This window comes from Engystomops pustulosus, chromosome 5, assembly GCF_040894005.1.
Source record: "Engystomops pustulosus chromosome 5, aEngPut4.maternal, whole genome shotgun sequence".
Lineage (NCBI taxonomy): Eukaryota > Metazoa > Chordata > Amphibia > Anura > Leptodactylidae > Engystomops > Engystomops pustulosus.
The window spans coordinates 80,670,019-80,958,376 of NC_092415.1; the positions used below are offsets into that span (position 1 = coordinate 80,670,019).

Genomic DNA, 288,358 nt, shown 5'->3' on the forward strand with positions numbered 1-288,358 from the left:
TAATATTTAGATCTAGTTGTAAACAGGATCTGTCACTCAGCAGCTGAAGACAGAATCTGGGGCTGCCATGAAGACCCGAACACGGTGCGAGCAAGTGAGGAAGCCCTATAGACGCTGCTGTCATGTTTGACCACATTGCCTCCCGGGAGGTTAAGAGATTGTCAACCTGTGCCCCACATTGTCCCGGACCAGGTGGTACCAGTGGTCCTGGTACACACTGGCTGCAGAGACATAGGGGCAACACGGCTGTACAATAATGTGTTTGTGGCAGATTTGTGTCACGGCTGCACATGTCTGACAAGACAGAACATTTTCTGTGCACATAAAGGGTCGTTCCAGTGCCGATTCACACTGGGTGGAACATTTATATCGAAAGTCTGACATAATTGTGTCAACGCCCATTAAACTGCACATAGGGCCTTACTATCTGGACCACTCAACTCAGTTTTTTTGTTTATTTTGTTATTTTTTGCAAACGCCACCACATTTAGAATTTTATTTTCCAGCTTTCTAGTACATGGAATAGAATATTACCACTAGATAATACAATTTGTCTTTCTGATCACAAGCCCTCATATTGTCTTATTAATGAAAAATTATAAGGTTATGGCATTTGGAAGGCGTGGAATGAGAAACGGAAAAAAAGCTTGCTCTTGTGGTTAAATAAATGACATATGGTTGTAATCAATGCTCAATCCATTCAGTCAATGAACTGAGACTACTGATCCGCATCATTTATTTTTTCTTGAAATGTGTCTGTTACCCACACGTCTCATCATAGGTACAATATCAATGACATAATATCGCAGTTCATACACATGATAACATGCCTCAATAAAGTGTTTTGGAATTGGTAATTCATTTTTTTTCATAACACTCGATTTATGTTGTTCCATTCATGTTTTAAGAGTCTAGGTTGTTTCACCAACATACTGTAGACCACATGTGATAATGTTGTTTAGGCTGCATTGACACCTTTATTTCATATATGCTGAGCTCACCCACTTATATACACTTGCATACAGACATACAGCAAGCTCCGTCTTTGCATCCTGTTAAACAACATGTACGCTTAGTGGAAGCCATTGAAACTGATGGGAGACGAATGCTGCAGTACTGCACCCTTCCTCCGCTGAGTGTACTCTCGATGATGTCACTGTACCCCACTGTTTCATTGTAAGAGTACGCCGGGAATCCTTACAATGGGTGGCTGCAACTTTATCATAATAATAGTCGTGCTGATTAAATTCATCTCAAATTGATTTAATGTTTATAAGTCACCTGCCCATATGTCAAACACATCATCAATATACAGTACACAAATGACTCCTCAAATTCTGCCATAACCTGATTGTGATCACACACAACATGTGGTAAGTCCTTTGTATTGGACAGGGGTGATTTGTGATTTTCTTGACAATATTACTGTATAGAGCCAGGGAAAGCCCCTGCATTGAGGTCGGAGGCTTCTCGGTATACACCTCAGAATAGTGACACCAGTGCATTGGGATGCTCCCTGGTACTTTAACACTCTGTTGGCACAGGTTGCAGCCTCTACAATTTACGATATAGAGCAAGAAAAATCCCTGTAGTGCAGTCAGGATCTGCCCAGCACTTGCTGCACTGCACTGCTAACAGTGTCTGTATACTATGCTGGTGACTGTACAGCATACATCCAGGAGCATTGGGGTATCCTTTGGTACCTTACTGCACTGATAAGACAGGTTGCTGGCTCTATACTATTTATTGTGCAATATTTGTACACAAGGCTGGATTGTGGGTTCCCCCCTTTTTTCCCCTTCTACAACCAGCAGCCACTCCAGAAGCAGAATGTCATTTTTAATATATTCATACTTTTTTTGCAGAGGTCATCATAGTTCATTTCTTTAGTACAATGTGTAATGTGTTTGCTAGTGTCACTAGGTTTGTTTTTTACCAGTTCATCCTAAACACATTAAACACCTGAAATTTTTGCTGCACAAACATAGCACGTTTGACATCAGTTTTGTTTGATTCGGTTAATGTGGGGGTGCTGGTTGAACTTTTTGACCTTTAATTTATTGTTCATATATTCAATACAAAAGCAGCACAAACAAAAATTTGAGCAGCACAAATGTAGCAGAATTGTTCGGCCCAAGTTTTGTTTTGGGCAATGTGGGGGGCTAGCTGACCTCTGGAAACTTTGTCAATATCTTAAAAACGATAGCGGCACAAACAAACATTTCTGCTGCACAAACCAGCACAAACGTAACACAAACGTTTGACACCAATTTTGTTTGATTTGAACAAGGTGGGGGGGCAACTTCACTCAGGTAAGATCAGGTCCTGCTGTATGTAGCGCATTCAAATTTTATAAAAGCCCTGTAACCTGGCCAATTGCTTTAAAGCACAAAAAATCCCTGGTCAACAACACATAAATCTTATGTGTGGCAAAAAATGTGAATATAAAATATATATGACCTATTGTGTCTCCAAAAGGAGATCAAGCCAAATTATACATGACTAAATTGATTGCAAAAAATAATAATCTTTATTAATCATAATTAAAAACATTGACAAAATGTATTTTTTAAAAGTTGATTACAGCGGTGGATGGGATACACAGAAAAAAGCTATGTCCGTACAGTCACGACATGATATTGCACATATATATACATAAGCAGAAAATGCCTGTAAACTGAGAAGTATCTTATTAACCCCTTAAGGACGCAGCCATTTTACAGCTTAAGGCTCAGTCCCATTTTTTGGATTCTGACCTGCGTCTCTTTATATGGTTATAACTTTTGAACACTTTTACTTATCAAAGCGATTCTGAGATTGTTTTTTCCCCACATGTTGTACTTCATTTTAGTGGTAAATTTTGGCTGATAAGTTTTGCGTTTATTTACAAAAAAAAGAAAAAAATGATGAATTTTTAAAAAAATTTGTCATTTTCGAAATTCAAAATCACTGCGTTTTCCGGCAGATCGATTTACCACCTAAATAACTTGCCGAATAACATTTCCCATTTGTCTACTTTACATTTTCATAATTTTTGAAATGTTTGGATAATTTATTTTGACGTCACGCGGCCTACAAATCGAATAGCGATTTTCCGTATTTTCAGAATTGACTATTTTGGGGATAAATAGTGTTTGAAATTAAATTTTACATATTTAGCATCAAAAAACCCCTATATAACCAACCCATTTTCAAATCTGCACCCCACAAACTATCAGAAACAGCATTTACAAAGATTGTTAACCCCTTGAGATCTTCATAGTAATTGAATCAAAATGGCGGTGAAATTTAGAATGGTCAAATTTTGTCGGTTATATGTTCATTTAGCCCTAAAATTGACACATTTCCAAAAGATAAAAAGAGAAAACCCACCATAAAATTTGTTCTACAATTTCTCCTGAGTGCAGCGACCCCCCACATGTGGACATTACTTGTGTTATGGGGGCACAGCGAGGCGCAGAAGGGAAGGAGCACCCTGCAGCTGCCAGGATTTTAGTTTCCTCATTGGCCCCTTTTGAAGGCTATAAAATTTTCGCTTTTCCGTTATTTGGGCCATGTGACGGCATTTTTTTTGAGCGATGAGATGCATTTTCCAGTGTTACCATTTTGGGGTTGGTATCACCTATTGTTGAAAATTTAGGAATTATTTTTGAGGTCATGAGTAGAAAAGCATCAATTATGTACTGGATTTTCTACTCTTTTTTTTTCGTGTTCACCGTATAGCCTAATAATCCTGTTATCTTTATTCTATGGGTCGATACGATTACGGGGATACCAGACATGATTATTTTTTTTTATGTTTTACTAAATTTGCCAAATAAAACCCTAATGTGGGGAAAAATCTATCATTTTTGCATCGCCGTCTTCCAAGTGGCATAACATTGTTACATTTTTGGCTACAGAGCTGGTTGATGGCTTGTTTTTTGCGGGACATGTTGTTCTTTGCAACAGTATCATTCTGGAGTACATATGTTTTGTTGATCACTTTTTATTGCATTTTTAGTGGGATATAATAGGTAAAAATCATAATTTTTGGCAGGTTTTTAAAGTTTTTTTTTTTTACGGCGTTCATCATATGGGTTCAATAGTTATTTAGTTTTATTCTATGGATTGTTACGGAAGCGGGTTGATCCACCATGGGATATGAACAAGCAATCATCTGATTACTTGTTCATGATAATACTCTGCAATACTGATGTATTGCAGGGTATTAGCAGTGCCAGCCTATGCAGATGCATAGGCTGACACTTTGCCTTTAAGATGACGTCACAGACGCCATCTTAAAGGCACTGCCTTCAGGCTTCTCTGGGGTCCCGATCGGACCCCAGAGGTACCATGGCAGCGATCGCCATGGCAGCGATCGTGGGGTAAAGACCCCCGGAAGGCATGTTAAATGCCGCGGGTTAAACGCCCGCGATCGGAGCCCACTCCCACCGCGGGTGTTAGCCAGGGATGTCAGCGGTAGATTAGAGCTGAAATCCCGCGGCTAACGATGCCAGTTCGGCTGTTTGCATTGCTGAACCGGCATCGCCTCTGTGCAGTAGCTGTACTGCGCTGAGCGCTATTCGCGGGACTCAGCGCAGTACAGCTACGGCGCAGAGCGCTAAGGGGTTAAAGTATGTATGCAATTATGTTCTTACCCATGTGGATAATCTTAGTCAGCATGACCCGGATAGCTCCTGCCCCGACGCGCGTTTCGGCTTATTCAACCTTCGTCTGGGGGCTGAATAAGCCGAAACGCGCGTCGGGGCAGGAGCTATCTGGGTCACGCTGACTGAGATTATCCACATGGGTAAGAACATAATTGCATAAATACTTTAATAAGATACTTCTCAGTTTACAGGCATTTTTCCGCTGTAATCAAGGGCTCGCGGTGCATATTGCTAGCACCAATCGCGGGTGCTTTCACGGCGATCGCCGCCGGCAATGCTGCCGGAGGCACCAAAAAGACGTCACGGGGAGCGGTGATCCGTTCTCACGAAGGCCCGAAGCAGTCTCGTTTTAACCCCTTCATTACAATGTGCTATCAGCACATTGTAATGAATGAGGAGTAAAATCCCCATATACTGCCATATTGCAGTATGGCAGTATATGGTAGGATCGATCAGACAACCTAGGGTTAAAGTACCCTAGGGAGTCTGAAAAATAGTAAAAGTAAAAGTAAAAAAAAGTTAAAAAAAAAAAAATTATAATAAAAAAACCTAAAAATTCAAATCACCCCCCTTTCCCTAGAACTGATATTTATATTAATAAACAGTAAAAATCATAAACACATTAGGTATCGCCGCCTCTGAAAATGTCCGATCTATCAAAATATAATTACGGTTTTTCACTGCGTTTAACCTCGTAACGGAAAATAGCAACCAAAGTCAAAAATGACATTTTTTTGCCATTTTGAAAAATATAAAAAAATTAATAAAAAGTGATAAAAAGGTCGCACAGTCCTAAAATGCTAGCAATGAAAACGCCATCAAAAGTCCCAAAAAATGACACCACCCACAGCTCTGTACACCAAAGTATGAAAAAGTTATTGCCGCCAGAAGATGGCAAAATTAAAAAAAAAATTTTGTACAGGAGGTTTTAATTTTTTTAAATGTATGAAAACATTATAAAATCTATACATAGACATGTCATTTGTGGCACACAGTGAAAGCTGTAAAATCCAAGCCCACAAGAAAGTGTCACTGCATTTGGAATTTTTTTCCCGCTTCCCAGTACGCGCCATGGAATATTGAATACCGTCACTACGAAGTGCAATTTGTTACGCAGAAAATAAGCCATAACAGAGCTCTTTATGTGGAAAAATAAAAAAGTTATAGATTTTTGAAGGTGGGGAGTGAAAAATGGAAGTGAAAAAACTAAAAAAAGGCCAAGTCGTTAAGGGGTTAAAAAATACATTTTGTCAATGTTTTTAACTAAGATTAATAAAGATTATTATTTTTTGCAATCAATTTAGTCATGTATAATTTGGCTTGATCTCCTTTTGGAGACACAATAGGTCATATGTATTAGTCTTTTGAGGCAAATTGGTGTATATATATTTCAGGGGTATTCATAATCCATCTGTGCTTCACATGCCACTTGGCAACTAAGATTTAAAGGGATGTTTCCTCACCCCGGACAATAGACTCCATTATATGTCCGTGAATATAAAATACCCAAGATTCTTATCTGGTCTGCCAGGACAGTATACATAAAATACCATAAGATCCCTGCCTCCTATACCAAATGTCTTAGTTTATTCTGTAGCACTGCCATCTTTTGGCCAAACTTCAAACTGTTGTACTCTGTTCTTAAAGGGAACCGGTCACCACATTTTTCACAAATACAGCTATTGGCAGGTTCCCATTGAGTCCTATTAACTAACTGACAGCATTCTTTTAGCTAAAAATTGTTTCCTTCAGATCCCCATATAAATTAAGATAAACTTACCTAGTATCCAGAGATAGCAAGAGCAAGTCTGGGGGCATGGTCTAATGTAATTTAACCAGGGAAACATAATCTCGGGTTCTTTAGCCTTGCAACATTAGCAAAATGTGCCCCATGCACATATATGACCACATGAAATCACAATATGCCTGCATGGAGGCACAGAGAGTAGTAGAAGTCCATGCAGACATGCTGTGATTTCATGTGGTCATATATGCTTTTATAATTCACAAAATTTTATGGGCTTTCTAAAGTAGGCAGAGTAATCTCCAAGATGGTCGCCACAGGATACAACAAGTCCCATGATCCTTTGGTTATCAATAATAGCTCCTGCCTCTTATTCTCTGCTCCCAATGATGATGTAACAGACTGTCTTGCTCTGTTACCATAGTATTGATGTGTGTAACTGTCCTTTCATCACTGCACATTGAGATGGGTCTCACCCCAACACTGGCCATATTGGATGCACTGCAACCAAAGGACTACACCCAAACATAGTGGTGGTCACATGACCTGCCCAGGCAGGTGCAGGACATTAAATGAGCTGCTCTCCTACCTGGTTCCCTACACACTGTTAGCACAGTACTAGCACCTAGGAAGCCTGGTAGGAGATAAATCAATCCAGGATCCTCATCCTGGGGGAATCAAACACTGCATATTCATAGAAATTGGACTAGCCAAGACTTAATCAGTGTAATGAGAGCATGCAGTTAAGATACATTTTCCTAAATTGGAACATTTCAGCTCCATTTTGTTTTTATTACTGTTAAGCTCTTAACGGGTTAACAAGCTTTATATAGGATTTTAACCTTTTAAAGCTCAGGTTCCCTTGATTGCTGTTCCAGTTACGAGACTTCTAATGTCCTAATCAACTTAGAAAAATGGTGGCAACATAATACAGATTGATGTGGTCAATTCTAGCTTAAAAGCCCAGAAACATTTTGAAAATGCCAAATTAAAGCTAACAAAAGTGATAATATATTTTAATTTACTGGAAAAACTGACCTGGATAAAAATAACGATAGCCCCGGAAAAGATTAAATATAATATGACCACAAGACCACTGCAGAGTGTTTTACTCTAATGAGAATCACAGGGACCTTCACACTTGTCATCACAGGCTGCCAATTACAGTGGGAAAGTAGTACTCTGCTGTTTGCGATCATGGTGTGTACTACAGTAAACAAGGACAGAGGATATCTTAGGAGAGAGATGTCTCAGGAGTTTCTGGTCCTAAAATTAAGCATAGAGGAAAAAATATGTTACCTACTGTGAAACTCAATGTTTTATGGTTACCTTGCTGCATCCTTCAAAGGGTGTCCTAAATCTGTGCAGAATACAATGAAACCTCAAGACTATGAATGTTTTTTGAAACAAAAGGGGAGCTTGGCCTCAGTGATAAGTCATGGATCCTCCAACAAGATAATACCTCACAGCTCAAAATAGAAGAGATTTAAGCTCTTCTGAAGTGGCCTTCTATGAGCTCTGATCTCAATCTAATTGAATAAGCTAAAATATACAGTCTGGAGAAGGCCCCCTTCAAATCAGCTTGACAAGTTTGCACATGAGCAGAAGTGGATCATATAGGTGGGTTTGCCGGTAGCCCAGGGCCCAAGCCTTCACCAATATGATCCTCATATATCTGTTTCTGCTCTCAATACGCATGTACACAAGAGCCATTTCAGGACCTTTGAAAGATCCTGCAAAAGTTCTGAAACTGTAGATTCAAAGCAGACAGAAGGGACGCAGCCACCATTCCATAAAAAAAAGGTATTCACCAATGTTTTAGCCCCCTAAGTTGGTGATTTTTAGACCCACAATTCTCTTTTTTTCAGAATAGCAAGATTGATATTAAGGAAGCAGACACAGGACAGCAACCAATCATATTAGCTCCAGCTCACCCAAGCTTGTTTCATTCCTAGGAGCATGGGTTATTCCATCATCAAGATTCCAGACGTAGTAATTAATTAAAAAATCCAGCTCACTTAAAAGGCTTGATTACTTTATTTCGACACACAAAAAGTAAGTTATATACTGCATATATTCATTTAAAATTACTTTATCATATATTTGAGATAATCTAAAATAAAATTAAGGAGTTTCATTCCAAAAACCATGTGCAATGCAGCAAAAGCAAATATGATCAGATAATATAGTCAAGTGATTTCATAAATGCTATTTGATACTGCTAATACACACAGAGAAGCAGATCAATCAAGTTCCCACTGATTTACATCAAGAGACTATTCAGATACAGGATCAAATCCCACATGCAGTAACCAATGAAAAATTATCCTTATGTGTCTTACCCAGCGTTGCTATCTGCATTCCTGGAGCCCCGATGCGCTTTTGTGCTTTTTTAAAGTGGGTATAGACTGCCACCAAAACCCTCTAATTAGACTTCCCATCCATCTACGTCATCTAACCTGTCCGCCTAAATGCAAATAAAGTGCTATAGTGCTAAATTTTCATTCTTACTCCTTTATATAAAAAATGGGAAGAAAATTATGTGAAAAAGATTACATTCAATAGTGACATAAGACAATATATAATTTATAAACACCAGAAAAATGTTTAAAAATATAGTACATATGTCCAGAAAAAAAGTGTAGTTTATAAAATGTGCACTTTATACAAAACATGAATATAATTCATCAAATATATAAATACATCACAAAATGCACACAAATACAAATACATATAACTAGGAGATGTATACCCCAAATATAAATCCAATTAATTTAAAACATAAAAAAAATATTACCCATGACACATAAATTCTATATCAATACAAATATATTCACCACAAATTCTATTTTTCCATGTGAAGATCTGTGTGATGGCTTCTTTTCTGCGTAACAAATTGCACTTCATAGTGGTGGTATTTATTATTCCATTCCATGTACTAGGAAGCGGGAAAAAAATGCAGTGAAATTGGTGAAAAAATGCATTTTCACCAATTTCTTGTGGGCTTGGATTTTATGGCTTTCACAGCTTTCACTGTGCGCTCCAAAGGACATATCTACTTTATCCTGTGGGTTGGTGCAATTGCAGGTATACCAAATTTATATAGGTTTTATAATGTTTTCATACATTTACAAAAATTAAAACCTTAAAATCCTTTTTGTAAGGAGACTGAGTATTGGAACAGAACCCCTAAGATAAACGTTTCAGTGTCTAAGGCAGTGATGGCGAACCTTTTAGACACAGAGTGCCCAAACTACAACCACAACCTACTTTTATGTCGCAAAGTGCCAAGATGACAATTTAAGCAGTAAGCTATTGATCCCAACTGTATCATAAGTCTGAATCCTATTGGCGTTCTGAGGACACCAATACAATAGAAAGAAAATTTGGATTGTAGCTTCCTTCCAGAGGCAGAATCAGGGGACCCAGAGCAGGAGCTCCGACCATAATCCATCTCTGCCCACACCTTCTCGCTTCTTGTGTAGTCCTGGCAGCCAAGAAGGTGTCGCTTTAAAATAGTTTTGGATCAGGAGGAAACCTTGAGTCTTGTCTAGCAAATTCTGTGCTAGGGTGAAGGCCTGGGTGCCCACAGAAAGGGCTCTGAGTGCCACCTCTGGCACCCGTGCCATAGGTTCACCACCACTGGTCTAAGGTGTCACATAGATACCCTCTCTCCCTTTTGAAGATTCAGGCTATCTCAGGGATCCTATGGATAACAAGGTGGATACCTTCCCGCGTAGATCTCAGGTATTCTCTTCTGTGGCTTTTAAGCCACATTCAGCAGCAACATGTGTGGTCCAGCCTTTGTTCTAACTGATATGTCTACACAGATTACACAGTGTTGTTGGATTCAGTTTCGACTATCCAAGGGCTTCACCAATTTAGTCTGATGCATCTATTGATGCATTAAGGTTGTCAGCCGGATTGGCAGCTTTATAAATTTAGCAAAAAGAGATATCTGGCTGAAGAATTGGGGAGATGATGTAAACTCCAAAAATCAACCTTGTGTCAGGGGGAATTTTTGTTTGGGCCCACATTGGATAGCATTGTATACAAAGCATCTGATTTTAAGCTGGATAACCTCAAGGAGATACCAGGACTTCATGTTCTTCCATCAGATCGAGAATGCTAAAAAGCGAAGTGCGGAATGACACCAGGCCTTTGGGGTGGAGGCTGACCCGCTTCCTCTCATCCATTTTTAAGGAGCTAAGAGCTGTCTTAGAAGATCTCTTTTTATCCCTACCTTATTTTAAAAGGAAAAGACTTTTTTTTATTATGACCGACAATGCCATTGGAGTGGCGTATATAAACAAGCAGGTTGGGACACACGCAGAAGATCCCTCATGGGCCTAACTAGAAAAAAAAATTCTCTAGCAGAGACCAATTTTAGCCTCAGCTGTCCACATTCTGGACCCCTGAGAAATAGAGAATGGTGCCTAGACAGGGCCATCTTTCAAAAGAGAATAAAATTGTGGGGCGCCCCAGACATAGATCTCTTTGCTAGATGTATCTAGATTTTAGAAACATGCAGGTTCCAGTTTTATTTTCCTGAACCCTCATGCCACGCCCCAGACAGGCCCCTAAATGCCCTGTCCCAGGCTTGGAACTTAAGGCTGGTATACGTCTTTCTCTTCACTGATTATTCTTCCAAGGGTTCTGAAGAAAATGAGACAGGTACATGTGAAAGCCATTGTGAGCACCTTTTTGCCCAAAAAGAGCCTGGTTTTCAACCTTGAGAGATCTCTTGGTGATGGATCCATCCAGAACTCCCATGGATAGCTCGGGTTTATGAAAGCAGTTTCCCAGCTTGCCTGGGTAACTACAGTAGGTCTCAGGTTCCCCCTTGGGATTTGTCCATAGTACTCTCAGCCTTATTCGGGTCCTGTTCGAACCCTTGAACTGTATTTGCCTTGATATACCCCACCTTGATGCAGTATTTTTTTTTTAGTAGCAATTACTGCAGCTAGGAGAGAAGGGGAGTTGGCGGCTCTCTCCTGTAAACTGCCCTTCATGAAGATACTTTCAGATAAGACACTCCCTTCCTTTTTACCCAAAAGTTGTGTCTGCTTTCCATCACTTCCACAAAATTGTTCTACCTTCCCTTTGTCCTAATCCTTCCTCTGTTAAGGAAAGTGAATTCCATAACTTAAATGTCAGACGTACCATCATTTGTTATTTAGAAAGAACAGCATAGCTTATAATCTTTTTATTCTCTTTGTAGAATATTAGTTATCAGGTCTGTGTGTACCCTTTGATTTAAGGAAACAATACCAGCAATGGTTAAAATAAATTATTTATTGGGTACAATTAAAAGTTTAACATCCAACTGGATAAATGCACGTATATGACAGATGAATTCAATTTAATGCTAATGCCCAGATGGGAATAGCCCTAAAAGACTATAAGATTAATTTAAGTAAGGCCTCCTACAAAATTTAATGAGAGATTCTTTACAGTTCTAGGTATTCAAGTTCGGTTCCCTTCACAATTCTTACTTTGTAAACAAGCTAGTCAATGCATAAGTTCATGTATGAACCCAACATGAAGTCCAATAAGGCAATGTTAGATAGCCCAGGGAGCAGCTCTTATAACAATCAGGAGCTGTAAAGAAGCAGCAATGTCTTCATAATTATCAACATTCCAATAGACATAATTAGTGACTCAATCAGAATGCAGGAAGGACAGCTTCACTCACTATACAGCATATGTATAACTCGTGAAGCTAAATTAGGTGTAACGTGTTACCTCAAATAACCACCACATATACAATCTATAATGAGACCATCTACATCTCTGAAGGTTTCAAATCTTTTAGACCTGGTAGGTTTATACATGATGCAATTTTTTTCTACTTCCTAAATCCATCTTACACATTTCATTCATACAGAACACATGGAGGTTTCCTATCAAGGGGATTCTCATTTGCCACCTATGCTGGTTACAGTCACAAATGTAGCCAACATGTACTACACTGCTCAAAAAATAAAGGGAATACTAAAATACCACATCCTAGATCTCACTGAATGAAATATTACAGTTGCGATACTTTTTTTTTTATGCATCACATAGTAGAAAGTGTTTAGTACAAAAATATAAAAAAAAGATTAATGAAAATCTCAATTATTATCCCATAGAGGTCTGGATTTGGAATGATACTCTAATTTGAAGCAGAAATTTACATTTCAGGCAAATTTCCTTACCTCAAGACAAATAAATGAACATCAGTAGTGTATGTGGCCTCCACATAACTGTATGACCTCCCTACAATGCCTCATTCTCCTGAGGGATCTCCCTCCAGTCAGTGGTGCAACAAAGCGTTGGTGGGTGGAATGAGACATGATGCACTTGATGGATTCAGCTGTATGGAACAGGAGGACCAGTGCATAGCCTTCATGCTGCTACACTACAGCCACATGAGGCCTAGCACTGCCACTCATCAGAAGGAACCCAGAGCCCTGGGCGCCTGTATGTGTAGTCTGAGACCATGGGTCTGAGGATCTCATCCAATTATCCATTGGCATCTCTTGATTCCATCACAGCGTCCTCAGTGTAAACCTTTTACATCTGTGAAGAGCACAATGTGGCAATACTGAATCTGACAATTAGCTTGTAGAGTGTTGGGCTGTAAGCAGAGTAGAAGTCATTTTGCAGGGCTCTGCTTTTCCGGTACCTCCTTGCACAAAGGAGGAGGTAGCTGTCCTACTGCTCGGTTGTTGCCCTCCTACCTTTTTTTAGGAAAAGGAGAACATAAAAACGATTACAAGGCCAAATCCGGGTGCACACTGAATTGAGTCAGTGACGCTGCTTTATACGGTATGGATCAGATAGTGGATTTCCTTTGATAGATCATACAATGGAGGATATCAGCCTTAGACTGATCTATTTATCAAAACTACAGCTGCTCCTTGCTTACTTTGACAGAAGTTTAGAGGTTTACCTGCTTTTATTTCACCTTGCTGATCCTATTTTTTATTATTAGGGTGGAGGAACTACAACTGCAATTATAAAATCAATTATCGCTCACAAAGCAATACTTTTATTTTTCTTGTAGCTGAACAAAATTATTTGGTGAATGATACATCAATTCATACAAACAATACTAAGACCAACTGTGCAATCCAAACAATTTCTTTATATTAATCTTGGATGACAACGAAAATGAAGGCATACATATACATCCCTCAGACAAGGAGGGATTACTTCCGAAATGTCACAGGACACACCGGGTGTTCGGCGTCTCAGTGGAGCCAGGATTCCATAGTGTGGACTTTTAAAACGTGGACTTAAGCATATTGAGCCGTGAACTGGTGATGTATATGTGTGCCTTCATGTCCGTTGTCATCCAAGATTAATATAAATTGTTTGGATTGCACAGTTGGTCTTAGTATTTTTTGCATGAATTGCTGATCGCAGTTTTTGGGAGCCCGTGAACTAGACCAGTGTACACACTATGACACAAGGTGCTTGATTGTTATTTTTTTCCTGAATGATACATCATACATTTAGTATGTTAAAGATATTTAATACCAGTCATTAAAATTTGGGACAATCTAATAGAAGTTCCGAGCATACTTGTCATCACAGTTACAAAGGAATCTGGAGCAGGAACACAGTGTCTTCTGGGGATTGTGCAGGGTGAGAGAACAAGTAATGTGTACAACATCACTAACCAAGCAAACCTATAAAGACAGAAATATTACTACTCTATCTTTTAATGGTGGACAGAATGTCCTGTCTCTTGCAGATACATTCTTTCTATGCCAATGAAGCATCAAAACCAGAAATATCAGCACGGTTGTCATCTCCAAACTTGACAAAACCTTCGGTTACAAAATAAAGGTAAGTGATCATTTAGATTTCACACAGTGCACGAGATATGCTGCAAGAGAAATTACACCAAAAAACAAATGGGACACTTTTATTCATGGCAACAAGGTCAGGAAATTCTACAAACTATGGGGACAGATTTTTAAATATTATTTAAAATATGTCATTGTTGACAAGAGCATGTTGCGCATGTACCTGAAAAAACAGAAGTTGCTATAATTGGTTTATGGGTAACAACGCCAAGACATTTTTCATTCTACCAACTATATCTGGCATAAAAGAAAAGAGGGAAGGTATACAGAATTTTAATATGGATTCCTCAACACCAATCTTATATATGTACACATATCAATATGCTTATACAGGCGGTCCCCTACTTAAGGACACCCGACTTACAGACAACTCATAGTTACAGACAGACCCCTCTGACCTCTGGTGAAGCTCTCTGGATGTTACTATAGTCCCAGATTGCAATAAACAGCTGTAAGGTGTCTGTAATGAAGCTTTATTGATAATACTTGGTCCCATTACAGCAAAAAATTTTTAAATTGCAATTGTCACTGGGGCCAAATTTATTTTTGTCTGGATCTACAATTATAAAATATACAGTTTCGACTTACATACAAATTCAACTTAAGAACAAACCTCCAGACCCTATCTTGTACGTAACCCGGGGACTGCCTGTAATCTGGTCCAACCAATGGTATCCTCCAAAAAATTGGGAAGAAAGGAGGAAAGACTATACCCATAGTAGATGCATTAAAAGTTGAAACTTTATTGGTAAAATATTAAGAAAACATGGTACAACAAAAACATGGTATGAAAAAGGACACGGAGGGTGAGGTGCCCATAAAAATACAAAACACACTATGCGGTGAGTCACAGAAGAATTGAAGTCAAAAACCGGGACAGTATAAGGAACAATATAAAGAACTTTTACAAAGAAACTGGATCAGTGTGTATGGTACAGAAGGAGAACCTCTAAGATATATCCTGTATATTAAATATCATGCCTTTATATGGAGAAAATGGTATCTGAGTCTCCTAAAAAAAGAACTGGAACTTATTTTTTTAGGAGACTCAGATAGCATTTACTCCATATAAAGGCATGATATTTACTATACAGGATATATCTTAGAGGTTCTCCTTCTGTACCATACACACTGATCCAGTTTCTTTGTAAAACTTCATTATATTGTTCCATATACTGTCCGGGTTTTTGACTGCAATTCTTCTGTGACTCACCGCATTGTGTGTTTTGTATTTTTATGGGCACCTCACCCTCCGTGTCCTTTTTTGTACCATGTTTTTATCGTACCATGTTTTCTTTATATTGTACCAATAGTTTAAATTTTTTAATGCATCTACTATGGGTATAGTCTTTCCTCCTTTCTTCCCAATTTTTGGGGGGATACCATTGGTTTGATCTATTTTCTGAGGTATCAAGCTAGATGCGTATATCATATGAGGGGTGCCATTTTGGCATAGAGGTGGGGATTTAGCACTATATTTATGTCCTGTTGCTTCCCCCTTTCCCTCCCCTTGCACTTTGTTCCTTATTGTTTGTTTCAATTGACTTATAATCTGGTCCAGCAAAGTGGGAGTCTGTGCTACTTTGTCAATGCAGAAGTGTCTGGGGTCAATCTATGCTCTCATAAGTTTTGGCTGGGGGCATTCCCTATCACTGGTCACATGTTCCCTGCAGTATGGCTGTAGCTCACCTGAACATGTATAGTTCCTGTTCTCCCCCTTTCTCATTAACACTGCATAACTCCCATATTCTCTCTTCTGTGGGGGGAGGGAGGAAGGGGGCGCCCCAAGAACTTGTTTGAAAATTAAAGTCTAAAATTGCATAAAACAACTACAGTATTTAAACCTATTTTTTCTTATTTAAATCTACACACAAAGGTACATTGTGTTCCACCCACTTGGGATATATCCACACACCTCAAAATTGATGCAGAAGGTTTGTGATTGCTTTTTGATCTACAATTAGGGTATGTATAAATGTATGCATATTCTTTAGAAATTACAGCTCACACCCTTAGGCAGACATTCGTTCTATGTAACAAATACTTTGAGGTCAACTATTTACCGATAAGTATATTGCAAAACAGGTTTTTTGAGATATTCAAAAACAAATCCCCATCTGTTTATTAGGCATAAGTAGACATGTGCATATATACCCATTTCACCACTGCAACCAATCACAAGCTTCGGTAGTGTCATGCTAGACATTATTTAGGCCAATGATCTGCTGCACCTGACACAGGAGCATTATACCACAACAAAACTGCAGCACAGTAAATGACACTGAAGCAGTGGCTGTGAAGTGGCAGAGAATTAAAAGGAAGAGTATATGTTTTTGTTATTTTATAAAAGTACCAGTAATATTTTTGATTAACTTTCACAACTAGGATTCTTTTCAATGGTAGCAAACTGACTTTTTATATATTTTTTAATACAGTTTAATTTAAAAAACAAAATACTTATTTTAATATATTTATATATATATTTTTATACATTTTCAGAAAATTCCAAGGTAAAATTCCCTTGGTTGAGACAAAGGTGTAGTGAACCAATTGTTTCAACCTTTTCACTAGCCTGAAAGTACAGAGATCTGACTAGTAAATAATGAAGGAAATATGGAACAGTTATAGATCCCATATATTTCTGTAAAATAGGGAGCATTTCTCAGTTATGTAATCTATTGAAATACAAAATTACATAAAACAATAAAATACAGAACAAAAACAGTAGCAAGAAATCTCAAAAAAATTTAATTCCTTTCACTTCTGGGGGCAGATAATCTTGGTTTACAGGCTCACTGTACATGGGATTATATTTGTAGCCTTTCCCATAACCCAAATTCTTCATTAGCTTTGTTGGTGCATTCCGCAAGTGGAGAGGAACTGGTGGTAAAGGACCTTTGTAGTTTTTCAAGTGCTCTTTTACTTTGTTGTATGCACTATATGCGGCAATTGATTTCGGAGCACGAGCTAAATATATGACACACTGGGCCAGTATAACCTGCAAATAAGAGATGGAAGCAGAAGGTTAACAGTATATACCAAATAAAAATACAGTACATTCACTTTAAGGGAGAAAACCGCAGTAGTTTCAGGCTATAACAAGCAAGTGGTAGTGGACAGGATGGAACAGGCAGCATCTGTACACAAACAGAAGCCTTGCAGTATGTACAGCATCGTGGGTGTAGTGCATCCTTTAATAGCTCCCCCACAAGCCATATATAGGTTTTATATTTTAATTCCGGACAACTCATTTAACAAAATCTTTGTGGTTTCTGAATATGTAGATTTGGTTAGTATTTTTCCTTTTAACTGGGAATAGCTCTCCTTGGCAGTGCTGTAAATTCAGTTCTGTGCATTAAGCACTTACTAAAGCGTAGCAAGGGGTTCAGCACTGGGGGTTTGTTTGGTCTGCAGTCTCAAGAGATCAGAGTCTATGGCCAGTATGCAATCACTGTGAACAGTCTCACAGTAACATTTGTTACATGAATATGCTCACACTACAGTAAGGAGCAGATCAAACCTATATATGAAAGTAATGTGTGAAGGTTTAATGTATGAATGTTTGATTTGGTTGGGGTAAAACACACGAGTCACCAGCCGACCCATGGATCATGGAGTAGTCACTTTACTGCCTAGGTACTCTGTAGAGGGAAATTATATAAAAAAAAAAAAAAACGTGACCGAGCCCCTCAAGGTAGAATCACTGAGCAATGCTGCCACTTAGGGATGATACATATAGCACATATTAATTGTTTCTATGCTACAGCAGAAGAGAGATAATTATTTATTGCGGAACAGGGACCAGAGGATCAACCCTCCCACACATGATGGTAGGGACTGACTGACAACATGGGTGGGCCCCACTAAGTGCCTGAGCCCAGAGCAACACCTGCCCCCCCTGCTAGCTATGCTACTGTAAAGAGCACATTCCCTTAACAAACTTAAAATCCATATAAACATATTATATATCACTGCTGGGACCAAATTTTTACATTACAAATTAGAACCTTTAAGTGCCTTTTCTTTGTAAAGGGATGTGATTTCAAGAATTAAACAGTTAAACAGCAGAGCTCAATAATAGGAACTGTTTTTTCAGTGCATTTCTGCAGTGGCCATGGCCCCTTATACTAGAACAAGGGATTTCCTTTAAGTTTCTGATTTCCATAATACTGTAAAATGAATTGAAATAAAACCTCACAGCAAGCAAAGACAGAATAAATGACCGTTACAGGAGTATTTACAAATATGGTTTCATTCACTGAATCGGTCATCAATGATGATAATTCTATAATCCATTCCTGCACAAGTTATAGAAGAAATAATTGTAGACACAATGATATGTACTTTTACTGCTGTGGTATTATTTAATCCGTATTACGTCAATGTTAGATTGTAAACACATTTGGAAAATGTTTGAATTAGTGCCAGAGAAAAGTGTCTCAAGCTCCCATAAGAGTCATTGGACGCCACGAAGCTATCAGCACATGGACAAACACACAAACAATCAATCATGTTCTAATTTTACTCCATAGATTGGCACTTTTGAAGAAGATTTCATTTGTGATAACATTTTTGTTGTTCTGGATGCCAGTAGTTTTTTTTCTGTAGTTATTTAGACTAAAGTAGTTGTCCCCAACCAGAAATGAAAAGCACATTCTGTCACTTGACATGACTAACACTTGCAGCCACAGATAAAGGTGAAAGCTCTTGATAAGCAAAGGGGAAGCGCCTTACATCACATTCCGGCATTCCGATAAAGTGGCAGGCTTGGTAAGTTGATACTGCTTGAGGTAAAGCCAGAGGATCCGCCAGGCCTGAAGAGAAGAAAAATACAAAATGTTACAACTAAAAATGAAAAACACACTGTAAAAAAAACACATGACATTTTACAAAATGCTGTAGTTTTAACCCCTGTGACTAGCCTGCTGTTTGACATCAATGAAGGAACGTTACACCTACAAGGTGGTAATGGCAGGAGAAAACATATCGTGCTCCACATACATTCCAGTTTGTAATGGAGGTGGCATGCCCAATGGTTTTTTTCCCTAGATTTATATTTGATAAAAAGACTAATTGTTTGCATAGTATAGTACACCATACTGTGGTGGGGGCCAAGCTCCGAAGAGTGAGTAACACAGATAAGCCACATGTTGTTTTCTTAAATGCATCCAAACCAAAGCCCAGCCCCTGTGACTACCCCTGGATTTTGTCAGGGTGCAAGGCAAGTTATAACACACAATTATATTGTAATGCAAATGCTTATTAAAGGCAGATTTGCACTGCAGGTGTAATGGGCTTCTGCAACCTGTCTTTAGTGAAAATGAGGTCCTTGGTGACAGATGGCAGACTTCCTTTAAATTTTACCTAAAATAAATCATAGAAAACTATAAGAGATGCTGCAGTCTCTTTAAAGAGCCAGGTAAAGGAAGTTCTGGGTGATGTTGAAAAAGACATGCATTCATTTCCTCATTCAAATAAACAAAATACCTATATCTTCACTTGCAAATCTTACGAGTCTCCTAGCCACATAAAGAGGGTCTTCTCCACCTTCAAGCATTCGCCCAAGCCAATATAAAGAAGCATTCTCATCCGATCCACGCATTGACTTGTGTAGAGCAGATATACAATTATAGTGTTCTTCTCCTACAATGTGAGGAGCCAGAGAGGTACAGTATTAGAGGGGGAAAAGCCACAAAACATCTAAATTAGTCACCAATGTAACCAGATTAATACATAACCACATAATATAGTCAGTCTATGGTAACACTGCATTCCCCATTAAATGATTACCTGAACACTAAAATATTCAGTTGTACAGCTTAGAATAAGGGTACATTAACACAGCGGTATGCCCGCCATGCGGGCACACCGCCGTGTGCTGGAGGTGAGGAGGAGGCAGCCCCTCCTCCCTCCATAGAGAATAGCGGCGCACGGCCGCACACACGCCAAAAGATAGAGCATGCTCTATCTTTTTGCGGTGTGCGGGCCGGATCGGTGCCACACATGTGTGGCACCGCATCTGCGCCGCGCCGCTATTGCCGTCTATGGGGACGTACATGCGGCCGCAAATTTGCGGCCGCATGTACGTCCCCGCAGACGGCCATGTGAATGTGCCCTAATATGAAGTTTACTTTAAAAAAAACCACGACCTGCAAAAACAGAGAAGGGCTGCGCCATTAAAAGGTAAATTCACTTTGGTTTATCCAGATGTTCAGGTCTAGTTTTTAATGTCCAAACAAGCCATGAGGTTAAAAAAAAAAAAAAAGAAAAAGAAATCCATAAATGGAATAAATTAAAACATTACTCTACATGAATGGAATCTGATGTGTTTCAGGTGAAAAGTTCTTAAACATAGACTGAACAAACCAGTGATATACAAGGATATATAAACGTAAGGAAAGCTGCCAGGATCACCTGGTAATCACATGTTGTGTGCTCACAGAGAGACATATAAAGGAAAAGCATGGAATGGATTAAGCATATAACAAGGTGAATGGATGGAAAAAAAACTAATATATTATATATATTTTCATGTATACATATGTGTATCCTTTTGTAGTAGCTAAATGCATATATATCTTCATCTCTCTGTGAGCATACGTCATGTGATTATAAGGTGATCATGGCTTCATTTGAAACGCGCAAGGCCCTTCTTGGTACCGCTAGGTTTTTAATCCTGATTAGAGTCATGTTTTAATTTATTCAATGTATAGATATTTTTTGCCAGGAAGCAGGTCAAAAACCATCTTCCTTGTTAGCAACATTGCACTGACTCCAGCACAGTTTTCAGCACCGGCTGCTTATTGACTTCTCTTCGGGTGAGTCTTCTGACTCCCACTCCTAAACTTCCCCCTAACCCCAACAATGGCTAACCGGTACAGGTCTGAACTTTGCAGTTCGGGTCCGCTCAACATTAATCATGGGTTGAGAATAAATAGAAAGTTGGGTTGTCATTTGTTCACCATGTTTTTGGTTCACTATCCTTTGTGCCATGGATTTAGGCATCTAAACCCTGGATGAAATAATATATTTATTAGACCCATTCTGTGGCTAGGGGACAACAATCAAGCTTGGTGCAACCCCTCGAAGGCTACTTTTACATCAGTAATTGAAAGCCAATACTGGGTCTAAAACATTTAAGAGGTACACATCTTTATAAGAGCAATAGTTTTGTGTGTGTAGATTCCAGACCTTGCTTTAGCTTTTCAAACACTAGCTAAAGTACTGTAGTGTGTGTGACCCAACAATTGTTTCCATCACTGATGTGTCTTAAAAGTCTTTTTATAATCATATCAGGATTGGAATATTCTGGTTATGCTATAACCATTTAGACAGAATACAAACAACAGATTATACTTGTCACTCTACTGGTATAACACTCAAAGCATTGCAACACTTTCCTGGTGCTCATGTATCTCCGCTAATGACAGAAGCTGCGTTAGGTCACATGATACCACTATACCATTTCCTTTCTTAGGGGAAACATGAACCTTGATGAATGAGTGCTTTAGATGTGAAGCACATATAGGAGCTTTAAAAGAAACAGCTGCATGGGTGACAGGCCTCTAATAAATGGAACACAAGATACAAAATAGGAGCATGCCAACAAATATTACATTGAGATACCATGGGTGCTGCATCTTGTATTACTCTTTATTATCTACAGTAATAAGTATATAACAACAGTCACCATGTAAAGAAAGAACCTCATGATATCTCATACATACTGTACTCAAAAGAACACTACTACCACTCGGACCAAAGATTGCAAACCAAGCACACTGACATACTGGTGTGTGCCCCTCTGGCAGGACCTGATCTTCTTTTAGCCTTGTATTCCCTTGTTTTTACAAGAAAAGGCTTGCAAAGACAGCAGCATGGGAAGGATCAGAGGCTGAGAGGATGACTGATGCCCAATTTCCATATAAAGAATCACTTTATATTTTCACTGCCCCACATCCATATATCCATTTCATATCTACATTTAAAAGAACAAGATTAGCAGCTTTAGTTATTGGTTATACCTTAGGGCACATTCACATGGCCGTCTGCGGGGACGTACATGCGGCGGCAAATTTGCGGCTGCATGTACGGTGCCACACATGTGTGGCAACGATCCGGCCCGCACACTGCAAAAAGATAGAGCATGTTCTATCTTTTGCCGTGTGTGCGGCCGTGCGCCGCTATTCTCTATGGAGGGAGGAGGGGTCCTCTCCAGCACACAGCGGTATGCCTGCACGGCGGGAATACCGCGTGTGAATGGACCCTTAAGAAGCTTTCCATATTGTAAACTGAATGAAAATATTTACTGTAAAAGGGAAACTTGCTACATTTTTGGCCACTAATCAACAAGTTGGGACCATACCAACACATCCTGCAGTGCAGCCTCTACTTTCCTCATTCCTTCTATCCTGTCCACATTGGATTATAACCCTCTCCCTTCTCTTGTTCCGTATTGTCTCCTTCCTTATACTTACTATAAGCACTCACATAATGTAATTGGGTATTATTCAACTCTTTAGCCCTTACAAGAAAACTACAAGTAAAATTAAACATTTATTTAGATATTAAATTTACCTTATTTTTATTAGATGATGTACACAAAGTCCAGGATGTTCTCCCCACTAAGGCTTCATTCACACAATGTATACCCGCTGTACCGCAGTACGCTGCTAACCGCCCCCCCCCCATAGGTATACACAGCACACGTCGCCGTATTCCGTCAAAAGATGGGACATGTCCTGTCTTTCTTTGGGCTACGGAACCGTACAGTGTGGCACCGTAACGCTACCGTACGGCACAGTGACGCCATAGAAATGTATGGAGGACATATATACTTATATACGTTCCCCATACGTTCGTGTGAATGTAGCCTAAGCAAACCTCACTCTTAAAGGAGCGCCTAATGGTGCCATGTATGGAAATTTAAAAAAAATAAAATGGAGTGTCTTGTTTTTATTCTTGTGTTCGTCATGTTAAAAAGAGCAATGACCTTATAAAATATTTTCAGAAACAGGAAAAAAGTTTTCCTTATTCCAAGCATTGGGTTGTTTCTATTTTTTAAGTACAATTTTTTATAATTTGGATACAAAATTTTGAGATGGGAGGGATAACCTATGGAGTAGAGAAAATAATAATTTTTTTTTTGAAGGGGGAGGGGTGGAGATCGTATTTTCTTGGTTTTTTTTAAATCTTTTCCTGTATAATGTCTTTGGTTTAAGAATAATTTTAAAAGGTTGCTGTGAAAAACAAATTGTCTATGAGTATTATAATTTTAATTAAAAAAATAAATTAAAAAGTACATGTTAAACTTTAGTCTGTTTCTTATGAATAATCATACAACTATTTTTATCATACATTCTTCCAGAAGACTCGCTGGTATGTCCTCATTATCATGACAAGGTTAACAATGCGCCGACCCAGTGGGCTTGCAATGAAATTTCAACTTACAGATTAAGACTGCAACAATACACCCAAGGCAGCTGCACAAGATGTGCCAGTGCAGCAGGCGTCCTGATGTCTATTCTACGGCAATGTTGAGCTTTTCCAGAGAGGGAGAAAGCTCTTGGAATGGCTTGCTACTGTACATAATTCAATACACATTCACTAGTTGGTTAAGCGAAGCCTCCAATTCGTTGCTGCTCAAATTACTTACATGGGTCATTTGGGTCAATTGCACAGGAGTAAGTAGGCTAACGTGAAAAGTGTTGTGGGTTGGAAAAAGTCACAAAAAAAGTCTATTTTTTGTGCAAATCCGCAATTGAGACATTCGAAATAGCAGAAAACTGACAATGAAGTACAATGATAAATTCCCCACATTGACCCCCTTTAGAGAAAGTAATCTCAGCTTGAAAAATGCACCAGAACTGCAGTTGTCTTCAGGGTAGAGATAAAGATATGGGCAGACGAAGAGAGTCTTTCTTGCCCGTCTCTGAATGAGGTTATTCTAATGAGGCTATTAAGCTGAGCTGTCTTCTCCTTTAATCAATGGGATGTGCTTATAGTCCTGAACGAGCAATGTTTCATCAATCATGCAGTGAGGGTTCTGTTTTTTTGTTTGTTTAATCAGATTTAGCTGTTTAAAAGGAAATCTACCATATGTCACTAAACCAAGCCTACTTACACGCTTGTGTGTGCCTCCTTAAATAGGATGCACTCTTCTTTTTGCTACTAATCGCTTAGTTTTTGGGAAAACATGATGCAAATAAACATCGGGGGTTCTGGCTACCTCACAGAAGCCCCTACTGGCTCTGTCGTCTTCTAATTATTCACACCTCCTCTCAGCATTTATGAAACCAGCTAAAAAGGACTTTCCTGGTGACCTCAATATTCTATTTAATATTCAAGATACTACATTATACTAAAGTAAGGCCGATTTCACAGCTGCATTTGGCACCGTAGAGAATGTCCTTCGTTAATGAATTGTCAAAAAATATCGCAGCTGCCTGCTTAATTTTTTCCTGCCATAAATAAATGAATAATGATGGAACCATTTCAGTTTCTGTTCCGCTCTCTGAAACAGAAGAGCAATTCTGAAACCCCTGAGGCAGATGTGAACTGGGTCTAAAAGAGTGTCTACCAGCAGTTTTGACCATGCAAAGTTGCAGACAGTGATAGGTAGCATCCCTGGAGCTCTGTGTAACCAAATGCATGCATAGGACATTAGAAGCAGCGGGACTGTGAAAAATGCATTTATATTTCAGGATTGCAGCTGGACTTGGAACATTGAAAAAGTCCCCTCAAACTGCTATATTCTTAGATTTCTGCATAGATACGGCTCAGTCTGAAAAACAAAGCTGTAGTTACACCGATCTCCAAGACTGCTACGTAACACTGCCTGCAGCTTTGTATTGTAAGAATTAGTTTGTGTTACGGAGTTCAACCATCTAATATCATTGAAGCTCCATTATTTTTTAACTGATTTCTGGTTTTCATATTTAGATATATTGGTTCTAATAAATAAAATTGTGGCAGCAGTAGGTGAGGCACAAGTGAAACACTGGCTGTTTGAATCCCCCCCCCCCCCCCCCCCAACGGTGGAACAGATAAATTATGCAAGCATGAGAACTTTAAACTGAACATAAGATCTAAAAATATGATAAATGCCCTAAGGTGAAAATGTCCAAAACATCTTGCAGGCAAAAGAAGCTTTTTACAGAGTGTAAAAAAGTTAAAACTAAATCTTATGTCACAGAAAATTAAGCGATTCCAAAACTCTCCCATTGATCCACTGTTTTGCAAATCATCATATCTTAAAATAAAATAAATAATAATTTAAAAAAAAAAGAGACAAATGGCCAAGGTTTGTGAGAGTATGGCATCACCAATGACGGTTTTACGACTACTGGAGCTGATGTCGTTCATGGAAAACAGTGGGATCATTTCCAGTATTTGCTAAATTGTTTCCATAATTCCAGCAACATGCCTGCACACACCCTTCTATCATTTGAGAAATTGTTTGCAGGCAGATTTATAGTTACCACCTCACTGAAAAAAGCATCTGTCACCTTTGCAATGATCATAAAAATTTATAGGCAGTACATATAGGAACTTGAAGACTAGTTTCCAGGAAGAAGCAGTGGTCCACAGCAGCCCTATGTGTTATTTGCAATATACCGTTACCTAAAGGGGTTGACCACTTTCAGCAAATAATTGATATGGTTTGTGCAATGAAAAGTTTTTTCCAATATACTTTCTGTATCAATTCCTCATGGTTTTCTAGATCTCTGCTTACTGTCATAAAAACAGGAAGCTTCTTTGTTTATTTTCACTGGATAGAAATCGGTCCATGGTCACGTGATGGAGACACTGGTGCACAAGACATTATTATCACACAGCTCTGATTACTCTGGAATCCACTGGAAATGAACATAGAAGCGTTTATAAAGAAGGACAGCAAGCAGGGATCTAGAAAACTGAGGAATTGATACAGAAACTTTATTGGAAAATTGGATATCTATTTATTACACAAACAATGTCAATTATTTGCTGAAAGTGGACAACCCCCTTAACCCCTTCCCGCCGATACCCTTTTTGTTTTTTTTGCGTTATCATTTTTCATTCCCCACCTTCAAAAATCTATAACTTTTTTATTTTTCCATGTACAGAGCTGTGTGATGGCTTATTTTCTGCGTAACAAATTACACTTCAAAATTGTAGTATTTAATATTCCATGCCGTGTAGTGGGAAGCGGGAAAAAAATTCCAAATGCAGTGAAATTGGTGAAAAATTGCGCCGTATTCTTGTGGGCTTGGATTTTACTGTCCTCCCCAAATGTCTACTCTGTTATTTATACTGTATTTTGATAAATCGGGCATTTACAGACACGTCGATAGCTAATGTGTTTATGATTTTTACTGTTTATTTATATTTATACCAGTTCTAGGGAAAGGGGGGGGGGGTGATTTGAATTATGATGTTTTTTTAATACATTTTTTTAAAACTTTTTTTTTATTCTTATTTTTACTATTTTTCAGACTCCCTAGGGTACTTTAACCCTAGGTTGTCTGATCAATCCTACCATATACTGCCATACTACAGTATGGCAGTATATGGGGATTTTCCTCCTCATTCATTACAATGTGCTGAAAGGGTTAACACGAAGCAGCACCCATGCGCAGCCATTTTTTTTGAAGCTGACGGTGGTGATGGGCTTGGAAACACTTGCGATCGGTGCAGCAAAGACATACTGGCTATGGAGAGGGCTCAGCCGTCACATGTCGTAAGGGGTTAACAGAGATCGCATTAACGCCTCTACAAGCGTGTCTGACGCATGTAGTGGCAGTTTTACCCCTTGGAAATAGCCTGATGCGTATAAATCCGCATCACATTTCCCTGTGTCACTGATGTAGCTCCCGGCCTGATAGAAGATTTTGTGACCGGAGCTCAGTCACTCAGTAAAGCCTCCGGTCACATGACCTAAAGCAGATGAGACTGGTAGGAGGCAGCCTGCACTTGGAGGACAGGGCCATCAACACTCAGCAGCACTGATCAGATAAAGCTGAAGGAGAAGTGTCCTGCTTTGAGCCACAGTCTCAAGAGTTTAGCCGCGTGTCGGCTAAACTCTGCTACATCAGTCAGAACAGGAAGGAGAAGGGCAGAGAATCTCATGTGATGCCGGGTCCAGCTACTACTCAGCCCTGCAGTCAGAGCTGTTGGAACAATGGCTAGCAAACATCCAAAAGGCACATTGTGTGAATGTAGAATTACATTGTCCAAATTATTAAAGAGGACTACACCTGCTACGGGGTTTTACAAAAGATAATAAGAAACCAATACACACAGAGTATGCCAGGCACTTAAAGGGGTACTCCCACAAAGACAAGTTTCTTAAATGTACTCAGGATAACAAAAAATAACAGTGAATTAGAGTATGTGTTAAACATAAATACAGTATTTCACAGATATAAGTCCAATCTATCCCTATCAGTCCTGGTATACACAATTTCAGTTGCCCCTAGACACGATGCTGTAACTTCTGACTTTGGGTCGGGGGAAGCCATCTTGGATTTCTATGTGTTACGGCCAAAGAGCTGAGTTTCTCTCTCTGCTCCCTGCACTCTAGCTCCGCCCCCTGCAGTCCAGGACCGAGCTCAGTCACTGATGCACACTGATACACAGTTCCTGTCGGCAGAATTGTGAGGAGTATAAAGCTACAAACAGATAAGTTCTTTATCTGGGGTGGCAGCACACGTGCGGCACCGTACCGCTCCGTAGCCCGGGAAAAGATAGGACATGTCCTATCTTTTCCCGTATTACGGCGCCGCGGCCATATATCGCTATGGAGAGGGGCGGGGGTGAGCTGCGCTCACCTCCTCCTCCTCTCCCAGCGCTGCCGTGTGCTTGCCGTGCTACGGTGCGGCGGGCTCACAGCAGTGTGCATGTAGCCTAAGATTCAAGACATGTCTTCTCACGATCAGAGAATTTTGTTGTATATTGTGATCTGTTCGTACCGCGGCCAATGGCTTAGTGTCATGTTCTTCAAATAGATCATCACCAAAAAAAAAAAAAAAAAAAAAAAAAAGAATATGAAATGCAATACATTTAGCAACAAGCCAGTGAATGGCTCCAAGTTCCTGCTTTTCTTTTTTTCTTTTGGAGACTGATTTTCTAGGACAAAATCAACTACACTGAACACACAGGGGTGTAAGTAAGGGAGGCATACTTACTCATAGATCCAGGCACCATGACTATGGTTATTTGTATTATCCATGGCCTCCTTCCTTCCTTCCACAGCCTCTAGTAACTGTCTCAGTGCCTTGATCTTTGAGTAAGTGCCCCAGGCTGTCTGGTTTCCACAGATTCGTTACAATGAGCCAGCGTGCAAAATGCCGTATACTGCAATGCAGTAGTAAAAACAGTAAAAAAAAAAAAACGTTTCAAAAATAAATTTTAAAACAGTAAAAAAACCTAAAAGTTCAAATCACCCCCATTTCCCTAGAACTTATATGAAACGTAATAAAGAGTAAAAATCACAGACGCAATAGGTATCGCTGCGTCTCAAAATGCCCAATCTATCAAAATCTAAAAAGGGTTATTGCCAGCGGTGAACCACGTAAAGGAAAATAGCGCCCAAATGTCCGTATCGCAACTTTGACATGATTTTACATCACATAAAAAAATGTCATAAAAAGTGATCAAAATGTTGCATAGTCCCCAAAATCTTAGCAATGAAAATGTTGGCTAATTTTGCAAAAAATGACCCCCCCCCCTCCAGCTCCATACACCAAAGTGTTAAAAGCGTCAGAAGATGGCGAACATTTTTTTCTTTTTCATACACATTCGCAATAAAACCTATATAAATAAACCGAACCAAAGAATAAAGCAGAGGAGTTATTTGGAGCGCACAGTGAAAGGTGACGCTTTAAAAAAAAAAAAAAATGTTTCCACATTTGGATTTTTCCCCCAGCTTCCATTGGATGAAATACCTCCGAAATGACCTCCTCACACCACCCTCTGGACTCTGTACCACTGATCCCAGGACATATTTTGTTTAGGGACAAAAACCAATAGTGTAGGCAGAAAAAGATTTTATAATTATGTAAATAAGGCTTCGGCGCTCCACTCCACTGCATGTGCAGTCAGTAAATATTGTGGACGCTGTACAGATTCAGTGACCGTGCATGCACAGACGGATACTCGTTAGTATTGCTGCGGCTGTGCTTACCTGTGACACACGGCAGCTGCACGAGATTCACCGACTGCACATGCGGGAAAAATGACGAGAGCCGAGTAACAAAGATGGAGGTGTTCATAATTACAAATTGCCCGGGTGACGTAAGTGAATTGCCGAAGCCTCATTTGCAAAGATTATAAAATTCTTTTTTTTGCCTAAACTATTGGCTTTTGTCCCTAAACAAAATATGTCCTGGGATCAGTGGTACAGAACCCATAGGGTGGTGTGAGGAGGTCATTTGGGCCGGGACCCAGTGGTAAATTTCCTTTAAAGACCTGTAGTATTTATTTGTACAAACTTGGGGTTTGTAAAGCTTTTTGATCAGGACAGGAGATTAGGAGTTTATATGAGTTCTCTCTCCAGTATTCTCAGACTTACAGCTGATAACCCGTGTGGGTTAAATCCATATGGTAATAAGGCAGCTGGTGCACTCAGTACCTGGAGCACTGCTATTCCTGCCTAGACCACTTGCTCCTCCTCCTGGTATGGCCTAATGCTTCTCTCAGCACACATTTTCATGAGAGTAGCAGCCCAGGCAGGAATAGCACGGCTAAGGACATGATCTAGGTTCACTATGCAGCGACTTCCACATAAGCATATAATATATACTTTTATCATTCCTGTCCATTCTCCATCAAACTGTAACTCTCTACAGAGTTGAATCATCAAGTAAATATCAAAAAGCCTTCTGTCCTTATCTATCTGCAATGTGTGGCTTGGGAAGGAATTCAGAAACACAGCGCACTAAAGAAATGGACAGACAAACTGGTTTTATATAGGAAGGTATGGTGCCAAATTTGCCATTATCATATGCATTATTTATTCTAAAAAATAAAAAAAAATAGCTTCAAAGGTTTTGTTTCACTAAAATTTTAAGCATTATTGTATAATACATCATATGGAGCAGCAGAATGCTGTCAACACTAATGATAGATTCTCCCGCCCCACCCATTTTCTCATTGACGGTGCTGATCCAGAAGGCTTATAATAACTGCATCTCTTCCTGGCAGCATTCTAAACTGCAGGATATACCATAGGTAAGCTTACAGTTAAGCAGCTGTAATTGCAATAATTTGTTCAACACACGGCCCAGAGTATTATCAAAATACCTAAAGGGGTATTCCAGGAATATGAACGTCTGATACAGAAACACTTGATGCTACAAATAAATGAATGCAACAAAATTCAATGTCATTAGTCACAAAATGGAGCTTAAATAGTTTGATTTTATGATTCACAAAATTTTATGGCCTCTCTAAAATATACAGAGTTATCACCAAGATGGCCGCCACTGGAAAGTCCCTAGATTCTTTATTTCTCAGTAACTCCTCCTCCCTCTTATGCTCTGCTCCCAGTGATGATGTAACAGGTTTTCTTGCTCTGTCACCATAGTAATGATGTGTAACTGCCATCAGCAAAACACTGGCCATACTGGATGCACTGCAACCAACCCACTACAGTAAAACTACAGCCAAACATGAGGTGCGGGACATGTGAGGTGGACATGTGACCATCGGCCATCTTCTGTCCGGTGTCTCCTCCGTGCGGAGGAAATCATCAGACTGATAGAGGGGCCAGTAGCATTTGAATTCTTCATTACAGTCTATATCAAAATTTTATATTACACATTAGCTTATATTTTAAGGACCCATTTGTGAATGATTCCTGGAATACCCCTTTAAGCAATGTCACTGATATAACAAAGCTATCAAGAGATAACTTTCCTCATACAGATCCATTAGAGTGATCGATTACATGAGTAGCTGAAAAACATCTATCAAGTTGAAGCTAAAAGACAGATGCATCTCTTCATAAACTAGATAAGGGCAGGTTCAGCTCTTCTTACTAGCTAAGCTGGGTGTCATATCCAAATTGCTGACATGAACAGCAGTAAGAGCAGAACATGCCTTATCACTAACACAACCATATTAAGAAAAGCTGTTTTGTACGCTCACCGGCTCGATCATAGAGAATGTGGGAGCGCTGTAAGCCTTCCTTAATGTGCTCTTCATTTATAAGCATTCCCTTTGTCTGTGAATGTGGTCCTGCAGCAAGCATAGACTGAACCGACAACTGCAAGCCATTCAGTCCTGTTCTGGCATCACCATCACAAAGATGTGCTAAAGTTGTTAAGGCTTTTGCCTCTATATACATTTGACACCTGAAAGAAAAATCACAAAACCATATGTTAGAAATAAATAGTTACTGTATAATCCAAACCCATTGTTTTCCAGGTTCTACATATTATTTCGCACTACCGTTCAAACCTCCATTGCTTACCACCTTCAAAAAAAGTAAAGAACATAGATTTAAAAGATCCCATTGACATCAATGTAAACTGTATGTCATCTGTTATTGTTAGTTTGGAAGGTATCAGTTATGAATGTGTGTTTTTCCAACTGAGAAAAAGTACTGCAGCCACTGTCATGTTATCCATCAAAAAACCGTATGCACACAACGGATGCCTGCCAAACTGAACATAATGGGGAGATAAAATTTACATTGATGTCAACAGGATATTTCATTGAACCATTAAACCTGCATTCTTAATTTTTTTTTTAATGGAGGTAAGGATCGAAGGTTTGAGGGCTAGTGTGAACTTAGCCTTAGGCTGCATTCACACAACCATAGGGGGACGTATATACGGCCGCAATCTTGTGGCTGTACGGACGTAGCCCATAGGCCGCCAATGGGCACACAGAGCGATATGGTGCATAACACGCCCCCGGCACTGTACAGCTCCGTACACGGGGAAAAGGTATGACATGTCCTATCTTTCATCATGTTACGGCGCCGTACGCCATGCATCATGCTGCCCATCAATCTCCCTATCATCTATCTCCTATAAAATTCTCCTATATTACAGTTTGTTTAACCATACTAAAGGGAACCTCTAACTGTATGTGACAGGTCATAAAATAGTTTTAATTTAGGGCCCCACTTCTAGTTTTGCCCAGGGCCCCACTTTGTCTATTACCAGCCCTGTCTATGAGGATGTGACACAAGAGTTATAAAAGCTTATAGAATGGTCCAGCCATTCTTTATAAGGGAACAGAATGAAATAATGTAATAAATAAAAATGTTGCTGCTTGAACCAGCTATGAGCTGTCATCTTATATACAAAGTCCAAAGTGAAGGTGACTGCAGAGAAGCCTGGAGCTTGGTATATATATGTAAAGACTGGAACCCCCCCCCCCTCTGAATGAATATACTTTCAGTGCAGAAATATGTAAAGTAATGTGATATATAGAAAACTTTAAAATGGTTATCCCATGAATAGCAGCACCTATCCACAAGAAGTAAAAAAATGTTTCAGGTGTTGCCCCAATAGTTCTAAGAACAGTGATGTGACAGGGGTGGTGCTCTACTACATCAGTATTTATCCTGATAATCAATGGTTGTGACTTAACCCCTTACCGACGCGTCCTGTACTAGTCCGATGTGTAGAAGCCGCCATCTTGCCACGGATCGTCGCTCCCCGTGACGTCATCGGGGAGCGGCGATCCGTCACTATGACAGCCTCGGGACAGACCCGAGGCTGTCTCGTTTTAACCCCTTCATTACAATGTGCTATCTGAAAAATAGTGAAAGTAAAAATAAAAACAAGTTTAAAAAAATTAATAAAAAACCTAAAAATTCAAATCACCGCCCTTTCCCTAGAACTGATATAAATATTAATAAACAGTAAAAACCATAAACACATTTGGTATTGCCACATCCGAAAATGCCTGATCAAAATATAATAATGATATTTCACTGCGTTTAACCCTGTAACTAAAAATAGCGCCCAAAGTTGAAAATGGCGCTTTTTTGCCATTTTGAAAAAAAAAAATATATATATATATATATATATATATAAGAAAATCAATAAAAAGTGATCAAAAGGTCGCACAGTCCTAAAATTGATAGCAATGAAAACGTCATCAAAAGTCGCAAAAAATGACACCACCCACAGCATAGTACAGCATAGTATGAAAAGATTATTGGCGCCAGAAGATGGCAAAATAAAAAAAAAATAATAATTTTGTACAGGTGGTTTTAATTTTTGTAAAATGTATGAAAACATTATAAAACCTATACAAATTTTGTATCCCCATAATTGCAACGACCCAAATAATAAAGTAGAAATCTGTAAAATTCAAGCCCACAAGAAAATGGCGCAAATGTGTTTTTTCACTATTTTCACTGCATTTGGAATTTTTTCCCGCTTCCCAGTACATGGAATATTAAATACCGTCACTATAAAGCACAATTTGTTACGCAGAAAATAAACCGTCACACAGCTCTGTACATGGAAAAATAAAAAAGTTATAGATTTTTTTTTAATGTGAGGAGTGAAAACAACAAATGAAAAAAACAAAAAAAGGCGAGGTCGTTAAGGGGTTAAGGGTTAAAACAAATGGGTTAAAACTCCATAATCCGTTCGAGGCAAGGGTTCAGAGATAACTTGTCAGCTCATTGGACACTACATAAAGTTACAGGGAATTCCAGATTTCAAGTGCTTGATCTCGCATGAGTGCTAATGCCAGGTGGAAAGTCTACTTTCATGTGCACGCTATCCAACTATTGGGAAACTGACACAAGTTAGGAGAGGAAACATACGGTACTGAAGCAATGTCCTCTCCTAACCACAACAAGAAGAACATCTAGTAGACGGAAAGTTTCTTGTCTGCGTCACTGCAAGACTAAAATACCAGATATAACCACAGTCTGCCCTGTTACCACCAGAAGAATCTGAAAGCTGCAGCCAGATAATGAATTAGAACATATCAAAAAGAAGCAACTGAAAGGAACTTGTCCCCCAACTACAAAAACTACATTAGGCATTTCTACATATATAGGTTCAATTTTCACACATGGAGTTTTCAATAAGTTAAAATTACTTACTCTGCAGACTCAACAAACTTACAAGTGAATGAAAGTTAAGCTTCAGTAGCCACATTACCAAAATACGTGACAAAAGGGTTGTACCAGTTTAACCCCTTAAGGACGCCCCATTTTTTGTATTCTGACCTGCGTCACTTTATATGGTTATAACTTTTGAACACTGTTACTTATCAAATCGATTCTGAGATTGTTTTTTCCACACATGTTGTACTTCATTTTTGTGGTAAATGTTGGCTGATTTTGTAAATAAACACAAAACTTTAAAAAATTCTAAATTATCGTGTTTTCATGCAGATAGTTTTACCACCTAAATCAGTTGCTGAATAACGTTTCCTATATGTCTACTTTACATTTTCATATTTTTTGAAATGTCTGGATAATTTATTTTGATGTTACGCGGCTTACAAAGCGATTTTCCTTATTTTATCCCCAATTTACTATTTTGGGGATAAATACTGTTTTGAATGAAATTTTGCATATTTAACATCAAAAACCCCCTATATAATCAAACTGTTTTCAAATCTGCACCCCTCAAACTAAGGAGTCTAAGGTCTTCATAGTAATTGAATCAAAATGGAGGTTAAATTTAGAATGGTCAAATTTTGTCAGTTACACATTTATTTTGCCCTAAAATTTACAAATTTCCAAAAGGTAAAAAGAGAAAACCCATCTTTTTTTTACAACAAAATTTGTTATACAATTTCTCCCGAGTACAGAGACCCCCAACATGTGGCGTTACTTGTTTTACAGCTGCCATGATTTGGTTTTCTCATTGGCCCCTTTTGTAAGATAATATTTTTTCGTTATTGGGGTCATGTGATGGCATTTTTTTTTGGCGGGATGAGATGTATATCCTGATAATCCTGTTATCTTTATTCTATGAGCCAATACGATTCCGGGGATACCATACTTGAATATTTTTTCTTAGGTTTTACTAAATTTGCCAAATAAAACCCTAATGTGGGGAAAAATCTATCATTTTTGCATCACCGTCTTCCAAGTGGCAAAACATTGTTACTTTTTTGGCTACAGAGCTGGTTGATGGCTTGTTTTTTTGCGGGACATGTTGTACTTTGCACCAGTATCATTCTAGAGTACATATGTTTTGATCACTTTTCATTGCATTTTTTGTGGGATTTAAAAGGTAAAAAAAATCATAATTTTTGGCAGGTTTTTAACTTTTTTTTACAGCGTTCATTGTACGGGTTCAATAACATAGGCTGACCATGATAATACCCTTTAACCTCTTAGTGACATGGCCTTATACTGTACAAGGTGAAGACTGGCTGGCTATATACTGGGGGCAGGGGCTGGCTGGCTATATACTGGGGAGCGGATAGTGACCAATGCATGTCTCACCCTAGGCTTATACTCAAGTCAATAGGTTATCCCATTTAAAAAAAAAAAAAAAGTTGAACATTCAGTTCAACTTATACTCTAGTATATATGGTAGATAACAAAAAATAAAATGTGGGGGGCTGAGTCTTAAGTCATAAAATGGCTGCGTCCTTATAGGATTCAAAACAATGTTCTACATTCCTACTTTCATCCCAAATTTTAAAAAAAACAAAAAAAAAAACAAAAGAACACCTTTTTACCATATTAAAGCTTTATAGATTATTGTCAATCTTTAATTTAGGAGCTGCCTAAAATTATTTACAAGTAGCCAAGAAAAAGAGTATATATGTTATGTCTAATAGAAGAGATTAAAAAGTACTCCACCCCTTTGAATAAATATATCTTGGAATTGATTTACTATCTGTGTACATTTTTTTGTGTTTGCTAAATCTGCTTAAAGGATGTTCTATTTGCGATTTACATTCAAATCTGTATATGTTCCGTTCTGCTATTCTGCTTCTCTCAGTTCAATGAGGTCTCAAATATCAAATTCCTCATAGACTTTTAGCTCTTGCGAGCAGTGCCCTCACCCCTATTGTTCCATATGACCATTTGTACTCTGTAGTGCAATATTATATTATATATTTCGCCAATGATTTGTAAAGTGGTATGGAATTTGATGGCTCTATATTACTAAAAGATTATTACTATCGTATATACTTGAGTATAAGCCGACCCGAATATAAGACGAGGCACCTTATTTTGCCACACAAAAAAAAAAAGGGAAAACCTATTGACTCGAGTATAATCAGAGTTTGGGTTTTTCAGCACATCTTTTGTGCTGACAATCTCGGCTTGTATTCCAGGATATTACGGTAAATGGTCAAAGTTTCTTTCAATGCATAGTAGATGCATCTCCATGAGTCAACAATCCCTCACTAAGGCTACATTCACACAATGTATGCCCGCTGTACCTCAACGTACCTCTCCCGTACGGCGCCTTGAGACCATAAAAGTGTATGGGGGACGTATATACACCGTATATACATTCCCCATATGTTCGTGTGAATGTAGCCTAAAATGTAGAACCACAAATACAAACCTATTGATATAGGATGCTAAAGTGCCATATATGAGGCTTTTAAATACATCTTCCCAATTCAATGCAAATATATGTAGGTGTGGGGGGATATAAAACACAACTTTTAATAATCACGTTAAAAAGTCAACACGAAAAAACCATCACAAACATATACAGTATATTAAAATTGACCATCCTATTATGGTTGGTTTCCCTAAGGATGTTGTGACAAGGAGAGTTCCTATGTAAGAAGAAATAGCATATGGTACATGAACTCTACATAGTATCCGCTCCAGCCCCCGCTCCGTGATGCCCGCTCTGCTCCTCCATGCCCGCTCCAGCTCTGATCCTCCATACCTGCTCCAGCCCCGCTCCGCTCCACTTCAGCCTCCGCTCCTGCATGCCTGATCCAGCATCGGCACTCGTGTCTTCGGCTAAGTGAGCAGATGTTCGGAACATATGCAATGTGTTCTTCGCTGTGTTTTTCACTTAAATGATCCTGTGTTCACTGTTTTAATTGTATTCTTCACTGTCTTTTCTTAATTAAATGCTCAATCTCGAGCAGGGGAAATACTCGTCCGAGCAACGAGCCGTTCCGAGTACTCTAATACTCGAACAAGCATCAAGCTCTAATTGTATATGTTTGTGATGGTTTTTTCGTGTTGACTTTTTAACGTGATTATTAAAAGTTATGTTTTATATGCCCCACACCTACATATAATAGCCTAAAATGTAAACACAAAAGGAGCCTCTGGAAGTTTTTTTTATGAGCCAACTGGGAAGCACACGAATTTGGAGTTTTCCAGAAATCCATCATTTCTATCTGGAGGCTATATTTTATTTGTCAATGAGTTATCTTCTTGCACATTCTAAATCCATAACAAAAACTATTGTCCATGCTTCTTTTGTTGTACTCCAATGGTAAAAATAATGCATGACTAGATTTATTTTAAATAAAATATTATTCTGCTTAACTGCAAAAAACAATTGTCAGCAAAAGCCAAGGAAAAACCAGTACAGACTCCAGGATACAAGAAAACTCAGACTTATCCTTCACGCATTGTCAAATTCTTAACTAAGGACATATACTGTAAATCAAATTTTAGGAGTCCATCCAAAGCATCCAAAGCCATGTGAACAAAATTACATCTCCAATTTCCAATTAATTTTTACAGGTATTAAAGTTGTCATTTGTTACTATATCAGGCCCTTAGTCACTATTCGTCATCGTCTCAATAGAACCCAACTGATGTTCTATGTTGCTAGAAATAAGACAGATAGAACTGGAGGGACATCAAGAATTTTATGAAACCACCACCATAAAAACAAGTCTCTATGTATTGAAATGTGTACATAGAATAATATAATATACCACATGGATATGGATGGCTGCACTATTAATACAATAGGTGATCAATTTCAAATTAATGGGGTCCCTGACACTCAAAACCCCCGCATGTCACCAGTTTCTGGCTGCCCCTAAAACCAAGAACAACACGGAGAAAGAAACTGGAAGAATTGTTCCATTCTTTGTGTAGGGACTTATAGCTAATAGGAGCCAAGCTGTCACAACAAAGGCCGACTACTACTCAGAGAATAGAGCTGTGCTTCTGGCTCCATTCTCTGTATTGATTCTGCTGATAAAGACAGTCAGAAATAGCCGACTGTTGAGGACAATGGTAGCCATCTTATGGATAAGACATCATTAGAGTGCCAATACACTGTGAGGCCGGCTGCATTCAATTCACACATTTTGACGATAATTAATAACAAAATTAGCTTTTGAAAAAATGTGTTACTTGAATGCATCTGGCCTCACCCCCAACGCTTCACGGCAGTACCCACTATTTCCACCCTTATAGTGTAGTTCCCAATGTGCCAAACCATGACTTCATCAGACAACATCAATATAACCCTAAAGTCTTAAAATAGCATTGGGCCCCCTCATGAGCCTTGGGCTTTCATAACCCTGTCACCAGTCCCCTGGATTTGAAATGCATATTAGAAATTCCCTACAAGATTTTCTATTTTGTAGATGCTCCGACCCAGTTATGTTTCCATAACATTATCATAGTAGTAGTTAAATTATTTTTACCATTTTTAAAGCATTGGTAGACTACTATAACGAAATGTACTGTAATGAAAATGTCACCTTAATCAGGAGGCAAAAAAGAACTCTTTTCTTCAAACCCTCCAAATAGTAATAAAGAAAATAAATTAGTCTGGTAATTGTACCCAAAGAATGTACAAATAAAAACTTAATCTAAAAAAATAAGTGTACCGTTTTTACGTGAGTATAAGCCGACCCATGTGTAAGCAGAGGTACCTAATTGTAACTAAAAAAAAAAAAAAAAAAACTGGGAAAACCTATTGACTCGAGTATAAGCCTAAGGTGGGAAATGCATTTGTCACAGCCTTCAGTTAGTATATAGCCAGCAAGCCTCTGTCCCGAGTATATAGCCAGCTAGTCCCTACCCCCATTATACAGCCAGCTAGTCCCTGCCCCCAGTATACAGCCAGCTAGCTCTTGCCCCCTAGTATGTAGCCTGACAACCCCTGCCTCCTAGAATACAGCCAGAAGCCCCTGCCCCCTCGAATACAGCCAGAAGCCCCTGCCCACTGTATATAGCAATTCGGCCCAGTATATAGCCTGCATCCCATGCCCACACTATACAGTCATTCAGTCGCAGTATATAGCCTTCAAGCTCCATGCCTGAGGTATGCCCAGCCTACAAGTCAAAAACATACACTGCAAGGCAGATCGTCTTCTTTCTCTGTCGATGCTCCGGCTCTGTGCCCCTCTGCGCAGTGTTTTTTTTTTTTTTTTATAGACTCTAGTATAAGCCGAGTTGTTTTTTTTACTTGAGTATATACGTACATTGATGAAATACTGAAGAAAGAAAGAAGCATTAATTTATGTAAATTACATTTGTTAAATAGAAACTGTGTAAAACCCATTTTATAGTTACTTCAACAGAAAAATTAAATGTTCAATGTGGCCAATCGAAAAAGTTAATAAAAAGTTGATATTAAAGCCAAAAGTCATAAGCCGCTTGAGTAGGGATTAATAAAACAGACTGTTCTCTTGCGGTCTTATATATTCCTCCCCTCAACAGGTGCCGTTGTCAGTAGATAATCTATTAGCTTCACCTGTTAGTGGATTAAGGGCGAATGTCCACAGGCGTTATAAGAAAAACAAACACAGACAGCTCCTTTTTTTCAACCAAACTCCTTTTTTTCAACCACTAAACGCTACTCTAGGACATGCTCTTCTTTTTAACAACACCGTGCACAAACTCTTGATAAATCCCCCGTGTGGAGCAGCGTAAAGGCCACAAGTCACCTTCATTCTCATTATCCAGGGGGAAGCGCATCATAAAGGTTGGCCTCTACAAATTATAGTGTTGGCACATCCTACCCATGCCATCACGGTTGATGAAATACCCTTTGACCCCTTAAGGCCAAGCCCCATTTTTTAGATGCGTCGCTTTATATGGTTATAACTTTTGAACACTGTTACTTATCAAAGCGATTACGAGATTGTTTTTTCCTCACGCTGTACTTAATTTTAGTGGTAAATGTTGCATGATAAATTTTGCATTTATTTACAAAAAAAACCAAAAACATTTATTTTTTTTAAAATATGCCATGTTTGAAATCATTGCATTTTCAAGCAGATAGATTTACCACCTAAATAAGTAACATTTCCCATGTGTCTACTTTACATTTTCATAATTTTTGAAATGTCTGGATAATTTATTTTGATGTTACGCGGCCTACAAATCGAATAGCGATTTTCCGTATTTTCTGAATTTACTATTTTAGGGATAGTGTTTTGAATGGAATTTTAAATATTAAGCTTTAAAACTCCCTATATAATCAACCCATTTTCAAATCTGCACCCCTCAAACTATCAGAAACAGTTTTTAGGAAGATTGTTAACCCTTTGAGATCTTCATAGGAATTAAATCAAAAGAAATTCAGAATGGTCAAAATTTGTCTTTATACGTTCATTTATCCCTAAAATTTACACATTTCAGAAGGATAAAAGAGAAAAAGATCTTAAAATTTGTTATGCAATTTCTCCCGAGTACAGAGACGCCCCACAAGTGACCATTACTTGTTTTATGGGCGCCCTGCAGCTGCCAGGATTTTAGTTTCCTCATTGGCCCCTTTTGCAAGCTATAAAATTTTAGCTTTTTCGTTATTGGGGCCATGTGAAGGCATTTTTTTTTGCAGGATGAGATGCTTTTTCCAGTGTTATCATTTTGGGGTTGGTATCACCTATTGTTGAAAATTTATAGGAGTAGAAAAGCATCAAATCTGTACTGGATTTTTTACTTTTTTTTTTTTTTTGGTGTTCACCATAAAGCCTAATAATCATGTTATATTTATTCTATGGGTCAATACGATTACAGGTATACCAGACTTGAATATTTTTTCTTACGTTTTACTAGATTTGTCAAATAAAGCCCTAATGTGGGGGAAAATCTATCATTTTTGCATCGCTGGCTTGTTTTTTTTGCGGAACATGTTGTACTTTGGAACGGCATCATTCTGGAGTACATATGATTTTATCACTTTTTATTGCATTTTTGTGGGATTAAATAGGTAATAATAATAATTTTTGGCTTTTTTAACATTTTTTACGGCGTTAATCGCACGGGTTCAATAATTATTTCGTTTTATTCTAAGGGTTGTTACAAACGCGTTAATACTATATATGTGGGGGTTGTTTTACGATTTAGACTTTTTTGTGCATTATATGTCTTTTTATATGTTTGGGGCTTATGGGCATTTTTATTGATTTATTAGTGTATTTTTTATTGAAGAACTTTTTTAACTTTTATATTGCTTCCACCATGGGACATGAACAAGCAATCATCTGATTGCTTGTTTGTGATAATATCCTGCAATGTATTGCAGGGTATTAGCAGTGTCACTGTGCCTTTAAGATGATGTCACAGACGCCATGGTAGACGCCATGACATCTAGCGACTTCCGATGCCAATAGCAGGAGCCCGCGCACTACTGGTTTAGCGCAGATCGCTAAAGGGTTAAACAATCTGGACAACGCAGGTCCACAACATAGGCAGGTTTACACAGTTTTTTTTGGACTATAACAATTCTTCATATAAAAGCCATATCATCGGTGAACTGACCCTTATTTCTAAGAATAACTTTATTTACTTCCTATTCATAGGTTTTCTTCATGTAAATATTATATGTTGACAGGTCTCTAGTGGAAGGAGATCTTGGCAACAGTGTTGCAGTGGCTAAACAGCATACATCAATCTGAGAGGTCGTCTATGAAGTGTTTACCATCATGCTACAAGGAAACTCCACACCAGCTTTAAATAGGATGAACTTTTAAGGTTTTAGGGATTTAGTGTAACTAGCACGATAGGTTTCCGTCTTTAAGGCACTTATGTATTTTTTTATTTATAAAAGGCATTATAAAATATGATTGATAGATATGCATTAAGTAAATGGAAGGCAATGTGACAACAGCATGACAGATACATGTTGTGTGAATAAGCCCTTATATTTGTTTCAGTACAATCCTGTCACAATTGCAGATAGTTCTATAGAATATAGAAAAACATAGTATCATTACTAAAACAAAAGATGACATAGTTCTCTGTTAATCTACATGACATCCATCCATAAAATACTGAACCATTGGGGGAGATTTATCAGAAATAATATATTAATATTAACGGTTCTAGTTGACCATGGACACCAATCAGAGCTAAGCTTTAGTTTTATAAAACAGCTGTGGGAAAATGAAAGCTGGACTCTGATTGGTTGCCATGGGAACCTAGAACAGTTATGATACTTCTGATAAATATCTCCAAATATTTTTTGATCCATATGTTATAATATGTTCCATATGTTAGTTTACCCATTTTTCTATCTGTATGAACGTATCTGCGTCCATCTCTCACCCGTGTGTACTACTGAGTAGGCTTGGGCTCTCAACAGCAAATTCTGGACCATATGATTGTTTTTTTGCAACCAATTGTAAATATAGGTAATATACATAGGAAATACATTGCCATCTGAGTGCAATCTGTGTTTTTATCACGCCCATAGACTTCTATGACAAAAGAAAAAAGCTGCAAAAAAAAAACACAGATACAGGCAGGAAAGGACAAAGAAGTCTATGGCACAAGGTGTCTCAGAGCCCACTGTGACCGATCCGGGTGGCTTGGCTATCAATAGAGATGGGAGGGGTGAGGAGCTCTCACTACCTCTCCCTTCTCCACATGGCTGGGTGATATATATGGGATTTGTTCTGGGCAAGGACAAAAATGTGAAAAAAACCTTCAGTGAACATGGCTACAATAATTAACATTGAAATGTGAGAATGCTGCATAAAATACAGATGAGTGTGCATGTAGCCTAAAAAAGTGAGATTAAAAATAAATTAATGGACACTTGTTAAATTCATCAGCCAAAGCTTCCACCTCTTACAAGTGTCCATTCATTAGGACCAGAATAAAACAAGCCATAAGCCAGATGGTCTCAGGCTGTTTGAGCAGCCAGAACACGGAGGTCAGCTCAACTATCTGAAGGAGCAAAAGGTCAGAGGAACAAGTGTGGAAAATCTTTTTTTATGAGAGAAGTGTAAAGCCAAAATACATTTAACCAAATCAACACACAAGCATCACCATGTATTTTTTAATAGGCTCAAGCGGCAACATTTTTATTACATTTTTTTTCTGTTCCCTTATGAAGAATGTCTCTTATTCCTCGTGTCACCCCTTCATCCTCATGGACTGTAAGCTGCTGTGAGCAGAACCCTCACTCCTATTATTTCATATGACTGTTTGTGTTGTCTCATTTTATTTGTACATGTCCACTATGATTTGTAAAGAGCTATGGGATATGATGGTGCTATGTAAATAATGTTATACAACATAATTCCCTAATGTTAATGGGACAGATTGTTATGTTGTATCTGCCATTTACAATTTGGGCCAGATTTACTCATGGTTTCCAAGGTAACCAGACAGCATTCTAACTGAGCCATAATACTGAAGTGACTAACCTGAAGTGATAAATCTGAATATTTAGAATATTTAGTCTGTGTTTAAACTCCCTTTTTAGGGAGGCCTATAACACTCACTAAATGCATGAAATGTCAACTCTCTTTTACTAAACCATCCTATGTTCTCATCCCATCGGTTATCCGTCAAACACCAGATATATACCAAGCTCCAGGCTTCCCCGCATTCCCTTTCACCTTGAATTTTACATACAAGATGGCGGCTGATGGCTGGTTAAAGCAGCAGAATTATTAAATTATTTTATACTGTTCCCTTATAAAGAATGGCAGGACCATTATACAAGCTCTTTTACCTTGTGTCACCACCTTCATCGTCATAGACTGTAAGCTCTTGCGAGCAGGGCCTTAACTCCTATTGTTCCATATTTCTGTTTATACTCTGTAATGTATTATTAGATTTGTATAGTTCCCCTATGATTTGGATGGCGCTTTATAAAGATTATTATTAAATTTGTATACATGTAAGCCACTTTTTTTGATGCAAAATACACAATGGTTCTGCCACATTTTCATTTTAAAAATCAACCTCTTAATTATGCATTAACCTGCTAAATGTTTGATTAATTACCACAATTTAAAAAGGAAATTCCACTTTATTAACCATTAAGGCTGGATTCACACAACCGGTGCCCGCCGTACCATAGCACAGCGGGCACACGGCAGCGCGCGGGGAGAGGAGGAGGGGGAGTGCGCTGCTCACCCTCGCCCCTCTCCATAGGGATACATGGCGCACGGCGCTGTATGCCCTGAAAAAATAGGACATGTACCGCTCCCGTAGGACGCCGTGCGCCCATTGCCGTCTATGGGGGACGTATATCGGCCGTATATACGTCGCCCTTGCGGTCGTGTGAATCCAGCCTAACACTGTTAGAAAAAGATGTTTATTGGGTGCTGTGCTCCATTAGATTAAACATAATAATTAATAAACATAATAAACTTCTAATACACATTTACAGTATCTGGATGGCAACTTGATGGTATTTGATGGTAAATTTCCATTAAGATGAACTGTTAACCACTTAATCACCAGTCCATCCCACATAAATGAAAGGGCTGGTGAACTGGTAGCTGTCTCCAGCAAGTTCATTTTATTGCTGTATTTTATGGCACTGTGGGGTAATGCACAGCAGGGTCAGACTGACACACTGACAGCTCAATCCTTCACTGTAATTGATATAACAGTGAATTTCCTGTTGCTTTTGATAGGTCAGATAAAGTAACCTTCTTGAGATTGTGATACCTTTTAATGGCTAACTGAATTATAAGATGTTACAAGCAAGCTTTCGGGACAGCTATGGTCCCTTCATCAGGCATGGTGTAACAGTCTTTCTGAAGGGACACAAGTTTATTACCCTGTTTGACACCCTCCAAACAGGACTCAATCTATTAACCCCTTAGCGCTCTGCGCCGTAGCTGTACTGCGCTGAGTCCCGCGAATAGCGCTCAGCGCAGTACAGCTACTGCGCAGAGACGATGCCGGTTCAGCGCTGTATAGCAGCCGAACCGGCATCGTTAGCCGCGGGATTTCAACGGTAATCTACCGTTGACATCCCCGGCTAACACCCGCGGTCCCAGTGGGCTCCGATCGCGGGTGTTTAACCCGTTAAATGCCGCGGTCAACGCGACCGCGGCATTTAACATGCCTTCTGGGGGTCTTTACATCACAATCGGCCCCCCCGCACCGTTTTCGGGGGGGCCGATTGCTGTTTTGGCACCTCTGGGGTCCGATCGGGACCCCAGAGAAGCCTGGAGGGTTTACCTTTAAGATGGCGTCTGTGACGTCATCTTAAAGGCAAAGTGTCAGCCTATGCATCTGCATAGGCTGGCACTGATAATACCCTGCAATACATTAGTATTGCAGAGTATTATCAAGAACAAGCAATCAGATGATTGCTTGTTCATATCCCATGGTGGATCATGTAAAAAATTGTAAAAAAAATGTTTTTCAATAAAAAATTACTTTATAAATCACTAAAAATGCCCATAAGCCCCAAAACATATAAAGAGACATATAACACTCAAAAAAGTCTAAATCATAACACAAACCCCACATATATAGTATCATCGCGTCCGTAACAATCCATAGAATAAAACTAAATAACTATTGAACCCATATGATGAACGCCGTAAAAAAAAAACGTTAAAAACCCGCCAAAAATTATGATTTTTACCTATTATATCCCACTAAAAATGCAATAAAAAGTGATCAACAAAACATATGTACTCCAGAATGATATTGTTGCAAAGAACAACATGTCCCGCAAAAAAAAAGCCATCAACCAGCTCTGTAGCCAAAAACGTAACAATGTTATGCCACTTGGAAGACGGCGATGCAAAAATGATAGATTTTTCCCCACATTAGGGTTTTATTTGGCAAATTTAGTAAAACATAAGAAAAAATATTCATGTCTGGTATCCCCGTAATCGTATCGACCCATAGAATAAAGATAACAGGATTATTGATGCTTTTCTACTCATGACCTCAAAAAAAGTTCCAAAATTTTCAACAATAGGTGATACCAACCCCAAAATGGTAACACTGGAAAAAGCATCTCGTCCCGCAAAAAAAATGCCGTCACATGGCCCAAATAACGGAAAAGCGAAAATGTTATAGCCTTCAAAAGGGGGCAACAAGGAAACTAAAATCCTGGCAGCTGCAGGGTGCTCCTTCCCTTCTGCGCCTTGCTGTGCCCCCATAACACAAGTAATGTCCACATGTGGGGGGTCGCTGCACTCAGGAGAAATTGTAGAACAAATTTTATGGTGAGTTTTCTCTTTTTATCTTTTGGAAATGTGTAAATTTTAGGGCTAGATGAACGTATAACTGACAAAATTTGACCATTCTAAATTTCACCGCCATTTTGATTCAATTACTATGAAGATCTCAAGGGGTTAACAATCTTTGTAAATGCTGTTTCTGATAGTTTGAGGGGTGCAGATTTGAAAATGGGTTGGTTATATAGGTGGTTTTGTTGCTAAATATGTAAAATTTGATTTCAAACAGTATTTATCCCCAAAATAGTCAATTCCGAAAATACGGAAAATCGCTATTCGATTTGTAGGCCGCGTGACGTCAAAATAAATTATCCAAACATTTCAAAAATTATGAAAATGTAAAGTAGACAAATGGGAAATGTTATTCTGCAAGTTATTTAGGTGGTAAATCTATCTGCCTGAAAACGCGGTGATTTTGAATTTCGAAAATGGCAAATTTTTCTAAAAATTCATCACTTTTTTCTTTTTTTTGTAAATAAACGCAAAACGTATCAGCCAAAATTTACCACTAAAATGAAGTACAACATGTGGGGAAAAAACAATATCAGAATCGCTTTGATAAGTAACAGTGTTCAAAAGTTATAACCATATAAAGAGACGCAGGTCAAATTTCAAAAAAAAGTTGCGAGCCTTAACCTGCAAACAGGCTGCGTCCTTAAGGGGTTAAAGGGATTCATGACTCACTACAACCTCTAACAGATGTTATCTTGAGATAATGGGTCATCAGAGACTCCAGAGATTTTAACTTAGAGGCAATAAACCATCACACTGTCCAAGTCATACAAATAGGGACCTGTTGTCTCAACTGTGTTATTGCCATTGTCCTTTTGTTTACATTTCTTATCTGTCCATGGTGTATAAGATCTGTGTCTCTTCAGAAAAACTGTTATACCATGCATGATGAAGGGGCTATAGCCGTCCCGAAAGCTTGTAACATCTTATATTTCAGTTAGCCATTAAAAGGTATCACAATCTCAAGGTGGTTAACACTGAACAAAACTTTTTGAAGGGACTCATCCAGGACTCCTACTGGTTGACCCCCTCCTTATATTTATTTTGGTCTTCAATCCTGATTATACAGATGCTGCTGTACAGTAAAGTTTGACCCCTCCCGAATACGGAGTCCTCAACTGATTGTTCCATTTATAGGTTCATGAAAATCTGTTCCCAGCCTCTTATTTAAACTGACGCTAATTTAAAAAAAAAAACACAAGTCCCATTTCTCAAAAAGAAGTGGGGAAAATAATTTCTTGATATACTGACAATTTTGCAAGCTTACCCACTTACAAAGAATTGAAAGGTCTATCATTTTTATCATAGGTACACTGCAACTGTGACAATCTAAAAACAAATTCATAAAATCACACTTTATGATTTTTAAATAATTAATTTGCATTTTATTGCTCAAATTAAGTATTTGATCCTATAGATAATCAGAACTTAAAAGTATAAATAATTTTGCCTAACTCTGCAATAAGCAAAAATAAGCAATTCTCTATTTTACTATAATTGGCTGCAGTCTGGAGTTGTTAACCAACTAGCAGAGGTTTTACCGTGCCCCTCAGGCTAATCTCCATTTGCCATGCTTTCTGGTTGCCATGGGAAACTGTATAGTACAGTTAGAGATGACAGGAGGCTTGTTGAGAAGGGCTGTAGGACCTGTAGTGATGTAACAAGCATGTGACTCATTACATGCTTCAGGTTGGCCAATTACAAACAAGCTGCCCTACATCATTTGAAGGTACTTCGTGTCTTGCAAAGGACCTTCAGTGATGTAAGAAGTATGTGACTCTTCACATGCTTTAGATCGGCCAACTACAAATATGCTGTCCTATTTTGGCTTCATTGCCCTGAGCTAATGTCACAGCCAGAAACCACCCACATCAGGAATAGCCAAATCTAATGTTAAATATACTAAATATATCTCAGGCTAGGAAGAAGCCAGCAGCACGACACAAGTATTGTTGGAATTGTTGGAATCAAAGTCTCTCTCCAGCTGTGCTAACACTATTTTTAGTCAGTAACTTTACAGTTGTGCACAAAAACCTTCCTTTGAATGAATGTAATTACAGAGGTCAGATATTTCCTGTAGTTCCTGACAAAGTTTGCACACACGGCAGCAGGGATTTTGGCCCACTCCTTCTTGCAGATCTTTTCAGGACAACATTGATTTTAGCTCCCTCTAAAGATTTTCAATTGGTTCAGGTCTGGAGGCTGACTAGGCCACTCCTGGACCTTGAAATGCTTCTTAATGAACCACTCCTTAATTGCCCTGGCTGTGGGTTTCAGGTCATTGTCATGTTGATAGACCCAGTCACAACCCATCTTCAACGCTCTAGAGATGGAAGTTGTTGCCGCCATACATAGCCACAGCCATCCTCCCTTCAATTCAGTGCAGTCGTCCTGTCCCGTTTACAGAAAAGCACCCCCAATGTAGGATGTTTTCACCGCATGCTTCACAGTTCTTTTTGAGGTTATACTCATCCTTATTCCTAAAAAATATGGTGAAAGGAGTTGATACCAAAAAGTTCTATAAAAAGGCTATAAGCTAGGGGCGCAGGCTATATATTGAGGGGCAAAGCGGTTGTCTCGGCTTATACTCAAAATATATACTGTACTTATTATTGCCAACATATAGGTGTATATTTTATATTCCAGAAAATATGGGCAGAATGAGTAAAGTATGGTTGAACACACAGAACATGTGTAAATCTTTCCGTTATACACCTCATCACTGTGGAGTTTACACTGATGGATTTGGCTCAAAAGAACTGATGTAATAACTGGGGTGTGAGTTGTGTGACCTGAATATATTTGGATCTGTACTACAAATAACCAAAGTTGCCTGTGTATCACATTCTGTGCTTTGAGGTTAAAGAGACACAGGTTTCTTAACAGGCTAAAATGATTGATATACTAAGCCCTGGCACAGAAAGTGACAGGAAAGAAATTCAAAGGGCTAGGGGAATCCCTTCTTGTACACACAGTAATGCGATCCTTATGCATTCAATAACATTCTGTGCTTCCCAAAGTTTCCACAGCGACATCCACATGCTTCCCTGAATAATAAAGCATGCTTCACACAGCAATTGTTATAGCTGCAGAAGAGGGACCAGGTAAATACGGTATCTATTCTAGAAGAGCAAGCAAAAAAAAAAATCTCATTGATATCTTACAGGCAACATAATTCTTGATAGAACTGTTGCATAAATGATAATATTTAAGGCCTACCCCCCCCTACAAACTCTCTTGCATTTCCATTTTTCCCCTTCAAAAATCGATTTTGCATAGTAAAGAACTGCAAGAGGGCTTGTTTTCTTTTTCAAAGGGGTTCTACACACACACACACTGAGCGGTGGGGGCCTCACTGATGATGGTCTGCTCTCCTGCTCCATCATAGAGACAGCAATCAGCAATTCAGCCCACATCAACAGGATAGGGGCTAACCTGTATGTGTGTACAATAACCAGAATAGCAAAAGGGGATTTTTAATATCATTTACGTTTTGAAATAGGTTTTGTTGTAGTATTTTTTTCAAAAGTAAAATGAGCCCCTATAACATAAAAATGCATTAGACTATATATATTTTACACAATGTGGAGGTTTTCATTGTGGTAAAACGTAGTGAAAATATAATAGAATGTAGAACACATGGACTACAAGTAAACACAAACAAAAAAGAAAAAAATCTTCTTGTATTACTATCCTATAATTCAGCATTTGAGAAGGTTCTCATGAGACTGTACAATGTGCATCATAAGAAAAACCTTTTGGCTGAAATCACACGTACAATTAACACTGCAACTTTAAGAGCAAGCACAGTTATGGATACAAAGGAAAGAAACGTCAGCCTTACTTTAATACTTAAAAAAAAAAAAAAACCTCACCTCTACTCCTCTTCATCTGTCGCTAGTCTTGATACGCGGGGATCATCTACACAAGTTATAATTAGCAGCACGAAATACGGGGACAAGATATTTGGCGCCCCAGGCTGCTAATTATGCACGACCCAGCACATTTCTCTCCCTGCTGGGAGAGGGAGGTGACATCACGTGAGAAGCCTGAATTCCCACCTCTGGTGTGATGTCATGAGGGCGTGCATAATTGCCATCCTTTGTTAAGACTAGAGAATAGAGAATATTTCTAGGTTTTTTGAGTGGTTGATTTCCTTTAACTTCTCTGGGACCACTCGCTGACTTTAGACGTCAGCGGGCGCTGGTCCCGAGTGTGCAGGGACGTCTTTAGACGGCACTTGAACTTTTGACCTTTGATTTTTTGTTCATTTATTCAAAACAAAAGCGGCACAAACAAAAACTTTGAGCAGCACAAACCAGCACAAACGTAGCAGAATTGTTCGGCACCAGTTTGGTTTGGTTTGGGCAATGTGGGGGGGCTGGTTGACCTCTGATGACCTCTGGAAACTTTCATTAATATCTTAAAAACAATAGCGGCCCAAACGAAAATTTCTGCTGTACAAACCAGCACAAACGTAGCACAAACGTTTGACACCAATTTTGTTTGATATGAACAAAGTGGGGGGCCAACTTCACTCATGTAGTGACCGGTGGTCATTTTCCCTGTAACGGAGGATGATGCCACACGTCACGTTTCAGTCCGTTTAAAAACGCATGCATTTTTAAATGTTTACCATCCATTTGGCTGCTTTTTATCTTTAATTCCAGAAGTGTAGGCAGCTATGAAACAGCTATAAAACCAGCCAAACAAATGGTAAACATTCAAAAACGCATGCACTTTGAAAACATGCATTTTTAAACGGAAAACGCATGCTTTAAAAGGGACCAAAAATGTGACGTTTCGCATCACCCTAATAGATCTTTTATGACCTCTTGGGGGACATATAAAGTAAAAATACACAAACAAAAAAATATTAATTAACATTCATAAAAATACAATATAATTTCCCCATATAATAAAAAGAAAAACCTTCTACATTACTAAAAGCATCGCCATAGTTGCCCCGTTTGCCCGAGACATAGAGAGCCTTTTTTCTCCCACTTTTAACCCCAAATAAAAATGAAAAAAAAAAAAAAAGTTAATTTTTTTTAAAAAGGTAATAAAAGTTAAGGTTTTGAGGTAAAAAAAAACCTTATGGCCCTTAAACCGGCCCTAGAGCCTTTTCGGACCGTGTCACTAAGGAATTAAATAAATGTTGGCACTGCAGCAAAAACCCCCAAGGCAGCAAAGGATGTGAATTCAATAAATGTATTGCCTTTACAACTGAATAAGGGTCCACATGTGGTCCTAATCATGGGAATAATGGAGTGGTGGTAAAGCATTTGTGGTAATCCTGAAGAAGGTGAGGAACAATGTACTATTGCAGACAGTCTCATATACCGTGCATATTCTTGACCACTGCACTATTCAGTGTTGAGACATTCACATCTCTAGTAAGAAAACATTGGCATTGATATTTGTACTAAACACTTTATCTAGGCTAAAGCACAAGCAATCTTTTTAGTTTTATCAAAGGGTTTTCAACAGCATAACTTATATGTGTATGACACTAATGTCTGTATACTTTTAGACTGCTGCAACAATTTTCTGTTCTACATCCATCCCCCATACACCCTCCCCTTTCCTGGGCACTTGACACATCAGAGCCTTCTTTTTGTGTGTGCTCTATCACTTACTCTGAGGTATCACTGCTACTGCACTCAGCCTCTTCATTCTCCAGCAGAACCTGGATTCCCAAAGACTGCACAGCTCGCCTCAAGATAGCCTCCATCGCTTCAACAGAGAGTTTCTCCAGAACAATAACTCTGCAGCGACTTAACAACGCAGTGTTCACCTGGAAAGAAGGATTCTCTGTAGTTGCTCCAATAAGAGTGATTGATCCACATTCGACGTGTGGTAGAAAAGTATCCTGGGAATGGGAGGGAAGCAAAAAGAACATATCAAGTACTCTGAGTAAGTATATACAACTCAACATATACACAGCACAAAATAAGTCATCACTTTGAAACAAGGGCTTGTATGATATATGTGAAGTAGTAGAATATGTATACTTGGAATTCATTTGACTAGTGGTGGCAAATGGGTATCTGAGGCGACAAGATGCTACACATTGTACACATTCTCTCAAGGATTTTCAATATGCTATAATATACTCCTTCAGTATGCTCCCTGCAAGCTTAACATAACAACCCTAAGTGGTTGAGTGACAGCTTCCATCCTTATCTTCTAATGTACCATATCATCGTTGGTATCCAATGGAACAGGCACTTTCACCCTACGTTAATCTTACAGTCTATTTTAGTAAAACTGATAGTGTTTCAATTTACTTACTCCTGGGCAGGAGAAAAAAACAGCAACTTTTATACCTTGGCAATTGTATTTATAATTATTATTCATTTATTGTATCACATTGTGTCTCATCTAGTATTAGGTCAGTTGTTATAAGAAACTGTGAATACAGCAATTAATGAGATTTTTACAATTTTCCCAATTGTTCAGTCTTGTTCTGGCAAAATTAATGATTCAATAATGTGCAGCAAATAAGTGGCAGGTAAAAAAATAGATACATTTTAATACATCTTCTGTATCATACTGAAAGATGAATGATATTGTTCTATTTACCTTGCTGCAATGTATGAATTTGTAGGGTTACAATAGTATTCGGTCTCTTCAGAACTTTTGGTCATTTCTAAATGTTAAAGCCACAAACATATTTATAGATATTTTATATGATGCAGCAACCAAAAGTATCAACTACTGGTTTTAGGTGCAGTTTTGTTAATTTAACAAATGAAAGACATGAACTGAGCGAGTGAATTTGATTTTGAAGGGGAAACCTGTTTCACAAATATCATTCAACTGTTAAATTAACAAAACTTCACCTAAAACCCCCTCAGAGCTGATTGTGATGCAGTTTTAACTGCAATGTGTGACTGCACCCTGATTGTAGAGGTCTCCCCTTAAAATTCACCTGTTCAGTTAAAGCCTTTCACCTGTGAAATTAAGAAGCTGCACCTAAAAACCACATCAAAACTGATAACGATGCAGTATGAACTGTAACGTATAAATGCAGCCTAAAAGTACACAGCTTAAAGACAAGTTGAGTGATTTACCTGCTGTGTCTTGTTAAAGCGATGAATTTCATCCACAAAGAGTATAGTCTTTCTCTTGAAAAGTTTAAGTTCATTTTGGGCTTGCTTGATGACTTCACGCACATCATTTGTGCTGGCACTTGTGGCAGATAGGGTTACAAAACGTGTGTTGCTTTTGTTGGCGTTCTTGGCAACTATGTGGGCCAATGTTGTCTAAAAAGGACAAAATAAAATCTTTACCAAAATGATCATCTTTACATAGAAATATTACAGTATTTAATACAGACACGCACACACAAACTCTCAAAGAGTTTTTCATAGGAGGATACGTTCTGCACCTCAAAAATATTTAGTCATGTGTAGGACAACATCTAGTCTCTTTATTTCTTCTACTTCTTCAATATTGTGTTATACAATTTTGTGAGAGGGGAAGGTACGGTAGAGGGAAGGTCTCACATAATGTTTGTATAATGACATTTTGCTTGTAAACCAACTTTTAATTTTTGTAAAAAGTCTTAAAAAAGCTTGCAGACCAGGTTACTTGTAATGCAAGGTTGCACCGTATATAAAGATAAAACATATAAACATTATGATATCAAATCTGCTGCAACTACCATAACCAGTTACAATGCAAATCCAAAAAGTTACCCTATGCTACCCATCCATGCCCTAATTAGGTTGTCAAAAACTTAGGGTGATGCCACACATGGCGTTTTTGGTCTGTTTTTCCCAATTATCTTAATAGATAAACAGCTTGTAAGCAGCCAAATGCATGGTAAACAGCCAAAAACGGACCAAAAACGCCATGTGTGGCATCGCCCTTAAATGGACTTGAATAGATAGGTGCACGATTCTTCCCAGAAACTCCTGAATCATCCACCTGGCTCCCTACTCTGCAAGCACAATGACCGCAGTATGCAGAAAAATAGAAAGAGACAAAGGCGGCGCCCCTAGTGCAATAGGTATCTTAAAGAGAACCTACCACCCCGATTCTACCTATAAAGGTAGATCGGGTGGTAGGTGGATGTAAGGGACGTGAGGATAGCTCTTTTTAGAGCTAATCCTCACGTCCCCGCTAACTTTTGGTACACTTTATTGAACCAATATGTAAATTTCGTCCGTCATGATGGCGTTCTGCGCATGCGCATGTTATAACTACTATGTTTTTTCCTACACATACCATTATTGTCAACAGCTTCAACACCAATTCCCATTTCATACCACATACTCTTATACCTATACATACATTCATCTATGGACATATACACACATATACCCCACCCCAATCAGCCATTTTATATGTCCCCATAACACAGCATACACCCTTATATATATATTTACACACATCCATACATCCATCATTCGTATTCATTTATTCCAATCGCACCCACCGCCATAAATATACCCCAGCATATACCCCATACCCTATTCCAGCACTAACTATTTATATCATAATAATACACCCCAGAAATGTCCATTCCAGCAACAACTCTTCATTTACATTACACAAATATACCCCAAAAATATTCATTTCAGCATTTACTAATTATTTACATTATTCACATAGATCTAATAATACATCCCCAACAATGTCGCCCGGTTATGTGGTGATGCGCTAAGTCACTTAGCTATATCCTTGGTTATACACCAAACTGGTCCTCTGCATCCTCTCCCTCATTATCGGCAACGATCCGAATGCTGACTGTGCATGCGCGCAGTTTCGCTTTCACTCCCGCGCACATAAAGAGCTCCCGGTCTGAAGGGATGCTCACTCCGCGCCAGAATCAAGCAAGAACCAGCATCCCCGGACCAAGTAAGTCTCTACCTACTCCTGCAACCCCATCTTACGGCACACAAGATGAGATATATATATATATATATATATATATATATATATATATATATATATATATATATATATATATATATATATATATATATATATATATATATATAGATATATATATATAGATATATATATATATATATATATATATATATATATATATATATATATATTAAATCTCCTCTCACACTTCTACAGCTTCTACATTTCCCCCACTATTTACATTCTTTTCACCATTGATTATATCTGCTCCACCTTCCTCTATCTACAGCAATATACCCATATCAATCAATTTCTATTGGAACGGTTTCTTTGATCTATACGCTTACCATTTTTCCTGTGGTTGTTTTTACAAGTTTATAGATTTTTTATGTATTTATTAATTAAGTCATTAATTTATTCACTTATATCAATTACGATTTATATACCTTTCATGCAATCCATTGTACTCTTGCTATGTATTTTTGCTATATATTATTTTAGCATGAGTGAGCATCTCACATTCTTAAATGACCTTTTAATGTATCATTTTACCTAGTATCTATCACGGACCTGATGAAGGGGGTAGACCACCCCAGAATCGCGTAGTCCTTTGACCATACAAATAAACTTAACCTTGAACCATACAACCTGTGTCAGACCTATTCGGGCAGCGGGTCTTATACCAACCCGGGTTTTTCTAAACTCTATATCTACGCATTATGCAGAGTCAGGTAAAAGCACCTGGTACACAAACTCTTTAAATGAGTTATGTGCATTGGAGTTCACTTCAGCCCGAGGCTGTGGGCAGCTCTGAAGAAGAGAATAACAATAAGCCACTCTTTCAGCTATACCATAATTTCATATTTTTAGAAGCAATATTTTCAGAAAATCTATTTGTCTGTAGCAAGAAACTGTGTTTGCAGAGATGTCTATATCTAGTTTATATAACATTACTGATACTGTACATTCCCATAACACTGCAAAAGCTAAAGAAACATGGCTAACAAAGTGGCAATATCCAAGTCTATACATTTACAAGTGTCAGCAGTTCTACAATAGAAACAACATTGTGCCATTATAAGAGCATTTATAATTAAAACATTTATATGATAAAAAGCACCACAAAAGTACACCCCACCATCAACATCATATGACCAAACAATTCTCCTTCCACTGCACTAGGCGCAGCACAGCCCAACCCTCAGGCCGGCGGCACATGTGGAGGTTTGAACCCGTTTTTGGGCCGTTTTTAAGTAGTCCGTTAAAAAAAAAGCATGCGGTTTTTGAAAACACATACGTTTTTGACCGGTTTTACCAATTATCTTAATTAAACGGACTGCTTAAAAAACGGACCAAAAACAGGTCCAAAACGCCACGTGTGCCGCCAGCCTCAGTGTCTCCCCGTATTTGCTGGTTATTCACCAACTCCTGTCATATTACTGATTTCTAGTACAAGGCAGGTATAACCCAACTCCTCCTCCAACCTTGCTTCCCATAAAACCCAAATATGGTCTTTGCCTCTGAGGATTTTGTACAAAGGAAATATAATGCATCAACTTTGATATATAGAGAACGACTCCAATATTACCGATGGTAAAATGAATGTATTAACAGCTATAAAGCACAGGTGACCCAAAGCTAATCAGCTGCCCTGTATAGCACAAGCATGGTGGATGTGATATTACCAAATTGTATAAAAAATACTAAAAGAAAAACTTGTACCCAACATTTACCTGCTATGTGGGCTTTAAACTAAAAGATGGACTCCCCTCGCCAAATATTACAGTCAGCCGGAGGGAATCTGTAATAGAGGAGTAGTGTATTCACAATATATTCTGACAGTTATGATGTGTAGTATATTGTATGGACAATTGGACCCTTAAGGTTCAACTCCCCCTCTACACCCCAGTCAGCAGGGACCTGTAAGAATAGCCAGCGGGCGCTGTGAATAAGCGCAGCGCGGCCACATCTGAGAGAGATTGCGCAATATATGGTGTGGATCTTTTTGGGGGGTGCCAGGTCCTCTTTAAGCAGCTTCACACCTTCCAGATCATGCTTCTTTCATGGTCCACTGTGGTAGCATCATCCAGAAAAACAACTTTGAAGGGAGATGTAAATTGGTTCAATAAAGGTCACTTAAAGAGGACCTGTCACCTAAATTTTCGGCACTAGGAGCTGCTTACTTTAGTAAGTAGTACTAGTGCTTGACCAAACACTGCAGTGTTAGAGTGATAGCGTTACTGGAAACCTCCGGTAACGCCATCAAACACTGCGGCGAGGTACAATGTAATCATCGGACCGCTTGTAAAGCATTCCGATGTATTCATGAGGGGGGGCGGTCTGAGGCGCAGCCTCTTCCCCGGACCGCCCCGCTCATTCCATAGGCCGGCAGTGACTGCCGCGCGCTAGGCGGCAGTCACCGCCCTTAGCCATGCCCCAACCTCACCCCCTCATGAATACATCGGACCGCTGTGCGAGCTGTCCGACAATTAAACTGTACTCCGCAGCAGTTCAGATAGCGTTACCGGAGGTTTCCGGTATAAAGCACTGCGGTGTTTGATTACTTTAGTAAGCAGCTCCTAGGGCCAATAAATTGGGTGACAGGTCCTCTTTAAGTCAAGCTCTCTCTTTCTCAGAAAGCCCATTCACTGTTATTTATGGTACTGCAGCCAGAGACATCATTGACCTGATCTTCAGAATCACAGAGGAGGAGGCGTTCAGAGCTCCTCACCTTGACTTCATTGTTAAACTCTCCACCTCCCTGATATTATACAGCCAAGTTACAGCTCATTTCAAAGTTGATTTTCTGGATGATGCCACCACACAGGACCATGAAAGTCACAAAAACTAAAAGGTGCTATGCAGCTTGACAATATTCTGGTAATGTTTTATCAGGCAAATTGCTGATGACATTACCATGTCTCGAGTATACCAGCATAGGGCAGAAAGATAATTTACATAACTGCTTAAAAAGGAAAAGAGAAAGGGAGAAAAGGACACCAGCACATATTTCTTTAATAAAATATATTACACGATTTACCCTTATCTGTGCTATTCATTTATGCAATTTGGAAAAGGTTTATTTACGCTATAGCTTTCATTCAGATCTGGTCTCTGTAAGTGACAGATATTTAAAATGATGGAAACAAACGGAATAAAATATAGTCTATTGAATTTTTATTTTGTTGTTAGTCATTTTGCAAGAACACAAAGGTATTTTCATCTGTGATTTTTTTTTTTTTTTTTAAATAGATTCTGGCAAGGTGGCTTGTGACAGACACTTTGATCTAGATGTATACTAAGCTTTAATTTGCAAATGTCTTTTAACCCCTTAGGGATGTGGCCCTTTTTCATTTTTGCATTTTAATTTTTCACTCCCCACCTTCAAAAATCTGTAACGATTTTATTTTTCCATGTAAAGAGCTCTGCTTGGGCTTGTTTTCTGTGTAACAAATTGAACTTCATAGTGATGGTATTTATTATTCCATGCCGTGTACTGGGAAGCGGGAAAAAAATTCAGAATGCAGTGAAAATGATGAAAAAACGCATTTACACCGTTTTCTTGTGGGCTTCGATTTTACAGTTTCACTGAGCGCCCCAAATCACATGTCTATTTTATTCTTTGGCTCGGTACAATCACGAGGATACCAAACTTGTACAAGTTTTTTACTGTATTCATACATTTAAAAAAATTAAAACCTTCTGTACAAAAAAAAAAATTCTTCATTTGCCATGTTCTGGCATAAATAACTTTTTCATACTTCAGTGCACGGAGCTGTGGGTGGTGTCATTTTTTGCGACTTTTGATGATGTTTTTAATGCTTTCTTTTTGAGCACTATATGGGCTATATGATCACTTTTTATAGAATTATGTTTTTCAAAATGGCAAAAAAGTGGCATTTTCAACTTTGGACGCCAATTTCCGTTACGGGGTTAAACACTGGGAAAAAATGCTAATATATTTTGATAGATTGGACATTTTTGGACGCAATGATACCTAATGTGTTTATGATTTTTACTGTTTATTTATATTTATACACTCACCGGCCACTTTATTAGGTACACCATGCTAGTAACGGGTTGGACCCCCTTTTGCCTTCAGAACTGCCTCAATTCTTCGTGGCATAGATTCAACAAGGTGCTGGAAGCATTCCTCAGAGATTTTGGTCCATATTGACATGATGGCATCACACAGTTGCCGCAGATTTGTCGGCTGCTCATCCATGACGCGAATCTCCCGTTCCTCCACATCCCAAAGATGCTCTATTGGATTGAGATCTGGTGACTGTGGAGGCCATTTGAGTACAGTGAACTCATTGTCATGATCAAGAAACCAGTCTGAGATGATTCCAGCTTTATGACATGGCGCATTATCCTGCTAAAAGTAGCCATCAGATGTTGGGTACATTGTGGTCATAAAGGGATGGACATGGTCAGCAACAATACTCAGGTAGGCTGTGGCGTTGCAACGATGCTCAATTGGTACCAAGGGGCCCAAAGAGTGCCAAGAAAATATTCCCACACCATGTCACCACCACCATCAGCCTGAACCGTTGAAACAAGGCAGGATGGATTCATGCTTTCATGTTGTTGACGCCAAATTCTGACCCTACCATCCGAATGTTGCAGCAGAAATCGAGACTCATCAGACCAGGCAACGTTTTTCCAATCTTCTACTGTCCAATTTCGATGAGCTTGTGCAAATTGTAACCTCAGTTTCCTGTTCTTAGCTGAAAGGAGTGGCACCCGGTGTGGTCTTCTGCTGCTGTAGCCCATCTGCCTCAAAGTTCGACGTACTGTGCGTTCAGAGATGCTCTTCTGCCTACCTTGGTTGTAACGGGTGGCGGTTTGAGTCACTGTTGCCTTTCTATCAGCTCGAACCAGTCTGCCCATTCTCCTCTGACCTCTGGCATCAACAAGGTATTTCCGCCCACGGAACTGCCGCTCACTGGATGTTTTTTCTTTTTCGGACCATTCTCTGTAAACCCTAGAGATGGTTGTGCGTGAAAATCCCAGTAGATCAGCAGTTTCTGAAATACTCAGACCAGCCCTTCTGGCACCAACAACCATGCCACGTTCAAAGGCACTCAAATCACCTTTCTTCCCCATACTGATGCTCGGTTTGAACCGCAGGAGATTGTCTTGACCATGTATACATGCCTAAATCCACTGAGTTGCCGCCATGTGATTGGCTGATTAGAAATTAAGTGTTAAGGAGCAGTTGGACAGGTGTACCTAATAAAGTGGCCGGTGAGTGTATCAGTTCTAGGGAAAGGGGGGTGATTTAAACTTTTACTTTTTTTTACTATTTTTTCATTGTTTTTTTTTAAAATTACATTTTTACCATTATTTTAGATCCTCCAGGGTAATTTAACCCTGCAGGGTCCGATTGCTAATATTATATACTGCAGTAATACTGTATTGCAGTATATAGCTATTTTACAATGATTTTTAATAGCCTACCCTCTGCTGGCTATTATAAATCATTGCACCTGGCAAGCCTACGAGTCTCAATGAGACTCTAGGCTGCCATAGCAACCAATCGCCACCCTCCGATGACGTTCCAGGGGGCGGCATTGGGCCATCCAAGATGGTGACACCCATGTAACGGTAATTTAGGTGCCGCGGTCGGGTTCCACCGCGGCACTTAACAGGTTAACTGCCGCGATCGGTGCCAGCACCGACCACGGCAGTGACAGGCGGGTGAAGGCTGTTTTATACAGCCGTTACCTGCTGTGTATGGAGAGAGCTCAGCTCGTGAGCTCTCTCCCTACACACCTTGCTGCACGTAGACAATATTGTTCGGCGTCGGTCGGCAAGGTGTTAATATCTTTTTGAGGTCCCCTAATGGTGCAACTCAAATTAGATTCTGTAAGGTTTAATTATCAACCAATCGGTCTAAAATTAGAGCTTCATAGGTTGCATTCAAGGACATGACAAGTGCCGCGCCACAAATCAAACTCTGTGCATAATATTGACAAACAGGCAGGCCCCGAATTACGTACAAGAGGGTTTCTGTGGGTTTGTTCTTAAGCTGAATTTGTTTGCAAGTCAGAACTGTATATTTTATAATTGTAGCTCCAGACAAAGTTTTTTTTGTCCCAGTGACAACTGGATTTTCTAAATTTCTTCTTGTCATGGGAACAAAAGTGCAGCCTGGGACTAAAGTAAAGCATCCAGAGAGCTTCACCAGAGGTCACAGTGGGGAGAAACGTCCATCTGTAACTAGGGGGTTGTCTGTAAGTCAGGTGTCCTTAAATCGGGGACCGCCAGTATAACGAGAAACGAGAACACAGTGTTCTCGTTTCCACTATACGCAGCAGAGCCAACAGTACAGTGTTGACTCTGCTGCATATCAGGAAAAGAAAAACTATGTACATCAATATTAACAACCCCCAGCATATTAATATGAATAAAGCTTTAGGCTTAAAAAGTGCATGGGCATTAGCAGTGAACTGTTCCTTTCTCAGACATTAATGGCAAATTCACAGAATTTGGTAAGAATGCTGTAGATGTAGGTCTCATCTTGAGAACTCGTACCTACCTTCAGAACAGGGGTAAGGGACCCCTTCACCATAGCTTCTGTAAATGAAAGGGTGGCTTAACATGCCTCATATTTCCGTGCAATTTTCAAACAGGGGTCCCCAACGCCTGTTCAACAGAAAGGTGCGGGTCTCAACAATGAGCACTGTAAATAGGCAAAGTTATCAATATAAAAATATTGATTGTATGCTTCAACAGGCAAGTATATAATATCACAAAAGAAAAAATATCTGCCAATACTGTTAATAGAAAACTGGCTTTAGAACCTCCTCATATTATATTCTAGCACATGTTGTGCAATAAATACTAGAGTATCAGACACTGCCAGATCATACCTCAAACTAATGTTAGTTTCTCCTACTGATGCTACAATGCTTTCCAAAAAGTGCAGGCTGCTTGGATGCGATATTTAAAGAGAAGGTCTCCATAAAAAGTGTTTGCAAAAGGATATATAAAAATGCAAAAAAAAAAAAAAACTTTATTCCACAATCATCATTTAAAAGTACTAAAAATAAGGAAACTAAAAGGTCTTGGTAAATGCAAAATGTTCATATTAACAGTAAGTGGGTTTTGAGGTATAGTAGTGCACTCAACATGAAATCACGGCTACATCCTATCCATACAAAGAGGCTGGCAGTGACAGGAGCCGAGGAAAAGAAAATATGGTATTTTCTTTTTATCAGCCTCTGCTAATGAACACGAATTTGATAACTCAGGATGATCCATTTCGATATGATTAGGTCCAATGTCCTTCAACTTTGTCCATGCCCCCACAAAGTTGTACATTCACAAAAAATAAAAAATTGTAACATTTGTTTGTGCCACATTTTCCCGAGGAATTCATGCAGTTTTTACACAAATATACAACTTGCAAAAAAGTAGGGTGTAATAGAAACATGTGTAGGTTTGCAGTGTGTTAAAACCTTGCACAGTTTTTGTCATATGAACCAAGTCAAGATATACGGTAGGAGGTGAAGATACTTTGATAAAGTTGGCAGAGTATAAGACTGTTCATCTAACGTTGCACTTTATAACTTCAGACTCTTTCAGTAAATCTCGGTCCCTGACGCTATAATCAAACCATGACACCTTATTTTAACATTTGTCCTGCTAAAGAGCACAGATACCGTAGTTACCCATCTACTGTGATCACATTGGTTTATCCGTCCATGGTTACAAACATTTTTATATGTTAGACCACAGTTACAATATGCACGTGTGGAGAACAAATTCTAAAGTGATACCATCTTCACCAGTTTTTTAATATGATCTCTTCCCAGTGCTTAGCATGGACTCTACCACCTGTCTTTATTTATTCTGGGTTGCACAGAACCCTCGGCCCCTCGTCATCAGAGTCCTTTTAACCTCAAAAATTATCTGATGAACCACAGGAACGTAAGGGTGGTTGACATTCAACCAGCAGCTGTGGAAGGACACACTACAGAGAAGGTGCCAACAATAAATAATCATGCTTATCTGCTAAACAGTAAGTGACACTACCTCTGTCACCATGAAAGGCCATGAGAGTCACTATCAATTCACATCTTCACATATGACAGTCCCCTCTCAGTAATAGATTTTTTTTGTGAAAACAAACAAAAAAAAAACCCTTAACAAATCATTTCAGTGAGGCCGGCTGTACACAAACATGCTCGGTCCTTAAAGTGTTTGTTGCATCTGTGCAAGCAGAGAACATCTCAGCATGTCCTAGTTTTATTCATTCTAACACAACAAATGCATCCATTCAAGTTAATGGTTCAATGCACCATTCCAGTGTTACCAATTTTACACTAATTTACTGCTATAAAAAAGCACATCAGTTTTTATAGTGCATATGAAAAAAAACCTGACATGCAACTAACATTCAAAGCCAATACACCAAACATACACATATAGAAAACTTAATGAAATTGGGTGAATAATACTCATCTAATTTTGCTGATGAAACTCCTGACATTTTATGCTTTGTTTGCATGAAACAAAGCTCTTACGAGCAGGGCCCTCACCCCAATTGTTCCATATGACTGTTTGTACTCTGTAATGTAGTATTTAATTAGTATATGTCCCCTATGATTTGTAAAGCACTACGGAATATGATGGTGCTATATAAAGATGATTATTATTATTATTATTATGAAACTAGTATTAGAGTGCCCTCTGCTGTCTACACCAATAATTGCATTTAAACTCTTTCCACTGAAGCCAGTTATAACTTTGGAAGGCTTTAAAGGACACCTGTCATCAGGTCTGTGTCACTAGTCCTGTCACTACTACCTGTTGGAGCAGCTCACAAGGATCCCATCCCAGCCTTTATCTAGTTATTTCATACATTAATCATTGTAAAATCATCTATTCTTTATCATGTAAATGAGGCTGGTCACATGGTCAGAGGCAGTGATGTCACCCTTGTTACCCCTCCCCTCTCCTCCCCCTGCTCATGCCTGTGTGTAATGTATAGTAAAGCATGGCTAGTGTGTGTGCTGCATCTGCTGACATGCTGCATCCTCCTAATACACAGGTGAGAGACACAGACCTCAGCTACACATGAATCTGACATGTTCTGCTGTAACATGGCTGCCTGGAGCTGCTGTATCTCTCCTATACACACACACATGCACACACAGGCTGCAGGGGGCGTGGCCACCAGCACCAGGAAGCACATCATTATACAGCCTCACATCATTATACAGGCTGTCAGTCATGCACTGGGGGTGTTGCTGTGCCTCCCACTCATGAATAGAGTGGACAGCTTGAATATGCTAATGCTTCATTGGACATTTCACAGGTCATTTGCATACAGCTTTAGGACCTCATTGCTTAAGTTTACAGGCATGTAGAGGGACAATGAAGGGATAGAGGCAATGCTCTCTGATGGCAGTTTATGAAAATATATTTAGTTTAGGGGGTTATTTTGCATGACGGGTTCTCTTTAACATACAGTATGCGGGTGTTTTCTCAACACACATTTGGGGCAGATGTATTAATGTGTCAGTCTTTAGACCAGTGCATAGCTAAACTCGACAAGTCTCTGCTGCGTCAGATTAATCACAGAGTCTGATGCTGGATGATTAATCTCCTGCAGTACAAGACTGGTAAGTCGTACTTTGTGCCTCCTATTAGTTGGTCTAGTTTGCTTCACTCTAATATTGAATTTTCTTGCACACAGGTTATTTTCTGGCCCAGCCAAGTCCCCTTTACTGGGGACGTTGCATTCCAGGACGAACGAACGAACACACACACACTTTCTATCTAATTTTCATGAAAATAGCCAAATCTTGGCTAAGCTTTCAAGTGACTTTGACAGGCCTAAATAATAGCAAAACCCCATTATAGAAACTACACCCCACAACATATATAAACCCACTTTTAAAAAGTGTTTTAACCATTTAGGCATTTCACAGGGGTTAGGTTGCAGGAAATGAATGACGTAATTTAACCCCTTCCCGCACCTTGACGTGATACTACGTCATAGGATGCGGGTAGTTCCCGCACCTTGACGTAGTATCACGTCATGGCAATCACCCGGGCTCAGAAGCTGAGCCCTTGCGATCGCCGCGGGATCCCAGCGGTACGCGGTAGCTGGGATCCCGCAGTAACAGCCGGGATCGCGACTATCGCGATCCCGACTGTTTAACCCTATAGACGCCGCGGTCATAGTGACCGCGGCGTCTATGGTGCATCGGTGCGACGATCGGCACCCTCCGTGCAGGGCACGGAGGTGCTGATCGTTGCCATGGCAACCCTGAGGCCCGATCAGGTCCCCTGGGCTGCCTATGGCAGCTGCCTGCTAGGATTGTGCACTGTGCACGATCTAACAGTGCAGCTGTCAGCCTATGCAGAATGCATAGGCTGACTATGTAATATGCTGCAATACATTAGTATTGCAGCATATTACAATGAACAAGTGATCAAATGATCACTTGTTCATGTCCCACCCTGGGACAAAATAAAACAGTAAAAAAAAAGTTAAAAAAAAAGGTGCAACTAAAAAAAAATTATTTAAAAAGAATAAAAGTCCCCTTAAGTCCCGTCCCATGCAGTAATCAAATAAAACATAAAAAAAAATTAAAATCACCAAAAAAACACAACATATTGGGTATCACAACGTCCGTAACAACCCGTACAATAAAATAAAATGGTCACTGAACCCGTACGGTGAACGCCGTAAAAAAAACACACAAAAAAACCTCACAAAAATGATTAAATTTTCACATCTGACCGCATAAAAAGTGCATAAAAAGTGATCAAAAAGTAAAATGTACCCCAACATGATACCAAGAAAAAGTACAGCTTGTCCCGCAAAAAATAAGCTCTAAACCAGCGCTGTAAACAAAAAAATATAAATGTTCTGCCCATTGTTACATGGCGATACAAAAACAAGCAAATTTCTCACAAAATGAGTTCTATATTCTGCAAAAAAGTTAACCATAAAAAAGCCATATAAATGGGGTATCACCGTAATCGTGATGACCCGTAGAATAAAGATAACACATTATTTTTATGGTACGGTGAACGTCGGGGGGGGGAAAAAATGCTAAAAACCATAAACAAGAATGATTTTTTTAACCACCACCAAGAAAGAGTTAATAAAATCTGATTATTAGCTATTGAGCCCCCCCGTAAATGATGTACCTGAAAAGTGGATCTCATCCACAAAAAAATGATCCCCCATATGTCCAAATTACAAAAAAATAAACATTTTATAGCCTGTAAGATGTGACATTGCAGATCTGCTCTGAATGGTGCCTCCTTCCGTTCTATGCCCGGCCGTGCGGCCGTACAGCAGTCACCACCACATATGGGGCATCCTCTGACTCGGGAGACGTTGGGTATCAAACTTTGTGGAGTTTTTTGTCATTTAATACTTTGTGACGGTTTAATTTTTGGCCAAAATTAATATATTGTCTAGAAAAAATGACAGCTTGTAAATTACACCTCCATTTTGTTTTAACCACTGTGAAGCATCTAAAGGGTTAACATACTTCTTAAAGTTGATTTTTTACACATTGAGGGGTGTAGTTTCTAAAATGGCATAATTTATGGGGGTTTACTGCTGTTTAGGCCTCTCAAAGTCAGTTAAAGCTGAGCAGGCGCCTCTAAATAAGGGTTTTGGCGTTTTTCCTAAAAATGCGAAAAATTGCTCCCAAAATTCGGAACCTCCTAACAACCTAGAAAAGAGAGAGGAGGCATAAAACCCTATGCCGATATAAAGCAGACATTCGGGAAATGTTAGTTATAAAGTTACTTGGGTGCTATGACTATCTGCCTGAAAAGCAGAACATTTTGAACTATGAAAATGAAGAAATTTTAGAAATTTTTGCCAAATTTCAATTTTTTTCATAACTAAACACAAAAGATATCATCAAAATTTTAATATTACTTTGAAGTACAATGTGTGACGGTAAAACAATCTCAAAATCCCCTGGTTAAGTTAAAGTGTCAAAAAGTTGTAACCTCCTATAATGACACAGGGCAAATTTTAAAAATCAGGCCTGGTCCTAAAGGTCTAAAATGGCATAGACACAAAGGGGTTAAAGAAAATCTACCATCAGTTTGTGAATCAAAATCAATCATGATAAACAAGGGACACCGAGTCATAGATCCTGGCAATGTGACTGTGGTAAACTTTTTATATTGGTTATCCATGGCCTCCGATCTTACAAAATAGAGATTAGAGTAAAAAATTGTGTTGGGGGATTTCTTTGAGCGAGGCGCCTAAGAGTGTGTGCACCAATAGGGGGGGGATAGCTTTTCAGGTCACGGTGGAGTTGCAGCGTCTAGCCCCGGAGCTGGATGGTAGTCCAGAAAGAGTAACCGCACCACTGCCAGCACGCAGCCGTCTCCCTGCGGCACTGGAACATAACAGTTTGGTCGCTGGCCAGAGATCTATCACTGCCATCCCTCCTGCAGGACCCTCACCCCCCCCCCTCCTGCAGTCTCTGACCTGATGAAGACACCGTTACGGTGTTGAAACGCGTTGTCAAAAATACCAATAAAACTCATTATCTTACTCCGGATGTAGCGCTTCGTACAGGAGACTGTGGGGGTGAGTTTAGATCAATATATCTATAGCGATCTGAGATGAAGATGTGCATGCGCTCGTGTTCCTGAGAGCTTGGCGATGTCATCAGCTCTCGGAAGGGAGAAACTGAGTGAAAGGAGCAGCGATGACAAACGCAAAGGGCGTGCATAATTATGTTAATGGCGGACCGTGGTGTGCGCTGTATGACAGACACAGAAGTGCTGAAGGCTAATCAGCACAATATAAGAATCGATCTCCAGGCGAATAGAGCAGCTGCTGGGACTATTCAAGCCATCTTCCTGAACCAGTTCAATCTGACCTGTGACCTGTGTTACGGTATTTGTGGGTCAGAATGGGCATTTTTAAATGTTATGTTTCCTTTCAGAGATTTTGTAAATGCACAAATCTATCAATATCATAAAAAGTTAAATAAATAGATACAGTATACACTCTCCATACACCATTTTACCCCATATTTGTTTAGAAACCATGCAATGGCCTCTTGCTGGAATTAACCCCTTGGGCTCTAGTGACCGGAGCATTTTTGGTAAATTTTCGTACGCTGCATTTTAAGGGTCATAACTCTTTTTTGCTTGTTACCTTTAAATTTTTTGCTGCGGTTTTTTTCTGAACACATAGTGATAGTTAAAACGTAATAATAGTTTACAGATTTTTTTTCATTTATAGTTTTATTTGGGGGTTAAAAGTTTTTTGTAAATTATAGTACATGTTTTTTGATTTTCAAATTACCGTATATACTCGAGTATAAGCAGAGGCCCCTAATTTTACCACAAAAACCTGGTAAAACCTATAATTTTTTTTACTCAAGTATAAGCCGAGTTAGGGTTTTCAGCACATTTTTTTGTGCTCAAAACCTAGGCTTATACTCGAGTATATATGGTAACTCAAAATGAACATTATTAATGAATTCCCTATTTTGTTTTGGTCATTTTAATATAATATGTATAAGGTCGACGATGGCAATTAATTTGTAGCGTAGCGGGGGATTTTTTTTTTAATTATATGGGGAAATGCAAATGTATTTTTCTGAATATTTCTGAATATTTTTTGTGTATGTGTGCATTTACTTTATATGTCCCCCATGAGGTCATAATTTTTTTTTTTACATTTTGTTTTACAAGTTTTCCCCTTCTACTGGGGCATCTGATGTTGATCAGAGCTGGACTGGGTCATAGGTATTAGACACAGCAGACACATGACTGGCGTGTCTATAGGGCTGGCGGCAGTGCTGGTTCTGCTCCTCTCTGCAGCGCGATGCTGTGAGGAGCGGAAAAGCGGTAATAATCCGCATCTCCTTTCATCCTAGGGTCCTGCACCTGCTCTTTAGACGTGGTTGCAGACTCCGGACCTGCTGACGTGTGAAGTCAGACTCCAGGCAAATATTGTCATGGACATCTCCATGACTGAAATTTTGAAGAGCCTTTTATTATATACATAAAGTGTTTTGTGATTACAAAAGATTATTACACACTATCCAAAACACTCAAAAGATCAGAAGCAGCATTTTTCTGAATCCAATATTTAATGGAAACCTACTATGAGGAATCTACTATCAGAAGTACATCTGATGGTAGATTTCTTCTGCCTGCCTCTGCCCTCATCTGTAATTTAATAATCCTGGAACTTGGAGACCAGAGTTAACAGACCTTGACTGTAGTGTAGATGGCGACAGATCATACTATGTATTCAGGTTTCAGATATGAGACATACAAACCTTGCCACAACCAGGAGGACCCCACAGTATAAATGATGGGATGTCATTGGCTTGGAGCAGTTTTCTGAGCATTGTATCCTCTCCCAGGACTTTGTTCTGACCCATGTAGTCCTCTAACGTACATGGCCTCATCTTATCAGCTAGCGGTTTCCCGTTTAATTTCTCTACCAAGTTCACATCTTTCTGCTTGTTCCCAGATGGATTTGGGGTTTCACAAGTGGAGATGGCATTTACTTCCTGTTTTGCCTCTGTCCTTTTTGAAAAGAAAGGAGCCTTAGATGGCGTTTGTTGTGGTACTCGCTCACTGACCGCAGGTTTATGGAACATAGGAAAATTGGGTCCTCCAAATACCAGTGGCTTCCCTGGACTATGGGAACAGTCACTGGTGCCCTCCTCCTCCTCTGGGGATAGGCGCCTCTTCTTAGCTGCAACTCCACTGGGCTTTTCTAGGCAGGTGTCAAGATGGGTATTGATTTCCAAAGCAGGCACCTCTAGGGCACAAACTGGGCACGTCAGTGAGCCAGCTGCACTGCCCTGCTGTGATGCCCCCGACTCTCCTGCCACATGCGCCATGCTGCAGGACCTCTGCCAACACCTGACCAAGCAGGGCTACAGAATAGTAACTAGATGTAGTATGTGCAGCAGTGTGTAGTCCCAGTCTATAGCGCACCACAGCAATGTCCCGCTACTCTAGTGACACGCCGGGACATGTACACACTGTACTCCCGCGTTATCCTGCCCGCACAGCCGCTCTACTTCCTCCTCCTCCTCCTCCTCCTCAATAGGTCATGTGGCGCTGTAAACCCGAGCACTATGGGAGATGTAGTCCCGACCCGTCCTGCGACAATGCAATGTTATATCAGGAGGGCTTGTTATTCTATATAGAGGATAGCAATGCTGCGTTTTATCACGGGGAATATTTTCTGTCACGCATCCTGTATACTGTGAAGAAACTACATGTCCCATAGAGACCACATTACAGTGTAATGCAATGGAATATTGCATTATGCTGGCAGTTTTATTTGCACCTGCTACAAAAATAATGATGTGTGCACACACAGCGGATTCCCCACAGTAATATGCATGAAACATTGTGGGACAATTTTTGGCCAAACCCCCTCCTACTTGTACTTTGGATGTGTTTAAAAAAACAAAAACCTGGGAATCCGGCCTCAGGTGTTCACTACAAACGCTGTTTTTTTTAAGTCTTCTCTCCATTATGGCTGCTATTTTTGAGTTGATGAGAAGATGGTTACCCTAATACCAGATTCATATAAGAGTATTTGGTTTAGCGGCACTTTAAATGGAAAATCAGCAAGTACAAGGCAGATTTTACCTCACAGAAGTTCCACCATATGAATGTACCCATGTCACATGCATTATGTTTACAAACACAATGGGGCACATTTAGTAAGACTCTTGTGCCAGTTTTCTGGCAGACTTTGCACATTATTCTTTTTTGTACATGTATTTAAGAAGTGTATTCGCCACATATATGTTGCATGTGACCCTTTTGTGTTGTGGCTTCACTACACAAATTCGTGCACTGAAATGGGCATTCCGGCGCTCAGTCGGACCATGCGACCCAAGTTCAGCAGAAATGTGTCGCACACCCTGTGTCAAAGGTGCACCAAGGTGTTTTTAGTAAATGCGCCCAGGAGCGAGGCTCGGTACGGCTAAATTGATAATCAGCATGTGGTGTCTTGCATTAACCCCTTAAGGACACTGTCAGTTTATAGCTTAAAGGACACCTACCTGTCTTCAGGTCTCTGTAACGAATTCTGTCACCATTACCTCTTTTCACAAGAATCCCATCCTAGCCTTTATCTAGTGAATTCCTACATTCATCATTGTAAAATCATATTTTCTTTATTATGTAAATTAGGCTGGGCACGTGAAGAGAGAAAATGATGTTACCCTTGTTACCCCTTCCCTTGTCTCCCCCTGTTCGTGTCTGTGTGTAATATATAGTAAAGTATTTCTAGTGTCTGTGCTTTATCTGCTGACATGCTCTGTTCTTCTATACACATGTGTGAGACGCTGTCAATTATGTGTATAGGAGTATCTCATACACACACAGGCTGCAGGAGGCGCCAGCACCAGGAAGCACATAGAGCAGTGATGGCGTACCTTTTAAAAACCAAGTGCCCAAACTACAACTAAGACCCAACTAATTTATCGCAAAGTGCCAACACAGAAATGTAATTAATGACTTATACTCAGTGCTCTGTCACAGCTTTCATTCATATCAGCCATCAGCCCCTAAAGAAATTTGAAGAAATTTGGATGAACATTGTAGCTTCCCTCCAGAGTCCTATAAACAGGAAGCATTGTCAGGGCCGGAACAGGAGCTACAATGATAATCCAGATCCATCCACATCTTCCCACTCCTCCAGCAGTCCCAGGTAGCTCTGTCACTTTAAAATAGCTCTGTGCACAGCAAGTCCCGGGATGTCTGGGACTGCAGGAAGATACCTGGAGTCATCTCTGGTGATGGCCTGAGTGCCCACAGAAAGGGCTCCGAGTGCCACCTCTGGCACCAGTGCCATAGGTTCGCCACCACTGACATAGAGGATCCAGCGCCAGGAGTGTCACATCATTATACAGCTGTCAGTCAAGCACTGGAAGTGTGGTTGTGGCTCATATTCATGAATAAGCTGGACAGCTGTATATAATAATGACTCATTAGACCCATCTCAGGTCATATGCATTCAGCTTTAGTACCTGATTGTTTATTGTTTACAGGCATGTAGAGAGACAATGAAGGGATAGGGCCAGTGCTTTATGAAAATATATTTAGTTTAGGGGGTTTATTTGCCTGACAGGTTCTCTTTGAGGCTCAGCTCCATTATCGTAATCTGACATGGGTCACTTTATATGGTTATAACTTTTGAACTACATGGCCCTTTTTTGTTTTTTCATTTCCATTTTTCACTCCCCATCTTCAAAAATCTATAACTTTTTTATTTTTACATGTAAAGGGCTATTTGATGGCTTGTTTTCTGCGTAACAAATTTCACTTCATAGTATTTATTCTTCCATGCCGTGTACTGGGAAGCGAGAAAAAATTCCAAATGCAGTGAAAATGGTGAAAAAACACATTTGCACCGTTTTCTTCTGGGCTTGGATTTTACGTCTTTCACTGTAGGCCCCAAATGACATGTCTACTTTATTCTTTGGGTCGGTACGATCACAGGGATACCAAATGTGTATAGGTTTCATAATGTTTTTATACATTTACAAAAATTAAACCTCCTGTAGAAATTTTTTATTTTTATTTTGCCATTTTCTGGCGCTAAGAACTTTTTCATACTTTCGTGTACAGAGCTGTGGGTGATTTCATTTTGTGCGACTTTTGATGACGTTTTTGATGCTACCATTTTTACGATGCATGACCTTTTGATCACTTTTTATAGAATTTTTTATATTTTTCAAAATGGCAAAAAAGTGTCATTTTCGACTTTGGACAGTATTTTCCGTTACAGGGTTTAAAGCAGTGAAAAACCATTATTATATTTTGATAGATCAGGTATTTTTGGATGCGGTGATATCTAATGTGTTTATGATTTTTACTGTTTATTTACACTCACCGGCCACTTTATTAGGTACACCATGCTAGTAACGGGTTGGACCCCCTTTTGCCTTCAGAACTGCCTCAATTCTTTGTGGCATAGATTCAACATGGTGCTGGAAGCATTCCTCAGAGATTTTGGTCCATATTGACATGATGGCATCACACAGTTGCCGCAGATTTGTCGGCTGCACATCCATGATGCAAATCTCCCGTTCCACCACATCCCAAAGATTCTCTATTGGATTGAGATCTGGTGACTGTGGAGGCCATATGAGTACAGTGAACTCATTGTCATGTTCAAGAAACCAGTCTGAGATGATTCCAGCTTTATGACATGGCGCATTATCCTGCTGAAAGTAGCCATCAGATGTTGGGTACATTGTGGTCATAAAGGGATGGACATGGTCAGCAACAATACTCAGGTAGGCTGTGGCGTTGCAACGATGCTCAATTGGTACCAAGTGGCCCAAAGAGTGCCAAGAAAATATTCCCCACACCATGACACCACCACCACCAGCCTGAACCGTTGATACAAGGCAGGATGGATCCATGCTTTCATGTTGTTAACGCCAAATTCTGACCCTACCATCCGAATGTTGCAGCAGAAATCGAGACTCATCAGACCAGGCAACGTTTTTCCAATCTTCTACTGTCCAATTTCGATGAGCTTGTGCAAATTGTAGCCTCAGTTTCCTGTTCTTAGCTGAAAGGAGTGGCACCCGGTGTGGTCTTCGGCTGCTGTAGCCCATCTGCCTCAAAGTTCGACGTACTGTGTGTTCAAAGATGCTCTTCTTCCTACCTTGGTTGTAACGGGTGGCGATTTGAGTTACTGTTGCCTTTCTATCAGCTCAAACCAGTCTGCCCATTCTCCTCTGACCTTTGGCATCAGCAAGGCATTTCCGCCCACAGAACTGCCGCTCACTGGATGTTATTTCTTTTTCGGACCATTCTCTGTAAACCCTAGAGATGGTTGTGCGTGAAAATCCCAGTAGATCAGCAGTTTCTAAAATACTCAGACCAGCCCTTCTGGCACCAACAACCATGCCACGTTCAAAGGCACTCAAATCACCTTTCTTCCCCATACTGATGCTCGGTTTGAACTGCAGGAGATTGTCTTGACCATGTCTACATGCCTAAATGCACTGCGTTGCCGCCACGTGATTGGCTGATTAGAAATTAAGTTTTAACGAGCAGTTGGACAGGTGTACCTAATAAAGTGGCCAGTGAGTGTATATTTATATCAGTTCTAGGGAAAGGGGGTGATTTGATTTTTTTTTTTGTTACAATTTTATTTTATTTTTACTTTTACTCTTTTTTAGACTCCCTAGGGTACTTTAACCCTAGGTTGTCTGATCGATGCTAGCATATACTGCCATAATACAGTATGGGACTAAATGGAGATTTTCCACCTCATTCATTCAAATGTGCAAATCACACATTGTAACGAATGGGTTAAAACGAAACAGCCTCTGGTCTTTGGAAGACCGGAGGCTTTCATGGCGACCGATTGCCGCCCCCTGATGACGTCACCGGGAGCATTGATCGTCACCAAGATGGCACACCCATGCTACTGATCGCTGGTGTTACTGCCAAGTCTTTGCTGCAACATGCAGCAAAGACTTCCCGGCTATGGAGAGGGTACCCGCACCCCGCACTATTACAGCGCACATTGGGAAAGGGTTAACTTACCAAAGTGATTTTGAGATTCATTTTTTGTCACATGGTGTACTTCACATTAGTGGTAAATGGCAAATTTTTTGAAAAATTCAAAATTATCTTCTTTTCAGATAGACAGATTTACCACCCAAATTAGTTACTACATTACATTTCCCATATGTCTCCTTTATGTTTTCATAATTTTTAAAATGTCTGGATATTTTCTTTTTATGTCACGCGCACATTTGTAAGCTATAAAATATTTGTTTTTCCGCTAAAATTGCCATGTAAGATCTTATATTTGTGGGATGAGATGCATTTTTGCATGTCCTATTGCTGAATCTATTAACTTTTTTTGTGGGAGGGTTGTAGAAATCAAATCTGTCATTCATTTTTTACTTTTTCTTTTTTTTTTTGTGTTCACGTATACCCTAAGAAAAATATTTAATGGCTTATTCAATGGCTCAGTACGATTACGGCGATACAGGCGGTCACCTACTTAAGAACACTCCACTTACATACGACCCCTAGTTACAAACGAACCTCTGGATATTGGTAATTTACTTTAGTACTAGGCTACAATAAACAGCTATAACAGTTATCACAAGTGTCTGTAATGAAGCTTTATTGTGAATCCTGGTTCTGATGACAATCCAACATTTTTAAATCCAATTGTCCCAGAGACCAAAAAAGTTCTGGCTGGGATTACAATGATAAAATATACAGATCCGACTTACATACAAATTCAACTTAATAACAAACCTACAGACCCTATCTTGTATGTTACCCGGGGACTGCCTGTACTAGATTTCTATATTTTTTGCATAACTGTTTTAATTAATGGTCTATACAGTGGGTAAAAAATATTTAGTCAGCCTCCAATTTTGCAAGGTCTCCCACTTAAAATGATCAGACAGGCCTGTATTTGACATCATAGGTGTCACAGGTGTTCCCGCAACCCATATTGTGGCCCAGCGGCTAACCTGTGCCCCTCAATGCCCGCAGCATCAGCGCCACTCACGTTTCTCCGCTCCTGAATCTTGTCCTAGCTCCATGCGTGCAACCCCGTTTCCTAGGGCGCGTGTACACCAGCTTCAGGAAATGTATAGGACCAGCGCACCATTAATTGGCGCTGGCCCTTTTCCCAGAAGGCTATTTAAGCCTTTCTCTCCCATCACACCCTGCCTGATCTTTGTGCCTCACAGCCTTAGAATCCCTAGCGATTATCCTGCGTTCCTGTGTCTCATGCGTCCCTGTGTCTCCTGCATTCGTGTGTCTACTGCGTTCCTGTGTCGGCTAGTACCACCTCCCGCGGTGGTCCAGTGGATTCATACATCCCGAATCCTGACAATAGGTAGACCTCAACTATGAGAGACAAAACAGAGAACAAATCCAGAAAATCACTTTGGCCCAGATTTTCTACTAGTGCAGCGGATGACACATTCATGAATACCGGAACCTGAGTTGCCAACATAAATGTGGGGTCCGTTACAATTAGAGGCAGTCCCTGAGTTACGTACAAGATAGGCTGTGTATGTAAGTCAGACCTGTATATTTTATAATTGTAACGCCAAACGCCAGCCAAACTTTTTTTTGGTCCCTGTGACAAATAGATTTTAAAAAAAAATTGGATTGTCATAAGAACCAGGATTAACAATAAAGCTTAATTGTGATAACTGTTTGATGGCCCCATTTTATTGAAATGCCACATGGGTGAAACATGTTGAGGAGGGTAAAGTGCTCTATTTTTAAAGCAGAATAATCAATCTACTTATGTAGAGTTTATACTGCAAACTACTCACATAGTACATCGTAGTATTAACACATTGGTTATTTAAAGTGAATGGGTAATAAGTGTAATGAGTTGCAATTTTAATGATACAGTTAGTAAAAGGGACAATGGACTTTACTACAGGGGTATCATCTTACATTTGCTTTTCTACATTGGATTACGAATATGAGCTGTTAGCTAACTGCTCTTTTAATAAAGAATGAAAAGATATGCCATAGCTGTATAAATTACTATGATATAGTTCAGAGTATAACATTTCAAACTATTTAAATGGATCAGGGCTCTAAAAGGTTGTGATGAAACTGTCCTGGTTTGGAGCAATGTCGCTCAAAAATCAATCTTTGTACCTGAAGTACTGAGCGGTGAACACCATAAAATACATTCATAGAATAATGTCACCAGAGAAGATTGCCAGGTAGAATAGATCTGTTGTGTTGTGTTGAATTGCATCTTCGGCGACTGATAAAGCACACTTTAATGGAAGAAAACTCTGGTTTTACTGTGAATCCTTATTAGTACCACATAATCATAGTTGAAATTTATATGACATAAGAGATTTATTACAAGGCAAAAAATGTTTTGATTATTCTTGAGGAATTTTATTCTCACTTGCCTTTCTATTCAATCGTCATAGTACAGAGCATGGTAAACTTATTTTGGGGTTGGCTTCTTTGTACACTAATATATTCCTTCTTGTCATCAGCTTGACTGGATCTTGGCAATGTAATTGTGATGTCTTGTTTCTCCAGTTATTGATGACAGTTTCATGATACATGACAAGAAATTATATGATACTTGTCTACTGATCAGTAACTTCCAACCATTTAATCCCCTACTTGTTTTGGAATCTACTTCTATGTCCTAGATATCTCACCAAGGCCTGGTGTACATGAACATATATTTTGTACATGTTCATATTTGTTTCAATGTGCACATGCACACAGCCGTGGTTTTCTTTTTTTGCATTCATAATAATATAATAATGATGAATAACATTATGTAACTTGTGATAGGGCTTCAGTAACACCCTGTAAAGGGTGTGGAAACTTCACATGCTAACTCTGTATCAAGGACATTTGTCAAGGGCTGTACAGTTTTCGAGCATACAAGCATTCAAATAACTGCAATTCCTCCTGCACGGCCAGTAATTTAGAATATTTGCCCACTTTTGCCACCTCAACTCCAAGCGGACAAGAAGGGGGTGCTGTATAGTGTAGTGGACTGTGCACGCCTGTGCACTAGTTATAGCCTGCCTCAGTTCAGACACAGGCTTAAGGGCAAGTCTATGCCAGGCAGCAATTATTGTACTTTTTTGTACAGTTTTAAGTCCCACATTTGATTGCTTGTCTAATCCACTGCACTACTCATTAATTGCAGTGTATTATGTACTGACAGATTTAAAGACAAAAAGAACCCGTCTTCTAGTAAGTTCTACTATACAATTACTAAGACAGATCTAGGTGCCTTCATTAGGTCCTCTGTTGCTTCACAGTAGCATCTGGTCCTGTATAGTTATAAAAAGAGAAATAAGATATTACAAGTTGTGATCTATAACTTCTAAACATCTAAATGAAATATATTTTATTACTTAGCATACTTATGTTCATAACTCTTTCATGTTTATACACTTTACTTGCCATACAGATCCATAAAGCACCTTAGTTGTCATATAATAATACATCATGAGTCATGTCAGAGCCTTAGATGCACTTTGGAAGGGGTGATATTACTTAGGTCAGACCGGAGAAGGCACCATGTTCTTTTAGCTATTACATTCCAGCCAAGTCATGTGGTAGCTCTTCAGTTACTCTGAACCATATCTGTTTATTTTACTGCAGCACAAGGAACTACCGTATATGTACAATGGACAATACTACAAGAGAACCTTCATTGACAACCAAGAACTTTGGTTTTTGTGTGCATGGTGCACGTTTAAAAAAATTGTAATTCAGTTTATGTACATAACTTCAACTCATACACAGGGAGCAGTTAGTGATGAAGATGCGATGCAAAAAAACAACCATACTTAGTGTTTTATGAATTCAAGTGCAATTATTATCCCTTCATTGCAGTGATATAGTTTTATAGATTTTTAAATTATTCTTGAGCCATTATATATGGATGACATCACTGTGTATATTATCCACATACTGTGATAGTGCAGAGCTTATCTCTGCAATGTGATCTCACTTGTCTGTATTATCCTTACTGTGGCATCACTGGGTTTATTTTCTCTGTGATATCACTATGTTTATTCTCTCTGTAATTCGACAACATGGTCTTCATTATCTATGTTATCATTATCTAGTTATGTTCCTCTTCCAAGCTAAATTAAAAAGGCGTTTTTTGGCTAAGTACCACGGATCTTACTCTGGGTGCTGCATTTGATCCCTTTGTATAGCACTTTGTAACAGATATATTCAATACTTGACTCCCGCCTCTTCATATATCTGGTAACTGGCAATTGTAGGCCAGATACTTCCTCATGTAGAATTGCAATAAAACCTACACAAGGAATGGGCTCAGGCTAAAACTTGTGAGTCGACAATGGGTGGGAATACCTTCCTGTCAGCCTACTCTGCAGTCCTGCATGCCCCACTTAATGGAACCAACCTCTCACTTGGTGCAGAGGTGGCATAAGTACAAGCCATGATAAATGTTCCCTTCTGTCTGATTGTTGTAGAGACATACACATATACAGTATGGCCCCACAGAATGATGTACAGAGCTAATAATTTGAGTCTTGTACATAAATCACCCACTTCACAATTGGAACCATGGAGATACCCTTTCCTTTTTCCCAGAGAAGAAGAACTGATGCACAGGACATATTTTGACAGGATTCGCTCTTCTTTAAGATAATTATGCCCTTGTTTTTAGGAAAAAAGGCTTTATAATTGAGCCAGAGCATTTTTTTCTAAAAAAACAGGGGATGAGAAGCTCAAATAAGAGCTGATCCTGTCATAGGGGGCACACACTAGCATGTAAGTGTTCTGTTTTCACAGTCCTTAAACCTGGTGCTAGATTTTTTAAGATTATTGTGACACATATTTAAAACATTAGGACCCAGTTACCCAGCAATTTTTGACAAAAGTCCTGTCTGATTTTGTAGATGATGGGACTTGCACTGCACCCTAATCTATTATAGTCAATGGATATGTTCAAATTCTGAAAGAAAAAATTATTGAAATCTGTTGAAAAAAATTGTCAGTTTTTTAGCTGATTTCTGACATTCTCTTAATCATATACATATTTATGTAAATGTTTATAGTATCTCAGTGACTGACAGACATCAGTAAAATAAACCTCGTACTGATGACTCATATTTAGAGCTTTATAAAAATCTGGTTGAATATGTGCTAGCCTGGCTGTAGAACAGAATCTCTAGACTGCCATTCTGCAAGAAAGAAGAGAATGCCAAAAGCGTAATGTCTGAACTCGATGGACCCTGTGTCATCTTTCAGTTTAACTTTCAGTGTAACTATATTCCATGCCTGTATAAAGTTCTTGCTGATGTTTTTCTGTCAGTATCAGTAAAATGTTTAGGACTTGTAGTTAACAGCGTCTCAAGAAATAAATTAATGTTTGACTCAAGCTTATCAAACATTTTAAATGGTCGTATTAGCAACTGACAGTTCTGAAGTAAATCTGCTGAACTAAATCTACTCATGCCAGGAAAGAACTATTCACACATACAGTTGAACACTACTCTACAGCTATTGGAATCCTAATACTAAATGTGTTTAATAGTTATGTAACCAAAGATTGTATAATGAATTATAATGAGTTATGCAATACTGTGATATACTTTATACAAATTGACAGTTTTATTATATTATTCATCGCAGTTAGTAATTGGAGACAATCATTGCTTACATTCAATAATGTATTATATCTTTATGCTTTGATCATGTTCTGCTAATATAAATACATAGTTTGTATAGCCTAAGCTCACATATAACATACTGAAGAAAAAATAACAATCCAGCATGCAAAAAATATTTAAAACGTTTAGTTTATTATAATAATAATTTTTATTTATATAGTGCCATCACATACCGCAGCGCTTTACAGATTCTGGGGAACATATACAAATAAAACAAGACATTACAGAGTAACAACAGTCATATAAAACAATAGGAATGAGGGCCCTGCTAGCAAGAGCTTACAGTCTATAAAGGTTGAGGCGGTGACAAAAAAGGTATAAGGGTTTGTATATTGGTCCAGCCATTTTCCCAAGAGAATGGAATAAAAATAATTTAATAAATACAAAGTACTGCTGCTTGAACCAGCCATCAGCCGCCATCTTATATACAAAGTCCATGGGACTGCAGGGAACATTTTCTGGATAACAGACAGGGGAAGTACCCAGAATTGGTTAATAAGAGTTAAAGTTGCATGAAGTTAACAAGTGTGATAGGCCTGCCTAAATAGATGAGTTTTAAGAGCAGTTTGAAGCTTTGGGGGCTGGGTATTAGTTTGATAGACAAGGGTAGTGCATTCCAGAGAATTGGAGCAGAGGGGAAGTCCTGGAGACATGATTGGGAAGTTCAAATTAAGGAAGATAATAATCCGAGATCACTGGCAGATCAAAGAGTAGGGGTTGGACGATAGACTTAAATTAATTTAAACTGTATTTGGAAGTAGATGGAAGTGAGAGGAAGTGGAGAAGAGAGAGATCCTGTGAAGGAGACACTGAAGGTGCAATTAGAGAGACAGGATGAAAACCAAGAGAGTGCAGTGTTTTTCAGACCAATGGAGCATAGCATCCCGAGGAGGAGCTGGTGGTCCACTGTATCAAATGCTGCTGAGAGATCCAGAAGAACGAGGAGTGGATAGTGCCCTTTGGATTTAGCAGTGAGGAGATCATTGAAGACATTGAAGAGCAGTTTCAGTGGAATGCATAGAGTGGAAACCAAATTGTAGGGGATCAAAGGAGTTAGCTGAGCGATAGCAGATTAGTTAAGAATAAACCAGGCATTCCAGGAGTTTAGAGATGAAAGAGAGATTAGAGACTAGTCGGTAGTTAGCAACACTGGATGGATCCAGGGAAGATTTCTTTAGTGTTGGGGTGATAACAGCATGTTTGAATCACGAGGGATAGACACCAGAAAAGATAGAGAGAGGTTGAAGATTTTAGCAAGGTGAGAAGTGACCTCTGGGGAGAGAGACTGCACAAGATGTGAGAGCATGGGGTCACTAGGGTAGGTAGTGGGGTGAACAGAGGAGAGGAGCCTGGACACTTCTTCCTCTGTGCCTGGCTGAAAGGAAGAAAGCGAACAGGGTGAAGTAGCAGAGAGAAGGGGATTAATGGAGTTAGTGGATTAGGATATTATTTCCTGACAAATGCAGTTAATTTTATCTAAGTAAGTGGCCAGATCTTCAGCCCCAAGGTTTGTAACATGTGGTTTAACCTTTTGCATTGTTAGCAAGAAATGAAGAGTATCGAAGAGGATTGTTAGAGAGGATATCAGATTAGTCAAATAGATCTGTTTGTCGAGATGGAGGGCGGTGTTATAAGTTTTAAGTATGAATTTGAAGTACAGAAAGTCAGCCAATGTGCGCATGTTGAAATGTTCTGACTAAGGGAGGTGCCACCTCATCCAGGTCACTTTTAGGGGATGGGATTATAAGGGTAGTAGCCTGGTTAAGACAGGAGAGAGAGGAGATGGGCACAATGATGACCGCAAAGTTTCTGTGAGACGTTGAGTTTCAATGGCACGTGGGTTCCGGTAAGTGGGATAGGTGGGCGGATTCTGTATAGGAACTATTCTGTAAAGCAACTACAGTGAAAGAGAGAAGATTATGGTCTGAAAGTGGTAAGGCAGTATTAGTGAAGTCAGTGACTGAAGAGGGTTGAGCAAAGACCAGGTCTAGGATTTTTCCCTCCTAGTGAGAAGAAGAATCAGAGAGTTGTGAGAGTCTTGAAGTGGAAGTTAGTGATAAAAGTTGAGGGGCCAAAGGGGTGTTAATAGGAATATTAAAGTCTCCCTTGATAAGCGTTGGAATATCACATGATAGAAAATGAGGAAGCCAAGAAGCAAAGTGGTTGAGAAACTGGTAGGGTAAGCCAGAAAGATGATGCAATAAAGCCACGTGAAGGGAGTATATATATATATATATATGAGGGAATATCCTGACAGTGTGGACCTTTAAAAGAAGAGAAGATAAGAGAGGGTAAAGGAAACAATTTAACCCGAGGCTGTCTGATTCATTCTACCATATACTGCCAAACAATAGTATGGCAGTATATGTGAACTTTCCACAAAATCTATTACTGTACAATGTGCAAATCACACATTGTAATAGAAAGGTAAAACCAGACAGCCTTGGGTCTTTGTATGACCTGAGACTTTCATGGTAACAGATCGCCACTCCCCAGTGTCATCACAGAGAGCGACGCTCAAAGCAGCTCTGCCAGCAGCGATTGCAGGGTATTACCATGTAGTATTTGTTGCAAAATGAAGCAAACGCTTATCGGCTATGGAAAGGGCTCAGCCGGTGAGCCCTCTTCAAACACATGCAGCTGAAATGTGACGTACTACTACATCACACGTCATTAAGGGGTTAATATATGAGTGATTTGGGTTACAAGCATGTTCCTGGAACTAAGGTCGTAATCCAAGGTTCCATTGTAGTTCTAATCACACTGCTGGGAACTACCTAGAAGCGTTAATGGTTAATAAACTGTCATCTACTGGTAGATTTCCTTTAAAAAATTATTTAGGGAATAAGAAAAATTATCAAAATGTTGATTTGGCCACTACATTCTTTATATCCAATTCCAATCGAGCAATTTACAGGCCTTAGGATCTATTACTAGAAAAAAGTTATGAAGTGAAGTTCAATATAATGAATTGTACCTATTCTTTCTCAATCTTTAGGCAAATCAATGGAGATTTAGAAAACCAAAAAAGTACATTCACTGCAGAAAAAAGAATGGATGAGAATCAAATCCATAAGGGCAACTGTGACATAAACAGCAGTATCTGTATGTCACTGAAAGTTTTGAGAATTGACAGTAGGAACCCATGCTGTACCAATAAGAATTCTAAGGAAATGTCTCACTTCCAAGAAGTCCAGATGATGAACAGTGTTTGGGAAGAAAATGCCAAAGAATTTGAAGACACAGACAGTGAAGAGGTACAATATTTAGAATGTTGATGCCATCATTGTATGTCACACCTTATTATATTCATATATGTCATTTTATTTGGCAGATATTAGGTTAAAGTGAGGTTTACACCGTATTTTATTAATGGTCCAATTTTTTGTATCATAAAAATAATTTAACTTTATAAAGACTGCTATAACATAATGGGGCACATTTACTTACCTGTCCACATCGCGATCCCCGATCCGGAATGTCCGACGATCATGGATTGTGCCGCGATTCACTAAGATCGTGCGTCCGATATCCTGCATGTGTCGCTCCCCGCTCATGTCCACCGGAGTTGACCTTCTTCTCCCTGGTGCATTGGTTGCGACACAATATGAATATTAAATCCTGCATATAAAAATAAATCCTGATAAAAAGGTGTTTGCTAGAGGATCAAAGATATATATAGCCCCTACATGAACATCTTTAACCAGCCCTAAGGGTAGACATGATGGGGCTCATTTACTAAGGGTCCGCGGACCGCAATATTGTCGGAATATCCCACTATTTTCATATTCAAATTGTGTTGCAAGACATGCACCCACATACACCGGGAAGAAGAAGGTGAACTCCGGTGGACCTGCTGAGCGGGGAAGCGACACATGCAGGATCTCGGGCGCACGATTTAGTGAATCGCTGCAGACTTCATCCTCATCGGACAATGCACCTCGGGGATTGCGCAGGGACCGGGTAAGTAAATGTGCCCCAATGTGTTTAAATACAATGAAGATGTATACATGTAGCTGTAAATAGCGGCAAACAGGCAATAAAATAAGTAACCTGCATAAGCCAAGCTGCCCTTGGCAGTAGCAAACATGTTTCAAGGGGAAAAAGGTTTGCTACTGAAATACATGTTGTGGTGGACAACGCTCACCTTGGCTTGTGCAGGTTACGCCGCTATTTACAGCTACACCTTGTTTACATATACTATTATGTACTTTACTTATTGATATGCATGGTTGCCGTCTTTTTCAAAAATCTGCTCACAAATACCGGTAATATTTTTCTATTTTTGTACTGTGGCTTAAGCTTTGTACTTGCAACCGTATATTAGCACTTTATTTGTGATATCTTTGCCTTGCTGCCTAGTTTTTTGTGGTATTTAACCCAAATTTTGGCTAAACCATTTTTACCGTTTGTTTTGTGTTTTTTTATATGCAATAAAAGGCAAGGCTCCTAGGCAAAAATGGCAGCACACAATTTATAGTGGAGAAGGTATCTGAGTATGATACAGTTTTATTTGCTGATTCATACAGAAAAATAAAACATCTGCATGAAACTGGAAAATAAAAAAAATGCAAGACCTATGTATAGGAAATTACAATGCATGACTACTGTTCTGTTGCATTAGTCATGGGACTGATGGAATTTGTTATTGAAGAAGCCACATGGAAATCAATGAAGTGAAGGGTTTACATGTATAAACGAGTCCCTCTGTTCTTGTGGTGGGATCACTGAAAATCAAGGTTGGCAAGTGCCCAAATAGATTGGTGGGAAAACACCTGTGTAGTGTACATATTGGATCAGTTGGAATGTGTGTATTCCCGGGCCATGGTTTGTCGACACATGGGGGCACATTTGCTAAGGCCTTTGCACCACACTTTTGTTGTACCGTGCACGTTCTTAATGGCTAAAACGGCACAGGTATTTAAGAAATGTCTGCGCTGCTATTGTGTCGCACAAGACCCTTTGTGGGGCAGCTGCGCTGGATTCCATGCGACACAAATTAGGGGGCGTGCCGCCAGTTGGTCCAACTGATTCGGACCGAGCGCTGTATTTGACTTGGAAATTGTGTAGCACGTCCCATATTAACCCCTGAACGCCGCAGCCCTTTTTTCGTTTTTGCGTTTTCATTTTTCACTCCCCACCTTCAAAAAATCTGTAACTTTTTTTTAGTTTTCCATGTACAGAGCTGTGTGATGGCTTATTTTCTGCGTAACAAATTACACTTCAAAATGTTGGTATTTAATATTCCATGCCGTGTACTGGGAAGCGGGAAAGAAATTCCAAATGCAGTGAAATTGGTAAAAAACGCATTTGTTTTGATTACAGGGATAACAAATTTATATAGGTTTTATAATGTCTTCATACATTTAAAAAAATTAAAACCTCCTGTACATTTTTTGGGGGATTTTGCCATCTTCTGGAGCTAATAACTTTTTTATACTTTGGTGTATGGACTGTTGGTGGTGTCGTTTTTTGCGATATTTGATAATATTTATAATGATATCATTTTAGAATTGTGCGACCTTTTGATCACTTTTTATAGAATTTTAAATTTTTTTTAAAATGGCAAAAAAGTGCCATTTTCGACTTTGGGCGCGATTTTCCATTGCGGGGTTAAACGCAGTGAAAAACTGTTATCATATTTTGATAGATCGGGCATTTTCAGACACGGCGATACCTAATGTGTTTATGATTTTTACAGTTTATTTATATTTATATCAGTTCTAGGGAAAGGGGGTGATTTGAGTTTTTAGGTTTTTTTATTATATTTTTTTTTTTTTACTTTTTTTTACTTTTTATTTTTACTATATTTCAGACTCCCTAGGATACATGAACCCTAGGTTGTCTTTAAGATCCTATCATATACTGTCATACTACGGTATGGCAGTATATGGGGATTTTACTTCTCATACATTACAATGTGCTACCCGAGGCTACCATGGCGACGGATCGCCGCTCCCCCATGCGCCGTCTTCTTTTTGAAGCTGCCGGCATCGATCAACCCGAGAACGCCCGCGATCGGTGCTGGCACCAATCGCGGGTGTTACCGGTAAGCCTTTGCTGCAATATGCAGCAAAGACTTACCGGCTATGGAGAGGGCTCAGCCCGCGAGCCCTCTCCATGCACCGGGACCCGGCATGTGACGTAATACTACGTCACATGTTAGTAAGGGGTCAAAGGTGCAACATAAAAAAGATGGTGAACTCTGTCTGGCCAGTGTGGGGATGCGACAGATTCAAGATTTCTGGCGCACAATCTTAGTGAATCGCCATACCACATACCATTATACACGGGCAATGCACTTTTATGTGCATTTTCCAAATTTCTAAGTAAATGTGGCATGGTCATTGTCTTGTGAGGACATTATATTTCGATAGATTTTTATTAAAATTTTCCAGGTGACATATTTCAGGTTATATTTTATAGAAAGGTCATTTTGGGATGCGGGATGTTTTTATATTTTTTTATTTTATATGCATACTAGGAGGGTGAGTTGAACGTTTACTCTTTTTTATTTATTTTTTATTATTTTATTTATTTTAGTATTATTTCTGGCCTCAAGTGTATTTGAACCCTAGGGGGTATCATTGCTCGTACTCAAATGTTGCTCGTACAACTCCAGCAGGCTGTACAAGATTGTGCTGAAAGTCAGGTTTGGAACTTTTGTAGATATTCCTGGCTATTGTGGTAACTTATTGGAGTGCCCCCCCTTAAAAACTGGCATACAACTGATAAATATGCCCACAAAGCAGTCTGTAATCTTTCTTCATATTTCTCCAGCACTCTAAGACATTGCTGCTACATTGAGGCTGCATTCACATGGTCTGGTTAAATTGCGTTTTGAAACACAATTCAGACAGAAAAGGGGAGAGCCTTGTCACTATCACAAATGCATCTAAACTGAAAGGCATGCTATCGATAAAGAGCACTATGTGTTCTGTATGAAAACAATTAAAAATATGTGGTTCTCCTTAAAGAACGCATGCGTTTCAGTTGTTGAAACAGAACATGTGAACACAGCCTTAGGCTTCATAAAGTGGCATTTAGCATATTAAAATTTTTCATGGAACAAAATATACCCTTAGTTTATTCAATTCTGGGTGTGATTGCTGTAGAAACAACATTTTTGCATATTAATATGTATTCAATTTCAAGGCAAAATAAATACATTTTGAAGATAAGTTTATAACACTATATTTCACTAGATGGCGATAGAGTCAAGTAGCTCTTCAAGGCCTTGATTTTCCACACAAGTGAACTAAATGAAAGTCACAGGGAGAGATTCAACTGAAGTGTCTAATAGTAAAGGGGTTGTCCACTTTCAGCAAATAATTTATATTGTTGATATTTCTACTAAGTGGAAGTAAACATAGAAGCTTTCTATAGCATGTATAGAACACTGTGAGCAATTGATACAGAAAGTATATTTGAAAATTGTATAACTTTTCCTTACACAAACAATATCAACTATTTTCTGAATATGGACAACCCCTTTAAGACAAAGCACTATAAGACAGACAGTGGCACATTGACTAAGGTCCTTGCACCAGTTATCTGTTGGACTTTGCATATTCTTTTATATGCAAACTGCTTGCACATGTATTTAACATGGGTTTTTGTGTTGCGGCTAAACTATTTTTCATGCGACACTCGGCACTGAAGGGAGCGTTCCTCTGCACAGTAAGACCCTGTGCCACATTTATCATGTTATCAAAAAAAGTTGGTGTACTCTGTTGGAGCAGTGCACGGAGCGCCAGATTCATAAAGAGCGTGCACCACAAATCATGAATCTGATGCACTGTGCACTATACACAGGCAAACTGCACATGCTAAATTTTCTCACATTTGCATCATTTTAGGAGCATGTTCCTTTTTTCATTAAATCACACCTCTTTCATCAAGCAACATTCTCTGTTATTCTGGTTATTTTTACTTCTAAAATTTCTGATGGAAATTCTGTAGTTAGTGGGGATCCATATGTTGAACTCCCCCAATCACAAGATTGATTGTCCTCTCCCTTGGTCTCAATAGAGCAGCTAGTTGAAAAGGTGCAAATGTGGCCCAACAAACCTATCAGAGACTAATGTCCATCCTGCTAAAAAGATGAAACTCAGCAGTGGTTTCAGAGTGAAAAACTGGTGTATTTATGTGTATTGTTTACCGGCAATTGTACTACAAATGGGTGGGGAACATGGGAGTTCTAATTAATGTAGTAATTTATCTCAACTGTTACCAGATATCTACTAGCTTCCCCGTGGATATTTATATTGTTACTTTTCATTCATTGACACAGCTATGGTATTTTGTACTTCAATAGATTTTACTTTGAAGCTTTCAAAAAATGTTAAAAGTATATTTCTTGTTTTTAATTTGTGGTTTTTTATTGGACATTTTTGAAGTATTTTTTGCTGTGACTCTAGTCTATCCAGTTTTTGATGTTGTCAGCTGTCTTTACTGATGTTGCCAGCTGGTTTGTGCTGAGTTTACCTAACAGCTGATACGAAGCAATACAAAGGTCAGTCAATAATTGGAATACATGCACAACCTCTTGTTCTCATGGAACATAAGTTGCCTCCAAAATTTTCTGGAGCAACTTTTGGACCACAACAGGTAATTGGACCAACAGGTAATTGCACATATGAATAACTGAGAGAAGAACACAACAAATAAGAGAGGTTACTCAAGATAATTAGTACATGAGGCAATACATCATTAGGATAAAATAATCCAGGGCAATAAAACAGAAGCATGTGATGCATAGGGAGGTAATTTACAGTTATTTTTTGTATTTAGGAAGTTTGTGCTGCATGACATTGGCTTTTTAATAATGATACAAGATATTGTCCAGAATTATGCAACTGGTCTAATTTTGTGCCCAAAATTCTGCTTCCTTGATCATATATTGTACATTGCAATGTTTGCTTCAAACATAGTTGGACATAGAAAAATATAGCAAGCAGTAGTCTTGTAAACTTAAAAATAAACCACACAAAGAATGCATAGCAGTGGTCCCCTGATATATTCCCACATTTTATGGCGATATCAAGTACAAAAAGGGGTAATCTCCCAGCAAATTGCAAGACAGGACATAACGCGAGTCTGTTCGGCATGTTCAGGTTACATTTCTGCACTGTAATTTCCTTATGTAAATATATGAAATTGATATGATAGTAGTAGTAAATATTGACACTTGGCAAGCTTTCTTGATTTTCACAAGTGAACGAAGAACATGAAAAACATTTATTTTCAATGGTACATCTCTATAAACATGTTCCTCCCTCTGGAATGTAGTCTTGGCTTCAAAGATTTACTACTCCAATGTAGTATACCCTCCAACTTTTAGACAGGGAAGGAGAAAAGGAATCAGCCTGTAATGGTGATTGGGATCATGTGCCTAATACATTCTGCTACTGCTGATGGTGCTTGGCGTTCCTGCATAGTCGACAAGTGCTAAAGTATCACAGTAAATATCTGTCAAGCACTGCTTCACTCCGGCTTTCTCCTTACCCTAGCATCTGCTTCACACTTGTCATCTACTTGTCATATTATACCATTTTGGGTACATTGAATTTGTTGATCCCTGTTACAGGATACAATCTGTCCGTTACCATGTCTCTTCTCGGAGCCTAGTTTTCTTTCAGCTTGGTTAGATAGTAGGGCATAGAAAAGTGTAAAATATACCAAAAACTGCAAATATGGACCTGCCATTTAGGGGTAAATTTCTATGGATTGCAGATAACCTGTGCACTTTAGCATCATTACTCTGGCAACTATTGTGGAATGTTCTGCCTGTGAAGAAGGAAAAGAGGACATCTGAGCCTGGAGATACACAGGTAGTCTAACAAACTATATAGTACGAGGAGGGGTTGTCATAAAATACATAATTCTCTGTGTTAATATAATAATGCTATGCTAATACAATAATGCAAATGCTGATAACTATGCATAAGAAATGTTGGTATCTTGTATTTGTTCCTGCATTTAGAATGTATCAGTCCAAGTTAATACATGTTTAGTAAGTGAAAAACAGCACACTTAACTTTCTTTCAACCGTTTATTAACATATTTTCATAAAGCATTTTTGTATTTTATATTTGTGTGTATGGCAGGTCACTTCATGGGGAGTTATAGGGGGTTCAGTAACATTATGCACTAAAATCAAGCAGGGCACCAATGAGCTAGCTATATGAAAATATACATGTAACCAAATTTCTGCCAGAGGAACTATACATAAATTAATTACATTTTGACTAAAGAGGTTGTTTCCCCTGTTCATTATTATCTTAATGTCTATATAAAGATTGTGTGTATAGATCAATGTTTTAATGTATAATGGGGCACAATTACTAACAACAGTGTAAACGTTTTTTTTTTGTGCACTTTTAACAGGGGCTGTGCTACACAATTCTGTCGACTTTGCATGTTAAATCTGGCACACAGTCCGATTGAGCACAGGAACGCCCCCTAATTTATGCCACATGATGCCCTTTGCAGCCGCACCACAAAAGGGTCACATGTGACACAATTGTGGCACGGACCCTTCTTAAAATACCGATGCAAGCAGTTTGCACTAAAAACAATGTGCAAAATCTGACAGAAAACTGGCGCAAGGGCCTTAGTAAATACGGGCCAATGTATCTCCTAAGAGGGAGTTTTTCTTTTAACTTCATTTTTCCTTTAAATAACTAAATTCCGCTATACATTCAATATGATCATTCCCCTTTTTATAGCAACAAAATAATTTCAATCCAGTAATGATGTCCAATTGTATATCAACACATCTACAGGTTTCATTCATATAGTACCAATCAATAATACCAGCAGAGTAGCTAAAGGGAATTAGATTTTGCAGTGACTCTTGTCCCTTAATTTCACACATACCAGAAACATTCAGCTAAAATATATTGCTCACATTCTATTGCAAAATCCACTTGCAACATACCGTATATTCCGGCGTATAAGACGACCTGGTGTATAAGACGACCCCCCTACTTTCCTGTTTAAAATATAGAGTTTAAGATATTTTCGCCGTATAAGACTACCCCTCTTCCAACGCATACAAAACACCGGTAAAAATTAAAAAAAAAACAGATTTGAATTTAACATGGTCCTATTTTTAATTTAAATTCTTATGACATGCAAGTATATAGCAGGAAAACTGTCGCTCATAAACATAAGGCATACAACAACAACATTACCATCGTCCATTTTACTGTAAATGTTACCATACTGTACCTTAAATTTTATTTTATTAAATATTCCATGCCATGTACTCAGAAGCGGGAAAAAAATTACAAATGCAATGAAAATGGTAAAAAAACGCATTTGCGCCATTTTCTTGTGGGCTTGGATATTATGTCTTTCACTGAGCGCCCCAAATGACATGTCTACTTTATTCTTTGGGTTGGTACGATTACGTGGATACCAAATTTATAAAGGTTTTATAATGTTTTCATACATTTACAAAAATGAAAACCTCCTGTACAAAAATTATTTTTTTGATTTTGCCAACTTCTGGCGCTAATAACTTTTTTATACTTGTGTACAGAGCTGTGGGTGGTGTAATTTTTTTGCGAAATTTGATAATATTTTCAATGATATAATTTTTAGGACTGTACGACCTTTTGATCACTTTTTATATATTTTTTTATATTTTTCAAAATGGCAAAAAAGTGCCATTTTCGACTTTGGGCGCTATTTTACGGGGTTAAATGCAGTGAAAAAACGTTATCATATTTTGATAGATCGGGCATTTTCAGACGTGTCGATACCTAATGTGTTTTAGGTATTTTTATAGTTTATTTATATTTATGTCAGTTCTAGGGAAAGGGGGGTGATTTGAAATTTTAGGTTTTTTTTATTATTATTATTTTTTTAACTTTTTTTTATTTTTATTTATACTATTTTTCAGACTCCCTGGGGTACTTTAACCCTAGGTTGTCTGATCGATCCTATCTTATAGGATCAGCTATCAGCACATTGTAATGAAGGGGTTAAAACGAAATAGCCTCGGGTCTTCGGAAGACCCGAGGCTACCATGGAGACGGATCGCTGCCCCCGATGACGTCACGGGGAGCGGCGATTCCAGGTAAGATGGCGGCGCCCATGCGCCGCTATCTTTTTGAGGCTGCCGGCAGCCCACGCTGTGAAAACACCCACGATCGGTGCAAGCACCGATCGCGGGTGTTACCGGTAAGCCTTTACTGCAATATGCAGCAAAGACTTACCGGCTATGGAGAGGGCTCAGCCCGTGAGCCCTCTCCATGCACCGGGACCCGACCGCCGACGTGAATCCACAGCGGGCGGTCGGGATTACCGGAGTATAAGACGACCCCAGAGAAGACAGAAGATTTTTCTGTCTTCAAAAGTCGTCTTATACGCCGGAATATACGGTATTTTAAATTTAGAGCTAAGCCATGGATGGTCCATGAAATATGACAATCACTGCGTCTCTTTTTCCCATGCTACACAAGGCCTTCTGAAATCACCCTTAACCCTAATAGCACGTCACGGGTCGGCCGCGGGTGCATGGAGAGGGCTCACGCGCTGAGCCCTCTCCATAGCCGGTAAGTCTTTGCTGCATATTGCAGCAAAGGCTTACCGGTAACACCCGCGATCGGTGCTAGATCGGGTGTTTTCACCTCGATCGCTGCCGGCGGCTTCAAAAGCATGGCGGCGCGGATCGCCGCTCCCCGTGACGTCATCGGGGAGCGGCGATCCGTCGCCATGGTAACCTCGGGTCTCGCGAAGACCCGAGGCTACTTCTGGTTAACCCATGCATTGCAATGTGCTATCAGCACATTGTAATGTATGAGGAGTAAAATCCCCATATACTGCCATACTGTAGTATGGCAGTATATGATAGGATCGTGCAGACCCCCTAGGGTTAAAGTACCCTAGGGAGTCTGAAAAGTACTAAAAATAAAAAAAAGTTAAAAAAAAAAAAATTATAATAAAAAACCCTAAAAACTCAAATCACCCCCCTTTCCCTAGAACTGATATAAATATAAATAAACAGTAAAAATCATAAACACATTAGGTATCGCCGCGTCCGAAAATGCCCGATCTATCAAAATATGATAACGGTTTTTCACTGCGTTTAATCCCGTAACGGAAAATCGCGGCCAAATTCGAAAATGGCACTTTTTTTGTCATTTAAAAAAATAAAAAAATTCTATAAAAAGTGATCACAAGGTCGTACAGTCCTAAAATTGATAACATTGTAAACGTCATCAAAATCCGCAAAAAATGACACCACCCACAGCTCAGTACACCAAAGTATAAAAAAGTTATTAGCGCCAGAAGATGGCAAAATCCCCAAAAAATTTTTTGTACAGGAAGTTTTAATTTTTTTAAATGTATGAAAACATTATAAAACCTATACAAATTTGGTATCCCCGTAATCGTACCGACCCAAAGAATAAAGTAGACATGTCATTTGGGGCGCACAGTGAAATCCGTAAGATCCAAGCCCACAAGAAGGCGGCACAAATGCGTTTTTTTTACCAATTTCACTGCATTTGGAATTTTTTTCCCGCTTCCTAGTACACGGCATGGAATATTCAATACCATCTCTATGAAGTGCAATTTGTTACGCAGAAAATAAGCCGTCACACAGCTCTGTACATGGAAAAATAAAAAAGTTATGGATTTTTGATCATGGGGAGTAAAAGATGAAAATGAAAAAACAAAAAAGGGCCAGGTCCTGAAAGGGTTAAGGCAACTAAAGTAAAATGACTCTGCAGCCTGACTCTAAAGCCTACAGCTTTAAACCTTAACAACAACTTACTAAAATATTCCTATTTCAGTGTTTGCTATGTACAGTATAGTTTCCATTTGAACAAATTCTGCTGTAGTAGTTACTGACTGTGCCCACTCCTGTAAAGTGTTTTTTTGCATCCTCTTGGCTTGATAGTCTTCCTTTTTTTCGATTAAAAAAGAAGAGCCGGTATTTTCTACTGTATGGCAATGTTAATGAACAGTTTGGCAAAATGATGCATGCAAGTGAAGGCCTATAAGTCATATATACAACTGTAAGGCATACTGCTGCATATGTCAAACACTTCTTTCTGATGTATTTCAGATATATGTCAAAGTCATGCTTGGGATTAAATATGCAAATTAGTTTTCCAGGGTGAAATAAGAAAACAATTGCCCTCAAAGCTACCTTTAAGGCAGCAGCCTTTCCAAGAAGCCTAGCGAACAAGAATGCCCATCATGTATGACTTTTTAGTATCAGTACATGCATACCAGTTCCCTACACTGTGCGGAAGAGATGCAAACATATTCAAACTGCTCTGTTGACAGTTGGGAGTCTTTTGGGGTGTAATGATATATTATCCTGCATCATGTCAGGAGGCTTCTTGGAAAAGTCATGCTCGATATTAAGGAGGCTGCCATTAAGGTATCTTTGAGGCAAGATTTTCCTTATCCCACCAGCTGCCCACAGCAAAGGTGATAAATGTCATGGACGCCATTGGCTTCTATTATCCTGGCTTCTATGGAGATAGGAAGGATGAGCAGCAATCTCCCCTCCCATCTCTACCCAACCAAAATGGCCGCAAACATTATCTTGTTTGTGGCTTGTTTTTGCAAATGGTTGTGGGGAGTTATCCTTAGGAGGAAAATTTTAAAAATCTTTCCTGGTAAACTTTTTTTAACCTAATATAGTCCATCTTTGGTAAATCTATGGTACAATTAATAAGGTCTATTTTTAAACTATTCTGCTCAGCCTTGGTATTGTGGTGTATAACAGTAAGCATTTATCAGTGGCACAAGTTAAAGTGGACAATGTATTTCAGAAGCATATCAGTCCCTTCATGATGTCTCAGAAAAACACAGGTTGCTGAGGTGCTGAAAAATGGGGAATTTGCCTTCTTCCATCTTATCTGTTCAGTTGCTAATTTCCTATTGCTCATATGAGGAATCTTTCTTGCTTTTGAAGTACAATACATTTGCAGTAAATATAGTTGTTGTTCACCAAATACATATTTTCATAGGAATAACATGTGGAGATGAGCACTTCATATACATTTTTCTTTAGATATCAACCGCTCTTCATTGTAGACAAAACTAGTTTACTATAGCTACTAAAGATGAGTGGTTTGGTTAAAATTCAGGTTCGACGGGTTCGTGCAAATTTTGTGACATAATTTGATTCTGGTGCCTCCCCCTGCAATCAGTAGTTACTCTGGAGGCATGCCAATTCTTATCAGGGAGGGATGTTGAGATGATCTATACCCCTGATCCCCACTAAATATTAGTTATCCTTCTTTCAATACCTAAATCGTCTGTATTCCGATAGCTTAATAGGGACTAGGTGATATTGAGATATGAGAACAGTGATCCATACACAGCTAGACCTGCCAGGGACACGTTGCTAGGTCCCCTTAGTTACAATACATCACTGCTGCCAACACGACTTTCGGCAGGGGCTGGGAGACAACTGATCTGTCCCTGATGTCCATTGGCCAGTTCCTGATGACATACAGAAGTAATGGGCGGTTTATCTACTATTTAAATGGTGAGCGCACGCTTGCTCGGAGGTTATTCCTCAAGGGGTGAGGAGTGGGCTAGACCAGTAACGTTCTATTAAACAAGATGGGCACTGCCATCATGGCAGCTCCAATACCCCACTGTTAGACAAAACACGGTGGTCCTATGCCCCGTGGAGACTTTTGACCCGCAGGAAGGATCAATTCTTCTGGGCATAATCAGTTGGAATCACATGCGGTATTGGGACTTTTGGGTTTCAAAACCCTGCATGTGTTACTCTCCTGTCCAAAATATCTCTGTTGATCAGACATAATTACATTTGATGATGTTCATTTAGGAGGAAAATAGTGAAATACTTTTCCCCATACACATTCCCCATTTTTTGAATCTTTAATAAAGGTTATGTTTTATTACAACTCTCTCACAGTTGCCACACATTTTGGATATATTTAAAAAATTTGATTCAGGACCCGAATTTCAGACTGAACGTTGACCCCAACACAAACCCCATTGAAGTCTATTTCAACACCCAAAAATGCCTGTAAAAATGGGACTAGTTAGGAGTAGAGGACTAAAGAATAGTGTGCATAACAGGGCCGTTGGCCTGCCCACAATGGGCTAAGGAAAGTACTTGAAATAATAACTTAAAAATATGACAAAATAATAAAAATAATAATAATTGCCATTTTCAAGTTAATGTCAAGTACTGAATATGTATTCCCAGAATGGAGAGGCCAGACATCACAAACAGTTTCTCAAGTTCCATCGATTGTGTTCAACGTACTCCACCTCTTTTGTTCAAATCTCCCACACTGTCTTTGCCTGGCTTATCTGTTACACTACCTGCACAACCAAACCTGATTTGCAAGCATTGTCAACAGTGGTCACACTGCAGGATCCTCGCTGTATGCATAAAATAACCTTGATTACACCGCTACAGTGTGATAGAAAATGAGCGCTCCTAGTGAAGGCATTACTGGTTCCCATCCTACATTGAGGGCTCAGTGGCAGCTCAAGGCCAAGGTAGGAGGAGGCAGTCAAGTGGCAAGGGAAACAAGCAGCTTTTTGGAAGGGAGGGTTAGTATGGCTACAATGTGGAGCACTTTTTTCACTTCTCCGCAAAATCCACCAGTGCCACCATTGGAAATGGCCCAGGAAGCAGACTGCAAGTCATCTGTCATTTAATTTAACTCAAATTCATTTTCTAAAGTGGACACATTGCCAGAGCTTGCCCTCTATTCCGTAAAAGTGCTGGTCTACTCTGTGGAAAATGTCCTATCTGAACGTGTGTTTAGCACTACCAGGGGTTTAATCACCAACAAGAGTATCCGCCTATACACAACCTATACAAATACTTACATTCATTAAGCTGAACCAAGCATAGATTCCACGAATATGCACTCAGGTGCATACTCAGCACCTGAGTATGTAGGTAGTTAAAGTAAGTAGTTACTCCACCCCTTCTACTTATACCGCTACATCTCAATCTCCTATCCCCCAGACGTCTGTAGCCTGTCTAAAATTATTATTTTAATTTATTTGTTTTAAATGTTTCTTATTTCTTAATTTTTTTTACATTTTACATTATTTACTGTACTTTACCCAGCCCATTTTTGCAGGGCATTTGCCCATTTAGTGATGTGTAGACCAAAAATGTATCTTGCTACCCATTGCATCTTTTATGGCAGTGAGAGAAAGGGCCCAGGTTTTCCCATTCATTACAGTTTCCCTGAAAATTTTGTTGTGTTAAGTCATTGCCTGTTTTGTTTGAATGATTATATTGTTGATTTGATAAGATCTCAGTGCATGATGACCACTATTCCAAACTTTGTTTTACTAATGATGGAGAAACATGCAAGCTGGGTCATTGATTTACTGAAAATCTCTAGCCCAAGGATTGTAGCAGGCCTGGGAAAACAAGAAGCTGGATGAGATTCTTTGCCAGTATCTTAAAACTTTTGCTTACATCAAAACATTTATGCTTGTCCTAATTGGCATCATATTTGGATGGAACCTTCATAGTGGAGTACTCGCCATACCAGAGAGGAATCAGTATATAACACTTCCTCCCCTTTGTATTGTGGATACAGCTCAGTTATTTGGCCATGTAGTAAACAAAAGCAGACCATATGATAAACATACAGCACAACTTAATGAATATTATCGGTTATCGATGGATAAAATTACTGGCACAGAAAATGGCCTGAAAACATTTTAACTAGGTATTACTGGAGCACTTTTACAATAAAAGTATTACTGAACGCACGTAATTCTATGCTATTCTCTGACAACAGCACTATTCTGATGCACGTAATAGTGTGCTCTATTCTCTGACAACAGGACCATTCAGATGCCAGTATTAGTGTGCGCTATTCTCTGACAATAGCACTATTCTGATGCACCTAATAGTGTGCGCTATTCTGTAACAACATAAGCTTTATGATGCATGTAATAGTGTTCACTATTCTCTGTCAACACTGCTATTCTAATGCACATAATAGTGTGTGCTATTCTGTGACAATACTTTTCTGATGCACATAATAGTGTGCCCTATTCACTGACTGGAGCAACTTTGGAATCAGGGTATGATTGCCGATAATTTTTCTGTAGCTGCATACTACACAGAGTTCAGGCTCTTGCTGGGTGATGCAGAATATACTAATAATCCTGTCTGGTCTTTGCAAGTATTACTGTATAATCCAGTATAATGAATGAGAATATCACTGCACGGATGCGCTTTAAATTGTCCTTATAAGGGCAATTGATCTTATACTCCAAAGTTACATGTCCAGCCGGCCAATCAAAGGTATGCCTACAGCCTTCAGCCGTCAATCAAGTAGCTTTGTGCTTTTTCCCGACTATAGACCCAGATCCTGAATAGTAATGCATGTTCAGGCTCCAGGTCGGAGGGAGCTGAACCCCTGAAATTTGGTATGGACCCGAAATTTGCAGTTTACTACTTTCATGACTATATAAAGATAAATGAACTTTGAAATGATGACATGATCTGTGCATCATGGAAAACATAGTTTGTTTGTCAATGAAGCAGCAGGTGCCTACTTACTAGTGTCACAGTGAAGTAAATGGAGAAGGGAAAATGTAATGTATGTTGTTGACCTGTGCTCTTTCCTCAGTATACCTAAAGCAGTGACAAGATGTTAATGCACATTAGTCACACCCAGCGCATTATGCAAAAGGAACATTCCGTAGGCCTGAAGTCTTCAGTTTGAATATGGAATGATTCCTATACTAAAGTTTTATATTCCAGTGGTTGTGGTTAGCAAGGGACTGCACATGCATAATGTTTATTGAACTGATTATTAATTGTTCATTATTCTTATGTACCATAAATAATGTACCAACCAACAGCCACATCAGTTTTAGGATTACTATTTGTAAATAGAAATCTCTCCCTTGGATGAAGCTCTATTTTTAGGCTTGACAATTTAAGCTGAAGAAGATACACTTTAACCCGATAGTGCAAAAAGACTTCATACTCACCGGGCGTTTGCTACACAATGAAGCAAGCATCCGTGGCTAACACCCTTTGATTGCCGCCGGAAAGGCTGCCGGTGGCATCGAGCTGGCGCAAGTGGGCTCCGCCATCTTGGCTCCAATCGTCGATCCCCGTAATGTCATCAGGGAGCGGCGATCTGTTGCCATGACAACCTCGGGTCACACAAAGATCCGAGGCTATCATGTTTTAGGCTGTAATGATGTAATAACGTTTTTTTTACTGCGTTGAACACATAACAGAAAATAGCGCCCAAAGTTGAAAAAGGCACTTTTTTGCCATTTTTAAAAATATTAAAAATTCAATAAAAAGCAATCAAAAGGTTGTACAGTCCTAAGCATTGAAAACATCATCAAAAGTCACAAAAAATGACACTGTGTACAGCTCTGTACACTGAAGTATGAAAAAATGGCTGCATCACTTTTTTACCTGAGAGGATTCATTTTTAAATGCTGGAGATAATTCATTACTTCAGATGCAGCTATCCCAGGTTCGACACCAGCTAGAATTATGATTTTGGTGTCATTATAAAACTCTGAATGTTTTTTTGTATGCTACAGAACTATAGATATAGGTACTTAAACATATACCGTATTTTCCGGACTATAAGGCGCACTTAAAAGCCTTGGATTTCCTTGGAAATCCAAAGTGCGCCTTATAGTCCGGTGCGCCCTATATGAGGGCAGCGGACCATACTTACATAGGTCCCCGCTACCGGAGACAGCAGATCTCCAGCGGGAACTGCAGACCACGCGGCACGAACAACTTCTGCCGCGTGGTCTGCAGTTCCCGCTGGAGATCTGCTGTCTCTGGTAGCGGGGACCTATGTAAGTATGGTCCGCTGCCCTCCTCCACCTCCCCCTCACCTTCCCCACTCACCTTCCCCGCGTCGCCGCGTCTCTTCTCGGCGTCGCGTCCCGTCGGGTCTCCGCTCCGCCCCCGGACCTCCGCCACGCCCCCGACCCTGCGCCTTATAGTCCGATGCACCTTATATATGGAATTATTACATATATAAGGCGCATCGGACTGTTGCGCCTTATATTCTGGTGCGCCTAATGGCCCGGAAAATACTGTAGTTGGGAATGGGAATTGCAGGTAAAGATGCAATTTCTGCCTGCCTTCTATTGCCTGTGTCTCTCTGGTTCTGTAGAATATGGAACCATAAGATTTTGATAGAATGATGGCAGAATGATGGTTCAACAACGGTTCAACATTGGTTAAACAACTAAGAAAGTGGCATCTGAAGTATTGTCCCCACTTACAGCCTCTAAGTGACAAATCTCAGATATAATCTCATTCCTTTTATTGAATTCACAGTGTAAGAGGACAGAATACAGGTAGGATGGCATAGTACAGGTACAAGGTAGCCCTTAGTGCTAGCAGGGGAACATGCTGGACAAATTATCTTAAGGTATAACACAGAATTCATGCATAACCTCTCCTCTCCAAATAGTACAGTACAGTATATCATTTCCAGTGCATGAATATGGTGTATCCTAGTTCAGGATATCTGGATCTAAGAGTCATTGAATGGGATAAGCTACCTTTACTTCATTCTTAACAAAAGCTATACAGATTTAAAATGTAATGTCATCGACATGTTGTCATGAATATTCCATGACGTGTACTGGGAAGCGGGAAAAAAATTATGAATGCAGTGAAAATTATGAAAAAACGCATTTGCGCCATTTTGTTTTGAGTTTGGATTTTACAGCTTTCACTGAGTGCCCCATATGACATGTCTACTTCATTATTTGGGTCAGTACGATCATGGAGATACAATATTTGTATAGTTTTTATAGTGTTTTCATACATTTACAAAAATTAAAACCTGTAAAAAAAATTATTCTTCATTTTCCCGTCCTCTGGCACTAATAACTTTTTCATACTTCAGTGTACAGAGCTGTACACAGTGTCATTTTTTGTGACTTTTGATGATGTTTTCAATGCTATCAATTTTTAGGACAACCTTTTGATTGCTTTTTATTTAAATTTTAATATTTTTAAAAATGGCAAAAAAGTGCCTTTTTCAACTTTGCGCGCAATTTTCTGTTATGGGGTTCAACTTAGTTAAAAAACGTTATTACATTTTGATAGATTGGATGTTTTTGGATGCGGCGATACCTTATGTGTTTATGATTTTGACTGTTTATTTATATTTATATGACTTCTAGGGAAAGGGGGGTGATTTGAATTTCTGGTTTGTAATATAATTTTTTTTTAACTTGTACTTTGTACTATTTTTCAGACCCCCCTAGGGTACTTTAACCCTAGGTTGTCCGATTAATCTTACCATATCCTAACATACTACAGTATGGCAGTATAAGGGGATTTTGCACATCATTTATTACAATGTGCAAATCGCACATTGTAATAGATAGCCTAAAACATGACACCCTTGGATCTTTGTGTGACCGGATGCTGTCATGGCAATGGGTCTCCGCTCCCTGATGACGTCACAGGGAGCAACAATCTGAGCCAAGATGGCGGAGCCCACACGATCGGCAATCAAAAGATTAACACCAGTGATCGCTGCTAGCACCGATTGCAGGTGTTAGCTACGGGTGTTTGCTCGATTGTGCAGCAAACACCTAGTGAGTATGAAGAGGGCTCAGCCTTGAGCATGCTTCATACCCCATACCCCATACCCCAGTTACAGGATGATCAGGAACATTGAGGGTTTAAAGGGGTTAAGGGGTTAAAGGAAATCAACCACTAGCATAGCACTGTTTTGAGCTGAACTTACTTAAAGGCTGGCGTTTTCATTCTGATACCAGTTGATATCTTGTTTTTCCTTCAAATATTGCCAATGCTGAGAAAAAAGATAGATATGAAAAATAGGACGTTTAGTTCTTCATCTGAATAATTATGTTGGCCTCTTGTGTTCATAATTCCCTCCTTCTTCCTTCCCTTTCCCTGGCCCAGAGCTAGTTATTTGCATAACACAGCCAGCTGTCCATGGAGTGTGACTGTGGATGGGTTGATTAGTTTGTATTTATTTGTCATTTTCTTGTGTGAACACGCACTTAGTTTGCTAGCTTATTTGGAGTTGATTGCACTGTACCCTTATCCTTCTGCAGTCTGGGCTGTTCAAGCAACAGATAATGTTGTGATTGAAAGACTCCTGCTCATCCTAAGGCCTGATTCACACGACCGGTGCCCGCCGTACCGTAGCATGGCGGGCACACGGCAGCGCTCGGGGAGAGGACATGTCCTATTTTTTCACGAGGTACGTACAGCTCCCATAGGGCGCCGCGCGCCCATTGCCATCTATGGGAGACGTATATCGGCCGTATATACGTCGGCCGTATATACGTCCCCCTTTCTGTCGTGTGAATGCAGCCTAAAGCTGTGGTTCTGGTCTCCTATAAGTGTTTTGTTTTCATTGAGTCCAGTGCCAGTTTTAGTTTTGCTTGATCTTTTTTCTACGCTTTAAGAGTTACTCAGTTTGAAGCTCTTTCTATACTTCTGTACTTTTCTAATTTTTGCTAATGTTCTGAGACTATCCCTTTGTACATGTGTGCCTTATTTTCTATCTTTGCTGTGACCTGGCACAACTGACCACACTTTTGTGTTATTTTTTTATTGGCCCTGTTCTCACTTTGGCGTAGTCTTCTAGTTGTCCCATATCACCTTGGGCAGGCAGGTGGGGGTCCTCAGTTTTTGGGTTACTGTCTTGTCTGTTCTTCCCATGTTCCTCATTACAATAAGTATTTATTTATCAGAATAAAAGGAAGAAATGTATTTATCAAAGAAAATTTTGCTTCTTTCACTCTGAATAGATGTGTTTGTATAATTGTTTAAGCTGCACCACTATAAATTTAAGTGGAAATTTTTATCTTTTATGTAATTTTTGCAATTTATCACAGTTTTAATTGTATTAAAGGGAACCTACCACCCCGATTCTACCTATAAAGGTAGAAGGGGTGGTAGGTGGATGGATGGGACGTGAGGATAGCCCTTTTTTGGGCTAATCTTCACGTCCCGGGTGTCTTTTAGAAAACTTTATTGTAGCTATATGCTAATTTTTTTATGCGGCTACTGGGGCGTGGAGTAGCCGCGACTAGTAGCCTCATGTCCGGTCCAGTAGCCACGTTACTCCGCCTACCACATAATCTTCGGTGCGCAGCTCCTGGTAGCTGCGCGCCCTCGTCCGGGTCCAATGCATACTGCGCTTGCACAGAACGCAGGCCCACGGCTCCGGGGCCGGAACTACTGCACATGCGCAGTAGACGGGGGACTCGGACGAGGATTATCTGATAGGCGGAGTAACGTGGCTACTGGGGCGTGGAGTAGCCGCGACTAGTAGCCTCATGTCCGGCTACTCCACGCCCCAGTAGCCGCATAAAAAAATTAGCATATAGCTACAATAAAGTTTTCTAAAAGACACCCGGGACGTGAGGATTAGCCCAAAAAAGGGCTATCCTCACGTCCCATCCATCCACCTACCACCCCTTCTACCTTTATTGGTAGAATCGGGGTGGTAGGTGCCCTTTAACTAAAAGTTATTTTTGTATACATGGTAGGCCATCTCTTCTGAAAAAAAGATTTTGACAGAATAGGAGCTTTTTACTTTTGTGGATTAAAACTAAATATTGCATTGCTTTTGTTTTAGCATTTTTGGGAGTGTAACTTCTTGTTTATGTTGTGTATTGTGGTATATATAATTCTGCTCACTTTGATTTATTATTTTTACATCGCATATGCAATAGCTTGGTTTTCTGCTGTCAAAAAATACATTATATAGATTTTTGGGGTGCCTTTTCTTTTAATGTGTTCAATCACTATATTTTGTACTTTATAGCTTTAGTATAAGACAATGCATTCTCTGTGGCCAATATGATGTCTATCCGAGACATGGACCCAGTTGAACTTGAGAAGCATGAGAATGCCTTTCTTTTCCCATTCTTCATCCTCCACACATCAAAAAACCCAGTTTCAGCACAAAATGTAGAATGAGGTGCTTCATAACTCTACCATTGGCCCTAGTAATCCTAGCGAATGGCGGATTAATGACACAATTATAGTCACCAAAGGCCCATACCGGGCAATTATTATTTTGTTTGACAAATGTTAATAATGTTTTTAGGACCTGCAGGGAGAAAGGTGGAGAATATACACCACCCCATATAGTTACCCATATAAAAAAAACATATCTTCCTTCAGGGTCAAGTTTAGATGATAGTAAAAGGAAATCCACAGAGTTATGAACACATGCTAACCCCTCGAGAATAAGTCGAGAAAGTTGCATAATTCAATAGAAGCCCATTTTCTCTTCATGTGTTTGATTGTTTCCGCAGTAAGGTGGGTTTCCAGTAAACACAATATAGCAGGGAGGTGGTGCTGAACAAGATCAAATATAACACATCTCTTTTCTCTCTCTCCTAATCCCCTTCATTCTATGTAACTACACGTACCATGTTAACCTTTTAATTGTAATGAGAGATGAGAAGGAGAAAAAAAAACCATCCCCCCTCGGCAGACCCCACCCCAACAACTCCTGTGTGCAGAAGTATCTGCACCACTTCTACCTCCTAGCAATCTCCAACCCCCACCCTTTGCCCCCCTCCAAGACTCCACATTACAGTCATCGAAAATGTAGTTGATTTATAGTCCTTTTGATTCCACCCAACTAAATCCCTCCTCAGGGGAAATCAAGAACATAGTCTTATCTTGATAAATCACCCGGAGTTTCGTTGGATGTAATAACGAGTACGGTGCATCATGTTGTGCCAGTATTTTTTTTTAGACTTAAAAAGCTTTTCCTTTTCTGCATAGTGTTAATCGCAAAGTCAGGATAAGCTGATATTTTGGTACTGTTGTATGTGATCTGCTTCCTTTTGCGGAGTTCAATCAAATCCCTATCTCTTGAAGACAGTATTTTTACCAAAGACGGCGAGCTCTCTCAATCATTAGTCTCTGTGGGAACAGTTCTTTTCCAAGGGTTTCTATAAACCACCAGTGCACGAACTGGACAGTATCCTTTTGTTCTACACCTTCTGGGAAACCTACTAATCTAATGTTGACCCTTCTAGATCTGTCTTCCAAGATCTTCTCCTGTAACATTTTATTATCAACCTCCATTTTGATAATAGCTTTTTATTAGATTCAGCCAGTTTCTCAATCTTAGTGATTTCTATCCTCCTGTTCTCTTAGATGGTTCTGGATCTGGCTAAAATCCTCTTTGATAAGACGTATGTCATTCCTAGTCGTTGTTATCTGATCCTGTATACCTTCAATTGTTAAGTTAGTTTTTTTTTTTTAATTTCCTCTCATCCTCATTGTTGCTTTGTAATGCAGCAAATCTAGTTCCTGCTTCAATGTCTTTGGGGGTTTTATTGTTCTTGTTTGGGGGAGTTTTTAGATATTTATCTAATTTGGAGGAGTTTTTTATCTCTGTCCTTAGGGGAACAGAGTCCTGTAGACTTTCTTGAGCTAACCTTAGGCGGCATATTTCTCACCCAGGTGTTTGTCCACTACCTAGATACCCCCAAACTGTAATCACCCAGCTCAGGTAGTGCAAACCAAGGAGGGTATAAAATCAATTACAGCACAATTCAACACAGTTTGCATATCAGATCTCTATAAACATTAACAAGTGAACCCCAGTCTCCCCAATGAGAGGGTCGTTCCCCTAACCTTTAATTGAAATAAAATATGCCCAGGTGTCTTAAATAATAAACTAGCTACACTTGCTTCTCTCTATCACTATGGTATAGTTGGTATACAGACACTCAGCTGTGACATTACGTCAACAGCACATAGCCCTATACAGAATGAGTATCTATTTTCATGTAGATATACTGTACAGTATTTCAATAGAAGTGGAGTTGATGGGAAAAAATTAAATCTTATTACAGAGAAACACTGCACCATGTTTTTCAGTTGAATTTGAAGCCTCTAGTGGTAAAATGGATTTTACTTTGAAAATGTAACTCTCCATTAGAACAACTTTTATAGTGTATAAAGTACTGTATATGTTTCTTGGATACAATGTAAAGGATTATCTTCATGTGGCTTACAGTGTACTGATTAACATTTACGATGTTGGTCTTCTCATCAACAAGCTGTTTCTGTTTCTGGCAACTATTAGGCCCCTTCTACACTTGCGAGTGTGATGCGCTCAACTTGCATCACACTTGCAGCAAGTACTGCCTGGATCTCCCGGCCTGAACGCTTCAAACCGGAACTGAACTCAGCATGTCAGTTCAGTTCCGGTTTGCAGCGTTCGGGCCAGTGCATCACACTCGCAAGTGTGGAAGGGGCCTCAAACTCTTTCCAGTAACTCAGCTGCCTACAGTCTACAGTACACACAAAAAGTTTGGACACACCTTCTCATTCAAATAGTTTTCTGTATTTTTATGACTATAAAAATTGATTCACACTGAAGGCATCAAAATTATGAATTACCACATGTGGAATTATATACTTAACAAAAAGTGTGAAACAACTGAAAATATGTCTTATATTCTAGGTTCTTCAAAGTAGCCATCTTTTGCTTTCTTGATTGGGTCCAGGTTTGGTGACTGGGTAGGCCTGGTCATATAGCCCTTGCACAGCCTCGAGGTGTGTTTGGGGTCATTGTCCTGTTGAAAAATAAATGATGGTCCAACTAAAAGCAAACCGGATGAAATAGCATGCCGCTGCAAGATGCTGTGGTAACCATGCTGGTTCAGTATTCCTTCAATTTTTAATAAATCCCCAACAATGTCACCAGCACCATCACACCATCACACCTCCTCCTCCATGCTTCACAGTGGGGACCAGGCATGTAGAGTCCATTTGTTCACCCTTTCTGCGTCACAGAAAGACATGGTGATTGCAACCAAAGATCTAAAATTTTGACTCATTGGACCAAAGTCCATTACTTTCCTTGTGTTCTTTAGCCCAAACAAGTCTCTTATGCTTGTTGCCTGTCCTTAGCAGTGGTTTCCTAGCAGCTCTGTTACCGTGAAGGCTGCCACACACAGTCTCCACTTAACAGTTGTTGTGGAGATTTGTCTGCTGCTTGAACTCTGTGTGGCATTGATCTCTAATCTGAGCTGCTGTTAACCTGCAATTTCTGAAGTTGGTGACTCGGAAGAACTTATCCTCTGCAGCAGAGGTGACTCTTGGTCTTCCTTTCCTGGGGCGGTCCTCATATGAGCCAGTTTCTTTGTAGTGCTTGATGGTTTTTGCAACTGCACTTGGGGACACTTTCAAAGTTTCCCCATTTTTCAGACTGTTTGACCTTCATTTCTTAAAGTAATGATGGCCACTCGTTTTTCTTTACTTAGCTGATTTTTTTTTTTGCCATAATACAAATTACAACAGTCTATTCAGTAGGACTATCAGTTATGAATCCCCTAATGGTTCCAACCCAATTTATAAGGCAAGAAATCCCACTTTAAATCTGACAGGGCACACTGTGATGTGAAAACCATCATCAAGAGAATGCCAAGAGTGTGCAAAGCAGTAATCAAAGCAAAAGGTGGCTACTTTGAAGAACCTAGAATATAAGACATATTTAAAGTTGTTTCACACTGTTTTGTTAAGTAAATATTATTCCAAATGTGTTAATTCATAGTTTTAATGCCTTCAGTGTTTATCTACTATTTTTATAACCATTAAAATACAGAAAACTCTTTGAATGAGAACGTGTGTTCAAACCTTTTGTCTGTACTGCATAGTTTTAGTAAGTGATTGAGAGAACATGGAATTGCATAAACCTCATTCAATATTCAGGTTTTCTGATGCAGTTTTTGATGCCAAAATAATGTGTGGTTCATAAAAGGAGAGAAAGCTTATGCCTTTGGATATTTTTTTAACACTTGGGGACTTTATCTGTATATAGCAAATACATTTTATTATAGCATTTATTTATTATATTTGTCCGAGAGAACTGCAATCTTTATGTCTGTGTTATTTTGTTCAAGGCAAACTTTTTGGGATACTCTGTTTATTACCCTTTTTCCATTTATATTTCGGATGAGGTAGTCTGTTTTTCGGGTCGTTTTTTTGGGTCCATACATAGGGGTATGTTATAACTGCATTATCCCCGTACCTTTAGACCTTGATCTCATGATGTGGAGCTTCTTGTCTCCTCACTTTTTATACAGGTTTTATTTATTTTAATACATTAAAACCTTGCGCACAAAAAATTTTTTTTAGTCTCACCATCTTTTGACGCTAATAATTAATTAATTCTTCAGTATATGGAGCTGTGTAAGGTAAGGCATCCAGAGAGCTTCCCCAGAGGTCACAGTGGGCAAAGAGGTCCGTCTAACTAGGGGTCGTCTGTAAGTCGGGTGGCCTTATGTAGGGGACCACTTGTTTTTATAAGTGTAATAGATACAGTAGGTTTACAGTTGTGTAAAGATAAATACAGTGTGCCCATTGTGAGAGCTATTTTGTGTGTAATCAGATCACATTGGCACAAGCTATTTGTGTAAATAGACATGTACATAACCTACAGAACCCTCAGTGCACATTACAAATATGTGCTTCACTTCAAACCTGTGGGTATAAAAAATGTCTGCCTTTTTGTAGGAGATTGGAAGCAAGAAAAGCAAGTGCCTTTAGTGTGCATACTGCTTATCCAGATAATTGATTTGATATATTAAGTGTTGTTTTCCCTTGTAAACCTTTCATCTACATCAGTTTTAGACACTCTTCAGAGGCTTTTATTCTTTGACCACTAAGATCATGTTGCATGAAACAAGCATAAATCTGACATGCAAGAACAGGCTACAGAAACCCTTTAGCGAATGAGGCTTCTCAAATGTCCTGCAGGCCCCTTGCTGTCAAATTACATCGAAGTTAGAATAGAGACCATTCCCTGTTGTACATCTGACGTCAAAGGGCTCACTGCATATAGATTTGTCAGTCAGCTTCTTAATTATACATGTTCTTTGCTAGTTTTCTGATGTTTGAAGCTTTTCCCATCACTAGCATGAAGAAAAAAACAACATAAGGAAGCCTTCTCTGGAGTTCATATTGGTTAGTAAACAGCTGTGATTTACACGAAGGAAACAGAGAACTTCTTGCAGCCTCATCTTTTGAAATCTCAGCAGAATATACATTTCCACTGAGTAAGCATTCACAATGAGTGCAGCCAATAAGATTTCCAAGACTTCACTGGTGAACTCTCTGGCCAAAAGGTATGATCCAAAAGCTATTCAAAATCAAGGGCCCACCAATATGCAGAAGACATCACAGATTCCCTTAGCCACAAAGACTCCAACAAGCATAAACATTATGGATACAAAGCTGGACTTTCTAAGCCACAAAATGGAAGCTATTTTGCTGGGGCACGACAACGTCTTTGAAAAGCTTGAAAATATTTCACAGGATATTGTGGATATTGAAAAAGACCTAAGAGTTCTCAAAATAGAAAGCCCTGAAGCTGAAAATATGCATCAGAGAAGTGACACACTAGAAGTTAAGGATATGTTTTTGGAAATAAAAGGACATTTTTTGGAAATGATCAGTCACCTTTCTTCAATAAACAAATATTCAGAAGAGCAAGCAAAAAGACTGGATGGTGTTGAAAAGATACTGCTTGGAACACAAGGAGTGATCCATTTTTTAATGGAGCAGATTAAGTTATCTACATTATTTGAGTTTTTCCATAAAAGACAATATTCACCACAACCTCCTCGAGTGGACAAAAAAATAAACACAAATGTAAAGAAAGGTAATGGGGGAAATAAGGGGAAAAACTGTATAAAAGTTATAGAGACCAAGAAGAAGAAAAAAAGAAATAAAAAGGTAAGATTGATCAACAATATCTGCACATTCAATATAAATAGAATCAAAGTTACATATACTATACATAATAATATTGTTATGTACTAGTAGAATAATCAAATTGCTATAGTTTTTATTTTATGTGTGTGAAATGGTTTGGACATGTTTTAGATATGCATGACAGTAAAATGGCATATCAGACAATAAAAGATCTGTAGCTTAGAAGTATTAGATTTTGTATTTCATGTTGAGTTCATAGCAATGTTTTTGGACCTATATACCTAAAGCCAGATATGCCAATTTTTGGACCATTTATTCAAAATTATGATGTATAAATTGGAGCATATTTATCAATCTGTTTTGGACAAAATCTGTTTTAAATTGTACCAAAAGCCTGTATGCAAGTATACATTATGTCACATTCATCTTCTGTTTTAGACATTTTTTTTAGAGGGGCTGCTTTACAGAAAGGGAGTGACCTTACAAAGCAGGAGTGGCCTAAATTGTACCAAAACAAAGTATGCCAGTAAACCAAAATCATTGCATGTTTTGTTTGCCATAAATTGAAGCAACAAATTGTAGGTATAGAGTTAGTGGACACTGTTAAACACAGTCAGCATCAGACACTTTTTTTTTAAATGTAACTTTTTATATTACGTTAATTGATCCACAGATCATGGACCATGCAGTCCATGCAGAAGCAAGATGTCCCTTTTCCCATAAAAAGGCAGTACCAAATTGTAATCTCAGTTTGGTGCTGCTGTTTTGTAGGGAAGCAGGGACTCCTTGCATCATGTATCACTATATTGTACAGAGTAGTATTCTTGACACTATGGTTGGTCTGTGAAACAGACAACTACATGGTCCCTGATTAATAGACTGACTACGGTTACAAAACATTGTTTTATCCATGTGCTATCTTTTTACTTAATTAAAGGCACACTGACTCATGTATTTTGATGGACATAGACATCATTGGGGGCACAATTACTAAGGGACGTCCGCCAGTTTTCTGACTTTGCAATGTTATTTTGGGTGCAAACTTCTTGCACAGGTATTTAAGTCCCCGCGCCACATTTGTGTTGCTCAAAACCGCTTGGTGGCGCAGCTGTACTATTCTTCATACACCACAAATTTCTATACTGAAGGGGGAATTCTGGTGCTCAGCCATGCCCTATGCTAAAGGTGCACCATAAAAAAGTGGTGCACTCTATCAGGGCAGTACAGGGAGCGCCAGATTCATGAAAAACGAGTGCCATAAATCCAGAATCTTGAACACTCTTCACACTACACAGGCAAACAGTTTGCACTGTTCTTAGTAAATATGGGCCAAAAGAGCAAATTTAATTACCCGATCCGGTCGCGATCCCCAATCCGGATGGTCCGAGGAAGATGAAGTCCGGCGTGAGTCACGTAGGTCGTGCACCCGATTCCCTGCATCTGTCGCAGGACTCCGCCGGAGTTCACCTTCTTCTTACCGATGCTTGTAAGTTCATGTCTTGCGACACAATTTGAATTTTAAATTCAAAGCCCGAATCTGTCGGGTTGTTCGAAGACCACGCCCCCTGATTTGCGCCGCATGAAAGTCGGGGCGATTGTGCCAAAATCCGATTGCGTGCGCGAAAAATCCTTCTAAATGTGGCACAAATCGGAAATCATTGGGAAACCCGACGAAAATGCGGTCCGCGGACCCATAGTAAATGAGTCCCGATGTGTTTTCCACAGATCTGTGTGGAGGCAGTAAATACAGATTCAACATGGTTGTCATCAGTGTGCCAACTCTATTAGTGGATCAGTTTAATCATGTAACACATTGAAGAGGATGAGAAAAGCTAGTGACATCATTTGCCAGTCTTACGCTTTTTTGGTGGATCTGCAAAAACAGATGAAGAAAAGACAACACAAGACCTGTTTTTTCTCACATATGCCTTTGCAATGCATCTCCTGTTTGCGGCCAGAGAACAACACATATTGGTGTGCAGGAAGTCATTTTCTTTGCACGGTCTAACTTTAAACACTATGGGGCAGATTTATCAAGCTGTCTGAAAGTCAGAATATTATTTGTGGCCCATGGCAACCAATCACAGCTCAGCTTTCATTTTACCAGTGGTCATGAATATGTGAAAGGGGAGCTGTGATTGGTTTCCATGGGCAACTAGAAATATTCTGACTTTTAGACAGCTTGATAAATCTGCCACACTCTTATGTGCTTAAGAAGTATTTCTTGAAAAAAGTATCACTGGTGTGATACATTCATGTTGATCAAAGCCATCTCTTAAAAAAAAACAAAAAACAGCTAGTTTAAAATGTTAGTCACAAAACTAAACTAAAATGTTTCCATTCAGCCAGTCCAGTCCAGTCTACTCTGCTGTCCTTTCAAGGCTTTGCAATTCCCTGTTTGTTTTATGTAAATCTTCTGCTAGCAGATGCTTTTTGAATTCAGAAAGTGGACATATGTTGCTGTACAGAGCGTGCCTCCTGTTAGCTTCCACGTGGCAGTGTAAATACACTCTTCCGGCTTACACTAATACAGTATATCACAGTTCAAAACCAGAATGATAATTAGGGTCTCTGCTCAGGGTCTTTTAAAAGTATTTTTCTCGGCTGTGCTGTATTCACATTGCTCTGTCACCAGTTCTATTAAACCTCACTTGCAACAATAGCACAGCATTCAGCACTATTGTTGCCCTCAAAACAGTGGCAGTAACAAGTGGCACTATAAAAAACCTTGACAGACACTAACATCCGCCACTACTGGCATCTGTGTTTGGAAAAACTCGGCACAGCTATTGTGCCTCCATTGTTAATAGAAACCACTGCAAAGCAAGTGAAAAATAAGTCCATGATCAGACATGAAGGTATTAAACACAAATCTGCAGTCATTTGCAGTTCAATATGATCTCATCACACAAGGGGTGGATAAAGATTACCAAGGCCCCTGGACTGTATGAATACTATGGCCCCTAGAAGTCTGGAATACATACATTTCCAAATATGATACCAGAGTCAAGCTTCTTGGAAAATGGAGGATGTGTCCCTTCCACCTGCTTTCAATCTGCAGTTACCTTTGGAGGACCTTTAAAGGTCCTGCGATCACTCTTTTGTACATGTATATAGAGAGCAGGTACAGATGTATGAGAATTTCAGTGAAGACTTGGGCCCCCAGCTACTGCCCAAAATGCCTATATTTCACTACTGCATCCCACATCATATGTTGGAAGAATCCTACACATATTGCTCAAATATGAGCAAATTCAGTAAATCAAAGGGGTCGGCCACTTTAGCTCATGGTTTTTGTAATGTGTGTGTATGTGTGGGGGGCAGGATATTAGGTCATTTACCAATACACATCTATTGAATGTTCTGCTTTGCTTCCATGAATCGGCAGATAGAGATCACATGACCCTCCATTTGCAGCCATTTTATGGACAGGAAGGTCTGGCCGATGAGGAAAAAGACAGGAGGCTTCATTTCACATATCAAGTATACTCGAGTATAAGCCTAGTTTTTTGAGCTTATACTCAAGTAAAAAAAAATATAGGTTTTTGTGGTAAAATTAGGGGCCTCGGCTTATACTTGGGTCCGCTTATACTCGAGTGTATACGGTAAGCAGAGCGGGACTTTAAATAGTTGAGTAAACAATGAAAAAAGGAGGGATGTGGAGTGGTCCCTGTTCACACTACATGTGTTATAGGTCCCTTAGTGGATATGGTTGGCAAATATGACATATATGTTGGAACATGGGTATTCAAATAAAAAATAGGCAAAAATGGTGCTCTATTCCTTTTGATCCAATAGCAGCATTAAAAATAGACACAAAATAGAAGTAGGAATGGCATTCACCATGTTGTCTTCGACAATTATTTAGAAATACTCACAAGGTATATTGTACATGGGGAGGGAGGGGAACAAAGTGCAGGAGATCACATTACAGCAAGAACTACGGCAATTTTGCACAAAAGCGCTTTCTCCGGTTCATATGTGTCAACACAACCATTTGGTACCGTTTTAGCACACATAACTTTATTTGATCACTTTTTAGAACATTTCTGAAAATATTTCATGAACTAATATTTTTGTGAAGTTTTTCGAGTTTTTTTTATGGCGCTCACCGAGCAGGTGCAATAATGTTTTGGAAAAATGTTTACAGACAAAACCAAATATTTTATTGTGATTTTCTGTATTTTGTACTTTTTAAAATATATATATGTAATGTTGGTGTTTAGGGGACTTTCACTTCATGCATTTTTTTTAATTGCAGAATTGCTTTTATTTACTGTTTTATTTTTTTTCCAAAAGAGTGGCTTGATCAAGCTCAATACAAACTTAATGCAGTGTGTTATGTAACTCTCGGAAAGGGGTTAAGGAACTTTTAAGTAAGAAGTAGTAATTCAGTAATTCCTACTATAGTCATGTTAGCAGCATCCTTTGTCTGGATGGGCGGAGCATTCATTCCGGGTAGGCGTAAATGTGAAAGATAGTCCATTTCTTATCTTGGTTTCATTGGTGAAACACTGTTGTGGGAGTAGAAAATGTAGTCCAAGCACACTAATATGCAGAAAACTGGTTTCTATTAGGACATACGGCCAAAATTCATGTGTGAACGTTTTCGGCTGGCGTAGCAGCCTATATCTTATCTTTATCTTTCCATTTATCCCTCTCTTCATCTCCACATTCCTTTCAGGCTCTCTCTTTTTACTCTCTTCATCATTCCTTTCCCCCTCCATTACATATTCTCTCTCCTTTTCATTTCTATCATTCTTCTCCATACTATTCCATTTATCATACTACTTTTCACTGTACCCGCTCTTGTTGTGTCCTATACGTACCACCCCAGCATTCCCTCCGCTGCATCCTCGTTCCCTTACACCCTCACACAGCCGTCTGCTCCTCAGCGTAAGATCGTAACCCTAAGATCGTGTCCCTAGTTACCTACAGTTACCTTCACTTGCCGATACTGGAAGTGACCTATTGCGCAAATTCCTGCCGGCCGCAGCGTGCACACAGAGCGAAGCCCGGCATTAATACACCTCAGAACCGGAAGTGACAACATTGCGCATTTAAATAGCGGGCTGCCCCATTATGCAGTAAGCACCATTACCTGAAGTACTGCTGTACTATCCCCAGGTGCCATCACGCTGCAAACCTCCCCATTTTCCTGTTGGCCTATGGTAAGACTATTTACATTCTAATATTTGCTCCCTTCCACCAGGATCTCCTCTGTGTTTCCAGCTTTACCTGAGGATCACTAACCTACATCTAAAAGCCCACTATACGTTTCCATGGATTCACTTGACTAGGTCCCACCCTAGGTCCCACCCTGATATCTATATACCAAAGCGTTTTGACTGTTGTCAGACAGTATACCATGTATGCATATTAATTATACATTGATTATACACTGTGCACGCATATTGAATTTATTTGTGTCTTTGTATTCATGTTACTATTGTGTCATTACTATTACTGATTAATCATTTTGTGTTCACTATTTTCAGTGTTTGGTAAAGGCTGGTAAAGGTGTTTGGCCGTATGTCCTAATAAAAACCCGTTTTCTGCATATTCGTGTGCTTGGACTACATTTTCTATGTATATTTTGGAGTTGGATCCCTAGTCCTCATGCACCCTCCTACTGATCTGATGTGCACTAAAACCTATTGCAATTTACTGTTGTGGGAGTATAAGTATGTAGTAGTCAGCTGCTTTTAGGTCTGCCCCTTGCCTTTCGGGAATAGACAAAATGTAAATGTAGGAGTGTTTTTAGGATGTTGGGATCCAATGGGAGTCCCTAATTTCTTGTCCATTAGATTGTTTTTCAGGTCTGCTGAAGGTGTGGTTTATGGTATTTCTTTTTGCAGCAATTGGTTCTTGAGGCAGGTGTGTTTTTGACATTTTTTGTGCATAAAGCTGATTAGCAAATTATACACTTGTTAATATATTACTACTATGACATCTCACAATGTATATATATATAAATGCCTGACAAGTACATGGTTCCTGCAAGTTTGCCCCCTTCTCCTCCCTTTTAATAAACAGTTCTTTTCTTCCAAGGAGCGCATGTGATAGTGCAGGTTTACACCCTTTTCGTTACGTAGGAGGTGAGAGCATCATATGATCTGAAGACATTCATCCGGTGATGTGTGTGTAACATTTTCATTGGGTAGCTATATGTATACCGTATATTGTTTGTTTGTTGTAAGTTAGGCTATGACTAAGTGCCATCTAAGGGCTCAAAACATGTCAGCCATATGTGCTATATGTGAAAAATGTGTTCATGTCTGAAGAATAAAGCTTGAAAACGTTTTAACACAGCGCTGCATTATATTTGTCCTTTCTTGGATTTATCTACTGGAGTCACCCCTGATACTACACAGTTTTATATTGTGAAAGCTATCTTTCTTTAGGTTCTTGTTTGTTCATTCAGTTGCATGGACTGAATTTATTATTACTACTAACCTTGAGACAAATTCAGCCCCAAATAATTTTGTCTCAGTATTTAATGCTACAGTGTGCCAAATGAAATCCACACCAATTGTAGTTGCAGTCTTCAGTATTTTGTTTCTGTATTTTAAGTGATAGGATTTTCCATAATCAGATGACTCCTACACAATATTACAGTTGAAGGACAGGTAAGAGATCATGCAAATATCTTTTTAAAAGACCAAAGATATCCCCTAGGCCAGGGCAAAGTTTCAGAATCCTACTTTAGTGAGCAGGCAATTACTAATATGGAAATCTGAAGCAGAATTTCACATTTTGTACTCAGCATATGAAAAGGATTTATTAAAATCTCACTTACTAAGATGCAAATGCATTGTCATTGGTAAACCACAATCTAATTTTATTAATTCAAGTCATTTACCTAAGATCACAAGATTTCAAATGTAACATTTTCCTGAGGGCCATAATTCCTGAAAGGATATCTATAAATTGAATTATTGATGTACTCTGCATACCTATTTATACAGCTATTAATCATAAGATCCATGACTTATTTTAACCTCAGTAGACTATTGTGAGGTTATTTGTGTAAATTGTAGTTTTTAGTTGTACCATTTTGTGTTTCCTACAGTTTTTTGATCATTTTTTATTCTTTCATTGGGGGAAGTGAGGTTACCAAAATCAGCATTTCTTTACATTACTTATTTGTATATTTTTTTATTTGCAAGATTTCTAATTGTTTTCTAAAAGTTTTCAATCCCCAAAGGTACACATGTGGCTGATTAAAGGAGTTTACCATCCTCATGTTATTGATGAGCTCTCGAAAGGATTTAGAATAGCGGCTAAGCTGCAGTTTCAGGATCCAGCACCCACACAGAGAAAAGTGGGCATCTATATCAATAACCTGGAAACCCCCTTCAATTGCTGGCACTATACAATACTTGTATATTAGATCATACTGTATATATATATATATATATATATATATATATATATATATATGTTTTAGTAATGAAAAACTAGAGGGAGATTTGTCAGTGCTTTTATGCCAGTTTCCTAGGATCTACAATTGTGCGGACATGTTCCTGCAACACTAGAGTGTTGCATAAATTCCTCATTGGTCCATGTACAGTTGCTTGTTAGACGAGTCTTTTGGCTCTGGTTATTTGTTTACTCTAATGTGCTATTGCTGCATTCTGATCCTTTGCTTGTACCTTCAACTACTCTGTTGTCTTTGTACCTCTTTGAAATCATGCTTTTTGACCCCGTGTACCTGCCTTGCTTTTAGTCTGTTACTCTTGTTTGTCTTTCTGTTCGCAAGTAGGCAGGGACAGAGGTTGTGGGCAGCGCAGGACTTGCATTTCTTCGAATGTCTTTAAAGACGCCCTGAACTTTTTGTTTTTAATTTTGAGCTCTGTGAAGGTTTGTTTTCTGTTGATAGGTAGCTTTTTCTCTGCTTTTATATCCAATATTGGTGGCGATAAGTTTTTCTAAAGAAATGTTTAATATAAAAAAGTGGTTACACATGGTGACATACTCCATTTCTTCTGCCTGCAAAATCATTCTATTACAAGGTACTGTTATCTCTGGTATTGTACAAAAGGGATCTTAACATGGCAGACCTGGGGTCTTCACTAGAGCCTTAGCTGCCACGTCAACCTATTTATACATTTGGCATTTTAGGTGTTAACCAATCAGGATTAAAAATCAGTTAAAATTCTGTCTACTGCAGGCATTATTGAACTGAATGACACAGCTAACATCCAACACATAAGGAACAGCCTTAGCTCCTAAGACCACAACCTACTTTCCATGCAAAAATGTACATGTATGGAAAATTTCTCTGAGAGGCTGAATAGAATGGAATATAACAAGGAACAGGATCTAGAAAGTTGATACACATCATGAAAGGCATGTGTAACCTTGGAAACAGGATCTCGTTTGTGAACCAAAATGTAGTTCAGTACTGGGGATTGATTAGTCATTGGCTTGTTTCCTTCTAACAACTGAAAATAGATTAACTCATAGTAATTAAAACATTAATTAGATGCACAAAGATAGACTTAAATTTTGTCTGAAGTTAAAGACTGTCCACTCTAAATTTACACCTCTTTTTTATTGTCTAACAATAGATAGAATTTTTAAAATGGACTAACATAGCAAAATAGATTATAAAAAATAAGATAATTATGGAAAAAAGGCAAGCAGAAAACATCAACATTTTTAAAGGGAACCTGCCACTAGATTTAACCCAATTGAACTAATCAGTAGGGTATGAAATTTGATTTCTAGAAATCCTTCTTTTAGGTGAATCATTTACCTATAAAAAGAACTCACCCAAAGTGATATTTATCTCAGAGTAGTCAAGTTTAGTAGTGCAGGAGAGTGTCACTTTAGGTGCCTCTATCTTCAGTTCTTTTGTACCTAGAAACATGTTTTTGGTGTAATATTAAATATAATAATCTCATATGTCAGATTCTTAGTTCAAATATACAATCATTCTGGCTCATCATGCCTACAAAAATTCAAGATACAAGAAAACGTCTTGGACACTGCTTTTTTTCTCATAGTTTTCTTCACTCTTAAATGGGTTTACTGGGAATATGGAGGTCTGATACAAAAACCCATAATGCTATAAATAAATTAATATAACAAAACTCACAAAATAGAGCTTAAATTGTTTAATGTTATGATTCACAAAATGTTTTGCGCTTTCTAAAGTAGGCAGTGATATAACTAAAATGGCCTCCACTGAAAACTACGTGTCCCATGATCCTTTAGTTCTCAGTTACTCCTTTTCCTTAACAGAATTTTTTGCTCTGTTGCCATAGTAATGATATGTAACTGCCATCACTGCACATTACTTCACTGAGATGGGTCTCACCATAACACTGGTCATACTGGATGCACTGCAACCAACTACATCCAAACATAGCTCACATGACCTACCCAGGCAGGTACAAGACATGTGAGGAGCGGCCACCTTCTGTACTGTGTATGCTCCATGCGGAGAAAATCACAGAGAAAATCAACTGACTGATTAAAGGGCCAGTAGCATTTAAATTCTTCATTACAGGGTATGTCAACAGCATTCTTCTGCTAAGGGGAGCAGCATTTTAAATAACAATTTACTATATATTAGCTTATATTTTAAGGACCCATTTGTATATGAATTATGCTTATTCCTGAAATACCCCTTTAAGATTGATTGATCTTCCGTTCCATTTTTAAAATGTATGCATAACTGGGAACCAGTGTTTGACTGGGGTACCTTGGGCCAACAAGAGGAATAGATTCACACTGCCCACTTTTCACCTGATATTAGTTTTTCATCAAAATATAAGCCAGAATGCTTCCTATGTTGCTGAAAAAATGTCATAATGCAGACCCACACTACACTAATACAACCACCATGATATAATAAATTGTTATGTGCCCATTAAAAAAAAATCTAAATGTAACATGATAAACTAGGGGTACTCCCCATGGCCTAAAATAAACTTTAAAATAATGCTAATGATCCAGACATTTTCTGGGGTTGTTAACAGAGGGACTCCATGCTGTAGCTTGACAGGCTGTTAGTCTGTGCAGAAGCACTTCCCCCTTCCCGATGTTTGCTGAAACTTCCTCTGCTGCTTTGAGAGTACCACAGGCAGAGGAAGGAGAATTGGTGTTGTTTCACTGGCTGCTACAATGAGCAAAACATGTCTCACCCACCCATTCGTGGAAGCAGAGTTCTTCACAGAGTTTGCCAGTTAAGGCCATCTTGCATGCGTGTGGCGACTTATAGCCATTGATGCTCCAATAGGGGATTCTGCGAAATCTGCAAATAAGTTTTCCTAGATGGGACAAGGAAAACCACACCTCTTTTGCTACCTCGTAAGGCAGTCCTCTTACTTATGTTCAAGAAGGGAGCCAGATGGGGCACACTGGACCGTCCTCTGACAACTTTCCGCCCTCCAAAACCTAAGCTGTAAAACCTGCCACCACTCATCATATATAAGGCTGACAAGACACCTTTCATTAGACAATGCCCAAATACAATATTACACTCACTAATTAAGCAATCAATTTAGGTCACGTCGCTTCTAAGTTTGTGGAATTGTTAGAACACAAGAAGGTTCATTAGAATTGAAGTTTTAAAATAAAAAAGGACATTGCTTACAAAAAATGCGTTTTCATACATAAAATAAACAGACATATAAGGTACATACAATGCAAAAATAAACATTTTGGAAAAATAAAAGGGATAAAAAACAGAACTTCATACATTTTGGGACCTTACAACTCTGATGCCTGGGGAAAGCAGAAACTGGCAATCTGCAATGGGAACACTTTCACCTAAGAAAGATTTCAACACCTCCCATAGCCCACCCCTGCCTGTGATGACATGAGGAAGATTGGGCATGTTAATGGATTTTTACGACCCAGTGTTTTATGACATCTTTATTCCTCAATCTTTATATGACAATATCTTGCGATGCCTACAATAGTGATCTTACTTCCATCATTTCCCTCATAATGTCCCTCACACATATATACTAATCATGATGATAACAGTAGTAATAATTTGGGAATTATTTATTTGCTCCCTGTTGTTGGGGTGCCATTCATTGACCTTGATACAGTAACAACAGAGACCTGAATGGAGTTATCAGGGAAAAGTATGTGGCTGAAATATGAATTATGCAACATATGTCTTTGATGTTGAAAGCACGATGGGGGTTTCTAGATTTGACCATCGCTATACAGAACATCACCTTTTACTTACCATGGCAATGGATGTTCATAGCATCCCCCAATCAAAGCATTAGGTATTATGATTTGGTTCCAGTAGATACTGGTTTTATGGCCCACCATCCTGGCCTGGTTTAGACACAAGTAAAGGAAGGGAGGGACACCTACTTGTACTCATAATTTTGATATTGTCCTATTATTATCACAACACATACCAAAATGCATGCAAGTATGTACTCACACATACACACACACATATATATACTGTATGTATATATTTAAATACAAATTTGAAATTTGCCTAGAAATAAACGCTGCGTAGGACCCTGCCCAATACATCAAGAGGCTGGAGCCCCTTGATGTATCGGGCTGCGAAAATGCAGCGGCGCACGAGCGCAGGCGTATGATAAATACAGCATCCCCTTCTGTGTGGTTTTTTAGAGTATTCAAGTCCTTTCCCAAATTGTTTTCTTTCCGTCTTCATGAATGCTGTTACATAACACTTTACAGTATAATCCTTCTGGAACAGACTGAAACTATCTAAGGCACTCTGAAGATTGATGTGAGTGTGGAGGCAGCACATTCCCCAAACACATCATGAGTGAACATGATAGGCTACTTAGTAAACTGACGTCTATTGAGGAATACTTTGTCCTCTGGAAAGTGTGTTATTGCACTCATCACCTCTCAAATAGTAGGAACCAGACTAGAGAATAATTCAATACCATTTCACTGGTCAGATGTAAAAAGGAACAGACAACTATTGTTCCCGAAGGATTTCCATGACTGAAAATGTTCTGTGTTAGTATTCTTCTAGAGCTGATCTGTAGCTGTGCTGCCCAGAAATAGGATTCCTTGTATGAATTAAAATTACAGATGTAGAGAAAGTGTTATATTTTGTGGTGGTCAGGCAAATCTTTGCCGGTAATTTGCATACTATATGTGAGAGATATGGGGGACCTGTCCGTCCAACCAGTACAGTATAATGCTTGAACTAAGTTTGTTTGAGGAAAGGAGATATATGCTATTGTGCAAACATAAACAGAAAAAATGTAAAATCATTTGTAGAGAAATACAGTGCCCCAGATATATTATTGTGTCTGCACCAGTTTTTGCATGAAAAAAAGAATCTTTGGAGTTTGCACACAGTAGTGGATTATAATATAGGCAGGGCCCAAGCTTTCGGCAGGACCCATGGCCACCCAAACCACCCACCAAATTTTATAGGACATCGACCACAAGGATGAATAATTGTAGACCTAGCACAGTGACATACTTGTGTGTCCCCCCTCTGACATGTAATGTAAATGAGATTGAGATGCTCCATGCCTTTTTTTTCTTAAAAATCAGACCGTAACCAGTGTCAGTGTGCTTGGTTTACAATCCTTCATCCTGGTGGTAGATGTCCTTTAAACTAAGAAGGGCCTTCACCCTTCATCCTCATACATCTGTTCCTGCTTTCAATACACATGTACACAAAAGCCATTTCAGAACTTTTGAAGGTCCTCCAAAGGTTCTGAAGCCTCTGATTGACAGCAGACAGAAGGGACACATCCTTCATTCCCCCAAAAGATTGATTCTAGTACCATATGTAGCAAGTGACTTCCAGACTTGTACAGGCTAAAATACTCATACAGCACAGGGCCCATGGTAGTCTTAATCCGCTGCTTGAACATATTTATTATGTGTTCTTTTGTCAATTTCACTGCATTTGGAATTTTTTTCAGCTTTTTTATACACAAATAACAAATCCCCATGCAATTCTGTAAATAGAAATATAAAAAGATACCGCTTTTGGAATGCAAGAAGTGAAACACTAAAAAAGAGTTGGGCCCTGAAGGCTATATTAGCAATTGACCGGCGCACCATGATGGTGTCACATTGGTGTCTTTTGTTCAAATGCATGTATATACAGGACCTAATGGCACCATGATGTATAGTTATGTCATAATGCATATAGGGGTTAACCTGTACAGCATTAGCTAGTGAGCACTGCATGTGGTGCAATACAGAAGGCCAACAATATCCCTACCTAACAAATATTAACCTCTTAATGACTTATCGGCTTTCTATGGTGGTCAGTAAGGGTATTTCTTCTGTCGCAACGTCTTTCTATTGCGGCACGTCAGAAGAAGATTGTGGGACATCGGGTACTGCAAGTGCATGGGTCGGGCTGTGACATCATAACCCCTTACATGCGGCGACGTGTAATTATGTCCCCTGTAGATCGGGTTCCTCCCCCCCGGTGAGCTTACCGGGGGATCCGATCCCACCTGCTGCTGCGCTGGGATCACAGCATGTACCCCAAGGCTGTCTGCTCCTCTTCACGCGCGGTTCCGCCTCCTGGCAGGATCCAGCATAAGTAACTCAGCATGTGCAGCATGCTCAGTTACTTACATTGTATACTGCAATACAAGTGTATAAGATGACAAAAAAAGGACATATTTGGTATCACCGCGTTCGTATCAATCTGTACAATAAATCTAAAACAATATTGAACCTGCTCAGTGAACAGCATTAAAAATACACAAAAACTTCCTGTAGATACAATTTTTAATCAAATACCCTAAAAAAAGAAATTCTAAAAAGTGATCAAAAAAAGTTACGTACCCTAATATGATATGAATGAAAAGAACAACTCTTTTTGCAAAAAATAAGCCCTCAACCAGACCTGTTAACACAAAAGTAAAGTAAATACAGAAGTGTATTTGTAAGTGTACAGAAGCGCCTGAAAAGTTGTCAATAGTAAAAAAAAAAAGGACGATTTCTTTCAATATTGATTTTGCTCAGTAAAATTGAGCAAAAATAAGAAAAACTATATAAATGAGGTATCACCGTAATCGTAGTGAACCAGAGAATAAAGATCAACGATCACTGTCTTTTAGTACTGATCTTTTTAAAGAATTATTATTTAAAATTGGTAAATCCTTTTTTATGATATCACAAATTTCTCTACTATTTCTATTTTAATTAGTAGAAAAAGTATTTTTTTATCATTATTCCTCTTCATTTACTTAGTATGTACACAGGGAGATAAAAGAGACTCTCTAGTGACATTGATCATATGTTTATTAGCACTATTGATATGCCACTTTTTATATCCTCATTCTAGATCTGATGGTAATTTCTCACATTGGGGCTCATTTACTTACCCGGTCCATTCTCGATCCCGCAGTGCATTGTCCGACGTTTTTCGGAGCTTGCCAGGATTCACTAAGGTTCATGCGCCCGATATCCACTAGGTGTCGCTGCTGCGCTGAAGTTCACCTTCTTCGTCCCAGTGTATGTGAGTGCTAATCTTGCAACACAAATTTTTTCTTTAATTTCGCATTTTTCTGAATCTGTAAGGTTTTCGTGTGAAAGCCAGCGCCAATGCACCACAATCCGATCATGTGCGGCAAAATCCTGGGGCAATTTGGCGCAAATCGGAAATATTCGGGAAACCCGACGAAAATTCGCGATTCGGACCCTTAGTAAATGAGCCCCAGTGTGTATGGATTATCTACTCTCTGGAGCCATTTTTTGAAGCCTACAGATCTCTCCTACTGGAATTCACTGTATTGTGCGAAGCTACTTGCTTTTAATATCAAATTTACAGCTTGTGGCTTGGGATATGGCTCAGTGTGAATAACTCTCTGATGGGGGTCTCCCTCTAAAAAATAAATCTATGAATGGTATTTTGTCCCTCGCCATGTCCCGTGTGAATTTCAAATTACATGCATTATCATTAATGTAATCCCTGAACAAGTTCATTTAGTCTTCTGGTCCCTTCCATATAACAAGGATGTCTATGAATCTGCCATACCATAATATATCTAGCATGAAAAGTTTGGCAGAGTCATAGATGACACCCTCCTCCCACCAGGACATATACAACTTTGCCATAGTAGGCATGAATTTCAACCCCATTGGGGCTCCCTCTGTTTGAAGAAAATATTTTCCATTAAAACTAATGGAAACTAATGGAAAGAAGAAATTATTTTAGATTATCACTATATCCACTATATTGATGAAGATGGTGTCTAGGAGCTTGCAGCGCAAAATGATGATGAATGGAGGAATATAAGGCTGTGATATCGAATGTTACCCATTTATATTCTTCCTGCCATGTTATTTTGCGCATTGCTTGTAGTACCGAGGACGTCTCCTTAAGATATCCAGGAGTTCTATGATCAAGGGGATGAAGGTGTAAATTTGCCCAATTACTCATACCCTCATTGAGCGAACATATGCCCGCTATAATGGGTCTTAATGGAGGATGAAAGCTAGGCTTATGAATCTTGGGAAAACTGCGATAAAAAGGTGTGATGGTATTCTTGGTTAACAAGAAATCAGCCTCCTTCTGGATAATAACTCCTAAAGACTTGCCCTTTTCCAATACTTTAATCGAGTTATCCAAGAATAAATTAACAGGTTCCTCTTTTAGTTTCCTATATGTAGACTCTCTGTCAAGTATGCAATATACTGTCTTCTAATAAAGCTTGACATCCAGCACTACCATAGCACTTCCCTTATCCACACTGCAGACTACAATGTTAGGGTTCCTCTTCATGTCATATAGAAGAATACTTGTACAATCTTTTTCACTAGCTTTACCACTTAGATTCTGCTTTATAACTTTCTTTCCTTCAATAACAAGCATCAGTACAATATGGGCAGCACAGTGGCTCAGTGGCTAGCACTACAGCCTTGCAGTGCTGGGGTCTTGGGTTCAAGTCCCATCCAGGTCAACATCTGCAAAGAGTTTATATGTTCTCTCCATGTTTGCATTGGTTTCCTCGCACGGTCCAAAACACACTGGTAGGTTGATTAGATTGTCAGCCCCATGGGGAGAGCGCCTGATTTGGCAATCTCTGTGTAGTGCTTTGTAATCTGTGTGTGCTATATAAATAAAGGAATTATTATTATAATAGATATAGTGAACAGTAAAATACATAATCTACTATTAACTGAAACAGGCAGGAATTGTCATACATTAATTTAGTTCAGGGCACAACTTTTATTGGTCCGAGGGCCACATTGTCATACCGCTCAACTTCAAGGAGCCGCACTAGTAACCAGAACCCTAGATGCACCAAAATACCACAGTACAACACAGTACAGACCTATAGTACTGGAGATCCCAGGTAGACTATTATACTGGAGACATGCGGAACAGACTTATAATAGTAAGGACCCTCAGAACAGATATATAATAGTGGAGACCCCAAATCAGACACTAATACCAGAGATCCCCAATGCAGACACATAATTATAGAGACAACCAAAGCAGACCTATAACACTAGAGACTGCATAAGCAGACCCCTAGAGTAGAAGTAAAAAAATGTAGACCTCAAGAGCAGACGTATGATAGTGGAAACCCCCCAGAGAAGACCTTTAATAGTTGAGGCCATCAGAGCAGATAATAGTAGAGACCCCAGAGATTTATTTACTGCTGGGGTCCCCTCTTACTCTGGTTACTTTACTTCCATGGGTCCTGACACTGGGACATAAAGCCAAAGTTGAAGAGAGGGCAGAGCAAGACATACTGGGAGTGGGGAAGACTTAATCACCACTTCCTGGTCTCCTGCACTAATGGCCGCTCTCATTGGTCTCTGCCAGCAACAGGGTTGTGCAGCCCTGGTTTAATTTTTCATATTTTCAGAATATTAAAACTTTCATTTTCATTATACTGTACTTTTAATAACTATAAGTGAAATATAGGCTGTATGTTTCTTCTCATGACATAATGTGTGAAAAATGTTGTCATTTCCAGTGACTGACTAGAGGAAGCAGGTATATTGACCAGCATTAAGGAAGCTTCCCGGGTTACTTATCATATGAAGCGGTGCTTTATTAATATTTGTATACTTCCCACATCTTAAACTCACACATGGAGACCTCAATTTGTAATACATTTTATATAAATACATATTGTTAGTCCTGAATAATGTTCATGCATTACAAAGGTTCCATCATTGTTATCTTCTATATCAGTGATGGCCGAGTGCCCAAACTACAACCAGGACCCGCTTATTTATCGCAAAGTGCCAACATAGAAATTTGATTTGTGATTTATACACAGGAGGACATCAATAAAGCTGAAAATAGTCCCAGGTAGAGCTGTCACTTTAAAATAGCTCTGTGCACAGCAAGTCCTGGGCTGTCTGGGACTGCAGGAAGATACCTGGAGTCATCTCTGGTGATGGCCTGAGTGCCCACAGAAAGGTCTCTGAGTGCCACCTCTGGCACCAGTGCCATAGGTTAGCCATCACTGTTCTATATCCTGGATAGAGTATAATTTCTAACTGTGGAGATCTCACTGCTGGGACATTTTCTCGTTCATAGGGGATAACTTGTTTTAACACAATACATTTTGTTACAAAGTTGTATATTGATTTGTATAATTGAATGTTTTTATGGTTAGTGGTATGTTCGCAGTAATACAGAATAAAAAGTCAAAATCAGCATTGAAAACTATTAAAATATACCAACCATTGTATTGAGGGGGAGTCCTATAATGATTTTCCCAATGTTTCTGAAAATGTTCTGAAAAGGCATAGAGGCTGTAATCAGCTTATTATCAAGTAGGGAAAAATGATGACCAGCCTAACATCTCATCAAATATCATTGAAATGTTCTGTACAGTATTCTGTAAAGCATTACATGAAGGTTTTGTTCAATGATTTCTAAATACAGGCAGTCCCTGGGTTACATAAAAGATAGGGTCTGTAGGTTTGTTCTTAAGTTGAATTTGTATGTAAGTTGGAACTGTATATTTTATCATTGTAATCCCAGCCAGAACTTTTTTGGTCTCTGCAACAATTGGATTTTAAAAATGTTGGGTTGTCATAAGAATCAATATTAGCACTAAAGCTTCATTACAGACACATTTGATAACTGTTACATCTTATCATTGTAGCCTAGGACTAAAGTACAATAAATTACCAATATCCAGAGGTCCATTTGTAACTAGGGGTCGTATGTAAGTCAAGTGTTCTTAAGTAGGGGACCGCCTGTATAATGATTTTTCTTTGGCTTCTTTGAATAACCTGGACATTCTCTTCTGAACCTGATAAATGAAAGTCAATGAACATATGCATGAGGGTGACTTGGTAATGAGACACTCCAGTTATGCCAGCTCTGTGTCACTTGTAACCCTTGATTCTTTTTTTAGCCGCAGCTAATGTCTGACTCCCACCTCTGTCTTTCTATCATAGAGCATACAAGGTGGGAGTCTTTTGGAAGGTCATATAACCCAGCTAGGTTTTCATAGCGTTCTATTTTCCTATTTACTGTATAATTTCTAATAAACATAGTAAAAGGAAACAGTTGAAGACAAACAATATATAAATACACGTTGGCAAATAATTAGCTATTTGTATTTGCTTTACATCAACCGCAGTGGGGGTTTATCACATGCTGATGTACCAGCAAATGTGGTTTCCTTTGTCCCTTCTGGGTGCCTGATACATGAAGAGGTTGGAGCCTACTTATATATTAAGTGGACTTGTGGGTCCGTTGGCAATTCTACACCGGGCTTGCATGCCATGAAATTGCACTTTAACCTGTGCCTGTTCAGGCCTGAATGGGTACAGGTTATAGCTATGCACAGGTGCATAGGCAGGAACACCCCATGTTGGCCCACTACACTGCCATGGGAAATAATCACATTACACTATTACATACCAGGGCTTGTAAAAACTGGTATACAAGCCCTGATAAATATCCCCCGGTATGAATAATAATTATACCCAAATGTAATATATTCTGATAATTATTTAAACATACTATCCTACTGATATAATAGATGTCTGTTGTTAATTGCATTTCTGTATCAATTACAGAGAGACACAGAAGTAATCCATGTGTCTCTGTACAGTAATTGTCACAGATATGTTGGGAGAATCCCTTTGTAGTTTTGCAAAACACAGACATCTGTAAAAACTCATTAAAACAAAGGAATCAACAGATAAACCTTTGCAAAATGTGTGGTCTCACAAAAAGATTAAAAAGATTAGTGGTATAAATTAAAATGGTAAAAATAATACATATTCAATCAGCAAAAATGTTCATACAGATATATTATAATAAATATATTTAATTAGTTCGATTGTTGATGTTAAATTGTTATGATGTATTGCTTTTACAATTAAAAAAAAAAACTTAAAATGTTTCCTTATGACCATAGATCATCAATGACCAATTCACAAGTGAAAAGAAGAAAAATGCGACATTGAGTCTGAAGGGAACAAAGACACTGAAGAAAAAGAAGCCACCTGATTCTGGTATTTACATAATACATCATTTTCAATAGCCACACCATTTTTTACTTCTGTTTATTATTTTTATAGCAAATCAGGATCTTTCAATATGCTTTCATTTCATTGTGGTATTAGTTTATGTTAAGAAAGATGTTCTTTTTTTAAATCATTGTTTTTTTTCTTTTTCCAGTTATTTAAAGAAAATGGTAATGAGCAATATGAACTAAATATAATATTGTAAAATACACTCAGCTCAGTCTGATTTCTTTTCTTGTTGATGTATAATTTGATACAAATTGAATCTACAAAAATAACCTTTATATCTAGGTATGACAGTGACTTTTTAAGCTTAATGATGATGCTTTAAATGCTGTTTTGTATGGCTTATGCTACTGACCTGCAAAGCAGTCTTTGGATATATGCTTTAAGAATGACATGTGAGCTCTTCTGAAATGTCTGTTTTAGTGTATGTTATATGTAAAATACATACAGGAACAATTCTGGAGCATTATTTCTACATGAAATATATTATATAGTGTCTGACACTGTCCTATCAGTGTTGGTAGTTACAGACTGTTTCCCAAACAAATTTTAAGAGGAATAGAATGTTGCAAAGTTCTAAAAAAGAAGAATATTTTTTCCTAGAAGATAAAGGTATCTAGGACTGTAAAACAGACCTGTCAGAAGAGCATAAATACTAATCATACTGGCTATTATACGCTTGCTGTCCTGTTATTGCTTTTAGAGAGATCTTTGCAAAAGACACAACCCTGCAGCTATAAAGCGAAGGTTCAAAAACTCAATAGAGAGAATACTGAAAAAGCATCAATTATATTGGTTGAGAAAAAGCCTCCTAAAATAAAGGAAGAAGATAACTTTATATCAATAGATATTCCAAACTCACACACTGCTACTGTAGCCCAAAGTGGCACCCCCATCATTTATTTGGCAGAGAAAGAAGACGACGAACCTGTCTCTTTGAATGATGAACCCATTCAGGTGTTACAAGAGTTTAGTAGCAAAACTGAGGCTACAGAAGAATTCTTTGGCAGAGCTGAAGAAAACAAAGAAGACAAAAAGCATAATTCAGAATCTGAAAATGCAGCAAGTGTACAAATAGAAAAGAAACATGAAGTACAAGAGACTATTTCTGAAAAAAAGGAAGATGATAAAATCCATAAAAGTATATTTAGTGAAGAAATTGCAGCCGTGCACAACTCCTCAGAATCACTAGCATCAGACCTGTCCCTAACAGTTATTGACGCATCTGATCATCTTTCTACATGCTCAGCTTGTGAGGATATTGAACATGAAACAACTATAGAAAAAAGGTAAGATAAATCTTTATTTTAATATGTTTTAACTGGTTAAGGACCAGGCCCTTTTTTGTTTTTTCATTTCCATTGTTCACTCCCCACCTTCAAAAATGTATAACTTTTTTATTTTTACACGTAAAAGAGCTCTGTGATGGCTTGTTTTCTGTGTAACAAATTGCACTTCATAGTGAAAATGGTGAAAAAACGCGTTTGCGTCTTTTTCTTGTGAGCTTGGATTTTGCGGCTTTAATTGTGCGCCCCAAATGACATGTCTACTTTATTCTTTGGGTCGGTACGATTATGGGGATACCAGATTTGTATAGTTTTTATAATGTTTTCATACCTTTATAAAAATTTAAACTTTAAAAATAGTTTTTTTTAATTTTGCCATCTGTTGCTAATAACTTTCTCATACTTTGTTATTTGGAGCTGTGATGTAATTTCTTGCAACTTTTGATGGAGTTTTCAATTATATCATTTTTAGGATTATATGACCTTTTCATCACTTTTTATTCATTTTTTTATTTTTTTAAAAATGGCAAAAAAGTGGCATTTTTTAAATTTAGGTGCTCTTTTTCATTACAGGGTTAAATGCAGTGAAAAACTGTTATTATATTTTGATAGATCGTCTACTTTCGCACACGTCGATACCTAATGTGTTAATTATTTGTAATGTTTATTTATATTTATATCAGTTCTAGGGAAAGGGGGGGGTGATTTGAATTTTTAGGTTTTTTTATTATAATTTTTTTTTTACTTTTTTTTTAATTTTATTTTTACTATTTTTCAGACAATCTAGGGTACTTTAACCTTAGGTTGTCTGATCGATCCTATCATATACTGCCATACTACATACTATGGTATGGCAGTATATGGGGATTTTCCTCCTCATTCATTAGCACATAACACGTTGTAATGAAAGGGTTAAAACGAGACAGCCTTGGGTCTTCGGAAGACCCGAGGCTGTCATGGCGAAGGATTGCTGCTCCCCGATCATGCCCCCGGGGAGCGACGATCCTCAGCAAGATCCTCGGCGCCTGGGATAACATCCAAGATCGATGCTAGCACCGATAGCGGGTGGTACTGGTAAGTCTTTGTTGCAATATAGAGAAGGTTCAGCCCGTGAGCCCTCTGCATGCACCGAGACCCAACACGCGCCCCGTAAATACACAGTGGGCGGTCGGGAACCGGTTAAAGAAGAAATCTACATGACAGCTGTACTTTTCACAAAAAAATTAAGAAACAGCATTTATAATAATTAATTTAAATTCGTTAGTAGATACAATCATCTCTGTAAGCAATATTGACCACATGTGCGTGGTAAGTTCCATGACACCACACAAGCTAAATCTGGCCCACGGTCTGACACATAACAGCTGAATCAGCATTTAGATTTAGTGCTACAATAGCCATAATTGACTCTTGATTGGCTCAAGCAAATTGAGCTGATGTGATGTCAGCTAGACCCCTCCACCATGCTGCAATTGTTATGGCCAGGAATTTGGTTGGGTGTCAGCCTTTTTTTTTGTTTTTATTGGGCTGATGTGACCTTTAGGATAAAGTGAGTTTGACACTCCTGCTCTTCATAGGTAAAATATTGAACTGCATATTGTGAACTATCCAGAGGTTAGCACTAATTCTCATTTGGAGCATTCATTTGGAACTCTTTTCTTATGTGCAGTTTCATACCTGGTTTTGGCTCATATTAAGGCCACATTTAGATGGCTGTTGTAGGGACATATATCTGGCCGCAAGTTTGCAGCCGGATAATTGTCCCCATAGACATCTATAGAGCTTGGTAGTACGGTCAGCACGACGTGTGCTCACTGTACCAAGCCGTTGCTGCAAAAAAGATAAAGCCTGCTCTATCTCTGGCCGTAAGAACAGCCATGCAGCGCTGTTTTCTATGGAGAGGGGAGGGGTGACCAGCACTCATGCCTCCTCCTCTCCAGCACGCTGACATCTGCTAGCACAGTCCGGCTGTTTAATCTTCTAGATACTTATTAGTAATAAAAAGTTTATGAAAGGCTGCCATGCCATCTGACTGAGGTAGGGCATAATGAATTGTCAGCATAATATTGGTTTCAGGATTAAAATACAGCAATATATATGTATTGTAGAGCATGACACTATCAATTGTACCTTCTAGTGGTGAAGTTCCCTTCTTAAAAGCTAATAAAAAAATACTTTTGCACATTGCCTCCCCACATCCCAGTGTCTCCTCCATAACAACTATGTCCCACTACTGTTTAATTATATGATATACAGTACAACACTTCCAGAAAATTATATTGTACACTATGCCCCCAACTTATATATAGTATGCCCCAAATTATATTATATACAATCCCCACAAGCAACTATAGTAGCCACTTTAAATAATTCTGTACGTTAAAAGACATGTACAATGAGTTTAACTGAGGGTAGACATGTCCTTCCAAGAAGTTTCTGAGGAACTATGCTTCTTAGGACTTCTTTTATTATAACTCTACACACCACCATTGTGGCAATATAGAGTTACAAAAATTATACAAATCAGTCTGGGGCACTCCGGCTACATCACTGGAGAGCCCCCTTAGAGTGCCTTGGGTTATAATTTATTCACTCCCCCATTACTCCCGCCTGGTCCCACACAATATGGACATGCAAGACCAGGCAGGTCATGTATCATACAGGGGAGTGAATAAATTATAACCCACAAACTCCGTAGCCGAACACCCTAGACTAATTTGTATAACATTTAGAACTCCATATTGCTGCAATTCTGGCGTATAGAGGTATAATAAAAGAAGTCCTGTGGAGCATAGTTCTTCAGGAGCTTTTTAGCATGACAAGTCTACATTCAGTTACTGATGACCTTTATGTATGCCCAGGAGCCCCCTGTAGAAAAGTGGGCCCTATAATAATAATAATAATAATAATAATAATAATAATAATAATAATAAAAAACTTTATTTATATAGCGTCATCAAATTACGTAGCGGTTTACAAATCAAAGAAGTTGTTGAGCTCTACAACTCCCAGAGCTATGCTACTGCTGGAGATACCTATGTGTCGGACCTCCTCTGATCTGAAATTGATGACTTATTGTATGGCTACATCATGGATATAAAATAACTGTAAAACCCATATAAGTATCTATTAGTCATCACAAAAGCTACAAAAGCATTTTCATAAACCCAACCTCTTTTCAGTTCTCTTTCACAGGACAAACCTGTGAATAATAGCGCTCTTTGGAAGTACTGTTATTTTTAGTGAACAGTTCCTAGTGGAGTATTGGGTAGCAAGTAATTTGTTTGTAGAGAATTTCTGCAACATGTTTATTATATGAAGCAAGATTTATAAACATGACAGCAACAGTTTATGATATATAACCATTCAATGCATAACTTTATCTTTTAGCAAAAAAAAAACTAGTACTAGGTGACAACCTTTGATGAAATGTTGTATTTTAGTGCAGAAAATACAGAAGAAATACAACTAGAAGAAGTGGAAAAAGAAGATTTGGAAGAGGAAAATGAAAAAGAAGATGAAGAGGATAATGAATCCTTACAAACAGATGAAAGCTCCCAAAATGTGCAGAGCTGTAATAGTAAGAGACGGGTAACAGATGATGAGCATATAATAGAAGATCCAAAGAAAAGCAGAATAGACATAAAGGACACAGCAGAGATCATAATATCACCAGAAGAGACTGAAGAATCAACAGACATTTCTAATTCTAACCAGGAAGATCAAATAAGTGAAACTGGTGAAGAAATTAAGGAATCATTCATAAGGGAAGAAGAGAAAATGTTAATTCTGGGTAAGATCTAGTTAAATAATCATCAAAACAATACAGCATAGGCCTGCGCTTATAAGACTTGCAATGGTTGCTCATGTGCAGCTTGTAGTGCTTAGCTACCTGCCAGTGCCCATATAGCAGGGTTTTATAATTCATACGAAATTCAGCAAAAGAGCTGCGAAAATTGCAGAATTTGATGTTATTTATAGTTTATGTTCAAAACAACAGCCCTGCTATATGGATGATTCTAACTTGTACCAGATACTTGCAGCTTCTATAGCATCTTTAACAAACTACAGACACATGCTACATAGAACTTATAGAGTCCAGGAATGATTATAATAGGCAAATGAAATATACTATATTTAGAATATAGTCTACTTATATATTAATGAAAGGGTCATTAATTTGAGATATATTGTTAACAAATAATAATCTGTTCTGCACAGTACACTTAATTTGCCCAAACTTTACTTTCACACAATCATGTGAATAACCTTTTTACTCTATGGTTTATAAGGCTGTATACATTACATGACTTTGCAGTTTTTTATAATAAAAGAGATTTTACAGTAAGGAACAGGTGACCTTTAGAGGCTGTCTAGATGTTCTAAGCATTTACAAACTTCTTTCTTATAATAAGTTTTTCTCAGATTGAAGTAAATGGACTTGAGCTAAGATACCAATACCATAATATATTTTTAGTTTCTTGTATGACATTTAAAGTGCTTATTCTGATTGTTTGGCCTCATAGCTGCAGGACATTTAAAAAAAAAAACAGGCTGACTCATAAATACCACACATGGTTCACGCCTGTTTAGACATATTTTTTTAATTATAGTTTTAGCAATTGTTATGAAGATTTACCATATATACTCGATTATAATCCAACCCGAGTATAACCCGAGGCCCTTAATTTTAGCCTCAAAAACTGGGAAAACCTATTGACTCAAGTATAAGCCGAGGGTGGGAAATGCATTGGTGACAGCACCCAGTAGTATATAGCCAGCCAGCCCCCAGCAGTATATATTCAGCCAGCCCCCAGTAGTATATAGCCTGCCAGCCCCCAGTAGTATATAGCCAGCCAGCACCATGTAGTATATAGCCAGCCCCCTGTAGTAAATAGCCAGCCAGTCCCCTGTTGTATATACCCAAGCCCCTTTAGTATATAGCCAGCCCCCTGTAGTATACAGTCAGCTTCCTTTAGTACATAGCCAGCCAGCTCCCTTTAGTATATAGCCAGCCAGCCCCCAGTTATTCCAGCACAAAAAAAAGTAAACTTCCATACTCACCTTCCGGCGCTCCCGATGCTCTGTGCAGCTCTCCGTGGGTCCTCTTCTTTCTTCTCTACTGTAATAGCCTGCAGAGGCGCATCCATGAAGTCCACTATGATGTAAGCAGCAGCGACACCGCAGCATGATAGTGTGCGCCGGCTGGTAGAGCCCATGGCCGTGCCTCTGCCGGCTAATACAGCAGAGAGGAGAGAAGAGGAGCCGTGGGGAGCCACACAGAGCATCGGAGAGCATGAAGGTGAGTATTTAAGTTTAAGTTTAATTTTTTATTGACTCGCGTATAACCTGAAGTCGGGTGTTTCATCACATTTTTTGTACAGAAAAACTTGGCTTATAAACAACAATATACAGTATGTTAAATAATTTAAAAACAGGTAGTGGCAATGTTTGATTTAAAAGTGAATTTCCAGAATTTTATATAGTTAGTCTTCTGTGAATGTAAATGTTGTGGGGTATTGCTCAGGTATAAGCTAGGTAGCGGTCGCAGACAGAGGGAAAGAGACAGTTCTCAGTTCAGTTCAGTGTTTATTCACACCACAAAACAAATGGAACAAAAATCCAGCATTGTCTTCATGCTTGTTTAAAACATAAACATACAGACCAGGCTTGGCCTTCTCACCCAGTAGCAGGGTCTTCACAAATAGTCCAAATTGTTGGTGTATGTTCACACCTTGCAGAAGCTGCTGCATAGCACTTAGTCCATTTAAAGTCCAAAACAGCCAACCTGTCCTCCATAGACAGGACACGTGTTTGCTCTTGGAACAAGCTTCTCCCTCTGAGACTAGAGCTCACTCCACTCTCTTGTGCACACTTCCAGCTCAGCTTTGTTAGCTGGAACACCCTGAAAACCCGGTTTGGACCGGTGCTTGAAGTTTGGTCCGGTGCTTGATTTCAGCTTGCTGCATTACTCTGAGCAACACAAGCTGAGAGGATAATACCTCCCATCCAGCAACAAACCCCTGACTGTGTCACATACCCCCTCCCTTTGTTCAACCTTGAGGGGATGAACACTCGCCAGACAGTGCACCCGGGACAGGGCATCTGCATTCCCCTGTAGCCGGCCTGCTCTGTGTTCCACTGTGAATTTGAAGTTCTGTAGAGACAAGAACCATCTGGTGACCCGAGCATTCCTCTCCTTGGCCTGGCTCATCCACTTGAGAGGTGAATGGTCAGTCACCAGTCGGAACTTCCTCCCCAACAGATAATAGCGGAGAGACTCGAGTGCCCACTTGATGGCTAGGCACTCCCTCTCCACTATACTGTACCTGGTTTCGGCTGGGGTGAGCTTGCGACTCAGGAACCCAACAGGATGCTCTTCCCCATTAATTTCCTGAGATAGTACAGCACCGAGGCCCACTTCAGAGGCATCGGTCTGTACTACAAACTCCCTCTTGAAGTCGGGTGTCACCAGGACTGGTGACCCGCACAAGGCCGACTTCAAAGCGGAAAAAGCCTTCTCCGCTTGGTCATTCCAGCGAACCATCACTGTCTTACGTCCCTTCAGGAGCCCTGTCAATGGAGCCGCTACAGTAGCAAAATGGGGAATAAATCTCATATAATACCCCACCATCCCCAGGAATGACTTTATTTGCCTGGTGGTGACAGGCCGTGGCCAACTCCGTATTGCCTCTACCTTATTCATCTGGGGTTTGATGACTCCACGCCCAATGATATAGCCTAAGTACCGTGCCTCCTCTAGCCCTATGGCACATTTCTTTGGGTTAGCAGTTAGCCCGGCCCTACGGAGGGAGTCTACTACAGCCTGCACTTTTGCCAGATGACTCTCCCAGTCAGCACTGAAAATGACAATATCATCGAGGTACGCTGACGCGTAACGCCGATGTGGACGAAGCACAATGTCATGTTGTGACAATGTGACAATGTCATGTTGGATTACGGAAGTACGTCCAGGGAGGTCAGAGAACACGTCCGTGTTCCGACTAATGAACTCCTTGGCCTCTTGAGCCTGTTTAGGGGAAAGGCTGTCAGCAATGCGCACTGTGGCAGCCGCTTCCCCGGGAACAGTTGGAGGTACTGGTTTCCCTTCCCCTAAACATACCGGCTGCGGGGTGCTCCCAACGCAGGTCTCCCTATCTCTCCAAGGCTTTAGCAAATTGACATGGTAGACCTGCTCTGGCTTCCGCCGCCCTGGCTGATGTACCTTGTAATTTACATTGCTTACTTTTTCCAGAATTTCGTAAGGGCCTTGCCACCTTGCGAGGAACTTACTGTCTACCGTTGGTACTAAAACCAAGACTCTGTCTCCTGGGTTAAAGCTCCGTACCTTAGCTACTCTATTGTAGACCTGACTCTGGGCTCGCTGAGCCGCCTCCATATGTTCCCTGACAAGGGGCAACACTGTCTCCATCCGCTCCTGCATCTTAGTGACATATTCAATGACACTCTTATGCGGAGTGGGCTGTTGCTCCCATGCCTCTTTGGCCACGTCCAGCAAACCTCGGGGATGTCTGCCATATAGTAATTCAAAGGGCGAGAACCCAGTAGAGGCCTGGGGCACCTCTCGCACTGCGAACATAAGATAGGGCAGAAGCAGATCCCAGTCCCTTCCATCCTTGGACACTGCTCTTTTCAGCATATTTTTCAAAGTTTGATTAAATCTCTCCACCAGGCCGTCTGTTTGGGGGTGGTAAACTGAAGTCCTTAACTGTTTAATCCCCAGCAACTTGCAGAGTTCCTTCATGACCTTCGACATGAAGGGAGTCCCCTGGTCTGTCAGAATCTCCTTAGGTATCCCAACCCTTGAAAACATCTCCATTAACTCCTTAGCTATAAGTTTGGCAGAGGTATGACGCAGTGGCACTGCTTCTGGATACCGGGTTGCGTAGTCAAGGACAACTAAAATATGTTGGTGACCCCTAGCAGATTTAGGTACTGGACCCACAAGGTCCATGGCAATTCTCTCAAAAGGTACCTCGATAATTGGGAGGGGTACTAGGGGACTGCGGAAGTGCTGCTGGGGGCTAGTTATTTGACAGGTCGGACAGGACTTACAAAACTCTTCCACCTCTTTGAACACACTGGGCCAGTAAAATCGCTGCAGTATACGGTCCTGGGTTTTCTGCGGCCCAAGGTGTCCACCTAAAACATGTTGGTGAGCAAGATCCAGTACCATCCTACGATATGCCTGAGGCACTATTAATTGTTCAACATTCTCACCCCGTAGTTGGGTGACCCGATACAGTAAATTATGGTGAACCACAAAACGAGGAAAAACTGCCTCAGCTCCTGGTTGTTGTGGCTCACCTTCAACCATTAACACATTCCCCCAGGCTCGGGACAGAGTCTGGTCCCGGAGTTGCGCCGTACCAAAATTGTCACCAGAGACGTTTAAGTCTGACAATTCAGGGCCTGGCGGCAAGTCCTCTACTTCCCCAACCATTACATTCATTGGTAGTGTCTCCCCATCATCCACCGAAGTGGCGGTCACCCCTACCGCTGGCCCTTCCGCCTCGGGTTCCCAAGGTTCTGGTTCTAGGTCTGGAACATGACCTTCAGCTATTGCTCTCCCTGACCCCTGGGGACTGACATGCAGTAACGATGGCCATAGTGCAGAGAATAATGGAAAGTCTCTTCCTATAATTAGGTCATAGGGCAGATTTGATGCTACTGCCACCTCGTGGACTTTCCTCCCAGCAGGTGTTTTTATGACCACCAGTGCGGTTGGATAATCTTTTAAGTCTCCATGAATACACAATACTCGAACCTTGCGACTAGTGAACTGAGAGGGTAGCGCCAGGGTATCCCGTACTATGGTCACTAGGCTCCCTGAGTCAAGTAGTGCATTAGCCCTGCACCCATCAACGGACACTGGGCACATGGGAGGTGCCCTATCTGCATCCAGGACGTCAGCGGTACATACAGGCCGTGCATAGAAGGAAGTACGGCGAGCGTACCCACAGTCCATAGGTTCGGAGGTCAAGGGGCAATTTGCAGCCACATGTCCCAGGACATGACAGCGCCAACAGCGGAGTGTGGGGACCTCACGAATCTTTGTGGAACGTTGTTTGGACATCGTCGGGGAGCTACTCCCAGCAGAAGGTCGGGGCTTTTCCTCAGTCACTGCAAGTGGGGGTGAGGGACGGGGTGGCTTACGTGTAGGGGTACAGTCCCGCACAAAGTCCTGGGTGGCTATGTAACGTTCCACCAGACCAACCAGCTGGTCTAAATTACCTGGGTCACCTTGACCTACCCAGCGCTGAATGGCAACCGGCAGAGTGCGCACAAAACGGTCTAGCACCACCCTCTCCACTATTTGGGCTGGGGTTAAAGTCTCAGGCTGAAGCCACCTTTTTACCAGGTGCAGTAGGTCATAAGCTTGAGACCTGGCAGCTCGGGATTCCACAAACCCCCACTGATATACACGTTGGGCCCGCACATAAACATTGACCCCCATGCGTGCCAGGATCTCACCTTTCAACTTCTTGTAGTCCAGGGCATCCTCCTGAGTGAGGTCAAAATATGCCTTTAACGCATCGCCAGTCAGGAACGGGGCCACCACTTCAGCCCACTGGTCAGGCTGCAGCCCCTCACGCTCTGCCGTTCTCTCGAACACCGCCAGGAAGGCCTCTACGTCATCCTCCGCTGTCAGCTTTCTCAGCGCAGTTCGGACTCTCTCTCTGGCCGCAGGCTGTAGCTGGGTCACCACTGTTGGAGTCTCACGCAGCGCCTTTATTTGTTGTAGCAGTAAGTCGTTAGTCTGTTGCTGGGCCTGCATAGCCTCAGAGTGTGCCATCTGCTGTTGAACATTAGCTTGCACAAGTTGTTTAATCAGCTCCTCCATCTTGTCCGGTGATGCTAGCTGAAACTTTGCAGGTTTAATCCACGACATGCAATGGTGCCCAGGAAAAAAAAGAACTCCGGTTTTGCACCACCCTCACTGCGTTTTGCCCGCTCCAAGCCACCAATTGTGGGGTATTGCTCAGGTATAAGCTAGGTAGCGGTCGCAGACAGAGGGAAAGAGACAGTTCTCAGTTCAGTTCAGTGTTTATTCACACCACAAAACAAATGGAACAAAAATCCAGCATTGTCTTCATGCTTGTTTAAAACATAAACATACAGACCAGGCTTGGCCTTCTCACCCAGTAGCAGGGTCTTCACAAATAGTCCAAATTGTTGGTGTATGTTCACACCTTGCAGAAGCTGCTGCATAGCACTTAGTCCATTTAAAGTCCAAAACAGCCAACCTGTCCTCCATAGACAGGACACGTGTTTGCTCTTGGAACAAGCTTCTCCCTCTGAGACTAGAGCTCACTCCACTCTCTTGTGCACACTTCCAGCTCAGCTTTGTTAGCTGGAACACCCTGAAAACCCGGTTTGGACCGGTGCTTGAAGTTTGGTCCGGTGCTTGATTTCAGCTTGCTGCATTACTCTGAGCAACACAAGCTGAGAGGATAATACCTCCCATCCAGCAACAAACCCCTGACTGTGTCACAATGTTTTAGAGAAAAGATAACTTGGCACTCCTTATTGGTCAAAAATTGAGAATTTATTTAGTCCAGAATAAACAGTATAGCAATCCAACAAAAATATTATTTTGCAACGTTTCGCTCAAAATCAGACCTTTGTCAGACACGGATTGCAAGGTATAAGTAGAAATGAAGATGAGATGCGGTGCTATGACCGCTGGAGCGCAGGTGGAAAGGAGGAAAAGCGGGTGCTCCCGCTGGAGAAATGAGCGCATGTAAACATGTAAATGTTTTAGACCTTCTTGAAATTATGTCAGTTTATTGGTCATTCCTTTGGAATAGAATATTTTTAGTGGTAATTCAACTGGGATTAGAAAACTGAAAGTAAATCAAAAGCTTCCCATAAATGGACAGATAATATCAGTAATTAGCCAAAAATCAATATATAGACACCAAGCAAGGTTGCCATACACAGTTTTGGGGGCCAACGTTGCTCTCACCTTGCAAAGGTGGTATAAGACAGATAATATCAGACAGGATTGTTTGTGAAATCCCAAATGTGTATTGGTTTGGTCTTAGACATCATGAGTAAAATGACCATACATAGATGGACTCTGTTTAGTTATTAACACATTAACCCTTCAATCGACACTACAATCTCTTTTCATTTGATAAAGGAAATGCAGTTGACTCAGAAACTTATTCTGTTCCTGAAAAGCCATACTATACTTGGTAGGAAAATATACTGTAATACCAGCTGGCAGCAGGAAGGGCAGTCAAGGCACAGAGCAATCTGCCATGCCAGGAGATGACTCTGAACTGTGCCTACTAAAGCTGTCCCTAAAACCCCATTTATTAAATTCTTCCATGAGAAGGGCAGTGCCAAAAATTATGCCCTGCATTATGCCATGATTAAGAACAGTACACCTGTCTGAAATGCACTGGCTGTTTTACTGGATGGCACTTTGAAGATTTCAATGTATTCTCAATAAAGTTACAGAGTTTGCAGTTAGGCTGGTCTGTTCAACTTTTTTTTACTGGATTGCTATACCTTCGCAGCAAGGTGGACTCATGTCTTACTGGACGTACAGTAGGCCTAGAGGTGATCTGGAGTTTACCTCTGTCCCACACCATTTCACTCTGATGCTTTTCTTCTGCATTAAAATAGTTTTCATAGGATATATAAGATGAATGCAGAGAAAAGGGGGAAAATCATTCATAACTAAAACATTCTATAATATAAAAAATGTAGAATAAAAACAGGAAAGTGGTCCATGATATGAATCACATGCCAGCGGGGACATCCCTGAGAGTATTCACACCCAGGATGCTGTACATAAGTAGCCACAATCCAAAAATCTATGTATAAATGACATGAAAACCAGCTCAGCAATCAATACAAAGGTGTTGCAGAAAATAACACTGTAGGTAAGTGTAGGAGAGTACTGAATATACAGACCAATATTATAAAGCTGCCCAGGTGTGGGGGCCCCTCTGAAACCTCCTACCCCATGTTTATCACCAGCTGTCTGGCTTCCTTAAATAATTTCACCTGTCTGTGTTTTGGACAGACCACATGGCCAAACGCATGTTATAGCGTTCAGAGGGTTCCCCATCGACTACAGTGCAAAAGACCCTTCCTGGGTATGACAAGGTCAATGGACACTGGTAGATTTACTCAGGTACTAGACCATTTTTAGAAACAAAGACAGTATTTGTGCAATATAGAAAATTGACAAGGGGTCGTTAAAGGCCACATGTCAGGGCCATTCAGGACACTAAAACAACCCACAGGTCCTTATGAATCGGTGATTTAGTGTCCCAAATCAGCCTGTTTGATTTTCAGGCATAGGGGGGGAAAAAACTTTAACACTCACCTGTTCCCTTGTTCCCTCTGCGCCTGCATGTTTTGGCAAGTATTACACTCAGGCTTCACTGTGCAAGTCGTGTAGGTATGGCACATGTGCAGTATAGATTACGTATAGAGGAGGCACTGCAGCGGGATCCTCTGATGTGAGTCTGATGTGCCTCATCTAAATCACATCCAGGTGCGTGTTCTGCGTGTTCTGCGCTTCTGTTGCCCTCGTTTGCTGTGTCTAAGTTTTGCCTCCAGGTCCGCAAAAAAACTGAACCTTTAACATTGCATTGTAAACCATACTACAAAAATTCACAAAAGCCAACAGTTATTGAAGCCAATACATCTTTTTGATGCAAAAATCGATCTTTATTGATATTAATTGAATCACATAGCAAAAAAACATATATTAAGAAAACCCCATTTAAAAGAGATACACATAAAACCAAAATCAGGGACAGTGTGATAATATCTGAGAGGGAGCAATTAAATCTATTATTGGCTCTGGTATCTTAACATATTGCACTGTAATCCAATATTAATGGTGGTGGGTCATATGTAAGCCATAATGTAAGACAGAGCACAAATCCCCTCAAAAAAGCCACTCCAAGCTGATAATGATCTTACCCACCAAATACCCACCAGAAGCCATGCTCAACCACACCAGTAGCACACTGTCCAACACCCCGACGTACGTTTCGCACCCTGCTTCGCCAGGCTGAAGGTTTAACATTGCATTGAAAACAACTGGTTTCTCAGCCTCATCAGTGGAAAAAAAAATGACCTATCATCAGTTTTTTTGTGGACATATAGACGTCTATTGCCTTCTGGGATCCGCATTAGGCTGGCGAATCGATTGCCAGCCTACATACCGTGATCTCCCAGTCCACCAACAGGAATGGAGATGAGCAATTTTTTTTAATCAGGGTGTAGCTTACAGCAAGTCCTATGTGACCTGCATGCCACTGGATGTTTGGCCCATGCTAAACCACCCCTATCCCACTGAGGAGTCAGATAACAAAAAGCGTCAGGGAATTTGGCATGTACAGAGGCATGGTTTTACTGACAGGGACAGCTGTGGACTGCCCTTGTAAGGGCGGGAGTTAAAGGGGACCCCATAGGGACAAAATATTCACCCGGCATCCCCTACCCTCAGCCCTTGAGCAAAAATACATCTGAATTACGGTAAGAGATATATTTACCGATTTGCAAAAATACATACATCAGGAAATTATGCTCGTTGAGATTGCATACTCTAGATTGCATACTTCTGCAAGCTAACTTAATTTGATAAAAATTACCTATGTCACACAATTTTTTGCACATGTTGCCTAGGTGCGGTTTTATGGGTTTTTGAATAAAAGTTAGGCTTTAGTTCAGATATCACTCTTCAAGAACCCGAATATGCTATTTGTTTGGAACTCTATAGAGTGAGATAATATATAAAATTTGTAGCTTTTTGACATTCTTTTCAGTGCAAACTTCTTACACATGTATTTATAAAGACACATTTATGTTGCGGCTGCATCATACCCGACGTGACACAAAATACACAGTCAGACCAGGTGCCACATTTATCAAGCAGTGTCTGACAGAATTCTTTCCTATGCGTTATGTTAAAGGTGCACCAAATAAATGTTGGGGCACTTTGTCGGAGCAGTGCAGGGGGCGCCATATTCATGAAGAATGTGCGCCACAATTCATGAATATAAACCACTGAACCACAGATGTAAAAACAATGCCAATGTAAAAGCCCTAAGTATCAAAATTTTTTTTTCATTTTAAAACATATAAAAGGTTTGACCCTAAACCACAGTTCCATAAGGACCTGCAGTTAGTTTAGTCACAAATCAACCTGACAGGTCTTCTTTAAGTTTAAAGGAAACCTACCACTTGTAGTGGCAGGTTTTTGATGGAAATACTGGGCACCAGCTCAGGGTGAGCTGGTGCCGGAGCTTATTTTTGTTAGTATTGTGATGGATATAGCACAGTAATCAGAGCTGTGCACCTGTGTGACATCACATCACAATGGTCTGATTTTTATTCACTGCAAGCAAAAAAATGAAGCTTCCTATATAATGAAAGAAAACAGAGATCTAGAAAACTGTGTAACTGATACAAAAGTATATTGGATAAATATGCAACTTTTCATTATATGAACAATAACATTTATTTTGTGAAAATGAACAAACTCATTTAGCGTTCAGTGATGCACTAATGGTCAGAGCTGCAATCAAGAATTTCAGGACCCAAACAGCTTTTTCCTCTCCATCTATATTTATAGAGGACCTATATGACTTGTCATCAATATCTAAGGACTTGTCTGTATAAGTGAATATTTGAATTCACTATGAAACTGGAGTATCTTTACCTTGCAAAGCTGCAGGTCCATGTGCAGTCTGTAAACAGCGGCTGTAATATCAGACTTTGTAGGGTCATGCCTCCGTTAAGTATTCCCTAGTTATCAATTTAAAGGATGAATAACAGAGGAACTAGTTCTAAGCAAATCTTCATCAGAATTGTTGAATAATAGTGCAAGTATATAAAACAGACATGTCAGGAAAGTTCACATTTCATCTCTCAGAGAAAAATACTGCCTGTATTTTTCCCTGAGAGATGAAATGTGAACTTTCCTGACATGTCCCCGGTTTACATACCTACAAGATAGGGTACATTGGTTTGTTCTGAAGTTGAATTTGTATGTAAGTTGAAACTGTATATTTTATAATTGTAGCTCCAAACAAAAATGTTTTTTTGCCCCAGTGACAATTGGATTTTCAAAAATTAAGCTGCAATGGGACCAGGGATTATCAATAAAACTTCATTATAGATACCTTACAGCTGATCATTCCACCCAAGTACTAAAGTAAAGTATCCAGAGAGCTTCACCAGATGTAACAGTGGGAAGACAGGTCCATCTTTAACTATGGGTCGTCTGTAAGTCAGGTGTCCTTAAGCAGGGGAACGCCTGTACTTAAACAATTGATATTATACTGATTAAAGTATCACTTTACTTTATAGATGGACATTTGTTTCTTATCCCTCCTGCACACTTAACCTCCCATTTACTTTTCGTTCACTTTTAGATGTCACACCTCCGCCTCCGGCACCTTTTGATCATAGAATTGTCTCAGCTAAACATGCTCAGATTAATAACTTTTACACTGTGGAAAAGACGCGTATGCTTGGTGGGTAAGTTCTTAAGCTGCTGCTTCATTCCATAATTCTTAAAAACTCGTAGCACACTGACAGAAGAGTTCCAATTTCGAAGCACGTCATATGACATCAATCATAATTCAGATACCATTGTTTTTTGTAATCCATTAATTTGTATAATTTCTTGGTTGTTTTGACCTTTTTTAACATATCTTAACATAAATTATTACTTTTATTTACAGAGGGAGGTTTGGTCAAGTGCATAAATGTGTAGAGAAATCCTCAGGACTCACTTTGGCAGCAAAAATCATCAAAGTCAAAGGACATAAAGAAAAGGTTTGATATTTAACTATCTTTCAATTTATGTCATATATTGCCATTTATTAAGTAAAAGGAAGACTACAGCAAGGTAAAAGGTGCCAACGGTACTAAAAGGAAACACTGTTGCCAAGAATATGTAGTCCAGAAGATTGTTATAGAGAAGGAGATGCTGAGCAGATTCAAGTATAGAACTGGTTAATAGAAGTTCACACAAGCCTATGTAGGCTTCAGCATCTTATATCTACAAACTCTGCCAGGCATAAACTTTAACAACTGATGGACATGGGAACCCTAGTTGCACCCTCTGTAAAGTGGATAAACTTCTTCTGTACAACAAACTATTAAGCTATTAAGAGAGGGGCAAGACGCCAAATACCCTTCTAGAAAACCAAAAGCGAGACCACATGGCCAACCATTGCTAACAGTTTGAATGTGACTCTCACTGTGGACAGAGAGCATCCAGAGGAGCTTCCTCTGACTTCTTCCCAAACTTACATACCATACTGACAGATCAATACGGAACGAGGGTGTGAGCAGCAGCTACCAATGTGAGAGTTGGCACAATGCACTCTGGAATCCTAATGTTTGTGCGTTTTGTCAATAGCAGCAGGAAAGTGAAAATGCACTTATATCCCAGGATAGTAGCTGGACTTGGTGCACTCACAGCACAGCCCATTCTCTCTGCTCTAAGTAAGAGAAGTAACAGGCTTCCGGTTAGATATAACAGTAGAGGAAAGGACTGGGTAGCAGTTTGAATGCAAAGATCAATGAACACAACAGTTTGATGAGATTCCACTATTGCTCTAAGTCCAGCAACAATCCTGGAATATAAATGCCCTTTTCACAGTCCTGCTTCAACTCAAAACCTACACAATGGTATGGTTCCACAGCTCTCCAGGACCAATACCTAACAAAGTCTGTTGTTCATATGCTAAAAATTTACTTCATTTAATAATGGATCAAATTATTTTTCGTGTATATATTGAAGGAAATCATAAGAAAATAGGTCTATTAATTATAATTTGTTTTTCATTCAGTGTGTTTGAGAAATTAAAAATGGCAACAATAGTAATTGTATCAATCAATGTATTCAGTGACCCAGATGTTATTAAACGAGTAATCATTTGGTAGCTGCCAAACATTTAAGGATAACAGCACAATTATAAAAAAAAAAAATTACCTTTGATTTGCAGGAAGAAGTAAAAAACGAAATACAAGTCATGAACCAGCTAAATCACACTAACCTCATTCAATTATACGATGCTTTTGAGTCCCGAAATGACATCATTCTTGTAATGGAATAGTAAGTGCTTCAATTTGACGGTTTTGATTTGTGTTCTGTTTGATAATTATTGCAATTGAAAGCTGGTACAGTATATTTATACCAACTATGTATTTTACATATTAAAGAATAGTCAAACACCATAATACCTTCTCTTTTAAGATTGGACAAAAAACACCTGGCAGAGGAAAGGGTGCAGTTAAAAAGCCATAGCCTCTGGCAGGGGCATTGCTAGGATTATAAAAATCCCAGGCTCGGGATCCAATGTATATATCAAATTATCAGTGGGGTCTACCCAAGCAAATCCAGTAAAAACCCTCAAATGTGGTTGTGTCAAAAACAACTGTACTTTTCATTTACAGCTATAGAAAATACAGGCAAAATCCATATCTATTTCTTCCAGTGACTGCTGGTGACCTATCCTTGGATTGTAGTTGTTCTCTATCTTCTCCTCTACCAGCTATATTTCGTTTCTGTGGAGTCCACACATCTTATGTCCTTCATTGATACATAGAAAACTCCTTTGAAATCACTAGTAACACACAAATAATGCCTCCTACAAAATTTTCCACTGGGGGCCACATCAGCCTTGTGGTTGCCATATAGGGGCCGAATGTCATTTTATTCCTGTATAAATGTATCTACTTGAGCTGTTGTGGGGAGTAGCTCGGTAGCTGCAGCAAAAACCAGTCCAAGAGGCAGACTCTATACAGAGTCTTTCCTGACTACTTGGATGGCTTACTAGCAGCCACCTGAAACAAACGAGAACAAAGTTGTGGGTTTTGCCTAACGCAAACAATTAGAGTCCATAGATAGGCTCCCAGGCCTCAGTGCAGGAGACTCCAGACAGGTAGGATCTCCCTATCCACATGGCCCCCCTATTATACACACAGTGCAGAAAGTTGTACCTCAAGGAAAAGCTGAACAGGTAAACCTGTGCTGAACAGGAAGGGAATGACCAGCCCCACTACCAGTCTGCCAATCATTCCAAAAATCCAGGCCCGAAAACAGGATTCACCAAGCTCTGTCTTGCTTAAGGCACTGAGATTTGCTGGACTTTTTACATCTCACTGAGCATTCCCTGGGGGAGATGTACGCTCCCTGTCCCTTAAAACAGTGTTCCCCAACCTTTTTGTATCTGGGGACTGGTTGCACCCACATTTTTTTCCCTTTTAAAAATGTGTACCTTTTAAATAGTCCAGATCTCGCCCCAACCCATATAATGTGCCATTTCCTGCAGCCCATGGTCTAAAACCCCCCTTTCCTGCAGCTGCCCCTTTTCTGCAGCCGCCTTTTAATGTGTGGATAAGAAGATGGCTACAGAAAAGAGGACATTGTATTACCCCTTTTTCTATAGCAACTCCCACACACCTATAATGTCCCCTTGTCTTTGGGCTTTTCACTGTGAGGAAAAAAATAAACATACCACATATATACACAAGTATAAGCTGACATGAGTGTAAACCAAGGCACCTAATTTTAACACAAAAAAAAACAGGAAAACTTAGCCTCGAGTATAAGCCTAACGTGGGAAGTGAAGCCGCTACTCTTTAATAAAATGTCAACAGTAGAGCTCCCCACCATTAAGGAAATATCGGCAGCAGAGCCCCCTACCATTAATAAAATGTCAGCAGCAGCCTCCCTGCCATTAATGAAAGGTATGCAGCAGAGCCTGCAATGAAATATCCACAGCAGAACTTTCCCCAATGAAATGTCCACGGCAGAACCATCCCCAATGAAATGTCCCGAGCAGTGCTCCCCCAATGAAACATCCCCATTAGTGCCCTCCTCATAAATGAAATATACACAGCAGTGCTACCCCATGCAATGTCTCCGGCTGAGCCCCCCAATGCAATGTCCCCAGCAGTGCTCCCTCAATTCATTGTCCCTAGCTGAGCAGCCCCCCCCCAATGTAGTGTCCCCAGCAGTGCTCCCCCATTAATGAAATGCCCCCACATGTGCTCCCACCATTAATAAAATGTCCCCAGCAGTGCTCCCCACCCTATAAAATGTCCCAAGTAGTGCTTCCCCCCTTAAATGTCCCCAGAAGTGCTCCCTACCCTATTAAATGTCTGCAGTAGTGTTCCACCATGAAATGTTCCTAGCAATGCCCCCAGCAGTGCTCTGCATTATTGAAATGTCCCCAGCGCTGCTCCCTGCAATAAAATGTCCACAGCAGAGGCCCCCTAAAATCTCCTCAGCAGTGCTTCCCCTCAGCAGTGCCCCCCCCTTAAATTATCCCTAGCAGTGCTCCCCCCTAATAAAATGCCACCAGTAATGCACCCCACCTAATAAAAATGCCCCCAGCAGTGATCCCCCATTAATGAAATTACCCCAGCAATTCTCCTCATCCCTCCCACCAATGAAATGCCACCAGCAATACTCCCTCATTAATGAAATGACTGCAGCAGTGCTCCCTCACTAATTAAATGCCCCCAACAATGCTCCCCTTCCTCTCCGCACCAAAGAAATGTCTACAGTGGAGGCCCCATAAAAATAATAAAGCCAACACTTTCCTTCACCCCTCGGCTCCGGCTTCTTCTACACTCAGCTTCCCTGCATTGCGGACAGAGGAACATCTATGGGCCTCTGTCCGCAGTGCCGGGAAGCTGACAACAGAAGAAGCTGGGGTTCCGGGGGTGAAGAGGAGTGCCCAAGGTACCAATTTTATTTTTCACGTCTTTGGCCACGGCCCTGGACAAGGAGTTCCACGGCCCCGTCTTTTGTCACGGCCCGGTGGTTGAAGACCACTGCCTTAAAAGACATAGGCAAGAAACCTTGCAGATAACCTGAACATATTGTTAAATGACCTGAGACACCATCATGGCAAGTGCCCCCCACTGCAGAAACCCTAACCCGCTGCAGCCAGAGTGTCCCCCCCCCCGCTGCAGCCAGTGTGTCCCCCCCACCACAGCCAGAGTGCCCCCCCTTCTGCCGCAGCCAGAGTGACCCCTCAAACCATCACCATGACCACTGCCAGAGTGACCCCTCCAAGTTCCCCCTCCTCATTAATTTTAGTGCCCCCCTACAGTAGCCATTAGTTTCAGTGCCCCCCCCAAGCTACTAGGCCCAGTAGCCCCACTGTAGTCACTAGACCCAGTGCACCCCCCTCTCCAGAGCTGCCATAAGCCTCAGTAGCTCTGACCCAGCGTAAGCTCATGCGTCAACACACCTCGCCTGCATCGCGTTTCTTTCATTTTACAAACGGCATGCTGATGGTCTGTGAGATGAAGACTCAGAAATAAAAGGTGGGATCAAGGCATGGGTTCTTTCTGGTTGCATTCCACCTTTAAATCTTATAGAGCAGGTATGGAATGGGGGCTGCTGGGTAGATTGATATTTTTGAATTGTGAGAGCTGCTGGTTCTCCTGACTCTACTCCTGTGTTGCATCTAGCTTTTATCGTTACTCACTTGATTACAGGTTAACTATCCAGTTTAGATGAACAAACGAGGATCCAGCACCAAACATTTTGTGATTTGTCATTCAACATTATTCAACATCTGTCTATAAAAACATTAACGGTAGAACATAGCTTGCCTATCTAGTTTGGCATGATTTTTCGTTTATCGTATAAAATATCTTAATTTATTCATATTAATAATTTCTTGTTTTAACAGTGTAGATGGAGGAGAATTATTTGACAGAATTATTGATGAGAATTGCAATCTCTCAGAAGTGGACACAATATTATTTATAAAGCAAATCTGTGAAGGAATCCAGTATATGCATCAAATGTACATTATTCATTTGGATCTTAAGGTATAATAAATGTAAACATAAATCATAGCTTTATGTTCAATATGATATACTACTTGATATACTACAGTTTTATCTAAATGTCAATGATATGTTGCAGGGTGATTTGTTATTACAGAACACAATGTAAGACATTTTACACTCACTTATACATGTCTATATTGCAGTTGAAAACAGAAGTTTACATACCCTCTATAAAAAAGACATATATGCATGTTTTTTTTTGCTATCTGATGAAAAATCAGAATAAACCGTTCAAATTTTAGGTCAATTAGGAGTACCAAAATTTTTATATTTTCCATATGCTATAATTATGAGAGAGAATTTCATTTTTATTACTTTTTTCAAAGTCAAAGGTTTGAATACAGATACCCAAGGCACCTTCAGGTATCTGGAAATTGCACCAAAGATGAGCCAGCCTTTGCACCAAGGATGAACCAGAATGGTGCAAATCCAACATTCTCTACCTGACATCTTGTCTGATTTCTTTAGACTTTCCTATAATGTAACAAAAAGAAGTAGTGTGTTTCTGGTGCTCCTTCAAATACATTCACTGGTGTGTCTCTAAATAACCCAGATGTAGCCAATAAATAATTTGCTGCCAAAGACATGACATCATCATATGGGCTGTCCCAAATTGCTTAGAGGCATTTGACTTTGCAGAATGTAAAAAGATTCTCACTCTCATTGTTCTGACATTTGGCAAATTTATATAATTTTGGTAATCCTAATTGACCTAAAATGGGGAAGGTTTATTCTGATTTCATGTCATGCCAGTGAGAAAAACATCAATGCTAAGATCATTAGGAAATATATCTTAAGAATTCTAAGTCCAATGGCATATTTATCTTTTTAACAATGTTCCTTCTTTTTTTCATTTCAGCCAGAGAACATTATGTGCGTGAGTCGAGCAGATTATCAGATCAAAATTATTGATTTTGGCTTGGCTAGAAGGTAAATATTTGAGCTTCAGATAATGAAAATGTGGGTGCAATAGAGGGCATCCAAAAAGAAAAAAAAATGTATTTGTTTTTTTTAATCAAGGGTGGCCTTTATTCTAGGTAGATGCAATAGGCCTCATGCATAATAACTTCTTTAGAGAAAGTATCAGTGTTGCCCAGTGCAAGCTACCAGGTCAACTTTTAATAAAGTGATACAAAATCACAGGGCTAAATGGAGTGAGGAGGCAGCTTGAGAAACAGGAATCTATGGGAGAAGTATCCATGCAGGGTCCATGGGGAGGGGCATTGACTGAAACCTTGACTTTTTTTCCTGATAGTGGAATCCTGATGTATTTATGAAATTTTAATTGGATAATGGAATTCATTATCTGTTGGTATCCATTTCAAATCAAATCTGTTAATGATATCATGCTGTTAAGGGTCGCGTGACGGGATGACGTGAGCACACGTCGCTCCGCCTCCCGATGTCCGCGTCATAGAGGTGCCGGTCTGATGTAGCGCTACTCCCTGCTGATCCGCTGCTCCCGCTCCCGCCCAGCCGTTTTTGCTGCCAGAGCACGCCACCTTGGACCATCTCACAAACCGCGTGGGTACACATTGTGGAGACCCTGGATGGAACCTCGCCGCTTATTGCTGCTTATTGCTGCTTCGTGTGGGTTTCGGAGGCCGAGTAAGGCGGTGTTGAGTGAGAGCGGAGACCGAAACCGGCTGCTGCCCATAAGCTGTGGAGGTGAAACGGGGCTGTAAGCTTTTTCTCTACTTTGGTGAAGGAGGGGGAAAAGGAGTGTCCTGGGCTGCCTGCTGGGTCGTGTGCTTTGCTCCCAGGAGAGACTTCCTACGTGTGGGTGCCTTGCTGTGGCTGGGCACCGGCCCGAGGATTAGACCATCGAAGAGCCCGCACCGACTCAAAGTCTTCAGGACCCAGGTTCACCAACGAATCGCCAACTCACCAGGTGTTCAGCACGTATTTGAAACGGTAACACCCTGTTTCTTTACTTTTTGTCAAAGGCATATATATACTCTGCCTGAGTCTGGTAAGACGCTTATGTGCTTAACGTCTGCTCAAAACATCTTGCAAGTTTACTAACTCTCCCAGGCTGGGACTTAACATTGCACTAACATCTGGCTAATAATTGGTTAACAACTCTTCCTCTAAGTTTTTGCTGCAACTCCACTTCGCCCGCTTGGACATATGTTATACTCAGACTGTACTAACTCGTGGCGTCTGGAACTTTGTTATAGAGTATTTACTAACCCACTGGCCTATGGAACACTCCGCTGAGAGGAACTTTGATACATAAGTATTTATTAACCCCTTGGTTTATGGAACACTTGGTTGAGAGTTCTCCAACCTTCCTAGGGTGGGGCTTATCACAATAATTGGCTAATAACTCCTTTTCTCCATGCCTATGCTATAACCCCATTTCTTTTGCTAGGATATAGGCCATACTATATTGTACTATATTGTACTGTACTGCCTGAGTTTGGTAGGACGCTTATGTTGTCGAACGTCTGTTCAAAATACTTGGCAAGCTCACTAACCCTCCCAGGCTGGGATTTAACATTGCACTAACATCTGGCCAATAAGTGGCTAATAACTCGTCCTCTAAGTTCCTGTTGCAACTTTATTTCTCCTGCTTGGATATATGGTATATTCAGATTGCACTAACCCACTATTTGTGGAATTTTTGCTACATAGTACTTACTAACCCTTTGTTCTAGGGTACATTTTGCTGAGCGTTCCCCAACCCTCCTAGATTGGGGTCCATCATTGTATTAATAACTGGCAAATAACTCCTTTTTTTTTTTTTTTTTTTTTTTTTTTAAGATAGATGCCATATTATATATTGTACTAATTCGCTGCTTCTGGAGTGCTGCTACACAGTATAATTTTCTTTGACCCTCTGTCTAAGGATCGCTTGGAATTGGGATATAAAGTAGAACTATTGTTTGTCCCCCGGCTCCTATCCTTGATAACATATACGTGACCGAGTTGGGGTTTTAAAATAGACCTTGCCGATTTGCAGGATCTAGTGTCTGTGGCTAAAGTTGGCACTCCCTATGTGGATGGTATTGGGATAAGTGGTATAGGTCATCCCATTATATCATGGCACCAAAAAAACCAGAAAGGAGATCGGGAGGGTTAGACAAAATGTGGAAAGCATCCCCAACGAAAACAAGACAAATCAGTAAGGAGGACCCCCACCCCCCAACTTCCAGTAACACAGGGACTAACACCGTAGTCAGTGAGGACTCCAACCCAGCAAGTGAGGAGATTTTGGCTCAGATCCTTGTCACGGTTCAAGAGACTAAAACATCTGTCACAGAGTTAAAAAAGGAGGTTGGTAGCATCAGTACTGATATCTCGATAATAAGGGAGGATTTGAATTCATTGAGGGATAAGTTCAAGGGGGTGGAGAAAAGTGTTAGGAAAACCGAGGAAGATATTAAAACAATCCAGAAAGGCATGAAGGAATTGAGAGAGGAAAATGGGCAGCTAAAAGAAAAGTTGATAGATCTTGAGAATCGGTCAAGGAGGGCTAATTTAAGGATAATTGGGTACCCAGAGGAATCTTCTGAAGGGAATGTGACTATTAACATACAGAAATGGTTACTGAAGGTATTTGGCAGTGAAGAGCTATCCTCTAATTTTGCAGTGGAAAGAGCACACAGAATTCCTTCCCAGAAACCGATACCCGGGGCACCTCCCAGGACAATCCTGGCTAAATGTCTTAATTCACAAGATAGGGATTATATTATTAGGAATTCGAGAAAGAAAGAACAAGAACTGATGCTAGATGGTAAAAAAGTGGCCATTTTCCCAGACTTCGCGAGGGAGACACAGAAATTGAGGGCTAGCTACAGGATGGTAAAAAATAGGCTGCATGAGGCAAACATACAATTTTCACTGCTTTTTCCGGCCAAGCTGAGGGTCATTCATAAAAATAAAATTTGTTTCTTTTTGTCACCAGAAGAGGCCTCGGAGTGGCTGGAGAGGCAGGGGATTTAGACAGGGAGCAGGGAAGACGGACAGAGCAGGGTAAAAGAAAGAGGCCTGCGGTAAAGGGAGATTAACAAACGCTACATATTAAAGAAAGACAGTTTAGCGGACGTCGGGAGGGCGATGTTAGGAAATGGGACCCTCTTGTACGACGATACAAGCGGATCAAGTTGGGGTAAGGGGGGGAGGGGGGAGGGGCGGCAAGAGAGGGGATGAGTTGGGGTGTTTTTTTTTGTTTTTTTTTCTTTTCCCCCCCCTTTTTTTTTTTTTTTTTTTTTTTTTTTTTCTCTTCTTCTTTTTTTCTCTTCTTTTGATCATTTTCTTGTGAATGGCGAAGGCAATAAGAGTTTTGTGTTGGAATATTAGAGGGCTGAGTGATAGGAAACGAAGATGTGCAATATTTGATATAATAAATAAGCATCTGCCGGCAGTGGTAGTACTGTTGGAGACCCACTTAACTCCAGATTTAGGCGGCAGAGTAAAAAAACGCTGGGCCGCATGGGAATTTCACGCTTATGGGGACAATTACTCCAAGGGAGTCACGGTCTTGGTCCATGGTAGTATAGACTTTAAATTATTTGATAAAAGAATAGACAGTGAGGGTAGGTTCATATTTTTACACTGCACTCTGAACGGAACAGAGTACCTGTTGGCCTTTTTGTATATTCCTCCCCCCTCCTCGTTGAAGGTCCTCTTGGAATTTGTCCTTTTCTTTAAGGATAAAAGTTGTAGTAGAATTTTGATTATGGGGGACTTGAATACGGTCTTTAATTCTACGCTTGACCGCCTTAATTTGAAGGGGGAAACGAGAGCTAACCCTAATGAGGGAATAAAACTGAGAAGCTTTTGCCAAGACATGGGTTTGCAGGACATATGGAGAGCAAAATATGGGGAAAAGAGGGCCTTCTCCTGCCATAATAAATCCTGTAATACTCTGTCCAGAATAGATCATGGGCTGGCTAGCTCGCAGGTGGTGAGGAACATTTCCAGGATGACATATGAACCCATTGGGATTTCTGACCACGCCCCAGTATTGGTGACGTTGGGAGAGTCACTATTTAACATACGAAAGTTTAAACTGAACCCCCACTGGCTAACTCTTCTTGAACCCAGCCTCGATTTAAAACGGATTATTAGTGATTTTTGGGATAGAAATATCAATACTGCAGGTACATTAGCAGTCTGGGATACGTTAAAATTACATATCAAATCCACCCTCACTCATGCTATCAATGTCAAAAAGAAAGACTTCAGGAGGAAAGAGGCTGACTTAAAAAAACAGGCAGAGGAAGCATTAAAGAACTTAAGCTCTCCGGGAGATAGTACGAAAACACAAGCATATGAGAATGCTAGGCAAAAATATGAAGACTTCCTAATAGAAAAAGCCCAACATAAGCTGTTCTTTGCAGGACAGCGTAATTTCACAGAAAAGGGGAAACCCGGCAAACTTCTAGCCAACATGATCAAAAATAATAAACACGGGAATAGGAGTATCGCAGCTATTAGAGGTCAAAGAGGACAAATATGCAGAGAACAACAAGAGATACAGAGAGAACTTAAACTCTTCTACCAGCAGATTTACGAATCCGCAGGGGACAAAGTCCGCTTGGAAGATATTAAAAGATATTTGCAGGACATTGAGTTCCCGTGCCTGCCTGAGGGGGAGGCAGAAATGCTGAACTCCCCGATTACGTTGGAGGAGTTGGAAGAGACGATTGCCTCTTGCAGTGTGGACTCTGCTCCAGGACCAGACGGTCTCCCTTTTTGTTTATATAGGAGATTCAAGTCAGTATTGGCCCCAATGATGCTAATCACAATACAAGAAATTTTTAAAGGAGGGAAAGTCACAGACTCTATGTCTGAAGCTACCATCATCCTTATCCCAAAAAAAGACAAGGACCTGTTAGATCCTGGTGCTTTTAGACCTATCTCACTTATCAACACTGATGCTAAAATTATAGCAAAGGTGTTGGCTAGACGCCTTAAGAGGGTCATTACCACTATCATTCACAAGGATCAGAGGGGGTTTGTTCCAGGTGGGAAGGTAAGTGACTGTCTGAGCAGATTGTTTGTCTCTATAGAGAAGGGGGAGGGAGACCTCCGCTCGATCCTGTCATTGGATGCGGTTAAAGCATTCGACAGGGTCGAGTGGGGGTTTCTATGGGAAGTAATGCACAGATTCGGGGTCGGAGCGAGCTATGTAGAATGGGTAAAATGTTTATATAATTCACCAAGGGCTAGGATAAGTACTAACGGTAGTGAGTCGGAATGTTTCCCCCTTGGTAGGGGCACGAGACAGGGCTGCCCCCTCTCCCCCCTCCTCTTTGCTATTTTCATCGAACCTTTGGCCATCAAGATAAGGGCGCATACAGGGATAAGAGGAGGGGGAAGTGGAGGTTTAGAGGATAAAATAAGCCTATATGCGGACGACGTTTTGTTGTGCCTTCGAGACTCCCCTCTGTCAATCAGCAATGCAGTGAATACAGTGACAGAATTTGGCCGGCTTTCAGGCTTGGAGATTAATTGGAGCAAATCAGGTCTCCTACCCCTGGATGGGAATAAGATAGAAGACCTAGAGCTAGGAATCAAAATGAGTAGCCAGGACCCACTGAAATATCTGGGGACCCTGATATCAGCAAAAGTGCAGGACTTTGAATTATTAAATTTGAAGCCTCTTATCAACTCAGTTAGGAGCAGGGTCCACACCTGGGATAGACTCCCTCTCTCCTTCTCGGACAGAGTAGCTCTTATAAAAATGGTCCTGCTACCACAAATTTTGTTCTTTTTGACCTCTTGCCCGATTTGGATTGATAATTCCTTTTTCAAAGCAATGGAAGCGCTTTTCAATGAACTAATCTGGGGGCGGAAGCGCGCTAGAATTAAAATTAGTTACTTGTATAGACCCTCTGGAGAAGGGGGAATGGGGATACCCTATCTGCAGGGCTATTTTATAGCGGCACAGATGTCACGGATAGTGGGTTGGAAGGAGCAGGACGCATCACTGAAAACGTGGGGGATGGAAGAGGGGAAAACTCTCACAGTGTATGAACTATTGGAAAGGGGGATGGCAACGAACAATAAGGATTTATATATAAATATAGAAGTGATTCACAAAAGTTGGAATTTGATGAAAAAAATTATTCACATGAATGGGATCACAGAAGATACACCACTATGGCACAACCCCCTTTTCCCTGAACTCAGTAACCTCCCTGATCCCATTTTTTGGGAAAGGAGAGGGGTTCGCCTCTTCTCACAGATATTGGAGAATGGAGCGGTGGCAAGTTTCCTTACATTCCAAATTAAGGTGGGTCTGAATAAGGGGGATTTTTTGAGATACGCACAATTGGCACATGCAATTAAAGCAATAAGGTTTCGTAGAAGCATAAAGTTAGAATCACACTCATGTATAGAGTTTATTAAAAACACTGAAAAGAAAAGGGGTTTGGTTTCGGGGATATATAAACTTTTGATAAAAGGTATGTTTTTAGGGGTCAGACACAAGTCACAGGAACGTTGGGAAAACGTGGTAGGTCAGCTGACATTACACGAGTGGGAGGGGATTTACAGGAACGTGAAGATAGGATCTATTAGTGAAAACCACAGAGCCATCCAAGTTAAGATACTGTTTAGATTATACCACTCTCCAGAGGTGCTATATAAGATGAAGGTGAGGAGTACATCGGAATGTTTTAAATGTGGAATAGAGGAGGCGGACTTCCTTCACACAATTTGGGCATGTCCCAAAATTCATGGTTATTGGGAGGAAGTACATTTGCGAATAAACAGAATCCTGGAAATGGCCCTGACCCCTACGATTAACCTAGCAATTATGGGTTTGTTCAGGACCTGTGATAAAGTAGAACAAAAGGAGAGACCACTGGTATTAAAACTATTGACAATAGCGAAAGTTTTGATAGCGCGAGAATGGGGGAGTAGTAGGATTTCCAGGGTGGACCACTGGTTTGCTCTTACACAAAAGATCAGAAGATATGAACAAATTTACTTTGACAGATGTGGGTCCAGGGGGAAATGGTTGGAGACCTGGAGTAAATGGAAATAGGACAGATTCCCCCTGGTGATCGGATTGTTTTCCCCCTCCCTTTTTTTTTTTTTTTTTTTTTTTTTTTTCTTCTCCTTTCTTTCCTTCTCTCTCCTCTCTTGCCAGGGTGGTAGGGTTAGGGTGGAGGGAGGGAGTCCCACCATGGGGTTGTATTGGTAATGTTATGTGTAACAAAAATGACTCTCCAAATACGAAGTGGAAAAACCCTCTGAGGAAGTAACGGTGAAATATGCGTAAGGGATTTTAAGGCACATCACTTGTCTATACCAAACTATGCAGTCGGGTTGGTATATTAAATAACAGTTTGTACGCATTATGCACTTTTAAGGCGTTATTGAATCGTGGTATGAGTGTATTTGATACACAGTTGGTTTTTTGTATTGCACTGCCATTGATACGTATCCGTATTGTTTGTGACTGACACATTATATGTCAGTTTAGTAATTACACTATATTGCACTTGGCACTTTATTTTTTATTTTTTATTTTTTTTTTTGTATAGCTATATGTACTAATCTATTATACATACATTTTTGAGTGGCAAATGCATGTCTTGACCAACTCCTGTTTTTTAAATATTTTGACTTGTGATGTAATGATGTGTTTGTGGGGGGGGGGGGGGGGGTTTGGGTTTTCATGTTGTGGTGATTGTGATGTTTCTGAACTCTGTATATGTTAATAAAAAAAAAAAAAAAAATGATATCATGCTGTTAAGGCTGGGTTCACATTTTGTTTTTTGGTATATGCTTAGTATATATGTCGGTAAAGCTCCCCACTTATAAGCTGAGCGTACACATTGACAGTTACTGGCAGACAGAGGCATAGTTGCAGCCAATCACTGGCTGCTGCCATTGTTCATGCCTCCCTCATTCAGGGAATCTGCCCGACATGCCCTTACAACATAAGGCACAAACGTGATGTGATCAACATGGGCAGAGAACAAAGAACTGTACCACACATCATACAACGATCTACTGCTGCTAGGCTACATTTTCAAAACAAACTCGAAGTTCTTAGTCACATTTCGATCACTAGCCCACTAACCACTTCACGGTGACCTCGTTGTAATGGGTCTCTACGCTATTGTGTGCGGCATCACATAGTGTCCACCACCGCTTCAGCAAAGCACCAACAGGGATTTTACACCCAATTGCCCCCCGGCACCCATACAGGCAGGCATAGTCCCCATTGCTCTGGGTCCCCCACAGCACCACACCACAGAAACAGCAGCCGCCATGCAACACTGTACCATGTGAACAGGACTTAAATGCTCACCATGTGTGAACAGGTCTTGAATACTTACTGTTCCATGTGATCTAAGACACTGGCTGAGAGGAAGTAGTCTCCTGCCAATTTAAAAGCACCTGGGACCAATGGGGCCGAGTGCTGGTACTAGACAAAAAAGGGATAGAATAGACTAAACCAATATGGGGAGAGAACAAAGAACTGGACCGCACATCCACACATATCTATTGGCGCTAGGCCATTTTCAAAATGAACTCGAGGTTCTTAGTTACATTTTGATCAAATTGTATAAGCCCACTAACCACTTCACGTTGACCTCTTTGTAGTGGGTCCCTATGTTATTGTGTGCGACATCACATGGCGTCCACCGCCGCGCCAGCACAGCACCAACAGGGACTGAAATCCTGTTGCCCCCTGTACCCATACTGGCAGGTATAACTCCCATGGCTCCATGATGTGAACCCAGCCTAATACAGAAGTTCTGACACTACTTATTGCGTTATCATTTTGGTTTAGGGTTTGTGTATTTGACTTGCATAAGCCATAAAACAGATTGAAAAATGATGCAAAGCTATTTGTTTTGAGAGCTTTACAGTATATAGAGTAAAGAGCGTTACTTTTGTTATTTAAAAGAAAATAATGCTTTTAAGCATATAATTTATTTTTAGAGGTAAAATTGATTTGCAATTTATTCTCTCCTATAAAGCTGTAATTATTTCACCATAGACCAAAAACATTTAGATTACAGCATAGAGGCTGTCAAATTATTTACTTAAATGTGATTTATGTGGACCTAAGCATTTCTCCTATATCATTGCCTGCCAGTTTATTCCGTTCCAGTTATTAGTCATTGTATCTATGAGCTGTGTTTATGTTCAGTGTCAGACCTTATTCTTCCTGCAAAGAAAGTTGTTTGGAATGTGATTACTATGTGGCCAAAACCCAATCCTCTGTTAAGAAATTTTATGCTATGCCATTCCTTTAAAATAATATTTTATCTTTCTTTTATTCATGCTTTAGGTATAAGCCAAGGGAAAAATTGAAAGTGCACTTTGGTACTGCAGAGTTCCTTGCCCCTGAAGTTGTGAACTACGATTTTGTCTCTTTTCCCACAGACATGTGGAGTGTGGGAGTCATCGCGTACATGCTGTGAGTTGGCCAAATATTTCAGTCTGTTTTGTGTGAAAAATGCTTTATCTAATTTTTTTGTACATTTAGATTTGGTTTCTAGCCTATGTAGGCTCTCTTTCTGAACTAGCTTTCATACAGGTCTTTGAAGAAAAACATGAGTGGCGCAGTTGGAACTGCGAGGGCAGCTGAAGATAAATATTTTAATCTTTTCATATAGCAGACCAGTATGCGCCAATAGCAGATTTCATTATCATCTATTAAATAGACTATAATCACATTGCACGAAGCATACTTGGAGGGAGAGTAATAAGGGACCTGTGGTGCTCATACAAGTTTTGACAATTACATGAATATTGTCAAATAATTAAAATATTAAAAATTGTATTTGATAGAAATTTACATGTAAATATTAAACATTTTTTTTTGTCTATTTGAACTCTATTTGAACCCAATACTGGGTCTCCCTAATTTGGGCCAGTTGGCATCAGCTTTGTAGGATTTTTTGCCTTCCGCAGGGCTTGCACGGCTGGATTCATCAAGAGGCTTAAGCCCTGTGTGAAAAGGAACGCCCAATGTCGGAACATTCCCCCGCAGCCAGTGCCTCCCTTCATGCCCCTCCATGCACTCCTGGTGCGGAGATGGGTGAAAAGGAACACCCCGAGCTGGACCATTCCCCCTTTCTGACATTAAATATGAATAAACCTTCCCTGTTTTAGATCATTTAGGATTACAAAAATTATTTATATTTGCCAAATGCCAGAATAATGAGAGAAAATTTTTAAGACATTTCTGCGAAGTGAAAAGTTTACATACAATAAGATTACAATACATTTAAATAATTTGGGACAGACAATATGATGATGTTATGTCTTTAGAAGCTTCTTATAACCATAACCGTCAATTCAGATAATTTTTGATATTGTGCGGAGGGGGGTGGTTGTTGTGAACATTTTTCTTATATACCTTAGTTCGTAATGAAGCAGACTGCAATGTGCCCAGATAGTAATAAGAGCTGTGTGATAATAACTGCACCTGTGTGTCCATTACAATATTATAGACAGATTTCCATCCATGGGAGGTAAACATAGCTTTCGCTAACACGACAGCAAGCAGAGATCTAGGAAACCGTGAGGAATTGATACAGAAAGTATAAAATGGAAAATTTTATAACTTTCATTACACAAAAAAATATCCATTTTCAGAAATTGGGGAACCCCTTTAGGGATAACAAAGTCAATGCCATCACAAAGTCCTAATCTCATTCCTGTAAAAAATTCATGGGAAACTAAAAAAGCTGGTGAGAGCAAGTCGGCCTACAAACATGGCTGTCTGGCTTCAGGGGTAGTGGACCCACTGGACCAGTGCGGACAATGACGTAAGCTGACACCTGGCACTGGAATCAAAGTGGTACGCGGTTTTCACCTACTGGCCACTTTAATTATGTCTCCTTGCTGAACGCTTATTATTAGCATTATTAACCCCTTCACAATCCGCGCTCCAGCGGTTTGTGCTCAGTGCCTTACTAGTACAGCACGAGCTGTCTCTGTCTCTCCTCAGCAGTGCTGTACAACCAGGACTTGTGGATGACATCATCTTACAGGTCCTGGAAGGTCAATAGCAATACATGTATTGTATGTAGAGAGAGTAGGGCTGTGCTAGTCCCTGAATACAGCTCTATCTGTGTTTCCCCTAGCGACACAGATAGAGATGAAATCTCCTCAGTGGTCCCCTCAAAGTCCTAGCCACTGCTCCCCCAGCCCACCCTCCCACAAGCTACGCGGCGACTGAATACATTTGTCACTAAAATGGCACCTGAGAAAAAAATGCAATTTTTTACTTTGTATTTTGGCCTGCATGTTGGGGGTTAAAATGTTCACCACAACCCCAGATAAATTCCTTGAGGTTTGAAGTTTCTAAAAATGTGTCACTTTTTGGGTGTTTCTATTGCTTTGTTACCTCAGCGGCTCTGCTAACATGATATGGCACTCCAAATCCAAACTATTTAAAACAGAGCTCCAAAAGATAAATTTCGCTCCTTCCCTTCTTAGCCCTGCTGTGTGTCCAGCCTGTAGATTATTGCCACATATGGGGTATTGCCGTACTCAGGACAACCCGCAGAATCATTTGTGGAGTGTTTGTCTAGAATGGCATGAGTTGGGAAAATATATTTGCCACTAAAATGGCATATTTTAGAAAAAAATAGCAATTTTTACGCACAATTTACTTTGTATTAGATTTTGGCCAGCATGTTGGGGTTAAAATGTTCAAAACAACCCCAGTTGTCAGTGAAATTATACTATTAACATAAACTACAATGTATCACGAGAAAACAATCTCAAAATCACTGGGATAAGTTAAAGTGTTGATTATTTATTACCACAGAAAGAGACACTGGTCAGAATTCTTTTTAAAAAGGGCTGAGCCTTAACGTACAAACTGGCTACGCCCTGAAGGGGTTAACCACTTATCTCTGTACCTGTTTTCCACGTTAATGCACGGATAATTTTTCTGTCAATGCTTTTTACAAGCTATAACCTTTTTTTCCCTGTTACTATAGTTGTATGGGAGAAAATGTTGTTTTTAATAGCACAATTTTGGCTTTCATATATTCTACTGGTGAAAATGTAAATCTGAAATTTTTTTTTTTGAAATGACCTTTGCATGATGGAACATGTTTGGGGGGAAAAACTTTTTGCATCAACACCTTTCAAGAGTAATGACTTTTTGAATATTTTGCTAATCTAGCTGTGTGAAGGCTTATTTTTTTATGAAAAGATCGGTTGATTTGTAGAAATTTGTGGTTCATAAAGCTTTATGAACGTGATTGATATAATTTTTTATGTGATGGATGATTAAAAAATGACAATTTTTGGCAATTTTTTAAATGTTTTTTGTCATATGGGATAAATACTTGTATAGTTTTGTAGCCTGAGTTCGGTTGGTAGCCTGTGTGGAGGTAAAATATGTGTGTGATTTTACTGGGTTTTTTTTTAGAATTTTTTTGTTTTTATTTAATATAAAACTTTTTTTTTTTTACATATTTTATATTACTTTTTCCACTGGACACTTACATGAGGTCCTTACTTATGTAGTGCAATGCATTAAATGTCCCTGACAGGCATCTATTAGGCTAAAATAGCTATCCTAAGCAGCCTTGGACCCCGGGCTGGTGTGGGACAACATCGTGACCCAGTGACTGTTGCTGCACTATACCTAGTAAAACTATACCTAGTCTGGAGAAGTCAAGTTAATAATATAATAGTTTATATAAAAGATGTTGTTATATACATTTTTTCCATTTGAACCATCAGGTTAAGTGGGCTGTCACCATTTTTAGGAGATGATGAAAATGAAACGCTAAACAACATCATAGTATCTCAATTTGACTTTGAAGGAGAAGAATTCCAAAATATCTCAGAGCATGCTAAAGATTTCATTTCCAAGCTGCTGATAAAGGAAAAATGGTAAGCAAGTTCTAATAAACGGTGTTAGCAGAAATTTGCATATGTTTGTTTTGACATATCTTTTACGATATAGTTATTTATATATACATCAGATATTATTATTGTCATTATTATTGTTATTTATTTCCTCTCTAGCTGGCGAATGAGCGCAAGTGAAGCCCTTAAACATCCATGGCTGACAGACTCTAAATTACACTACACAATTAGCCAGCAGGTTACTTCAATGGTATGTGTAACTATTCCCCATATCTGTAACACAGGGCATAGACGGGGACTGAAGAATATAGTTTTTAGGAAATAAATTCCTACTTTAAATGTTATGGTCATAATATAAGGTCTATATCAAAATGAAGCATGATAAACCAGGAACACTTACTTATAGATCCAGGCACAGTGACTGTGGTCATCTTCTTATATATTTTATCCATAGCCTGCTTGTTTCTAAAATACATTTTTAAATTTATGCTCATGAGCATGAAGGGCTCTGGTGGGTGTTTTCAGAGCTCCTGATGGCTGGAGCTTCAGGTTGTTACACTAAGCAGAGTAGGCTCTACTGTACTTCCTGCTGCTGCGGAGGCAGAAGGAGGATGGAAAGAACAAGGCGCTGGGGGAGACATATTCATAGATAAGCATAAGGGATGTGAGGGTCAAACATCTGACTAGGCAACAACTAATATCAGTTAAAGTTTCAGAACACCAGCAAAGAAATTATCCAAATGAATACTAAGGGGTCTTATTGATTTGTATCAACGTACACTCTGAGTGATATGGGAGTTTCTTTAGCAGGGATAAGGATTTCTGTAACTGGCATAATGTTATCTGTGGTGATAACACTGCTGTAAAGGCATCAGTGGTCAGTATGCTGAAATGGTAACAGCTATGGCTAAAGCACTGTTAGGTACACACCAATGTCCTATCATATCTTTGTGGACACCTTTTGGCATCTAAATTTAGTATTGCAATATATTTAAAATATATATAGCTTTCACTGCCCTATATGGAGACCGTACACTCTTAATAGCACCATGGACTACCCTTACACCTTGACTTGCTAAGGGGTTAATGATATGGAGGTCATCAGGCAGCCAGTGCAAGGAACAAAGGATTGGTGCTATCTAACTAGGCTGTTCTTTACCAACTGACCTTTTCTGGACGATGTTTTATACAGGGCATTGCACTAGTCCAGAAGTGAGGGCTTATAGGCAAGTCCCAGAGTAGGCAGATATTCTCCTGGACTAAACTGTATTTAGGAGAATATCTGTAATATTACTATTTGTAAAGTTCCACGTGTGAAAATAGGAAAGAGGATTTAATAATAGCAGATATCTGGTGCTTGACTGACAGATCCCCATTAACAACAATACCCAAGTATTGTATATGGTCTGAGTTTTGTAAAGTTCTTTTTGTAAAGTATTATTACGAATTTCTTTATCTTTTATATACATAACAAAGATTCCTTACTAACTTTCTTCAGGCAGATCTATATTAACCCTATATGTAATGCCATAAGAAAGTAGTTCAGCAATACACATACAGTTTCAGCATGTTTAGAGTATAGTTTGTGTTATTTATGTTTAGTGCTATTTTAGAATATGTTACAAGTCTTGAAATCATAACTATTTCCTTTTATATGGATTTTCCACAAATATGCTATAAAGCTTATGTATTCATCATTATGTTTCTTTCAGAAAAATTCTGAAAGCTGCACTGTGTCTGAGGGACCTGTGGGCCAGTGATATATTCCAGACTAGTAATAAGCAGGTTTGTTTAAATGTTGTCTTAATTTGTTCAAGATATAAGAAATATAAAAAAATAACAAAACTTACATAAACTAAATAATTTCAGAGATTGTGCACTTTAAGCACTTTCTAGCAAATAATTGATATTTGTGTAATGAGAAGTTATAAAATTTCTCAGTATACTTTCTGTATCAATTCTTCATGGTTTTCTGGATCCTTGATTGATGTTTTCTTGCTGTCATGCAACAGGAAGTTTCATTTACTTCCTGTATAGAAACAAAATGTATTACTTTTTCTTACCCAAACAATATTAATTATGTGTTGGAATGTGCTTAAAGTGGACAACCCCCTTAAACAAAAACTATACATAAATGGAATTTAATAATTATTGCACTAAATACTGATCATTTTAAGAGGAATACTGTATGTCTGAGACAGAATAGGAAGAGGATAGTGAATCTTAGCCCCAACCCTAACCCTGGGCCTGGGAGAAGGAGTACTATAAGAGACTGCAAGCCATAGTATACATCCAAGAGGTATATTCTGAGAAACATCAATAATATCCAAGGGTCCAAATAGAGAGAAATCCAGAAAACTGGGAAATTAACCGGGACTTGGGTTAGGTCAGGAGAAGAATTTATTGCGTCAGTAATCAGCCGAGGACAGGTGTAGGGCTGACCCCAGGGTTTTAACTGCCTCTAAGCCTTATACTGCCAGCATGAGACATGAAAAATACAATACAATGGTGTTTATTTCCTAAAATATCAGCGATTCCATGCCCATAGGTGCCTGATTGGATGTGTTGCAAGGGTGAATATAGTCTTAATTCCTTGCCATGTATCAGTACAAACTTTGATAAATCCCCCTCTTAATCTGGGAATTGATCTTTATCTGCAGATCCCTGTAACAATTGTATTTTTCTCTATATTTTTTTAGGTTCTGTAGTATACAGAACCACAATCCTGCAATTTAGTTTGAGAAGAGATCTTCTTTAATAAGATAACAAATAAATTACTCTAGGGACTAAAGATCACATGAAGTGATGCCCCGGTCCAGGCTCAGGGGACTTTTCAGCTCATTTACATATGATTTTGGTGGTGATTTTTTGTCAGGTGAACTGCAATTTTTAACATAAAAGATGGAATGCTAGAAAGTACATTTTACATACTATCTTAGGCCCCTTGCCCACAATCGCTTTTCTTGTGCGAGTTGAAAGTGATCCGTTACCACACAAAACTCTAACACATAACTGTTAAATAGATCACACATCAGTTGTTTTATTTTTGCTGTCTCTCTGCGTTGCGATGTGTCAAAAGAGCATGTCCTTCTTTGATGCGAGTCAAAGGAAAACAATTCCCATTGAAGTTTATGGGTGCGTAAAAAAAATGACAGCACTAGGATCATCCTAGTACGGTCAATTTTGCCTGCATGTGTTTCCAGGAAGTAGCTGAGAGAATCTGACCTAGAGTTACATAGTTGCATAGTACTCGGACTGAACTCTGAATGAACTATGAACTAAACTAAAACTCTGAACAAAATCTTATCCAATCCGAATGAGTTTCACTGAGCAAAGTCGTGCTATTTTCAACACAGTTCGTGGGCAAGAGGCCTTAGGGGGCCAGTAGTTTAGTGGTATAAAAGCCAGTGACAGGTTCCCTTTAACACAGCACAATCCATTAGGAAATGCCCATTTACAGTGTGCTGTATCACTATGAAATGCAAGTTAATATTACAACTGTATGTATACATTGACATTTCTATAATATTTCTTTTAGATTAGATTTACCATGAAATGTAATTTGTGAGATGTTCCTTATAGGTAAACACTTTATGCTGGGACTATATCATTAGGCATTATAACTTACGGCATGTTCTGTCGGTTGTCAAGGAGCATTTGGCAGAACAATCTCTACAAAAGGAAAACTTAACCTGAAAAACTGGCTAACGTTCCTTAGAAGTAATAAAGGTCTGGAGCGTTGTATAGCCTAAAGTAATAAAAATAATGAATAAGGGGAAAAATAACAAAGTGAACTGTTGAACTAACAAGTATTGTATTTTGTTATACAGAAACACTGCTGTGTGGCGTCTGCTGTGAGACATTCGAGCAGTTCTGGTGCTGTGACCTTCCATGAGATGACTTGGGCATTTACCAGCTGGACCCTTGCCATTTCAACTAAGGGCGGGTTTTGGCATAGCTTAGCTAACTTCACCACTTCCTCTCGCACATTCTAAAACTGCCTTCATGTTCAAGAATTGCTGAACTTGGGTCTTACCAACTATATCCTAGGGTTTGAGATGCTCAGATAACACAGATGTGTGCTTACAATACCATGATAAATGCATTGGTTTCTGGTTGTAACATAGTTTTGCAAATTGTATTACATTCAGAACTGTGCTTCATGTCTCAAACTTTGGCTCTCTCCTATCATACACTCTACCTTCTTACAATTTTGTATGCTAAAAAAGTGAATTAAACACAGTATAGCCAGCAGTTACACCGCTTGAGCCTGAAACACTAACAGTGTTTCCATGTCTGGTTGGTTTGTTTACCAATAGGATGAGTAGTTAAATTAATTTGAATGATTCACAACCCTAAGCCATAAGTCATGTGTAGTGCAGATTCCTTGTAGTCATTGCGTTGGAGGAACGATGTTTCTCTGCACTTGGTGACACCACTGAGAGGACCAATGTGATATTTATAGTGTAAACCTTCGGCTTTGTAAGACATGAGATAATTTGTTGCGGAAATCCGAAAAACTATGCCCTATAAATATCCAAATACAGCTCATAATGTTTGGAGTTAGTGTATCAAAACATGTCTAAATAAGTGTAATATGTTAATAGATACCAGCAAGAGAATTTTGATAAAAAGCATTTATGCTAAAAGCAAAATTCAGGGATAACCAGCTGACTAACCAAGATCACTGCTTATCCCAGCCGCATTTAGTAAAATTGCACAAGAATATACCATATTTTTCAGACTATAAGGCGCACTGGATTATAAAGCGCACCATCAATAAATGCCTGCTAATCGTCTTGGTTCATATATAAGGCGCACTGGATTATAATAAGGTGAACCTGATTATAAGGATGAATGATCAACAGGAGGCAGACCTGTGCATAGTTCAAGGCAGCTGTTGTAGGGAAGTACGGTTCATATATAAGGCGCACTGGACTATAAGGCGCACCTTTGATTTCTGAGAAAATCAAAAAAAATTTTGTGCACCTTATAGTCCGAAAAAACAAAAGCAGAAAACTGTAAAAAAAAAATCTAATAATAATTAAAAAAAAAACATTAAGGGGTCCTAAATATACTGTAGGGAAGATGTCTCTATAAGGTAAGTATCACCTCTTAGTCTAACCATAGGATGCAGTGGTCAGGAGACTGATGCATGTGACATCAACAGTAGAGGCTACTTGAAGCATCAGTGCTGGATTGCTGAAGGATAAAGACTAGTAGTTTTTAACACCATTTCCATCTCTAGGTATTTATGTTTCTACTACTTTACAGGATTTAAATTTAATTTGTTCCCTCTTGCTTTATTTCCTTGAAAGTGAAAATGTGCACCTGTAAAATGATAGAATTACTCATAAATTGGGCAAGAATTCCAGGCTAAAATGGGTTGGAACATTTTGTTGAGGAATCTGTTTTTCTTCCAGAAATAGTGCCACTTTTGTACATGGTTATGTTTGATATTACAGCTCAATATCACCCATTTGTATAGGGGAAAGACAAGCAGCCCATAGAAAAGTGAGGCTTTTTGCTGGAAAATAACATCATGTCCTCTCTTATTTCTCTTCTTGTGCAGTTATATGATACTGATTGTAATGTCTATTATATTTATGTTTTGTAGCCAAAGAAATGTTTAACCAAACATATTAATTTCCTGTTCCTTATAAAGTTTGTACTTCTAACCTCACATGAACAATTTCCAGCTCCTTATAAATAGTAATGAAAATTAAAACACAGGCAGGTAATATGAACCAAAAGTACTTGTGCATTGCTGGCTTGAGTTGTGGGGAATAATACAAATGGCCTTCCCTGCTTTAATATTAGTTCAACACAGTTTATCATGAAATGGGTCAGATGGCTTTAAACAGGTTTGCATAAGGGAATGTGCACTTTTTTCTATTTTCTGAATTTTAACATTTACAGCTAATCAAAAGATATGACTGGTGGGATTCTCTGTGTTGGTACCCCACTATATCTGTGATTTTCTGTGCGGAGACTCGAGTATATCTGAGTTATGCTCTTGGTTTCTCCATTTACATTAATTATCATTATTGGTACAAAGGCATGATTCTGGTTGTCAGAGTAAATGTTATATCTGTGTGCCAGCCTAGGACCTAGACACAGTCCACCCAATAGAAGGCAAGTAACGGCAGCACTCCAAGTACTGGGGTAGAAAAAAAAAGCTTTTTGCACCATGTGTCTACAGCAACAATTCAGCTGAGGCCTTTGGAAAGGCTGATCCCTAGGAGTTGAAATGTTGCTGTGGACACATTGGGGAACATTTACGAAGGTCCGTGTGCCAGTTTTCTGTCAGACTTTACTCTTTCTTTTAGGTGCAAACTCCTTGCACAGGTATTTAAGAAGTTTCTGCACATGTGTTGCATGTGACCATTTTGTGGCGCAGCTGCACAACGAACCGTGCACCAGATTTATCATGCAGAATCTGACAGAAATGTGTCGCACACCCTATGTTAAAGATGCACCTAAAAACGTTGGTGCACTCTGCTGGGGCAGTGCAGGAAGCGGCAGATTTATGACGAACGGGCACCAGAAATCCTGAATCTGACGTGCCCTGCACTATACACAGGCAAACTGCATTTAGTGCAGTTTGCATTACTCTTAGTAAGTGTGCCCCATTGTGAATAAAATTTAGATTCATTGTATACCTTGTTTCATGCTCAGAATGCCTTGATATAGGTAATGTAGCTATGTCCCTAAACATAGGTTTAGCATTACTTCAAAAAGGTAAATTACATTTCAAATAAACTGACATACATAATGAAGGCCTTGTGCCAAATTTCTTATGTGTCGTAGACACTGGGAACCTCACTAGAAAGTATCCACAAAATGTGCTTGGCTTGGAGAAAAAGGGGTCCAGATTTATATGGGTTATCTGGCCTGCTGAACTCGCATTTAGCTGTGGCAGTGCCCTTTACCACAGGCCTCTGTTTGTATAGTCGATTACATTGTACAATGTCGACTTTATATCACCACCAGCCTCTGGTCTGCAGTAACAGGTGGCTCCTGAATAGGGTGCTGGAGGGGATAGCTATGCGCTCTTCATTTTCATACCCCTGTAGATATATATATATATATATAACATAAACTGGGAGAACCCATTTACATTGGCAAATATATACCAACAATTAGGTGTATTATTAACTAAACCTCAAGCTATTTTAGGATAAAGGAGAAGAAATCACAGTGCCCATCACTCACAAAGAGCAGTACAGTTTTAACACCATGTATAAGATAAGATAGTAGTGATCAATTGTCAGCCTTTATATTGTACCATGTGTGTAACTTTATTTTATTTGTGTTCATCTAAAGAAGAGGCTGGTACCTGTTATGGTACCCTATTTTTTTTCCAGGTGGGTACATCCTTGTTGTTGCCTCCTGACAGTTATCTATTCTTTGTTACACTCTGGTGGACTTTTTCTTATACATATCAGACAATCTAAACACAAAGCTACAGTATGAAGCAGAGGTATATCAGAAGCAAAGTAACAAAAAGACAACGATTACTAAATTAAATATGTATCTAGAAGACATTACCCATAGATAATGACATAGTTCTTCATAATCTACAACCAGATATTCACTTTAAAATTGGCTGAAAAAGGAAACCCTTCGAAAAGTAAATTGATTGGGCATCAAGATACCATTTTGGTAGTTAGTTTTTGAAATTCCTTTGAATATAGTTTTCAAATTGATTTCAAAACATTTTTCCAAGTTTGATAACTTAGAAGAAAGTGATTAAAAGTTTTTAAGAAATGCTTAGTGTAAAAAAGAGTTACTATGCGGCTCCAGATTGTAGGTTCTATGTTATTGCCAGATTGACTGTCTAATTTATGTCACCGATAATAGGGAAAGTGACATAATAGCTCAGATTTATCAAAAATAGTACTGACTACACTATGTGCAGTTTGACTGGGGATTGTGCAGTGAGTGACAGTTTCATGAAATGTGTTTCACGTTCTTCATGAATCTGGCGCTCCCTGCACTGCTCTGGCAGAATGCACCAACTTTTTTGTTGGTACACCATTAATGTAGGGCATACAACAGAATGAATAAATGTGTTGCATGGTCCGACTGTGCACAGGAACGCCATTAATTGTGCAGAAATCTGTGTTGTGTCGGGCATAGTGCAGCCGCGCCACAAACCCACATACTGCTTTACTGCTACTCATATCAGGTTTTATTTGCTATGATTGAAGGGAAAATCTTGGTGTGTCAAGTTTCATCAATGTTTGTGTTAATGCAAATATCGCATATCATTTAAAGGGGACATGTCTGTTTCCAATAAAAAGAAAAGTTAGATCAAAGTTTACCTTTCTCTCTGCAGAGCAGTGTCCTGTGCCCCCCACCCCCTTCCTTGGGAAACCGCACTGTAATGTGTCTATATGCATGTTTTTTTTAAAATTTCAAATAGACGGATGACAGAGCGTTTCCGGGGTTGGAGGGGAAACCGCCTCTCACTGGCTACTCCCATGGGACAAGGGATACTGCTCTTCAATTAGTAAGGTAAACTTTCATCTAACTTTTACCTTTTTTTAAAAAAAAAAGCCAGTTGTGTTATAAAAACACTTTCGCAATGTGCACATTATTCTCTATGGGGATGTGGTGGAGCGAGAAAAAGGGCACCTGATGACAGGTTCCCGTTAACTCGTGTAGTGCAGTAAATAGTCCCTGTACTTGGTTGTATTTTAGGTTTACTTTATATTCGCTGTATTTATTAAAAAGATATTGAATGTATATTACATCTGACGATCATACCAGCTTTACTAAGCATTTTAGAAGATCTTGACATTGATGTTCTCTTCACCAGCAATTTCTGGATCAATTTTCAATGCCAATAGGATACATTGTAAATGTGTATGCTATAAAACTGAGAAAAGGGTGATATAAAACATTTATTTTCTCTTTACATTGACAATTATGTTGTCGCAAGTCATATCAAGAGGAGTCTTCTACTTTGCTGTTGCCTTGTTTGTTATAACATCATACCAATGTTGTTTTCTTCACATCAGAACCTTGTTAACCATGATTTCATAGTACAGTTACTAAAGTTCTCAAAAATATATTATATGGCACCTTATTAAAGGAAATTGTAGATTATATTTATTTGCTTATTACCTGAATTATATTATGGTGTGCTTGTACCTAACTCACCACTGTATTGTTACAACATCATGCATAATCTGCATAGTAAAATTAAGTTGTAGAATGTTTTACAACAATGTAATGTACATTTTATTCTTCCTAGTTGATTTGAATTCTTTGTTCATATACTGTAGATGCAATAAAATACATTTATTTAATTTATTTATGTTACAAAAAAAGGCTCATTCTGTTATACAATCTACAGCAGTGATGGCGAACCTTTTAGAGACTGAGTGCCCAAACTGCAAAACAGACCCACTTATTTATTGCAAACACAGCAATTCTAGCATTAAATTATTAAAATCTTCTTTCTCCGTGCTATACCACAGCTTTCAAAGGGTCCTGAGGACACCGATATAGTTGACAGACGGTGGGAAAATTCAGATTGCCATTGGAGCTTCCCTGAACATGAAAAATTGTGGGGCCAAGAGCAGGAGCTTCAATGGCGCCAATGATAATCTGACCATGTCCACACCTTCTCTTCCTGCTGTCTCAGGTAGACCCAGATACCTCACATCCTGGGCTACCTGGGCCTGCAGGAGGATCCCTCAAGTTCTGTCTGGTGAATTCTGTGCTGGGGCAACAGCCCAGTGCCCACTGAGAGGGCTCAGAGTGCCACTTCTGGCACCCATGCCGTAGGTTCGCCACCACTGATCTACAGGGATGAAATATTGGAGTAAATGGCCTTAGAAGAGAACTTTCTATCATGTACTATAAAGAGCATTTTTGACTGGATTCTCTGGCTTCCAATATTTCTCCTTAAGGGGGTACTACAAGGAGAATGTTTCGTAACTGAGAAAGGGGTCTCATGTTGTGACCGACCTAGTCATGATGCCAGGTGCTGGTTTTATTTACATGAAAACGTTCGAAATCAGTGACGTTTCAGCCTATGACAGGCCTTTGTCAAACACCGATCATATATGTGTAGAAGGGTTCGGTCGGCTCGCACAGCAGGTGTCAGGGGGTAGCGTCACCGTATTTTTTGTGTGACTGCACAAATCAGGCGGTCAGGACTGTCCTACTAAACTAAGTTTATCTTGGTGTACACCAAGTGGGTTATACTCTCTTTACTCGATATATCTGTTTTAGAACATAGGCTAATTGATCCATATGGAGCTTATTTAATAATAATGTGGTCCTTTTGGGCCCCAGTATTGTTGCAGACAATGATGGAGATTCAACCACACGCCACATTTATTGAGGCTTTTAGACAATTTTTTTGGACAGAATTGTCTGAAAAGGACCTCAGAAAAAAGGGTTTGGCCCAACAAGGGGAGCAAAATATTCTGACATAAACTAGACCAACTAGTAGATGGTCTAAAGTATGACTCCACAGTTCTAAACTACTTCATATACACCACCCAGCATGATTTATCTGGTGCAGAATAAGACTGTATAAAGTGATCTGAAACACATTTAAACCCACCTGTGAAATTGTGGGCCCACCCTCCATCATCCCCTAGGAAATAAGCCCTAGTAGTTCCTCATAGCGCCTTATGTGATCTATTAAATATTCTATGTATTCCTTAGCTATTATTTTTAGGTCTTTGGAGAATTTACATAAACTAGTCAAATACCATATATTGTTAGACTTGTGGAAGGCTGCAGAGTAGTAAACAATAGCCTCTTTTTACATTCAACAGATAATATTCTGAAATTATGATATGATTATTGGATGCAAAATCTTGATGTTATGCAGTACGGTAAATATACATTTTACATTCCTTGTGTTCTGGTTTTAAAATATGTTTCATCATTTTATCATTTGCTTTCTTGACCTTCTTTGTTTGTTTTCCACTCTGGCTAAACTCTTCCTCACTCTCTAATGTATAATATATTGGCCAAACATAACATTTCCTGTGGAGTGCTTCCCTGAAATTGCTTCAGTAGGGCGAGTATGTGGGCAAAGCACACGTCATTGCATCTACAGAAAAAACACTGCTGAACTGCAGCTTATTCATACCTTGAGGGTCAAGAAAGCATTACCGAAAAATACTGTGGGACACGCCAAAAGAGAGCAGAACCCGTTTCTTTAGCCTGTTCAGTTTTTGATGAAATGTAACAAGATTTCTGTTTAAAAATGTTAACTAAGAAGACAGCAACTAGGAAAGGATTGCATAATTTGCTACATATGGGAGAATACTTCTTGCTAAATGTTAGTCCTGCTTGCACATGTCTGTCTCTCTCTATTTGGGGGAAAACAGAAGGGATCGGCTAAAAATTAAACATTGCTGATTCTTCAACTTCCCAGTGATCCATATTCTATGGATTTTGACAAAAAATGGAATTCAGACAAACAACCACATTTTTTTTAATGGTATAGGTGGTCCCCTACTTAAGAACACTCAACTTACATATGACCCCTAGTTACAAGCGGATCTCTGGATATTGGTAATTTATAGTACTTTACTCCTAGGCTACAATAAACAGCTGTAACAGTTATCAAAGGTGTCTGTATTGAAGCTTTAGTGTTAATATTGATTCTTATGACAACCCAACATTTTTAAAATCCAATTGTCACAGAGACCAAAAAAGTTCTGGCTGGGATTACAATGATAAAATATACAGTTCCGACTTACATACAAACTCAACTTAAGAACAAACCTACAGACCCTATCTTGTATGTAACCCGGGGACTGCCTGTATGTATATAATGTTTTTATTTCTTTTCCACATGATACAAAGTTCATAGTCTAATACAAACAATACAAATCATCCGACATATAACATAGACAATGGACAGAAAAATGTCCCAGATCCCTCATAAGAGTGGTAATAGTACAGTCAATAATGATTGGGAGAATAAAAGCAGAGCATGCTTCATAGTTCGGGCCCTAGTTTTAACCCATTACTTTTCTAAAACTCTCTATATCTGGTCTATTTTATCCAGAAACCTATTCCAATTTTTCCTCAAATCAGGGATGGTGATCAAACCATTATCCATCAATGCTATTTCATAGATATGGTACTCTTTAATTCTTCTAATCAGGTTATGGATGCTTGGAGGTATGGGGCATTTCCAGTTGGATGCTATCTCTGCTCTAGCTGCCACCAAGATTTTGCTCACCCATCCTCTGTATGGAGCAAAGAAGCAGTCCAATATTCAGAAGAGCCAGTTCCGGGCATATTATTATTTCCTTATTACAAACTTTCGATATAATCTTAAATGTTTGCTCCCAGAACTTCATAATCTTTGGGCCAGGCAACCATATATGATACTCATTAGCGCATGTTACAGCTTTTCCAGAATCCCTTATCATAGTATCATAGTTTTATAGTATATAAGGCTGGAAAAAGACGCAAGTCCATCAAGTCCAACCTTTAAGAATTAAATAAATGTTTTATCCCCATAACCCGTGATATTTTTGCTCTCCAGAAAGGCATCCAGGCCTCTCTTGAACATGTACATAGAGTCCGCCATAACAACCTCCTGTGGCAGAGAGTTCCATAGTCTCACTGCTCTTACAGTAAAGAACCTTTGTCTATGTTGATGGTAAAATCGCCTCTCCTCTAGGCGTAGAGGATGCCCCCTTGTCCTGGTCACAGGCCGAGGTATAAAAAGATCTTTGGAGAGATCCTTGTACTGTCCGTTCAGGTATTTGTACATTGTAATGAGGTCTCCCCTCAGTTGTCTTTTTTCTAAACTGAATAATCCCAAATTTTTTAATCTTATTATTACTGTATATACTGGCGTATAAGACTACTTTTTAACCCCTTAAAATAATGGCTACAGTGGGGGGTCGTCTTATACGCCGGATATACGGGGGCCACACTGTGTGAGGTGTTTTTTTTTCCCCGTCAGCGCGCAGAGAGCCGCTTCCTGGGACCGCCGCGCATGCGCGGCAGTCCGCCTCTCACAGTCATTAGAAGAGGCTTAGTACGCGCTGACGGGGCGGCGCGCTGTATGCTAATGCAGCCACCCTGTCACAGCGGTCGGCGTCACAGAGTTGGGGGTCACAGGCGGCACTTACAGAAGCATATCGGATCTTCATTAATATCGCAGCTTACAGTTATGATCACCAGGCACTTGCTCTCTTGTTTGTTTTGCAAAGTTTTAAGCAGACTTTTTTTCATTTGGGAGAGGGGTAGTCTTATACAGTGAGTATATACCAAATTCTATATTTTTAGGGCAGAAGTTGGGGGTCGTCTTATACGCCCAGTCGTCTTATACGCCGGCATATACGGTATATTAATTTTTAAATAATTATGACAGTCTTGAGGGTGATAAGTACCATCCCATTTGAATTTTCCGTAACATTTCCAAATGGTATATACAAAAGAACAGTCTATTTGAATATGACATAGATCTCTATGTCAAACTGTTTATTCAACAATCACCCCCATCATATAATGTCGTTTATGTTTTGATTTTTCAGAAAGGAGGTGTCAGTATATTATAGGTATACCTTTTTTATATTTTTTTTTTATTATTTAGAAATGTATAGAAGTTATTGCTAACCGGAAACATTGATGCAGTTCCTAAGTTGGATGTACTCTTACATAAGCCATCGGGTCCTGCCAATTTATATATTTTTTTTTTTGTGAATTAATTAATTCAGTTACCTCTGATTCTTCAACGGGTGCATCTAAGCCAATACTTTGATCTGTTTCTCTTGTTCAAATCTAGCATCCTGTCTGTCTTTCAGATTGTACAGATCCTCATAATATTAACGAAAAAACCTCCTTTGGCCTTCATGCCCTGTCTTTGGCTTACATGCCCTGTCTTTATTATTATTAATTTTCTTATTTCAGAGTTTGTTTACCGTAATTTTCCCAGCCCTATCACCCATAGCATGCATACAAACTTTAGTTTCCCTCAGATTTTTACAATATTCCCCTCCAAATTTTTCCCATAGTTTAAGTCTAGCCTCATATAAATACCTTTTAATTGATTTGGTTGGTTATTTTTTTATGTTCATTAGTAATGTTTTCTGGTCCAAACAATTGTCTGTTTCTTTCTTCTGTTCTACCTGTAATCTTTTTTGCATACGTTTTGCTGCTTCTCTCACAGTTAGCTTATGCAGGCACTATACACTTGAGAGAGAAGCTGAATGTAGGTTATGTGCCAAATAGCTTTCTATCTCATTTGCCAGTTCTTCTTTATATTTTTTTTTATTACCAAATTTTATTGAGTATAAAAATTACAGAATACATAATGTAACAAAAAACATAAAACCGAACGGAAGAGGAGGAAGCACATAATTATTCTCATTCTTATTACATATTTACAGGGTTCAAAATTGTTATAACATTCATAATTTTCACCAAGTCAGAGGACATAACTGACCATCGCATCTCTTCCTTCTGCTCATGTTTACGTTACCTTCTTACACAATCCCTTTTCCTTCTACATAAATTGAATACACTGTTGCTTCTATTCCCGTTTGGGAGCTAAAAAAGTAGAAAAAAAGGGAAAAGAATACAAGTAAGTGGCAATACTCTTCATACACCTATGGTTCCATTCTTGTTGCGCGTGTGTTTACCCTTATTTCCTTATATCTTAAATATCCCAATCATTGGGTTATACCACCATTTACCCCTAATAACTCCACATTTCCACTGGTTTCTATTTCTAACATATAATTAATTCTAACTTCCCAGGCTTGCACACTAGGTGGGTTGTTGTTTTTCCAATTATGCAAGATTAGTATGCGTGCCATCAGTAAACCCTTCATGGCGTCACAGATGACCTTTTTTGATCCCCTTATTCCAATCTTCCAAAATGCAATACTTTATTTCACATGGGATAGTACATCCATAAGATACCCTTGCACATTCTAATATTTCTTCCAAAAAAACGATGCAATTTTGGGCACCTCCATATCATGTGAATCAAGTCTGCATCCACCAATTCGCATCTGGGCATTTTTCTTTTCTATGCCGCCCAAACGTTTTCATTATTTTATGGGTATAATGCCCGCTGTGTACCAAAAATAGCTGGAATACTATGTATGACTAATCATACACAGAGAGGCATCCCGTTCTACCCTTGTTAGATCCTGTAAATCTTTTTTCCACTTTTCATAGCAGTATGGGGCAGAACATTCTTTTACTTTATAATCTAACAACTTATAAATTTTTAGACAATGTGGCTTTCCGATTCGCTTGTGATCTAAGAAGATTAGAAAGGGTGCTGTACTTCTCTGAGGTTACCATGAACCAATGATGCACCACAGGCATATTTGATCTGGGCATAGAATAGCCAATCCCTTTGCTGAACCCCAAATTGTTGTCTCATTTTCTTTCATGATTTTAATCTATTCCCTCCTACTAACTGGTGCACAAATACCACCCCTTTACTATACCAAAATTATACCCTTCTATAGGTGCAAGTGTCCACTCCCCATCACCCCAGAGTGTGATTTCATGCAAAAAACTTTCCCAACCTAACTCCAATTTAACTCTTTCCCAAACCCATTGCATTAAAGCAAATAAGTGACAATTTTTAATTCTGGATTCTGACACACTCCATATGTTACACCCTACCAAATATTAAAATTTCCCCTGTAGTGTATACATCAATTTCCCCATATCACAGTCCATTATGTTTTGTAGTTGTGCTACTAAAAAATATTTCCCAAGACTGCACCAAGTGGTGCATATAGTTTTTTTTTATACTTATTCGTGCTCTCTTACCCCACCATATCAAATCCATCAATAAGTGTAAATCCCTTTTTTGATTTACACTTACACTATAGGGCTATTCTGAAGGATGTAAAGGGTCTGTGGCAGTATCACCATTTTGCATAGAATTGATCCCACTTTCTGTTTTATTTTTTGAAGCATGGGTTTTACATTAAGATTCATATAGTCATTCAGATTTCTACTGATAGTTATATCAAGATATTTAATTCTGTTACCCTTTTCAATTGACCTCTTACCAGATCAATAATAGTTTGTAACATTACGGCAAAATGGTCAAGAAACAGTAGCATATCATCAGTGTAGAGCTGCAATCTGTCCGCGCTTGAGCCTCTCACAAATCCTCTGATCGATTTGCACTCCCTCAAATAACATGCTACTGGCTCTAGTGCCATGGCGAACAAAAGCGGGGACAGAGGGCAGCCCTGCCTTGTCCCTCTATATAAACAAAAAGCCACTGAGGCCCTACCATTTATGTTTACTCTTGCAGCCGCACCACTGTACAGGAGTTTTACCCAGATAATGTACTCCGGCCCAAAGCCCATTCTCTTAAGAACCACCCAAATGTAGTCCCATCCGACGCAGTCGAAAGCTTTGAATGCTTTGACCGCGTCCATCGAGACCATCATCCTATTACCCCTTTGTTCACCCGGGTTTTGCATGTTCCACCATGTATTTAGAATGTTGTTACATACCGATCTCCCTGCCATAAAACCTGATCTCTATGGACCACTAAAGGAATAACCTTGCTAAAGGAAGCCTCATACACCTCTAATAGTATTGGTAACAATAGATCTACTGTATGTATACCTCTGGGGGGATCCCATCCGATCCCACCGCCTTCCCTTTTGCTAGATTTTCGAGCGCATTCCACATTGCCAGTAGGTTGATTGGATTATCCAATGCAGGGAATAGAGATACTCTGTAAGGCCTCCTCAATTCTTCTTGTTTCCTCATACAGCTCAGAGGAATATAGCTCCTTAAAATATTAAACAAACTCTTAACGAATCTCTTCTTGAGATGCTATCACTTGCTGTAATTGTTCCTATCATTACCCTTGGTGTCTGATTTCTTATTAAGCCTCTCCATAGAGATATATTGCTCTCTTATTGATTTCTGAGACTGCACTCTCAGTTAGTATTGCTTTTTTCATACAAAGGGAGTTTAAGCCCTCCTGAGCCCCCATCCATAGATTTTTATTGTCTACCGTAGGGTCAACCAAGAATTTAACTTCCAGCTTGGGCACCTTTTTTTTGCCTGCTGCAAATCCCAATTTACTTTTTTGTATTGTGTTTTTATATTGGGCAAAACACCCTTGTAGCACCACTCTCAGATATGCCTTCAGTGCATCCCATCCCACTCCCTTATCCTGCACCCCATTCTGATTTACCAGAAAGGTTTTTATATCTTCGATTACTTTATTGCCATATTTAACCAAACTAAATAAAAATGGTTTAATTTTCTAGAAAGTATATCCACTATCATCATTGTCAGCCAATATAAACCACATTGGAGAGTGGTCCGAGAGACCCCTGGCTCCTATGTTAATTTTTTTCGATACAGCAACACCCCCTTTCATTTGAGAGTACCAAATCAATTCTTTATATTTATTTAAGATGTTATGCTGCAGTTTCCAAGATTAGACCTCCAATCTGATGGCCAATGAGGTAGGCACCTGATCACGTGTATTTTGGTTTGTTTTACTCTATTTATCAATAGTGAGTCTACCAAGAAAGGTAGACATGCTGTGAAAAAAGTTTTTGGAGAAAAATTTTAAAATAAATTCCTAACTTGTCCTATTGATTATAATTTACCCAATTTGTTCCATTTCTTAGATATGGAAAATGTTACACCAATCTTATTTGGCAGCAGAATTGCTATTCTTATTAAACCTCTACTCTAACACTTGTTTCATATCAAATGACTTGCAACCAAAATGAGGGTTGCCCTCCAATGCCATGACATTTTTTCCCAGAATGTAAAATTCAGCATGTTCTAGTTGCATACTGTACACATTTGCAGTTGCGGTGCAGTGGTATAGCAGTTACTTCCCATTCACTTGATGCTGCAATAACCCCCTGTGCCCCTGTGCAGCCCCTCAAGCAACTGACCAGCAATTGCTGAGTAAGCTTTTTGCACAGGTATTAGTATTGCTCCAGTACAACTCAACTCATACTCCAAGTCCATCTACTTTATGTAGAGGTCTATATAATCTATGAGAAAATGCATGATGTATTATTTAAGCATCCTTTTAGAACTAGTGCTTTTAGTAAATCTTGTGATTATATGTATGTACAGCTAACATTAGTCCTGTGAAGAATATATCTAACGATCATTTATTTTATTTTAAATAATGAATGTATTGCCCTGCTAGATAATGCACACTATTTGCTGCTAAAGACAGTCTAGGAAAAACAATAAAACATTGTTCCTAATCTGCAAACAATGTTAACAGTGAATTCTAAAGGCAGTAAAATTCTATGCTGTAAAATGTATAAGTTGGTCCTAGTAGGGCAGCAGGTATGCTGGGGTTAATATTGTTTAATATACTGCACACACTTACTAGGTTGTTTAATAGGTAATAATGGATTTCTACCACCCTGTGATAAATCTAATGCAGGCTGCATAGGGAGCACGTAAAGGCTGCACACACAACCTCCGAGGCACATAAGTGCTCAACACAATCCATGATTCACTTTTTTCCACAATTTACAGAACACCTGCTCACAATCCGTTTGAGTCCAAATATATTTTTACAACTTTAATATACTTGAATCCCTGGAGCCACATTCTAGGTGTCCTTTTAATTAATTCTAGGTTAAAGAATTTTTGTAAAAATATTTTTATGCTGAATTTTGAATTTGCTTTTACTTTTACAAATTAAAAGAGAGTATTAAAGAATGGTCTTGTTCTAGTGCTGCAATATTAAATAGGGGAAAACCCGTAATATTTAACCCAAGAATGCCCATACCATTTGAAAAATAATATTAGAAATGTCATAATGTGTATTATTTTATAATGTAAAAGCTGAACAATAAAATAGCAGATAATTTTAATCATTTTAGTAATGTACAGTATGATCAGTCCTAGGACATGTAGGCAAACAGGATGGAAAAAATAATAGGCTAGTATGAAGATACGCCGTGGAACTAGTCTTTGAGCTTTCTATAGAAGGACAGCAAGCAGAGATCTAGAAAATCACAAGGAATTGATACAAAAAGTATATTGGAAAGTTGTGTAACTTTTCCTTACATAAGCAATAACAATTATTTGCTGCAAGTGGACAACCCCTATAAGATCTAGAATACACATACATTTATGGTTGAAAATATTAGTGAAGGTGTATAATTGCAGCTACGTCCGTTTACCTTTTACAAAATATCTCAAAATTGTGACATCCACAGATTTGAACAAATTTATTCCACATTTATAATGTTAATATAGATGCTCTAGAAGAACTTAGTACACATTTCAAAAATATTTTTTGTAATTTTTTAGCCGATAGCCACAAATACACTGCAGACTTTAACATTCCATGTTCCAAAATTAAACTACATATATCAAACTTTCTAAGCTACTATAATAAATCTGACATCCAAAAGACACCTACAGAGCTCCAAATACATTTATAAAACCTTATGATGCCATGCAAAGGATTAAAGGGGTAGTCCCAAGTATTTGAATTATCCCCTATCTACAGGATAGGGGACAACTAGCTAATTGTGAGGGTCTGACTGAGAACATGCATACGCCCTGCCGCTCCATTCGCTGTCTAAGAGTGTAGATGGTTATTTCCCATATAATTGAATGGAGAGGTAGTGAGAGCTTGCAGGATCCTCATTCTCTAGTGAGATGGGGGTACTATTCCCAAAATCAGTGGAACTCCCAGCAGTTGGATTCTCACCAGTTAGTTAGTTAAAACGTGGGACAACCCTTGTAATATGACCATAGGTACCATAAACAATATGTAACAGTGAAATCTAGATTTAAGAGACATCTGCCACCAGATTAGTGATAGTAGACTGTCCTAATAGCATGCTCCTTACTCCTGGGGATGCTGGCAGTGTGTTTTTTTTAGTTGTAGGTCTTCTAAATTCCAAAAAAAACTTTGTTAAATATGTAAATGAACCTGACAGCCAGCAACATGAGCCAGCTGTCAAAAAATCTCGCTCATTCGTGAGAATACCATTCTCGCTAACACCATTCAGTTGCTGTTTTTAGTCATCTTGTCTCGCACCAAAATGGATTGGAAAAAGTCATTTGCATCCCAAGTATAGTATAGTAAAAGTGAAAACATACGCTCATTCCGCATAATACAAAAGAGACCAAACAGCTCATTTTCTGGAAAAGTTACTTTTACATTTCAGAATATGGCAACATGTAAGAAAAACATTTTTATGTGTTTATTCAAAAGAAGGCCACATTCACACAGCAGGATTTGGATCAATATTTGTAAGCAAAAATCAGTATTTGGTCTTTACAGAGAGAAAAGGTGTAAAGGAAACGTTTATAAATCTTGTTATTCACAGAACAATTTTTACATCAAGCTAGGATGGAACATGTGAAAAATGGATAAACCTTAAGATGTTGACATTAAAAAGCAATATTACAAAACTCAATACATTTAATGGCCCACTTTTATTAAAGCGTTTGAGCCAGTTTTCTGTCTGACTTTGCACTGAAAAGAACATACAAACTTGTTCACATGTATTTATAAAGAGTCTGGGCCAGTTTTGTGTCGCGGCTGCACTGACAAGACAGAAAAAATGTGCACCTAAAGGGGAGTGTTCGTTTTTAGTTTGAGTTTGCGCCACATTTATTACTGACATGCGCCACAATTCTGCAGCATGAACCAGGAGCTCCAGTCAAAGGTAAGTATAAATGTTTGTTATATTTCTGTGAACACATTAAAAATTCATACAAGGTGAATGGGGACATTTAACCACCTTCAGATCCTTAAGGACTAGTGTGTTCCAAAATCGCCCTCACAAGTTCCCTTTAAGTTGATATATTCCTCCTGAAATAGCAGTTGTAGAATGTGTTCCATTAAGTTTGGTGCCTGCTACAAATTGACTACTTGATATAACTAGTACAAAGTACTCATATGGGTGCAGTGCACCAACGCTCTGGAAATTTAGGGAGCCCATAATAATAATTCCTTTATTTATATAGCGCACACAGATTACGCAGCGCTACACATTGCTTGCCAAATTGGTCATAAGGTGTCACTTTCCGATATGAGGAGACAAATGCCATAGTTAATACATAACAGTTAGGGGGTCTACTAAGGATATTGCATTGGTCCTCAACAGCGTGACATGAACACATACAAGAACAACAGAGGAATGGTACTTTTAGTGCAGGGTTCTTAAAAATTGTTATTTTGGAAAAATTTACTAAAACAGTCCCAATTGGAGTGATTTGAGATGACCTTTTTAAGCAGTAGAAAATCCAGAAGTGTTATAAGTATTGTTTGAGGGTTTACAAAGAGATCAGAGACTATGAAATAGAAAATCTTTTATATTAGAAATGATTTCATTGGATAAATCGAATGATAGCGGCAGTGTAAGGCATTAGAGCCATGAACCTGTACAGTATTAACTTGGGGGAAATTAAATTAACCATTTACTGTAAATTCATATACTATAATAATAAGTTATATCAAATAAGTAGAAAATTATTTTTTTGCTGAAGTCAATGCATAATTAGATTTTTAATTCCACATGGAATATTTCTATGTATGAATGGACCACACAGGTTGTTTATGTACAGATGTGACAGGAGCAGATGAAGCCCAGCTAGTACACTCATGTAGAAGATACCAAAGGCACATTCTTTGGACATTAACTGAACATCTCAAATCTACAGTTATCATGATGTACATTGATGAATCACATAGATCAGGTTATGCAGATCAATTGCTTATTAATTCTGATCCAAAATATATTTTTTCCTTATTACCATATTAACACATATATACCAGAGGTTTTAACCTGTAAATATAATTTAGAGTACATTTTACTGGAGAATTTTCAATCAGTTATAATATATCTATAAAAAAGATGAACTTGTCTTAGACTTTTTAAAGATGTTTTGGTATTGAAAACATGAGTGTAATTTGTGTCTTTAGGCAGCAGAGGGCATTGTTGTTACAGCAGTTTTCTATACACCAGTACAGTAGCAGCTGTTTGGGACATCAGTGTAGTTAAGGTGGATCCTGTTACTGTTTGTGGTAGTCCTATAAAATGATGTGATACAAAGCAAATAACAGATGACAACCAGTCAGGAAAGAATATTACTTTTCCATTGATGCTTCTTATGATGTCATAAAAACAATAGCATTATGAAACCCATTTTATGTCCTTGAGTGTATTATGTTGAAGAAGGCAAGAGGATTTCAATTACTTAACTAGCAATTTCTCTCCTTCAGTGTTTACCTTTACAGGACATGGGATAATTTGTCAGAAATTCCGTAGGGGATGTTTCCAACTTATGATATGATTGTCTACGTTGCAGAGGGTGGTGGAGCAAGACTTCCTTCATATAGTTTATACACAGTCTAGTTTTTATAAGACTTTCCTGACACTTTGTTTCTGATACAGTAGTCAGTGTGCACAGTACAGAATTAAAGGAAACCTACCAGTACAAATGGTCGGTGTAAGCTGTAAATACTGGAGCTTACTTTCGTTAGTGTTATAAACCGCTGTTATAAATACTTTTTAATGTTATAGCTGTAGCTGCTTCGGTGCTTGGTGCGCAGCTATAAAGATTAAAAAGTGTTTAAACCGCGATACAGCAGTTTATAACACTAACGAAAGTAAGCACCGGCACCAGCTCACGCTGAGCTGGTGCTCGGTATTTACAGCTTACACCGACCATTTGTACTGGTAGGTTTCCTTTAACTTCTACTTAACCAGTCATCATCTATTGTGGTCTTCTTTTTCTTTTTGTAATACCAAAAAAAGAGGTTTTTTTTGTGACGCATAGGTATAGTTAAAATTTTTATTTTATATGTATTTTGGGGTTAAAGTTACCAAAAAAATGGAGCAAAAGACTTTATTTGGAAATGTAAAGTACATATTTTACTATACTATCAATGTGGAAAAGTGAACTAGTTTATTCACACGTGTCCAAGAAGGCTCCAGGTCACATGTGTGAATAAACCAGTTCACTTTTCCACATTGAAGACTCGGTGTGCTGCCATTTTTTCTTTTACATATATGTAACATATATTTTTTCATAAATTAATTCCCTAGTGTGTGACGTTCACTTTGATACAAAATATGTATAGTCTCGGGTCAGTTTATGTTAGTTTTTGGTGTACAGTGTGTCCCAAGAAGTTGGGAGGCTGGGGGGAAATCTGACACTATTGCCACAATTTTTGCAAATTTCAGAATTCTGTTCCTGCCAGGCTCACCAGAAGTAATGGAAAGTAAATGTGACCTGCTAGCAGGGGCAGATTTAACTATTTTGGGACATTCTTTGTAAGCCTTAAGCCATAAAACAGCTCAAATTTTGACAAATTCAATCCTTCTAATATCAGATTTAGGCTACATGCATACAGTTAGCATCCTGTGTGTCAATGTTCATTCTAAAATACTGCCAGAATGAGCCAGAATACAATCTACCCTATCTTTCTTGTGTCCCCGGCAGTCAGCTCATGCACAGCACCATACTTGGCAATTTCCGTCAGCTCCGTAGAGATGAATGGGGAAGCCCAGACATGCGTGTGCTGCTGCTCCAATCATCTCGTGTGCTGCTGCTCCTGTTCTTGTGACCCCATTGGAAGGGTCCGACTGAGGTAGAGACCCCATCAGATATCAGACCCTATTGGATGCCCCTTTCTCTTGATCTGTAGGGGTCCCTAAGACCGCCACCCATCATCAAGTTAGGCCCTATCCTGTGTATAGGGCCTAACTTGTTTTGTGGTAAAACCCCTTTAACTCAGACTCTCTTCTGCTGTTTTCTGGTCATCTGCAGACTTTGATGGTGATTTTTGCTGTTTTTTTGGTGGAAGTTTGGTAGGGTAAAAGTGGGTCTAGTGACAAAAGTTAAAGTTTAAGTCTTTGTCCAGTACCTTACCATTAAAAATATAGATCAACAAAGAAACTACATTTTTTTTAAATAAAAAGTTGTGATAGCTTTTATAATGGCCACTCTTACTAGTGCCCTGCATGAATAGTAACTGTGTAAAGAAGTTATCCTTTACGTTTATTAACAGTTGTGTTTATTGTTTCAAATTATTAACTTAAAAGGGAAGCCAGACTCTGTACAAAATGCTAACTTTAAGTTAACTTTTCATTTTTTTTTCATTAACTTTTTATATTTGGACAGTAGCTTTAACTGTAATCCAATAGAAAATAGGTAAAATATCTAGTATCCTGACTTAAAAATATATCTTAATAATGGAAGTTGTTGTAATTAAAACAGAGAAATGAATAAAGAAGAATGTAAAAGTATGCAATTATTTTACATACATTTTAAAAAACTATTTTTAAAATAAATATTCTTTCTAACCATTTAGGCACCTTGTGTGTAATATTCAAATTTTAAATGAACGCATTGCACAGATTTACAGTATGGATGTGTCACCTTTTTTTTCCTGACAGCTGTTGACGACAGACAGATGTACATCAGCATCTGTAGAATCTCTTGCTGCTCCAACAAAGGCCTTATTGTGCAGCAGTGCCCTGGTTTATTGCAAGTTAAACACCTATGGAGAAAACATTCCAGTATCACGTATGAATGTTCCACACAACCCACATTAAAGTATTAAAAAATTACTTTGGGAACAAACACCTTTTAACACCGTGACAAATATATAATGCATCACTGTGTGTTGCAGAAGGGAAGTGGATACGAAGCAAAGAAAGGGAATAATACTAAAGACAATCAAATGGATAATACAGGCAGTCCCCGGGTTGCATACAAGATAAGTTCCCTAGGTTTGTCCTTAAGTTGAATTTGTCAGAACTGGTATATTTTAATAACTGTAGCTTCAGACAAAGTTTTTTTGTCTCTGTGACAGCTCAATTTTCAAAACTTTGTGCTGCCATGGGAACAAGGATTATCAATAAAACTTTATTAATGACACCTTACAACTGATCATTGCAGTCTGGGACTAGAGTAAAGCATCCAGAGAGCTTCACCAGAGATCACACTGGGGAGAGAGTTTTGTCTGTTACTAGGGGTTTTCTATAAGTCAGGTGTCCTTAAGTAAGTAAGTACATCAGTAAGTAAGTCAGGTGTCCTTCCCATTGCGCATCTAAGTATGGTTGACATGGATGCTAAACAAGGGAGGAGCGTGATGCGTGCTGACGTAGCAGCCACGCAGAAATGAACTCCGCGGGCAGGAAAGCTGCTCTCAACTCTCTGCTGTTGGCGCGCTGCTTAATATCTTAGACTGCGCCGTGAACCCCGAATCGGCTCTTGTCCTGGACCAAAGTGTTTGAGCCGCGGATCAAGCCTGTGGAGCGTATCGGAGGTCCCATTTGGCTCACTCCCCTGTGTGATGTTGGCGCGCCGGGTGTCAATATAGGAACCGGCAGATCCGTGGTGTGGTCTGTGGAGCCTGACGTATCCCCAGTTAGCTGCTACCTTTTTCCTGCTGCTGATCTGGACCGACCAGGTGGGTGATCACTTCATGATGCGGTGGATGGGCGCTGTGTGGAGATGCCCACCTCTCCCCCCACATTGAAGTGCCGAGGTGAAGGTCCATGAGATGGCCAGGCTCCACGAGGACGAGGTCCAGCCAAAGGTCTTAGAAGAATTCGTCTCCCTACAGCAAGGCAAGGAAAGCCCGGCATTCTTGGCTGGTCATCCAACTGATAGTGGTGATAAGATTTGGGGTGGACGGGGTGCTCGCTTGCCCCCTTCCCTCTTTATGTGCTAATGCCTTCTGCATCTTTGCTTCAAATAATATTTGCTTTGCATACTTTTGCTCTGTGCTTGAACCACTAACATTCAGCTGTGTGTTCCATATATTGCAACTTCTATGAGCTAATCAAGCTGAGGAGTAGCGGGACTTGGCGGGACTATTCAGTGTGTATAGTGTTGTCTGCTTATAACTAGGATATTATTTCATATCCCTGCCTTGTGTTTGAACAACTAACATTCACCTGTGTGTTCCATATATTGCAACACCTATGAACTAGTCAAGTTGAGGAGTAACGGGACTTGGCGGGATAACTCAGCATGTATACTGTTGCTCGTTTCTAAACTGGATATTTTTGCATACCTCTGCCTTGTGTTTGAACAACTAACATTCACCCGTGTGTTCCATATATTGCAACCCCTGTGATCTAATCAAGCTGAGGAATAGCGGGACTTGGCGGGATCATTCAGCATGTATAATGCTGTCCGCTTATAACTTGCATATTTTTGCTTATCTCTACTCTGTGCTTAAGCAACTAATATTCAGCTGTGTGTTCCACATATTGCAACTCCTGGGAACCAATCAAGCTAAGGAATACCGGGACTTGGCAGGATCATTCAGCGTGTATACTGTTGCCCACTTATAACTTGTATATTTTTGTATATCTTTGCTTTGCGCTTGAATAATTAACACTGAGGTGTGTGTTTTATATACTGCAACCCCTATGAACTAATTAAGCTGAGGAGTAGCGGGATCAGGCGGTTTAATTCAGTGTGTACACTGTAGTTTGCTAGATAATTAGAGCTCAAAGAGCTATGTGGTGCTTGTATGACCCCCGTTCTTAATGCCTTGGCATCTATTTATGGAGGATTGTTGTCTAGAATAGTCATACATACCATAAATATTGTACATTGAGTCAATGAGGTCATCCTGATCAATATCCATTTAAAAGCCAGCTGGCTTTTCCCTTTTTTTTGTTGTTGTTTAAAAAATGGGCAGTAGAAAGCATGTTAAAACCTGGAGCAAAGAATAGGCTATCAGATTTTCCCCAGAAGGAATGTCAAAAAAAGGAAAGCTGGACAAGTTTTTACAATCCCCAGTTCCCGTAAAAGAAAAGAACAAGAAAGCAGAAGAGAAATGTAGAAGTGGTACTTTCAGCGATATGTCTGAGATAGAGCAGAGACAAGAACAATTGATGATGAATGAAGGAGAAGCAGGATCTGCAGATTCTGCAGACAATGGGGCACATTTACTTACCCAGTCCTGTCGCAATCTCCGTTGAGGATTCGGGTCTTCTGGCGATTCACTAAGGTAGTGCCCCCGATGTCCACCAGGTGTCGCTGCTGCGCTGAAGTCCGCCGGAGTTTGCCGGAGTTCACCATCCTATCCTGGGTGCAGGTAAGCGCGTGTCAAACGACACATTTTTTTTTTTAATACTGCGGTTTTTCCGAATCCATCAGGTTTTTCAACGGCCACGCCCCCGATTTCCGTCGCATGCATGCCAGCGCTGATGCACCACAGTCCGATCGCATGCGCCAAAAACCCGGGGCAATTCGGTGCAAAGCGGTAATTTTTGGGAAACCTGACGAAAAAGAGCGATTCGGGCCCTTAGTAAATGACCCCCATTATCTCTCTAAAGGACATATCGCTGCAAATAGCTCAATTCACCTCAGCAGTAGGGCAAGTGTTGAAGAAAATTGGGATCATGAAGGAAATTGGTGTTGAGATCAACAAAAGAGTTGGAGAAACAGAGATAAGAATAGGGAATGCTGAGGATACATTATCTGACCACCGTCAAAAGATTGAGAAGCTTAGAAGAGCAGAAAAAAAGATGCAGGAAAAACTCCTTGATCTAGAGAATAGATCAAGGAGGAATACCCTGAGGCTGGTGGGCTTTCCTGAGGGTGTAGAAGGTGCAAATATAATAAAGTGGTTGGAGACCACCTTTTCAGAAGAGGTTTGGATTAGGATGTTTCTGGTGGACAGAACACATAGAGTCCCCTTCAAAATCCGTGCAACGGGGGGTCCGCCTAGGAATATCCTGGTTCATCTCTTGTCGCCAAGAGATCGGGACAATATTTTGAGGAACATAAAAAATGTGGGTAGTTAAGTATTTAATGGTGCACCTATTATGATTTTCCCAGATTACCCACAGGAGGTCCAAAAAAAGAGGATAAATTATGTGGATATTAAAAAAGGTTAAGGGAAAAGGACATGATATACTCATTGATATCCCCAGTGAAGTTAAAAGTAATTCATGAGGAGAAAGCCTTATTTTCCGAGAGCCCTTCTGAGGCTAATGAGTGAGGCAGAGACGGTCTTGAAGATCTAGAGGCAGGGCCCATGTGAGCGTCTTCTTGGCAGAGGTAATGCTCTAAGATGAGTCTAGGGTGGTACTGTTCTAGACAGTTAGGGGGGGAGAGGGGTGGGTAATGTGGCTGGTGATTATGTATACTAGAGGCAAAAAATTATTAAAATCCTTTCTTGGAATGTGCGAGGCCTAAATAACAAAATAAAAAATAAAGCAGTATTTGACTTGTGCCTCTCATATCAACCTGACCTGATATGCCTACAGGAGACCCATCTGTTAAAAAAGTCTTGTGGTAAGACTGTAAAACCATGGTTATCTCATCATTACCACTCTGTCTACTCGGCTTCTGCACGTGGTGTTAATTTGATGATTAATAGGAGGGTCACGTATCAAGAGATTGCGGTAGAGTTAGACCCATTTGGTAGGTTTGTTATTCTGCATTGGGTACTAAATGAACTTGAAGTGGTATTGGTGGGTATATATCTTCCTCCATCGACCCCATAAACAATAAATTATGAGTCGATGCCCAGGAATGTTTGAAATCAGTGTGCATAGAGAGAGTGTTGCTTTCTGCCACAATGCAGACCCAGCAAGATATAATGGGACAGTTCACCTAAATGAAAAAACTTGCTTCACTTGTTAAGAACCAAAGATCCAAAAATGAGATTGGAGGGATTAGAGCCAAAAATGCTGTGTTGATCATTTCGCAAGAAGCAATCAGAAAGGTGTGAGTAAGGATTCAATAGCAGAAATGTTATAAGGAACTTGTACCCCTAAAATCCCTATAGAAGAAGCCCTAACATTAGAAAGTCCAATAACGATGGAGCAAGTGAGAGAGGCCCTGCAGGATCTTCCAAGGGGAAAGGCAGTGGGATCGGACGGGATACCACCAGAGATCCTAATACAATTCTCGGATTTGATTCTTCTTATGCTTCTTGAGGTATACAACTTTTCACTCAGTAATTGAGAATTGCCAGTTTCAATGAGGGAGGCCCTTATTATTTTGTTATTAAAGGAGGGGAAAGATCCCCAGGATATGGAGGCTTATAGACCGATTTCCCTGCTGAACTTAGATTATAAACGTTTGGCCAAGATTTTGGCAAAGAGGTTAATGAGGGTAATCCCCGCAGTAATACATAAGGATCAGTCCGGGTTCATGACAGGGAAATCGGTCTGTAATAGCATTATGAATACATGGTGGAATATCCAGTCTCCATGTAAAGCAGAGGGCTGCAGGACCCGGTCAGGGCTTTTGATCGGGTTGAGTGGGACTATTGCTGTTTGAGAGATTGTAGTTTGTTGATGGGCTTTATTAGGGGGGGCTAGAGAAGATAGACTGCCACTTTATGCAGATGACATGCTGTTATATCTAGACAACTCAGGGAAGATGATCCAAGCCATAATTGATACGATAGAACACCTTGGCAGGATGTCCGGCATAAAAATCAACTGGAGTAAATCCTCTTTCCTCCCATTGGATCCATTGCCGGAGGAGGTCCAGGCCCTTGGCCAGCTCCAAAGGGTGTCAGTGATGCAATATCTCGGTGTCTGCATTAGTAAAGAACCGCAAGATTATATAGATTTGAATGTTGAGTTGAGATTAAAAGTTGATATCTGGAAGAAGTTAAATTTGTCCATAGCCGCAAGAGTAGTATAATGTAAAATGATATTTTTGCCACAAATTCTTTTTCTTTTTCAAAATTGTCCATTGATATTACCCACAGGCTGTTTTAAATTATTAGATGTCACAATAAGAGAGTTAATATGTGGAGGAAAAAGGGCACGGATAAGTTTAAAGAAATTTTATGCACCGGTGGAAAAAGGAGGCTTAGGCCTTCCCGATTTTAGGAAATACTTTTTGGCAACACAATTGCAAAATATAAGGGATTGCAATATAGACAATATTTATCACACATTGGGGGAAAGATATGATCACTTGAAAGGGCTAGGGGTTTCTGCTCGAGTCAAGGGTAATGGTTAGGGAGGAATTTAACATTAATTTCACTTTATTTTAAACTGATGCAATGAACGTGGGATAAGGTAAAAATACAACTGGAGTGGAAAAATTTTCTACACGTAATACCTTTATGGGGAGATGGGGATTGGACTTTGGCACCTATTGAGGGGTATAAATTTTGGCATGAGAAAGGTATTTTATATGTGCACCAGATAATGGGGGTGAATGGGTTGAAACCCTTGGAGGTACTATCACTGAATTTTGAATTGAGTAGTAAGGATTGGCTATTATATGCCCAACTGAGATATGCATTTGGATCTATCTTGGCTAGTGGTGAGTATAGGGAAGAGCATCAACCCCTTCTAAAAACTCTTAGTTTCAAGTTGGGACCAAAGGGATTAATGGCAAAAATATATAAGGCTTTATGTGAAGAAAAGGTTCCCCCAGCATTATATTCCTATGAAAAATGGAAGAGGGAAGTAGAAGATCTATCTATGGATGAACGGGTAGAAGCACTAAAAATGTTGAAACGAACAACAAGTAATTTCTCTTATGTAGTAATTTTCTTGCTCCATAGAATGTTTTATAGCCTTAGAGTATTAAATAAGTTCAATAAAATAAAGAAAGAGGAGAAGTGTCCCAGATGTAATCTGGTGGATGCTGGTCTAATCCATATGATCTGGAAATGTCCAAAATTCTCCCGATATTGGGAGGGAGTAATTGAATGCATGCAACAAGTGTCTGATTGCACTATACCATATGACTTTAAGATCTGCATTCTGGACATTAAAAATGGTGTGACGGGGTCAGCCAATATGATACTTGTTCCATGAAGGGTCTCTTGATGGCAAGGAAGGTCATATTGTATAATTGGAAAAATGCGATAGCGCCCAAGGTTCAGTCATGGGAGAGAAAGATAGATAGTATGATTATGGGGGAATGCTATGAGATGAAACAAGAGGGGGATAGAAACAGACTACGTAAAATATGGTTCGATAGTTCTAGAGCCCATGCTAGTAACAATTGAATCTATATATCTAACATACATAATTACCAGCCACTAGGGGGAGGGGGAGAGGTGGATTAGGGTAAATTGGAATATATTTTACACTATATTGTATCTCGACAAATGTTGAATTGTTAATGAAGGCTAATATATTTAGTGAAATAGTAATGAAATGTATATATCTGTCGTGTTTATTGTTGGTACAGTAATTATGCATATTATCCTCTTGTATTTTGTATTTTATATTTTGCTTAAATAAAGAAAATTATATATACAGTATAAAAAAAAAGTATGGTTGTCATGATTAAGACTGGTTCTTGCTATTAAATAACTTGCAACTTCTGATTTCCCTGGGCAAGTGGTGGAGTCCAGTTTCTAAAGCACGGATTACATTTTACCGAAGCACTGAACAGTACTCATATTAAAACAGCAAGTGGAGTAGGAAAAAACGTGTCATTATCTGCAACACTACTATTCCCTTTACTCTTCAGAACTAATTGTAATTGCTTCGAGATTTTAATGTTGTTTCAGCTATGTTGTTTTATCATTGATACTGCATACATAAGCGGTATAAGATATGCAACACTTCCTAAAGAAAGTTTTGGGCTCAGTTACATTTACCTAGTACCTGTGTCAGTTTCTGTGCTGTGTTGTACAGAGAAGCCAAAGGGTAAATGAATCCTTTCAAATGGTTCACTGTTGGTTATCATTCCATGGGTAACTACAGTGGGTACAGAAAATATTCAGACCTGTTCAAATTTTTCACTCTTAAAAATAATCTTGACAGAAAAAAACAGAAATGTAGATATTTTTTCTAATTTATTAAACAAGAAAAACTGAAATATCACATCTAAGTATTCATACCCTTTGCTATGACACTCATATTTTACTCCATTTCCTTATGATTCTCCTTGAGATTGTTCTACTTCTTCATTGGAGTTCAGCTGTGTTTAATTAAACTGATTGAAGTTGATTGTGAAAGGCACACTGTTTATATAAGACCTCACAGCTCAAAGTGCATGTCAGAGCACATGAGAATCATGAAGTCTAAGGAACTGTCCAAGAAGCTCAGAAACAGAATTGTGGCAAGGTGCAGATCTGATCAGGGTTACAAAAGAATTTCTGCAGTACTCAAGGTTCCTAAGAGCACAGTGTCTTCCATAATCCTTAAATGAAAAAATGTTAGGACGACCACAACTCTTCCTCGGCCTGGCCATTCAACCAACTAAGCAATCGTAGAAGAGCCTTGATAACAGAGGAAAAGAAGAACCCTACGATCATCGTGGCTTCAGGGATGCAGGGCTTTATGGCAGGGTATGCAAGTCAAATGAAACCTGCATACAGTTTGAAAAATGCACATGAAGGACTCCAAGACTATTCGAAATAAAATTCTCTGGTCTGTTAAGGCAAATATTGAAATTTTTGGTGTTAATTCCAAGCACTATGTTTGGGAAAATCCAGGCTCTGCTCACCACCTGTCAAATACAATCCCAACAGTGAAATGTGGTGGTGGCAGCATGATATGGGGTGTTTTTCAGCTGCAAGGACAGGAGGTCTGGTTGTAATTGAAGGAAAGATAAATGTGGCCAATTACAGAGAATTCCAGGATGAAAACCTCTTATTCCAACAAGACAATGACCCTAAGCACACAGCAGCTAAAATAACAAAACAGTGGCTTCACAACTCTGTGGCCCAGCCAAATGTCTGACCTAAACCAAATTGAGCATCTCTAAAGAGACTTGAAAATTGTCCACCAACATTCACTATCCAACCTGAGGGAACTAAAGAGGATCTGTAAGGAAAAATGGCAGAGGATCCCCAAATCCAGGTGTGAAAAACTTGTTGCATCATTTCCAAGAAGACTCATGGTTGTACTAGCTCAAAAGGGTGATTCTCCAAATATTACACATCCTTATATAACTTTGATAAGGATAAAAACATACCACAACCAACCATAAAATATCAAAGAATATAGAATATCAAAGAGTTTCTAAAAGAAACTAAGCTACCTTCTATATCTAAACACCAGGAAAATCTATTTACACAGTAGAGGAAATAGAAAAAACAATTGTCTCTTTAAAATAAAAAATAAATCCCCTGGGCTTGATGTTTTAAGCAACAATTTTTATAAAAAAATACAAAGCTCACATCATTCCATATCATCATTTAGAATATTCAATGATATTCCACACAAAGGTGAATTCCTAGCAGAAATGCTGGAGGCAGTAATAATTACCCTTCCTAAACCAGAGAAATCTCCTACAACCCTGGCAAACTTTAGACCCATCTCATTACTCATTACTCAATACAAAATCTATTCAAAAATCCTAGCAAACAGATTAGCAGACATAATTCCATCTTTAGTAAATATATGGATCAAGTGGGGTATATCAAAGGACGTCAAACTTACGATGCTAGATTTATACATTTGATCTCTTTGGATGAGACAAAGCAAACTCCTTCTCTGCTCCTAACCCTGGATGCAGAAAAGGCGTTCGATAGAGTACATTGGAAATACAGGCAGTCCCCAGGTTACATACAAGATAGGGTCTGTAGGTTTGTTCTTAAGTTGAATTTGTATGTAAGTCGGAACTGTATATTTTATCATTGTAGCTCCAGCCCGAACTTTTTTGGTCTCTGTGACAATTGGATTTTAAAAATGTTGGGTTGTTATAAGAATCAGGATTAACACTAAAGCTTCATTACAGACACTTATGATAACTGTTATAGCTGTTTATTGTAGCCTAGGACTAAAGTACAATAAATTACCAATATCCAGAGATCCGTTTGTAACTAGGGGTCGTATGTAAGTCGAGGGGACCGCCTGTATACATTGTTAATTAAACCCTTTGCACAACACGTTAGACTTTCTTCTTCTCTAAAAGTAATACAAGTAGGTCAAACAGATTGTAGGATAGGTCTTTTCGCAGATGAGGAGTTACAATATGTCTGTCCTCACCAGAAAACACACTACCCCGCTTATCTCAGATAATAAATAGATTTGCATCAGTGAGCTATTACAAAGTAAAGGCATCCAAATCCCCTAATACTAAACATGGACATTGTCAGACCCAAGTCTAAGTGGCAGCTGGTCTTCGCCAGAGCCCGCCGCAAAGCGGGATGGTCTTGCTGCGGGGGGGGGGGGGGGAGGGGAGTGAGGGCCACCAGGTCATTCCACAGGTGCAACTAGCCCGCCGTGGCAGCCATGGTAGTATAGCAGAGACAGTCCGAGCTCAAGATGACAGCAGGAGAACAGCACTGGAAAAAACACTGGACCTCACGTCAGGAACACAGGAGCTGGCACATGGAACAGGAATGCAGGAACAGGATTACAGGAACACAGGAGACACGGGAACAGGATAACGGGAACACTGGAGACACAAGAGGGCTTTCACTTCACAGCAAATGATGGGAGCTGCCGGATTATTTACCAACATTTACCATCAACATATACAAAGGTTCTTTACTGTACGAGCAGTGAGACTATGGAACTCTCTGCCGCAGGAGGTTGTTATGGCGGACTCTATGTACATGTTCAAGAGAGGCCTGGATGCCTTTCTGGAGAGAAAAAATATCACGGGTTATGGGGATAAAACATTTATTTAATTCTTAAAGGTTGGACTTGATGGACTTGCGTCTCCTTCCAGCCTTATATACTATGAAACTATGATATAGCAGAGCAGGATAGGACCAGAGCCAATCACCAGGATGCTGGCCCTTTAAATCCTGGAGAGCTGGCGCGCGAGCACACTAGTCGGATCCAGAGCCGGAGCGTGGAAAGCTAAGTGCGGTCCTGGGGACTGGGCAGCACCACACAGAAGTGCACGGGGGTGCCCGTTATCCTAGACATGGATCGTGGGGGCACCCATGACATGTTTCCCAGACAATACCAGTAAAAAATGGCAGATGAATATCTATATGTGGGGACCGAGGGAGAAATTCTGTATCTAGGAATCCCTTTAACCTTCGCTATAAATAAATTAGCTATTACCAACCATAACCAACTTATTACCCAAATACAAAAAGGATATCCAAAACATATTTAAAATAAACGTATCCAACAATCCAAGTACAAAAAAGTATATGGAAATAACAAAAAGCTAGCAATGCAGCTACAACACTTTACTTACCCAATCAAGGTACAGGATCAGAAGGCAGTCGAGGTTACAAAGGGAAATCACCATAAACGCAAGGGACATGAAGAGCAAGATTTCTCTAAGGCACAAGGCGCGAATATCCGACAGGGGTCACAGGAAGAGGTTGGGAATTTATCTGGGAAGGCGGTCGGCCAGTGCCAATCATTGGTGCACTGGCCCTTTAAATCTTAGACGGCTGGCACGCACACACCCAAGAACGGGCCTGGAAGTAGCCCTCCTATCACTGGGACTAGAAAACCTCCCGACTCCTCATCTTATCATTATGTCACATATTCTTAACTCTACAAGAAACCTAATAGCCAAAAATTGGAACTCAAACACACTACCTGCTATCAAATAGATATTATTTGTGGTCCATAAAAATTATAATATGGAATCCCTATGCGCAAACCACAAAGAGAACAAAAGTTCTTTTTACAAAGAAGTGGGTGGACTGGACTGGAAATATGTTTCCAAGCATCACTTATAACACAAACGTTTCTTTGTTAAATTTTTTTTTTTTTTTTTTAAATCAAATCTTTTTTTATTGGTTTTTTAAAACATTTTATACATAACCACAGCTTCCCACTTTCCCTTACCACCCTCTGACACATATACCCTCCCCCCAACCCATACCCTTCCGGTGCAATACATAGCAATAAGCTTCCTTGCTTGATACAGCATTCTACTGATACCTACAGTTACTCCATCCTCCAAGTCATCCTGTCCCAACAGACCTAGCAGGCAAACCACCGGGGATGCCGTCAGTGTCACTCCATACACTTTAGTAATCAGCCTTAATACTTCTCCCCAAAATCTTTTGAGTTATCTACAATCCCACAGCATATGAAGTATGTGGGCGCCCTCCATACCGCATCTGGGACACAAGTCCACTTCACGCAAACCAACCCTGCATAGCCAGTGAGGAGTACGGTATACCCTGTGCAATAAATATAATTGAGAGAGCCGGTGGGCTGTTAAATATTTTGTATCATACCTGAATATATACCTTTACTGTATAAAAACTGTTAATTAAAGTTTATATGTTAATATATATGTTCCCACTGCATGTGCAATGAACCCACATATCAACAACCATTGTGTTTTAATTGCTTCATGGCATACATTGTGGTATGTGTCATACGCTTTGTATATTATATTATTTTAAAATATAATAAAAATTATAATATAACATAATATATAATACCGTATATACTCGAGTATAAGCCGACCCGAGTATAAGCCGAGACCCCTAATTTTACCACAAAAAATGGGAAAACCTATTGACTCGAGTATAAGCCGAGGGTGTAGTATACAGCCAGCTAGCCCCCTGTAGTATACAGCCTGTCCCAAGTAGTATACAATCAGCCTGCCCCCATGAAGTATACAGCCTGCCCCCATGAAGTATACAGCCTGCCCCCATGAAGAATACAGCCTGCCCCCATGAAGAATACAGCCTGCCCCCATGAAGTATACAGCCTGCCCCCATGAAGTATACAGCCTGCCCCCATGAAGTATACAGCCTGCCCTCAGTATAATAAAAAAATAAACTTAATACTCACCCTCCGACGATACTCACCTTTGATTTGAAGTGGCGCCTCCCGGTCCTCGGCGGCGGCTCTTGGTCCTGGGCGGCGGCTCCCGGTCCTCGGCGGCAGCTCCCGATCCGGCGGCTTCTCTCTTCGATCTTCACGTGCCGGCAGTCGCGTCCATGCGACTTGCCAGCGGGCGCACAGTGCGATGCGGCGGTGTCGCCGCTGATGACGTCATCAGCGGCGACACCGCTACATCATATTGTGCGCCCGCCGGCAAGTCGCATAGACGCGACTGCCTGCACGTGAAGATCGAAGAGAGAAGCCGCCGCAGAGGATCGGGAGCTGCCGCCGAGGACCAGGAGCCGGAGGGTGAGTATTAATTTTTTTTTTTTTTTATTAACTCATGTTTTTTTTTTATTAACTCGTGTATAAGCCGAGATTAGGTTTTTCAGCACATTTTTTGTGCTGAAAAACTTGGCTTATACACGAGTATATACGGTAATATAATATATAATAAAAGTTATTAAAAAAAGGGTTATTCTACTCAATGCGGACAAAAAGGTCTGAATACTTAAGATCATGTGATATTTCAGTTTTTATTGTTTAATAAATTAGCAACAATATTTACATTTCAGTTTTATTCTGTCAAGATGGGGTGCAGAGTGTACATTAATGAACTAAAACAAGAACTTTTCTGACTTTACCAGAAATGCAATGGAAACAAAGAGTAAAAAATTAAAAGAGGTCTGAATACTTTCTGTACCCACTATGCTGTGGGAACGGCTTACGAACCCCCAGCACCAATTGCAGGTTTTAGCTTCGGGTGTTTGCTGTATAATGCAGCAAACACCCGCTATACATGGAAAGGGCCGAGCCGCTTATCTCTCTCCATGCATCCCTTTCCACATGAAAATGTGATAGTACATGATTTTGTGACAAGAGGTTAATCATAGGTATTTTAAACTTTCTAATATATTTGTTACAAAAAATGTCTCCTTTAGAGGCAGAATTATAGTTTATTTTGATTATTAAATCTGACTTAATAAACTTAAATTTAAGGTCAGATTATATGGCTCCACTCGCCAAAATACTCTTGTACTCTACTGTACCATACTACTAAATCTTCCCAAACATTGATGTTCTCCTTTAAGAGTATTTTATGCAATTCATGTATTTAAGTCATTGCTAAAGATACAATCAAAATATTTGTTTACCAAATTCCGTAGCTGCCTCCTGCAAGAAAGTAGAAAGAAAAGTCACAAATTACCCGGCACACTGTGATTTTGGTTTATACTATTCATTTGCCCCAAGGGAAGCGGTTGTGGAATAAAATGTAGAAAGTGGTTGTAAAAATGTGTGGTTTTATCTTAGCCTTAAAAACATCTCAGGTTATTGGGATTAGGCATTGCCGCTTTCCTGCATGCCTTCAATTAGCTGCATAAAAGAAAAACCCACAGCTTTAGGACTGAAAATAGATGGACTGAAGTGACGCAGATTCCACAAGATGAAAGAGCAGATTCCAGAAGGGTAATTAAAAGCAACTAAGAAACTAGTATTCGATACAACATTTACTCACCTGAACAAATAAACGAGAACTGTAACAGGCTTTAACACTGAGATGTGGGAAAGAGGCAAAGGGTTTCGCTCAGGTCACAGGAAGGCCCAGTTATACAAGAACACTAAATCTGTCTGTTTCTACACTGCCTTATGTCAGTGGGAGTTCAGCCAGTGAGATGAGGCCAACATCATGAAGGGGGTATTCTATAAAAATTACATGGTAAAAGTTAGATTTAACTGTTCTTCATAATGTATTCAATCTACCCCCATGTTCAGTAAGATATTTTATTACCAGATCACAAAATCGAATTGACAGATTAAATAAAGACTCCACAAACACCTCTGCCACTTTTCTTTGTTGCTTTCTTGCTTCCTACTAAGATATTTTCAAGATGTCAAATGACAAAGAATGACTGATGAATGATGAATGTCAAATGACTGACCCTACAGAGCAGAGCAGTGGCCGACCAATGCTCAAATGTCTCGAGTCAATTCCATTTATGATTTAGTACTTTAGTACTTTTTCCACCAAATAGCAAGGCTTGTTGGTCAATTAGTTAAAATCTTTACAGTTTACTTTGTCCTCATTCTATTCCTTAAGTCCAAACTTATCTTGTAAAGTACATTCCCTCATTCTCACTTCACTTTAATAACCACATTTTTTAATAGTGGTCTGTACCAAAATATATCTTTTACATTGTATTATGCAAGATATACAAAACCCATTTCCTTCCCACTGACTTGCTGCTAAACAGCTTTTAATTCATTCCCATGTATAAGAGAAGTGTGGTTTACCAGGTATGAAAACACATTTTTTTCCAAGTAAAATAATTATATTCTGTTGACAAAATCTCTTAAAACACATATCAAAATCAATATGTTAGCTGAAGTGAAGCACAAAAGTAAGAAGATTAAAATTGTTGGTGAAAAATAACTTTAGATGGTCTACCCTCAGCTTCTGAAATCAACAGAGACATTAAAGGGAACATATCACCACATTTTTCACAAGAACAGCTGATAGCAGGTTCCCATAGAGCACTATATGACATCCTTCTTTTAGCTAAATAATTGTTTCCCTCACATCCCTATAAAATCAACTTAGTAATCTTGCCTTCCATACAGCCAGATCTAGGGCGAGTCAAAGGGGAAGTGGCCTCCTTGGGCTGAATCCAGCAGCTCCTCAACATGCCTTCTCAGCATCAGCAATTAATGTCAGGTGACCATGGTGACTTCATCTTAGATACTTTTGCCTCCTAACATTTGCAAACTGTACCTCATGTATGTATCTGTTGACATGGAATTACAGCATTCCTCCATGAAGGATGGGGAGTAGTAGAAGTCCATGGACTAAGTAGTGATGAGCAGACCCAAACTGCAAACTGAGGTTCAGCGGCAGTAACCACTCTCTCAACTAATCCATCGGCTTCTGTATGCTAGTCCGCAGCAGCCAGGCAAAGTGTGGTCTTTCACACATACAGACGAGTTTTATGTTGAATCTATATTTATTAACAAGAATACAGTAAATAAAATCAATACAATAGAAAAATGGAAACATAGAAACATATACATGACATAGTAATTTGCATCAAAGTGTAAAACAGCTGATGATAACCGGCATAGATAAAACAAGCAAAATTAAGCATCTAAAATATGAGTAGGGATAGTTACGAATGCAAAAATGATGTCAAACGAGGGATTATGGAGTGCTAAGCACAGATCAGTGGCATGTTCGTATGGAGGTGCCTGTGGAAATGTTTGTCTTAATGCAATACACGCAGTACGCTATGTTCTGTGTGGGCATTCTTAATGGGATCTCATCTAAGCTTCACCTATCCCACGTAGTTCGAAAAATGCATTTTATATAACGGGAATCAAACCTGAGGATATGCGGGCTAGCTCAGCTATGACATCAACAACAAAGAGGTAGGCACAAAAGGTGTATACAAGGAACAACAGGACATCAGGACATGGGGGGGGGGGGCAGGTAGGGAAAAGAATAAAGAAAGAATGAGTATTAGGGATGATGTTCCTTCAGGAAGGAACAGCATCTGTGAATAGTTGTCTGAAGTCTTGTGTATCACGGAACCGAAACCATGGTTCCCATATCTGTAGAAAGCAGTTATGGGAGGCAGGATCTATTGCAGACAGTTCTTCCATCCAGAAGAATAAAGACAATTCCTGTGTCCATTCCGCCATGGTAGGACTGGAGGTGGCCAATGTTGCGGAATAACTGTGCGGGCTGCCATCAGACAATAGCGTAGCAGATCTAATTTTTATCTATGGGGCCTTCCAACATGGGGAAGCTATTTCTGGGGATGCCACCTGTTGTTTCCCCAAGGTCTTACCCTATATTGAGAATACCGCTTCCCAGAACGGCCTCAGCTTGTCACATTCCCACCATACATGTAGCATAGAGCCCTTTTACGATTTACATCTCCAACAGGTATCCATCAACGATGGGAAGGCAGCATGCAGAACAGTCGGCACTTCCCGACGAGGATTTTATTATTTTTTTCCTGTGCTGAGCAAGCTGTTGACATTTTGTAAACGTACAGGAATGATGTCTGACGAGCGTCTGCTGACATTGACTTATCCAGTTCCTGTTCCCAGGCCCCCACAAAAGTCGGGGGACTGGTGTCACGGAATGCTGTCAATAAATCAGTATATGCCGCTGTAGTTCCCGGTTGAGAGAGAAAGGATAGCAATTGAATATATTCAAACCATGACACTTGGTCTTGGTTAGGGTGGGGGTGAAATTTGCTAAGTGGAGGAAGGGGTGTCCCCTTTATTATATTATATATCTGGGGGTCATCCATAATCTTCGACTCTAAGAAGGCATGCTTCGACATTCCTGGGAGGAAATCAGGGTTCCAGGACAATGGTGTCATTGGACTATGGGGCCTAGATAGGCTGGCACGAGAAATCAGAGATCTCCACACCCGGAGGACGTCCTGTATAAGGAACTTGTCTGCCACCCACTGTTTATCCACCATGTGGTAGTGCCAATCAATCAGGCGTAGTAACATTGCTGCTTAGTGATAGAGCTTAAGATCTGAAAGACCTGCTCACCCCTCAGCCTTTGAGACAGAGCAATGTATTCCAACCTATATGTGGTCGTCCCGAGCCCCATACAAATTTAGACAAAACGGACCATAAGGACTGGAAGAAAACCTGCGGAGGAAGGATCGGGTCCCCGAAAAATTTGGGAAGGATATCCCATTGATTCTTCCGAACCAGGATAAGCGTTTTGTACTATACTCTTTTAGATCCTTCACTGTATGTTCTAGAAAGGGCAGGTAATCAAGAGTATATAGTTTTGAGGAGTCTAAAGGTATCGAGATACGAATGGACCATTGCTGCCACTGGAACAGGAAATTATCAATTATGTGTTGGACCTCTGCAGGGGGTAAGAGGGCCTCTGATTTATTAAAATTAATCTTAAAGTTGCTCAGAGCACTATATCTTTCAAACTATTGTATGAGTCAAGGAAAAGTGATTCTGGGCTGTGAGACATATAATAGGATATCGTCTGAGAACAGAGCCCCTTTTCACTGTCGTGATCCAACAGAGATCCCATGTATGTTTGGATTATTCCGGATGGCTAGTGCTAGATGTTCCATTACCACAACATACAGCAGGGGTGATAAGGGACATCCATGTTTTGTGCCATTTTTTATTGGAAACGCATCAGACAATAAGCCATTGATGCACACTCTCGCTGTTGGGTTGGAGTATAGTGCAAAAATCCTTCCCAGGAATTTCGGCTCTAGACCAAGTTGTATCAGTGTTGCCCTCATGAAGTCCGAATGAACCCGTTCAAAGACCTTTTCCACATCTATGGATAATGGACCTAGAACAAGAATGGACCTAGAACGAGCCTGCTCTATCAATAGCAAGGTGTTATTCACGTTGTCTCTTGCCTCTCTGCCCTTGACAAACCCAACTTGATCTGTGTGGATCACCGAGGGAAGAAGGGGAGCAAGACGTTGCACTGAGATTTTTGAGTTTGAAGTTTCTCAAACAGTTTGTAGAACGCGGGGGTAAAGCCATCGGGACCTGGGCTTTTACCTGCCTGGGTACCCTTAATGGCCGCTGACACTTCTTTGTCGTCTAGTTCCCGTTCCAGTGCAGCAACATCTTTGCTTTGTAAAGAGGGAAGGCTGGTCAATGTCATCTGTCTGTGAGCGTATGGGGGTATGTAGTTGGAGGCCACTTATATCATACAGGGTGGAGTAGTAGTCAGAAAAGCTGTTGCACATACCCACAGGGTAATATACCTCCTTTCCTGTGGAATTCTAGATTTTAAGTTTATATGTCTTCAGGGATCGGGGATGCAAGAGTTGGGATAGAGGGCAACCAGATTTGTCAGCAGGCTCATAAAGGTAGTTCTGAAAGCAGGCACGATGTTGAAGGTATTTCTGGTCAATGAGAGACTGCAAGGAGTCTCTCGCATTGGACAGGTCAGCTAATACCTCTGGTGTTTGATGTGTTTTAAGACGTGATTCTAGATCATGTGTTTGTGATGTCAGTTCCAAAATGCGGCTCGAATTTTCCTGTTTCAAACGGGCACCGTGTCTGACAAAAACTCCCCTTATTTCCCCTTTAAGAGATTCCCATCTTAAGCGTAGCATAGATGTTTCCACCCCGCTCTCACACCCTTGAAAAGCTATTATCACCTGTTGCACCTCAGCAGCACCTAGAGAGTCGTTCAGATGCCAAGTCCAAGGATGACAAGTATGTTGTAGGAATGTCAGATTCATAAAAATAAGTCCGAAGTAAGGAGGAGTGGCTGAGTAAAAAGAAATCTATTCTACTGTATGAGGTGTGCGAGGAAAAGTAAGAATAGTCTCTGTCACTGGAGTGTAAAATGTGCCAAATGTCCAGTTCAGGTCTGTTTTTAGTGAACAAATTTGGTGTTGTGGGACTAAGCTTCATCTGCTAGATGTGTCACGGCCCAGGTCTAGAAGAAAATTGAAGTCACCGCCTATTACCAGTATACCCAGTGAAAGTCGCAAATGTCAACATATATCCAAATACCTTCACCTTGAGAGTCCACTTTTTCCGCTAGGATTGTGTGTGGTAGAGACCTATAGATCGCCACCAAGACCCCTCTGTAACGGGCATCTGGGTTAGTGCTGTGTATCCATGTGGTGTAGTTCCGATCCCGGTATATCTGCAGTATATTGGAGGATACAAAATAAGTTTCCTGAAGGAAGAGAACATTGATCCTCTGTTTATGAATGATATAAAGAATTTGTGACTGTTTTTGTAGGACATTAAGTTTAATGAGCCCACTTTTAGTGCTTCAATAAGTGAGGTGGGCTGACCCCTACTGGAGAAAAGAGGGGAGAGAGAATCCAGATATCAAGGTTCAGAAGGAGAAAGAGTCTTTAGGAAGGAAAGATGAGTATGCAGCTATAGAGAGTATAGAATAAAAGGTGAGGGATGAGCGGGTGGGAAGAGACATTGGGGCACATTTACTAAGGGTGGAATCACGTTTTTCTGCCGGGTTTCCCAAATTTTTCCGATTTGCGACGAATTGCTCCGGGATTTTGGCGCATGCAATCAGATTGTGGCGCATCAGCTCCGGCTTTCACAGCTGGGGGGTGTGGCCATCAGAAAACCCGATGGATTCGGAAAAAAAGTGGAATTTTAAAAAATAAATTGTGTCGCAAAAATAGCACTCACATACACCGGAACTAAGGAGGTGAATTCCAGTGGACTTCAGTGCAGCAGCGACACCCAGTGGACATCGGGCACACAACCTTATTGAATCCCGGCGGAACCCAAATCAGCGTCGGAGAATGGACCGGGTAAGTAAATCTGCCCCAAAGACTTTAGACACACCAGGAATATTAGACACCGCTAGAAGACAAGGGTGCAAAAAGACAATAGGACTAACACCGAGGGAGGAAGAAGGGCATCGGGGAGGGTACTAGGGAGCAAGGGGCAATGCAAACTATATTGGGGTAAACTTTACAAAAAAACGCGGGCAGTCCCGTCAGCCTCTCGGAAACCCCCGAGAGGATTAGTCTGACTAGACAGGACAAAATATCCAGCCCAAAGCCGATTTATCATGAAAAATTATATATATGAGGCAAATATAGGTACCGAGGGCCTCCATGTTCTTTACCCCTTTTCCATAATCACAAAACAAAAGTCATGAAAGAATATCAGATGGTCCGGAGTAGTTGAGAAAAATTATCCCAGTAAATAGTCCATCAGGTAGTGGGATAATTTGCTGCCTCTCAAGGTGCTCTTTGATCAGCCGGTCTGCGTCTGGCCCGACACCTCTGAGGTCTACCTTGGAGTGGTGGCACAGCTGGTCCCATCATGTACATCTGATGACGTTATGTCATCAGATGTAGAGCTGGTATATCCCCGGTGTGGTGCACCACATATCTCTGATCGGTATGCGGAACCTGTAATTGGAATGGGAAACCCCACGAAAAGGAATATCTTGATTTTTCAGTTCGTCTAGTACTGGACACAACGTTTGTGCTTAAGTAATTTAAGACGTGAAAGATCAGGAAGAAATTGTATTCTAGCGTCCGGATATAGAATATCACCAGTCCTTCACTTGATAACAGTGTGCTCGGCATATAACATCTCTGGGTTGATCTTGTTCTGGTGAGCGAGCCTGTAAAGGGGTGTCTATGGGGACCTCTAGCAAGGAGTTGAATACCATGACGTAATACGCCATGTAGCCTAGGAGTCTCGACTGATTCAGGGAGGCCACTAACTCTGATGTTGTTGCGTTCTCCTCATTGTCCATTTGGTCAGCCAGAAATGGTAACTGGTAAGTATGCTCATGAAGAGTAGCATTGTAGGTATCTAGCCTATTCCTCAGGCCTTGCTGTATCTCCTCCACAGAAGAAACCCTGGCTTCCACTCTGTGTGTATCATCATGAAAGACATTTAATTCTGCACTGTATGACTGTTCAATTCTGGCCACATAGCTCTCCATTTACTCCCTGGTAGGGATTGTACGAAGATGGGTGTGCAAGGCGTGATTCCACAAATGTTCTTTGATCATACATCATAACAGGATGAGGCATATATGTAGCCACTGAAGATAGGTTACCGGGCAATGAGCATGTTCCTGTAAATGGCCTTGACTGAAGCTTGCAAGGAGGTTGATTGGAGGCTAATAAGTGCGGGAGTGTGCTGTTGTATGGACTGATGGGGTTGACGACCAGCCCTCCCCTTCTTCAGGCCATAATAGAGGGGAGACCCCTTGAGCTGAGGCTGACCCGCGGCCTTCCAGAGCTGGGTTCATCTGACCCGGTGAGTCAGGGGGTGCGCACCCCACATGACGGTGGAGGCTCCCTAGGTTCACTCCTTGACCTGGGTGGTGTGAGGCACTGGTTGTAGGGCTCACCATAATAATAATTAGGAGACCCCCCTGGGAGTACTCAGCCACCTGGGGGGTTTCTAGAGCTTGCAGGGTCTGCCCTGATGAGCAATTTGGGTGTGTCTGCCAGGGGAACTGTACTTTAATGTGGTGGGGCTGATAGGGCCGTCTTCCCAACTGATGAGCCATAGGCCACAGCCTGCCTGGAGTTTCTGTGTCTGCGCCTGCTTCAGGGGATCCGTGGGTGCCGCAGCGCTGGTGTTCTTTGGGGGGGGGGGGCGAGTTGTGAGATGGATGTGCGGAGGTGAGGACCCGCTTGTGTTTGCAATGTGCAAACTTTCGCTTTCTCTCCATAATTTGGTGGGATGGAGAGCGGAACAGATGGTGTGCACAGGCTTGGTGATGTTGGTGGTGTTGCTTGTAGTGATAAAGGTGTCACATCTTGCCTTAGTGGGAAGACGAGTGGCTTTGTGAATAGGGAGGTGGTGTTATAGGCTGGGCTAGGTGAAGCAAGAGGGGGAGCCTTAGATGCTTCACTGCTTTTTTTGCTGTATCAGCCTCTGCAGCCCATGTTTATTCCGCAGGTGTTTGTTCCTACATGATGTGCTTACATTGTTAATGCATTGGCCACACTTTATGGACAGGGGGCACAGAGTGCAAATGACACATGTTCTGTCTTCCTCATTTTGTGGGAAAAAATGCGATGCTGCAGGCAGCCTGTGGAATGGTCTTTGTTTCCTGGGTCCCTGGGATGCAGGCAGTAGTAGACAACATGGCTATGGGCTGATCACTGCGCCTTGGTCCCCTTTCGCTTGTTCTGATGGCTCCCCATGGCTTCCTGGCCATCTCTTCTTCCAAAGTATCACTGTCTAGGACTTCATAATCACCCATCACTTTTTCCACCATGAGCCCTCAACGCTGCTCCATGTTCACACTCGCATCCTCCAATAAAAGCTCTAGGGAATCTAGCAACTCTGTCTGCGGTAGTGGCAGGTGGATAGACCACAGATTCCCAGCTAGGAGAATCATTGTACAACATGACTGACTACTCCATGCTTTGTGGAGGAAGCAGCATTTCTGCTTTGAAGGGGGGTGAGGTGAAGGGCTCTGCACTTGCAAATGAGGATCAGCATGGTCAAGATAATCCCACGGAAGTTGAAGCACTGTCTGCCATGTAATTGACCAAAATTTGTGTGGCATATTGGGGCCTACCAGTACACACCGCACACCCTAGTGCCTACTTGCACCAGACGAACTGGGAGCAGGCAGAGACACAACGTGTCCTCTCCCTGCAGCTGCAACACAGCCATGTCCCTGTCCCTTAATTCCTGCTTTCCAGTGGTTGCTAAAGAGCCAGAAGCTGCTTGAGTCCACTCATCACTATTTACATTATTGATGTCGGGAGAGGGAAAGGGTAAGTAAACTTTGGTTCTAATCCTCAAACTCTCAACAAGAAGGCAGGGGCAGTGCAGACACCCTCCCAGAGATACGCCGGCACTACCAGTCCCGTGTGTGCAGGTAAGAAGGCAAGGGCACTTATAGCTTAGTATAGATTAGTACTGGGTATAAACAGGAGTATCACGGTGGTGCTCAGCCAACTATGAGAACAATGCTTCAACGTGGAATAGTAGAAATAAGGAAGCGGCACTCACCACATCAATCTTCTTTTATTTAAACATCCGTGGGCAAGGGGTATGACAAAGCATCACTCACGGCGATGGGCCGTTTCGCGCAGTCCTGCGCTTCCTCTAGCCGTGACTAGAAGAAGATTGATCTGGTGAGTGCCGCTTCCTTATTTCTACTATTCCACGTTGAAGCTAATCCTCAAACTGTCCATGCCTATTTGATAGCCCATGTTTGGGCAATGTTCACTAGACTAAATATAGTGAAGAATGGGGAATAGGGGGCCTAAGCCACAAGGGGGCCTAGTTAAAGGAATTATTCTTGGCCATCTTCCAGCTCTCAGAACACGCCCGCTGCGTCTACTGTTCAAAAGAAAGTCCTGGGACACTATGGCAGGTATGTTAGTGATACATTGTGGCGTGGTGGTGTGGCTCTGTGACTGACGTGTAAGAAAAAAAAGGACTTTTCTTACTTGTGTAAGAAAAAAAAAGTACTGCAATACTATATTTGTATCAAATCACCTGACTACATTGAATTAATATTAACCATTTAAAGTGTACTGTGAAAATTTTATTTTCTCTATGCTTCAAAAATGTGGATAAAATGCTATAAATCTGTGCGTGTTTCTGTAATTATTGATTATAGGATCATCCATTTTGTTTTCATTGGGTTTAAGCAGACAAACATATTTAATTAGTGAAATAAAGACCATTTGGCTGTATTATATGTGATTCTAGAATGGAGTGGTGGGAGGGGTGACTAAGTGAAGTACACTATCCACCACTTTTTATGTGGAGGGCAATATTGTATGTGGCTGATAAGGTTTGTTTTTCAGGGCTGCATTTTGGTCCTAGTCCACATCTGTTGCTGAAATGCAGGGGAAAAGGGATTTAGCCAGGCAGTTCCTTTGACTGTGACAACCCTGACCCTGAAATCCATCCACCTTGTTGATGAAGAACAACATTTCAGTATCAACTGTTGTATACTTTACAACTGTAATGTATAAAAACTTTTGCCTCTCTTTTGCTTATCTCTGCAGTAAGCTAAAATAAACATTGTGTTAACACATACCTTAATGATTGTGTTTTGTAAACACAATTGTTAACATAAATTTAATTAAGCAAATCTCTCTACAGCTGTGGCATTGCTTTTTGAAACGCATGCATTAAACGCCATGTGTGAATGCACCCTGAGGCTGCCTAACTTTGCACTGTATAACTTCAAGACAATGTTAGTGAACATGCCAAATATCTTGTGAAAAGCCTGTTTGATGGCCACTTCATCTTATAAAATTTTTCTAAACTTCATTACAGGCAGCATCTTGAATTCCCAAGTATAGTAATGTGTGTTTACCACAGGATAATGTGCATGGCATATTTGTGTTACTGATTGGATATTGTGACATTTCATTATACATTAGTACGTTGCTACAAATCAACTACAGATGTTAGAGAAACCATAAACCTCCAGATATAAAAGCTTCAAATTTGTGGGTTGTTGTTAATCTTGTTAGTCAATTGATAAGGTAACTGTTGTATGATCAGTTATCAGTGAGTTCAGTACATTACATAACAGACTTTTCCATGGGATGTAAAAGGTAGCTCTCTTTATCTGTTCATATACACATTGATTCCTAATTTAATAACCATCAAGTAAACTTTGAAATTCTAGTTAACCCCTACAGCAAGTTATACTGACATGTCTAATCAGTAAATCAATGTACTTTAATTCCTTGGTAGGGATGAGTGGATTCGAAAGGCAAAGTTTGCTCCAAACTTTGCCGGTTTGGGTCTCCCTTAGTGAAGTTCAGGTCCAGCTCAATCCTCTACCCCAGTAAATCCTGCAATCGATGCTGTCACCAATCGTCACCGTTAACTGTTTCGGTGGCATTTAAATTGATCTGGCACATACACTTGACGCTGCATTCCACCATTTTGGGGAAAATGACGTCTTGGAGAGTGACAATCCTCTCCCCCATTTGACAGGGATGCAATGCAGCAACTTAAATGCATTGATACAGTTAACAACTGTGATAGTTGCCAGAAACGGCTGTTACTGGGTACGAACTGGGGACGTTTTCCTGGTCCAGGTGAGGTACCAGTACTCAGGTCTGAACAAGATTTTTAAGTTCTGGTAAGGACTAACTCCACTGCATTGAATCTGCTCATCCCTAATCTGTGGTGTCCACACTGTAAATGTACTGCTCCGCATACTACTAATTATCACTCAGCACAGTACATCTATGGCACTGACCTGATGCCAGTTCAGCTGGTCACCGTGGCTGAACTAGCATCAGGAACCACATGGTGTAATTAACAGCTGACAATGCTGTGTAACATCCACAGTGAGAGTGAGCTTGAAGGTTTTAACCCATAAAATCCCAAGGTCAAAGAAACCCCAGTATTTAAACTCTCATCCCACAAAAAAATGCAAAAAAATTAAAATACCATGATCAAAAATACCAATTTTCCAAAATGGTACTGGCATAAAGTATAACCCTCAACCAGTTCCATAGACAAATAATAGAAGTGTTATATCTCTTGGAAAATGGTGATGCAAAACTATTGTTTTTTTCCCCCCACATTAGGTTTTTTCTTAAAGATATATAACTATGGGATTTTATAATCATGAAGACACATAAAGTAACATGTTCATTAGGCTACACAGTGAACACCAAAAAAAATGTCAAAAATCTATTACAGTGCACCACTGAAAGAAACAGAAATCCCCTAAACCTGGATGCTGCAAATGTTACCTATATTTTGTTTTTATTACTATGAAGCTCTAAAAAAGGTTAACAGACTTCCTAACAGGGGTTTTAAATAGATGGAAGGATGCAGTGATAGGGTGATTAAAAATAGAATTCTATTGTGAAATCTTCTTGAAAATTTGGAAAACTGCTATTTGATTTGTAAATTGTGGAGACAAGAAATAAAGCAGGATACAAAGACGGACAACTTGTTTATTTCAACGGAGCAGGACAGGATAAAGTAACAACAATGTTTTGGACTACGTGTTTCGAGGCGGATTGCACCCTTCTTCAGGTCCATAAAAAGCACACATATTCTATCAATCAGAACAACAGTATACAGTGTACATCATACAACAATTTTTTCAGTAAAAAATAAAACTGATAATAAAATCTGTCAGGTTGAACATATATTGTATAGATAACGCCAAAGATACAAAACATGCATAAAGTTTTTTTTTTTTAATAAAATAATTAATTAAGTATATATAAAATTAGATAAATACATAATTGATAAAAAAAGAGTATATATATGGATGATTACATGATTAATAAAGGAATAAAATATTTTTAATAAGACATTAAACACTGACCAGCCTCATCTAACTCCCAGAGTATAGCAGGTGGCGTCCATATAAGGTATAAGAAGACCGGGCATGTGGATAAATAGAGTCTTACCTATCTCAAACTGACATTGGAGTGAATGTGTCAATTTGCAGATAATAAGTGCCAAGCCTATGGGGGAGAGTTAATCTCATCCTTTCCCGGACGGTTTGTGTTGTCCTGCCTACGTACTGTGAATTACAGGGGCATTGTAGTAAGTAGACCATGAAATCTGAAACACAATTCAAGAAAGATGGTATTTCGAAATGTTCGACGGTCGTGATGGAGGAGAAGGTTCTAGTGCGATGGGTCATGATTTCACAAGTCAGGCATCTGGGGTTATTGCACCAGAATGTTCCCTTCAGATCCGGGAAGAGGGAATTCCTGGTTTCTTTCCTAACCTTGTCCTTAGGACCCCGTGGTTTGGTGGGTGCCAGGATTGTTCTCAAAGTGGGTGCCCGCCTAAATGTGATTTTAGGTTTGTCCGGTAAAGTTTTGATTAAATGGGGGTCCTTGGTCAAAATTGATCAATGCCTATCCAGTACAGTCTTCACTTGTCTATGATCTGACGTGTAGGTTGTGATAGAGTTTACATTCCAATTCGAGTCTGTGTTCTGTTTTGCTTTGGGAATAAGGCAGTCCCTCTGGCTGAGATTCTTTGTTTTCTTAAAGGCGTCTTCGAGAATCCCTTGAGGGCAACCTTTGTCCACAAAACGCCTCCGTAGGAGTTTTGCCTGTTGAGCAAAAGTGGCGTCTTCTGTGCAGTTTTTTCTGATGCGCTTATACTGGCTGTATGGAACATTTTTTAACCAGCTTCTGTAATGGGCGCTCTTGTAATCAAGGAATCTCTTCATATCTACTGTTTTAAAGAAGGTGCTCGTCAGTAATCTCTCCTTGGTTGCATGAACAGAGATGAGTAGGTCCAAGAATTCTATATGCGTTGCGGTCCAATTCAATGTTAAAGCTATAACCCAGGTGCTCCGGTTAATGGTGTCCACAAATTCTTGGGCCTCCTAATGGTGTCCACAAATTCTTGGGCCTCCTGTTATCAATGTACCACTTGAAAAGCTTGATTTTGGTGGCATAATCAGAGTTGTGAATAAACCTGGACTCAAATGCACCCATAAAAATATTCGCGTAGCTGGGTGCGAAACGGGTGCCCATGGTCATCCCTCTTTTCTGTTGAAAAAGTTGGGATTGAAAACTGAACACATTTAATACTGTCGGCAAGAAACTCTGCTTGCGCTGGAGGTAGAAGTGGATCCTTCTTGAGGGTCTCTTGGACCGCTCTGATCCCCAAATCGTGCAAGATGTTCGTATACAGGACTGTTATGTCCATCGTCAGGAGACTCATTGAGGATTCCCACTTGAACTCTTGTAACTCGAGGATCAATTGTGAGGAATCTCTGAGATAGGTGGGAAGTGACTGCACGTAGGACTGAAGGTTAAGAGGAAAGGTTATATGTGAGAGAATTGATGCCGGATATGATAGGTCCTCCTGGGGGGTCGTTGGGATTTTTGTGGACTCTAGGAAGATAATAAAATAAAGCCATGCGTGGGTTAGATGGAATGATGAAATCACATTCTTTTTTGGTGAGGATCCCCACTTGGTATGCTGTTTGGATAAGGTGATTCAGTGTTTCAGAATTTTTGGGACTTGGATCATGGTCCAGTTTATTGTAGTATTCCTCATCCGAAAGGATAGGATAACTTTCCTTTATGTAGTCCACGGTGTTTAGGATGACCGTTCCTCCTCCTTTGTCTGCGGGTTTGATTGTTAAGTCAGGGTTGTCCTTGAGATCCTTCAAAGCCTTTCTTTCTAATCTGGAGAGATTATCTTTAGGCAATTTGTGATTTGATTTTTAAGTCATCTAACATAATAATAAAATATAAACACATTTCAAAACTATGAAACATAAAGCAGAGAATTTGAGGTTTTTTTTTATTAATTTACCGTAATTCATAAATTTACCACAAACATGAAGTAAAACATGTACAAGAAAATTTACCACAAACATGAAGTACAACATGTACAAGAAAACAGTCTCAAAATTAATTTGGTAAGTTAAAGAGTAAGCAAATAAAGCAAAACATGTCAGATTAAATAATAAATGTGGCTCAGCCTTAAAGGGTTATTGCCACGAAGGACAAAATTCTTAAATATACTCAGGATAACAAAACAACACAATCTTTGATTCACTGTTAATTACAAAAATACAGCATTTCACACATATAATTCCTACCTGTCTCTATCAGTCCTGGTATACACAATTTCAGCTGCCTTGGGATCTAATCGTTAATCTACTGACTTTAGGGCCGGAAAGACATATTGGGGGTCATTTACTAAGGGTCCGAACGACAAACTTTCGTCGGGTTACCCGAATATTTCTGTTTTGTGGCGAACTGCCCCGGGATTTTGGCGCACACGATCGGATTTTGGCGCATCGGCGCCAGTTTGCACGTGACAGAAATCGGTGGGAGTGGCCATCGGACAACCCGACGGATTCAGAACAACCGCAGAATTTAAAAAAGGATTTGTGTCGCAAGATCAAGCACTCACATGCACCAGGAAGAAGCAGTGACACATGCAGGAACTCGGACGCACGATGTTAGTGAATTGCGCTGGACCCTGTGTATTCCTGCGTTCCCGTGTATTCCTGCGTTCCTGTGTGTCTCCGCTACTGAGTCCTGTGTTGCCGTGTTACCCGAGTTCCTCTGTGTTGCTGTGTTCCGTGTGCCTATGTTCCCGTTCCCACTGATCCTGACACAGTATATACACATCTTATACACAAATACAGCATAAATACACATACATACAATATATACACACATACAGTATATACACACAGTACCATAAACAATGTGTATATAGAATATATACACACATGCATACATTGTTTACACACCTATACATCACATATATACATGTACATATAGAGAAAACATACACATGTACAGCATATACACATCACATGTGTGCATCCAAACAGTTATATTCTCAAACATATGTATCTACTCACTGTTAGGCTTTTTTGGGGGGCCCAGAAGCTGTTGACCACATGGGGAAGTAGATAGTAGAAATGAGAGACTCCTAGTCCTGTCATTCTGCTATCCCCTACCCCAACAATTCAATTCTGATCTGCCCACTAAGCTGTGTACTGTGGAAGGTGTACACTGCTATATACAACTTATTCTGTACAATGTGCATCTAAAAATTATATAATAGTGCATATGGTGCATAAAATGGAAGCTGCAGGCCCCATAGCAGCTGACATACCTTTATCTGCGCCCCTGTGATAGATCTCCCTTTTATTGTGCCCCCCAGCTCCCCCGCTTGTTGTGCCCCCCCCCTGCTCCCCCTCATATTGTGCCCTCACAGAAGATAATAACCATGTGCTGGTTGTGGCCAGGGCCGGATTATAGGGGGGGCTCGCGGGGCTAGAGCCCCGGGGCCCCCACCAGACCGCACCCCCGCTTCTCCCGCGCACACTCTGCTGAGCCGCCCGCCGCCCCTAGACATAGGTGACCGCCTCCCCGCCCATCTTTCTGCATAGGTGACCGCCTCCCAGCTCGCCCATCCCCCTGCATGGCCTCCCCGCCCATCCATAACGCTTCATGGCTCCCCCACCAACCTTAATCCGGCCCTGGTTGTGGCAGTGAAGCAGTCAGGCAGGGATGACATGACATCACGCCTGCTGGCTCTGCTACACACAGCAGAGGCACAGGGATAATGCAGGGAGCTGCCGGCTCTCTGCATTATCACTATAATCAGCTCTGTCTGTGTCAGGAGGAAGTCGACAGAGTGGATGATATGGCATATACCTCCCACCGGACTTGACAGCGGGACAGAGCCCAAAAACTGTGACTGTTCCGCTGTATCCGTAATGGTTGGGAGGTATGTCATAGTATTGGGAATGTGGTCAGTTCAGTAACTTCAGTATCTACATAAAGAGTAAGGGCAGTTGCACAGAGATGCCCTGGAACTGTGGAAACAGACATGTGTGCTGTTCAGATCCCACAGACTGAGCACAGTGCAGGGGTGGGAGTGTTTGGCTGATCTGCAGCACTGACACTGTAACAACTATTACAGTTCCGGCTCCACTGTTTGGTCAGTAGACAGGGAGTTCTTGCATCATACTTCTTTATGATGCAAGGACTCCCACCCATTGCATTGTGTTCTGTCCAAGTCAGTTTCCACTGGCCAAGCAGGTTCCTGTTCAGTCAGTCTAAAGAAGCACCCGCTAACAAAATGAGAAACATTCATGCGTAGCCATTACTGTTAATTATAACAAATTTCATTCTTAACACACGGATCAAAATGAGAATCCACCTGCCATAACAAGGAAACCTATTTAAGATGGGACTAGGAACGTCGTTAGGAATTTAGGCACCCATACAGGCAAATTTTGTGGGCCCCCTTCCTAAGCTCAACATTTACAATCAAATTGCGGGAGATTTACTGGAAAAACAGTTCTAGTTGCCCATGGCAACCAATAAATTAATTGTTAATTAATAATAACAGATACCATTCACCACCCTGGACTCACAAGACAGATGTGTCTTACTGACACTATAAATGACACAACACAATCTAGAAGGTAAGTCAGCGGTTACAGTACCGATCACACACAGGCAGACATGTGAACGGGTAACTTACAGGTGACAATCTGCTCTCTCATGTCAAGAACTTGAATCATGTCTTCTCTCAAATGTGACTTATTGATGCAGAATTTGCAACCCCTGGTTCTTTAGCTCCTTGTGCCTCTAAATACTATATACTTTTCACACCACAACTATCTACAAATATCACAACACCACACTATCACTCCTCTCAAATATGAAAACTGTAACCCCCTAAATATGTACTATACCCCAGGGGGGATGAAGTATTTAATATTAGTATAAAATAATATTAGCATTAAATGTATTTTAATTATTTTGTGGGCACTGTATGTACTCATATTCATTTAGTGGGCATTTATATAATAATTTCTACATAGCCCTCTAGGGCTCTTTAATATTGTAAATAAATAAACTAGACTGGGAGCTATGTTGACATTAACGAATGTGGGGCATGCTATATAAATTAATTAAGTTGGGCCCCCAGCCTAATTAATTTATATACAATGCCACATATTCATTAATTTCAACCTAGACCCAGGCATCCAGCTTAATTAATCAATGCACAGCATCCCCAGCCTAATTAATTAATATTAATTAATGTAATACTTTTGTGTTACATTTTGGGACACTGTAAATTCATGGTGCAGAATGCATCACCAAGTGCATCTTCAGTTTGATAAGAAGTAATGCGTTGGGTAAGTTGTATTGTTGATCATTATCGTTGATGTTAAAAGGTAAGACACATGTTCTTCTGAAGTAGTTCTTCCTGATGCATTTGCAATGCAGGTGCATCATGTGAACCCAGCTTAATTAAATAATATATTGTGTAACCAACCTAATTAATTAATATAATGTGTCCTGATGCATGATTACCATAATTAATATATTGTGATCAGAGCCGGTTTACGCAGAGCAATGCAGCTTTCCTTCATGCAGGGAGTGGGCCCCTGACAGGAGTACCACTACAGCTAAATTAGGCTCCTACAGTGCATTATAGTTACTTTTGCTTTTTAGTGCCTGATGTAAAGACCACATTTTCTATCATTAGCCTGGTTGAATAGGCTTTGATCTTGCAAAGAATGATTAACGTATTTTTCGGACTATAAGACGCTTCTTACTATAGGACGCACCCCAGATTAAGGCTTCCAAAAAAGGAAAAATATATTTTACATCAGTTAAAATATCCCTGTTGTTCGCACTAAAGCACAGCGCACACAGACATACATTTACACAGACAGCACTGCATCATCCATCCACATACACACTCAGCTCTGCATCATCCATCCACATACACACTCACTCAGCTCACCTATACACACACAGCTCACCTATACACACTTACTCAGCTCACATATACACACACACACACATATACATACACACACATATTTCCCCATTCCTCTTCTTCTCACCCTGTCCCAGCACAGCGTAGCAGTATGAGACCTGTGGTGATGTAAGAAGCATGTGATCAGTCACATGATTCTGACATCACCGCAGGTCCTGTACCAGTAGGACATCGGGGAGAGGTGAGAGCAGTATGGAGGCTCCTCTCTGGGAGATCGGGTGCAGCTCTGTATCAGGGCATCACCCAATCTTCCATACAGGGTCAGGCAGGTCTGGCAGTGCTGGATCCTCCTGACCTCCGGACTAGAAGACGCAGGGACTTTTTAGCAAGTTTTTTTCTTGCTAAAAAGTGCGTCTTATAGTCCAGAAAATACGGTAATGACTTCAGCTCTGTGGTTGTGGTTTGCAATACTTTTTTAAATGCACTGCAGAAACGCATACGTTTTTACATCTTACAATACATTTAGCTGGTACAAAAGCATTTTTATTCATTGCTGGAAGTGTAGGCAGCTGTATTAACTTTTTCACAGCTGCCTACACTTCCAGCAATAAAGAAAAAGGCTTTCAAACTAGCCAAATGCATGGTAATATAAAACACATTGCAAACTCCAAGTGTAACTGCAGCCTTGTGGAATCGGAATTGTGAATGCAGCCCAGTAATATTTTATAGGCTGTAACTCAGAAACAATAAAACTTTATATTTTTCTGACTAAAAACTGGGTACTTATGGAGGAGCCGCATACCCAGTAATTGTCCCAATAGAATCTCGATAAGTATAAATGCAGGGATTGCGCTCAGAACTCCTTCACTCCAAAGCAGATAGTGAAAGGGATGAAAATGCAATTTCACATCCGGAGTAGTTGAGACGATGGAGCATGTCTATGTTCACACCCTGGAACGGATTAATATGTATATCCGCACTAATCTCCCATATGTTAGTTCTGGGTAAGTATACTTCCCCCGTACACGCTAGATAAAAATCATTGACAGCAACATAGTGCAGGTAATCCAAAAGTAATGTACAAGGTATCAAAGAAAAATAGTCCGTTCACACCAAACGATCATAGCCCGAACCAGGGTAGCGCCCAATTACGGCTTCTGACAGTTTATTTCTTCTGGAAGAAATAAAATGTATTTACAAAATTAACTTCTGTACAGCATAGTTCTTTTGGTAAATAGTAAATAAGTTGTTCAAAGATGGTTACACAATTTAGGGCAACTTTGTAGACTGCCTGTAAATATATTTTTAAAAATGTGCTTTTCCACTTTCTAAACTATTACTTTATTTTTACACCAAGACCAACAATAGATTGGTCCTTGTGATTCCAAGGCATTAACAAAATAAACTGCATGTTATAATGAACTAATAATTTCAAGAATTGTATGGCAGACAGGAAATGTTTCAGATAATCTGGGATTGTTATACTTATTCTCTCTCTGGTAGACTATGGGGCAGATTTCTGAAAGTCAGAATATTTCCAGTTGCCCATGGCAACCAATCACAGCTCAGCTTTCTTTTTAGCAGTGCTCATGAATATTTTAAAGGGGAGCTGTGATTGGTTGCCACGGGCAACTGGAAATATTCTGACTTTCAGACACTTGATAAATCTGCCCCTATGTGTCTGACTGTAAAAACATAAATTAAAATAAGGTGAGACAATCTGTCCTGTGAGGAAGCCCAAGAGAAATGTCTTGAAGCAGAATGGATTGTTTAGGATAGATTTTTTTTGCTTTCTCTGATTTTTGCCACGTAATATAGGAATTGAAGAAAATAACAGATACGGAATCCCACCTGAGGGGGGGCACATTGAAAAAATTTGTTCAAAGCACTGGTAGAGTAAATGTGCTTGAGGTGGTCATGATCAATTAACTTGCACTTCAAAGTGTAACTATACATGTAAGCCAATTGGCATAGTTCAATATTGCATCTTTGTTATGTAATCCTTTCCCGCCGTTGCCCTTTTTCGTTTTTGCATTTTCATTTTTTGCTCTGCTCTTTTAAAAGTCCATTATTTTTCTGTCTTTCTGTATACAAAGCTTTATGAGGTCTTATTTACTACATAACAAATGGTCCTTCTTAATGGCAGTATTTAATATTCTACGCTGTGTACTGGGAAGTGGGAAAAGAATTCCTAATGTGGTGAAATTGATGAAAAAACACACTTGCATCTGTTTCTTGTTGGCACTGTTTTACTGCATTCATTGTGTGCTCTAGCTGACAACCCCCCTTTGTTCTCTAAGTTGGTACTATCAATGGGATACCAAACTTATATATGCCATATATACTCGAGTATAAGCCGACTTGAGTATAAGCCGAGGTACCTAATTTTAACCCAAAAAACTGGAAAAGAAATTGACTTGAGTATAAGCCAAGGGTAGGAAATGCACAGCCAGCCATTACATGCCTCCCAGTATACAGCCTGCAGCCTCTGCCCCCAGTATACAACCTGCAGCCCCGGCCCCCAGTATACAGCCCCTGCCCCTCAGTATACAGCCTATAGCCCCTGCCCCCAGTATACTGCCCCTCCCCCCGTATGCAGCCTGAGGCCCCTGCCCCCAGTATACAGCCTGCAGTTCCTGTCCCTAGTATAAAGCCTGCAGACCCCCCCTAGTATACAGCCTGTAGACCCCTGTCCCTAGTATACAGCCTGCAGACCCCTGTCCCTGGTATACAGCCTGTAGCCCCTGTCCCTAGTATACAGCCAGCAGCCCCTATCCCTAGTATACAGCCTGCAGCCCCCTGTCTCTAGTTTACATCCTTCCAATGCCCCCCTACCCCCTGTGCGATGCCATCGCTGGAGCTGTGGCGGTTCGCTGACGTTGCAGTGTGTGTGCCGCCTTCAGCACACACTGTGATGTCAGCGAGCCGCTGATGTCATAGGTCGAGCGATGGCACCGCACGGAGAGAGGGAGCCGGAGCATCGTTGGACAGAGGAGGACCTCCCAGGGGGCGTCGGAAGGTGAGTACAATTTTTTTTTTTTAATAGACTCGGTTATAAGCCAAGTTGGGGTTTTTCAGCACAATTTTTGAGCTGAAAAACGTGGCTTATACTCGAGTATATACAGTAGGTTTTATTATGTTTTAATAGATTTAAAAGAAATTAAAACCTTTTGTACAAAACAAATCTTTCATTTCGCCATATTTTGAAGCTAATAACTTTTCATATTAAGGAGTACAGAGCTCCTGAAGATTTTATTATTTGTGGAACGTGATTATGTTTTCATTTCTACCATTTTTGGACTGTTTGACCTTTTCATCACCTTCTATTTAATTATTTATGAATTGCAAAATGGCAAAAAAGTTGCATTTCAGACGTTTGAGTCTTATTTTCCGTTATGTATCTATTTTGATAGATCTGGACTTTTGGGACGCATGTGTATTAATATTTCTTTTTATTTTTATATTGTTTCAAGGGAAAGAGGGTGAATTGAACAGTTTTTTTTATAATTTTTTTTAATTTTTTTTGCTTTTTTTATTACTTTATCTACAGACCCCTTAGGGTTCTTTAGCCTGAGGGGTTCTGATCATTCCTATAAACAATATATGGTGACGGATCAAGTCTCACTGATGAATTTTCAGTGAGTGATAATCCCACCAAGATGGCGGCACCCTCACGTTGGAGATTTAAATGCTGCCTGCAACATGCAGCAAACACCCGTTCTCCAAATGTAATACTACCGGAGCTCACAAAGTTTTCTTCTAACTTCCTTTATCCTTCTGCATAAATATAAAAAAAATTTTGTAGCCAAGAGACTTGATACGACCAGAAATTTCAATGAGAATAAGATGACTGATAATATGTGCATTTTCTAATCTTTTTATGTGAGTAGATTAAATAATAAATTTAATGACTATTTGAAACCGTCTACGCTATGTTCGTGCATATCTTCTTTACATAGTAGATTGAGCTATGGAGGATATTTGAGAAAAAGGACTGCAGCGGTTTTGTGTCTGAATAGCATGTTATTCTCATTGAAGTTTCTGGTCGTATCAAGTTTCTTGACTACAAAAAAATCTTTTATATGTATACAGAAGGATATAGGAAAATAGAAGAAAACTTTATATTTGCGAGTTCCGATCGTATTACATTTGGATTTTTAAAAACTACATATTGGATGATTGTGGGACCCATCCAGGACCATATATATAGAACTGAGAAAGTGCAACACTTATATACAGGCGCACTATGTTAGCGAGTCCATCGACTAATCCCATATAGATGGGCCAACACCAGTATACATGTAATCACAATATGTAGAAACAGAGATGGTGTCAAAGAACCACTGAAATATTTGAAATATAAAAGCTAAATTTTTATTGATATACTCTAAAACACACTTAAAAAAACACACCCAATGTGTGTTATATCTCTCCATTGACTAGAATAAAGTCACATGGTCTCCTATCAGCTGCCTCAAGATAAGGCTATTTGTAAACATGGACTGGCAAAGTGCAAACATCAAACAGATTATTGTAGCAAATAAGCCCCAACTTATCGTATCATATGGTACACAATATATAAGTAATTGGGATGCATATCACCATGTTTCCATGTGGCTGATAGGATCTGAACCCACGCGTATCGCTGTTCCTTCACAGCTTCCTCAGGGGATATTGTATATCACAAAGTAATAGATTTATATATCCTTCAGAATGGCTCAGCGTCTGATGTCACTTCCCCCCGCACTGGCATCCAGCTCCCGTCCCGCCCCCCTGGAACACCGCGCACGCGCGGCGCCATCGCTCCTCCACCTCCATTGCGGCGATATTAATCCGTGCCTATAGTGATGGTGGTCGCTATCTATACTTTTAAAAGGGATGGTGAGTGAAAAAGGGTATGTTAATCTGTGCCTATAGTGATACCCATGTGACCTATCATGTGCGGAAAATACATGTATCAATATACAATATATAATATGCTGCCTAACGTGCTCACGTGCTGTGCCATAAAACTAAAAAACAAAGGTGTGAAAAAAATGTGCTGTATTAGATGTAAAATCCATACTTACCTAGTTATATAATTGTACGATCAAATAGAATTTTTTATTATTATGAAGCTGATGCCTACTTCTGCTTGTAGAACCCGGTGAACAAGAGTTCCTCATTGAGTCCTTTCGGGACCATGGATTGCATCAGATAAATCCATCTACTGTGCCTGTAACAATTTAGGGGTAATTTGGCCTCCTCTGATGTTGGGGTCGATTTTGTCCAGGCCCACCCTTTGTACCCTATCATGTTTGTCTCCATGGTAGTTCAGAAAGTGATTGGCAACAGATGTTAAACTTTTTTCCGTTCGGATAGTTTTATGTGCTGTATTGATGGTAGAAAAATGTTGCTGTATCCTTTGTCTCAATTCCTGAGTAGTCTGTCCTACGTAAATTTTGGGGCATGAGCAGATGATGGCATACACTACATTTTTGATCTTGCAATTTATGTAGTGTTTTAAAGAGTAGACTTATATACAGGCGGTCCGCTACATAAGGACACCCGACTTGCAGACAACCCACAGTTACAGACAGACCCCTCTGCCCACCGGGAGCTCTGGTGAAGCTGTCTGGATGCTCTCCCAGACTGCAATGATCAGCTGTAAGGTGTCTGTAATGAAGCTTTATTGATAATTCTTGGTCCAATTACAGCAAAAATTTTGAAACTCCAATTGTCACTGGGGCAAAAGAAAAAAAAATTGTCTAGAACTTCAATGTATGTAACCCGGGGACTGCCTGTAATGTTTTTTTGCTTTCTAAAACACCCATTCTGTGTGGAGAGGGCTCAGCCCATGAGCCCTTTGCATACCTCCCCATGCCACCAACTGACTTAATAGTACATCAGTTTGTGACAAGGAGTTAATAAAAATGCTGCTGTCTTCATTTTTCTCTCTTATTTTTTAATTCAGAATTTTTATTAGTTTTAATATAACAGCATTACAGATGATATCTTATTGCATAGTACAACATACACTCACCGGCCACTTTATTAGGTACACCATGCTAGTAACGGGTTGGACCCCCTTTTGCCTTCAGAACTGCCTCAATTCTTCGTGGCATAGATTCAACAAGGTGCTGGAAGCATTCCTCAGAGATTTTGGTCCATATTGACATGATGGCATCACACAGTTGCCGCAGATTTGTCAGCTGCACATCCATTATGCGAATCTCCCGTTCCACCACATCCCAAAGATGCTCTATTTGATTGAGATCTGGTGACTGTGGAGGTCATTTGAGTACAGTGAACTCATTGTCATGTTCAAGAAACCAGTCTGAGATGATTCCAGCTTTATGACATGGCGCATTATCCTGCTGAAAGTAGCCATCAGATGTTGGGTACACAGTGGTCAATTGGTACCAAGGGGCCCAAAGAGTGCCAAGAAAATATTCCCCACACCATGACACCACCACCACCAGCCTGAACCGTTGATACAAGGCAGGATGGATCCATGCTTTCATATTGTTGACGCCAAATTCTGACCCTACCATCCGAATGTCGCAGCAGAAATCGAGACTCATCAGACCAGGCAACGTTTTTCCAATCTTCTACTGTCCAATTTCGATGAGCTTGTGCAAATTATAGCCTCAGTTTCCTGTTCTTAGCTGAAAGGAGTGGCACCCAGTGTGGTCTTCTGCTGCTGTAGCCCATCTGCCTCAAAGTTCGACGTACTGTGCGTTCAGAGATGCTCTTCTGCCTACCTTGGTTGTAACGGGTGGCGATTTGAGTCACTGTTGCCTTTATATCAGCTCGAAACAGTTTGCCCATTCTCCTCTGACATCCACAAGGCACTTCCGCCCACAGAACTGCCGCTCACTGGATGTTTTTTCTTTTTCGACCATTCTCTGTAAATCCTAGAGATGGTTGTGCGTGAAAATCCCAGTAGATCAGCAGTTTCTGAAATACTCAGACCAGCCCTTCTGGCACCAACAACCATGCCACGTTCAAAGGCACTCAAATCACCTTTCTTCCCCATACTGATGCTCGGTTTGAAGTGCAGGAGATTGTCTTGACCATGTCTACATGCCTAAATGGACTGAGTTGCCGCCATGTGATTGGCTGATTAGAAATTAAGTGTTAACGAGCAGTTGGACAGGTGTACTTAATAAAGTGGCCGGTGAGTGTATATCCTTTGTACATCCGGGTAAGGAGTTCCACTTGACAACAGTAGCTTTAGACATACATAATACAAAGTGCAACATCATGAGGGTTAAGGCTTCTAATTCTGCGGTTGATATGCACCCTCATCTTGTTTTGGCGAGTAACATCGAGATAGGAAGTGCTTAGACAAGGATCTTATTGGAGATAGGGGGGTTGTGGAAGGGTGAACGGAAACATGGAATGGGTGGAAACATAGAGGGGGTGGGCGGAAACATGACTCATTATCCTATTAGCCTCCTGGTGCTCTGTTTTCTAGTCGAGCTTTGTATTGTAACCAAGGTGCCCATATTTTGTGAAAGGTGTCAAGCTTCCTACGCACTTTACTTAAGAGTTCCTCTAGAGCATAGATTTTGTCAGAACAGGGCATGACCAACATATGTGTGCATGCGTGCCCACTTACGTGTGCCAACACAGATTCGTATCTATTAGGCCATGTCCGAACAGGAAATCTAGGATTCTATACCACCTAGTCAAGAGTTTATACTGGTTCTCCTGCAATCTGACACAAGTGGAAAAGCGTGATAATTTTGATAAAAAGATAATATTCCTATCTGTCTCCGATAAGGAGATCTCTAGTTGTCTTTCCCACTTTTCTTAAAAATTGGGTGAGACCTCTCCTTTAGTTGAAGTGAAGTTTTTCCTAAGGAAAGATATCCCCCTCGTGGTCACTGCTAACGGTGCCAGCAATTTCTCAAATTCTGTTGGGTCTCTTGGTGATCTCGTCAGCTCCAGCCATTCTGTATGAATGTGGCAAAAAATGTTGAAAATGAAGGAGAGTTAGCTTGAGGTGGGCCAGATGCGGATCAATTATTTCCAGTGATGGTCTATCTCTAAGGCTGAAAAGCTCAGCTACGTGTAGGTCTCCTAAGGTTTCCCACATGGTCTGGTATGGCGATTTCCTACCTAATATAGATCTCGGGATTAGCCTTGCTGGCAGATAAGAGGAAGGTGTGGGTGCCAATGTTCCTGCTAGGTCTCTCCATATCTATCCTACTCCTTTGTTTAATGTGTCTTTTGTAACTGACTGGGTATGGGTTCTCTTCGGAAACCATAGGTCTCTCAAAAACGACTGTCCATATACTCTTGCGGCTAGTGCGACTGTGTCCTTGTTTTTCCTCAGATCTACCAAGGCAAGCCATATGCTCAGTTGTATTGCTTTATAGTACTGAACTAGGTCTGGTAGACCAATGCTTCCTTTGTTCCCGTCTTTCATGAGTAATGTGTGTGCTAATCTAGGTTTTTTCTGCTTCCATAAGAATTTCAGAAATAAAGTTCTCATCCTAGCGAAGAATTTTTTCTCTTAATGTTGCTGCCCAAATACAGTACAATATTGGTGAAGTTTCATTAGATGCCACAAAAGACTTAAGCCTAGGAAATAGGTTCATCTACAAGTGGGACAATGAGCCTACCCCTACAGACAGAGCTACAATGGAATGGTTTGAGGCAAAGTATATTAATGTCTTAAAATGGCCCAATCAAATGCCAGACCTAACTAACACTGACAACCTGCAACTTGACTTGAAAATTGCTCATCACAAATGTCTTCCAAACAATTTGACTGAGCTTGAGCTATTCTGCAAAGAAGAATGGGCAAAAATTCCAGCATCTAGATGTGAAAATCTGCTGCCGACAGACCCCCAAAAACTGAAGAGAGATTTGCATTAAATTGTTGTTAACATTTGCATTTACTAAATGCATCCGATATCAATGCAAGTGTTAACATTTGTGTTTGCTAACATAATGTTAACATGTGTTAATACATATTTTAACCCCTTAGCGCTCTGCGCCATAGCTGTACTGCGCTGAGTCCTGCAAATAACGCTCAGCTCAGTACAGCTACTGCGCAGAGACGATGCCGGTTGGCGGTAATCTACCGCTGACATCCCTGACTAACAGAGTGGAGTGTGCTCCAATCGCTGGTGTTTAACCCGTTAAATGCCGCTGTCAGCGCGACTGCGGCATTCAACATGCCTTCCAGGGGTCTTTTCCCCAAGATCGCCACCCCCGTGCCGTTTTTGGGGCCGCCGATCGCTGCTATGGCATCTCTGCGGTCTGATCAGGACCCCAGAGATGTCTGAAGGCAGTGCCTTTAAGATGGCGTATGTGACGTCATCCTAAAGGCACAGTGTCATACATAAGTATTGCCATGAACAAGCAATCAGATTATTGCTTGTTCATGTCCCATGGTGGAAGTAGTAAAAAATTAAAAAAAAAAAAAATTAATAAAAGAATGAATTAGTCCATTAGTCCACCATGACGGCCCACCTGGAGGATGCCCCTTGACCTCTGTAGGGACAGGAAGAAGAGAGGTTAAATTCCCCTCCCCGCATCCTCCCGCCAGTGACTTCAAAATAACCACACTGAGGAAGATGCAACAATGATTTATTTATATGTTCTGATCACAAGCTTTATCATTGTGAATACAACATAACCTTAAGATAAAGAAAACAATACAAGGGAGGGAATATAAAGGCCGTCATGGTGGACTAATGGAAATAGAATTACTGGTGAGTAACTAATTCATTCTTTCCACTTCGTCCCCCATGACGGCCCACCTGGACACTTACAATATAAGTAGTCTTTTAGGGAGGGATTACTGCTTGGAGCACCTTCCTCCCAAAGGACAGATCCTTCGAGGAGGGTAAATCAAGCCTATAGTGTTTTGAGAAAGTAGAGGAGATAGTCCAAGTTGCCGCCTTGCAGATCTGCTCTAAGGGGGCCCCTCTTTTCTCTGCCCAGGAGGTGGATACAGCTCTTGTGGAATGTGCTCTTATCCCAGATGGTACTGGAATTTCTTGAATTTCGTAACATGAAGCTACCGCCATCCTTAGCCATCTAGCGATGGTTGCCTTGGACGCCTTCCTCCCCTTATTTTTCCCCTGAAATAAGACAAAAAGGTTATAATCGATACGCCAGGATTCAGTTACTTCCAAGTAATTAACAACAGAGCGTCTTACGTCTAGAGTGTGCCATTCACATTCTCTCTCGGAAGACGGATTCTCGCAGAAAGAAGGTAGTATGATTTCCTGACTTCTGTGGAATTCTGAACCACCTTTGGGATGAAATTTGGATCCAGCATGAGAATAATTCTATCATCAAGAACTTTCATAAAGTGTTCTTTAATAGAAATTGCCTGAAGTTCACCCAGTCTCCTTGCTGAGGTGATTGCTATCAGGAATACTGTTTTTAGCGTTAGGTTCTTTACACTAGCAAGAGAAATGGGTTCAAATGGTTCTTTAACTAAAGCGTTTAGGATCAAAGAGAGATCCCATGAAGAAGTCCTTTTAAGGACCTGGTGTTTCAATATAGAGGCTGCTAGAATAAACCTTTTCACCCACCTGTGTCCGAAGAGGGGCTGATCGAAGAAGGCGCTTAGGGCTGAGACCTGTACTTGTGGAAAGTCCCAATTCCAGACCCTTTTGAAGAAAGTCAAGAACCTGCAAAATATTTGGATTAGATTGACATGGTGGTTTATCTGCACAAAAGGAAGAACATTTTTTCCAAATTTTGTGATAGATGGCAAAAGTGACAGGTTTTCTACTTGCCTTCAAGGTGTTTATGACAGCAGAGGAGAGCCATTGAGACTTGAGATTCAGGATCCATGCCGACAACTGGAGCCTTCCTGGATCTGGATGGAAGATTGGACCCTGTACCAGGAGATCTTCCAATACTGGTAGGATAACTGGATCTTGAGTAGTCATTCTCTTCAGTATTGTGTACCAGCTCTTTTTTGGCCAGTTTGGACACACAAATATGGTCTCCGTCTTTTCTAGATATATAAAATGGGGTTAGAAAACCAAGAAAAAGGCTGGCACGGCGCTACTATGGAGAATAATAGCGCCATGCCAGCCTTTTTCTTGGTTTTCTAACCCCATTTTATGCTTGTGACACGGTTCAGCCTTTGCATAAAGTGAATACCGGCAAGCTGTTGGGCAGCTTTTGGAGTATCTCTACGCTCGATTTAAGCTATTTAAGGTGAGCGCGATTCTCAGGGGGGTACTGTCCATACCCTCCCTCTCTATACATATCCCTCGGATATTTTAATTTCAATTTAATTTACTTTTTCCCATTTATCCTACGATAATACACGAGGCGCTGTCCTCTTGTTTTCCCTCTCTTTTTTTTGTTTTCGTTATAGTATTTTTCTAGATATATTTTCTCCAAGACTCTGGCGATCAGGGGAATAGGGGGGAAGGTGTAGGCGAGAGTGCTGTTCCAAGAGTGGGAGAACACATCTAGATGATTGCTTGCTTCTCCCTTTTCCAAGGAAAAAACGTGTTGACACTTGGTGTTTTCTCTTGTTGCAAATAAGTCTATTTGAGGTTTCTACCAAAGAGAGGTCAGGTTCAGGAATACCTCTTCTTTTAGACACCACTCGTTGGGAAGTATCTTTCTTCGACTGATGAAGTCTGCCTTTTTGTTCTCTATTCCCTTTAGATGGGTAGCTGAGATTGATAGAACGTGGTACTCTGCCCATGAAAATATTTGCCGTGTTAGAGACATCAGTAGTGGAGACCTGGTTCCCCCTTGTCTCTTCAGGTAGGACACTGTCGTGGTGTTGTCTGACAGTATCAACAGGTGACATTGAGCCAGTTGAGAAGTGTTTGTGCTGAGTACCTCCCAGACTGCTCTCAGCTCCCGGTAGTTAGATGATCTTCTGGAGATCTCCTGCATCCAAGAACCTTGCGTCAGTTTTTGAGGAAGTACTGCTCCCCAGCCGCTCTTGCGTCTGTTTGTATAGGGATATACGGACTGTTCTTCCAGAAAATTCCCCTGTCTAGGTTTGCATCTGCCAGCCACCACTTGAGATCTTCTTTGACTGTAGAGGGGATCGTCACTTTCTTGTCTAGTCCCTCCGAACTCCTGTTCCAGGATTTTAGAACCCATCTCTGAAGGACTCGAGTATGAGCTTGACCCAGGCCACTGAGGAGATGCAAGCTGTTAAGAGCCCTAGGACCTTCATGGCGTCCCTGATGGAGATAAGAGACTTCCTTCTAAATCTTCTTATCTCTTCCTTGACGCAAGTCCTTTTTTCCTGTGGAAGGAACGACATTTGTAGACATGAGTTTAAATTAACGCCTAGGAATTTTTTCACTGTGGCTGGCGATAAATTTGATTTTTGGTAATTTACAATCCAGCCCAGTCTTTCTAAAGTTCCTATTGTAATATCCTTAGAGGAAATTAGGTTTTGTTTGTCCCGTCCAATAACCAGCAGGTCGTCTAGATATGGTACAATCAATATATCCTGCTGTCTTAGAAACGCCACCACTTGTATCATCACCTTGGTGAAGGTTCTGGGGGCCGAGGATAAGCCAAAGGGGAGTGCACAAAACTGGAAATGTAACGTGGAACCCCCTGGAGATAGGACAGAGAATCTTAGGAACTTTTGAGATGAAGGGTGAATGGGGACGTGATAATACGCGTCCTTTAGGTCTATAGTGCACATTAAAGCATTTTGGTGGATAATGTGGGTGGCAGATCTTACCGACTCCATCCTGAATTTCTTGTAGACGATGAAGTCGTTGAGTCGCTTCAGGTTGATTATTAGCCTGTTCGATCCGTTTGGCTTCTTTACAAGAAAGAGAGAAGAATAAAACCCTTGTTTTTCTTGTTCCCATGGAACCTGGGTAATTACTCCAGAAGACAACAGATAAGACTGTGAGACATTTCTGACATATAGGGAGAAGGTGACAGGTATTTTGTAGGAGGAAGTTTCTTGAAATCTATCTTGTATCCCTGAAGAAGAATGTCTAGAACCCAGGGATTTGAGGTAATTTTTAGCCATTCCTCTCTGAAATTCAACAATCTTCCTCCTACTATGACGTCATTGCTTCTTGTTTCTACTTGGATCAGATGACGCTGAGAAAAGAAACCCTTTACCTTTTCCACCTTTCAGGTAGCTCCAGCGACCCCTTTTCCCTTTGTCTTTATATTCGTCCCTTTGGCTTTTAAAGTCCCGAAAGGGCTGCTTCCTGGGTGCTGGCTTGTTTTCCAGAAAGCCCTCACTCTTGTCTGATGCCCTTTCCAGAATGGTATCGAGTTCCGGGCCGAAGACAAACTCTCCTGAAAAGGGAATGCCACATAACTTTGTTTTTGAGCGGATATCCCATTCCACTGCTTCAACCATAGCGCCATTCTTGAAGCTTTCATCAGAGCCCCCTCTTTGGATGAGAAACAGACACCCTCAGCTGCAGCATCTGCTAAGAAAGCCGTTGCCGATTTTAGTAGTGGAAAATTTATTAAGATGGTCATTCTAGGAGGTCCCTCCTTGATATGGGATTGTAGCTCGTTCAGCCAGTACAAAAGATTCCTTGCAACTGAAGTAGCTGTTAGGTTAGATTTTAAACTCCACATAGATGTCTCCCAGGCTTTTCTTAGCAGAGAATCAGATTTTCTGTCCATGGGGTCTCTAAGCTGTGCTGCGTCCTTAAAGGGAAGGTCTGTTTTCCTTACTATCTTGGTAACCTGCACGTCCACCTTGGGGCAGGAATCCCATAGTTTAGAGTCTTCTGGCTCAAAAACAAATTTTTTCCTGAAATTTTTTGATATGAGGATTCTTTTTTCAGGTTCCTTGCACTCTTCAGGCACTAGCTCTCTAAGAGTGTCGTTTAAAGGGAACACCCTCTGACGCTTCGCTTTTAATCCCCCAAATAACTCATCTTCCTTAGATTTGGGTATGACAACATCTTTGATTTCTAAGTTCTAGTCTGGGCCTTTTACAGGGGGGAGCCCTAGACATAGCTGCTGCTATAGATGAGACTACTTTCTTTTCTATGAAACCTTTCTATGAAACCTTCCTCTCTCATAAAGTTGTCAATACAAACTTTACAGATTGTTTTTTTATACGCATCTGGCATAGAGTGATTAAACTCTAAGCCAGATCTTGTGCAGTGAGCGCTGCAGATTTTTGTGGCAGATAACTTTAAAAAAAAGCATTAGCAAAGCGAGTGTGTGAGCTTGGCGGCGAGTGTGCATTGATCCCAAGTGTGTGCAGTGTCTTAAGTGTGACTTACGTTTAAGGGACTTAAGTTTGAGGGGCTTTAGCAGGTAACTGCTGTGTTTTGTTTAACTTTTACTATAAATTCTTCTTTCTGTGCATATTTCTATTGTAATCCCCATTAGAATAATGGACTCCATAAGTGGCATTGCTACACGGTGTACATCCTGTGCCATGTATGCTTTCCTTGAACAGCCGTTCGAGGGGGAATACTGCTGTGTGGGGTGTGTGAAAATTGCTCATCTGGAAGCCCAGATTCTGGATCTAAATGAGCAGGTTTCAAAGCTGCGGGCAATTGACAATATGGAACGAAGTTTGCTGCTCCTGGAGCACAAACTCTCTGGGGAAGATGGGTGTGGGGAGGGAAGTATGGAGGTGCAGAGTGAGGGGGCAGCTAGTTGGGTAACATGTAGAAGGTGGGGTAGAGGGAAGAGTTGTAGAGAGTCTAGTCCTGATCTGGTGCACCCCAATAAGTTTGCAAGGCTGGCGGATGAGGGGGATATCAGCTCTGGGGTAGCAATGCTGCAGCAAGACGGGGCCGCTAGCAACCAGGGGAATGTCTGCGCCAGTAAGAAGGGTAATGGGAGCACGGGCAAGGTCAGACAGGTGCTGGTAGTGGGAGATTCGATTATTAGGGGAACACACAGGGCAATCTGTCACAAAGACCGTGCATACAGTGTGTTGTTTGCCGGGTGCTCGGGTTCGGCATGTTGCGGATCGGGTTGACGGATTACTGGGAGGGGCTGGTGAGGAACCAGCGGTCATGGTCCGCACTAATGACAAGGTAACAGGTAGGTGGAAGGTCCTTAAAAATGATTTCAGAGATTTAGGCCATAAGCTCAGGGCAAGGACCTCACAGGTAATTTTCTCCGAAATACTGCCTGTAACACGTGCCACACCAGAAAGGCAGCGGGAGATCAAGGAGGTAAATAAGTGGCTCAAAAGTTGGTGTAGGAAGGAGGGGTTTGGGTTCATAGAGAACTGGGCTGACTTTTCTGTCGGCTACAGGCTCTACAGTAGGGATGGGCTGCACCTCAATGGGGAGGGGGCCGCTGTTTTAGGGGAGAAAATGGCTAGAAGGTTGGAGGAGTGTTTAAACTAGAGACCAGGGGGGAAGGGCAACTACACTTGTGCAGGGCAAATAGACGGTGTACATAGAGAGCTGGGAAGAGTCATAGTCCATGGGGGAGGAAGGGGGGCTGGAATGAGATTGGGGAATAAGGACAAAAGGAATACTGACACGGAAAACCATATAAAGTGTATGTACACAAATGCCAGAAGCCTCACAAACAAAATGGAGCAACTGGAACTCTTGATGTTGGAGCGGAAATATGATATAGTGGGTATCAGCGAGACATGGCTGGACAGTAGCTATGACTGGGCTGTTACTATAGATGGTTATAGTCTTTTTAGAAAGGATCGTATAAATAAAAAAGGTGGAGGGGTTTGTTTATATGTGAATTCTTGCCTCAAACCCGTCCTGCGAGATGACATCAGTAACGCAAATGTGGAGTCCCTATGGGTTGAGATAAGAGGAGAGAAAAAGAATAATAAAATATTACTAGGGGTTTGTTATAAGGCTCCAAATATAATGGAGGCAGCAGAGGAAATGCTGATAAGTGAAATGGATGCGGCTTCAAAGCATGGTGAAGTACTTATCATGGGGGACTTCAATTACCCAGATATCGACTGGGGGGCAGAAACCTGCAGGTCCTTCAAAGGCAGCAGGTTCTTGTCAACAACAAAAGACAATTACCTGTCGCAACTAGTCCTGGAGCCAACAAGAGGGGGGGGGCACTGCTGGACCTTATCCTTACCAACAGACCTGATAGGGTATCAAAACTACAGGTTGGGGGGAACCTGGGGAATAGTGATCATAATATCATTGATTTTGTATTACGCTTTACTAAGAGCGTTAGTGAAGGGGCAACCAACACTCTAAACTTCAGGAGGGCAAATTTTCAGCAACTAAGGGAAGACCTTAAAGGCATAGACTGGGATAATGCTCTCAAAGACAAAAGCCCCCCCAAAAAATGGGACTTTTTCTCATATATTCTGAAAAAGTCCTGTGAGAAACACATACCTTATGGGAAAAAGCATTAAAGGAACAAGAAAAAGCCTATGTGGCTAACTAGTCTTGTAAGGAAAGCAATAAGCGAGAAAGATAAAGCGTTTAAGGTGCTAAAACGAGAAGGTAGCGATGAGGCATTACAGGATTATAGAGAGAAAAATAAATTCTGTAAAAAGCAGATAAAGGCCGCAAAAATAGAGACTGAGAGAAATATTGCCAGGGAGAGCAAAAATAATCCCAAATTATTTTTCAAGTATATAAATGATAAGAAACTAAAAACTGAGAGTGTGGGTCCCCTTAGAAATAACATGGGGGTCATGGTGGAAGGAGATGAGGAAAGGGCCAATCTACTGAATGTCGCCTTCTCAACTGTCTTTACCCTGGAAAATCCCCTGGTGGAAGACACAATGAGGAATAATGTTAATTCTTTTTATAATATCAACAGTTTAACCCAGGAAGAGGTACGGCGCCGCCTCGCAACCACTAAGATAGATAAATCACCGGGGCCAGATGGCATACACCCCCGGGTTCTGCATGAATTATGTACGGTGATAGACAAACAGTTATTTTTAATATTTGAAGATTCACTGAGGACTGGTTATGTTCCACAGGAATGGCGCATAGCAAATGTGGTACCAATATACAAAAAAGGATCAAATAGCGATCCTGGAAACTACAGACCCGTAAGTTTAACTGCTGTGGTGGGGAAAATATTTGAGGGGTTTATTAGAGATGCTATCCTGGAGTATCTCACTGTGCACAACCTTATAACCCAGCATCAGCATGGGTTTATGAGAGATCGGTCCTGTCAGACTAATCTGATTGGTTTCTACGAGGAGGTAAGTTCAAGACTGGATCTGGGGGACGCTGTGGATGTTGTATATCTGGACTTTTCAAAGGGATTTGACACCGTGCCACATAAAAGGTTGGTATATAAAATGAGACTGCTGGGAATAGGAGAAAATCTGTGTATTTGGGTAAGTAATTGGCTTAGTGATAGAAAATAGAGGGTGGTCATTAATGGCAGATTCTCAGATTGGGTTGATGTTACCAGTGGAGTGCCACAGGGGTCAGTATTGGGGCCACTTCTTTTTAATATTTTTATCAATGACCTTGTAGTGGGTTTACACAGTCAAGTTTCAATATTTGCAGATGATACTAAGCTGTGTAAAGTAATAAATACTGAGGTCGATATTTTAGCATTACAGAGGGATTTGTGGAAGCTTGAGGGATGGGCAGAGAAATGGTTGATGAGGTTTAATGTAGATAAATGTAAAGTTATGCACTTGGGCCATGGAAACAAAAAGTATAATTATGTTCTAAACAGTCAATTACTTAGTAAAACTGAAGCTGAAAAGGACTTGGGCGTATTGGTGGATGGTAAACTTAATTTTAGTGACCAGAGCCAGGCGGCTGCTGCTAAAGCAAATAAAATAATGGGATGTATCAAGAGAGGAATAGATTCTCATGATAAAGACATAGTTTTGCCTTATACAAATCCCTGGTCAGACCACACATGGAATATTGTGTACAGTTTTGGGCACCAGTGTATAAAAAGGATATAGTAGAGCTGGAACGGGTGCAGAGGAGAGCAACCAGGATTATTAGGGGAATGGGGGGACTAGAATACAATGACAGATTACAAAATTTGGGATTATTCAGTTTAGAAAAAAGACGACTGAGGGGAGACCTCATTACAATGTACAAATACCTGAACGGACAGTACAAGGATCTCTCCAAAGATCTTTTTATACCTAGGCCTGTGACCAGGACAAGGGGGCATCCTCTACGCCTAGAGGAGAGGCGATTTTACCATCACCATAGACAAAGGTTCTTTACTGTAAGAGCAGTGAGACTATGGAACTCTCTGCCGCAGGAGGTTGTTATGGCGGACTCTATGTACATGTTCAAGAGAGGCCTGGATGCCTTTCTGGAGAGAAAAAATATCACGGGTTATGGGGATAAAACATTTATTTAATTCTTAAAGGTTGGACTTGATGGACTTGCGTCTCCTTCCAGCCTTATATACTATGATAATATGAAACATGTTACATTTTTTGGTTCTGTTTTTTTCTGATTTCTCGGGTCTTTTAGGCCTGTTAGCCTTATCCCCCTTCTCCTCTTTGCCTTTCCCCCTAGACCCCAGGTCTTTGTCCTAACAGCAAACAGCAAATACAGGAGACTAATAACTTACTAGCATTGAATACACAATGGCAAGATATCCCCTGCAAATCAACCCCACTTACAGAGACTGGAGGGTGCCGGAAAATCGGGTTAACTTCGTCAGTCATGATAGACAATAGAAGATTTTGCCACAAATACTGGAGCCGTCATCACAGAGTAACTAGACCTCAGATCATAGTGATCTACCTGCTTAAATACCTTAACGGGGAACCCATCCCCCTTAGAAGTGGCTGTGGCCTGCGTCTTCTGGCTCCCAGTGATGCTTTGCGCATTTGCGCACCACTTCCGGTCGCGGCCGGAAGTCGTCATCGGACCTCGGGCTGCCGGGTAGCCAAAAAAGTAAAAATGTTTTGCAACTTGGAAGACGGCGATGCAAAAATGATAGATTTTTCCCCACATTAGGGTTTTATTTGGCAAATTTAGTAAAACATAAGAAAAAATATTCATGTCTGGTATCCCCGTAATCGTATCGACCCATAGAATAAAGATACCATGATTATTAGGCTGTACGGTGAACACGAAACAAAAAAAGCAAAAAATCCAGTACATAATTGATGCTTTTCTACTCGTGACCTCAAAAAAAAGTTCCTAAATTTTCAACAATAGGGGATACCAACCACAAAATGGTAACAATGGAAAAAGCATCTCATCCTGCAAAAAAAATGCCGTCACATGGCCCCAATAACAAAAAAGTGAAAATTTTATAGCCTACAAAAGGGGCCAATGAGGAAACTAAAATCCTGGCAGCTGCAGGGTGCCCCTTACCTTCTGCGTCTCGCCGTGCGCCCATAAAACAGGTAACAGCCACATGTCGGGGGTCTCTGAAATCGAGAGAAATTTCATAACAAATTGTATGGTGGGTTTTCTCTTTTTATCTTTTGGAAATGTGTAAATTTTAGAGCTAAATGAACGTATTACCGACAAAATTTGACCATTCTAAATTTCACCTCCATTTTGATGTAATTACTATGAAGATCTGAAGGGGTTAACGATGTTCCTAAAAGCTGTTTCTGATAGCTTGAGGGGTGTAGATTTGAAAATGGGTTGATACATAGGGGGGTTTTAATACTAAATATGTAAAATTTCATTTAAAACTGTATTTATCTCCAAAATAGTAAATTCTGAAAATACGGAAAATCGATAATCTGATCCAGAAATTTCAAAAATTATGAAAATGTAAAGTACACATATGGGAAATGTTATTCAGCAACTTATTTAGGTGGTAAATCTATCTGCCTGAAAACGCGATGATTTCGAATTTTTCAAAAAATTCATCATTTTTTCTTTTTTTTGTAAATAAACGCAAAACTTATCAGCCAAAATTTACCACTAAAATGAAGTACAAAAAATTGGGGAAAAAACAATCTCAGAATTGTTTAGATAAGTTACAGTGTTCAAAAGTTGTAACCATATAAAGCGATGCAAGTCAGAATACAAAAAAATGGGACTGAGCCTTAAGCTACAAAATGGCTTCATCCTTAAGGGGTTAACGTATGTGTTTTGTACACAAATATTTACAGCAATTTAACTAGGCAAATTTCACTTCAGCTGTGGTATTGTGTTTTAAAACACAAGCATTAAGCGCCATGTATGACTGTACCCTCATGGTTACTGTTCCTACTTTTCCATGTGGGAAATAAAAAGGTGTTCCACACAATGGGAAGCTATTCATTGCTTTTTCATAACCTGTCAAAAATTATTGTTTAATTTAGTTAGCCATATTTCTACAGTAGTTTAGAACACATTAGAAAACATTATTATTTTCTTGTCATGGTAAATATAGTAAACTTATCCTGTCATTTTTTTTTATTTGTTAGGAAATAGGCCAATTTCTGTGATTATTTGAGCATAAATGTAAAAACAAGACTCTGAGGAGTGAAAATGTGTAAATCACCTTCCAGTTGGTGAGATGTATAGCTTGTGCTTATATTAGGAACTATTGTTATAAGGCCTCTAACAAAGCAAACCTATGGCTCAGTCCCAACTCGCTTATTAGACACTACACGGCCACTGAGTTAAGAGAAGCGTCAGTCTTCTGCTCTTAATTTAATAGGACAAAGAGAGATGTGTGTGACCGTCTAGGTCACTAGGAGTTCAGTCATTTTTACATCAGAGCACATGCAGTGAAATATCTGATTGCACTAATAGCTTTCATTACTTTTAACATGTATTCACTTAGCCAAACAGGTGAAACTGATTTGTGCCAGGTTTTACAAGCCCAGAGGCTGAGATAGAGATGAGGTTTTGCTGTGACAAGCTCTAGCTTCTTCTGGTTCCCATCCCAGTTTGATATTTGTGAGAAATTCAATTTGAGAAAGCACCCTTTTCAACTTTCAGGCTAACTAGGATGCTGGAATCAAAACCAGATGTACTTATCAAGGCTAAAAATAACAAATATGCTGGAGGACCACCAGAGCAAGGGATAGAATGAATCTCATGAAATTCTAGAACAATACATAATAATGTTCAGCAAACCGCTAAGTCTGAAGTGAGATGATTTTTTTCCTTTCTGAAGTCCTGAACAGTATCATAGTATTGTACAGTTGTTATTTGAGATTGTTTGAGTGAAACCAAAGCCGGTCTGTTCCCCTCTTGCTCCCTTACAGGGTTGCCAAAGACAGGTCTCTCTTAGTGTGCCCATAGCAGGGGATGGTTTGTTTTGGCAAAAGTAGCAGGTGCCTTCCAAGTTCCAAGATCTGAAGTGTCAGCAGTGACCTCAGGTCTTGGGTGGCCAGCTTCACAAGTTCATTTCACCCGTCAGCTGATACTTTAGCCACACACATACAATGGAGGATTTTAACAAGTTCAGTTAACTAAATTATGGATTTTTGCTTGCTGTCTTTTGCTTTTGTTACATTTTAAATGTATGGTATAAAACATGGAATATCTACATTATGTACAACTAGAAAAAACATTTAGTGTTTGTATTTTTTAAATATGCAAATTAGGAATTCAAGGAAATGTTTGGCGTGTGACCAAAGAATGATGGCCTCAATTGTTTAACAGGCAGAAATTATGTATGAATTTATTGTTGATAGAACCTGTTAATTAATAGGAAATATTCCCAATATCCTAGCATTAATACCAATTAATTAATAATTAATAGATAATATTCAAACAGTACTATGCCTGCATCTGGTATTCTCATCTGGGCATTCACATTGAATTGAATTAATCTACCATATATATATATATATATATATATATATATATATATATATATATATATATATATATGTGTATATATATATATATATATATATATATATATACACACACACATATATATACATTTTTTTTCAATTGGATGTTGTTAAAAAATGTAAATATAACCATGTTGTCCCTTAGAAACAAGATAGCTGTCCTCGGATACAACCACCCTTGCAATCTTGTAGCGGTGGCTAGGCATGCGCTATTGAGCGCTGCCTGACCACCTCGATTCATCGTTCATTTCTACAGAACGGTTGTAGGAAATGCAAAAACGAATTGTTTCTTTGCACAATCACTCCAATAAAGTTGGTCGTATCCAAAGACAACAATCTAATTTCTAAGAGATGGCTATATTTATGGAAAATGATATTTACACTGTTACATTTACTAAATAACATTCAATTGGTATTCAACTGGTAGCATGGGCCGGCATCAGAACCCAGAGCAAAGCAGGTCTGGAGCACAACATCGGGTGTGGTCCAGTGTATGCACAAGTAACGTCTGTATTTTTTTTTTTAAGTCTCTATTATTATTTTTTTAATGTCTATTATTCATTATCTAAGCTGGGTCACCAGTTTTATATTTGCCTGTCCAGGGTTCTCTATTTTCTGCTCTGCATTCTCCATTATTATTGTCTGGATATGGTATGTCACCTTTCCTCTTGCTATATATGTCCACATATGTAGCATGTTGCAGAGGATGATCACAAAGTGTAAAGGTAACCTATTGTGCTCTCAAACTACATCTAACCTGGACCATTTTAAATTCTGTCTCCTGTTCACTGCTAATGAGAAGTGACCACTTACTCTCAGCTCCAGGAGATAGTGATCACCAGTTCTTCTGAAACGTGTAGTAGCAGGAAATTTTTAATGCACAACATGCATGAGATCTAATGAATGTGCTGGGATAATCCAGAGTCTGAGGAAAGGTTGCAGAGGAAATGCATAAGATCCAGTAACAAAGGCAAGAATTGCATAGTAACACAGAAGCAATAGAAATTATGTTAGCATACTTGTCTTAGTGATAGAAAACAGAGGGTGGTCATTAATGGCACATTCTCTGATTAGGTTGACGTTACCAGTGGAGTGCCACAGGGATCAGTATTGGGGCCACTTCTTTTTAATATTTTTATCAATGACCTTGTAGTGGGTTTACACAGTCAAGTTTCAATATTTGCAGATGATACTAAGCTGTGTAAAGTAATAAATACTGAGGTCGATAGTTTAGCATTACAGAGGGATCTGTGGAAGCTTGAGGAGTGGGCAGAGAAATGGTTGATGAGGTTTAATGTAGATAAATGTATGCACTTGGGCCACAGAAACAAAAAGTATAATTATGTTCTAAACGGTCAATTACTTAGTAAAACTGAAGCAGAAAAGGACTTGGGGGTATTGGTGGATGGTAAACTTAATTTTAGTGACCAGAGCCAGGCGGCTGCTGCTAAAGCAAATAAAATTATGGGATGTATCAAGAGAGTAATAGATTCTCATGATAAAGACATAGTTTTGCCCTTATACAAATCGCTGGTCAGACCACACATGGAATATTGTGTACAGTTTTGGGCACCAGTGTATAAAAAGGATATAGTAGAGCTGGAACGGGTGCAGAGGAGAGCAACCAGGATTATTAGGGGAATGGGGGGATTAGAATACACTGACAGATTACAAAATTTGGGATTATTGGAAGGAGGAAGCCACAGCACTGAGGAATAGGATATGAAGAAGTCTTTATTTGTGCATCATCAAGGCATAAAAAAGCGACGTTTCGATTCGAATGCGAATCTTTTTCAAGCATTGATGCTTGAAGCATTTGATGCTTGAAAAAGATTTGCATTAGAATCGAAACGTCGCTTTTTTATGCCTTGATGATGCACCAATAAAGACTTTTTCATATCCTATTCCTCAGTGCTGTGGCTTCCTCCTTCCAATATGCTGCTTTTGAAGTTCTGAACGCCTGGACTTCTGGCTGCGGGCACCAAACCCCTGGAGGGACTAGTGTGGATTGCTGTCCTCTTTCTTGATTTTCTAAAATTTGGGATTATTCAGTTTAGAAAAAAGACGACTGAGGGGAGACCTCATTACAATGTTCAAATACCTGCACGGACAGTACAAGGATCTCTCCAAAGATCTTTTTATACCTAGGCCTGTGACCAGGACAAGGGGGCATCCTCTACGCGTAGAGGAGAGGCGATTTTACCATCACCATAGACAAAGGTTCTTTACTGTAAGAGCAGTGAGACTGTGGAACTCTCTGCAGCAGGAGGTTGTTATGGCGGACTCTATGTACATGTTCAAGAGAGGCCTGGATGCCTTTCTGGAGAGAAAAAATATCACGGGTTATGGGGATAAAACATTTATTTAATTCTTAAAGGTTGGACTTGATGGACTTGTGTCTTTTTCCAGCCTTACATACTATGATATTAGTAAGCTGGAAATGAACACTAAAGAGCCAGTGAGAGACATCTCCTTAAATTGCCCACAGGTCCAGGGGAGTGGCTGGAAGCTGACTGACTGACAAATTCACAGTGGAATGCTGGCAGTCCATGGCACCCAACATTTTCCTCCTTCTGGTGTGCATGGGAGTGTAGGGTAACCTGTCTTCCCTGGCATATTGCACATCTCCAGGGAGGGCACTCTTAAAGAATTTATGATGTGCTACGACCCACCACCAAATTCTTTAATGCTAAGTGTCCCAAGATAAAACCAGTGATCCCCTTCAAATTCCTTTACAGGGAACCTGTCGCCCTCTAAACTATTAGCCCCCTCAGGTATAGTAAGATATATCCTTCCTAAAATTGCCTTTTAACATGAAATTTTGCCAGTTTAACTATAAAAAATATCCTCCAAAGTCATGTGAAAATTAGAAAACTAATCCTTTGAAGAGAAGAGTTTGGAGCGGGGTGTCAATTTAGACGCTATAGTAGCTAGAACATTGACATCAAATTGATTTTCACTTTCAAGCTGCATTACAGTTGCGGATCTGAGATCTACAGTACCAGACATGAGGGCGGGTACATAGTTACATAATTTATATGGTTGAAAAATACATATGTCCATCAGTTTAACCAAGGAAGGGAAGGATCAAAGTCTGTGTTTGGGAAAAAACGCTAAGCTGAGCAGCCAATCCAGCAGGTTGTAGCCCCTTAGCAACCACAGGCATGTCGTCTGTAAGCATGACTGTGATTGGTCATTCTGGACAGTATAAGAGCATGTCTAGATGCCAGTACACACAGGAGACAGAGCTAGGGAGAGTTTGCTGCTCCTTATAGGGTCAGTCAAATAGGCAGGGTCAGTATGTCAGCAATTACCCTTTTCATAGAACTTAGGTATATAGAGGAGGCTGCTGTTATTAGGGACAGGTGGAAATCTAAAATAATTGCCTATTTTAGGGCACTCTGAAGACATGCATTAGGCTACTCATAGGCTGCTATATTGCATGGATATTCTTACTGCTTATTAAGGTTTATGAAGCAATACTTGAAAAGACCAGACAGGTATATTAGCATTTACTGTGTCATCCAGCAAGTTCATAATGGTAAAAACGGTGCTGCTGTCAGCGAATAACAAGCTGTAGTACCTAGATTGTAAAGCTGTTGCTGTTAGTGAACAGCGCACACTTATACAAATATTGTAAAGGTGCTCCTGTCAATGAATAGCATGCAATAATACCTAGATTGTAAAGAAGCCTCTGTCAGTGAATAGCGGGCACTAATACCTGGGGTATAAAGATGCTCCTGTCTGTGATTAGCATGTACTAGTACCTAGATTGTAAAAGTGCTCATATCCTTGAATAGCATGCACTAATACCTAGATTGTAATGGTGCTGCAATCAGTGAATAGTTCTCACTAATACTAAGATTGCAAACGTGCTCCGGTCAGTAAATAGTGTTCCCTATACTTAAGTTGTAAAGGCGCTCTTGTCAGTGAATAGCATGCCCTGATATTAAGGTTGTAAAGGTGCCGCAGCAAGTAGCATGCAGTAATACCTACATGATAAAGCTGCCAGTTGTTTGTCAGTGAATAGCATTCATTAATTCCTAGATTGTAAAGTTGTTCCTGTCAGTGCATAGTGTGCAATAAAACCTAGATTGTAATGGTGCTCCTATAAGTCAATAGGGTTGTCATGACCCACTGCTGGGACCGCTGGTGATCCACACCCAGCTTTGAGTATCTCTGAAAAGCTGGGTGCTTCTTGTTTTTGCTCAGGGCTGCACTGATGGAAATGATTGACTCAGGTCTTGGCCAGTCAGCGCTGTAGGCGGTATCCTAGGGCTGCATATGATGCTGCCCTTCAGGTGTCTCAGGGTGGATCATTACCCTTGTATACCTGTTGTTGGACCAGACTAATGTTGGCTTTACCTTTGTTTGCTGAAACGTTGAACCCAGTACCTCATATCCTGCCTGTCACGCTGGAACCGTTTTTCCTACTAGCAGATATGGAACCCTATTCCCTGAACTCTAAATCTTGCCAGTTGCACTGAAACTGTGTTTCCTACCAGTGGATCTGGAACCCACCCTGTGTCCCTGCCTGCAGCCCTGGGCCCTGTGTCCATGCCAGCAACCCTGGGATCCTGGGCTCCGTGCCAACAGCCTTAGGATCCTGGATTCTGTGCCAGCAGCCCTGGGATCCTGTGTCTGTGTTAGCAGTTTTAGAACATTATGTCTTCAGTTATCTGGTCCTGATTTTGGTTTGTTCGTTGCTTGCTTATCTTTGTTTTGTAATAAACAATTTTTGTAGTAAACCTTACAAGGGTGCACTAATACCAAGATTGTAAAGGAGCTTCTGTCAGTGAATAGCGAGCACCAATACCAAGATAAGATTGTAAAGCTGCTCCTGTCATTGAATAGTGTGCACTAATACCTAGGTTGTAAAGGTGCCCATGCAACTGGATAGCCTGAACTAATACAAAGATTGTAAAAGTGTTCCTGTCAATGGGGCATCGGTGACTGGAGACCAGGAGAAGGCAGAGATACTTAATAGGTTTTTTAGCTCCGTTTATACAATAGAAGAGAGAACTTCTGACTTGGGTGGTGTCAGTGCGGGTCATGGATCCTGTGATATACTAGGCTGGCTAAATGTAGACATTATCCAATCTAAGCTCAATAAAATCAATGTGTACAAAGCTCCTGGACCAGATGGGTTACACCCCAGAGTTCTTAAAGAACTCAGTTCTGTTATTGCTGTACCGCTGGCTAAAATCTTCAGGGATTCTGTAATGTCTGGTGTGGTGCCAAGTGACTGGCGCAAGGCAAATGTGGTGCCAATATATAAAAAGGGCTCTAGAACTTCGCCTGGCAATTACAGGCCTGTAAGCTTAACTTCCATTGTGGGGAAAGTATTGGAAGGGTTAGTAAAAGACTACATACTGGAGTATGTGACATCAAATAGTATAATAAGTGACAGCCAGCATGGGTTTATTAAGAATAGAAGTTGTCAAACTAACCTTATCTGCTTTTATGAAGAGGTTAGCAGATGCCTGGATGGAGGAGCAGCTGTGGATATTGTGTTCTTGGACTTTGCAAAGGCATTTGACACTGTCCCTCATAGACGCCTGATGGGTAAAATTAGGGCTATTGGTTTGGCAGAAATCATTTGCAATTGGATTGAAAACTGGCTGAAGGATCGTATCCAGAGAGTTGTGGTCAATGATTCCTACTCGGAATGGTCACCAGTTATGAGTGGTGTACCCCAGGGTTCTGTGCTTGGCCCACTACTATTTAATATATTTATTAATGATATAGAGGTAGGAATTAATAGCACTGTGTCTATTTTTGCAGATGACACCAAACTGTGTAGTGTAATACAGTCTATGGAGGATGTTCATAGGCTGCAGGGTGACTTGGACAAACTGAATGTTTGGTCATCCACTTGGCAAATGAGGTTTAATGTGGATAAATGTAAGGTTATGCACCTGGGGGCCAATAATCCAAAGGCAAAATATGTCCTTGGGGGAGTAAATCTGGGTGAGTCCCTTGTTGAGAAGGACCTGGGGGTACTAGTAGATCATAAATTGAATAACAGCATGCAATGTCAATCAGCTGCCTCTAAAGCCAGTAGGATCTTGTCATGTATCAAAAGTGGAATGGACTCTCGTGATAGGGATGTAATATTACCACTATACAAGGCACTGGTTCGGCCACACCTGGAATATGCTGTCCAGTTCTGGGCACCGGTCCATAAAAAGGATGCCCTGGAGCTGGAGAGGGTTCAACGTAGAGCCACAAAAATGATAAGGGGTATGGAGGGTCTCAGTTATGAGGAAAGATTAAAACAACTAGATTTATTTAGTCTGGAAAAGAGACGACTACGAGGGGACATGATTAATTTATTTAAATATATGAATGGTCCATACAAAAAATATGGTGGGAAGTTGTTTCAGATTAGATCAAATCAAAAGACGAGGGGGCACTGTCTCCGTTTGGAGAAATCAAGGTTTAATCACCGGAGGCGACAGGGCTTTTTTACTATGAGAACGGTGAATCTGTGGAATAGCCTGCCTCAGGCGCTGGTCACAGCAGGGACAGCAGAGAGCTTCAAGAAGGGTCTAGATGCCTTTTTACACCTAAATAACATAGATGGTTATGTTATATAGAATTGTTTCCCCTAAATCCCTTCCTCATCCAATCCCTTCCCTTCCTTGGTTGAACTTGATGGACAAGTGTCTTTTTTCAACCGTAGAAACTATGAAACTATGAAACAGTAGAATGCATAACACCAAAATTGTAAAGGTGTTCCAGTCAGAAAATAGCATGCACTAATAACTGTAAAGATGCTTCCGTTAGTGATTAGCATGTGTTTATACCAAGATTGTAAAGTTGTTCCTGTTAGTGAATAGCGTACACTAATTCCAAGATTAAAAAAGGCGCTCCTGTCAGTGAATAGTGGCTATATTCTCTATGGAGAGGGGTGGGGTGAGCCTTGATCACCTCTCCAGCACGCCAGACGTGTGCCTGCCAGACTACAGCCAAGCGGGCATACATTTATGTGAATGCAGCCTACATACGTAGGCTGCCCCATTCAGGAATCTGCTATGGGGCCTAGCCTCTCCAAGTTGCACTCTACCAACTCTAGGGACCACTGTCCACGTGCACGCCGTAGATACAAGTAGTAAAGCAATCATCAGGCCCTACTTGGGATCTACTTTTACAAAAGCTGCATTTCCCCTGATGACGGACCTTGGACATCCCAGGCTCCAGAAACGCGTCGGGAACATATTAGGGCATACCAGGGTTAACCCCTAGGATAGGGCGACCTTGGGACTGCCCTTGTTAGGGCAGGAGCTAATTTATTGGGTATAGGGAGAGACAGCAATAGGGATTTCTAGGCGCAGTGCTGTCATCTGTTCCTGACCTAGGATCCACCTCTGTTCACTCCTGACCCTGCTCCTGCATCTATATACGATTCAGCCACTGGTAAGACCGTTTCATACTTTCCCTGTTTGGTTCCAGCTCTAATAATTAGAATGGATAAGTGGATTGGATGGCCAGTGTTTATGGCAATTATTGTTTAATTTGCCGTTTTTTGGTCCTTAAGTTTGGTTTTTAGGACACGTTTTTTATTGATGTTAATAAAAGTTAGGTTTTAATAATTTTGGATTTCACCCTGTGTTTGCTAATTTAGATACCTCTCCAAGTTGCCACCCTGTATGTTATATCCAGGCTCCTGAGGTAATCCCGCGGTAATGAGTTGTAGCATAAACTATTATGAGTAATGACTAGGAAAGTTTGTTACAGCAAATTCCATCCGCAGTATAGAGGTTATAGGTTATAGAGTAAAAGGCAACAAGGTCGCCAAGACAAACAACCACAACCTACTGCCCAGTTCACTCTGGTTGAAATGTTTCAAAAGCAAAACAAAAGTGAAAAACAAATCATTGTTTACAAACTAGCTTCATGGATATGTAAGAGATGAACCATTATTCCGGTCATGTATCATATGCACAAGCATAGTTCTCAAGTCTAACAGTAGTTAAATAACTACATTTCAGTCAAAGATTCAAATGTCCATGGAATGATAAATAATAATTGTGAATTGTTTTTATGCCTGCTCAGTTATGTTACGTGACATTATTAATGTCTGAACCCATTTGCTAATAACGATGTCAAAATATGTGAGCTCTTTGCTGATTACTCTGAACTATTGTGTGGCTGCCCCTCATGAAACTTGAGCCATAATTAATTTCCAACAACTTTCCTGAATTCTCTCCTGACATCAAAGGCACTTGATGGTTGGTTGCAAGCCTGTGGATTAAGAATGCATATATTATTCAGCATTTTTCATAGATTGATTAATGGTCTTTCATTTTTTTTGTATCTGAATAAAAAACTTTTGAAGGCTCATCATGGTAAAGTAAGACTATGCTACTTCTCCAAATTGTCCACAAAGGCATTTGTGGAAAATGTTACAGAAGAGGTAAACAAAACCATAATCATTGTCCGCTAAATGTTACATTTATTACAATCAGTAGGCTTCATAGTTATTGCTACAAGGAATTCTAAAATACACATCACATACCAATATAAAAAAAACTAGCAGGTACACAGCAGGAGCCATAGGGAGGCCCCGCAGCAGCTGTGCAATTTGAACAAGAGCAGTTGGTTTGATTTAAACTGTAGGACAGCCAGCTTTACATCTGACTGATTGATAAAGTGTGTGTGTTTAGGCAAAATGTCAGGATTGATATTGACACACTTCTCATGTGTTGTAGTTGTGAATGACATAGGTGTTTACATAGCTCTCAACCATCCAGAATTCAGCGGGACAGTCTTGTTTTTTGGGTGCTGTACCGCCATTCCGGTTGGGAGAATGTCCCGGGCTGCCCCTCACTCCCCGGGGTGTCCCACCTCCTCATCCATGCCCAAACTCACCAGAGCTGCAGAACAGGGATGAGGAGGCAGGGTCAGCTTCTGCTGCCTCGACGCGTCTCTGCTATACAATATACTGTTGCAGAGATGTGTGGAGACAGCTGCTCCCCTAGCTGGCCAGCACCCCTCCTCCATCATCCACGATACTGGAGAGGAGGAAGCAGGACTGTGAGGGAACGAAGAAAAGGTGAGTAGCAAAGTTTTTTTTTTGTTTAATAACCAGAGACAGGGGAGTACAGGAGAATACTATATGGTGTGAGATGGAGGAAAACAGGAAGCCAATATATGAGAGGAGATGTAGGAGGACAGGAAGACACTATATGGTGGGAGATGGAGAAAGACAGGCCAAAGGACAAAAGTCCATTATATGGGGGAGCTGGAGGAGGCCAGGAGGCTACTATATGGGGGGAGAATGGGGTCAGGAGGCCACTATATGAGGGGTGATGGAGGAGGACAGGGTGCATCTATATGAGGGAAGATTGAGTCAGACAGGAGGCCACTATATGGGGGAAGATGGAGGAGGACAGGAGGACACTTTATGGGGGGAGATGGAGGAGGACAAGAGGTCACTATATGAGGGTAGATGGAGTGGGACAGAGGGACACTATATGGGGGGAGAATGAGGAGGACAGAAGGCCACTATATGGGGGGAGAAGGAGGAGGACAGGAGGCCACTATATGAGGGGAGATGGAGGAGGAAAGGAGGCCACAATAGTAAAGGGCGGATAAAATTAAAGAGGGGCCCTTATACATTAGGGGTATTATATGCATCCTCAAGAGAGGGTGTTGGCCACAGGAAGGAGGCATTATATATATATGGGGCCATAAAGGTCGATATATTGTTTGGGGGTGGGGCAAGGAGCGGGGCAATTGGTGTGGTTTTTGGAAGGAGGGGAGGGGCTTTTGTCCCTCTTTCTCTAGCTTAAAAGTTACGAGGTATGGTGTTTTTTGTGTAGATTGGACAACCCATTTCGGTAACATACAGTTTGCTTTGTCTGGTCTAGATACTGCTATTGCTGTTATACAAGGGTCTTCTGTCTTTACTTGTAAGGTAAAGTTTATAAGTGACCCCCTGAGGAAGCGACGGCGAAACGTGCGTCGGGGTTGTCTGGTACAGCGCCACATCTCCTGTTCAATATGCAGCCTGGTTGGTATATATAGCTATTTTGCACGATGCACTTTATTTTGTCTTGTTTGGTTTATATGACCTCCTACCAGGTTCCATGTTATTTAGATTAGGTTTACATTATAAACCCCTTGTTTACACTTGTAATATATTATATCGATTGACTTGTGTGTTACATTGAAACCTTATGTTTACACCTGTAATGAATTGACTGACTGTGGTTTACAATGTGATTGTACAGGAATGGCGGTGTACCTTTAGTCCACCAGGGATTGATTTTATGGGTTGTTTTTATTGCAGTGATCATATGTGTATTATTATTTTGTTCAATAAAATTTTGTGTTTTCCATATTATGGTATTTATACATTTATTTTGTGTACTTTGTTGTACAAGGCCTGTATATAGGTACATAAAGTTTATAAGTGGACCCTGTTTTTCAGCCTCAGTATTCATAGGAGTGTACACCCCAGTACGGCACACCCTAATATGGCATGTTCCCAAAACACATTGTCCAATCTGTCCGATTTTACTGTAATAAACTCCTTTATTATTTGAAACTGCAATAAGTCTTAGCAGTGCATCAATATTACAGCTGACATTTTGCCGAAAAGCACATATCTACCTATGAAATGTATTGGAGGTCAGGAAATGCTGCATCTTCACACCAGGCCTAAGAAGCAGCAGTACAATCTTTTAGTCCCAGTAACTTCAAGTGCACCTTGTACAGTTTGTATGTAATACTGATTGATAAAATGACAACGCGGTATTGTAGTTAATATTATGTTTATATCATTTAAAAAAATACTCTGCAAATGAGGAATTGAACAGCCGAAAAGAATATTATTATTAAGATATATTTCTTATATACCTTCAAGTCCAGCTTCCAACGGAATCCATGTGAAGTAAAATCATGACATTTTATTGGACAACTTTAAAACAGGTTGTATCACAATGTGTGAACGAACATGCAGTCGGGAAACCCTTTCCTTATTCATGGCTAACTAAAAAATGATCGTGGGAGGCATATAGCCTAACCCACTACCAGTCATGTGACCTATCTCTTGATGACGTAAAATCTTATGTACGCTAAAATTTCAAATATGTTTACACAATCATAATGATTAAAACAAGAAAGCATTGGGAAGACATAGTTAATACTGATATATGGCATCTTGTCTCTTATTAAGACTCCCCAGAACTCTGATCTGCAGCGTGAAGATCCGGAAGGTTTCTCTATTAAGGAGTTTCCTTCTGTGATCTCCACCTCTCATGGGGCGTTTAATTCTGATTTTCAAGTGGTGCATCCTATATATTGAAGACGGCATGCCTGACATGTGACCATGTAAATTACACATGATGTATTACAATTTAGGAAACTAGAATAACATTGTGTAGCCAGGAGGGCACCTACCCTAGGAATGGAATTATCACCTAGCCTGTTTCTGTCTAACACCTCAGTCAAAAAACTGGCTTAATACCAAGGATTTCTTTAAATGCGGACATAGAAGATGCATCTATTGTGATCATGCATCTCCAAGCAACAACTTCACATTCACGTGCACACAATAAACATACAACAGCTCAAGTTTCATAAATTGTAATACACCATATGTAATTTACATGGTCACCTGTCAGGCATGCCGTCTTCAACATAAAGGATGCATTACCGTTCCCCTGAAAGTCAGAATACGCAGACATATGCTGTAAATACATCCATGGTATCACGTCATTTTCTTAATGTTCATGATGGAGATTGCACTAACCTGTCAGCTGCAATACAAAGGTGGAGATCACAGAAGTAAGCTCCTTAATAGAGAAACCTTTTGGATCTTCACGCTGGAGACGAGTTCTGGGGGGTCTTAATAAGAGACAAGATGTCATCTATCAGTATTAACTATGTCTTCCCAATACATGCTTGCTTATTTTAATCATAAGGATTGTGTAAACATATTCGAAATGTTAGCGTACATAGGATGTTACGTCATTAAGAGATAGGTCTCATGACTGGTAGTGGGTTAGGTTATATGCCTCCCACAACCATTTCTTAGTTAGCCATGAATAAGGAAAGTTTTTTCTGAAACGCGTAGGCGATCACCCGGTCTCCTCACTACCCTATGCATATGTCCATGTTCACACGTTTTGATTCAACCTGTTTTAAAGTTGTCCAATAAAATGTCATGATTTTACTTCACGTGGATTCAGTTGGAAGCTGGACTTCGTTTGTATATTGTGTACTCGGAGCCGAGGAATGTCCGTGCTCACTACAGTCAAGGCCATAAGTTTGGAAAATGATACAAATGTTAATTTTTACAAAGTCTACTGCATCAGGTTTTATAATGGCAATTTGTATATACTCCAGAATGTTGTAAAGAGTGATCAGCTTAACAGCAATTAATTGCAAAGTCAATATTGGCCTGGAAAATAAACCTTTTCCCCCAAAACACATTTCAAATTCATTGTCGACCTGCCTTAAAAGGAGCAGCTAACATAGTTCCAGTGATTGCTCCATTAACACAGGTGTGGGTGATGATGAGGACAGGGCTGGACAATCTGTCATGATTAAGTAAGAATCACACCACTGGACACTTTAAAAGGAGGCTGGTGCTTGGCATCATTGTTTCTCTTCTGTTGACCATGGTTATCTCTAAAGAAACACGTGCAGCCATCATTGCACTGCATAAAACTGGCCTAACAGGGAAGAGTATCGCAGCTAGAAGGATTGCAGCTCAGTCAACAATCTATTGCATCATCAAGGAATTCAAGGAGAGAGATTTCATTGTTGCCAAGAAGGCTCGAGGGCGCCCAAGAAGGACCAGCAAGTGCCAGGATTGTCTCTTAAAAGTGTTTCAGCTTCGGGATCGGCTACCAGCAGTGCAGAGCTTGCTCAGGAATGGCAGCAGGCAGGTGTGAGTGTCTTGGAGCAAGGCCTGGTGTCAAACTTTTCCCGTGATGAAACTTTTCACCTCCTGTGACGTAACGCGTGGGGTGAATTCTCACACCTCCTGGCTGAGTTAGGTGTTAATTATCCCTCGTGCAATCCTTTGTCCGTTTATTGACTGAAACACCTTGCAAACCTTTTCATCTGACAGGTTGTATAGTATATACCTATCTATCCTATTGACTTGTGATGTAACTTATCATCTGTTTACATTATTGTTTACAAAAATTGTTTACATAAACAACGCTTGAATTTGTTACAGCCAGATGGGTTTGTGATGGTGATTTTATTGTTTTCACCTCACTGAGTCTTTTGCAGTGTATGTATTTTGTTCTTTTGTTCTTTGTATGTATTCTAATAAAGATTGTTAATAATTCATGGTCGTTATGACACTTCTTCTTGTTCTAGATACATTATTTATTCATGTGTCGATGGACCAATAGAGGTCCGTAGTGACCTTGGCCAAGCAGATGTTACATTAGTATACCTGTATTGTAAAGGGTATAAGAAATAAAATAACTATTTAAAAATTGCATTTTTAGTGCTTCTTACATCCCAAAAATATGTAATGAAAAGAAAAGGCCAGATATACCCTATAATAGTACCAATCTAAAAATCTTAAATACTAAACACAATAGCCCTCCACAGTAGTAAAATTTCAATGATGATCTAAATATAAAAAATGTTATGTTGATCTATGTGCCAATCATGAAGTGAGCACTTTACTGTTTAGGGGAAAACCAATCAAATTGTTGTGAGTAAGAGAATGTACTGGATGAACTAGTAGGACAGACATCTGGTCGACGTTCCGTTTCTGCTCCAAAGTGCAAACATGGAGACAAATACAAGACAATACAAACAGAAAGGCAAAGTCACCAAATAAGGTTTAATACTAAAAGGACAATTCATTACAAAATCAATAGTAAAAGGGATAGTCTAAATAGAGGCAAAAGGGTCTAAAGATACTAGAGCACAGAAGAAGGAACAAACCAACTAGCCACGTACAATACTATAGCAAACAAAGAACAGTGGTCCACCAAAACTTTTTTGAATCAAGAAGGGTGGTAATGAGAGTAGTGGGAGATTCTGTCAATTATAGCAGATTAACTTCTTAACAACATAGGACAAACTACATCATCCAAATTAGCAGGACGTTACCACATTTGGACAATCTATTTCGTCCTGCTGATTGCATTGGCACTACCAGTGTGTCTGCAGCAGGAGGCCAGCTGGTACATACAGACTGGTCCCTGCTGCGTCTGCCCGGTAGTAAGATCTCTCCTTGCCGGGCAGTTTAATCAAACATGATTGCGACAGCTAAGGAAAGAGAAAGAGGGACCAGGGTTGATGAGTTGAAGGGTCAAATAATGAACTCTGTGTCTGACATGTATGTTGGCTTATTAGTCCCAGTCCAAGACTGGTTCTAATAGGAAAACTGTCAATAAAACACAGATACAATACAGTTCAGAACAGAAGTACTGTAATGTTTTGTATAAGGGATCAAGGTATCCCCACTGTAAGTCCTTTTGAGGGACAATAAAAAAAGGTTAAATAAAGTTTTTTTAAAAATAATAAATTAAAAAATAAAAAAGCACCACAAAACTCTCCCATTTCCATATGTATAATTAGATTTTGTGTTAAATAAAACAACCCACGCACACAAAATTGGTATTGCCGCGACCTTGGCCAAGCAGAGGTTACATTAGTATACCTGTATTGTAAAGGGTATAAGAAATAAAAAACTATTTAAAAATTGCATTTTTAGTGCTTCTTGCCTCCCAAAAATATGCAATAAAAAGAAATCAAAAAGCCAGATATACCCTATAATAGTACCAACCTAACCTTTTCCCACAATAAATAAACCCTAATAATCCTCTCTTGATTGAAGAATAAAAACATTATAGCTCTCAGAATATGGCAACACATAGGCAAATAAAAGTTTCAATAAAAAGTGTTTTATTTGCTAAAGTAGTAAAACATAAGAAAATCTGGAGATGTTATAACCTACAGAATAATTCTATCATGTGTATTATACTGTATGGTGAACTGCATAAAAGTTTTAAGTGGTAAAACAGCTGTTTTATTCTGCAGCAGGAAAGAGTTAATATATTTTTTAAACGAAATCAGTACACGGTTCAGCCAGGCTCCAAACACTGACGTTTTGAATCCTTTATTGTAGCATGTATAATACAAAACTTCCCATGGTAGGGTACAACAGCAGCTTACACGTTTCGGGCAGGTATACTGCCCTTAGTCATAGCTGACATTAAACATACGGAACAAACATTCATATTAAAACTCACCCATAAGCTCCCCCCATTACCGCAAGTACTTTCCGTTGGCGTCTATGTTAATCCAGCCTATTCACATAGAAAACTCTAATGGAGTATAACAAGGTTGTATGTTATCCGAATGCATGACACAGGAATCGTAACCGGAACAAGGAACAAGTACTCCTAAGAACATTCCCTATTACAAAAAACGAAGAAATCGAAAACCGCCAAAAAACGCAGAGGGGGGCGGAAACATCGCAACCAACAAAACAGAAGGCATACCCTCATGGACTTTACAGAGTCAGAAGACCAAGTAGGAGACTTGGACGTCATCAATTTATCCGACCATGAACTGACAACGAACCAGGTTAGACTTTATCACTGGGTCTTAATTTAGTTCCAAACAGAAATTTTGATATGTATTCCACTATTTGCGATGTAAACAAATTTGTTAGAGATTTAACTTTCAGACGACATTTCTTCTCGCTTGAGGATCACACGATAACTCCCACTGGTTTAGACATTAATGTCAATGAGTTAAAAACTTTAAATTTCATTGATCAAATAACTCTACTTAATCTTATGTCCCTTGAGGACACTGAAATCACTAAAAATTATACTAATGTACCAACCAATTTCAGGGTTAAAAATCTGACCTTCTACCCGGTTAATTCCCGGGCTGACTCTATGGACCTGTTCCAGGAGAGGATTATAAGGAACCTCAAAAATTTGCAAACTAATACTGAAATGCGTCCCTCAAATCTTTCTCCTCCCTTGAAACAGGCCCTCCGAGAAATTAGAGAATGGCAAGATGTTATAATAAAAATGTCAGATAAAGGAGGGTCGGTAGTTGTGCTTGACAAATGTATGTACAAGGAGCAGATTTTGTTGTCATTCTATTTACAGGAAACTCAGAGATAATCCGACAGAATGCTATTGAATGAGGGTCTTTGCATGGGAGCTCTAACCAAAGCACAAGTTGACCAGATTACAGTCAAGAGCCCCATAACCCCTATAATGCATACCTTACCAAAAATACACAAAGGATTAACACCCCCACCTATGCGCCCGATCATTTCAGGTATTGGTTCCCTGAGTGAAAATTTATCCAGTTGGTTAGATTGGGTGCTTCAACCCCTGGTACGCAGGGCTCCAGGTTACTTGCAAGACACTAGAGACGTGTTGTGTTCACTTGATAAGAAATGTTGGCAGGACCATTTTCATTGGGTCAGTTGCGACGTAGTGTCGCTGTACACTTCCATACCACATAACGTGGCACTTACAGCGTTACCATTTCATCTTGCCAAATTCACTGACTACACTCTAGAATTAAAGGAATTTTTTGTTATGGTTTGTAAATTTCTCATTACCCATAATTTTTTTATGTTTGATGGCATCTACTATTTACAAACAAAGGGTGTTAGCATGAGGGCAAAATTTCCCCCCTCCCTAGCCAACTTGATGATGTCCTGGTGGGAGGACCAGGTCATCTTTTCAGTAGACAACCCGTATGCGGTACATATAGAGTGGTATGGCAGGTACATTGATGATTTTTTGATCATCTGGCGTGGCGAGGTACCTGCCATACCACTCTTCATAGACTACATGAACAATAACGCATTTAACCTGCAATTCACCTATACCACGGATCTAAATGAAACTGTGTTCCTTGACCTATGTCTCATAGGTAAGGGGGGTCAGAATATTACTACATTACTTACATCGCAAACCAACAGCAGGCAATACCATCTTGCATGCCAGTTCACAACACCCACCACATACCATCCAAGCTATCCCTGTGGGAGAACTTACACATATCAGGAGAAATTGCAGTCGTTTGATCGTGAATCCCGCAATACATGCAACAGGTTAAGGAAGAGAGGCTACCCTGAATGGTCACTAAGAAGAGCATATAAAAGAGTTAAAAACAAAAATTGACAAACATTACTCTTTCCACAACAAGAACTTGACAGCCGCAAAAACCACAGCACAACAGACACAGATTTCATTCCTACATTGGTATTGCAATACAACCAACAATTTAAAGCCATTTCGGATATCATATATCGACATATTCCACTACTTCATTCTGATCCAGTTTTAGAACAAATTTTATTCAAAGGTTGCAGAATTGTGTCGAGAAGAGGCCAAAGTTTGGGTAACTTGTTATCTCCTTCACTGTATTCATCGGAAACCAACCGAACTTGGCTATCCACACAGGGTTTTTATAGGTGCGGAGCATCAAGGTGTACTACTTGTAAATACGCTACTAACAAACAAAAACAAGCAGTGATGGCAATAAGTCTTTTCCGATCAAGGGCTTTATCAGCTGCAATTCTAGAAATGTTGTGTACATCATACAATACTCTGCTTGTAACCTAACATATGTTGGACAAACCATGCACAAGTTCAAAACCAGGTTTGTAGAGCATTTGCATAATATTTCTAATCCCCTTGGCCGCAATCTCTCAGGTGCTGCCAAGCATTTTGTTCAAATCCACAGGCGACACCAGTTCGCTCAATACGTTTGCTATCGAAAAAATAAAAAATTCCATCAGGGTGGGTAATGTCACAGCCCGTCTGACCAACAGGGAAGTATATTGGATTTTTACTCTAGATACATGTGCCCCGCAAGGGTTAAATGCAAAATGCGAATTAATGTGTCACTATTAAAGCAAATACATTATACAGGAATATTTGTCTCCAGGCTGTTATAAGACTTATAAGTCTTATCGCATGTATTGAGATTCCCTTCTGTAGATACACCGGACTCATCCCTTTTTCTCCGTTTCCTTGCTGGTTTCCTCCCCATCTCTCGCTTATTGTTTTCCTCTTTCCCCCTTTTTTATAGTCCATCTTTGGTTTTAATTCATGCTTGTTATTGTCATTGTTTTTATTATCCCTCACCCCAATCTGTTTTGTATTTATAGATATATGTCTACACACAGCAATGCATCTACCAATCAGTCACCTTTGGCCACGCTGCGGTGATCTCCATTGTCAAGATCCAATACCCGGCGACCCATCCAGGTTCCAGGCCTCTTTTGTCACCGTTGTCACCGCTATGCTGCCGAACGGACTCCTGCTGTTCACTGCTCCCCACCCCCACAAGCGTCCTGTTTCCCGGACGACAGGTCATGTGACCACACGCAGGAGGATACAGCTGTCATTCAAGATCCTCCGAACACGTCACACGCACTAGCACGAATGGCCCCTTTTATAATGAGTGCATTTTGGACATATTTTATATAAAAGGACGATTTTTAACCTCCAATATGTACTTACATACAACCTTGTTATACTACATTAGAGTTGTCTATGTGAATAGGCTGGATTAATATAGACGCCAACGGAAAGTACTTCCGGTAATGGGGGGAGCTTATGGGTGAGTTTTAATATACCGTATTTTTCAGACTATAAGACGCTTCTTACTATAGGACGCAACCCAGATTTAGGCTTCCAAAAAAAGGAAAAATATATTTTAAACTAATTAAAATATCCCTGTTGGTCGCACTAAAGCACAGCACAGACATACATTTACACACTCAGCACTGCATCATCCATCCACATACACACACAGCTCACCTATACACACTCAGCTCACCTACACACACAACACACCTATACACACACACAGCTCACCTATACAAACACACAGCTCACCTATGCACACACACAGCTCACCTATGCACACTCTGCCCACCTATGCACACTCTGCTCAGCTATATACACACACACACATACACATAAATACTACCCCCATTCTCCTTCTTCTTACCCTGTGCCAGCGCTGGAAGGCAATATGAGACCTGTGGTGATGTAAGAATCATGTGATCAGTCACATGATTCTGACATCACCGCAGGTCCTGTAGGAAGAGAGCAGTACAGAGGCTCCTCTCTGGGAGATCAGGTGCAGCTCTGTATCTGGGGATCACCCGATCTCCCTTACAGAGGTCAGGAGGGTCTGGCAGTGCTGGGTGTGGTGGAAATCAATGAAGGCTGCTAGGAACTAGACTAGACACTAGAATAGCAAACTGACACATATCAATGCTTTCTCAGCCATACCTTATGGACAGAGGATGATGCAGACACAGATATAACACAAATACATCACCTTAACATGAGAAGCTCTAAACTCATTAGATATCTCAAGTCCCAAGATATCCACAGGAATCTTTCAACCAGGAACACACACCGGAATACTTTCAAAGAAAACAAACACCCATTCTATTTCAACAAGTACATTTTAGAATTTGATAAATAAAAAAATATACACTTGTCTTTATTTAATGTATCTTATACAATAATTCAACTAGTACATATCTAACTGTGCTGAGGTTTGCTAGAAAACATTAGTGAAGAAACCGCATCATAGAACCCAAGAAAAAGAGGACAGCTCAAGAATAAAGTCTTTTAAAGTGTTTTGCAGAATTAAATTATATAACTAGCTGTAGCTCCAGGCGTTGCCTGGTATAGTAAATAACTGTTCTTGGCTACAACAAAATAGAATGGTTTAACAAAAAATATTTTATATGTATCTATAGATTGTCAGCCACCTAAAATGCCAGCTCAGACTAGCACCACTAATTAGAGAAGGAGCCAAGAAACTTAGGTTCATTTAGGGCGATTGTGGAGGAAAACCTGTTGGAGACTTCAAAAGATCTTAGACTGGGGTGTAGGTTCACAAATTGTTTATATCAAAGCATATTCAAGTGTCCAAATGGCCCAATCAAAGTCCAGACCTAAGTCCCTTTGAGAACTGTGGTTGACTTAAAAAATGCTGTTTGCATACATTCCCCAACCAATTAGAGTGAGCTACAGCTATGCTGCAAAGATTCCAGCCTATAGATGTAGAAACATAGTTCAACGGTGGTCCTCCACAGTATTGAAGCAGTGGGGCTGAATAATTATTAATACCACACTTTTCAGTTTTTCAATTTGCAAAGATATAAAAAAGTGCTTATTATGTTATTTATAAATCACTAATACTTGATACTTTGTATTGCTCTATACAAGTGGTGGTGAACCTACGGCACGGGTGCCAGAGGCGGCACTCTGAGCCCTCTCTGTGGGCACCCAGGCCATCACCCCAGAATGAAGTTTACCAGACAGGACTCAAAGAATCTGCCTGCAGAATCTTCCTACAATGATAGATGAATTTGCCCTCCTCCTTTCAACTGGGTTGGTGTCCTTTGGAGGCTGTAGGATTGAAAGTTGTCAATGCTGCACTGGCACTTTGCAATAAATAAGTGGCTTTTGGTTGAAGTTTGGGCACTGAGTCTCTAAAAGGTTCGCCATCACTACTCTATACCAACATAAATCAATAGCACAATCCAGCAAATAATTGACATTGTTTATGTAAAGAAAAGTTATACAAATTTCCAATGTACTTTCTGTATCAATTATTTACAGTATTCTAGATCTCTGCATGCTGTCATTCAACAGGAAACTTCATTCTTTACTTTCTGTAGATGAACACTGGTCTATAGTCTTGTGATGTCATGTAGTTGGCTAGCTCGTTAGTATCACACAAATATGATTACATTGGGGCAGATTTACTTACCCGGTCCGTTCGCGATCCAGTGGCACGTTTTCTGCGCTGGATTCGGGTCCGGCCGGGATTCATCAAGGTATTTCCTCCGCCGTCCACCAGGTGGCGCTGCTGCGCTGAAAAGCATCTGAACGCACTCAACTTCACCGGGCCGGACCAAGTGAAGGTAAGCGCGTCCCAAGCGACACTTTTATTGTTTTAAATGCGGCGGTTTTTCCGAATCCGTTGGGTTTTCGCTCGGCCACGCCCCCCGATTTCTGTCGCGTGCATGCCGGCGCCGATGCGACACAATCCGATCGCGTGCGCCAAAATCCCGGGGCAATACAGGGAAAATCATCGCAAATCGGAAATATTCGGGTAACACGTCGGGAAAACGTGAATCGGGCCTTTAGTAAATGACCCCCATTGTGTGATATGAGCCGTGCAAATGTGTGACATCACATGATCATTATCCGGTCTGGTGTTTATCTACAGAAAGTAAAGAATGAAGTTTCCTGTTGTATGACAGTAAGTAAAGATCTTAGAATACTGTAAAGAATGAATAAAGAAAGTATATTAGAAATTTGTTAACTTTTCAACAAATATCAATTATTTGCTGAAATGTGCTAAAGGTGAGCAACCCTTTAATTTTTGGCTGTAACAACAGAAAAGTAGGAAAAGTTTAGAATATGAATACTTCAGTCACCAACTATAGATTTGTATTTGCTTTCATACATTGTTTCCATCTTACTATATCTCTTCTTTTTTCAAAGATGCAATTTCTTTTCATTAATTCATATGTTTACCTTTTTATAACTATTACAAATTTAGTTTGTAATGCTGTTAATATAGAGTAATACCGATGTATTGCATTGTATTTTAAAAGTCAATAGTGTGACTAAACTTCTATAGTGTAACTGAATAATGAGTAAATATATTGCAATATAGTCTATAGTTTCCCTATACAAAATGCATGTCTTACTGCATCGTTCAAGACTCTACCAACATAACTGTTCTGTTACTTATCTAGTATGGTGAACTCCATAAATAAAGGTTTTGAAAAACTGTTATAGTTACCTAACAAAATGTGGATAAACTGCAACCAAAAAAGTAGCTATCACTATCTAAAAGTGGAACCAAAACCAAAACAACAACACTTTACACAAAAAGCCGTATTCGCATAGTTGTATTTCTGTAAAAAATAAAAATATTATGGGTCTTGGAAAGGGACTATAGATAAGAGAAAAATCCAAGACAGCTTCATCTCTGATATATTTTAAAAAAAATGTTTTGAAGTGCCACTTATCCTCCTTTATCTAACAGTCCTACATGCTGCCACATAAACCTCTACACCAAAGAGGGGAAAGAGTTGTAAACAGAAATTTGTATGCTTAATGTGGGCACTAAGTAGGAACCGTCTCAGACTTTATAGCAAAGCAAACAAAAGAATTTTAATATTTTAAAACAAAAACACATCCAATAATCTACGGGTTAATCACGTACAATTATGTTATACAGAATTGTTCTAGAAAGTCTTTGGCGATGGTATGTCCAGTATAACCAGTATAATTTCTTCTAAAAATAAAAATTCATATAAAATTCATATTATATAAAAATTGCATTAGGTGTACAAATCTTTTTTTTTTTTTTTTTTAAATGTCGACTACACATAGACTTCATGTAGTTGTTTGGTGAAATTAATGTCCAGGAGGCTTATGCTCACAGATTATAAGGCCCTATAGCTGTGGAAGAGATAAATGTAAATAGAAGTTGAACAGCAATTTGAATATAGCTTACAGCATCGGTATTGAATAAAAGTTACTGTTATGTGAGTTTTGGGGTATCTGTAAATCACACAGAGTACATGTACATAATTGTACATGATTAACCCGTAGATTATTGGATGTGTTTTTGTTTTAAAATATTAAAATTCTTTTGTTTGCTCTACTATAAAGTTTGAAACGGTTCCAACTTAGTGCCCACATTAAGCATATATATTTTAAACTTAAGTGAATGGTTTATAAAAGATAGCCATTTCATTCACAAAGTCTATAAAAATAGTTTGTGTGTATGTTTACTAACTTGGGCCATTAAATCAGGATAATGATAAAAAAGTGGATGGAACAGTCCTGCTAGAGCTTATGAGATCAGGAACATTAGGAAATGCATTTATTCACAGGCATTTCCTCACAAGCTAAAAATAAACATCACAGAAAATATTTCAGTCAGAAGTTTGGTTGTATTAAAATAATAACCATATGACTATTTGTATTTAAAGTCTTTGATTAGCAACTGATAAGTTAATGACTGAATAGTTAGTGACTGATAAGTTAATGACTGAATAGTTAGCGACTGATAAGTTGGTGATTGATACATTTGCATTCACTCTCAATAAAATAAGGAATAAGTAACTATAATGTCACAGAAAAGAAAACTTTTAGCACGATCACTGTATTTTCCCTTCAACAATCTAAAAAGAAACCATGAATAACATACAGAAATCTATCACGTCCGTCCCATAAACCTAGGCATTAAGCAAAAATGTCTTTGTCAAACTAAGGCTGTATGTTCTGCTTTTTGAGAAATACACTAAACAGACATGTAAATACAACACTTTTGTTTCTGTTTTGAAGTTCTAACACTTGATGTACATAAAAGTACCTAAAAGCCTATTTTCTCTCCATTATTGCTCATAAATTTGTCTAAATCGGTGGTTTTTTTTTTAGATAATCCATCCATCAGGTGTGGCTAGGGCCAGATTAAGGGTCCTAGCAGTATGGAGCTCCTCATTTAGAATGGGGCCCCCTGGTTCATCAGCCAATGTGGGGGCCCCTCCCACAAGAATATATCTAAAAGCTATAATATACTGACACTGTTTCATATATACTGTTTCAAATATCAGCCCTAGAGCTAGAGATATTAGAAACAATTATATATTTAGTTTTAGATGGTTTTATAAATTCATAACTATACTAAACCAATTGGCCCAATTTTGGCTCATGACCAACCAAATATTAATACCACCATACTGTTGTCAAATAAAGCTACCATAAAACAATAAGACTATGTTAGAGATTTTTATCTGGGGCTCAAACCCCCCATTGCATGGTGACTTTCAAATTAAATCTTTCATGGCTCCCGGTACCAGGAGGAGAGAACAAACCGTCAGTTTTGAGGGGAAGGAGGGTTCCAGGCAGAGAATCCAGCGAGACGGATTGGGTGAATTACTCATGCTTGAGTCCAGCAGCCTCCTCTCAACACGTCATCAATTCCACTCCTCATTCCACTCCTTTACGTCACTTGGCCGTCTTGCCAATGGCTGTCATGTGCTGTGAACTTCTGAGTGGTCTGTGCTCTCCCCCGCCTCTCTGCGCATGCGCAGATTTTCCCATTCCGCATGCACAGTAAAGCAGTGGAGGACCACTCAGATGCTCACTGCGGCAAGCAGCTCGTGCACATGCGCGAGAACTCGGCAAGATGGCCAAGTGACATAGGGGAAAGAGGAGTGGAATGAGGAGTGGAATTGAGAGGAGGCTGTTGGACTTGAGCATAAGTAATAGTTAAAATACTGTTAGTTAAAAAAAAAGGGTGCCTTTAGGCCATAAGGGCTCTATGGGAACCTACCTAAGGCAAATTTTTTTCAAACAGCGGTGACAGGTTCCCTTTAACAAACATATCGATAGAATTCTAAAAGAGGCATTGCTACAAGCATCGGGGAGGTTCCTCTGGGCGTCAGGATCTTATAAATATGTATATACCTCGTTGGACTAGTGACTCCAAAGTCCCTGAATTTCCTCTTTCAGTTCATGACCTTCCCAGATTGATTTTTCAACTGATTTTCATATGAAAGAAGTTTTTTTGAAGATATTTTTCCAAAGTCTAAACTAATGAAGTTGCTTGATTAAAATTAGAGTATCAAAATAACATAATGATTGCCCTACTAATCATATATTCATCTTGTGGATATATATATCATCTAACACCTTCCGGAATAAGTTTGACCTTTTCTGGCCTTTGCCATCTGGATCAGTCAATCCTAGAGCGTTATTTCCATGAGAATCCACTTTGCCTTACAGGTATATTAAAAATCCAACATTTGTCTGTCTGGTGATGCAAGGCTGGGTCCATCTTGAGAACATCTGACATCCTTGGCTCCTGCTGTTTCCAATTCCTCCTCAAAAAATAATTCCAGATGAAATAGTAGGAGGTAGAACACAAAGGTAGAGTCAGGTGTCTGGACTTGCTGGGGGCTGATAATTGATGCCAGTGTACAGTATGGAACTCCCTCCAATGTATTTTTGCAGCTGAGAGCACAGTTTGCAGCCTTAGTTCAATTAGAGGAAAAAATGAATAGTCAAGAATGACCTTTCCTGCCCCACAAGGGGAGATAGGAGGGGAAATGTGAAATGTTACTATTCTGAATATTACAAGATCTCCGGGCAAGATCAGAGACTAAGAGAGAACAGAAGGCAAGAAAATGACTTCACTCAAGATGTTAATGCTATATCTATCCACATTAAATAGCTTATATTTTTAAAATTCATGTCTGCATTTGGTAAATATCTCTTGAACGTACACACTTAAACCTTTATAGACAGAGACCCTGCATGGCGTATCATACTAGACTATAAGAGAGGGATTTTAAAATCAGTAGGAAATGTACCTAATGTCCAGCATTATATGATTTCTTTTATGTCTTGCACCTATGACCACTGTCGCTTTGCTGCACCCCGCTCTGGGGCCCTACTACCCACTATATCCTTTCGCATCAATATGATATGGTGAAAAGGGAAAAAAAGAATGTCTCTTGGACTGTCAGGGGGATGAATGAAAGGGTGAAACGCTGCCTGGTCCTTCGGTATCTTCGATATCATGTGGCTACAGTAGATGCACCTGGAGGGGGACCGGCTATACTGGCTCAAGAAAGCTTGGATGTGCTGGGCCTTTCACCTTTCACCTTTTTTCCTCTAATGCGAGAAGAGTATTCATTTTTGTGCACAGGAGTGTGTCTTTTACTCTACTGGAAACGTCCATGGATCCTGGCGGCAGATACCCTTTTTTTTAAGCCCCCCTGATATTGGCCAGTGTCTATGGTCCCCAAAAGCTTCAGGTGCAACCTCCTCCACCCTACTCTTCACTTTATGTTACTGCACACAGGAGTCCCGTAACGTGGGTGGGAGACTTCAATTCCGTTTGGGAGGGACAGGTCATTGGACAGGGTATTGATAGGGGATTGGAGACCTGGACCATCCTCTACAACGTAGAGAAGGCCCTAATATTAAAGCCTTCTCCCGCTTCTCATAATTCCATGTCCTGCATAGGTATGTGCCTTGCAGATTATCTGACCCTTCCCTTGATTAGTGAGGCCTCCTATCTTTCCCATTCCATATCAGACCATGCCCTGTTGAGTGCAATGCTGTGTTGGGAGACACATCCACCCTGCCCACCCTGGAGGATCAACCCTCTTTGGCTTACTATGCTGCCCCCTCCTGCATACTTCTCTGAGCAGTGGTCTTTATTCTTCAACTCCTCGCTTCCACTGAGACCACCGCTGAACTCGCTGCGCTGCAATCAGAGCTAGCATATGTACGTGACCCCCTCAGAACAGATTCTCCAGGCATGGCGTGATGCGCAGTGCATCTATTCTGTTATGACAGACAAAAGAAACAATCACTGTTCTTTTCCAAAATGAACTACTTCGATCATGGGGATCACTACGGGACACTACTTGTTCCCCTGCTTAAAGGACACCTGTCATCAGGTCTCTGCCACTTGTCCTGTCACTACTACCTGTTGGAGCAGCTCACAAGGATCCCATCCCAGCCTTTATCTAGTTATTTCATACATTATTCATTGTAAATTAATCTATTTTTTATCATGTAAATGAGGCTGGTCACATGGTCAGAGGCAGTGATGTCACCCCTGTTACCCCTCCCCTCTCCTCCCCCTGCTCATGTCTGTGTGTAATGTATAGTAAAGCATGGCTAGTATGTGTATGTCGTCTGCTGACATGCTGCATCCTCCTAATATACAGGTGAGAGACACAGACATCAGCTACACATGAATCTGACATGTTCTGCTGTAACATGGCTGCATGGAGCTGCTGTATCTCTCCTATATACACACACACAGGCTGCAGGGGGCATGGCTGCCAGCACCAGGAAGCACATCATTATACAGCCTCACATCATTATACAGGCTGTCAGTCATGCACTGGGGGTGTGGCTGTGCCTCCCACTCATGAATAGAGTGGACAGCTTGAATATGCTAATGCTTCATTGGACATTTCACAGGTCATTTGCATACAGCTTTAGGACCTCATTGCTTAGGTTTACAGGCATGTAGAGGGACAATGAAGGGACAGAGACAATGCTCTCTAATGGCAGTTTATGAAAATATATTTAGTTTAGGGGGGTTATTTTGCATGACGGGTTCTCTTTAAGGTAGACTCTGCCCCGACTGTGCTGAGGTTCGTAACCCGGGAGACTCGGCTACATGACCCTGATAGGTTTGCAGATGCATTTGGAGACCTTTACACATCCCTGTATGAATGCTGACTACCTTTGCTCTCTTTCCCTTCCCTTTCTTACCTCTGAGGCCAAGGTTAGCTAACAGCAAATCTCCCAGCACCGGTGGCCTACCAGCTAAATTCTATAAATTCTTATAGGCCCCCGACCAGAATGGTTTCATGCCAGGTAAATCTACCACTCGTAACCTGCGCAGACCTGAATCTCATAACTGTCCATAATAATTCTGGGATGAGGATCTTGGTCTTGCTGGACGCGGCTAAGGCCTTTGACTCGGTAGAGTGACCTTAATCTAGTGTGTGAATTGCTTGGCTTCCCTAAGGAGTTTGTGGCAGGGTTGTCGTGTCACTCCCCTGTGGCCTCTGTTCTGGTAAGTGGATTCCCCTCCAGGCAGTTCTCGTGTCAGGATGATTGGATCCCCTGGACCACCGCGGGAGATGGAACTAGCCGACACCTGGGACCGGAGTCTAAGTGGCACCTGGTTTTCACCAGAGCACGCCGCAAAGCGGGTTGGACTTGCTGCGGCAGGATACCATCAGGTCGTTCCACAGGTGTGACTAGCCCGTGGTGGCATCCAAGGTCGAGGTACCTTAGCAGAAGACAGTCTCGTAATCAGGTTCAGGTTCAGGATCAGGGCAGGCGGCAGAGATGCAAGGTCAAGTCCAAATCCGGGGTCAGCAATGGGAGGTCCAGGCAGGTGGGAACGGGAACACAGGCACACGGAACACAGCAACACGGAGGAACTTGGGTAACACAAAGGAATGCAGGAATACACAGGAACGCAGGAATACACAGGAACACAGGAATACATAGTAACGCAGGAATACACAGGAACGCAGGAATAATCATCAGGAAGCTTTCTCTTAGGCTGTGAGCCACAAAGATCCGGCATGGGACACAGGAAGAGGCAGGATTCTTAAAGGTGAGGTGTTCAGCCAGTGCACCAATTAGTGGTGCGCTGGCCCTTTAAATTTTCGGCAGGAGCCGCGCGCGTCCCCGCCTCCTAGGGCGCGGCAGTCCGGGGAAGAGCAGGAGCTGGGAGAGGTGAGTGAAGTGACTGGGCTGCAGCGGGGGCACAGGGAGGAACACGGATGCGCCCGCGATCCGAGCAAGCGTGGCTAGAGGAACCCGCCATGGCTGCCCCCTATCCCCCTCCTGTATGCTATCACTGTAGAACCATTAGCAATGAAACTTCAGAACTCGCCTGTTGTTAGAGGGTTGACAATGGGTGGACTCGGGGCCCTCTATAAGCACAGTGCTGGAGGTAATTACAGAGATTGGCACCCCCTCATGCCTTAGTATTAATTGGTCCCTGTTGACATATACTCCCTATTGACAACTTAGTCCCCATGGCTGAAGCTGTAGCTCAAACTCTTTGTGCGAAGTCGGAGATCACATAGTGGGAGAGGGACCTTGGTCGCCTGGCGGAAGAAAAGTGGGATCTTCGCCTATGTTGGCCTCCCCCAATCTGGGATAATATAAAGGTCTCCTGACTGGCCCAGGGGATCATCCAGTAGTCAAACCACTAACCCAATACTAGACTCCAAGAGTCGAGCCGAAGACAACCCTAGGTCTACTCCCTAGGAGCTGCTGGGGGGGAAGTGGGCCCAGAAACCCCAGTCTGACTTCCTAGAGGATACAGCTGTAATAGAATTACGGTAGATATATTTAAATCGACTTTAATTGTTGGCCCTCAGTTACTTATTAAAGTCCCGCGGAACTCAGTCAGAGCACTTTGTCCTGCAATTGTAAAACTACTTGAAGCAATGTAGACTACGCTAAAACTGGTGTACACTTACACCAGATGGAACAAGGCATAGCCAAGTGTATTACAAACTGACTATAAACCCATTATGAATACATGAGGTAACCTGACCATTATGTGCTTCAGTTTCTCTTTAAAAGTCTTATAAATAGCTCAAGGAATGAGGGAATATATTTCATGAAGGGAATATAAATGCTTAGATATTTTCGAAAAGTCAGAAATCCATACACACAATTCATCTTACATTTTCATTTATACGTGAATTGTACCTGGCATCCTGCAGCTGAACAAACTTACATTGCACACTTTCTAATGATTTGGTACATTATATAACAAACGTTCCTTTATGGAACATGCTGAAGCTGCCAGCACTTTATTATTCAGAACCAGTGCAGTTTTGATTCAGAACAACCGCATTATGAAGCAGCAAGTTATGTTATGGATGGCAATTTTATTTCTCATTTGTTGTCTACGGACTCTAGAGCATATAAAACAGTTTGTTTTATACAGCTTATCCCTATTATAAGACCACCAATGGTTCCTGGAATCATTGTGGCATTATTTCCATACAGTTATGTCTTGCAGTATTTAGCCAGAAACACATTTTTCTCAATTAGAACACTTGGGAAATTCCTCCAACTGTCCACTCTTCATCCATCCTGTCTCCTGAGTTCCAATGAGCACACGCAGGGCCGGTTCTAGACAAAGTGGGGCCCTGGGCAAAACTAAAAAGTGGGGCCCCAAAATAAAACTATTTTTATGACCTGTCACAGTCAGCAAGAGGCTCCGTTTAGTATGGTAAAACTGTAATATTGGCGAATTTTATAGGAGATAGATAGATGATACGGAAATAGATGGGCTCAGTGGTTAGCACTACAGCCTTGCAGTGCTGGTCGACATCTGCATAGGGTTTGTATGTTCTCTCTGTGTTTGTGTGGGTTTCCTCCGGGGTCCTCTGGTTTCCCCCCACACTCCAAAAAATGACTGGTAGGTTGAATAGATTGTGAGCCCCATGGGGACAGTGACTGATTTGGCAAGCTCTGTGCAGCGCTGCTTAATCTGTGTGCGCTATATAGATAAAGAATTATTCATAATAATTACTATGATAGATAACGATAATAGAGATTTCTAGATGCAGAACTATAAAGCAGATGATATATATACATGAGATGATATATACAGCAGATATACATATAGTAGATGATATATACAGTAGATGGATATGAGAGATAAATACAGTAGAAGAGAAATAGAAGATTGATCAATAAATAGAGAAAAAGGGAGATATATAAATGGTCAGATTATATGAGGTAGATAACTAGACAGATAGATATATAGACAGGAGATAGATGATAAGCATCTTCACCCGGGAATTAAACCAAGGGGTATTAACCCTTTCACCGCCCAGCATTTCTGTATATTTTGTCGCATTATTTTACAAAATGACAGAAAAAAGAATTAAAGTAAACTGCAGCAAACCACATATTTTCTGAAAGCAGACACTTGCCCCATTTTCAAATCACTAAAACTGTAATAACTAAATATTTTCAGCTAGAAATTTTAAGACAGTCACAACCTGCAAAATATAGCAATAAAACAGAATAAAAGTCAAGGCACCATAAAACCTATATAGTTATACCAGACAACCAGGCGATGGATTTGGCAATGAACAATCAAAATTTCCTCTAAAATATGTAAAAATCCATATATAAAGAAAATATACTTTCCTAAAACAGTAAGATGTGAGGAGGTCATACAGACCCCACATGTGTCTGTTCACCAAAATATGCAGCAAAGGGAACATTAAGTCCACAGGGGACACCAAACTATTTTTGCAGAAAATTGCACATTTCACACAGATGTATCATTGTATGCTCCCTTACACAATGGTAACCCAAATAAATAACTATATATATCCATAAACCAAGCTAATGAGATAATAAAAGTCACATTTAGAATTGCGCCAATGTATACACTTCATAAGAATATGAATGAGAACGCCATAACATAGGTGTAAATAATAGAGGATGGTTGGAAATAAAAACATTATTTGTTTCATATAGCTTTATGGACACGTTCTAGATTGCGGTGTTAATGTGTCGCCACATTAGGCGAAGAGGATCGAATGTCAAAGGGAATTAGAGATCAAGTGTGTTCTTAGATAATTCTGCATAGAGAAGGCTTAAAGGAAACCTACCATTTCAAATGGTAGGTTTAAGCTGTAAACACCGAGCACCAGCTCAGGGTGAGCTGGTGCCGGTGCTTAGTTTCGTTAGTGTTAAAACCGCGGTACCGCGGTTTTAACACTTTTTAAACTTTATAGCAGAAGCCGCTTCGGCGCTGCGCGCGACCGTGCGCGCGCAACGCCTGCGGCATTTCCTATGTAGGTGCGCGCACAATCGTGCGCACGCAGCGCCGAAGCAGTTTGTGCTATAAAGTTTAAAAAGTGTTAAAACCGCGATACCGCGGTTTTAACACTAACGAAACTAAGCACCGGCACCAGCTCACCCTGAGCTGGTGCTCGGTGTTTACAGCTTAAACCTACCATTTGAAATAGTAGGTTTCCTTTAAAAACATGAACATTAGTTGATTTTATTCCTTATCAGTATGTAGTAACATATAAAGTGAATATTTCCATTATCTGTGAAGTGCAGCAGCTCCTGAGTGCAGCAAATTCTCCCTGTAGACTGATGGCTATGGATCTGGTGGGGGTGTACAGTTCAGGGGGCTGTATCTTTAGCTCCGTGACACATATGCAACACCCTCGCCGATGCAATGGCGAGGTAGGGTTTGCGAATACGTCCCACCTGCATGTAATCACCTTACACTACATGGTCCTGATAGGACATAGCGGTATTGCAGTGGTGAATCCTGCCTGGCAAGGCAGGAGTTAAGTATTTTGTATAATGCCAGATGCTGTTATCCAATGATATGTGTTACATCCTGTGCTCTGTAAGCTGAGATGTGATTGGAGGAGCAGCCACCACCTGACCAAAGGAAGGTAATAAAACCTCTGGCCAGGAATGTTCTAGAGGTCTTTCTAGGGAGATTCCAGTGTAGGAGAATCCTAGAGATCAGTGAGTGAGTGAGTAATCTCTGTCTGGCCCATACCAGAGCAGGAAGAGCCTAGCCCCTGCCTCTGAAAAGTGGAGCATCAGACTAGAGTTAGTGTAGTGAGGAAAAGGGGTATCATCTTACCTTTAAAGGTGATACCTGAAGCCCTACAGGACAAGCTGAAGCTTCCTACCAGGACACAGCTGCCTCCCAGCCTGCTCTCTACATCCAGGCTGGTGAACTATCTCCTGAGGCTCCCTCCAACTCACATCTCGGCACTCCATCTACCTGTTAAAGGCACGTTTGCTGCGGTTCCTGCGGTTCAAATAAAGAACTGTAAGTTGTTTTCTTCAACTTCTGTCTCCGTCTGGTCCCTGCTAATACGGCTGCCTTCATCACCGGCACCCTGTCCATCACCCAGAGACTCACACTCGGGACATTAAGGGGTTGCCCCAGGGAGATCCGCTATAGCAGCCTCTCCCTCATCTTTTCTTGCCAACACCACCCTGCTGGAGACCTGCCAGGCTGTAGGACAGCCCTCCGGTTCCCCCGTACCAAGCACCGTGACAATAGCGTGCTTAGGCCGCAACCGCCAGCCACTCCGGTACCGCGGGCCCCGGCTGTCTCCAGGCCTCACCTCAAGGGCTAGGCCCCGGTGGGGGATGTTGCAAGTGGCGTCACGAACAGGATATAGACTTCTGTGCCTTATTACGGCATTAAAGACTTTCCTTTATTTAAAGACTGTGCTGCCTAACCCTGCTGCCATCCGGGTTTAGGCCCCAAGGACTTGTGTGTTTCTGGAATCAACTGTGTTATACTGTTGCCACGTGCGGTCGAGCGCCGCTCCCGCACTCCAGAGGTTAATCCTGGCAAGAACTGTACCAGCTCTGCTACATCCGGCGCTGCCGCGCCTAAAGATTTTTACCTCAGAAACTGTGGCGCAGCAAATAATTCCAGCCCGCCAAAACCTTCACTGGCGGGAAACCCAGATGACGCATCAAGCTCCACCCACGCGCGAAGGGCGCGAACCCCGCCTCCTGTGGCGCAGGAAAAATTAGAGCCCGCCACAGCTCTTGGCGGGAAGGACTTGGACTCCTCCCACTGGCTCGAGGCGGACTTCCTGCCCTGCCTCAGAGAAGCGCCAGAACTGGAGTGGACTTTGGACAGAGAGGACAACGCCATGTGGGGTCCTCCGCCTTTCCCTCCTGTGGAGCGTCCGGAGTTTTATGAGGTCCTAGAGACTATGGTGGTGGTCTCTGCGCAGCCCGTCCGAAGACCTTCCGCTGGACATCGGCTGCACCGAGGATTGACTCGGGCCTTCGTCACCAGGACATGTTACCAAACGGTGACGCAGTACCAAATTCCACCCGGGCGGTTTCTCGTCCCTATCCCGGCTACCATCCCGGTACCGCGGGTCCACGTGGAGGCGCCACGTGGGGAGGCCCCGACTCCTGCGGAGCCAACGCCTGGGCCTAGTGTTGCCGCTCCACCTGCTCCGAGGCCTACTACTCCTGCTGCGCGGCCTGCTAGCCCTGCTGTGGTGGTTCCTGACCCTCCGGTGGTTCCTGCTCCTGTTCCGGCACCTACCTGTCGCCCAAGGAGATCCGAACCTGAACCGGAGCCACGAGCCCCAGCACCGAAACCTCCGCAGCCTCAAGGCCGAGGTGAGGCCGCCCGCCGGCGACTCCGAGACGCTGTCTCGGACCAGCGACGCAGAGAGAAGGAGGCCCAGCGGTACATGGCCGGTCGATCTACAGCTGGAGCTTGGGTCGAGAAGAACCGCACCACCGGCATGGTCCGGTTCTTCGACAAGCAGAAGGGCTATGGCTTCGCCACCCAGGACTACACCGGACGGGAAGTATTTATACCCCGCCGGTCCGTCAAAAGGCCTGATCTGCCGGAGAGCCAGCACAACCTCAAGCCAGGCGAGTGCATCGAGTTCTCCCTGCAGGAAGGACCTCGAGGACCCTGGGCGGCTGGCGTGATCCGGATCCCCGACTCCGACGAGGACCGTTACTTCCCGCAGGACGACTGGTATGAGGACGACGAGTGGCCGGAGTCTCCGAACACCTCTTCCTCCTCGGCTGCAAGTCCCCGGGCGGTGACCCACGTGAATGCCCCATCCACAGTAATTGTGAGTACGGGTCCCATTGCCATCCATGGGCCGGGCATGATACAGGGCGCCACCCCCACCGGTTCCCCTGCCGGGAGCATTGCCAGGTCCCGCGGCTCTTCTGTGGGAGAAGACATCCCGGCTAGTGAACCTTGTCCGGAGGTTCCATCTAGGCCCGCATCTCCCCTTGCCGGTTACCAATGGGGTGATGACCCGGCCCCGGAAGAACCGGAGCTGGAAGGAGCCGCGGCGCGGCCGCTGGACTCCGTTTATTTTTTCCTGGACCCCTCTGTGGTCCCTGGCTCAGTTGAGCCCCCGGCTGGAACAGCCGACACCCCGGGCGACAGCGCTCCTCCCCCTGAAGGTCCGGAGGATGTTGCTGCACCTGCAGTACCCACTACTGCCACCGGGTGTCCCCAGCCGGCACCTACTCCCGCTGAGGATGTACAGGATTCCCTGCAGGAGCTGGATCCTGTCTTTGCCGAACCCAGCGATACTGATTAATCCCTGAAGGGCTGTCGCCCTCTCCAGGTACTATGTCCATTGTAAATATTGTATATTTATCTCCATTTTCCCCAAAGAGCCAGAGACTTTCCTGAGACTCTTACCCTTATTTATCTCAGTCAAGAGATTATACACTGTCATGTGCTATGAGAGCACCCTTCCTCTGCCACAGCAGAGATTTCTCCAAAGGACTCTGTCCCTCTCCAAATAGAGGAGACCCTTTGCTCCTTCATTGCACTTTTCCCCACATCAAGGGCTGTACCCAGAAGATGGACTTTGTCAGTAGAGACCTTCTGAGAGACTTTTGCCAACCTCCAGGAAAAGTTGCAATGTAATTTATTATCATTTTGCACTTAATGCCTTCCTTTCTAGGTATGGACATTCTGCTTGCACTTTTTATGCCTTTTCTTTGCAGGAAAAGAGACATTTACTACCGTGCTACCCTGAGTAGCCTATCTATCTGTAACGTTATGTTATAAGATGTGTACCCATTGGGCTGCTAAGCCAATGCGATTTTGCTAACCTGTTGCACACTGTCATATATGCCAGTAGTCTGCATTAACCCTTTCATAGGCTTTTCAGGTTGTAGAGTGGCTGTGTCGGACCGTCTCTATGTAGTACAATGTTTTATTGTGTCACATATGCCAATGTATGCATATATACACTATATAATTGCCGCCAGGGAAGAAGCGTTGATACAACAAATATACAGGCCTTGGTGCAAGGAGTGGATTACAGGACATGACACCACACCTTTCCTACTGTACAGTTCGGTTTAATGGCGTCAGCGACCAACTGTCATACAGCTACATATTTTTGTCTTAGTCCGACACCAACCCAGGTGCCTGTCTCCAGGACCATGGGCGGTTTGTCCCTACACCTCACATAGCCTGCACTTCCTCGAAGTGCCCTTAGCCCCCTCTGTGCCCCAAACCATCTGTAGTCGAGCCGAGGGCGGCTCTTTCAATTGCCCCCGGGGTATGCAACACCCTCGCCGATGCAATGGCGAGGTAGGGTTTGCGAATACGTCCCACCTGCATGTAATCACCTTACACTACATGGTCCTGATAGGACATAGCGGTATTGCAGTGGTGAATCCTGCCTGGCAAGGCAGGAGTTAAGTATTTTGTATAATGCCAGATGCTGTTATCCAATGATATGTGTTACATCCTGTGCTCTGTAAGCTGAGATGTGATTGGAGGAGCAGCCACCACCTGACCAAAGGAAGGTAATAAAACCTCTGGCCAGGAATGTTCTAGAGGTCTTTCTAGGGAGATTCCAGTGTAGGAGAATCCTAGAGATCAGTGAGTGAGTGAGTAATCTCTGTCTGGCCCATACCAGAGCAGGAAGAGCCTAGCCCCTGCCTCTGAAAAGTGGAGCATCAGACTAGAGTTAGTGTAGTGAGGAAAAGGGGTATCATCTTACCTTTAAAGGTGATACCTGAAGCCCTACAGGACAAGCTGAAGCTTCCTACCAGGACACAGCTGCCTCCCAGCCTGCTCTCTACATCCAGGCTGGTGAACTATCTCCTGAGGCTCCCTCCAACTCACATCTCGGCACTCCATCTACCTGTTAAAGGCACGTTTGCTGCGGTTCCTGCGGTTCAAATAAAGAACTGTAAGTTGTTTTCTTCAACTTCTGTCTCCGTCTGGTCCCTGCTAATACGGCTGCCTTCATCACCGGCACCCTGTCCATCACCCAGAGACTCACACTCGGGACATTAAGGGGTTGCCCCAGGGAGATCCGCTATAGCAGCCTCTCCCTCATCTTTTCTTGCCAACACCACCCTGCTGGAGACCTGCCAGGCTGTAGGACAGCCCTCCGGTTCCCCCGTACCAAGCACCGTGACAATAGCGTGCTTAGGCCGCAACCGCCAGCCACTCCGGTACCGCGGGCCCCGGCTGTCTCCAGGCCTCACCTCAAGGGCTAGGCCCCGGTGGGGGATGTTGCACATAGAACCTCACATATTTTTTCCTATGAAAGAAGAGAGTCTCATCTTTTATATGAATCTAGATTTGTGTTTCTAAGTGTCAGGAAAACGGAGATATTAACTGTTAAACTGCCATCTGGAGTGATATTGTATACAAAAATGGCACCTGATATTCTCACTTTGAACCTGAATATCTCTGGATCCAGGGCACCTAGAAACACAGTTCAAGATTCATTTGAAAGAAGAGATTCTCCCCTATCAGGGTATGGGTATGCCGGCCCTGAGCACACGTGCAAAATGCCAAAATTTAAAGGTGTGAGAAATTTCTCCCTTTCCAAACCCTGTGTATTCCTGGATAAATAAAACAGTTAACCTGTTAAGTGCCGTGGTCGAACCTTACCTTTATATGGGTGCCACCATATTGGATTGCCGATCGCCGCCCTCTGTGAAGTCATCGGAGGGCGGTGATCGGTTGCCTGGCAGCCTACAGTCTCAATGAGACTTGTAGGCTTGGCAGGTGTAATGATTTCTAATAGCCAGCAGATGGCAGGCTATTAGAGATAACCAGTAACAATGCTATATACTGCAATACAGTAGCATTGCAGTATATAGTATTAGCAATAGGATCCTGCAGGGTTAATTTACCCTGGAGGATTTGAAATAATGGTAAAAAAAGTTTTTTAAAAAATATGAAAAAATAGTAAAAAAAAGTAAAAGTTTAAATCCCTAGATCACATATAAAAGCTAATAAACAGTAAGAATCATAAACATGTTTGGTATCATCACGTCCCAAAATGTCCGATCTATAAAAATATAATAGCGATTTTTTTCCTGGGGTTTAACCTGGGTGCCCAAAGTCGAAAGGGTCATTTTTTGGCATTTTGAAAAATATCAAAAATTCTATAAAAAGTGATCAAAGGGCCATACAGTCCTCAAAATGATAGCATTAAAAACGTCATCAAAAGTCACAAAAATGACACCACTCACAGCTCCATGCACTGAAGTATGAAAAATGTATTAGTGCCAGAACATGGCCAGACATTTTTTTTTTTGTACAGAAGGTTTTAATTTTTTTTAAATGTATGAAAACATTATAAAACCTATACAAATTTGGTATCCTCATGATTGTACCAAACCAAAGAATAAAGTAGACATGTGATTTGGGTCGCTCAGTGAAAACTGTACAATCCAAGCCCACAAGAATATGGCGCAAATGCGTTTTTTCATAATTTTCACTGCATTCAGATTTTTTTCTTGCTTACTGGGAAGCAAGAAAAAAATCTGAATGCAGTGAAAATTATGAAAAAACAGCATGGAATAATAAATCCATCACTGTGAAGTTCAATTTGTTACGCAGAAAACAAGCTTTTACATAGCTCTGTACATGGAAAAATAAGTTACAGATTTTTGAAGGTGAGGAGTGAAAAATGAAAACGCAAAAACGAAAAAGCGCCACATCCTTAAGGGGTTAAACTATTTTGGACAGCCCATAGGATGATGTCACGCCTTTGAAAGCTTCTGATCTATTCGCAACATCCAAGTGAATTAGATCTTAATCCTATTGAAAATTGATGGGCAAAGCTGAAAATGCAGATATGAGCAAGGCGGCCTACAAGCAAGGCTCAGTTACAGCAGTTTTGTCACGATTATTTGGCCCAAATTCTAATGAAATGCATGTAAGCTTTGGACTATTTTGTAAAAAATAATCAGGTTTATTATGATTTCATGTCAGATAGTGATAAAACATGCATATGTGTTTTTATATAGTGTATGTAAAATTCAGATTTCAATTGTACATTTTGTTATGTCCCTGCATTAATAATAATAATAATTCTTTATTTATACAGCGCCTACATTGCCAAACACTTGGCACAGCTGTGAGCACTGGAACAAGAACAGCATGGGATGAGTATGACAGCTTTTTTAAATTGCCACTTGGCTGGACAGGTAAATATTGTATTTTTTAAGACTGTACTAATAGCATATGTTTCCGATGAAGTGCTTTTACCAAGTTGCTTAGTTTGTACCTAGAATGGTAAATGACCATTTGCTCTGGTTCTTGCATAAAGAATGCTGAAATTTAATGGACCCATGAAGATAGGAAATAATTAAAAGAGAGATCCTGGCTATATTAAAGTTGACTTATTTTTTAACACTACTGGGATCTCATTAGCAGCTATGAAAACGTCAAACTATGTGAGGTGTAGAGAAATAAATCTACTATGTCAAGAGCAGAAAGTGAAAGCAATATAAGGCAATCCAGATGTAGTTTCATAAGCGTTGCCCAGCCTTGTTTAAGAAACAGCATTAGCAAATGCATGTACTTCAAGTGGTTGGAAAGGTGAGAGAATGGACCTCTCCAGGTTTTAATGGAGAGCACACAGCTCACTAAATGCAATACTTTCTTATGAAGTGATAAGGCTGTTTTAATGGAATTAAAGGACATCTACCACCATTTTCTCGGTGGTAGACTGTACTATAGCGCACCCCAGGGTCGTGTCTGCTGAACGCCTCCTGGCTTCTCTGATACCTAATTTATGCACGCCCCCTGCTTCATTGTTATGCACCCCTCCCAGCCCTCTCTGCGGCCTTACAACCGATTGACGTCACCAGCTGATATGCATGTGACTGATCACATTGCCATGACATCACTAAAGGTCTTTCAGCCTACTGGTGGTCACAGTGTGTTCTGCTGTGCGGCAGCCTCTGCCTACGTGATGCTGGAAGGTACGGCTGTCCGCACATCCTCTCATGTCTTATAGTAATCATAACACCCCAGCACCCCAATACTCCCAGCACTCTCCGGTGAAAGCTGGTTGCCGCTCAGCAGAACACACTGTTGCTTCCGGATCATTTGAATATTTTTTTGACCTAATTTTCTGGCTCTGACGGAGGCCCTGGGGGAAGCTTAAAAAGGATCTGTCATCCGCAGCAGGTAACGTGGGTGCATTATAGGACAGTCTACCACCGAGAAAGTGGTGCTAGATGTGATTTAAATGGACCATTTCTACTCATAGATTAACCCCTTACCGAAGTGGCGTAATAGTATGTTGTGCGTTGGCTCCCGGTTCTTGGAGAGGGCTCACTGTGGATCACTCACCAATCGGGGATCCTATAACACACATGTCCATCCGTGGTGCCAGCTGCGTTCTGTAATTACCGCACAAGCTGCCCTCACATGCCGGTGGAACTTCCGGTCACGTGATACCGTCACGTGATCACCAGTCACGTGATCCGGTCACATGACCGCTCGGGGGGGGTGTCTAATGTGGTTGTCATGAGTGCATGACGCTGTCATCTGTGAGAGCATCAGCTCTCTACTGATGATCCTTACACTGTTTAAAATGGCTAGTAAAACTTAGCGACCAGAATTTTCACTTAAACATAATTTTTTTCTGTTTAACGGCAAGATCTACCACCAGCTCAGGGGCACGGCAATGGGGAGCCCGAGTGCCCCCACGTACGCCAATTTGCTCCTGGGCTGGTGGGAGAACCCGGTTTTATTTGGTGACACCCCATATCCAGGGATTGATGGAGCGGAGATATTTCTCCGCTTTATCGACGATATATTTATACTATGGAAAGGGGATAAGGAAAGCTTCAAAAATTTTGCAGAAAGCCTTAACAGGAACTCTATAGGGCTGCGGTTAACCTATTAGACAAATCCTGACAGACTCCCGTTCTTAGACGTACTTTTAACAAGAACTAAGGAAAACACGCTTGCAACAACCATCTATCGCAAACCAACTGCGACAAATTCCCTCCTGCGGTGGGATAGCCATCATCCTCTCCCACTTCGCAAAGGGATACCCAAAGGCCTATATCTCCGCATGCGGAGAAACTGTAGTGACAACAGGGAATACAGTAAGCAAGCGGTTCAGGGAAAGGGGATACCCGGACAGGGTACTCCGCTCCGCTTACCAACATTCCTCACGGTTTAATCAAACAGAACTATTTGTGAGCACCACCAAAAACAATGAGGGGTCTGCAACATTGTCCCGACTAGTTACCACCTTCGACAATGGAGCAAACGAGGCGAGAGCCATACTTGAACAACACTAGCCAATACTAATGCTAGATGAGGACATTAAGGGAATGGTTGGCCCCAGACCGTTAATCACCTTCAGGAGAGGACAATCCATAAAAGATAGGATTGTCCATAGCCATTTCTCTCCTGCGAAACCAGAGGGGTCATGGCTTAATCGTTGTCCTAAAGGTTGTTTTAAGTGTGGGAGAAACTGTGATGCTTGCCCCTACATCAAAACCACCAACACTTTTTACAGTAATGTAATTGGTAGAACCTTTGATATACGTGGCTTCATCAACTGCCGATCGAAGGGTGTGATTTACAAGGCAACGTGTAACTGCGGACTTGAGTACGTTGGAAAAACTTATAGGGAGTTCAGGAGAAGAGTTGGTGACCATCTAGGGGACATAAGGCATGACAGAGACACACCAATAGCCAGACATATGCATCAGATTCATGGGGGGGACCCTAAACAAATACAGTTTGTGAGTATTGACATAATACCATACCCTGAGAGAGGAGGGGACTGGAACAAGAGGATTCTGCAAGTAGAGGCCAAGTGGATCTACAGACTGGGGACAGTGACACCAAGGGGACTAAATGAACAACTACAATTTACATGTTTCCTCTAAAAATAGTTCAACTACAGATACAACATTACATCTCCCCACCTCCGGGTAAGGAAAAGACCGGGTATTGCCTGCTCTGTAGTTTGTGACCATACAAATGGAGATTTAACCATGAACCTGATCCTGTTTTAACCTAAGGGGGAGGTGTCAGGTGATATATCCTCACCTCTGGACTGGGCCCCCTCAACAGCGCCGAGATTAACCACCAGCCCAATAATCCTAGTAAAAATACCTTATGACTAATTTGTATTTCACATCAGTAACCCTGAGTAAACAAAGGAATAAATCTCCATTTTTTTTGTTTGTTTTATTTATTTATTTATTTTTAAATAAAGAAAAAAATAACTTTATAAAGTAGAGAGTATGTCAATAAACTTAATAAAGTAGAGAGTAAGCCAAAATCATGTAAGAAATATTTTCTCTCTCTCTCTCTCTCTCTCTCTCTCTATATATATATATATACATATATATACTTGCAGAAAATTCAAACAGCACACGTTTTAGTTGTAAGAGAAGAGTATGGGTGCAGGCTCAATGAGATCAGGCTCCAGATCCTCCAAGTAGGCAATAGAAAATAAGCAGCACTCCAAGACGTGGGTTGTCAAGTAGAAAAGGTGATGATCTTTATTCCATGTACAAAAAATTGTACAGAAGCAACGTTTCGGCTCCTAAGAGGCTTTGTCAAGCCTAGTGACATGGGTGAACAGCAATCATATATAGCAAACAAATGTGATCAAGATGATCCCACCCCCTTGAATTAACATATTGCATCCTATCGTAAATACAACAATAGAAAGTGAAAATGCAATTACGCATATACATACAAATAAAGTGCCGGTGCATTATAACATGTTTACATAATGTTATTCAAAAACAAGCCTCTGTATAAAGTGACGAGTGCTTACAATATTGAAAGTGCCCAAATATAGTGTACTGGGATTAAAAACAGCGTGACTGAGATCTCACCACCCTGATCCGCCGGTCCTAAAGGAAAAACGTGCATGTAGAAAGCAGATGCTGACCGATCACGGGAATGACCCGCAAGTGGAACGCAAGTCCGCGTACTGCGCATGTCCGGGGAGGAGCTGAGTATCCACGGCAACGATCGCGTCCTAGATGCGAAGAATACGTCACCGGGATTTGTTGTATGCTCATGCCGGATGGAAACGGCATGATGATCGTAACCAAAAGGGGTAAGTGTAAGGCTGTAAAGTTAGCTAATTGTGGGCGATCACTGGCACAGCGGAGGGTTTATAAGTAGCCGACAGGGCTGACATAGAGAAATTCATATAGAGTGGTGGAACGTAGGAGGATCAATGTGTATTAACCCCTACAGATCAGGGGAAACAAAAGAAATGATGATAGTAATATCCCTATGGCCGGAACGGTCAATACAGGATTAGGAGAAAATTGGCAAAATATTACCTCTGGTCCCCACCAATAATGTATTTATGCATCAATAACCACTCCCATGGCACAAAGTGTGATCGTCCGGTGTCATCTGGTATCCCCTTAAGGAGAAGCTGAAAAAAAGCAAAAATGCGTTCTTTTGGCAAAATTTGGTAAAAAAAGGGTGCGTCGCTGCAAGGGACGGCTGGAAAGATGGTGAGAGCAGTCCAAATTCGGCTTCAAAATGTAGTGAGGAATCTGCGGAGCAGAAAAAATATTAGTATGATGATCATAGGATATGTTAAACAAAAGAATATCACTATAGACCTATGCCTCTGTGAGAGGTAAAGAGAATCGACAGTATCCGGAAAATCGCAAAGACATTTCATACATTGTGTAATTTAAAATCTACATTAAGCCCTATAGGTCTTAAGGTGTTTAAAGTATATATCCACCACAATTCCTTTTTCTTAAGAATATGCTCCCTGTCACCCCCTCTGCGTAGCGGGGGCACATGGTCAATTAGTTGGAACCGTAAGTCCCTTCCTGGTGGCCGGCTTCCACAAAGTGTTTTGACACAGGCAGATCACGTCTGCCACTCCGGATAGTATACCGATGTTGGTTAAATCTAACCTTGAATTCCAAGGTAGTTTCGCCAATATATATAAGCACACAAGGACAGTTGAGCATATATATCACGAAGCGGCTGTCACAGTTTAGGTAGTGTTTTACTTGGTAATGAACATTATTATGTGAGAAGGAAGAACCTCTATTCATTTGCCTGCAGTTAATACAGTTACGACAGGGATATGATCCCTTGTTCAGTTGTCCAAAAATTGCAGTTTGTCGATTCATACGTTGTGTGCCTACATCAGATTTGACTAGGTCCTTGACAGATTGGGATTTGCGGTATGAAAAAAGAGGGGGGTTTTGAAATTCAGGAACAGGACATGAGCTACCAGATAATTTGTTCCAATGCTTTCGAATGATGCTAGCAATCGCATTGCTGTGTATATTGTATGTGGATACAAATGGAATTCTGTTGGTATTGGTGTGTCTCACTGTAGGGGATAGTAGAGTGGCTCTGTCTATCTGACATGCTTTCTTAAGGTTATTATTAATAATCCTGTGAGGATAACCATGTTGGGAGAATTTGTGGGCCATGGTATCCAAATTGATATTTGCCTTGTGGGGATCACTTGTGATTCTCTAAACCCTTAAAAGTTGACTATAGGGGAGTGTTTTAATCATAGCCCTAGGATGATGGCTCTCATACCTTAACAGAGTGTTTCTGTCCGTAGGTTTTACATAAAGGTCAGTGGTAATCGTACCTGCGTTTAGGATAACCTGTGTGTCGAGGAATTGGATTCTATCTCTAGAGTGTACCAAGGTAAACTTTAATTTATATATACACTCACCGGCCACTTTATTAGGTACACCATGCTAGTAACGGGTTGGACCCCCTTTTGCCTTCAGAACTGCCTCAATTCTTTGTGGCATAGATTCAACAAGGTGCTGGAAGCATTCCTCAGAGACTTTGGTCCAAATTGACATGATGGCATCACACAGTTGCCGCAGATTTGCCGGCTGCACATCCATGATGCGAATCTCCCGTTCCACCACTTCCCAAAGATGCTCTATTGGATTGAGATTTGGTGACTGTGGAGGCCATTTGAGTACAGTGAACTCATTGTCATGTCATGTGTTTTTGTATTTTGCTATACAACACTCC

General features: G+C 40.3%; 2 protein-coding genes across 5 annotated transcripts; one reads left to right on the forward strand and one right to left on the reverse strand.

The window, feature by feature from the left end:
- Positions 1-15,614: 15,614 nt before the first annotated feature.
- Positions 15,615-70,601, reverse strand: WRNIP1 (WRN helicase interacting protein 1). Of its 2 annotated transcripts, XM_072152470.1 has the most exons (7): positions 69,779-70,599; positions 53,672-53,863; positions 52,235-52,467; positions 31,386-31,591; positions 19,743-19,898; positions 18,990-19,069; positions 15,615-17,253 (listed from the first exon to the last, which is right to left on the reverse strand). In XM_072152470.1, exons 1-7 carry the CDS (start codon positions 70,349-70,351, stop codon positions 16,993-16,995), a joined length of 1,701 nt encoding a protein of 566 aa, XP_072008571.1. In that variant the 5' UTR covers positions 70,352-70,599; the 3' UTR covers positions 15,615-16,992. The 2 variants fall into 2 exon arrangements, with proteins under 2 accessions (XP_072008571.1, XP_072008572.1); XM_072152471.1 differs by lacking the exon at positions 19,743-19,898 and having other exon boundaries at positions 69,779-70,601.
- MYLK4 (myosin light chain kinase family member 4) lies at positions 52,372-175,198 on the forward strand. 3 transcript variants are annotated; one of them, XM_072152468.1, is made up of 15 exons: positions 52,372-52,511; positions 83,685-83,943; positions 129,773-129,869; positions 130,591-131,176; positions 134,617-134,966; positions 146,605-146,710; positions 146,917-147,010; positions 148,189-148,298; positions 151,897-152,038; positions 152,919-152,989; positions 162,327-162,455; positions 165,749-165,901; positions 166,037-166,127; positions 167,590-167,662; positions 169,708-175,198. In XM_072152468.1, the coding sequence occupies exons 1-14, from the start codon at positions 52,474-52,476 to the stop codon at positions 167,635-167,637; spliced, it is 2,274 nt and encodes a 757-aa protein (XP_072008569.1). In that variant the 5' UTR covers positions 52,372-52,473; the 3' UTR covers positions 167,638-167,662; positions 169,708-175,198. The 3 variants fall into 3 exon arrangements, with proteins under 3 accessions (XP_072008569.1, XP_072008570.1, XP_072008568.1); XM_072152469.1 differs by lacking the exons at positions 52,372-52,511; positions 83,685-83,943 and adding an exon at positions 90,269-90,519; XM_072152467.1 differs by lacking the exons at positions 52,372-52,511; positions 83,685-83,943 and adding an exon at positions 109,540-110,444.
- The last annotated feature ends 113,160 nt before the right edge of the window (positions 175,199-288,358 follow it).

Bases quoted from the DNA above. Each gene is read 5' to 3' on its own strand.
- WRNIP1 (XM_072152470.1), bottom strand. From the start codon at position 70,351: ATGGCGCATGTGGCAGGAGAGTCGGGGGCATCACAGCAGGGCAGTGCA. The intron at 53,864-69,778 runs GTTTGTATGTCT...TGTCCTTTTTAG, and splicing joins GTCCTCCTGGTTGTGGCAAG to ACAACATTGGCCCACATAGT. The intron at 52,468-53,671 runs GTAAATCACTCA...TCCCATTCCCAG, and splicing joins GCTTTAACAAGACACAGCAG to GATACTTTTCTACCACACGT.
- MYLK4 (XM_072152467.1), top strand. From the start codon at position 109,779: ATGAGTGCAGCCAATAAGATTTCCAAGACTTCACTGGTGAACTCTCTG. The intron at 131,177-134,616 runs GTAAGATAAATC...GTTGTATTTTAG, and splicing joins GAAACAACTATAGAAAAAAG to TGCAGAAAATACAGAAGAAA. The intron at 148,299-151,896 runs GTAAGTGCTTCA...TTGTTTTAACAG, and splicing joins ATCATTCTTGTAATGGAATA to TGTAGATGGAGGAGAATTAT.